Genomic DNA, 287297 nt, shown 5'->3' on the forward strand with positions numbered 1-287297 from the left:
AGGTTTGCTTTAACATTTTTTAGAAAAAATAATGATGTTTTTGCGCTGGGAGGTTGTTAACGTCTGTCACTGTGGTATCTGGTACAATAATACACAGCTGTGTCTCGAACTTGCATATTATTTCCATTCAATGTCACTATATTATTAGAGGTGTCTCTGGTGATGCTGAACTTGTTTTTTAATGAATCCTTGTAGGCTGTGCTTCCATCAGTATAGATCACCCCAATCCACTCCAGAGCTTTTCCTGCAGGTTGACGGATCCAGCCTGTATGAGAGCTAGTAACTGAATAAGAGACTTTACAGTTGATAGTCAGAGAGCCATCAGGTCTAACAGTCAAAAACTCAGGTTGAGAGAGTTCCTCTGCATTAGTACCTGTTGAAAAGTATATCAGAATCAAAATTACTTCAGAAAAAGGAATTTCAGTTTCCATCCATCCATCCATTTTCTACCGCTTATCCGAACTACCTCGGGTCACGGGGAGCCTGCGCCTATCTCAGGAGTCATCGGGCATCAAGGCAGGATACACCCTGGATGGAGTGCCAACCCATCGCAGGGCACACACACTCACTCATTCACTCACGCACTCACACCCTACGGACAATTTTTCCAGAGATGCCAATCAACCTACCATGCATGTCTTTGGACCAGGGGAGGAAACCGGAGTACCCGGAGGAAACCCCCGAGAATTTCAGTTTAATACTGTTAATTTAATTTATCACTTTCTACGGCATTAGTAATGAAAAACAAATACGTACAATAAACTACTGCCAGAAGCAACACTAAAGATGAAGAGAACATGCTGTATTTTACAGTGTGGTTGACAGAATAAAAGTATCTCGCACATCTAATAATCAGAGGAATGTATTTAATCTGACTCATGCCCACTGTTTACATATGGAACAGGAGATTTGCATACAGACAGCTGGGAATTCAAATAACAAGAACACAGTACAAAATACAAATTTAAAGAAGAGTCTGTTGCCACAAGTGATCATTTGCAATTGTGTTATTGTGTGTGGTGTGTTTTGGCAATGGGTAGCTGACTACTGTTCACTTTATTCCACCAATCACAACACTAGACTAGCAAACATGCTACTTGCTTCAATCTTGCAACAATTCTAGAGTATCTCTCTACCACCTCAGGTCCACTTTACATTTAGGCAAAGGAAATTAAACTAACAAAAATAATTAAACATCTAATGAGCAAAATCTTCCATTCTATTAAAAAATCACAATAATCACAATCTGTTAATATGTATAATCTACTATATACTACCCTGTACAATATCTCTTATGTTGTGATCCCCCATTTTCGGTACAATAGTCTTTTATTTTGTAAATATATATTTTAGAATCTTTTAGACTGTAAATCATATTATATTGTATTGTCATTGCGTTAAATGTCTGTATTAGAAGCTTCCAACACCAAAAGAAACCCTTTTGTGAGCAAGCACACTTGGAAATAAAGCTCTTCTGATTCTGATTATTGAGTTATTAATATTTAGGGTAATGAATGTTAGTTTCATTATCAGCTGTGATAATGTGTAAAGTAATATAATAATTTATTGTTGTTTCATTTCACATCTCAGTTGTGAAAACCTAAAGTATTTTAGAGTAATAATGTTTTTGTACAGGGATGTTGTTAGAGTCTGTCACTGTGGTGTCTGGCACAATAATACACAGCTGTGTCTTGAGCTTGAATATTGTTTCCATTCAATGTCACTATATTATTAGAGGTGTCTCCGGTGATGCTGAATTTGGTTTTTAACGAATCCTTGTAGTCTGGGCTTCCACCAGCAATCCTCCCAATCCACTCCAGAGCTTTTCCTGCAGGTTGACGGATCCAGGCTGTGTAATAGCTAGTAAGTGAATAAGAGACTTTACAGTTGATAGTCAGAGAGCCATCAGGTCTAACAGTCAAAAACTCAGGTTGAGAGAGTTCCTCTGCATTAGTACCTGTTGAAAAATATATCAGAATCAAAATTACTTCAGAAAAAGGAAATTCAGTTTAATACTTTTAATTTAATTTATCACAAAAATTGGTATAAGGAATGAAAAACAAATACGTACAAGAAACTACTGCCAGAAGCAACACTAAAGATGAAGAGAACATGCTGTATTTTACAGTGTGGTTGACAGAATAAAAGTATCTCACACATCTAATAATCAGAGGAATGTATTTAATCTGACTCATGCCCACTGTTTACATATGGAACAGGAGATTTGCATACAGACAGCTGGAAATTCAAATAACAAGAACACAGTACAAAATACATTTATAAATTTAAAGAAGAGTCTGTTAACACAAGTGATCATTTGCAATTGTGTTATTGTGTGTGGTGTGTTTTGACAATGGGTAGTTGACTACTGTTCACTTAATTCTACCAATCACAACACTAGACTAGCAAACATGTTACTTGCATCAATCTTGCTACAATTCTAGAGGACCTCTCTACCACCTTATGTCCACTTTACATTTAGGCAAAGACAATTAAACCTTAAAAAAACATCAAATGAGCAAAATCTTCCATTCTATTAAAAAAATACATTAATCAGAATCTCTGGTTACATATTGACACTTAACTAATCTAAAATGATGCATTACTGCCACCTGCTGTTTAGTAGTTAAAAAATGAAAGATATCCCAAAGTCTCCTTGTCTCTGCTTCCACAAGGAAAAAGTTTCCTACACATGACACATCGTTGCATCACCCCTTTAATATTTAGGGTCATTATTGTTTAATTTCAGTATCAGCTGTGATAATGTGTAAAGTATTATAGTAATTTATTGTTGTTTCATTTCACACATCAGTTGTGAAATCCTTAAGTATTTTAGAGTAATAATGTTTTTGGACGCTAGACCTGATTTTGCCAAGTGGTTGATGTCCCCAAGACAACATAATTTGTTTTCCTAAGGACAACATTTTTATAAATGTAACCTAAACCCACACTAAACTCCAACCCTAACCATAACTTGCCCCTATATTCAGAGGGAAATGATGAGTGAAAAACAATGGTCTACAAGCACCTATTCCTGGTTGGAAGATTAAATTTAAAATAAACTGTAAACCTATTTCTGAAATCTGATTGGTTGATTTAAATGTCGTCCTAAGGATATCAACCACAAAAACAGGAGAGCCTTTTTGTACAGGGATGCTGTTAGAGTCTGTCACTGTGGTCTCTGGCACAATAATACACAGCTGTGTCTTGAGCTTGCATATTGTTTCCATTCAATGTCACTATATTATTAGAGGTGTCTCTGGTGATGCTGAACTTGGATTTTAAGGAATCCTTGTAGTCTGTGCTTCCACCAGCATAGATCACCCCAATCCACTCCAGAGCTTTTCCTGCAGGTTGACGGATCCAGCCTGTACCATAGCTAGTAACTGAATAAGAGACTTTACAGTTGATAGTCAGAGATCCATCAGGTCTAACAGTCAAAAACTCAGGTTGAGAGAGTTCCTCTGCATAAGTACCTGTTGAAAAGTATATCAGAATCAAAGTTACTTCAGAAAAAGGAAATTCAGTTTAATACTGTTAATTTAATTTATCACAATCTATGGCATAAGGAATGAAAAACAAATACGTACAATAAACTACTGCCAGAAGCAACACTAAAGATGAAGAGAACATGCTGTATTTTACAGTGTGGTTGACAGAATAAAAGTATCTCACACATCTTATAATCAGAGGAATGTATTTAATCTGACTCATGCCCACTGTTTACATATGGAACAGGAGATTTGCATACAGACAGCTGGGAATTCAAATAACAAGAACACAATACAAAATACATTTATAAATTTAAAGAAGAGTCTGTTGACACAAGTCATCATTTGCAATTGTGTTATTGTGTGTGATATGTTTTGGCAATGGGTACCCTTTTCAAGAAGAAGTTTATTCAAATATGCTATAAGTATACTTCTTTTAAACTTAAATAGAAAAGTATACTTTCTGTCAACTTCTTATGTACTTTTTAGAAATTCAATTTATGCACTTCTCAGAAATATACTTAAATGTACTCTTAAGTATACTTGATTTTACTGAGTGAAAGGTTTAAGTATATTTTGCCTTTGTACTTAATCTTTTGACTTTCAAGTATAGTTGACTCTTACTTGTGTCTATATTATTTTCCTTGAGTAGCCTCAAAGTCATTAGTGCACTTCTTATTTGCACTTCTTATTATTCTTTTTTTTTTTAACAAAACTTCGGTTCATAACTTGTCCCCAACCGCACTGTTTGTCGTAGACCCATGAATGAGGTGTAAAATTGAGCGGCTTATTGAGGAGAGGTGTGCTATGACTTTTAGACGTGATCGTGCATATGATGGCAGTGATGCTATCAAGCCATGCCCTAGCAATCATTTAGAGCAGGGGGTTTTCAAACTGGGTCCGTGGACCCCAGGGGGTCGCAAGAGGGAGCTAGGGGGACACGGAAACTTGATAAAACAAAATTAATTGACAATGTATATTAACCAAATTTATTTATAATGTAAATACTAATAACCAAATCTACATACAGATTTGTGCTTCATAAGAGCAGTTGTAAAGTTTATTTATGCCATTTTTTAACACAAAATACCTTTTGCTATTTACGTTTCGCACGAACAGTACCGCCGCACTGCATGTAACATGTAGAGCAATTGCGAGACTATTTTTCACTGTAGCTGGATGAAAGTATAGATGTTCCAAATCAAGCACAACTTACTGTATGCTTATGGTCTACATTCGTTTCCTTGGATGGAACAGATGGAACGAGGAACTTATATTTTGTAAACCCCTTGAAGGCAGAACCACAGGACAGTGTATATTTCATATGATCGACCAATTTATGACAGACAATTCAGTAGACTGGTCTCTGTGTGTTTAGTGTGCACTGATGGTGCTGCCGTTATGACCGGTAAGCGCAGCGGAGTTGTAACGCTGATCAAAGAGAAAGCCCCTGAAGCTGTTGCCACACACTGCTTGCTTCATCTTGAGGCTCTTGTGTCCAAATGAATGGATGATTATTTGCATCAAGTGCTTAGAGATGTAGTTAAAACTGTGAACTATGTCAAATCACACCCATTGAAACACAGACTTTTAGGTTTACTCTACAAAGAAATGGGTACAGATTACGATTGTTTGCTGGTCCACTCAGAAGTAGGCCTACAGTGGCTTTCATTTAGGGCTATGTTAAGTCGGATACATGCGCTGCGCAAAGAGCTGAGTGAGTTTCTCTCTGGTGAAAAGACAGAACTTGCCAAATGTTTTGAAGATGACTCGTAGAAACTAAAGTTGTCATACATGACAGATTTTTCCAACATCTCAATGTCATCAATCACAGCATGCAAGATAAGGTATGCGCATTCACACAGAAAATATCTCTCTGTGAGAATCAAAACTGCATGAGGGAGTTACAGAAATGTTTCCTCTCTTTACCTAAGAGTGCATCAACTTCACTGCTGACAACATCATGTCCATAATCCAGTCTCACCTGTCACATCTCAAGGGCTATTCTAAACAATCATTCCCTGATTTGAACAACACCCACCTGGACTTTGTTAGAAACCCATTTGCACCAGGGGTTGGCACTCCAACTGATTGACTTGACAAATGAAGGAGAGATGAAATCAAATTTCCAAAGCCATTCTATGTCAGAGTTTTGGATGCCTGCTAGAAGGACTACCCTGCTTTGTCTGAAAAGACAATAAAGTGTCTTTTACCTTTCGATACAACCTACTTTCAGCACTGAAAGAACTTCAGTCCAAGCACAGAGCCCATCTGGATGTTGAAATTGACATGCGCCTAGCTCTCTCTAAAATAAAGCCACGGAAACTTTGTAGGAGCCACTAGGCTCATCCATCCTTCGATTTGATTCACATGACCTTCAGGTTCAACTTGTCATTTACATCTTTCTTAAAAAAGATACCCTGTTCAGTAAAAAGTGTCAAATGGTGCGAATACATGTTTTTTGTGTCTTTGGTGTGTTACGAGTTGCCCATGAACGTATTAGACACATAAAATTGCAAAAAATATTTTGTTGGAACAAAAGATGCATTCTATCCAAAAGTGAATGCTCACCCAGACCTGCCTGAAATGCCTCGTGTAACCAAACCCCCACAAATCTACGTCAGTTCACGGTATGATTTGACTAAGACTGCCCAAATGTATAAGCAAGTGAGGTGGGCGTACCTGTCAGTACAATTGAAGAGGAACCCTGTGTTCCAAAATGGTAAGAGGCATTACATTTTCGTCACACGCTTGCAGTATTCGACCAATCACTACGCACTGGTTATCCTGCCAATCATAGCACATGTTTCAGAGAGACGGGACAAGAGGTATTGCAAACATGCACGGTATGTGGAAAATACAGTGGTTTTGAACCTTATATTATGTATACACATTGCATTACATCTAAAACAAATGATTATATTCATTTCAGCTGTGTTATATCCCCCCTTTTGTCTAAATATTTAGCAATTTCAGGAATTTAAAAAGCTACAGAAGTTGTCATTTGAAATGCTTAATTGTACAGACGTATTATAATTTTTGGCTATAGTGAATTTAGTTGTCAAATAATACAAGAAAATTGTTATAGAACACATTTAAAATGATGATTTGATGTAATATGAATACTACCATGTATTTACAGTATGGAAACTTCTTTGCAAATGAAACTCTTAAGATGCCTTAATATTTTAGGCAAGAGGTCCTCTGCATTTGTGATTAAAAAGTTTGAAAACCCCTGATATAGAACAACCTAGAAACCACCTTACAACACCTTTGCAATGACCCAGAATGCCTTGGCAACACCATAGCAACCACCTAAAACACTTGAGCAACTAAGTGCCACGTTTTGCCACAGCAAGTAAAGTTAATTTTAATTTAAGTTAATAGTTTTAGACTAATTTTCACTTTCATTTGCAGAAGTTGGGTACTGGAACAAGTGAAAGTATACACCGTAAGTATCGTGTTGCATACTGGCATAAAACATTAAATCTACCAGAACCACTAATCTGTGTTGGTTTGTTTCATTTAAGTCATACAATGGATTAAAGGTGTATTTATAAAAAAAATCACTAGTCTGTATATCAGCTCTTCAGAAAGGTATCTCGGCCAATTAGACTCTTAAGATCAGAACAAACTTTTATCTATTCTGAAATGTAATGCCTATCATATATGGAAAAACTCATAAACACTGCTTTGTGAATTCTTCTTCATATGAATGAACTATGTTTTGTGGTTTATCATACTATGATAAACATATTATCATACTGTCAAACACAATCACCTGTCAGAGAGAGACAGTCAAGTTTCTCAACACGTACTGCATGTGGAGGCTTCTAGAAGTGGTTGTTTTAAAAGACATTAATGGATGACCTTGAAAACCTTTCACATATATGATATATGCAGGCATATGTGCTATTATATGTCAAAAATATATTTGCCTGTAACAAATATTTGTTACAGTTATCGCATGTGTCCACAAATGAATGTTTTGATTTCTTTGGTCATTATTTTTAGGTTAGCTTCCATTGGTATTACTGGCACTGCTCTGTCTTGGTTTAGGTCATATCTATCTGGTCGCAGTCAGTGTATTCAATTAAAAGGTTTTAATTCAAGAATTTTGAAAGTCACCACTGGTGTTCCCCAGGGTTCTGTGCTTGGCCCGTTTCTTTTCATTATCTATATGCTCCCTCTTGGTTATATTATAAGGAAATAAAACACTCATTTTCATTGTTATGCGGATGACACCCAACTTTACCTGTCTGCCAAACCCACTGGATCTTTTCCTCCGCCATCTTTGTCAAGCTGTTTAGCTGAAATTAAAGATTGGCTCTCAGCAAACTTCTTGAAGGTAAATGGCAACAAAACTGAGGCTCTGCTTGTTGGCAATAGATCTGTTGTGTCTAAATCTAATTGTTTTTCTCTATACGTTGACAATACTGCAATCTGTCCGTCCTCTCAGGTTAAAAGTGTGGGTGTCATCATGGATAGCACACTATCTTTTAAAGCTCAAATTAACAATATCACGCAGATTGCATATTTCCATCTGCGCAATATTAACCATCTCCGTCCCTTTCTTTCAAATAGTAATACTGCAGTTCTTATCCACACACTAGTCACTTCACGTATCGACTACTGCAATGCTTTTCTCACAGGTATTCCCTCCAAATTGCTACATAAGCTTCAATTGGTTCAGAATTCTGCAGCTCGTGTTCTCTCTAGAACACCTCATACTGAGCACATTTCTCCAGTTCTCCAGCAATTGCACTGGCTTGCGGTTAAACATAGACTTGAAATCAAAATCTTGCTACTCACTTAAAAGGCACTTCATAATCTTGCACAACAATATCTTACTCAACTTCTTCATGTTTACACTCCTTCACGTGCATTCAGATCTTCATCCTCAATTTCTCTTGTGGTGCCTCGTATTCGACTTACTACTGTGGGTGCCAGATCTTTTAGTTATGCTGCTCCGCGCCTATGGAACTCTCTTCCTCTTGATGTTCGCAATAGCCAGTGCTTGTTTACTTTTAAAATGCGTCTTAAGACATGTCTTTTTCAACAGGCTTTTTTATAACTTTTTAATTTTTTTATTGAGATCTTATTGCACTTTATATGTATATGCTGTTTGTTTGTTGTGTGTTTTGTTTTATGTAGTGACCTATATATTGCATGTGCGGTGACCTTGGGTGTTCTGAAAGGTGCCATGAAATAAAATGCATTATTATTATTATTGTTTTGTTCCTGTCTATGCATGGAATAGGACATGTGGTAGGTGTCCTTGGGTGAACTTCTTCATCACTAAATCCTTGCTAAACTATTGTTTCTTCCTCTCATTTGTGACCAGAACAAGATTGGCGTGTTGATTTTATTTATGTTAGGTTTTCCAATAGAGATAGTAAATAAAGGATTTCTTTTTTACTTACACTTTTGTGGTTGCCATATTTTTTGTCATAGTTTCGAGCCGAAATGTAACACTCTCTACCACCTCAGGTCCACTTTACATTTAGGCAAAGCCAATTAAATTAAAAAAATTAAGCATCGAATGAGCAAAATCTAACATTCGATTTTTAAAAATTACATTAATCACAATGTGTGGTTACATAGTGACACAAACTAATCTAAAATGATGCATTACTGCCACCTGCTGTTTTAGTAGTAGTGCTTATTGATTTATTAATATTTAGGGCAATTATTGTTTAATTTCAGTATCAGCTGTGATAATGTGTAAAGTATTATAGTAATTTATTGTTGTTTCATTTCACATATCAGTTGTGAAAACCTTAAGTATTTTAGAGTAAAAATGTTTTTGTGCAGGGATGCTGTTAGAGTCTGTCACTGTGGTGTCTGGCACAATAATACACAGCTGTGTCTTGAGCTTGCATATTGTTTCCTTTCAATGTCACTATATTATTAGAGGTGTCTCTGGTGATGCTGAACTTGGTTTTCAGGGAATCCTTGTAGTCTAAGTTTCCATTATAATAGATCACCCCAATCCACTCCAGAGCTTTTCCTGCAGGTTGACGGATCCAGCCTGTATGATAGCTAGTAACTGAATAAGAGACTTTACAGTTGATAGTCATAGAGCCATCAGGTCTAACAGTCAAAAACTCAGGTTGAGAGAGTTGCTCTGCATTAGTACCTGTTGAAAAGTAAATCAGAATCAAAATTACTTCAAAAAAAGGAAATTCAGTTTAATACTGTTAATTTAATTTATCACAATCTATGGCATAATGAATGAAAAACAAATACGTACAATAAACTACTGCCAGAAGCAACACTAAAGATGAAGAGAACATGCTGTATTTTACAGTGTGGTTGACAGAATAAAAGTATCTCACACATCTAATAATCAGAGGAATGTATTTAATCTGACTCATGCCCACTGTTTACATATGGAACAGGAGATTTGCATACAGACAGCTGGGAATTCAAATAACAAGAACACAGTACAAAATACATTTATATATTTAAAGAAGAGTCTGTTGACACAAGTGATGATTTGCAATTGTGTTATTGTGTGTGGTTTGTTTTGGCAATGGGTAGTTGACTACTGTTCACTTTATTCTACCAATCACAACACTAGACTAGCAAACATGTTACTTGCAACAATCTTGCTACAATTTTAGAGGATCCCTCTACCACCTCAACTCCACTTTACATTTAGGCAAAGCCAATTAAACTATTAAAAAAATAAGCATCAAATGAGCAAAATCTTCCATTCTATTAAAATAATTACATTAATCATCATCTGTGGCAGTTTGCATGTTCTCCCCGTGCCTCGGGGGTTTCCTCCGGGTACTCCGGTTTCCTCCCCTGGTCCAAAGACATGCATGGTAGGTTGATTGGCATCTCTGGAAAAAATTGTCTGTAGGGTGTGAGTGCGTGAGTGAATGAGTGAGTGTGTGTGCCCTGCGATGGGTTGGCACTCCATCCAGGGTGTATCCTGCCTTGATGCCCGATGACTCCTGAGATAGGCACAGGCTCCCCGTGACCCGAGGTAGTTCGGATAAGCGGTAGAAAATGGAATGGAATGGAACAATCTGTGGTTACATACTGACACTAAACTAATCTAAAATGATGCATTACTGCAACCTGCTGTTTTAGTAGTAGTGCTTATTGAATTATTCATATTTAGGGTAATTATTGTTCAATTTCAGTGTCAGCTGTCATAATGTGTAAAGTATTATAGTATTTTTTTTTTCATTTCACATATCAGTTGTGAAAACCTTAAGTATTTTAGAGTAATAATGTTTTTGTACAGGGATGCTGTTAGAGTCTGTCACTGTGGTCTCTGGCACAATAATACACAGCTGTGTCTTGAGCTTGCATATTGTTTCCTTTCAATGTCACTATATTATTAGAGGTGTCTCTGGTTATGCTGAACTTGGATTTTAAAGAATCCTTGTAGTCTAGGCTTCCACCAGACCAGATCACCCCAATCCACTCCAGAGCTTTTCCTGCAGGTTGACGGATCCAGCCTGTACCATAGCTAGTAACTGAATAAGAGACTTTACAGTTGATAGTCAGAGAGCCGTCAGGTCTAATAGTCAAAAACTCAGGTTGAGAGAGTTGCTCTGCATTAGTACCTGTTGAAAAGTAAATCAGAATCAAAATTACTTCAAAAAAAGGAAATTCAGTTTAATACTGTTAATTTAATTTATCACAATCTACTGCATAAGGAATGAAAAACAAATACGTACAATAAACTACTGCCAGAAGCAACACTAAAGATGAAGAGAACATGCTGTATTTTACAGTGTGGTTGACAGAATAAAAGTATCTCGCACATCTAATAATCAGAGGAATGTATTTAATCTGACTCATGCCCACTGTTTACATATGGAACAGGAGATTTGCATACAGACAGCTGGGAATTCAAATAACAAGAACACAGTACAAAATACAAATTTAAAGAAGAGTCTGTTGACACAAGTCATCATTTGCAATTGTATTATTGTGTGTGTTTTGTTTTGGCAATGGGTAGTTGACTACTGTTCACTTTATTCTACCAATCACAACACTAGACTAGCAAACATGTTACTTGCATCAATCTTGCTACAATTCTTGAGTATCTCTCTACCACCTCAGTTACTTCAAAATTAGGCAAAGTCAATTAAACTTAAAAAAATAAACATCAAACGAGCAAAATGTTACATTCTATTAAAAAATTACATTAATCACAATCTATGGTTACATACTGAGACTAAACTAATCTAAAATGATGCATTACTGCCACCTGCTGTTTTAGTAGTAGTGCTTATTGAATTATTCATATTTAGGGTAATTATTGTTTAATTTCAGTATCAGCTGTGATAATGTGTAAAGTATTATAGTAATTTATTGTTGTTTCATTTCACATATCAGTTTTGAAAACCTAAAGTATTTTAGAGTAATAATGTTTTTGTACAGGGATGCTGTCAGAGTCTGTCACTGTGGTGTCTGGCACAATAATACACAGCTGTGTCTTGAGCTTGTATATTATTTCCATTCAATGTCACTATATTATTAGAGGTGTCTCTGGTGATGCTGAACTTGGATTTAAAGGAGTCCTTGTAGTCTGTGCTTCCACCAGTATAGATCCACCCAATCCATTCCAGAGGTTTTCCTGCAGTCTGTCGTATCCAGTTAGTGCAGTAGCTGCTGTCAGTCAGTGAATATCAAGACACCTTACAGGACAGAGTCAAAGTCTCACCAGGCCTGACAACACTGGATGCAGGCTGAGTCAGTTCAACACAGTGAACACCTCGTAAATATATTAAATGATAAATCATTTAGCAAAGTATTGAGGAAAAAAGTCCCACAGCTATTAGTACTTACAAGACATCACTGCTGACAGCAGCAAAAACAGATATGAGTACAACATGGTTTGAATTAGGATTAGCTACTTTAGATCACTCTGTTTATTTTGACCCATGAAGCAGGGCTGGGGCATATTTGCATACAGCACGTTACTCATTTTCTCTTTTGAAAAAGTCCATTTTTGATATTAAGTTTTACTGTTGAAAAAGGAAAAATAATGTCAACCACACTGTGACACCCATCGCTGTCTATTTACTTGATTACTCATTTGTGCACATATTACACAACAGGCCTATTTAATGCTTTTACAATAATTGCTTTCAATCACAAACACAAACATATATTATTATTAAAAAACACAAGACATGCACATTTGGCCTATGAGCTCTGATATCAGCCACCTCAATATTTAACGTATTATAGAATAGTGTTTCTCATGCCTGTTTCACACCCACAGTCCTCAATTTTGAATGTCCCTGTTATCAAACACAATAATTGGAATGATTGTCAATAGAAGGTCTGTCTCTTTTTCAAATCTTTAAAATGTCACCGTAGCACAAATGAAGAATGAATTACTTTTAAACAAATCGAAATTTATATAAATTTTACATAAAAGTAAGTGTTACATATTTAAGGTGGCCATAACCCATGTCTGCATATCTCATGTTAATCTTGAGTCCTTACAGAATAGTAACGCACCCTTCAAATATCCGTAGAGTCTTTAGTTTGATCACGTTTATAAATGACAGATACAGTTGTACGATTATTTCAGAAAAGTTATGACACGTGTGGAAGAGGAGGGGAACTAAAGCACATGCACATCGAATGCCAACAAAACCCAGACATATGACTCAGTTTCACTTACCGTGTGCAGTTCATGTCCGGCATCTTTTAGCGCTGGGACAGCGCCATCTATCAGTTTTAAACGATCTCCAAATACACTGTTTATATAATATCCATCACTAAAATGGAGTGAACAAAGCAAACACACACATCTCACTATCGCAAGAGTAACAAGCTCCAGCGGAGTCCCAAAGCGCAGCCATTGTTGATGTAAGAGTGTCTCGCTCAGCGGTTGATGTATGGGCAGGCTATTTCTTTCACCTTCACGAGAATTGCCCAATAAGGAACTAAGAAAAGTTGCTACGAAAAAATACTTTACAAAACCTATACGAACGCTGTGGGAGTGTATTGAGCACAGAAATACTACGTAATAATACTACTCTGGTAATTTGAAATGTGCTTTTCAGTTTTTCACTGTATTGTGTGCTACCACTATTACAAATCCATCCAATCCATTCCAGAGGTTTTCCTGCAGTCTGTCGTATCCAGTGAGAGCAGTAGCTGCTGTCAGTCAGTGAATATCCAGACACCTTACAGGACAGAGTCAAAGTCTCACCAGGTCTGACAACACGGGTTGCAGTCAGTACAACACAGTGAAAACTTGGTAAAAATATGAAATAATAAATCATTTAGAAAAGCATTGTAAAAATCTGCTATTGGTCTGGGTTGTAGTACTTACAAGTCAGCAATGCTGACAGCAGCAAAAAAAGATATGAGTACAACATGATTCGAGAGGAAATTAGGTTCTCAAGATCAAACTCGAGTTTTAAACTCGTTGGGAGGAATATTTGCATACAACCCCTCATTATATCTGAGTGTCATAGTGAAAAGTTTCCCAGTCATACAAACACTCCCCATTGTCCACTCATCACCTTCTTAATGATCGATTTCTCAATTAAATAATAAATTGGATTTAAATACATCAAAACAAAAATTTGAAGTAAAGTGGAATACAAATAAAATGAACTTCAACTGCAATAATTAAGAACAATGCAAACAATTTTGTAATAGAAATGTCCATCAAGCTACTTTAAATTAATTTAGACCGTCCACTCAGTGTTAGTGTCCTCACTGTTGTTATGATGTTCTGTGCTGTCACCTCTCGAATGGGGAACGCATATGCAACATTATCAGTTAAGGTGCTTTAGTTTTCTGTATATCTGTAACACTCAATGTATCACTGTTTTGGTCGAGCAGAGTAATACACAGCAGAATCCTCTGCTGTTAGACCAGAAAGTTTCAGATACGAAACACCTTTGCTGTTGTCTTTTTCTTATTTCTCTTCTTCCCTCACAGTTTCTCATACCATGTCTGTCCATTGGAAGTGTCAATTTGCCCAATCTATTTTAAGGGCTTTCCAGTAGGTTGTCGTATACAGCAGATTCCATAAGAAATTGTATCCTACAGCTCCAATCTTCTGAAGAACTGGAGATTTAGGAATGGATTCCAAACTCTGTCACTGGACACCTAATAAAGAGAAAAAAATTCCAAAATAAAAGCCATAGAGTTAAAACCAACTAAAGACACAAATAAAAAGAAGATTAACAAACACATTGTTAGGAGTTAGAAGAATTTAACATTGAAAAACTCACAGAGTTCGTCTCCAACAGAGTACGATGAATAAGAAGAATGTTCTCTTCATTTTGGAGGTGCTAAAGTACCCCAGATCCACCTGAGGAGCACATTTATACTGGATAGGGCAACCAGACCTTAGATTTGCATTTTGAGCTCCTTAGTGTAGAATTATTGTGTCATTAAAACAAACTTTAAAACAACAGAATGAAAATATAACGCATTGCATGACATCATTGCTGCATCTTTCTTGAGATTTAGTATCATTTCATGTATTAAAATAAGTCACGTTAATAGATTAGGGTACATTATTCTCATACTTTCCATTATGAATTTGTTTGATTAAACATGAACACTGTGATGACGGCCTTAAGACAGTAATATGTAGGCTAAAGCAGTTTATGCTGTCAAATAATTTATTTATAAAACACTGTAACAAGAATCAAGTAACATTCAAGTTAAATAAGGTTAAATGAGAGCAGACATTATATTCAATGGTAACTGACAGCCTAAAATACATTCCACAAATGATATAAATCTGACCCAGAATAATCCTTTGATGTTACATGCTACAGCAGTCAAAGCTCAATCCAGATCCACGACAGGCAAGAATCAAATTATCTCCAAGCATCTTCTGAACAGTGCTTTCAATGGACTCCATAATTGGCCCATTTATAGCTAGAAAAAAGTCTGTATATTTATAGTATATTTATGTAGAACTAATTAAATGTGTTTGCAGTTAAACTCAGAGTTTAGGATGAGCGAGAACAGCAGGCAGAGTGTGTTCCTCATCTTGTATACGTGTATACTATTAATAATAAAACAATCTTTCCATTCCCTACCACAATATGTGTCTAATTTTGAATTCTCTGCAAATGGGATACCAAAAATAAGGTTGTATTTTTTATTTTATTTGTTGGTTAGCTGTGCATTTGTCTGCTCACAAACAGCAATGCATTTACTGTGTCAACAAGATAATATAAAAAATAGAGAATAAGTTATTTCTTCAAAATAATATTTCTTCAAAATAACTTAATTTGTTTTCAACAGAACAAAAAATATGCAAGATTATTTTTTACTATGGTATTGAGTGATGTCCCAGAACTGAAAATTCCTAACATTCTCCTAAATATCTTTCTCTGGGTTCGACAGAAAAAAGGAAATGTAGAGGCCTACAGTTTTGAAACAACCTGAGGGTGAGTATTGTAGGAGGGTTGGAAACATAATAGCAAACACCAAAGAGCATATTTACATTTATGCATGTGGCAGACGCTTTTATCTAAAGCGACTTAGATTGCATTAACCTATACATTTATACTTCGTCGTTAAAAGAAAGTTATACAAATGATGGTCCCAAAAGATCTGAAACCTTTCCTGGAATAACTTTAAACCAAGAAATAGTTAATATAATAAAACTATTATAATAGTACTTGTTATTACTGGGTGCAGTGGAAAATATCAGCAGTGATTAAATGAAATACATGATTGTTTCAGTAGTCTCTACAATAGGCCTGTGACTGCAGAGCAGAACTCAACATGCTCTTTTTATAGCTATGTGTGTGCTCCAGATTACATGTCAAAAGGGAGGACATTTGCATAATTTTCTAATTATTGACAAATTAATTGCCTTATTATACTATTGTGAATTTATAGACCAGCTGCAAATCTTAGTAAAGCTTCTGGTGTTTTTGTCATGATTCCACTATCATGTCATGTTTATTCTTGTTGTTTGAGTGGAGTCATGGCATAACCTATGGTTTTGTGTGAGATTGAGTGATCTTTCTCGTGTCTTGTCATTGTTCCCTACATCTCGTTCCTTGTCAGCCTCTCCTTAGTGCTAATCCCCAGCACCTGTTTCTCGTTAACTATCCTTTGTCTGTTTCCCCTATAAAGAGTCCTCATGTTTCTTTGTCTCGTTGCTCGTGCATTGTATGCAGTACCTGTGAGTCTGTCTGCTGTTTGCTTCACGCACCCGTCTTTACTTGTTCCTGTCTCCTTGTCTAGTAAGTGTTAGTTTAGTGTTTGTTACCAGTGTTTGTTTATAGTTTAGTAAGTCAGTGTTTCTTGTTAAAATTATATATATCCCTGTCTTGTTTTCCCCCCACGTGGGGTTTTGTTTTGCCTGTCTTGTTTAGTGTTTATTTGTTAATAAATATCCTCGTTTTCCATCAATACCGTCTGTGTCTGCCTGCACTTGGGTTCTCACGCCATGTCTCACATGAGAGTTCATGACAGAATGCACGAGCCACAACAGAACCCAGTAGGCAGCATGGACGGTACGACGTTGTCCTTGCGGTCTCGCCAGGCCCACTTGATGCTTGGATTCCGCCAGGGGAATTATGGTGACCAGGAGTTCGCCAGGGCATTCTCGGCGGTGGCGGAGGTGACCGAGTTTGGTGAGGCGGAGTTGAAGACGATCTTCAACTGCTGCCTCACCCGGCGCCTCACACCGTCAGAGAAGAGGCTGCTGGCTCCCTTGGGGTTTGCGGACATGGTCAGGTACGTGGCCAACCGTAGCGATCCCGGGGGTGAGGTTCCACATGGGACTTTCACCCCACGGTCGAGCGCTGCGGAGGGTATCGTCCTGGCCGCCGCTGCCCTTGGGGAGTCAGTACCCTCTGGCTCGAGCTCCACGGTCGCCAGCCCTTCTGGTGGAGTCCAAGATGAGTGGGTGGCTAGAGACTCGAGGACGACGTCGCGGGAGTCCTCCTTCCCGGTACTCCCTCGGTTCCCCACTGGCCCGGCTGAGTCAGCCGTGGGCCAGACTGACCGTAGTGGGAGGAGAAGGCCACGTGGAGGACGTCCCAGGCCGAAATTGCTGTCCTGTCGCCCAGTTCAGCAACCGGCAACAGTTCCGGGTTCCCCGAGTCCTGTGGTCCCGAGTCCTGTGGTCCCGAGTCCTGTGGTCCCGAGTCCTGTGGTCCCGAGTCCTGTGGTCCCGAGTCCTGTGGTCCCGAGTCCTGTGGTCCCGAGTCCTGTGGTCCCGAGTCCTGTGGTCCCGAGTCCTGTGGTCCCGAGTCCTGTGGTCCCGAGTCCTGTGGTCCCGAGTCCTGTGGTCCCGAGTCCTGTGGTCCCGAGTCCTGTGGTCCCGAGTCCGGTGGTGTCAAACCCCAAATATTTTTTGGGGGGGCGCTGTGGGAAGGTGACGGTCCGTCCGGCACCGAGCCCGGCCCAGCAGCCGCCGTCAGAGAGCGCTGCCCAGCCGCCGTCAGAGAGCGCTGCCCAGCCGCCGTCAGAGAGCGCTGCCCAGCCGCCGTCAGAGAGCGCTGCCCAGCCGCCGTCAGAGAGCGCTGCCCAGCCGCCGTCAGAGAGCGCTGCCCAGCCGCCGTCAGAGAGCGCTGCCCAGCCGCCGTCAGAGAGCGCTGCCCAGCCGCCGTCAGAGAGCGCTGCCCAGCCGCCGTCAGAGAGCGCTGCCCAGCCGCCGTCAGAGAGCGCTGCCCAGCCGCCGTCAGAGAGCGCTGCCCAGCCGCCGTCAGAGAGCGCTGCCCAGCCGCCGTCAGAGAGCGCTGCCCAGCCGCCGTCAGAGAGCGCTGCCCAGCCGCCGTCAGAGAGCGCTGCCCAGCCGCCGTCAGAGAGCGCTGCCCAGCCGCCGTCAGAGAGCGCTGCCCAGCCGCCGTCAGAGAGCGCTGCCCAGCCGCCGTCAGAGAGCGCTGCCCAGCCGCCGTCAGAGAGCGCTGCCCAGCCGCCGTCAGAGAGCGCTGCCCAGCCGCCGTCAGAGAGCGCTGCCCAGCCGCCGTCAGAGAGCGCTGCCCAGCCGCCGTCAAGTCCGGCTGCCCAGCCGCCGTCAAGTCCGGCTGCCCAGCCGCCGTCAAGTCCGGCTGCCCAGCCGCCGTCAAGTCCGGCTGCCCAGCCGCCGTCAAGTCCGGCTGCCCAGCCGCCGTCAAGTCCGGCTGCCCAGCCGCCGTCAAGTCCGGCTGCCCAGCCGCCGTCAAGTCCGGCTGCCCAGCCGCCGTCAAGTCCGGCTGCCCAGCCGCCGTCAAGTCCGGCTGCCCAGCCGCCGTCAAGTCCGGCTGCCCAGCCGCCGTCAAGTCCGGCTGCCCAGCCGCCGTCAAGTCCGGCTGCCCAGCCGCCGTCAAGTCCGGCTGCCCAGCCGCCGTCAAGTCCGGCTGCCCAGCCGCCGTCAAGTCCGGCTGCCCAGCCGCCGTCAAGTCCGGCTGCCCAGCCGCCGTCAAGTCCGGCTGCCCAGCCGCCGTCAAGTCCGGCTGCCCAGCCGCCGTCAAGTCCGGCTGCCCAGCCGCCGTCAAGTCCGGCTGCCCAGCCGCCGTCAAGTCCGGCTGCCCAGCCGCCGTCAAGTCCGGCTGCCCAGCCGCCGTCAAGTCCGGCTGCCCAGCCGCCGTCAAGTCCGGCTGCCCAGCCGCCGTCAAGTCCGGCTGCCCAGCCGCCGTCAAGTCCGGCTGCCCAGCCGCCGTCAAGTCCGGCTGCCCAGCCGCCGTCAAGTCCGGCTGCCCAGCCGCCGTCAGCACCAAGCCCTGTCCAGCCGACAATCCAGTCGGCCTTCCAGCCCTGGTCCAGCCCGGCATTCCAGCCGAGGACTAGCCCTGCAGTCCTGCAGGGGACTAGGACAGTTCCCCCCAGGACTACCCCTGTCAAGCCTCCTGGGGCTCCGCGCCCTGGCGCGTCCCCCAGGGCTGGGACTTCCCCGCCCGGCCCTGCCCCTTCTGGACTTCCTGTGTTTTCTTGTTTGCCCCCGCCCCCCCTCCCATGTCTGTTATTTTTGTTATCTCACCCCAACCCTTTTGTTATCATATCTTGTATGCCCCTTGTCATTTTCACCTTGTCTGTCTGGTTTTTGTCTGTTTCCCAGTCAGTCTTGTCTCGTTAGTTACCCCTTGATGAACACCTGGTGGTGCTCATTAAAGGGGGGGCTTATGTCATGATTCCACTATCATGTCATGTTTATTCTTGTTGTTTGAGTGGAGTCATGGCATAACCTATGGTTTTGTGTGAGATTGAGTGATCTTTCTCGTGTCTTGTCATTGTTCCCTACATCTCGTTCCTTGTCAGCCTCTCCTTAGTGCTAATCCCCAGCACCTGTTTCTCGTTAACTATCCTTTGTCTGTTTCCCCTATAAAGAGTCCTCATGTTTCTTTGTCTCGTTGCTCGTGCATTGTATGCAGTACCTGTGAGTCTGTCTGCTGTTTGCTTCACGCACCCGTCTTTACTTGTTCCTGTCTCCTTGTCTAGTAAGTGTTAGTTTAGTGTTTGTTACCAGTGTTTGTTTATAGTTTAGTAAGTCAGTGTTTCTTGTTAAAATTATATATATCCCTGTCTTGTTTTCCCCCCACGTGGGGTTTTGTTTTGCCTGTCTTGTTTAGTGTTTATTTGTTAATAAATATCCTCGTTTTCCATCAATACCGTCTGTGTCTGCCTGCACTTGGGTTCTCACGCCATGTCTCACATGAGAGTTCATGACAGTTTTAATGCCCCACGTTAAATGTCGCCTATTTGGATGTTTAGTGACTTTATAATGTACAATACAAACTTTACATTTTTGCAAAAAAGATCAAAACAAATAATAAAACACTGATTTTACAGTATTGTGCTCGCAACAATGTTGGGTTTACCTATACCACACACACAGACGCATGCAAACACACATTTTAATGTTCTCATGATTAACAAACACAGAGTGGATATTTCTGGTTAAGAAACCTATATTTGTGAGTCATTGAAGCATGATTCTTTTGGGAGCAAAATTTCATTTGACTGACAAGAGCACCACCTCATGGAAATATAGCAGTGTATGGAGAATGAATGAAGTTCAAGCATAACTGATATGACTGTAAACCTTTGAATGAGATTTTTTTAAAAACACAATTAATTTTTCTAATAATGCCATCAAACAATCAAATATTTTAGTGTTTTATTCAAATATTTCTACTTCAGCATTATAATAACCACACATGAATGAGGAAGAGGTTTTTGTATTATACTGTAATTGAACCGATTCACTGTGACTCTCTAGCACAATAATACAGCGCTGTATCTTCAGTCTTTAGACTGTTCATCTGTAGATGCAGTTGACTGTTGGAGTCGTGTCTGGACACTGTGAATCTTCCCTGCACTGACTGGGAATAGTAGATAGGAGAACTGGACGTGCCAATATATGCAACCCATTCGAGTCCTTTTCCAGGAGCCTGTCTCACTACAGCTGCCCCGTAGCTGCTAAATGTGAATCCAGATGCAGTGCAGATCAGTTTGAAAGATTCACCAGGTCTTTTCAGAACAGCTGGAGATTGAGTGAAGGTTTGACAGTGAACATCTGTGGAATATAAAACATAATAGTTATACATTAAAAAGTCAGTAAAATACCTAAAGGTCATTCTAGAAATGATTTATGCATGAAAGTCATGAATGTATAATTATTTAGAGATTATTTACTGACCGTGTAAAAATAATATCATCAAGAGTGAATGAAGTATTCTGGTCATTTTCACTTGATTCATAATAAACAGTGACTATATGTCTGTATCAGAGACACTTTGCTACTTATAAGAAACATACATGACCGCTTTGCATGAACTCCTCCTCCAGTCCGGCATTAGTTGTTTGTTCCTGTTTGTATGAAAAACAAATTCAGACAATGTATATAGAGTGAGGTGTACAAGAGGTGAAGAGCTAAATAGGCCAGATTTCAAACATGAAATAAAATTGGTGGTTTATTAAACCCATAGCACACTTAAAAATCTTGTATCTCCAAACATGGAAATACTAAAAGATGATAGTTCTTAAAGATGACTTACCGATAGATGCAGGAATGGGGTGGTGACATAAATTAGTTGATTAATGTGTTCGTGAATGGCAAATTATTAAACTAAGACACAGCTGTGTCTTAAGTGTTTAACTTCCTGCCCATAGAAACATATCGTGTCTTTGGTCAAATTAATCTAGTTTCTATTGAATTGTATTGAATTTATTTGAATTTAATTTAATTGACTTGAATTGACATTTGGGGGGGTACGGTTGCTTAGTGGTTAGCAAGTTCGCCTCACACCTCCAGGGTTTCCCGCTTCCGACTTGTGTTAGTGGAGTTTGCATGTTCTCCCGTGCCTTGGGCATTTCCTCCGGGTACTCCGGTTTCCTCCCCTGGTCCAAAGACATGCATGGTAGGTTGATTGGCATCTCTGGAAAAATTGTCCGTAGGGTGTGAGTGAACGAGTGAGTGTGTGTGCCCTGCGATGGGTTGGCACTCTATCCAGGGTGTATCCTGCCTTGATGCCCGATGACTCCTGAGATAGGCACAGGCTCCCCGTGACCTGAGGTAGTTTGGATAAGCGGTAGAAAATGGAATGGAATTGACATTTGCCTGCTTTACCAATGTATTGTAGTACTGTTTGGTTTAGTTCAAGGCGGGACAAGAGCCAAATGATAATGAGTGTCAGCTGATCGTTGCACCGGCTCCGTATCTCTCACGGTGGAGAACCTTGGATTTTAATTTGGCTTTACACACACATACATTATATTTTTGTATACATGGTCTCATCTGGGCATACAGCCAAAAAACATTAAAGGCTATTCTTGATAGTATGAACCGATCTTTCAAATCACTGTAAATGCTTCTCACTGGCAGGTGTAACTGCCAAAGAGAAGTTGGTTGGAATAAAACTACAATTTCTCTATAAATCTTACTGCAGTGTTTTTATCTTGTTCATTCGAATCTCTTTGTTACTCTTGTTGTGTAAATGGGCTAGTGTTTATATGACAGTTTACTGTATTTGGTACTGTGTTACACATTTTTCCACCACAAAGGTGAGTTGAGAACAAATGGTTTTAATACACACATATAGAAACCTGCAACACAGAACACACACAAGTGTAGGCTGCTTATGATTACTGCATAGAGTGGGATTTCTAGACTAGTTTGAACTCAGACCTGAATCAATTTGTTGAACAAGATGAAACCTGAGATTCCCTGTGAGAATTTTGAGAGGGAAAATATTGCCGGTGAAATGATCGATCTACCAGAGTTACACAACATGGACGCAACACCAAAAGTTGGCTATGTGAGGTACAGAGTGAAAGGGGAAGACCACATGAGCTGCTCTGTTTTCAACATCATCTTCTGCTTGCTTCTGGGTTTAGCTGCTTTGATATGTTCCTTGAAGGTAAGTGAGATTAGTGAATAGTGTATGTGTCTTTATGAGCCGTACAACATATTATACTTTAGTTGAATAAATGAAGATTCCCTCTCTTATTTTTTTACCGGAAGGCAAGAAACAAAATGAATGAGGGAGACATGCTGGGAGCTCAGAAGTGCAGCGGATGAGCATGTTTGACCAACACAGTGGCTGTGTATGGAAGCAAATAAGAGACATAATGTTTTGAAATTAAACAGACTATGAATACTTTTTTGGAATAGTTTTACTTTGGAAACCGTGTATATGAATTTATTTGTTTCGAACTTACCTCTATTGAATTTAAATATGAAAATTCTTGATTGCCAATTTAAAAACCTGAATATAATGCTCACAAATTCGGACACAAAAAAAATCAACTTACAGAATTTCAGATAAAATACATTCAGATTGATCAAATTTGATTGCTCTTATTCAGATCTCAAATTTCAAGTTAATACTTTTCAAAGAAAACATATGTCTAATTCGACTGCTCAAATTCAGATCAAAAAATTCAAGTTAAATATTCACATGGTAACATCCGGGCTACCCAGGATAGGAAAAACAGTTGAGCCCAGAGCCCGTCTGCAATTGAACCGAACCATTGAACCATGTCCATCCCTTTATGACCGCCATGTACCCATCCTCTGATGGCTACTTCCAGCAGGATAATGTACCATGTCACAAAGCTCGAATCATTTCAAATTGGTTTATTGAACATGACAATGAGTTCACTGTACTAAAATGGCCCCCACAGTCACCAGATCGCAACCCAATAAAGCATCTTTGGGATGTGGTGGAACGGGAGCTTCGTGCATCCCACAAACCTCCATCAACTGCAAGATGCTATCCTATCAATATGGGCCAACATTTCTAAAGAATGCTTTCTGCACCTTGTTGAATCAATGCCACATAGAATTAAGGCAGTTCTACCAGAAAGACTCAGGAAACATAGAACGATAAATAATATTTATAAAACATAATGTTAAAGATCTTTGGGCATAGGCCCCGTCCAATAAATGAATAATGGCAAAATGATTCCGATGTTCCTGCCTGAAGATAAGGCAGGGGCGGAGCCTACCCCCGGACTGAGGACGGGACCCTGACCTGGTGGTGGTGGTGGGGAGGATGGAGGTTTCACTCATGCGTTAGTTTCTGCGAACGAAAGAGAGGGTGAGTACCATCCTTTTATAATACGTGCTGAGGGATGATAGGCTAACCGTAATTGATTATGCTGTGAGGAGTCTTCCTGATAGAACTTGCGCGGAAGCTTACATTTCTACCAGAAAGACTCAGGAAACATAGAACGATAAATAATATTTATAAAACATAATGTTAAAGATCTTTGGGCATAGGCCCCGTCCAATAAATGAATCATGGCAAAATGATTCCGATGTTCCTGCCTGAAGATGAGGCAGGGGCGGAGCCTACCCCAAAAGAGAAAGTAAACAAAATCCACCCACCGGATGATGTGTCTCCTTGCAGTTCCTAAAGGAGAAAGTGAGAGTCGGTTAGCCATGGTTAAAACATGAAGTAACATTATACCTGCCTTCTATTGATGATGTCGTTAACGACATATCTTGAGGGTAATAGTTGCAATCACTGTTTAATCAGAACCTCCGAAAGTGATTATAGGCTTGACGAAGCCGAGTGAACAAGCCAGAGCCTGCACCGGCTATCAGGGCTTCGAAAAGCCTTCAAATTCTCCAGAAGCCTGCACAGGCTGAATGGGTTTGCACGAGCGAACAGAATTTCCCCCAACAGAATTTCCCGGAGGCCTGCATAGACTGAATGGGCTTGCTCAAGCCAAAAAATCCCCAACGTATTTCCAGAAGCCTGCACAGGCTGGATGGGCTTGCAAAAGCACAAAAAGAAATCATAAAATAAACAACAAACATAGAAACGACAGAGCCTGCTCAGGCTGGATGGGCTTGCAAAAGCACAAAAAGAAATCATAAAATAAACAACAAACATAGAAACGACAGAGCCTGCTCAGGCTGGATGGGCTTGCAAAAGCACAAAAAGAAATCATAAAATAAACAACAAACATAGAAACGACAGAGCCTGCTCAGGCTGAATGGGCTTGCACAAGCCAACAAAAATCCCCAACGTATTTCCAGAAGCCTGCACAGGCTGGATGGGCTTGCAAAAGCACAAAAAGAAATCATAAAATAAACAACAAACATAGAAACGACAGAGCCTGCTCAGGCAGGATGGGCTTGCAAAAGCACAAAAAGAAATCATAAAATAAACAACAAACATAGAAACGACGGAGCCTGCTCAGGCTGAATGGGCTTGCACAAGCCAACAAAAATCCCCAACGTATTTCCAGAAGCCTGCACAGGCTGGATGGGCTTGCAAAAGCACAAAAAGAAATCATAAAATAAACAACAAACATAGAAACGACAGAGCCTGCTCAGGCTGGATGGGCTTGCAAAAGCACAAAAAGAAATCATAAAATAAACAACAAACATAGAAACGACAGAGCCTGCTCAGGCTGGATGGGCTTGCAAAAGCACAAAAAGAAATCATAAAATAAACAACAAATATAAAAACGACAGAGCCTGCATGGGCTGAATGGCTTACACGAGCCACTTATTTCCGGGAGCCTGCACAGGCTGATTGGCTTGCATGATGAGCCGCAGAATTGACTCAAATCTTACAGAGGCTGATATGAGGCTTGCCCCAAGCCGTGCAATAGTAACTTATACTTATACCACCACCACCAGTAATTGCAAAGTAGTACCTTACGTTTGTGGAGAACGCCTGCTGAGCATCCAGGATGGTTTTAGAATCTAGTCGTATATAGGATTCGAATGCCATAGACCATCTGCCCAGGACCTTGATAGAAGAAGTCGGAATCCCACAGGCGGCTGCTGAAGTAGCAGCGCCGATCCGAAATGATTGCCCGATCTAAAGTTGGGAAGACTTGCCACAACTCTCCAGAGCTGCTGCAAGATGAGTCCTGAACCACTCTTTTGTTATGGGGAAGCCATTTGATAACATGAATAGGGGGGATAATTTGTGATGACCAGGGCGGGTTTGGAGGTATCTTACCATTGAAGTGAAGGGGCAAATATCTCCATTAGAACGTGAAATAGTAATGTTAATGCCTGTGCGTAGTGTGTCGGTCTTCGAATGTTTAAGGAAAATAGTAAAGTGATTCGGTGAGAAAGTAACATCTGTATGACTGAGGTAATTGTTTTCGGTTCCCTTAAGAGCACTAAGTGTATTAGCCCTGACTTAGAAACCTTGTCTCTTTTTTTTTTTTTTTTTTTGATCATCACAAATACGTAACCTAGGAGTTCTTATTGACCAGTATTTAAAATTTGATAAACATATCTCTTATGTTATTGGATCCAGTTTCTATCAGCTCCGCTTACTGTCCAAAATCAAACATTTTCTCACACCAAAAACACTAGTAATGGCTGTCCACGCTTTTGTTACGTCGCGTTTAGATTACTGCAATTCTCTATACGTATATCTAAGCGTCAAATTTAGCGTCTTCAGCTGGTTCAAAATGCTGCGGCCAGATTCCTTTTTAATGTCGTAAACACAAACACATTACTCCAGTTCTTAAATCGCTACACTGGTTGCCGGTCTGTCAGAGAGTAGACTTTAAAATTATCTTATTTGTCTATAAATCCCTACACAACATAGCCCCTGTCTACCTCTCTGAACTTCAGCTATACATCCCATCCAGAAGCCTACGATCCTGTGACCAATGGGTCAAAACTTCAGGAGTCGTTAGTAAATTCACCTGGACGCATTAAGCCCTAGAAGGCAGTTAAACACGGCTTCTAGGAGAATAACCCAGCGCAGTAAGTAAACCAGTTCCTTTAGAATGGGAAAAGCAATAGGAAGGCGTTAATCCATGATTTTTTGCGAATCTTTAGAATGACCTTTCAGTAGTAGCCGTATGAGGCAGACGTATTTCGGGTGGGGCTCTTTGTAGAAACTACAAATGCGAAAATATACATTCAGAATACGTGCATACGGACTCATTGAATTGTAACAAATCCGAGAGTTGTCAAGGTTATGATTTGACCGCCTACTATTGTCGTAGGCTGGGCTTACAGGGTCATCACCATGGACAGCAACATGACCTTGACTCGCGAGAGTTTCAGGGCAGAGCGAGGCAGAGTGTCGGTGAGAGCTGCATACGACTGTGTCGATGATGGACCAGCCAGCCATGAGTTGAGCAATGAGACGAATGAAGCAGATTTAGTGGAACTTGAACTATGATATTCAGGGCCGTCCCTAGCATTTTGAGGCTCTAAACTGATTACAAAATGAGGTCCCCCATGATCTAATGCACACAACAAACTACATTTATTTATTTAGAAATTAGATATTATTTATTAGAATGATCTTACTCGTTGTATAAATACCATGCACTGTGCTGTGTTTTACCTCTTCTGTTTTTCCTGTTTTCCCCTGTAAAGCTGCTTTGAAACAATACACATTGTGAACAGCGCTATATAGATAAAATTGAATTGATTGTAAGGACCCTTACATTTCCTGTAGCTCAGTGGTCAGAGCGTCGCTCCAAAAACGCTAACATCGTGGGTTCGAATCCAGGGAATGCACACTTACCCAATTCTTGATCCTCATCTTCTTCCCTCTTTCTCTTCTCTGCACCAGACTGATAGTGCCGAATTTCCATTTTTTAATCTTAGCACAGTTTAAAGTTAACGCACATAATGATTGACACTGACATAAATAGCATGTGAATTCAATTTTCACGCACGGCAGAGGCCCTCTAGTGGCCAAGGAGGCCCTATGCAACTGCTATATCGCTTATAAGGTAGGCCCGGCACTGATGATATTCATAGAAAATGGTGCATCCGTATCTCTGATAAAAGTCCGCCATCACTGCAAGATAAGTGTCTAATTCTTCACGGCGCCCAGGGAAGTTGTGGCAGAGTATATCTCTGTAAACTCTAAAAGCGTTAAACTCAGAAATGATAGATTGGGTTGTAGCCTCGAATCTGAAGTTCTTAGGAAAACCGCCACGTCACCACAGTCCACCATTTGCTGTTCAGACGCAGGTAAAGGCGTCAGTAGGAAGCTAAATTAACGTCCTTACCTTCGATGATGTTAGAGCATATTTGGTGCGAAACTGAAGCCGCATCCGGTGGCCGAATCGTCCGTCGAAGTATTGGGCAGCCTCTGCCGTAGACATATACACAGAGTAGCGCTCAGAGCTGCTCGACGAAAGTTGAAGTCTGCACCATCGGTGGAGCTGTCGCTTAGACGTTTGAGGATGTAGACGAGGATGTCGAGGGATTTATCGACTCGAGTAGGTTGGGAAAATCCGGGGATAAAGCAAATATTTTAGGCCTACCTGTTGCAGAACTGGAAGCAGGGTTCCCGATAACTCTCTCAAAGACCCCTAGCATATTTCCTAGACTTTTAACGTTTTCGGACAATACTTGGACTCTTTGCAGAACCCGTTTATGAGAGCTATAGTCGTGAAGATTACCGGAACGTCCATGGACAGCAGGATTTACCCAGACGTTAGAAGCCAACGGCATGATATTTTTATCCACTGGAATACCTTTGCGGCTCTAAAGTTTTAATGATTTTTCCGTTGGCCGTTGAGCCCACGGGAATTCCCGTTCTGAATGCGGGAACTACGCCGCACGTTTGAGGGGGAAGTAGGAGGTGGGTCGTCATCGTAATCTGTGAAGTCGCAATCGACTAGATGTTTTTCAACACGATTGGTTTGCTTAATTTACGACGGCCACTATGTCACTCATGCGTTAGTTTCTGCGAACGAAAGAGAGGGTGAGTACCATCCTTTTATAATACGTGCTGAGGGATGATAGGCTAACCGTAATTGATTATGCTGTGAGGAGTCTTCCTGATAGAACTTGCGCGGAAGCTTACATTTCTGAAGGCGAAAGGGGGTCAAACACAGTATTAGTATGATGTTCCTAATTATCCTTTAGGTGAGTGTATATGTTGATGTCAGCAATGTAAACTTGTTTTCTTTTTGTTTTGGACAAAATATATTGTGGTCACTTTAAGCATTAAGCCTTTTTCTTAAAGTGTATTATCTGCGGTTGCAAGGCAGATCTCAGTCAGACACTTGTGCATTGTAAACATTTCTAGTGCTACTGTTGCCACAGAGTTAAAGGATGTGATCAAGTTAATAGGTAAAAAAGCATTAAAAAATAAAGAGTTAGGACGTAAGAGGACAGAGGTTATTCATTGATTCCTGGAAAATATACCTTGAACGCATTGATGTTTTGCCTCAATAGGCATTATAGACAATGATCTGGATTTAAAACTTTTTCTCATCAGTTGTTTAAAAGGTTTCATTGTTCATTATTTTCATTTATTGTACACTATTAAGATAAATGGTTCAAATTAGTACCAAAAAAAGTGGTTCTTCCACCTGTAACAATAGAAGGACTTTTTTTGGTGCTAATGTCCTTATACAGAACCCTTTTTATAAGGTTCCATAAAGAACCCTGCCTTGAGAAGTGCTCTATAAACTCTCAGTGGTGCTATAGAGAACCCTTTCTTTATCATGGACAGGAGGGGGGTTAATTTAGGTATTTTTATTAATTGATTTATTCATTTATTTTTTATTTATTTTTTTCTCTTTCTGTCCAATCGTTTGAAAAAAAACAATAAACAAGACAGGTAATTCAAGAAAAGACTTCCTGGTCACATCATTAAATGTCGTGCAATATTCTATATATTTTTACATATTAATACCTTTCACAATTTTGTATTGTGCAAAGCAGCTTTACAAAAAAACATATTAGCCCTAAACAGCGGAAAATTTAAAGTTTGGCCCATTTATCTTAAAGCTGTAGAAATGTGAGAACAAACATGTACTTTTGCAGGAAAATTATAAAAACACATGATTACTATTTGAATTTAACTGATCAGCAAGATTATACAGCAAACACTCCAGCCAAGGGAATAAAATGATTTCATCTTATATTGTTTGCTGTGTTAAGTGGCAGATACTTCATCCATTATTTTTATGTTTGATAATTATTTTGAGTTTCTGGCAAATCAAAAGTAGAGTCCGGTATGGTGCTCAAATTTGCAGGCCACAATCATCGAAGATTCCTTCCACTTTCCATCTATAGCTGTGGTCAACAACCTCAAGCATCAGAAAGATCAGCAAAGATTCATTCATAAATTTTAAATACTTAAGGGTCATTCAAACGGTACGTGCCAGTCGCGCTACTCCAGTTCATATTCAATGGGAAACATGCGATAAGTGGCAAAACGCGGGCGGCTTTATTGGTGGAGGCTGTGCGCAAGCGGTGCTCGTACACCCAGAATCCTGCCTCTTCCATGGGCAGACGCCGCTGAAGATACAAATATTCGACCTCCTTGTGAGCGGCAGCGGCCGCGCGTTGCATTTAACCAATCAAAGAACTGATTATTGCCAGCAAATAATAAAACATTTTACGAATGTTGAAAAGATGGAGGAAAGATAAAATGTTTAAACTGTTACTGACTTCCCAGAGCTGTATGAAACGTCGAAAATCTTATACACAGAGATTTTACATTAGGCCTACTTTCAAAAGCCTGTGCCTGGGATGCAGTGGGTTAGGTTAGCCTGTTTGGGTTACCTGATAGAAAATCGTATTTCCCACAAATTCTTTACATCAGCACGTTCAAGTGATGACACTCCACAGGCAAATCGATTCAAGCAACATTAGTTGACCCAATCGAAAAATGTTTATTAAATCACTGAAGACAGTAAATGTAATTAAACAAATAATGATACTAATTTTATTTGTTTTATTTTGTTTTTAGCAAATAGAAGTGGGACCTTGTTGGTTGTAATCATGCCGAAGTCCACCCCGACACCGCGACTCGAACACCACCTAGACTGCACAATGTGCATCAACTAGAGAGAGAGGCGGCTGTCACGTGGCAATTCAACCGCTCACCGTACCGTGTTGTAACAGAGACAGGGGTGCCACAAAGAGACCCCAACAGTAGCAGCACCACTGCTCTGAATGTGCCGGCAGATGGAGGCGAAAAAATGAAGTGACGTACTGATGAGGTCAAAAGTTCAGAGTTTAATTCAATAGCTGCAACTGCTATTACAGTGAAAATCCAAAAAAGAAAGCAAAAACTAAAAAAAAACAAATTAAATAAACTGTTCAAAGTTATCTGCAAACATAATTTGGCTATACCAATAAATTGGCCCAAACACAGAGCAATAACTCCCAACCACTCACTCTACTCTAGCATATCCACACTGAGGCACCTTCTTAAAAAGGCTAAGCCCCTCCTACTTGGACCAAACCATTTGACTTTACTCTGGTCCCCATCTGGCCTTGTGCTTTGATCAGGCTGCTTTCTTGTCTTTGGTGGCATTGCATAAACAAGAATGACCACGGCACCTCGGAGGTACAAAAACTTCTGACACCAACTGTAATAAAGACAGGGGTGCCACAAAGAGAAATTTATAACTAAGTAAATGCAAAAAGGGCATGGTACAGACAAGTACAGCGCGAAACAATACACAATCAGTGACACACCTATATCTGCGTTAAATGATGTTAAACTATGCGCAAAACAGATAGTGTGTTAGGATGTTACTGTGAAAAGTGTCTGCATGCATGCATTTTCTCAGTCCAGTGTCATGATAAGAGTCTTCTCCAAAATAAGAGTCACGCGTGAATCCCCCATTACCTTTGAATGTATCACTGAATTTGCCTCAACCATTAAGTCAAACTCAAACCTGCAGTGGTTTAAAGCTTGGCTTATGATTCCCCTAAAATAGAGACATGTACACATAATTACTATAAGAACACACAAACGTAATTTCCAAATGATCTTAAGTGTAGTTTAAAGAAAAGGTATCACCTTTAAAACATGTCAAAGTTGTTGACTGCTGAGCTGCACTGATACTGCTTAACACCGCTAGAAATACTCGTCTCTTCCAAGTTCACTCCCAGCAGAAGGTCACATAATAATAACACATACTTTCACATCCATTAAACTTTTTTCTAAAATATTTTCATGCACATTGTTTTTTCAACAGTATGTTGTAGAACATGTAATTAGGTTTATATATATATATATATATATATAACCATCTTATATCTTAAATAAATAAAAATACAGAAAATATATGATTTAAAACAGTTTGAAGCTTACCTGTGTGATATATCAGTCTGTAGGCACCTCAGCAGGACCATTAAATCAGGACTCTGATTCAGGACAAACAACCAAGTTATTTAGAAGGAGGCAGCTTCTAAATAACTGATATTCTTTAAACCATAAAGGTGGAATAAAATATCCTTCTCAATACAAAGAACCATTTCAGCAGAAAAAGGGTTCTTCAGAAGACATGGTTCTAAATAGGACATGTAGCACCATTAAATAACCTTTTAAGAACCATGTTTTTCACGCAGTACTGTGTGATTTGAGTGAGTAATCCCTTTAGTGAGTTTCTGGCACAGTAATACACAGTTGTGTCCTCCGTCCTCATATTGTGTCCTTAGAGAGTCACTGTGCTGCTGGAGGTGTCTCTAGTATTTATCTATTGAACATTAACACTACAAAAAGGACAAAACAAAACCCACAATGGGGAAAACAAGACAGGAATAAATAATAATGTTAACAAGGACACTGACTGACTAGAAAAAACAAACACTTGATACAAACACTAAACTAACACTTACTAGACCCGGGGACAAGACAAGACAAGACAAGACACACAGAGCAACAAGATGTAATGCACAACATACAGCAAGACAGCAACATCTCATACAATGAACGAGCAAAGGACAATGAACACGAGGGTGTTTTAAAGGGAGACAAACACAGAATAATTCACAAGGAACAGGTGATGGGGATTAAGCACTAAGGAAAGGTTAACAAGGAAACGAGATGGCGGGAACAATGATACAGACCAGAGAGAGAAAATATATAAAGCCGGTTGAATCACTATCTCTCTCCCTCCACACACGACTTAAGGCTATCACTAGTCTGTCACTGTGGTGTCTGGCACAATAATACACAGCTGTGTCTTGAGCTTGCATATTGTTTCCATTCAATGTCACTATATTATTAGAGGTGTCTCTGGTGATGCTGAACATGTTTTTTAAGGAATCCTTGTAGTCTGTGATTCCACCAGCATAGATCACCCCAATCCACTCCAGAGCTTTTCCTGCAGGTTGACGGATCCAGCCTGTATGATAGCTAGTAACTGAATAAGAGACTTTACAGTTGATAGTCAGAGAGCCATCAGGTCTAACAGTCAAAAACTCAGGTTGAGAGAGTTGCTCTGCATTAGTACCTGTTGAAAAGTATATCAGAATCAAAATTACTTCAGAAAAAGGAAATTCAGTTTAATACTGTTCATTTAATTTATCACAATCTACAGTTTAAGGAATGAAAAACAAATACGTACAATAAACTACTGCCAGAAGCAACACTAAAGATGAAGAGAACATGCTGTATTTTACAGTGTGGTTGACAGAATAAAAGTATCCCACACATCTAATAATCAGAGGAATGTATTTAATCTGACTCATGCCCACTGTTTACATATGGAACAGGAGATTTGCATACAGACAGCTGGGAATTCAAATAACAAGAACACAGTACAAAATACATTTAAACATTTAAAGAAGAGTCTGTTGACACAAGTGATCATTTGAAATTGTTATATTGTGTGTGGTTTGTTTTGGCAATGGGTAGTTGACTTCTGTTCACTTTATCCTACCGATCACAACACTAGACTAGCAAACATGTTACTTGCATTAATCTTGCTACAACTCTAGAGTATCTCTCTACCACCTCATGTCCACTTTACATTTAGGCAAAGCCAATTATACCCCAAAGAAGAATTAATTAAACATAAAATGAGCCAAATCTTTCATTCTATTCAGAAAATTACATTAATTACAATCCGTGGTTACATACGGACACTAAACTAATCTAAAATGATGCATTACTGCCACCTGCTGCAAAGAAGAAGTGTGTGTTGAAATATTAATATTTAGGGTAATAATTGTATATCAGCTTCAGCTGTGATAATGTGTAAAGTATTATAATAATTTATTGTTGTTTCATTTCAAATATCAGTTGTAAAAACCTTAAGTATTTTAGAGTAATAATGTTTTTGTACAGGGATGCTGTCAGAGTCTGTCACTGTGGTCTCTGGCACAATAATACACAGCTGTGTCTTGAGCTTGTATATTGTTTCCTTTCAATGTCACTATATTATTAGAGGTGTCTCTGGTGATGCTGAACTTGGTTTTTAAGGAATCCTTGTAGTATGGGCTTCCACCACTACTGATCCATCCAATCCACTCCAGAGCTTTTCCTGCAGGTTATGCTGTAGATTGTGATAAATTAAATGAACAGTATTAAACTGAATTTCCTTATAAATAAATTTCCAATAAACTACTGCCAGAAGCAACACTAAAGATGAAGAGAACATGTTGTATTTTACAGTGTATTTGACAGAAGAAAAGTATCTCACACATCTAATAATCAGAGGAATGTATTTAATCTGACTCATGCCCACTGTTTACATATGGAACAGGAGATTTGCATACAGACAGCTGGGAATTCAAATAACAAGAACACAGTACAAAATACATTTATAAATTTAAAGAAGAGTCTGTTAACACAAGTGATCATTTGCAATTGTGTTATTGTGTTTGGTTTGTTTTGGCAATGGATAGTTGACTACTGTTCACTTAATTCTACCAATCACAACACTAGACTAGCAAACATGTTACTTGCATCAATCCTGCTACAATTATAGAGTATCTCTCTACCACCTCATGTCCACTTTACATTTAGGCAAAGCAAATTAAACTTACAAATAATTAAACATCAAATGAGCAAAATCTTCCATTCTTTTAAAAAAATTACAATAGTCACAATCTGTGGTTATACACTGTCACTAAACTAATCTAAAATGATGCATTACTGCCACCTGCTGTTTTAGTAGTAGTGCTTATTGAATTATTCATATTTAGGGTCATTATTGTTTAATTTCAGTATCAGCTGTGGTAATGTGTGAAGTATTATAGTAATTTCTTTTGTTTCATTTCACATATCAGTTGTGAAAACCTTAAATGAGGAAGTTTAAGGAAGTCAATTGAGGAAGTTCAACCTACCACAGGAGCTACTGACCCAGTTCTACTCAGCGGTCATTGAATCTGTTCTGTGCACTTTAGTAACAGTTTGGTATGGCTCGGCCACCAAATCAGACCTACGAAGACTACAACGGACAGTTTGTATTGCTGAGAAGATTATTGGTGCTCCTCTGCCCACACTTCAGGACCTGCACGATACCAGAGTGAAAAAACAGGGCCATAAAAGTTATCATAGACTCCACACACCCCGCACACAAACCTTTTGAACTGTTACCCTCTGACCGTCGCGTCAGAGCACCAAACATCAGGACTTCCAGACACAGAAGCCGCTTCTCCCCCCTGGCAATCTCACTCCTAAAAAGATAACTGCTCCTTAAGAGCAATATTCCACTTTCACTACTCCTATAGTGTGCATTTTAGTGCCTTATATTATGTAAAAAAATTCTACATGTACAGTGAGGAAAATAAGTATTTGAACACCCTGCTATTTTGCATGTTCTCCCACTTAGAAATCATGGAGGGGTCTGAAATTGTCATCGTAGGCGCATGTCCACTGTGAGAGACATAATCTAAAAAAGAAATCCAGAAATCACAATGTATGATTTTTTTTAACTATTTATTTGTATGATACAGCTGCAAATAAGTATTTGAACACCTGAGAAAATCAATGTTAATATTTGGTACAGTAGCCATTGTTTGCAATTACAGAGGTCAAACGTTCCCTGTAGTTTTTCACCAGGTTTGCACACACTGCAGGAGGGACTTTTGCCCACTCCTCCACACAGATCTTCTCTAGATCAGTCAGTTTGAGCTCCCTCCAAAGATTCATTATTGGGTTTAGGTCTGGAGACTGGCTAGGCCACGCCAGAACCTTGATATGCTTCTTACAGAGCCACTCCTTGGTTATCCTGGCTGTGTGCTTCGGGTCATTGTCATGTTGGAAGACCCAGCCTCGACCCATCTTCAATGCTCTAACTGAGAGAAGGAGGTTGTTCCCCAAAATCTCGCAATACATGGCCCCGGTCATCCTCTCCTTAATACAGTGCAGTCGCCCTGTCCCATGTGCAGAAAAACACCCCCAAAGCATGATGCTACCACCCCCATGCTTCACAGTAGGGATGGTGTTTTGGAATGGTACTCATCATTCTTCTTCCTCCAAACACGTTTAGGGAAATTATGACCAAAAAGTTCTATTTTGGTCCACATGACTTTCTCCCATGACTCATCTGGATTATCCAAATGGTCATTGGCAAACTTAAGACGGGCCTGGACATGTGCTGGTTTAAGCAGGGGAAGCTTCCGTGCCTGATTTCTCACCTTTCTTAGGATCATTGAGACCCTACGAGGTGAGATCTTGCTTGGAGCCCCAGTCCGAGGGACATTGACAGTCATGTTTAGCTTCTTCCATTTTCTAATGATTGCTCCAACAGTGGACCTTTTTTCACCAATCTGCTTGACAATTTCCCCATAGCCCTTTCCAGCCTTGTGGAGGTGTACACTCTTGTCTCTAGTGTCTTTGGACAGCTCTTTGGTCTTGGCCATGTTAGTAGTTGGATTCTTACTGATTGTATGGGGTGGACAGGTCTCTTTATGCAGCTAACGTCCTCAAACAGATGCATCTAATTTAGGATAATAAATGGAGTGGAGGTGGACATTTTAAAGGCAGACTTACAGGTCTTTGAGGGTCAGAATTCTAGCTGATAGACAGGTGTTCAAATACTTATTTGCAGCTGTATCATACAAATAAATAGTTAAAAAATCATACATTGTGATTTCGGGATTGTTTTTAGATTATGTCTCTCACAGTGGACATGCGCCTACGATGAAAATTTCAGACCCCTCCATGATTTCTAAGTGGGAGAACATGCAAAATAGCAGGGTGTTCAAATACTTATTTTTCTCACTGTATATAACACTACTTAAAACATTATCAATTTGCACAAGTGTACATACAATCTGTTAATATGTATAATCTACTATATACTACCCTGTACAATATCTCTTATGCTGTGACCCCCCATTTTCTGTACAATAGTCTATTATTTTGTATGTTCATATTTTAGAATCTTTTAGACTGTAAATCATATTATATTATATTGTCATTGCGTTAAATGTCTGTATTAGAAGCTTCCAACACCAAAAAAATCCTTGTGTCAGCAAGCACACTTGGAAATAATGCTCTTCTGATTATTGAATTATTAATATTTAGGGTAATTATTGTTCATTTCAGTATCAGCTGCGATAATGTGTAAAGTATTAAGTAAGTTATTTTTGTTTCATTTCACATATCAGTTGTGAAAACTTAAGTATTTTAGAGTAATAATGTTTTTGTAGGGAGATCCTGTCAGATTCTGTCACTGTGGTCTCTGGCACAATAATACACAGCTGTGTCTTGAGCTTGCATATTGTTTCCTTTCAATGTCACTGTTTTACTCAAGGTGTCTCCGGTGATAATGAACTTGTTTTTTAAGGAATCCTTGTAGTCTGTGCTTCCACCAGCAATCCTCCCGATCCACTCCAGAGCTTTTCCTGCAGGTTGACGGATCCAGCCTGTATAATAGCTAGTAAGTGAATAAGAGACTTTACAGTTGATAGTCAGAGAGCCATCAGGTCTAACAGTCAAAAACTCAGGTTGAGAGAGTTCCTCTCTTCAACACTAGACTAGCAAACATGTTACTTGCATCAATCTTGCTACAATTATAGAATATCTCTCTACCACCTCAGTTCAACTTTACATTTAGGCAAAGCCAATTAAACTAAAAAAATAATTAAACATCTAATGAGTAAAATCTTCCATTCTATTATAAAAAGTAAATTAATCACAATAATGTGGTTACATATTGACCCTAAACTAATCTAAACTATGCATTACTGTCACCTACTGTTTTAGTAGAAACATATTAAATTATTGAATTGTTAAAATTTAGTGTATAAAGTATTATAGTAGTTTATTGTTGTTTCATTTCACAGTTGTAGAAACCTTAAGATTTCAGAGTTATAATGTTTTTGTACAGGGATGCTGTTAGAGTCTGTCACTGTGGTCTCTGGCACAATAATACACAGCTGTGTCTTGAGCTTGCATATTGTTTCCTTTCAATGTCACTATATTATTAGAGGTGTCTCTGGTGATGCTGAACTTGGATTTTAAGGAATCCTTGTAGTATAGGCTTCCACCAGACCAGATCACCCCAATCCACTCCAGAGCTTTTCCTGCAGGTTGACGGATCCAGCCTGTACCATAGCTACTAACTGAATAAGAGACTTTACAGTTGATAGTCATAGAGCCATCAGGTCTAACAGTCAAAAACTCAGGTTGAGAGAGTTGCTCTGCATTAGTACCTGTTGAAAAGTATATCAGAATCAAAATTATTTCAGAAAAAGGAAATTCAGTTTAATACTGTTAATTTAATTTATCACAATCTACGGCATAAGGAATGAAAAACAAAAACGTACAATAAACTACTGCCAGAAACAACACTAGAGATGAAGAGAACATGCTGTATTTTACAGTGTGGTTGACAGAATAAAAGTATCTCACACATCTAATAATCAGAGGAATGTATTTAATCTGACTCATGCCCACTGTTTACATATGGAACAGGAGATTTGCATACAGACAGCTGGGAATTCAAATAACAAGAACACAGTACAAAATACATTTATACATTTAAAGAAGAGTCTGTTAACACAAGTGATCATTTGCAATTGTGTTATTGTGTGTGGTTTGTTTTGGCAATGGGTAGATGACTTCTGTTCACTTTATTCTACAAATCACAACACTGGACTAGCAAACATGCTACTTGCATCACTCTTGCTACAATTATAGAGTATCTCTCTACCACCTCATGTCCACTTTAAATTTAGTCCAAAGTCAATTAAACTAAAAAAATAATTAAACATCTAATGAGCAAAATCTTCAATTATTTTATAAAAAGTAAATTAATCACAATAATGTGGTTACATATTAACCCTAAACTAATGTGAAACTAGGCATTACTGTCACCTACTGTTTTAGTAGAAGAAAAATTAAATTATTGAATTGTTAATATTTAGTGTGCATTATAGTACAAAGTATTAAGTATTATAGTAGTTTATTGTTGTTTCATTTCACAGTTGTAAAAACCTTAAGTATTTTAGAGTAATAATGTTTTTGTACAGGGATGCTGTTAGATTCTGTCACTGTGGTGTCTGGCACAATAATACACAGCTGTGTCTTGAACTTGCATATTGTTTCCATTCAATGTCACTATATTATTAGAGGTGTCTCTGGTGATGCTGAACATGTTTTTTAAGGAATCCTTGTAGTCTGTGATTCCACCAGCATAGATCACCCCAATCCACTCCAGAGCTTTTCCTGCAGGTTGACGGATCCAGCCTGTATGATAGCTAGTAACTGAATAAGAGACTTTACAGTTGATAGTCAGAGAGCCATCAGGTCGAACAGTCAAAAACTCAGGTTGAGAAAGTTCATATGAATGAATACCTGTTGAGAATAATAGACAAAAGAAAATAAGTGTGTTGTATAATATTAATAATTGTTAAAAAAAAGTGTCAACTACACTTACAGTTGACACTTGCCAGAAGCAACACTAAAGCTCCAGTGAACATGGTGTAATAATGACCAGAAGCTGTTCCTCCTCACTAGTGATCTCAGACATGTTCCTAAACTGACTCATAACCACTGTTTACATATGGAACCGAAAATTTACATAGAGCCTACAGATGAAATTAACAGAATGACAATAATGGTTGGATTATATTAAGAGACCGTTCCAAAGTGTTTTTAAATAACCCATATGCCATTTAGTATTACAATCCATGAGCAAAATCTCTATAAACTGTAGAAGGAAGAATCTATTTCTAAATCCATTAAAGATATGCTATCATTCACACACAGTCATACACATCAAAAATGATGCTGAAATGCAAAACTCTCATAGAAAAGTGCTTCTCAACAAACATCATATGCATGTTTAAAGCAATATTGTACTGTTAAATAAGTAAATGTTGTCATTTCACAGTGTTCTTTATACAGTGTGAGGGAGGTTGGTATTGAGTTTTAGCATTGTTTATTTGCAAATGCCACTTGGTTTAATACATTTTTCGAAATTCTTTTCAGACAATAATCATGTTAGAAAAGCGACTGGCTTATGTACTTTCTATTTTTTCTGGAGCTTTGGGTTGTGCTTCTCATGTGTGTTTTTGAACAGAAGTGCTTGTGGTTTACATCACGGTGTCAGTATTGTCTGGCACAGTAATACACAGCTGTGTCTTCAGTCCTCATATTCTGTCCTTGTAGAGTGAATGTGTTGCTTGAAGTGTCTCTAGTTACCTGAAATCTACTTTTCAGTTTATCACTGTAATATGTGCTACCACTTCCACAAATCTCTCCAATCCATTCCAGAGGTTTTCCTGCAGTCTGTCGTATCCAGTGAGTGCAGTAGCTGCTATCAGTCAGTGAATATCCAGACACCTTACAGGACAGAGTCAAAGCCTCACCAGGCCTGACAACACTGGATGCAGGCTGAGTCAGTTCAACACAGTGAACACCTGGTAAAAATATTATATGATGAATCATTTAGCAAAGTATTGGGGGAAAAAGTCCCACAGCTATTAGTACTTACAAGAAATCACTGCTGACAGCAGCAAAAACAGATATGAGTACAACATGATTTGAATTAGGATTAGCTACTTTAGATCACTCAGTTTATATTGACGCATAAAGCAGGGCTCGGGCATATTTGCATACAGCACGTAACTCATTTTCTCTTTTGAAAAAGTCAATTTTGGACATTAAGTTTTACTGTCGAAAAATAAAGGGAAAATAATGCCATCCATACTGTGTCACCCACCACTGTCTCTTTACTCGATTACTCATTTGTGCACATATTACACAACATAGGCCTTTTGAATGCATTTACAATAATTGCTTTCAATTACAAACACAAACATATATTATTATTAAATAACACATGACATGCACATCTGAATTAAGACCTCTGATCTCAGCCACCTTAATATTTAACGTATTATAGAATAGTGTTTTTCATGCCTGTTTCACACCAGCAGTCCTCAATTTTGGATGACCCTGTCCTCAAACACAATAATTGAAATGATTGTCAATACACTGTCTGTCTCTTTTTCACATCTTCAAAAACGTCATAAGTTCAACTCGTTTTTCGACAAGGTGTCCATGTCAAGAATGAGAAGACAGCATGTTTAACATTGTAAAGAAGTCAGAATGCATGAAACAACGTTCCATGTTCCCTTTAACTAAACAACATGATTCAAGAGGAAATTAGGTTCTCAAGATCAAACCGTTTATATTGACTTGTGTTTTAAACTCATTGGGAGGAATATTTGCATACAACCCCTCATTGTATCTGAGAGTCATAGTGCAAAGTTTTCCAGTCATACAAACACTCACCGTTGTCAACTCATCACCTTCTTAATGATCGATTTCTCAATTAAATAATTAAATTGCATTTATATAAATCAAAAGAAAAATTTGAAGTAAAATGGAATACAAATAAAATGAACTTCAACTGAAATAATGAAAAAGAAATAAAATCTCCAATCTTTTATACTGGAGATTTCAGAATGGACTTCAAAACTCTGACACTGGACACCTTATAAAGAGAAAAAAAATACCAAAATGAAAGCCAATGAGTTAAAAGCTAAAGTTAGAAGAATCTAACATTGAGAAACTCACAGAGTTTGTCTCCAGCAGAGTACAATGATTAAGAAGAGTGTTCTCTTCATTTTGGAGGTGCTAAAGTCCCCCAGATCCACCTGAGGAGCACATTTATACTGGATAGGGCAACCAGACCTTAGATTTGCATTTTAAGATCATTGGTGTAGAATTATTATGTCATTAAAACAAACATTAAAACAACAGAGTGAAAATATAACGCATTCCATGACATAATTGCTGCATGTTTCTTGCGATTGAGTATCATTTCATGTATTAAAATAAGTTGCGTTAATAGATTAGGGTACATTATTCTCAAACTTCCCATTATGAATTTGTTTGATTAAACATGAACACTGCGATGAAACCATAAACCAAACTTCATAATTTGCAGGCTACAGTAGTTTATGCTGTCAAATAATTTATTTATAAAACACTGTGACAAGAATCAAGTAACATTCAAGTTAAATAAGGTTAAATGAGAGGAGACATTATTTTCAATGGTAACTGACAGCCTAAAATACATTCCACAAATGATGTTAATCTGATCCAGAATATCCTTTGATGTCACAAGTAAGAAAGGATTTCATGTAAAAGGATTTCATGAAGGGAAACGTAAAAATTGATAAACAACCACAGAAATAGGGTTACAAACATAAATAAATCAAACCCAGGTGGTCATGATGTTGGGCAAACTAATTAAAACAGGAAGTATTTTGTGTTTCCTGGCTATTCCCCTGGTTCACTGGGTTGTTGGAGGAAAAAATGGCTTTTTTTGCCATAATATGATCTAGGTATGCTATCTAACAAATATAATTGTATATGTTATGCCTATGTGTAAAACAACAATATGGTTTATGGGAAGATCTTAGCATGTTAATTTTTTATCATCCTTTGCTGCCACCTGTTGACCTCTATCAGCAAGATATAAATACATCCGTCTTTTCAAAATAGTTTTTCTTCAACCCTACAAGTGTTTTGTGTTGATGTTCTTGTTTTGCACAGTTATACATGGCTGCATCTGGAGATCTCTCTGGTGATTTCAATTCGCCCTTCAAAGGATTTGTAGTATTCATGGCCTTGACAATAAGAATGAACACTTCACATCCACACGAGTGGTTTTCCATCCTACTGTCTGATCCAGTGCATGCTACAGCAGTCAAAGCTCAATCCAGATCCACGACAGGCAAGAATCAAACCATCCAAGGCATCTTCTGATATGTGTTCCAATGTCTCCATACTTTGACCATTTATACCTAAAAAATCTAGGAAATTGAAATAGTCTGTTTGATTTAGCATAATTATGTTGAATTTATTAAATAAGCAGGCAGAGTGTGTTCCTCATCTTGTAAATGCTGATGTACAGATCAGGTCATAGGCACATACAATTTCAAGCACACATGAGTGTTTGGATCTGCATTGGGACATCACAGGGTGCACTTATGACTTGAAAGACCAAACTACAAACAACAATCCAACAACCTTTCCATTCCCTACAATATGCTATGTATCTAATTTTGAATTCTCTGCAAATGGGATAACAAATAAAGTTTTTTTTTATTTTATTTTTTTGGTTAGCTGTGCTCTGCTCACAAACATGCATGCAGTTTACTGTGTCAACTAAAATATAATAGAGAATAAGAAGTATATGTGTGAATGTTGCATCATAACTGAATCAAACTGGACAGACCACAGAAGAGGAGACAGAAACAGAAAAACATTTGATCTCATATGAAAGAGCAGGTGCATCCTGTGTCTGTTTTTTAACCGTAAACTGAAATTTCCCTCAGTAAATTAACAAATGAACTGTAAATTACAATAAATTAGTATAGTGTATTGTCAACTCCATTACAATTCTATTCTACATTAAATAATTAAGGACATTCAAGGACTATTGAAGTTATCAAAAGTCTGTTAGTGTCTGTCACTGTGGTCTCTAGCACATTAATACACAGCTGTGTCTTGAGCTTGCATATTGATTCCTTGCAATGTCATTATTTTAACAAGATGTGTCTCTGGTGATGCTGAACTTGTTTTTTAGGGAATTCTTGTAGTATGGGTTTCCATTTCTGCCGAACATTCCAATCCACTCCAGAGCTTTACCTGCAGGTTGACGGATTCAGCCTGTACTATATTCAGTAAGTAAAAAAGAGACTATACAGATGATGGTAAGAGAGCTATCAGGTGGAACAGCTTGAAACTCAGGCTGAGAGAGTTCAAATGAATGAATACCTGTTGAAAATGTAATAATCAAATGGCTTTATGATTTATGTTTACACGCTTGTAAAATAATCTGCAGCAATTATCAGAAAAATTGATTACAGTTCAAACCTGCTAAAAGCAATAGAATATGCATTGGTTCTTCCCTCAATCTTGATATCAAAGGAATGTATATAAACTGAATCATGCACATGTTTGCATATGTAACAGGCAATTAACATAAACACCTTTTATTATTTCTATTAACATGCCTAAAGTCTAACAATTTATTATCAAGATACAAGGGTGTTATCTTGTGATAATCCATAAACTTGGAGTACTTTAAAGCTGGTTTATTACTTACTTCACAGTATAGAACAGGTATCGGATTTTTTAGTGCATGTCTTTATATGCAGTAATATGAAATCAAAACTGATGTTGTATTTTGTTAGTAAGCTATTAATTGTTGTGTTGATGGTAAAGAACAAGTGACATCATCAACAGCAAGTTAATATTATGAAAAAAACAGAAGCTGCCATTTGCAATTCTGCTGATTCCAAAAAAAGAAAATGGAAAATGTTTATGAAAGGAGACAGCGTCCCCTATTGTAACATTAACAGAACTGTAACATTACATCAAAGATTAAAGTTATGATTGTTAGTCAGTGTAAATCGTTCAATAATTTAAAAAAGATGTATTACTGTCCCGACTATCCACCTAGATTTCACTAAATGTTTGTTTCAATTTGATAATTGTGCAACACTAGTTCATTTGTGTAAATCCACAATTTTCTAAATCATACATTTTTGTACCATATGGTTAAACAAGTCTAGAAAAATGATAAAATGTTATAACATGACAATTTAGCCAATCACAATGCTATCCAAAATTTTTCAAATTGTGTGTGTGCGTGTGTGTGTGTGTGTGTGTATGTGTGTGTGTGTGTGTGTGCGCGCACGCGCGCGTGTGTGTGTGTGTGTGTGTGTGTGCGTGTCCGTGCGAGTGCATGTGTGTGCCCGTGCGAGTGCGTGTGTGTGTATCTGATGTCTGATGTCTGGCTTGCTTTTAACTGTTAGCAGTAATTGTGTTTACTTACACAGATCAACTTACGATCAAAACCCAGGCATTATTTGTGTTGTCTGATATCCAATGATGATTATCATTTTGTTATACCACGATTGCACATCGGTTTAGCACACTTTTATTTCTCTGTTGTACCTGCAAGTTGTATTCAGAATGAAGTCTATAATTTCCTGTTATCACAGTATTATTTTTAACATGTAAAGAGAAAGCCAAACCTATCCACAAACACCAATGAAATGTGGGTTTCCTGCTTAGTTTGACCTTATGTAGGACAAGTCTATAAACAAATCAGGAAGTGTTTGATAGTATTATAGAAATAGTTATCTTTCGGGATATTGACAATCCTGGTGCTACTAAGTATTTTGTTAAGGGTTGAAAACTTCACAGTGTGGGGCCATTGGTGACATGTTACCAGTTTACATCCTGATGTATAACAGTACAAATCATCTTTATTATGCATTTGATGGTTTGAAGGGCTAAAAACATCAATGTTAGGCCATGCACATGCCCGCCAAATAGACAAAAAATATGAATGTATGAGAATTATATTAGAATGGAACTGTATGTAAGAAATGTTTTTGAACAGAAGTACTTGTGGTTTATATCACTGTAACTCCCGGGCACAGTAATACACAGCTGTGTCCTCACTCTTCATATTCTGTCCATGTAGAATAAATGTGTTGCTTGAAATGTCTCTAGTAACTTGAAATCTACTTTTCAGTTTATCACTGTACGATGTGCTGCCATCATAACAAATTATTCCAATCCATTCCAGAGGTTTTCCAGCAGCCTGTTGTATCCAGTGAGCAGTTGCGGCTGGTGATCTTTTAAATCACACAGCTTTCCCCTGTTACTCTGCAAGGCCTGATCTGAATACAGGACTTGAAGTTCAGACCTCAGTCTCCCTGAATCAAAGTGATGGCCATAACTTTTCAGAACACTTTGGAAGGCCTCCTCTGGAAATAATTGTCTCATGTCATCAATTTTCCCTGGATTAACTAATTCTAAGAAAAGCATACTTTCCAAATTTGAAAAACGTTGAGGAATCTGCTCCAAGATGTTATCAAGGATGGCCATGTACAGATTTCTGTAGCGCTCTTGGGGATCCTGCAATTGGGTCAGACGGTGCTTTCTCATGGGCTCATCTCTTGGGTCTGATGTGAGCTCTGCTGCTTTGGCAAAGACCACATCAGTCTCAGAGAAGATTTGTTCATATGTGTACAACATGAACACAAACTCAAAATCCTCTAGTTTCCTCACGAAGCCTTTGGCACAATCCAGTGTATCATCATCCATTGTCGTATGCAATGATGTTATCAAATGTCTGCAGGAGGCCATCATAATTGTTTGCCACAGTGCTCACTATCCGTGATGTGAAATTCCATCGAGTAGGAGCGTTTCTGGGCAACCTAGAGTAGCCTGCAGACTCCAGAAAAGACGTCCTCTTTGTGGATTTTGAGAAAAATGTGGCAAACCCAGAGAGTGATGCAAAAAAAATTCTGCACTCAGGCAAGCATTTGGCCCCCTGTGACAACACAAGATTCAGTCTGTGTGCATAGCAATGCACAAACATTGCACTGGGGGCTATTGTTTTCACTTTGGCCTGCAGACCATTGAGAGCTGAAGCCATGACAGCAGCCCCATCATAGGTCTGTGCCACAAGCTTATCCTTAAAATTGTAGCCCTGCATGTTCTCTTTAAAACATCAAAAACGGACCCCAGAAACATGAAAAAATCCCATGAAGCGCTCCTGAATTTTACCTGCACTATCCACATAGCGAACAATGACAGAGAGTTGGGCACGGCCGGATATATCAGTGGTTTCATCCACCTGACATCCAAAAAAGGGAGCATTCTGAATTTCATCTCTGATCTGATCAGAAATGGTGGCTGCAAGAGCAGAGATCAAGTCATTTTGAATAGTGTGTGACAGACCAGAAAACACAGTCGAGGACTCGAATTGTGTGGACAGGACAGATCCATATTTAGCTAATGTTTCTGTGAACTCTCTGTAATTCCCCTTGTTGGATGATTCACTACTCTCATCATGTCCCCTAAATCAGGGGTTCCCAACCTTTTTTGTGCCAGGGACCAGCATATTCATAAAAAAAAATCCAGGGACCAGTTGTCAATTTTAATGCCTCAATTTTATGATGCATTATTTGGAACTGTGTAAAACAACAGCCTATCATTTATTTGCAATTAACTAGAAACATTGTCAATCACTTAGTGACAACTTAATAACTTATTCATCTCTCGGTGAATCATGCAGTGAGTTGCCTCACATTCTGGCGCAACTTCTTTCACCCTGACAGTGAACCCCGACAACCGGCCGGTCATCGCGGCTGCCCCGTCAGTGCAGACACCAACACAAAACTTCCATTCCAGTCTGCCTGCTACGTATTCGTTCAATACTTAGAATATTTCGGAGCCGGTGGTGTGCTTGGAAGTGAAAGACAACAGAGCAAATCTTCCTGCATCTCATCTTGATGCACGTACCGCACATAAACTAACATGATCGCCTTATTTTCCACGTCAGTCGATTCGTCAGCTTGAATTGCGTACCACGGAGATGCTTTTAATCTGCCCAACAGCTGCCCCTCAATATCTTCAGCCATGTCATCAATTCTCCTGGCAACAGTATTGTCAGATAGTGGAACATGTTCCGACAAATATCTTTTGCTGCCGGCAAAATTAGCTCTTCTCCGATTGTAAAGTTTTTTTTAGCTTTAGCTATTCGGTGAGCAACCAGATATGACGCCTTTGTTGCAGCTACGTTTACTGATGTTGAGGATATCAAAACTTGCCGCTGAGCGTCCAACTCACGTTTCTTTCTTTCGAAAAACTCCTCCGTTTTGTCTTTGAGAGTTGGGTGTTTGGTGGTTAAGTGCCGCTGAACACACAATGGATTTGGCGCCACGGAATCGCCTGTTGTGGTAAATCCATACTTAATGTATGAGTTATCGTATTTACGATTGAAGCTGGACTTTTTTTTCTTTTTTTTCTCACTATTTTCGAGTTGGTCATCGCCTTTTCTTTTACCCGAACTGTCCGCAATGAAATTAGCCATTGAAGTTTGCTGAGGCCCGCTCATCTCTCACTTCTCTGTCACTTCAGGTGCACCGCACTTTTTTTGCAGTCCGTTCAGATACAACGCGTTGCTAAGCAATCGCAAGACGCCCAAAGAAACATATTTTAATCTATTTATTATTTATATTTTGGATTAAATAGCATGACATGTCATAGCACTTAAAAAAGCATTTAAAAAAGACAATTATTATTATTATTATAAAAAAAAAAAATTATTCTGGGAATATTTCAAGGCCCGGTAGCCTACTAACGGGTCCACGGACCGGCACCGGTCCGGGGACCGGGGGTTGGGAATCACTGCCCTAAATGACAGCTCCTGCCGGCCAAGCAAGGATGTCACATCAATAAGGCGGTTTAGGAAGGCCGTGTTTTGTTTAACTGTTTCATTATGTTTAGCCACTTGAATGCGAGCACCTTCATTGATTGCATGCTCAACCCTGATCCTGCCCATGCAACTTAATCTTGCACATGCACTCACATGTTCATTGCTATTTTCATGCCTTTTACATGCCCTGTCAAAGTTTGACAGATCTCCAAACCCCAATTTTGACCAAACAACACATCCATGAGATGGTTTCATCAAGAGACATGGCCAGCAGTACATATTCTTTTTCACAGCACTTCCAGTCAGCCAGCTAACTTTGTCATACCAGGAGAGCAGAAAAGACCTGTTACTTTTCCCTATCTTTTGCACTAAATCAATCTTAGGTGTTGATCTTCCCTGCTGTTTAATTCTAAGTTTCTCCTCGTAAGGAAGACTTTCTAATGGCTTTGCCAAAATCAGGTCGACAATATTACCACTGTCTGCCATCGTGTACAGTTTGCTAACTTGCTAGTTCAGACTATATGAATTAATGAACAAACAATCTAATATATATATATATTTAACTCAACGGGAGGAAATGTGGGAATTATGTCAAACTGAAACAATGAATGTGGTGTAAAATTGTGTGAAATATACGATGAAGGTTGCAGCAGTTTGTCTTGCGACTACACATGCAAAATCCGCAATGGGACTGAGTTGGAAATGGAGACACAGAGTGATACGCGTCATAATCTGAAGACCACGCCCACACCAACTGTCTCTTTGCATTGCGAGAAGCTTACGCCTCCTTGTCATTTATGATTTATAACAAAAAAAACAATGTCTAAAAGCTGATATGTGACAATGTGTATAGCAAACAAGCTAAAAAAAACAAGAAATACGTTTTTATAAGCTGTCGACCCCAACGAGCGTTTTAGGACATAAAAGTGGACTAAAAAGAGATGACAGACCCTCCAATCATCACGCAGATGCTCGGAGTCCGGGCCAGCCCACTCCTCCATTCATCCCAGAGACGCTGAGCATCCGTGGGCGGGACATAATCGCAGCATTATCCAATGACCGTCTTGTTTCTAAGCACTGAAAAAAACTGTTTAAAGCAGCCCCATTGAAGTCAATAGACGCTGGGCTTCAACAGAGCAATACACTGTACGCTACAGGAATGAATGAGAAGGAAATCGAGTCTGCCGACCTAAGTAGCTGATTCTGAACGAAATTGTTTTCTTTCTAGATGAACGTGTTTAACACATTTTTAGTCAATAAAATGTTAACATAATAGTACATTTATTTGACCATTCATTTTTTGACAATTATAGGGGAAGCTGAGCTTCCCTTGCAGTCTTAAAGAAATCGCGTCTTATCCAGTAATCATACAGGAGATGGGAAATGTTTCTCTGGGTTTACCTACCATGACTGCAGGTTGGTCCAGCTGAATACACTTAACACCTGTAAAATCGTCTTGGTTACGTATGTAACCTCAGTTCCCTGATGCAGGGAACAAGACGTTGTGTCGACAACGACAGATGGGGGTTTGCCCTTGAGAACCAATCAACTCTGACTACTAGAGAAAAGGCCAATGAAATTTGGCGAATTCAATTTGCATGCCGGGCTCCGCCCCCGGATATCCGGTATAAAAGGAATCCGGCGTGCAGCATTCATTTACCTCTTGTTCTGAAGAGCCTGAGAGCCTCTCACGACTGCAGCAGAAGATGATACGTGTTTGTGGCATAAGGGACACAACGTCTCGTTCCCTCCATCAGGGAACTGAGGTTACATACGTAACCAAGACGTTCCCTTTCTGTCGGTCTCTCGACGTTGTGTGGAGAATGACAGATGGGGTTGCCTATGGAAAACGCCACAACGCTGTATCGCGTCACAATCTCAGCGAAGCGACGGTAACAAGCCTGGGCGTGTCAGCTCGAAGCTTCGTGAAACTGTAACCTTCCAGTGTGGTGGTCGGGGGGTCCCAGAGCTTTCTTGGAGAAAGATGGGTACAGCCCTGACCGATAACCTTTCACGGACGGGGCCTTAGCTCTCTCCTGGCGAGAGGCCGTCCGGCTCGGGTTTACACCGGGTGAGCGCAACTCTTAATCAGAGAAGCGCTGCAGAGGCCACCTCCTACCCGTGGGGTGGAATATGGTGGAGATATATAAATGGTCTCGTCCTTGGAGGAGAACGCATGGAACGTGCGGACTGGGTAGTTAACCGCGAGGTGGAGGTCCGCCTGGGGAAGCTCATGGGTTACCATGTGTGGGAACCGTTGTCATGAGGGTATAGCTGACGGAACACCCCACGAGGGGGGGGTGTTACTGCGTCTGATAGCACCAGGCCGGTTAGAACTATCTGTGATAGGTCACATGGTATCCTGGCCTAAGGGGGAAGGCTGCTCTGCCCAGCCAACCCCCAGGGGGTGCTTACTTAGTAATGGATGGAATGCCTATTCTTAACCAGTGTCTGGGTAAGAAGGAAGGTTGGTGAGGTACCAATTTTCTTAGCCATGTGTTTGGGTACACGCACGCTCGTTCAGCAGTTACGCAGGATGTTACACACATGAATTTATGCATACACTGCTATTGCTAATAAGCTACTCTGACGCGATTCTTCCAGCTCATACAACAACTTGCTTTCCGAGACGTTTGGGATTCAGTTAATTTTGGTTGTTTAACACACTCGTCGCTCAAACCTCTACTGTGCACGGCAGGCGTTTCATCAACAACCGGTCGAAGCTCTCAAAGGAATCTCTGGAATTATATACAAGCTTCAGCGATACGTAGTGTTTACTTGAAACAACTATGCAGCGTTTGTACCTTAAGCTATCACCAATTTCCTTTGATTCGAAGCATGCATAAGACGCAATCATCATGTACGAGTTTGTTACGCATTTTAACGCGTGTGCTGGTATGTTTGCTTAAATACATCTTAGATGCGACGGCATCACAAATGTTCTGCCGTGTATAGCGCATGTTTACATCGGAACAGCTGAGCAGCAAGGAGACGTAAATCCTCACACGTGTTTTACCAACTAATACAGGAAACAGGTAAGGTATTCTTGCTTCTGTTGCTTACCCTTTCTGGCGGCCGTTCAGCTAATGGCCAGCATGGTGATCGTGACAGTCGATCAGTCCGCAACTTCTCTTCTAATGGCATTTTGTCTTGGCCTCGTCATCATGGCACGTTGAATAATGCTTCAATGCATTAAACTGTGGTGTTCAAATATGACAGCGGATTAATAGCATGATACGGGAAAACTACGTTTACTTCAGCGGCCACAGGCCTACTTTCGCCATCAAAACTCCTTCACGAATCATCTGCCGGACTTCTACAGCTGAGCATATTACTTCCACTTTAAAACACTTGCACCGGGTCCGGTGAAATCTCGAATTAAATTTAAAGCCTCCTGTCTACAAAGCGTTAAACAGCCACGGCACCTCCCTACTAGAACTCCATCAATCCCAACTTCCACTCGCACTCTCAGATCATCTTCTGCATCTAATCTTATTCTTCCTCGAACATGCACAGCTATGGATTCTCGAGCTCCAGTCACACAGCTCCCCACTTTTGGAACTCAATACCGCAGGATGTGAAGTAGAAACATTTAAGGTTGTAAGGCTGTGATTTCATTTGCCTGCTTATTCCATGTTTATATCTAGCTCGTATTATTGTTGTATTTGATGACCGTTGTGACTATTCGTGTACGGTCTCAAGTGTCAGTAGGGCGCCTGTAAATAAAAATGTAGTAGTAGTAGTAGTAGTATTTTCACGGTTCAAGTAGAGCGGTCAGTGATTAGATTCTGTGGTTGCCTTTTTCCAAAAAATCCACGCATGAGCAGCATGCATTTTTCACGGTTAAACGAATATATTTACATTTTGTCGTAAGAGCAAAGATTGGTTTCAGCAGTTGCGCATTTGCGTTCGCTGCTCCATCTGTTCTAGTCTCGTCACGATATTTGGTAATTCAGTATTTTGCTTTTTTTTTTTTCAGTCGTTGCGAAGACAGAAATAAGTTTAAAGGGGCGACGTGACATAGCAGAACGAACTTATCGTTGTTCGACGTAATACAATCTGTATACATGATTCAATGTCAAGGTGCTGGAATTCCACATGCCATGTCGCCTTAGGTAACCAAAACACCTAGGCCAAACAGAAAATATAACTCTGCAGTCGCGGTAGCTAGACTCATGCCATATAGGAAGTTACCTGGCTCTAGACACAGGCTATATGAACTCCATGCAGCCGGAATGAGTTCAATCACCTTAGGAACCTAAGTGAACGAGTGGCGTGCCTTAATCGGCGTCATACACAAAGGAACAGAAAGACAAGCAAACTCTTCACAACAAGCTGCTTTGTCTAGTGCTCTTGTAAAAACCGTATCGCACTCATGAGACCACGCAACACAACGAGAGGGATTCAACCTAATACGCTACGGGGCTGTAAAACACCTCTCGTTTTAGGTCAGTCAACAACAAGATCCTTGTCTCTGTCCAAAGCGGATCGTGGATGCCTTCAAGATCAATCATGATTCTCTTCCTGATGGCAGGAGTTGGTACTCGCTAAAAATGGGAAGTCCGGAATCTGTACCGACATGCTTCTCATTATAGCCTGCCATATAAAGCCCGTATGGTCTCACATTGTTTTATTCCATCGTTTATCATGGCTTATTCGCAGTCAAGAGTCAATCGTCTTTCGTTGGAAAGAAGTTCCAAACCAGGCCATGATCCAGTAACGATTAAGAGTTTCAAGAGCGGAGTACGAACCTAAAACATTAAGGGCATTCCATGCATGACGTCGTATACCAACAGCATTAATTCAAGAATCATGATGAACTTAAGTATATTTAACCCCATCTATACACTCGTAACCTAAAGCTAAGTACTCATGACAGGATTTCAGCGCAACATTCTCGTCGTTATTCCTTGATGGAATTAATTCACACATTTGGTTAAATACCCTCTGAATTTGGGAAAATGAAAGCATAAGTTAAACCCTGAAGGATCAGCAACTCAAGTCACAATATACATTTTCAAGGATATACCGCTGGCGTTGTATATTTGCCACATATACACTGCAAAACACTCTTCTACTTAAGTATCACGGTAATATGAAGCTTCACCACGATCTGAAAATACTTTGGGATCGGAGCAACTACGAAGCTGCAGAGTGAGGATTTCAACAAAGCTTGTGCGCAGATGTTTGTCATCTGCATTTAAACCCTACATAAGACCCGACTCCAAAATCATCATGGAAGTCCAACAAGCTCTTTCAAGTCAAGATCAAGGATTGGAGCAGCCACAACCGGGCTGAACGCAGAATTCTAATGGAAAACCTCATAACAGCTCAACAAGCCTCATCCGGTCAAGATCCAGGCGTCAGCTCGATGTGTGCCCCTCCTGTATACCGACACTCCTTCAGGATCAGAGCAAGTACTACCGCAGTCGAACACGGAAGTCCAATGGGAACCATTAAATGGACAGGTAGATGGTCATCCTCTGCTTATGAGTCTTAATAAGACCAGACTCCTCTACCATCACGGCAGCTCAACGAGCCTATCCGTCTTATATCCAGGTAAATCTTGCAAATACTGGTGGTGGTGTGTCACGGCCTACCAAGGCCTGTTCAGTATCGTGGCCTACCAAGGCCTGTTCAGTATCGTGGCCTACCAAGGCCTGTTCAGTGTTGTGGCCCATTAGGGCTGCGTTTCTATGTTGTGGCCCATCGTGGCCTTGTCAGTGTTGTGGCCTAGCAGGCCTTCCGTCACTGGGGCCTCTAGTCGGCCTTGTCAGTGGTTGTGGCCCGTCGGGGCCTTGTCAAAAAGAAGGGGCTGGATGTACCTCATAATGTTGTGGCCTTCCGGGGTCTTGTCAGTGTTGTGGCCCAGCGGGCCTCGTCTCAGTGTTGTGCCCTATTAGGGCTGCGTTTCTATGTTGTGGCCCATCGTGGCCTTGTCAGTGTTGTGGCCTAGCAGGCCTTCTGTCACTGGGGTCTCTAGTCGGCCTTGTCAGTGGTTGTGGCCCGTCGGGGCCTTGTCAAAAAGAAGGGGCTGGATGTACCTCATAATGTCGTGGCCTTTCGGGGTCTTGTCAGTGTTGTGGCCCAGCGGGCCTCGTCTCAGTGTTGTGCCCTATTAGGGCTGCGTTCCTATGTTGTGGCCCATCGCGGCCTTGTCAGTGTTGTGGCCTAGCAGGCCTTCCGTCACTGGGGCCTCTAGTCGGCCTTGTCAGTGGTTGTGGCCCGTCGGGGCCTTGTCAAAAAGAAGGGGCTGGATGTACCTCATAATGTTGTGGCCTTCCGGGGTCTTGTCAGTGTTGTGGCCCAGCGGGCCTCGTCTCAGTGTTGTGCCCTATTAGGGCTGCGTTTCTATGTTGTGGCCCATCGTGGCCTTGTCAGTGTTGTGGCCTAGCAGGCCTTCTGTCACTGGGGCCTCTAGTCGGCCTTGTCAGTGGTTGTGGCCCGTCGGGGCCTTGTCAAAAAGAAGGGGCTGGATGTACCTCATAATGTCGTGGCCTTTCGGGGTCTTGTCAGTGTTGTGGCCCAGCGGGCCTCGTCTCAGTGTTGTGCCCTATTAGGGCTGCGTTCCTATGTTGTGGCCCATCGCGGCCTTGTCAGTGTTGTGGCCTAGCAGGCCTTCTGTCACTGGGGCCTCTAGTCGGTCTTGTCAGTGGTTGTGGCCCGTCGGGGCCTTGTCAAAAAGAAGGGGCTGGATGGACCTCATAATGTCGTGGCCTTTCGGGGTCTTGTCAGTGTTGTGGCCCAGCGGGCCTCGTCTCAGTGTTGTGCCCTATTAGGGCTGCGTTTTTATGTTGTGGCCCATCGTGGCCTTGTCAGTGGTTGCTGCCCATCGGGGCCTTGTCTCAAGTGTCGTGCCTTCCGGGCTATGTATCAGAGTTGTGGCCCATCAAAGCCTCGTCAGTGTTGAGGCCTATCGGGACCTCTGTCACTGGGGCCCCTCGTCAGCCTCGTCAGTGCTGTGGCCCATCGAGGCCTCGTGTATATGTTGTGGCCTATCGGGCCCCGTCTCAGTGTTACTCACGACCAGCGACCGGTAAATTGTTTTATCACTAACATTTGCAATTAATATCGTTCTGCAGGTTCTGCTAGAGACTCCAACCAGCAGGTGAGTAGAAATCATTTCTTTTGGGGGGGTAGGCCCCGCTCCAGAGGTAAGCCCACGATCATTCTCTGGGGTTGGCTACGCCCCCGCCTTACCATCTCAAGGCGGGAAGTGGAGGACTTCTTGGCCCTCTGGATGCGAGCCACGGACAGGGCCTACTCCAAAGAACTGTTACCATCTTATTATATCCATATATATTCTGTCTATCAGCTGTCAAATAAATGTTGTATACTCAACTTTGGCCTCCGAGTCTTTCTGGTAGAAATGTAGCTTCAGCGCTAGTTCTGCCAGGAAGACTCAATCTTGTATTACTCATTGCCAATCAACACCCAACCAATCACCTTCCGACATGAAACATAAAAGATCGCCACTTACCCCTTCCTATGTCCGCAGTCGGAGCTACGTGATTCGCCCCCCATCCTCCCCACCACCACCAGGAGGTCCCTGTCAATATAACCCCAAGGGGGTTGGCTACGCCCCCGCCTTACCATCTCAAGGCGGGAAGTGGAGGACTTCTTGGCCCTCTGGATGCGAGGCACGGACAGGGCCTACTCCAAAGAACTGTTACCATCTTATTATATCCATATATATTCTGTTTATCAGCTGTCAAATAAATGTTGTATACTCAACTTTGGCCTCCGAGTCTTTCTGGTAGAAGTGGGAACTTTGGGCACGCATCCGGGCCTAGGTCTCAAGATAACGTGAGAGTTTGCCAGGGCCGATATTAATGCAATCCGGGGACACAGAGAATGCTTGGAGGTCGCCTACCCTCTTGATGGAAGCAAGCGCAAAAAGGAGGTCCGTCTTACTCAGGTGAGGAAGATCGGAACCTCCGAGGGGCTCTCAAGAGGGTATGGAGCGGAGATGAGGCAGATTCCGCCCTCTCGCGCCCGTTAGGAACCTGGTGACCAGGTCGTGTTGCCCTAGAAACTTTCCATCAACTGATTCGTGATGAGTGGCAATAGCGGCTACATACACTTCCAGTGTGGAGGGGAGATGTTAGTCTCCAGTTTCGTGAGAAGGGGAACACAATCCTGGTCAAGCACCTCAGTGGGTCCTTCTCGTTGAGAAAGACACCAGGACGAGAAGAGGTACTGTCTAGAGGCGTGTAACCGCCTAGTAGATGGGGCCCTAGCCTGGGTGATGGTCTCAGCCGTATAGGGGGAGTAGCCATCTCAGGATCTTCTCATCCCGTCTAGAGACCAGACATGGGAGTTCCAGTGGTCTGACCTGGGATGCCAGAACGTGTCCTTCCCCTGAGAGAGAATGGTTCAGGGGGAGTCGCTGTTCAGAACATCAACTCTGAAGCCAAGTGTGGTTAAACCAGTGCGGTGTAACCAATAACACTTGGTGCTCCTCTTCCCTGACCTTGCACGGTGTCTGTGCAAGGAGGCTCCTGGGGGTGAAAGTGTGCTTCCGCCCATCAGCTGAGCGCCAGGGCATCCGTGCCGAGGGGGGCCTCGGTCAGGGAGTACCAAAGCAGACAATGGGTGGTGTCGCGGGAGGCAAAGAGGTCTATCTGTGCCTGTCCGAACAGCACCCAAATGAGCTGGACCAGGGATGGAGTTGCCACTCTCCGCAAGGCGTATACTGACGAGAGAGCACGACGGCTGTCTGGTTCAGTTTGCCTGGATGTGTGTGGCCCGCAGGGAGCGGATCACCTGCTAACTCAACAGGAGGAGGCGTCGGGCAAGTTGTGTTAGCTGCCGTGAGCGTACGCCACCCTGGCGATGTACGGTACGGCTGTCATGCTGTCCCGGAGGACCAACACGTGCTGGCCCTGCACTAGAGGCCGGAGCCTTCTCAGCGCAAGCCGCACAGCCCACAACTCTAGGCAATTGCATACCAGCGCAGACGGGAGCCGGTCCAGCACCCCACTACTGCGGCGAGTCTTGCGTCGTCACCACAACGTGCCTCGTAATCTGCCCGAGGGGAACAACGCCCAGAGGAAGGTCATGGAAGACCAAGGGGTTAGGGTGCGTCGGCAGCAGGGCGACATCACCATGCGCCTGCTGTCGGTGTGCCACGCTGTCCTCGGAACTCAACTCTGTAGCCAGTGTTGAAGCGGTCTCATGTGCATTAACCCGAGGGGTATTACCCCCGCGGAGGATGCCATGTGTCCCAGGAGCCTCCAGTTCTACACTGACTGGGCACGTGCTGCGGACAGCTGCGCCGACAGAGTTGAGTTCCATACCGAGAAAGACGATGCTCTGCACTGGGGAGAGTTTGCTCTTTTCTCGGTTGACCTGAAATCCCAATCGATCTAGATGCCGGAGCACCAGGTCCCTTTGTGTACACAACAGATCCCACGAGTGTGCCAGGATAAGCCAGTCATCGAAATAGTTCAGGGGCAGACCGAAAGGGTGGACTCTGTAATGATATGTCCACCCCTCGAACGCGAACCGTGGAACGGGCGGTGTCGAGAGGATCGAGACATTAGAGTAAGCGTCCATCAGGTCGATTGCCACGAACCAATCCTGACACCTGATAGATGTCAGGATGCGCCTCTGCGTGAACATCTGAATGGCAGCTTGTGAAGGTGCTTGTTCAGGGTACGCAGACCAGTTGGGAACAACCCGCCGTCTTTCTTGGGAATGATGAAGTGCGGGTCGTGACCCACTGAACATCTTGGTTTGAGGGACGAACTCAATGCCTGTTTTGCCAGAAGGGTGGTAACCTCTACCCGAAGTACGGAGGCGTCCCTCCCTCTGACAGAGGGAGAGATGATGCCCTGTTACTTGGGAGAGTCTCTGGCGAACTGGATCGAGTAACCAAGACGGACCGCCTGCATTAGCCAGCGAGGCATTGTGGGCAGCTCTCGAGCTCCCAGGCACTGTACAGGGTGACAAAGGGGGCAGTCTGCTTCATCATTCCCACGGGGGGTGGTTCGTCGGCGGGCGAAGCTAACCATCTTTTATCTAAAAGTCCTTTTCAGGACTGACTGAGCATTCTCCAGCACGGCTGTTCTCTTTGGTGCGGCAGGGAATGGACACGATCGCTTTATTAGGTGTGTGGGCGTCCAGCACACTGAAGCAGCGTTCGTTGACACATCTGCCCGCACTGCGGGCACATCTGACCCTTCTCAAGGGTCCCCGGAGGGAAGGTTGGCTCCGCCTTTTTACCTGCCTGGCGGGACAACGGTACGCACTGTCGGTTTGAGAGTGGTGACAGCTGTCCTATGTGTACGACCTCACACCTCGCCAGGGTGTGAGGTCGGTTCGCGAGCACAGTCCATTGGAGTGTGCGATCAGCTGCAAGTACACCCGGGGAGAACGGAAAAACTCTTTGAATAAGTGGGCGCCAGGCCCTGAAAAGGGCCCGGCCTTGCCGACGAGGCAGGAGTCGTCTCGTACCGACCGATCAGAGCCGTGGCTGTGAAGGTTCGGGCCCGATGTTATTCTCCCTGGAGTCTTCCCGTCAGAGTCCCTTCTCGTGAGAAGTTTGCTGACGGGGTGGAGGTTTTCCCCCTCGACCTCTGCTTCCGGGGTGCCGCCTGTGGAGCACAGGAACCGGAATCGATGTCGAAGGGGTCCTGGGTTGCAGGGAAGCAGACGTCATGCGGGATCTCGGAGGCCATAAGGCTACCGGGACGCGGTGAGAAAAATGTGGTTAATTGCCACTGTCTGCTTCACCGTCAAAAACTGCTGAGCACAGTCCTCGACGGTGTTTACCAACAACCCACCCTGCGAGATGAGTGCATCAAGAAAGCGGACTTCCTTGGTGTCGCTCTTCTGCACAAGGCAGACCTGCAGGCCATGGCGAAGAGAGAGGAGGCAGTCCTTGGCTGCCCCACCATCGAGGGAAGTAAGGGAGGTGGAGCTAGTTTTTACTGGAGCGGTCCGTGAGTGGAGTGCTCCAAGTTTTACACAGCTCCTCATGCACCTCCGGAAACCCGGGTTAGCATAAATGACATCATTTCTGCTTCCTCCTAACTCGACCACTGGGGGTGGAGCTCGGATTCGTCAGAGTCGGATGTCAGTCTCCCTCCGATGCTGCGAGCGACATCTCATCTACGTCACACATCGTTCCTGATGTGTGTGCGTGAGAATCCAGACGGTATGCCATCGCCGGTTGGGGAACGTTCAGAAAAGCGAATCGGGGTGCCATCGGCCCGTGAGCACTTAGCTGGCGGGTTTACGTTCGCAGAGTTCCCCATATCACTAACGCTGCTAACGTGGGTGGTCATCGGGGCCGTAGCCACAGATGTCACAGCCCGGGTAGCAGACGAAATGGTGGCTGGTTCCCGTAGGAAGACCGCCACCCATGACCGCAACTTCTGAATGACAATCTGCCCGCAGTGCGGGCAGATGTGTCAACGAACGCTGCTTCAGTGTGCTGGACGCCCACACACCTAATAAAGCGATCGTGTCCATTCCCTGCCGCACCAAAGAGAACAGCCGTGCTGGAGAATGCTCAGTCAGTCCTGAAAAGGACTTTTAGATAAAATCTCACACACCTCGGAACTGCCGAGACGCCCAGGGGAAGGTCGCTGCAGGTAGGGACGATCCGCTGCTACACGTCGTAGATCCGGCAATGTAGAAGAAGAAGAATTCATAGAATTCGTTCTGTTCGTAGTCATGAGCGAAGGCTGTGTAGAACAAGAGGTAAATGAATGCTGCACGCCGGCTTCCTTTTATACCGGATATCCGGGGGCGGAGCCCGGCATGCAAATTTCATTCGCCAAATTTCATTGGCCTTTTCTATAGTAGTGAGAGTTGATTGGTTCTCAAGGGCGAACCCCATCTGTCGTTCTCGACACAATGTCGAGAGACCGACAGAAAGGGAACTCTGATTTAAACTCATTTACACACTAGTTAGGTTCTCTTTGAATTGCATTGAGTTAAATACTCACAAAAATCAAAAGTACTGATAATGGTTATTGTTGAATTTGTTTTATTTCTCTGCTGGGATGCTGTTTGACTCTGAGAGCCTTTTATTATGACTTGAAAAGTAAAGTAATATACGCGTTAATAGATTGCACAGTAGTACACAGCTGTGTCCTCAGTCTGAAAATGATTTCCTAGCAAAAACACAGTTTTTTAAGTGTCCTCACTAAAACTGATCTTGTTTTTACTGAATCTTTTTTATAACTGCTACCACCACTACAAAGATATACAAGCCACTCCAGTGCTTTCCCAGCTGGTTGGCGTATCCAGTGAAAGCAAAAGCTTGATTCTGAAATCCTGCAGGAGATAGAAAATGATTCTTGAGGTTTTGCAACTATAGATGCAGGTTGAGTGAGCTCAACACAGAAAACACCACCTGTTGAAAACAAGGAAAATAAATCATAATCTGTTAACAGTAATAAAGTTCAATTTATGTTAGTGTTATAAAGACATAATTAAAGCTCACAGGATGCTGCTGCTGCCAGCAATTATAAAGCTGATGAGAAGATCATGTTTGTTTGTCTCTCTCATACTGACCCACAGACACAAAGACTTCACTTTTATACAAAGAGCAGGATTATAATTTGCATACAGCCATACCAGTTGTCCAAGAATTTGAGTTGCTTTTTTTCTATTCAATAAAAATTTGTTTTTGTTGTCAGCATGGAAGGGGACAATAGTCTTTTAAGGAAATAATAGCTAAATAAGTTAATTTTAAAAAGGTTACATTTTTATTCAGTAAAGTAATTTAGTTTTGCAGCATTTTGTACAATTATACAATCCAATTTTTTATGGTTTTATGCAAATAGTTCTACTTAAGCATTATATTAGCCATACATGAATGAGGAAGTGGTTTTTGTATTACACTGTCATTGAACCGATTCACAGTGAGTCTGCAGCACAATAATACAGCGCTGTATCTTCAGTCTTTAGACTGTTCATCTGTAGATGCAGTTGACTGTTGGAGTCGTGTCTGGACACTGTGAATCTTCCCTGCACCGACTGGGAATAGGAGATAGGAGAACTGGACGTGCCAATATATGCAACCCATTCAAGTCCTTTTCCAGGAGCCTGTCTCACTACACCTATATAGTAGCTGCTAAATGTAAATCCAGATGCAGTGCAGATCAGTTGAAAAGATTCACCAGGTCTTTTCAACACAGCTGGAGATTGAGTGAAGGTTTGACAGTGAACATCTGTGGATCATAAAACATAATAGTTATACATTGAAAAGTAAGATACATTTATAACAATCTGTCACTCTACAAATGATTTAGATTGGATTATTTACGGACCATATAAAAACATTATCATCAAGAGTAAATTGATTATAGTCGTCATTGTTCCTTTGTGTTGTAGATTAATTACATAGACAGAAACATTTCTTCAAAGACTTTTGCCTCTTTTAAAGAACACACAGTTTTGCATAAGTCCTCCTCCAGTGATGACTTGTTTGTTCTTGTGTATAAAAAAGTTCAGCTAAATTTGTAACAATGTGAACTGATATTTAGGAAATGACGTGTGCAAGACTTGAGAAGCAATTTGATGCTTCGTTAAGCCATTACTGAATTAAACACATGTAAAAAGGTTGTTTCTCTAAAATATTCAAAGATGACAGCTTAAAAATGATAAATGAAAATAAATTATTACGAGGTTATTTTCTGAAATTTGACATTTGCAAGTATTGAATAGTCCAACATCTGCACACACGCACACACTGTATTCTATATATAAGGGCCTCATCTGGGCTTGTGCTGGGTTGATTTTGACGCCTGCTTAAATAAACACAATGCTGGGTTTAAATAACCAAATACAGCCCATACGATACTATTTAAGTAAGATATTATTTAACTTTGCCAATTTAACTATATTACAGTAAATAGGCTTTTACTTGATTTAATTTTTACACACACCTGTGGCTTGGTGGTTGTTAACATTGTTTCTCCGACTTACCCACTAACACATACATTTTCAACAAAAAGCATCTAAAAAATGTAATAATCTAAATAATTATATTTTGTTTTTTATTTCAATGTGTACTTTACGAAACAACAGGGCAGGATCACGCCAAGGGTAAGGGCAAAGTTCCATGACCCTGCCACAAGACTAGAAAATCATGCTTCCATACATTATAAAGCATGGCATATATCATACTTTGTAATCGACTACATTTGAAAACTACATGGCTATTTTTAAGATTATAAAACTACATTAGAAGTCAAAGTACTTTTGCTCAAATAATTTACTCAACAATCATTTTACTTGAGTAAAAGTAAGAATTTAAAGATTTAATTGTTTTATGAATTGTGTTGGATTAAACTAAATATGTATATGCTTCATAATATGGTGAAGTAAAATTTCCCAAAAGGAAAAATCACTAAAATATATAAAGATACTTGACAAATCTACTTAAAATTCTCGAGTATTAAACGTCTCTGGGGGCAGCTGACGGACAGGTGACAGGAATTTACACTAAGGGCGAGATTACAGGAAACAAGGGGTGAGGCTCAGACGATACTAGAGAATGCATGACCTTCGTAAAAATAAACAAAGATCATGCGTTTCCACACAAAACACGTGGGACATTAATGACCCTGCCACAAGACTAGAAAGTCATTACAAGGCAGGATCACATTAGAGATGGTGGTCATAACAGTGAGTCAACAAACGAAGAGGATGGAAGTCCGGGAGCACACACCTCAATGGATTCAGGCAAATGAATAAGCCGCGCAGGGTTTGTCGTGGTGGAAGGAATTGAACACTGGAAGGCAGATGCGAAATTGACTTGTAATGGAGATCCGTGACAGTGGTTAAAGAGACTAATATAGAGTAACACAAAGGTAAATATTTGGAAGAATGTTGGCAATTTTTACTTCTGGGACATCATTGACTAGGAAAAATGTAAATGATAGAGAAATGTTCCCCAGAACCGTTTTTTTTTCTTCTAAATTCTACAAAATATCTTTTGTTTACAGCAGAAACAAAAGATGTATATTTTTTCTACTTTTGTAGTGAGGGATTTCCCAGAACTGAATATTAATAACATTCTCCCAAATATCTTTCTCTGAGTTCACCTGAAAATTAGGCCTACAGGTTTGAAACAACATGAGGGTGAGTAAATGATGACAACAAACCTTTAGAACCTTTAATCCGTCATTAGTTACTGCATTGCAGATTATGAATATGTTACTAGTTGTTAGTTCACAGATTGAACATGAAATAAGTAGTAATTTTAGAAAAACTGACAATTTTAGAGTGATCTCTTAACTTTCCACAACTGTTTTGCCAATCAAAATTAAATTTAAAGTTAATATAAACAGATGTTAAATTATTTTTAAATCTACATACTGTTAATCAATTCTCCATATAAGTAATGTAATTTATGCTCATCCGTATTTGTTTGTAAAAGCCTTTCAGGGATTTTAAAGGGATTTATTTATTTTGTATTTGAAAGAATGGAGTTTTGTAAAGATGTCACTGTAGCACATACCACATAACACAGTGTTTACACCGGACGCGCCACAATGTGACAAAACACAATAGAACGCATTAGAACCCATTATAATTTTATATTTTGTCCACACTGGATGCGGGGGGGGTTATGTGATAATCCCATTAGAACCATGTGTCGTGTTGCACCGGTCGCATCCGGGTGTAGACACCGCGTGAGTGCGATTTGTTTTAGGGTTGGAAACACAATCACAAACCCCACCGAGTGTATAAAGCACATTAATCTGTTTCTTGTAGCTATTAAAGCAGAATAATTGTCAGTGCATAAAATAACACATGGATTCCTGAATAGGTCCCCTTGCAGTCTGTGGCATTGTGTTTTGTGGGCACAGTAATAGACAGCTGTGTCCTCAGTCTGAAAATGTTGAGCTTGTAGAGAAACTGTGTGCTGGAAGTTTCAGCGTTGAAACTGATCTTATTCTTTATTGTGTCACTGGTGCCTTTTTCAGTAAAGCTACAAAACCACTTGAGTGTTGTTTCCAGTTGGTACAGTCACCTCCTGATGCTGAATATCCAGTAATCTTACAGGCGTTAGAATTTTTTTGCATTTTTGCAAAAAAAGTAAAAACAAATTCTAAAACTGTTAATGTGTGGTATGCCAGCTGCACAGGACAGAAAGGACTTGGCCCGTATGGTCAAGACTGCACAGACCTGGAATTGGTTTATGAAGAATGCCTCATGAAAAGGCCAGAAACATTGCTGCAGATCCCACCCGTGCCATGGACGGTTTGACCCCCTGCCCTCAGGGCGGAGGTATATGACTATAAAAGCACAAACAAACAGATTAGAAACCGCTTATTTCCAAGAGCTGTGTCCTCTATTACACCCTTTGCACTTCCACCCTCAAGCTAATGACAAAACCTGTACTTTATTTTTGTTGTAAATGTTGTTTGTATATTATTGATGGTCGATGTAAGCTATTATAGTTTGTAACTGAGACTCACCAGACATAATTTCGTTGTACTCTGTACAATGATAATAAAGTTAATTATTATTATCATAAAACACTGATTTTACAGTACTATCATTGTGCTCCCAACAATGTTGGGTTTACCCTAACCACACATAAAGGCGCACACAGGCACGCACACACACATTTTAATGTTCTCATGATTTACAAATATAAAGTGGATATTTCTGGTTAAGAAACACATATTTGTGAGTCATTGAAGCATGATTCTTTTGGGACCAAAAATTTCATCTGACTGACAAGAGTGCCACCTAATGGAAATATAGCAGTGTATGCAGAATGAATGAAGTTCAAGCATAACTGATATGAATGTAAACCATTGAAGTAGATTATTTAAAAAAACTCAGTAACTTTTCTAATAATGCAATCAAACATTCAAATATTTTAGTGTTTTATTCAAATAGTACTACTTTAGCATTATAATAACCATACATGAATGAGGAAGTGGTTTTTGTATTATACTGTCATTGAACTGATTCACAGTGAGTCTCTAGCACAATAATACAGCGCTGTATCTTCAGTCTTTAGACTGTTCATCTGTAGATGCAGTTGACTGTTGGAGTCGTGTCTGGACACTGTGAATCTTCCCTGCACTGACTGGGAATAGTAGATAGGAGAGCTGGATGGTGCAATAGTTGCAACCCATTCAAGTCCTTTTCCAGGAGCCTGTCTCACTACACCTATATAGTAGCTGCTAAATGTAAATCCAGATGCAGTGCAGATCAGTTTGAAAGATTCACCAGGTCTTTTCAGCACAGCTGGAGATTGAGTGAAGGTTTGACAGTGAACATCTGTGGAACATAAAACATAATAGTTATACATTAAAAAGTCAGTAAAATACCTAAAGGTCATTCTATAAATTATTTATGCATGAACGTGATGAATGTATAATTATTTAGAGATTATTTACTGACCGTGTAAAAATAATATCATCAAGAGTGAATAAAGTATTCTGGTCATTTTCGCTTGATTCTTAACAGACTACAGGTCAGTATCAGAGACACTTTGCTACTTAAAAGAAACATACGTGACAGCTTTGCATGAACTCCTCCTCCAGTCCGGCATTACTTGTTTGTTCTTCTGTGCATGAAATACAAGATCAGACAATGTATATAGAGTGAGGTGTACAAGAGGTGAAAGGAATATCAGAAATAGGCCAGATTTCAAACATGAAATAAGACACGTTGGTTTATTAAAACCATAGCACACTTAAAAATCTTGAATCTCCAACCATGGAATACTAAAAGATGACTTACCGATAGATGCAGGAATGGGGTGGTGGCATAATATAGTTGATCAATGTGTTTGTGAAAACTTATGGCACATAATTAAATTAAGACACGGCTGTGTCTTCAGTCTTCAAGTTCCTGCCTATAGAAACATTGTGTGTCTTTGGTCAAATTAATGGTTTAAATTTAATTGAATTGACATTTGCCTGTTTTACCAATGTATTGTAGTATTGTTTGTATAGTTCAGGTATTGTTCCTGGTCATGAGAGATATAAAAGAGAGATGAAACATGTCACATCGTGACAAGAAAAATGCTTTTACATTTTACATTTTTAAATGGTAACAAAGATTCACATGTGATTAGACATTGAAACGTTTTGAGAAGATACATGAACAAAAGGAAGAGGTTTTAGATCCCACAGAAGAGCCTATAATATCTAACATAAAAATGAACATCTCTGGAAAATAAAACATATAATACAGCGATAATAATACTTGGTATTATTAATAAATAATAATAATAAAAGTCAGCAAAATGTAAAAATATAACAAATTGAAACCCAACAGAAACAGAGGTCATTTTACAAATGGTTTGTGTATGAATGTGTTATTATTAAGAAATGATTTACTAACCTTGCAAAAGTTATATCAGAGTTCATTATTGTTGCCATTGTTTCTTGATTATTTACAGTAACAATGTAGAACAAAGGCATGCTTTTAAGACACTTTAATACCTATAATAGCATATCTTTACCTATTTAATACATTCCATTCCATTCCATTTTCTACCGCTTATCCGAACTACCTCGGGTCACGGGGAGCCTGTGCCTATCTCAGGAGTCATCGGGCATCAAGGCAGGATACACCCTGGATGGAGTGCCAACCCATCGCAGGGCACACACAATCACGCATTCACTCACACACCCTACGGACAATTTTGAGATCCCAATCAACCTACCATGCATGTCTTTGGACCAGGGGAGGAAACCGGAGTCTTATTTAATACATCTAAATCTTAAATAATTTTTACCTTGGATTTTAATTTGGCCCACACACACACATACATTATATTCTAGTACACATGTCTGCACTGATACTGGTTATCACCGCGAGAAATAACCGTCTCTTCCAAGTTCACTCCCAGCACAATGCACATACAAATAACACATACGGTGACATCCATTAACCATTTTTCTAAAAACAATCCATGCACACTATCTTGATGTTTCTTCAACAGTATGTTGTACAACATGTATTTGGGTTTATATATAACGTCGTGGTGACAGATATAACCTGATGGAGGGAACAAGACGTTGTGTCGTACCGACAGATGAGGTTTGCCCTTGAGGACCTATCAACTTCTGACTTGTTTAGAAGAGCACTAGGACGAGAAGAGGCGCCACTTATAGCCATATACCCGCCTAGTGGTCGGGGCCCTAGCCTGAGTGATAGGGATACCACCGTAGGTTGAAGGCCACTCCTTGTCCCTCGTCTGGCCTTGGATGCCATAACGTGCCCTTCTCCCGAGAAAGCAGGTCCTTTGTTAGGGGAATCGGGCAGGAGGAGTTGTCGTCAAGAGCATTAGCTCCGAGAACCAAGTCCGGTTTGGCCAGTACAGCACAACTAGTAACACTTGATGCTCCTCTTCCTGTGCAATGTGCAATGAGGCTCAATGGTGGGAAGGCGTACTTCCGCTTGTCCCGCGGCAAGCACTGGCGAATTGAATCGCGTAGCCGGGACAGATCGTTTCCAACTACTGGCTGTTCAGACTGTGTAAGCACAATCTGTGAGTCAATACCTGTTTATAAACACAAGTTGTGATTATTATGTTTTTATATACACTGTCAGATACAATTTGATTTATGTAGAGAGTATACTTACAAGACATAGAAGCCGTCAACAGGAAGAGATATAAAGTCACCATGATTTAAATCGAGGCTAAATTGGCGATTCACCTGATAAAAGATGACAAAGAGTGCACTTAAAGATGTCTGTAGGTTTGTTAATATGACATGTATGTCAAATTCATTTGCATTCAAAATTCAGCTTTGCAAAAAGAAAAAATTGAGTGTGCCTGCTTAGAGAGGCCAGCTTAATCATGCATTAACATTTATGCTGGCCCAGACCCTTTTTTGCTCACTAGAAAACTAAAGCTGCTTGACCAGCACGATCTTTCTTGGCATGGTTGGCCTAGAAAGTCTGTATATGGACCGACAAATCTCACAAATTAACCTCCATGCCAATTATATTTTTGACTTCAATAAAATTATTTATTTAAATCTTAACACATGAAGCAAATTTTAGGTTAACATTTTGTCAGTGTCATATGATCTATATATCCATGACAAACTTCTCATATCTCGTGCCTGTAGTGTTTGTTTTTGTAACCGTATGTAATATGCACAGAGATGGACAGCTGGTTCCTCAGTTTGCAAACTTTATTGCTGCTTTGTTTTCTTGGTGTGTAATATTGACATATTAAGGCATTTAAAAAAGGATATACATTAAGGTTCTCTCTGAGAGATATAACTTTAGTAAAGAGTATATGTCGGCTTAATTTGTGCCTTTATTTTATGTCCCCTGAAATATTAAAATTCTGTTGAGTTGAAATGTCTTAGTTTGTTCATTGTTATTTTGGGAGTGTACGTATTCTATACATGTTCTTTTAGTAGAAAGAAGAGGACTTTTAATTTGAAAGGTTTACATCTGGGGAGAGGAAGGCCTTATGGAAGAAAAAGGAAGTGAAGTTCAGGATACAAAAAGATGGAAGCTGAGACATGTACTGGACAAAAAGTAAAGTTCTGGATGATTACCTAAATGGAGCCGATGTCCAGATAGTTTGCTGGTTCTCTCTGCTCAAACTTATTGTTTGTAATACTGATCGAAGTATTCAAGAGACCAATTGGAATTTTTTGTAATGTATTATTTTTGAGCACTTTGTGGATTACCTAATGGAATATTTTACTCATGGACATTAATTCAAGATATTCTTTCAGTATGTGGACTCTCAGTTAAGGTTATATGTTTGTTTTGAATTAGTTTTTTTATTTGTCAAAAATCTTCTGCTTATGACTGAGATTATCTATATCATATCTTTAAATACAGTTTTTAATTTCAACAAGGTTAACTTGAGTTTCTGAACTTTATGGTAACGCTAGATCTAAAAGATCATTTTAAATAGGATGGTATTAAGAGTAATCTGTAGTATAAGCCATATGTAACATTGAGGTTATGATCAAAGTGAGTTTTCAGACGTATTCATTAAGTGTTTTAAAATAGAGTTCAATCATAGTCTTTTAGTTAAATGTATTACAAATGATAAGTACATATAACATATACAGTATTGTTCAAAATAATAGCAGTACAATGTGACTAACCAGAATAATCAAGGTTTTTAGTATATTTTTTATTGCTACGTGGCAAACAAGTTACCAGTAGGTTCAGTAGATTCTCAGAAAACAAACAAGACCCAGCATTCATGATATGCACGCTCTTAAGGCTGTGCAATTGGGCAATTAGTTGAAAGGGGTGTGTTCAAAAAAATAGCAGTGTCTACCTTTGACTGTACAAACTCAAAACTATTTTGTACAAACATTTTTTTTCTTCTGGGATTTAGCAATCCTGTGAATCACTTAACTAATATTTAGTTGTATGACCACAGTTTTTTAAAACTGCTTGACATCTGTGTGGCATGGAGTCACCCAACTTGTGGCACCTCTCAGCTGTTATTCCACTCCATGATTCTTTAACAACATTCCACAATTCATTCACATTTCTTGGTTTTGCTTCAGAAACAGCATTTTTGATATCACCGCACAAGTTCTCAATTGGATTAAGGTCTGGAGATTGGGCTGGCCACTCCATAACATTAATTTTGTTGGTTTGGAACCAAGACTTTGCCCGTTTACTAGTGTGTTTTGGGTCATTGTCTTGTTGAAACAACCATTTCAAGGGCATGTCCTCTTCAGCATAGGGCAACATGACCTCTTCAAGTATTTTAACATATGCAAACTGATCCATGATCCCTGGTATGTGATAAATAGGCCCAACACCATAGTAGGAGAAACATGCCCATATCATGATGCTTGCACCTCCATGCTTCACTGTCTTCACTGTGTACTGTGGCTTGAATTCAGAGTTTGGGGGTCGTCTCACAAACTGCCTGTGGCCCTTGGACCCAAAAAGAACAATTTTACTCTCATCAGTCCACAAAATGTTCCTCCATTTCTCTTTAGGCCAGTTGATGTGTTCTTTGGCAAATTGTAACCTCTTCTGCACATGCCTTTTTTTTAACAGAGGGACTTTGCGGGGATTCTTGAAAATAGATTAGCTTCACACAGACATCTTCTAACTGTCACAGTACTTACAGGTAACTCCAGACTGTCTTTGATCATCCTGGAGGTGATCATTGGCTGAGCCTTTGCCATTCTGGTTATTCTTCTATCCATTTTGATGGTTGTCTTCCGTTTTCTTCCACGTCTCTCTGGTTTTGCTCTCCATTTTAAGGCATTGGAGATCATTTTAGCTGAACAGCCTATCATTTTTTGCACCTCTTTATAGGTTTTGCCATCTCCAATCAACTTTTAAATCAAAGTACGCTGTTCTTCTGAACAATGTCTTGAACGACCCATTTTCCTCAGCTTTCAAATGCATGTTCAACAAGTGTTGGCTTCATCCTTAAATAGGGGCCACCTGATTCACACCTGTTTCTTCACAAAATTGATGACCTCAGTGATTGAATGCCACACTGCTATTTTTTTGAACACACCCCTTTCAACTAATTCAACTAATTGCCCAATTGCACAGCCTTAAGAGCGTGCATATCATGAATGCTGGGTCTCATTTGTTTTCTGAGAATCTACTGAACCTACTGGTAACTTGTTTGCCACGTAGCAATAAAAAATATACTAAAAACCTTGATTATTCTGGTTAGTCACATTGTACTGCTATTATTTTGAACAATACTGTAAATGTTTGTATATTTGACTTGAGGCTGCTATTGAGGCTACTATTGTCAACCAGCCATGAAATTTAAATGAAGAAATACAAAGGAAATGAATGTCATAACAATTGTGACGGTGTGATAATAACAAAATAGGGGGGCTGTATTAATATCAAACAGGGCTGTAATTGTCCATCTACAGTACAAAATAAGAAACAAATAACAATAACACTAAAGTAATATGCGTTTGCATAGATTGCACAGTAGTACACAGCTGTGTCCTCAGTCTGAAAATTATTTCCAAGCAAAAACACAGCTTTTTAAGTGTCCTGACTAAAACTGATGTTGTTTTTACTGAATCTTTTATATAACTGCTACCACCACTACAAAGATATACAAGCCACTCCAGTGCTTTTCCAGCTGGTTGGTTTATTCAGTTAATGCAAAAGCTTGATTCTGAAATCCTGCAGGAGATAGAAAATGATTCTTGAGGTTTTACAACTATAGATGCAGGTTGAGTGAGCTGAACACAGAAAACACCACCTTTTGAGCAGGAGGATCATTTGCATACAGCCATACCAGTTGTCCAAGAATTTGAGATGCTTTTTTTTATTCAATATTTTTTTTTTATGTGTTGTCTTGGGTTATCAGCATGGAAGGGGACAATAGTCTTTTATGGAAATAATAGCTAAATAAGTTAATTTTAAAAAGGTTAAATTTTTATTCAGTAAAGTAATTTAGTTTTGCAGCATTTTGTACAATTATACAATTTTTTATGGTTTTATGCAAATAGTTCTACTTCAGCATTATAATAACCACACATGAATGAGGAAGTGGTTTTTGTATTATACTGTCATTGAACCGATTCACAGTGAGTCTGCAGCACAATAATACAGCGCTGTATCTTCAGTCTTTAGACTGTTCATCTGTAGATGCAGTTGACTGTTAGAGTCGTGTCTGGACACTGTGAATCTTCCCTGCACTGACTGGGAATAGTAGATAGGAGAACTGGATGTGCCAATAGTTGCAACCCATTCAAGTCCTTTTCCAGGAGCCTGTCTCACTACAGCTGCCCAGTAGCTGCTAAATGTAAATCCAGATGCAGTGCAGATCAGTTTGAAAGATTCACCAGGTCTTTTCAGCACAGCTGGAGATTGAGTGAAGGTTTGACAGTGAACATCTGTGGAGCATAAAACATAATAGTTATACATTGAGAAGTAAGATACATTTATAACATTCTGTCATTCTACAAATTATTTAGATTATTTACGGACCATATAAAAATAATATCATCAAGAGTAGATTGATTATAGTCGTCATTGTTGCTTGGATCTCTAGATTAACTACATAGACAGAAACATTTCTTCAAAGACTTTTGCCTCTTTTAAAGAACACACAGTTTTGCATGAACTCCTCCTCCAGTGATGACTTGTTTGTTCTTGTGTATAAAAAAAACAAGTTCAGCTAAATTTGTAACAATGTGAATATTTAGGAAATGACGTGTACAAGACTTGAGAAGCAATTTGATGCTTCTTTAAACCATTACTGAATTTAACACATGTAAAACACATGTTTTTTTTTTTTTTTTTCTCGATGGGAGTTTTGGGTTCCTCACCACCGTTTGCATATTGTTTTGCACTATCTGCCTGGCCGGGGGGGCTGCTTTCGAATTCATACTTGTATTCAATGTGTCTCATGTACAGCTGCTTTGTAACAATGAAAATTGTAAAAAGCGCTATAGAAATAAAGTTGAGTTGAGTTAAAAAGGTTGTATCTCCAAAATATTCAAAAATTACAGCTTACAAATTATAAATGAAAATAAATTATTACGAGGTAATTTTCTGAAATTTGACATTTGCAAATATTGAATAGTCAAACATGTGCACACACAACAACACAATGCTGGGTTTAAATAACAAATTAAAAGCCATACAATACTATTTAAGTTAAATATCATTTAATTTTGCCAATTTGACTATATTACAGTAAATAGGCTTTTACTTGATTTAATCTTTACAGACACCTGTGGCTTGATGGTTGTTAACACATACATTTCTATAAAAAGCATCTAAAAAAATGTAATAATCTAAATAATTATATTTTGTCTTTTATTTCAACGTATACTTTACGAAACACAACAGGGTAGGGCAGGGCAGGGCAGGGCAGGATCACGGCAAGGGCAAGGGCAAAGTTCCAGATGAGGGTAGCAAGACATGCCCTTTAAACAATGAACCGGCAAGGGAACAGAGAACACAAAGGCATTATAAGGCTAACTAACAAAGTATAATTACATGGGGCAGGTCACGGACAGATGAGGGGAATTAACGCTAGGGCGAGATTACAGGAAACAAGGGGCGAGGCTAAGACGAGACAAGAGAGTGCATGACCATCGTAAAAAACAAAGATCATGCGTTTCCACACAAAACACGTGGGACATTCATGACCCTGCCACAAGACTAGAAAATCATAACAAGGCAGGATCACATTAGAGATGGTGGTCATAGCAGTGAGTGAACAAACGAAGAGGATGGAAGTCCGGGAGCACACACCTCAATGGATTCAGGCAAATGAATAAGCCACACAGGGTTTGTCGTGGTGGAAGGAATCGGACACTGGAAGGCAGATGCGAAACTCACTTGTAATGGAGATCCGTGACAGTGGTTAAAGAGACTAATATAGAGTAACACAAAGGTAAAAATTTGGAAGAATGTTGGCAATTTTTACTTCTGGGACATCATTGACTAAGAAAAATGTAAATGATAGTGAAATGTTCCCCAGAACCGTTTTTTTTCCTAAATTCTACAAAATATCTTATTTGTTTACAACAGGAAAAACAAAAAATATTCTACTATGGTAGTGAATGATGTCCCAGAACTGAATATTCGGAACATTCTCCCAAATATCTTTCTCTCAGTTCACCTGAAAATTAGGCCTACAGGTTTGAAACAACATGAGGGTGAGTAAATGATAACAACAAACCTTTAGAACCTTTAATCCGTCATTAGTTACTGCATTGCAGATTATGAATATGTTACTAGTTGTTAGTTCACAGATTGAACATGAAATAAGTAGTAATTTTAGGAAAACTGACAATTTTAGAGTGATCTCTTAACTTTCCACAACTGTTTTGCCAATCAAAATTAAATTTAAAGTATATTTTGTCCACACTGGATGCGGGGGCGTGTCGTGATAATCCCATTAGAACCATGTGTCGTGTTGCTACGGTCGCATCCGGGTGTAGACACCGCGTGAGTGCGATTTGTTTTAGGGTTGGAAACACAATCACAAACCCCACCGAGTGTATAAAGCACATTAATCTGTTTCTTGTAGCTATTAAAGCAGAATAATTGTCAGTGCATAATATAACACATGGATTCCTGAATAGGTCCCCTTGCAGTCTGTGGCATTGTGTATTGCGGGCACAGTAATATACAGCTGTGTCCTCAGTCTGAAAATGTTGAGCTTGTAGAAAAACTGTGTGTTGGATGTTTCAGTGTTGAAACTGATCTTTTTCTTCATTGTGTCACTGGTGCCTTTTTAAGTAAAGCTACAAAAACCACTTGAGTGTTGTTTCCAGTTGGTACAGTCACCTCATGATGCTGAATATCCAGTAATCTTACAGGCGATAGAAAAATCTTGCATTTTTGCAAAAAAAGTCAAAACAAATTCTAAAACTGTTAATGTGTGGTATGCCAGCTGCACAGGACAGAAAGGACTTGGCCCGTATGGTCAAGACTGCACAGACCTGGAATTGGTTTATGAAGAACGCCTCATGAAAAGGCCAGAAACATTGCTGCAGATCCCACCCGTGCCATGGACGATTTGACCCCCTGCCCTCAGGGTGGAGGTATATGACTACAAAAGTACAAACAAACAGATTAGAAACCGCTTATTTCCAAGAGCTGTGTCCTCTATTACACCCTTTGCACTTCCACCCTCATGCTAATGACATAACTTGTACTTTATTTTTGTTGTAAATGTTGTTTGTATATTATTGATGGTCGATGTAAGCTATTATAGTTTGTAACTGAGACTCACCAGACATAATTTCGTTGTACTCTGTACAATGATAATAAAGTTAATTATTATTATAATAAAACACTGATTTTACAGTACTATCATTGTGCTCCCAACAATGTTGGGTTTACCCTAACCACACATAAAGGCACGCACACACACATTTTTATGTTCTCATGATTTACAAATATAAAGTGGATATTTCTGGTTAAGAAACACATATTTGTGAGTCATTGAAGCATGATTCTTTTGGGACCAAAAATTTCATTTGACTGACAAGAGCGCCACCTAATGGAAATATAGCAGTGTATGGAGAATGAATGAAGTTCAAGAATAACTGATATGAATGTAAACCTTTGAAGTAGATTATTTAAAAAAACTCAGTAACTTTTCTAATAATGCAATCAAACATTCAAATATTTTAGTGTTTTATTCAAATAGTTCTACTTTATCATTACAATAAACATTAATGAATGAGGAAGTGGTTTTTGTATTCTACTGTCATTGAACCGATTCAAATTGAGTCTCTAGCACAATAATACAGCGCTGTATCTTCAGTCTTTAGACTGTTCATCTGTAGATGCAGTTGACTGTTAGAGTCGTGTCTGGACACTGTGAATCTTCCCTGCACTGACTGGGAATAGTAGATTTGACCACTGGATGTGCCAATATATGCTACCCATTCAAGTCCTTTTCCAGGAGCCTGTCTCACTACAGCTGCCCAGCTGCTGCTAAATGTAAATCCAGATGCAGTGCAGATCAGTTTGAAAGATTCACCAGGTCTTTTCAGCACAGCTGGAGATAGAGTGAAGGTTTAACAGTGAACGTCTGTGGAGCATAAAACATAATAGTTATACATTAAAAAGTCAGTAAAATATGTTAAGGTCATTCTAGAAATGATTTATGCATGAAAGTCATGAATGTATAATTATTTAGAGATTTTTTACTGACCGTGTAAAAATAATATCATCAAGAGTGAATAAAGTATTCTGGTCATTTTCGCTTGATTCTTAACAGACTACAGGTCAGTATCAGAGACACTTTGCTACTTAAAAGAAACATACGTGACAGCTTTGCATGAACTCCTCCTCCAGTCCGGCATTAGTTGTTTGTTCCTGTTTGTATGAAAAACAAGTTCAGACAATGTATATAGAGTGAGGTGTACAAGAGGTGAAGAGCATATCAGACATAGGCCATATTTCAAACATGAAAGAAGACACGTTGGTTTATTAAAACCATAGCACACTTAAAAATCTTGAATCTCCAACCATGGAAATACTAAAAGATGACTTAACGATAGATGCAGGAATGGGGTGGTGGCATAATATAGTTGATCAATGTGTTTGTGAAAACTTATGGCACATAATTAAATTAAGACACAGCTGTGTCTTCAGTCTTCAAGTTCCTGCCTATAGAAACATTGTGTGTCTTTGGTCAAATTAATGGTTTAAATTTAATTGAATTGACATTTGCCTGTTTTACCAATGTATTGTAGTATTGTTTGTATAGTTCAGGTATTGTTCCTGGTCATGAGAGATATAAAAGAGAGATGAAACATGTCACATCGTGACAAGAAAAATGCTTTTACATTTTACATTTTTAAATGGTAACAAAGATTCACATGTGATTAGACATTGAAACGTTTTGAGAAGATACATGAACAAAAGGAAGAGGTTTTAGATCCCACAGAAGAGCCTATAATATCTAACATAAAAATGAACATCTCTGGAAAATAAAACATATAATACAGCGATAATAATACTTGGAAAAGTCAGCAAAATGTAAAAATATAACAGATTGAAACCCAACAGAAACAGAGGTCATTTTACAAATGGTTTGTGTATGAATGTGTTATTATTAAGAAATGATTTACTAACCTTGCAAAAGTTATATCAGAGTTCATTATTGTTGCCATTGTTTCTTGATTATTTACAGTAACAATGTAGAACAAAGGCAGGCTTTAAAGACACTTTAATACCTATAATAGCATATCTTTACCTATTTAATACATCTAAATCTTAAATAATTTTTACCTTGGATTTTAATTTGGCCCACACACACACATACATTATATTCTAGTATACATGTCTGCACTGATACTGGTTATCACCGCGAGAAATAACCGTCTCTTCCAAGTTCACTCCCAGCACAATGCACATACAAATTACACATACGGTGACATCCATTAACCATTTTTCTAAAAACAATCCATGCACACTATCTTGATGTTTCTTCAACAGTATGTTGTACAACATGTATTTGGGTTTATATATAACGTCGTGGTGACAGATATAACCTGATGGAGGGAACAAGACGTTGTGTTAAACCGACAGATGAGGTTTGCCCTTGAGGACCTATCAACTTCTGACTTGTTTAGAAGAGCACTAGGACGAGAAGAGGCGCCACTTATAGCCATATACCCGCCTAGTGGTCGGGGCCCTAGCCTGAGTGATAGGGGTACCACCTTAGGGGGAAGGCCACTCAGGATCTCCTTGTCCCTCGTCTGGCCTTGGATGCCATAACGTGCCCTTCCCCCGAGAAAGCAGGTCCTTCGTCAGGGGAATCGGCCAGGGGGAGTTGTCGTCAAGGGCATTAGCTCCGAGAACCAAGTCCGGTTTGGCCAGTACAGCACAACTAGTAACACTTGATGCTCCTCTTCCTGTGCAATGTGCAATGAGAGTCAATGGGGGGAAGGCGTACTTCCGCTTATCCCGCGGCAAGCACTGGCGAATTGAATCGCGTAGCCGGGACAGATCGTTTCCCGTAGCTACTGTGATGTTGTGGGAAGCTCGAGCCAAGCTCTTAGGGACCCAGACAGGGGGAAGGGGCGCCGTAGCTGGTGTCGGCGAGGGTTGGGGCAGCTGTTGAGCAGACACCCCACGGGATCTCAAATGCCTGTAGGCTGCCAAGTCATGGTGGGGTAGGGACCACGCCGTCACCTTAGTCATCCGTACAGCGAGGTCGGTGATGGTGTGGAGTTCCTGCATTAACCCGGGTCGGTCTTACCCTCTTGGAGAACTTTCAATGCCTTGGCCTGGTGGACATGCAGGATGGCCATGGCGAGGAGATAGGAGGCAGCTTGGCCCGCAAAAGTGAAGGCCTTCGACACCAGGGATGCTGAAGTCCTACACGGCTTGGATGGGAGTCTCGGTCGACCTCTCAAGGTGGCCGCCGTCTGCGAGCACAGGTGCACCGTGACTGCACATTCCACATGGGGCATGTCAACGTAGCCTCCAGCTGCCCCACCATCGAGGGAAGTCATGGTTCTATATTGAACCGTAACCATCATTAAATAAAAAAAATAACATTTTGGTATTATTCTGGCTTAAAATCATACATGTAAATAGAAGAGACTAAAAACTAAAGACTTTGAAGACTTGTAAGAGATAGCTGCTAACAGCGGCAGCATCCACCACAGTTATGAGGAGATCATGGTTTGAGATGTGTTGCAGCTAGTTGTATCTTCACATCTCCAATAAAATGAGAAAATTTGCATATAGCGGCTCAGCCTATACATGTCACCCAGCAACAGAAGATATTAGACAAACTCATTCATCAACATTGAATCTGAGACATTAAGGCTCAATAGGCCTATACTATAATACTTGTCCATCATGTTTATTCACTAATCTTAGTTGTATTTTTCTGAAGATCTTTACATTCATTATTTATAGCACAAAGATGTCAGAGAACTGGCAGCACTCATCTGCATCCCTGCACCGCTTTGACTTGTTTAAAGTTACATTTGCCTGTTTAGAGAGATTTGCCACATATAAAAATGGAGCACAGGGACACTAAACTTAACGCCTTTTTTAAATTTACCTGGCGGATCAACAGAAGCAGCCAATGCCATTGTTAAAGCTGTCCTGTAATGCAAACTCTAGAATCACGTATGAAACATTTGACTTGAGATCAAAAGCCTAATATGCTGTTTAAATTTTTAGCGCTTAACAGCTGTAGACTTGCAGCCCACCAAAAGATTTGACATTTAGAAACTGTTCTCACAGTTTGATGGGGAATGGCACGGTTTGTGGTACACCACCATGTTATTTGTTTTCCTTTCTGATCTGTCTTTGTGGGTCACTTTTGCACAGTAATATCAAAAGGTTTGCTTTAACATTTTTTTTGAAAAAATAATGAAGTTTTTGCGCTGGGAGGTTGTTAGAGTCTGTCACTGTGGTATCTGGCACAATAATACACAGCTGTGTCTCGAGCTTGCATATTATTTCCATTCAATGTCACTATATTATTAGAGGTGTCTCTGGTGATGGTAACACAAACACAAACATATATTATTATTAAAAAACACAAGACATGCACATTTGGCCTATGAGCTCTGATCTCAGCCACCTCAATATTTAACGTATTATAGAATAGTGTTTCTCATGTCTGTTTCACACCCGCAGTCCTCAATTTTGAATGTCCCTGTTATCAAACACAATAATTGGAATGATTGTCAATAGAAGGTCTGTCTCTTTTTCACATCTTTAAAATGTCACCATAGCACAAATGAAGAATGAATTACTTTTAAACAAATCGAAATTTATATAAATTTTACATAAAAGTAAGTGTTACATATTTAAGGTGGCCATAACCCATGTCTGCATATCTCATGTTAATCTTGAGTCCTTACAGAATAGTATCGCACCCTTCAAATATCCGTAGAGTCTTTAGTTTGATCACGTTTATAAATGACAAATACAACTGTACGATTATTTCAGAAAACATATGACACGTGTGGAAGAGGAGGGGAACTAAAGCACATGCACATCGAATGCCAACAAAACACAGACATATGACTCAGTTTCACTTACCGTGTGCAGTTCATGTCCGGCATCTTTTAGCGCTGGGACAGCGCCATCTATCAGTTTTAAACGATCTCCAAATACACTGTTTATATAACATCCATCACTAAAATGGAATGAACAAAGCAAACACACACATCTCACTATCGCAAGAGTAACAAGCTCCAGCGGAGGCCCAAAGCGCAGCCATTGTTGATGTAAGAGTGTCTCGCTCAGCGGTTGATGTATGGGCAGGCTATTTCTTTCACCTTCACGAGAATTGCCCAATAAGGAACTAAGAAAAGTTGCTACGAAAAAATACTTTACAAAACCTATACGAACGCTGTGGGAGTGTTTTGAGCACAGAAATACTACGTAATAATACTACTCTGGTAATTTGAAATATGCTGTTCAGTTTTTCACTGTAGTGTGTGCTCCCACTATTACAAATCCATCCACTCCATTCCAGAGGTTTTCCTGCAGTCTGTCGTATCCAGTCAGTGCAGTAGCTGCTGTCAGTCAGTGAATATCCAGACACCTTACAGGACAGAGTCAAAGCCTCACCAGGTCTGACAACACGGGTTGCAGTCAGTACAACACAGTGAACACCTGGTAAAAATATTAAATAATAAATCATTTAGAAAAGCATTGTAAAAATCTGCTATTGGTCTGGGTTGTAGTACTTACAAGTCAGCAATGCTGACAGCAGCAAAAAAAGATATGAGTACAACATGATTCGAGAGGAAATTAGGTTCTCAAGATCAAACTCGTGTTTTAAACTCATTGGGAGGAATATTTGCATACAACCCCTCATTGTATCTGAGTGTCATAGTGCAAAATTTTCCAGTCATACAAACACTCCCCATTGTCAACAAAAATTTGAAGTAAAGTGGAATACAAATAAAATGAACTTCAACTGCAATAATTAAGAACAATGCAAACAATTTTGTAATAGAAATGTCCATCAAGCTACTTTAAATTAATTTAGACCGTCCACTCAGTGTTAGTGTCCTCACTGTTGTTATGATGTTCTGTGCTGTCACCTCTCGAATGGGGAACGCATATGCAACATTATCAGTTAAGGTGCTTTAGTTTTCTGTATATCTGTAACACTCAATGTATCACTGTTTTGCTCGAGCAGAGTAATACACAGCAGAATCCTCTGCTGTTAGACCAGAAAGTTTCACATATGAAACATCTTTGCTGTTGTCTTTTTCTTATTTCTCTTCTTCCCTCAACACTTTTCTCATACCATGTCTGTCCATTGGAAGTGTCAATTTGCCCAATCTATTTTAAGGGATTTCCAGTAGGTTGTCGTATACAGCAGATTCCATAAGAAATTGTATCCTACAGCTCCAATCTTCTGAAGAACTGGAGATTTAGGAATGGATTCCAAACTCTGTCACTGGACACCTAATAAAGAGAAAAAAATACCAAAATAAAAGCCATAGAGTTAAAGCCAACTACAGACACAAATAAAAAGAAGATTAACAAACACATTGTTAGGAGTTCCCAACAGAGTACGATGAATAAGAAGAGTGTTCTCTTCATTTTGGAGGTGCTAAAGTACCCCAGATCCACCTGAGGAGCACATTTATACTGGATAGGGCAACCAGACCTTAGATTTGCATTTTGAGCTCCTTAGTGTAGAATTATTGTGTCATTAAAACAAACTTTAAAACAACAGAATGAAAATATAACGCATTGCATGACATCATTGCTGCATCTTTCTTGAGATTTAGTATCATTTCATTTATTAAAATAAGTCGCGTTAATAGATTAGGGTTCATTATTCTCATACTTTCCATTATGAATTTGTTTGATTAAACATGAACACCGTGATGACGGCCTTAAGACAGTAATTTGTAGGCTACAGCAGTTTATGCTGTCAAATAATTTATTTATAAAACACTGTGACAAGAATCAAGTAACATTCAAGTTAAATAAGGTTAAATGAGAGCAGACATTATTTTCAATGGTAACTGACAGCCTAAAATACATTCCACAAATGATGTAAATCTGACCCAGAATAATCCTTTGATGTTACATGCTACAGCAGTCAAAGCTCAATCCAGATCCACGACAGGCAAGAATCAAATTATCTCAAGGCATCTTCTGAACAGTGCTTTCAATGGACTCCATAATTGGCCCATTTATACCTAAAAAAAAGTCTGTATGATTGATTTATAGTATATTTATGTAGAACTAATTAAATGTGTTTGCAGTTAAACTCACAGTTTAGGATGAGCGAGAGCAGCAGGCAGAGTGTGTTCCTCATCTTGTAAATGCTGATGTAAAGATCAGGTCAAAGGCACATAAATATCAAACACACATGATTGTTTAGATCTGTATTGGGACATCATAGGGTGCATTTATGACTTGAAAGGCCAAACTACTATTAACAATAAAACAATCTTTCCATACCCTACCACAATATGCTATGTGTCTAATTTTGAATTCTCTGCAAACGGGATACCAAAAAATAAGGTTGTATTTTTATTTTATTTGTTGGTTAGCTGTGCATATGTCTGCTCACAAACAGCCATGCAGTTTAATGTGTCAACTAGATAATATAAAAAATAGAGAATAAGAAGTATATGTGTGAATGTTGCTTAACTGAATCAAAAAGGACAGACCACAGAATAGGAGAACCGTTTCTTTTCCTAAAGTCTTCCAAATAACTTATTTTGTTTTCAACAGAACAAAAATTATGATAGATATGCTAAACCCTTGTTGATAGAACTGCACTAATATTGTAGCCGGTGAGCTAGCTCCTTTTTTGTGTAGGGCGTGGCCGAGTACATGGTTGGGGGTTTATAAGCGGTCAATGGAGAGGACGCCAAAATATGAGGTGCGGTCCGTTTGTCTGGATCGCAAGTGCGTGGGTGTGCTCTAGTTGTCGTTTGTGCCCTGATCAGGTAGGCTAAGTGAATGTTGTTTTCATGGTCACACAGCCCTGTGTTAAGTCACGAATCTTTTTAAATGTAGATACGTGCGTCACAATCTCATAGACCAACGGTAATGCTGGGTGGTTTGAGGAAATCGGGTCAGTGGTGATGGCAGTATTGCAGGTAATTGAAACTGTTTTTATATAGGGTTGAAAGGCTTTTAAAGGTAACATGATTAAAATAAATAGTTGTATTGTTATTTGAATAATAAAGTGTATTTCTGTGTTTTTTTGTAGTAGATGTAGTTGTTTGCTGTTCCTCCTGTTTTTGTTTTTGGTTCAGTTTTCCCTTCGCTGGTCTGTCCCTGTACGTGGGTGGAGTACGTTTCCAATCTAGCTGAGGGCTACGATTGTGGTGTATTGGACTTACCAGCGAGGTGGTTTCTTTTTTTTCTTTGTTTGTTTGTTTATGTCCCTTCCCAGTCTTGCATTGTCTGGCCATTAGGACATGCTCCAGACAACATTGGCACCTACCGCACGTGGACTACTCTCTTGTGTGTGGTTTGGTGTGGTGTTGCTTTTGGCATGTTTTATGTTTGTTTTTGTTTGAATTGTATTTTGAGTTTGGGGACTTGGCATATGAGTTACTTTGGGTCTGGAGTGGTCCTGTGTTTAGGCTGCCATTGTACCTGGGTCTGGCCAAAGATAAATTATACCTGTTGAGAGAGGGAAGGAAAACAGTTGTTACATGTTTTTGTCTTCGATGGAAGAATTTATCTGCTATTCTCATAAACTCTGTAAAAAAATAAATTCTTATTTTTTAGAAAACCTTGTCCCCTTGTGTATACTTTAAAGCCCAAGGGTTTTGTACCCATGCAAGAACGAGGCGAGGGGTAACATTTTGGCGTAGTCGGCAGGGTAGAAAGAGGTTTTCCCTTTTTTTTTTTGGTTCTTAAGACTGGGAAGTGGAGGGTTTGTTTTGTTTGTTTGTTTTATACGGAGGAACAGCGAGCAGCTTGGAGGACGATTTGTTCTGGAGACATCCGATTGGGTTGCTGCAGTGATGGCAGACGAGTTGGAACGACTACAAGGACAATTGGAGCAATTGCGAATGGAAAACGAAAGACTAAGACAACCACCTCCAATAGGGGGATTGGCAGGTGTTGGCCCGAGCTTGGCCTCAGAAGCCATGGGACAGCGACGTGAACAAGCAATATATTTGCCAAGAGAGAGAAAATGTTCCAAATACTCTGGTAAGGGACTCCTGGGTACCCCTTCGTTGGAAGAATGGATCGAGGAGGTGGAGAGTTGTATCAGGGGGAGATACATGTCTGAATTGGACAAAGCGATGTTTGTTTACGATCATCTAGAAGGCGAGGCTCGGACGGAGATCAAATTTCGGCCTGGGGAGATTAAAGACAATGCTACTGAGATATTTGCAGTATTACGTGAACTGTATTCTTGTTCCTCTTCTTATGTGATTTTACAGCAACAGTTTTTTGATAGAAAACAGAAAGAGGGAGAATCCCTACAGGAATTTTCTCATGCATTAATGGCTCTTATGGCTAGTGTGCGAAAAGCTAACCCTAGGGCGATGTCTGATCATCAGGTGATTCTGCGAGATCAGTTCTGTGAAAATGTTCAGGACCATGCACTTCGTAGGGAACTAAAGAAGTTGGTGAGGCAGCAGTCGTCGTTGACCCTCCTTGAATTACGTAAAGAGGCAATACGTTGGGTGGAGGAAGGACAGCCTCAAAGAATTAGATCGGGAAGGGTGGTCCCGCATGCATTTGAAACCCAAGCTGTTGCTGTGTGTGAGGAGAACGATCTCGTGAGTTCCGAAGTTATGGAATTGAAAGACATGGTCTTACGGCAACAAGTACAATTGGATCTGATCCTTAAGATGCTGAGCAACCCTGATGGGGCTCCAAATAATATTGATCGAGTTTCCAGAGGTAGTAGGTTTCGCAGAACACCTGATGGTCAACCTATATGTATTAAATGTAACCAAGCGGGTCATATAGCGAGATATTGTACCACCAATATGCCGATTAGGCCTTTACCTATAGTGAGTTCCAGTCGGGGGGGTGTTGTTGAGTCTGCCGGGTCGGCGGAAAACTAGAATCCCCCCGGGTGCAGAGCCACACACCGGAGATGGGGATATTGGGCTCAAAAACTGATGCAGGACCTCTTGGTGGGTTGGTGGGGTCTTGTCCAACATTAAATGTCAAAATGGGATCAGTTGATGTAATGTGTTTGTTGGACACCGGTTCTATGGTGACCACGTTAACAGAAAGTTATTTTAATTTACATTTTTCTGAGATGGGTAGAGGGGGTCTGCATGACTGCGCATGGCTGGCATTAAAAGCGGCTAATGGCATGGATATTCCTTGTGTGGGGTATGTAGAACTCGATATTGTTATATTTGGGGTCACATTGCCCAGAAAAGGGGTGTTGATTGTTAAAGATACCTGTTCTCCTAGTATGTATGCTCAGAAGGAGAAAATCCCTGCTGTATTGGGTATGAACATTATCAGAGAATGTTATGCAAACCTGTTTAACCAACATGGTGCTGAGCTTTTTAGGATTCCCCAAATACAATCTGCCACTGTGGGGTGGAAACAGGCATTTCGCTGCTGTCAGAAAATCGAAGCCATGTCCAATTCTTGCTCTTCCTTTAAGGTGAGAGTGCAGGGTAACACCCCAGTTCGGGTGGCAGCAGGCACATTGACCCTAGTTCCCGTCACCTGCCCCCAAGTTTCAGGTGCAAGGGTTGAGTTTCTCCTAGAAGCATCAGGGCCTGAAGAACGTGCTCTTCCGGAGGGTTTGCTAATGTCCCCCTCCCTGGTATATGCAGAAAGAGGGTTAGTCTATGCACCCATTGTTAATGTAGGTAGTATGGAGGTATAGGTAGCCCCGCGTCAGATTGTAGGCACTGTTCAGGTGGTGACTGTGATAAGCGCCCTAGGGCCTAGACTCGAATTATGCCCGGAAGATGTTTATTGTGCCAAAGTGTCCGTTCGGATGGGAGAGCAATTGACCAACTGCCATATTGACCTGCCCTCTTTCGAGGGGCTGACTGTGCAGGAAGCAGAGCAGGCAAGGTGGCTTTTGAATGAATATCAGGGCGTTTTTTCTGTCACCGAAGGGGATATAGGCTGTACTAACTTAATTAAACATGAGATTCCATTAATGGATGATAAACCAGTCCGACAACCATACAGACGAATTCCCCCTGCCCGATATGAGGGTGTACGCTCGCATATCCAACAGCTTTTAGACAGTAAGGTAATAAGGGAAAGTAGTAGTCCTTACTCGTCCCCAATTGTCCTTGTACAGAAGAAGGATGGAACGATTAGGATGTGTGTTGACTATCGGCAATTGAACGCAAAGACGCGAAAGGATGCTTACCCGCTCCCAAGAATTGATGAGTCTTTGGATGCCCTTACGGGGGCAAGATGGTTTTCTACACTAGATTTAACTAGCGGGTACAACCAGGTTGAGGTGGCTGAGTCAGATAAGGCAAAGACTGCTTTTTGTACCCCATTTGGGTTGTTTGAATTCAACCGTATGCCCTTTGGGCTGTGTAATGCACCAGGGACATTCCAGAGACTCATGGAACGGTTGTTTGGGGACAAGCGGTTCTCCTCTTTGCTGTTGTATTTAGATGATATAATTGTGTTCTCCTCTTCAGTACAGGAACATTTGGTGCGGTTGGGGGATGTTTTTCAGAGGCTACAGCAGGAGGGTCTGAAGATCAAGCTGAGCAAATGCTGTTTCTTTCAGAAGCAAGTTAAATATTTGGGACACCTAGTGTCGGAGCAGGGAGTTTCTACTGACCCTGAGAAAGTGGCAGTGGTAAAAGACTGGAATCGGCCTGTACACCTGGCAGAACTTCGTTCATTTTTAGGGTTTGCCAGCTATTATCGTCGGTTTATCGATGGATTTTCTAAACTGGCTAAACCTCTTCATGAATTGGTAACTAAATTGAGTAGTGCCATAAAAAAGGGAAAGACCCCACGGTTGCCCTTAGTTTCGGTGTGGGACGAAGATTGTGAGAACTGCTTCCAAACCCTGAAGACAAAGTTGGTGACAACCCCGGTTCTGGCATATGCAGATTTCCAGAAGCCTTTTGTTCTGGAAATAGATGCAAGTCATCAGGGTTTGGGGGCAGTTTTGTCCCAAGAGCAGGGTGGTAGGCGTCGTCCCATTGCTTATGCCAGCCGGGGTCTGCGAAGGACAGAGCGGAACATGGAGAATTATAGCTCCATGAAACTGGAATGTTTAGCTCTGAAATGGGCTGTATGTGATAAGTTCAGGGAGTATTTGCTTGGAAATGACTTTGTTGTCTATACGGACAATAACCCGCTGTGTCACTTGCAGACCTCAAAGCTGGGTGCTCTGGAGCAGAGGTGGCTGTCACAGTTGGCCTCGTTTAACTTTGTGATTAAATATCGCCCTGGGAGAACTAATCAAAATGCTGACGCACTCTCTCGACAGACCCTGAATAATGTTTTCCCGGGAACAGAGATTCCGGAAGTTTTACAGCTGCAGTCAAAGGGGCGGTCTCCAGAATGCTTAGTGGTGAGTGCTAGTGAGGTTGCCGCACTGCCTGGATGTTCACCAGTAGATTTGGTTTGTTTGCAGAAGGCAGATCCAGTTATTGGCCCTATTATAAATGCTTGGATCGCAGGTAGTGGTTTACGTCCTTCGGAATTGGTTGGTAGGGATAGGGCGGTAAAAGAGCTGGCTAGGCAGTGGGACCGCTTGCGTGAGAGACAGGGGTGTCTTTATCGTTTAGTGTATACACCGGATGGTCATAAGGAAATCTATCAGTTGTTGTTGCCTCAGAAACTTCAAAGGGAGGTATTTAGTCACTTGCATGACGGTCATGGGCATCAAGGGAGAGATCGAACCGTAGACTTGGTGAAGCGTCGTTGTTATTGGCCAGGAATGGTGAGAGACGTGGAACGTTGGTGTCAAGAATGTCAGCGGTGCATCCTCGCTAAAGCAGTTCAACCAAAAGTTAGGTCATTTATGGGAACGCTACAGGCATCCCGGCCACATGAAATCTTGGCCATGGATTTTACGGTGTTGGAGCCTGCAAGTGATGGTAGGGAGAGCGTCTTGGTACTTACAGACGTGTTTTCAAAGTTTACCCAAGCGATCCCTACTCGGGATCAGCGAGCGAGTACTGTGGCAGAAGTGTTGGTTCGGCATTGGTTTCACCTATTTGGGGTCCCTTGTCGTCTGCATTCAGATCAAGGGCGAAATTTTGAGAGTAACCTTATTAGTCAGTTATGTAAGGTATATGGGGTACAGAAGAGTCGCACTACTCCATACCATCCACAGGGTAATGGGCAGTGCGAACGCTTTAATCGCACTCTTCATGACCTGCTGCGGACAATGCCCCCAGAGAACAAGAGGAAGTGGCCCCAACACCTACCCCAGCTGGTCTATGCCTAAAATACCACAGTGCATTATTCCACTGGCATGAGTCCCTATTTCCTAATGTTTGGATGTGAACCTAAGTTGCCAGTTGATTTTTTGTTAAATCAGTGGGAAGGAGCTGTTGAGACACCAGAGCAGTGGATTGTGGAACATCAAGGTAGGCTCCAGGCAGCGTACGGTGAAGTACAGGAAAGGTTGAAGGAAAAGGTTGCCCGCCGAAATAAGCGCTATGAGGGTAGAATCAATGATCAGGGTTTTGGAGAGGGTGAGTTGGTCTACCTCAGGAGCCACCATCGGGGACGAAGTAAAATTCAGGATGCCTATGATTCGTGTCTGTATAAGGTTGTGCGTGGGCCAGGGGAGCAGGGTGTGGTGTACTCTGTTGCTCCGGTGTCTCCGGCAGGGCCAGTGAAGCAGGTCCATCGGATGGAAATGCGTAAGGCATGTATTGATTTTGGTCCAAGTAATGATGGTACTGCATCTGAGGATGAGGATAATCAGAGTATTGCTGCTTCTACGGATTCCGATAGCGATTCTTCTTTAGGGGTAGTCTTGCAAGGTGACTGTGACATGCCACCAGTTGAGTCAGCGGAGGATTGTGCCTTGGAGCCCCCCCCTGTGGTTGAAACTACTCTACCCATAGGACTACGGCGCTCCAGTAGGAGTACCGCGGGTCAGCATTCCAACCCTTATAGGTTACCTGTGACTGCAAGTGTTGGGGAAGAATTGTAACCATGGAACTATGTATGTTTTTAATTTTATTGGTTAGGATATAGGGGTATCGGCGGGTCGCCGATAAAAGTCTCGGGGAGAGAATGTAGCCGGTGAGCTAGCTCCTTTTTTGTGTAGGGCGTGGCCGAGTACATGGTTGGGGGTTTATAAGCGGGCAATGGAGAGGACGCCAAAATATGAGGTGCGGTCCGTTTGTCTGGATCGCAAGTGCGTGGGTGTGCTCTAGTTGTCGTTTGTGCCCTGATCAGGTAGGCTAAGTGAATGTTGTTTTCATGGTCACACAGCCCTGTGTTAAGTCACGAATCTTTTTAAATGTAGATACGTGCGTCACAATCTCATAGACCAACGGTAATGCTGGGTGGTTTGAGGAAATCGGGTCAGTGGTGATGGCAGTATTGCAGGTAATTGAAACTGTTTTTATATAGGGTTGAAAGGCTTTTAAAGGTAACATGATTAAAATAAATAGTTGTATTGTTATTTGAATAATAAAGTGTATTTCTGTGTTTTTTTGTAGTAGATGTAGTTGTTTGCTGTTCCTCCTGTTTTTGTTTTTGGTTCAGTTTTCCCTTCGCTGGTCTGTCCCTGTACGTGGGTGGAGTACGTTTCCAATCTAGCTGAGGGCTACGATTGTGGTGTATTGGACTTACCAGCGAGGTGGTTTCTTTTTTTTCTTTGTTTGTTTGTTTATGTCCCTTCCCAGTCTTGCATTGTCTGGCCATTAGGACATGCTCCAGACAACATTGGCACCTACCGCACGTGGACTACTCTCTTGTGTGTGGTTTGGTGTGGTGTTGCTTTTGGCATGTTTTATGTTTGTTTTTGTTTGAATTGTATTTTGAGTTTGGGGACTTGGCATATGAGTTACTTTGGGTCTGGAGTGGTCCTGTGTTTAGGCTGCCATTGTACCTGGGTCTGGCCAAAGATAAATTATACCTGTTGAGAGAGGGAAGGAAAACAGTTGTTACATGTTTTTGTCTTCGATGGAAGAATTTATCTGCTATTCTCATAAACTCTGTAAAAAAATAAATTCTTATTTTTTAGAAAACCTTGTCCCCTTGTGTATACTTTAAAGCCCAAGGGTTTTCTACCCATGCAAGAACGAGGCGAGGGGTAACAATATGATAAAATATCAGTCTATGCACAAGTTTTCTATTTTAAAGAAAGGAAATAAACAAGCGTTATGGATGTGAAAGTGGGACACCGTATTCAGGAGGCAACAAACTTTGTAGAATTTCTGTGGACTAAAATGTACAAACCTGAAGCAATAATAACTTAACTTGAAGAGAGACCTCACACAGGAAATTAATCAACCAAATGTTGATAAGGTGCAGTTAGTACAGTAAAACCTTTGGTAAAAACTTTTTTCATGGTATTGGTTGACATTTGCAAGGAATGTATTAGTCCGAGAACTTTCCTCTTCATATAAACTCACAATTTTTTTTGAAAAGCTTTAGTTCTTTCGGTTCCAGTACTGCTTAACCTGACATATCCACGGAGCAGTCTTACTGAAGAGGATTCTTTTCCTGGGAGTTTGTAGACAACAGTGTGGCGAGCACTTTTGGAAGTGGATGTCCAGCAGGAGGGTTTCTTTATCAATTTGTTCATCTATAAAGAGAAAAAGAGACAAAAAAATACAAGAGAAGAATGTAAGGAAACTGGATTACCCAGAGCACAATAGATTATAATAAACATATAAAGAAGTACATTAACATTTTACCTAAATAAAGTTTACTTTTTAGCTTGGTATCAGGATTTCCAAGTTCCAGTCTTCTTTCTCCTGAATAGAATGATCCATTATTATAAGCTGTTATTCTGCAACCTGTCAGTGGGGGGTGAAAGAAGAAGAGTGGGATCTAGTACAGAAAGTGAAATACAGTCTTAAAAAAATAATATTATAAACGTTAACACAACTCTTAACTAATTCGAAACATTCAGGAATACGTAGAAGAATAAAAAGACTAACATATGTCCGCCTCATATACCCAAAATTAATTATATCGCACGGTTAACGACTAACGTCATAAGAGCCAGCGGTTATTCCCGAAGCAATGGCCGAGATAGAGCTGCTCTCAGCGGAGTCACGACCGCTGACAGCCTGAAGCTCACAACTCCGACAGCGGCTTAATAAAATCTCAAAGAGGCGTTATGTTTATATATAAATCACGTATTTGAGTTCTTAACAACTACATTCTCGTCTAAAAGACGCTTAAATCTAAGTTCCGTCACCGAACATTAGTGGTATTTAAAAAAAATGAGCAGGATGTTTGCTTTTGACACGACGCTCTCGTGTCGACCTTAAACTAATATCAAGATGCGTAAGTTACTGAACTAAATTCCTCACACAAGTCACACATTTCAGAGGAAATGTTCACCAAAAAGGAAGTTTAAATCATTAAAAAGCTGTAAGTTAGAACAACGTGGGCATAACGTTACAGACTAGCTATCCAAAGCTAACGAAGCTGGATTGTAACGTTACTTTTCAAACCTAATGCTAGCAGCCAAATTTTGCATACTTTTGCATTTTTTTGATGTACTGATATAGTTTTACACATTAAAAACTCGTAAAACATACCTTTTATTCTCCAAATTACAGCTTTTCGAGATGAGGTGCATCAAAATGCCCGCGAAGGTAGAGTTTGTCTGTGCGTAGAGGAGTGGGAGGGGTTTACTCTCTCAACTGTCACTCAATTGGACCCGACTGCTAACCCAGCGTTTGGGTTACTCAAAAAATGACCCAACACTGAGAAAATAACCCAACAAAATGACCAACAGGCTCAACCCAGCTGTTGGGTTAAACAAATAAGATGTCCAATGACTTTATAATAAACAATACAAACTTTGCATTTTTGCAAACAAGATCAAAACAAATAATAAAACACTGATTTTACAGTACTATCATTGTGCTCCCAACAATGTTGGGTTTACACTTACCACACACACAGACGCATGCAAACCCGCATTTTAATGTTCTCATGATTAACAAACACAGAGTGGATATTTCTGGTTAAGAAACACATATTTGTGAGTCATTGAAGCATGATTCTTTTGGGACCAAAAATTTCATTTGACTGACAAGAGCACCACCTCATGGAAATATAGCAGTGTATGGAGAATGAATGAAGTTCAAGCATAACTGATATGAATGTAAACCTTTGAATGAGATTTTTTTTTAAACTCACTTAATTTTTCTAATAATACCATCAAACAATCAAATCTTTAAGTGTTTTATGCAAATAGTACTACTTCAGCATTATAATAACCACACATGAATGAGGAAGTGGTTTTTGTTTGATGCTGTCATTGAACCGATTCACAGTGAGTCTCTAGCACAATAATACAGCGCTGTATCTTCAGTCTTTAGACTGTTCATCTGTAGATGCAGTTGACTGTTGGAGTCGTGTCTGGACACTGTGAATCTTCCCTGCACTGACTGGGAATAGTAGATATAAGAACTGGATGTGCCAATAGTTGCAACCCATTCTAGTCCTTTTCCAGGAGCCTGTCTCACTACAGCTGCCCAGTAGCTGCTAAATGTAAATCCAGATGCAGTGCAGATCAGTTTGAAAGATTCACCAGGTCTTTTCAGCACAGCTGGAGATTGAGTGAAGGTTTGACAGTGAACATCTGTGGAACATAAAACATAATAGTTATACATTAAAAAGTCAGTAAAATACCTAAAGGTCATTCTAGAAATGATTTATGCATGAAAGTCATGAATGTATAATTATTTAGAGATTATTTACTGACCTTGTAAAAATAATATCATCAAGAGTGAAAGAAGTATTCTGGTCATTTTCACTTGATTCTTAATATACAGTGACTATATGTCTGTATCAGAGACACTTTGCTACTTATAAGAAACATACATGACCGCTTTGCATGAACTCCTCCTCCAGTCCGGCAATGGTTGTTTGTTCCTGTTTGTATGAAAAACAAGTTCAGACAATGTATATAGAGTGAGGTGTACAAGAGGTGAAGAGCTTAATAGGCCAGATTTCAAACATGAAATAAAAATATGTTGGTTTATTAAACCCATAGCACACTTAAAAATCTTGAATCTCCAAACATGGAAATACTAAAAGATGACTTAACGATAGATGCAGGAATGGGGTGGTGACATAAATTAGTTGATTAATGTGTTCGTGAAAACTTATGCCACATAATTAAATTAAGACACAGCTGTGTCTTAAGTGTTTAACTTCCCGCCTATAGAAACATTGTGTGTCTTTGGTCAATTTAATCTAGCTTCTATTGAATTGAATTGAATTGAATTTATTTTAATTTAATTGACTTGAATTGAATTTGCCTGTTTTACCAATGTATTGTAGTATTGTTTGGTTTAGTTCAGGTATTGTTCCTGGTCATGAGAGATATAAAAGAAAGACAAAACATGTCACATCGTGACAAGAAAAATGCTATAACCACAGAGTTAAAAGAATTACATTTCTAATGGTAACAAAGATTAACATGTGATTAGACATTTAAACGTTTTGAGAAGATACATGAACAAAAGGAAGTGGTTGTAGATCCCACAGAAGAGCCTATAATATCTAACAGTAAAAATTAACATCTCTGGAAAATAAAACATACAATACAGCAAAAATAATACTTGGGAAAGTCAGCAAGATGTAAAAATATAACAAATTGAAACACAACAGAAACAGAGGTCATTTTACAAAAGATTTGTGCATGAATATGTTATTATTTAGAATTGATTTACTAACCATGTTAAAGTTATATCAGAGTTCATTATTGTTTTCATTGTTTCTTGATTATTTACAGTAACACTGTATACAGAACAAAAGCAAGCTTTAAAGACACTTTATTATGTATGTGACGAGCAAGGCGGGACAAGAGCCAAATGATAGTGAGTGTCAGCTGAGCGTTGAACCGGCTCCGTATCTCTCACGGTGGAGCATGGAAGCATTAAAGGACGAGCGGCAGAGATTACGAAGAGAGAGGACGGGGCCCGAACATATTTAAGATGGGATTTATGTTAAAACAGGGACTTTGCTACAATGTATAATATCATATCTTTACCTATTTAATGCATATTCATCTTAAATTATTTTTACCTTGGATTTTAATTTGGCCTTTACACACATACATTATATTCTTGTATACATGGTCTCATCTGGGCCTCCAGCCAAAAAACATTAAAGGCTATTTTTAATAGTGTGAACCAATCTTTAAATCACTGTAAATGCTTCTCACTGTCAGGTGTAACTGCCAAAAAGAAGTTGGTTGGAATAAAACTCTATAATTTCTCTTTTAATATTACTGCAGCGTTTTTATCTTGTTCATTCGAATCTCTTTGTTACTCTTGTTGTGTAAATGGGCTAGTGTTTATAGGACAGTTTACTGTAATTGGTACTGTGTCACACATTTTTCAACCACAAAGGTGAGTTGAGAACAAATGGTTTTAATACACACATATAGAAACCTGCAACACAGAACACACACAAGTGTAGGCTGCTTATGATTACTGCATAGAGTGGGATTTCTAGACTAGTTTGAACTCAGACCTGAATCAATTTGTTGAACAAGATGGAACCTGAGATTCCCTGTGAGAATTTTGAGAGGGAAAATATTTAAGGTGAAATGATCGATCTACCAGAGTTACACAACATGGACACGACACCAAAAGTTGTCTATGTGAGGTACAGAGCGAAAGGGGAAGACCACATGAGCTGCTCTGTTTTCAACATCATCTTCTGCTTGCTTCTGGGTTTAGCTGCTTTGATATGTTTCTTGAAGGTAAGTGAGATTAGTGAATAGTGTACGTGTCTTTATGAGCCGTACAACATATTATACTTTAGTTGAATAAATGAAGATTCCCTCTCTTGTTTTTTTACCGGAAGGCACGAAACAAAATGGATGAGGGAGACATGTTTGGAGCTCAGTGCAACGGATGAGCATGTTTGACCAACACAGTGGCTGTGATATTGTCCATTTTTTCTCTTACTTTGTTCCTAGTGTTTGGATTCTGTGTTTATTATCAATTACCTTATGAGCAATCTTCATATAATTCAGATTTTTCAACAGTGGGTTCATATAATTGTCCAACTCATATGATGTGTCTTGGGATATTGATGGGGGCAGATCCAAGTCCAAAAATGATCTTTATTTGCAACATGCTTTAATTCTTCAGTTAAATCATCTGTTTATTGATACATTAGTAAATTCATAATAATTTCCTTACTTTTATTATGATGACATCAAGGTAGCATAAAATATGTCTTACATTATGAGACATAAGTCATCTTTGATGACAATTTTGAGAGGTTGATGAAATTTGAAGGATCTATCCAAGTAGCCTTGAGATAATGAACCTTTTGGTTTTCTAAGGAAAGTCCCAAAATATATACAACGTAAAGATAAAAACATCACATGATGTAAATAAACTGTCACATAATAAGTATTTCATAACTATATCAAATAAAATGAGAAAAAAGATCAACAAATTGCTTATAATCTTTTTTTCCGTCTTCATTTTAATGAGCATTTGAATGATTCATATCAGCAAACTTAGTTTTTTTTTTTTGAGGAACACAAATATTTCCTGAGAGTCACACATTAGTATTGTAAAATTTCTAGATAACTCTTATTTTAAATTGTTATGTTTCAAGTGTACCATTAATTTAGTTAAAATATCTTACGTTAGACATTTGGACATTACTCACAGTTTCACAATTTGACAAAATTATAACAAAATTATAAAAACTACAACAAAAAATATTTTTAAAATATCTTTATCAATATTTGTTCTTGTTTTATTCATGATGGGAACGATCACTTTATTACAGTCGGTTTATGTATATTGGAATTGCCAAATAGATAAATGTTTCATATAAAATGTAATCTAGTCATTAAAGCACCAATTATGTGAAATATATGTTGATGTCAGCACTGTATTACATACACAGACAAACACAGTCATAAAAAAACTTGTTTTCTTTTGTTTTGGACAAAATATATTGTGGTCACTTTAAGCATTTAGCCTTTTCCTTAAAGTGTATTATCTGCGGTTGCAAGGCAGATCTCAGTCAGACACTTGTGCACTGTAAACATTTCTAGTGCTACTGTTGCCACAGAGTTAAAGGATGTAATCAAGTAAATATGTAAATAAGTATTAAAAAATATAGAGTAAGGAGGTAAGAGGACAGAGGTTATCCATTGATTCCTGGAATATGTACCTTGAACACATTGATGTTTTGCCTCAATAGACATTATAGACAATATTCTGGATTTAAAACTTTATCTCATCAGTTGTATAGTAAAAGATTTCATTGTTCATTATTTTCATTTATTGTAATCATAATATTAATACATAATTGTTTAAAACAATAAACAAGACATGTAAATCAAGTAAGACTTCCTGGTCACATCATAAATGTCATGCAATATTCAATATATTTTTACATTAATACCGTTCACAATTTTGCATTGTTGAAAAGCACCTTTACAAAAAACAAATTATCCCTAAACAGTGGAAAATGTAAAGAAATACATTTTGGCTCATTTTTGCCCAAAGCTGTAGAAATGTGAGAACAAAAAATATAGAAACAAAAGTATTTAAATAACCAGGAAAATTATAAAAATATTGGTTACTATTGGAAGTTAACTGATCATCAAGATTAGCAAGCACTGCAGGCAAGTCAATCAAATGATTTCATCTTTTATTTGTTTGCTGTGTTAAGTGGCAGATACTTCATCCATTATTTTTATGTTTGATAATTATTTTGAGTTTCTAGCCAAACAAAAGTAGAGTCCGGTATGGGGCTCAAATTTGCAGGCCACAATCATCGCAGATTCCTTCCACTTTCTATCTATGGCTGTGGTCAACAACCTCAAGCATCAGAGAGATCAGCCTTTGAATGTGTCACTGAATTTGCTTCAACCATTAAGTCAGACCTGCACTGGTTTAAAGCTTGGCTTATGATTCCCCTAAAAAAGAGACATGTACATATAATTACTTTAAGAACTTTTTCCAAATGATCTTAACTGTAAATTGCTAAAATTAATGTAAAGGTATCAACTTTAAGATAAACATTAATACATCACCTTTAAAACCAGAAAAAGTTGTCAGACTGCTGAGCTGCACTGATACTAGTTAACACTGCGAGAAATACTCGTCTCTTCCAAGTTCACTCCCAGACAAGGTCACATACTAATAACACATACAGTCACATCCATTAACTATTTTTAAGAAAAGTTGTTACGAAATGGATTTTCATGCTCGAAAAAAAACTTTACGAAACCTATACGAACGCTGTGGGAGTGTATTGAGCACAGAAATACTACGTCATACGTCCAACTCGTTTTTTGACAAGTTGACCATGTTAAGCATGAAAAGACAGCACTTATAACATTGTAAAGAAGTCAGAATGCATGAAACACTGTTGCATGTCCTCTTTAACTAAATGCAAACATTAGAAGTATTTTTTATCTTTTAAACTGTATATTATTATATATAATGTGGAAATTCTAGCGATGTAACTGCTTAGTGCACTCTTATCAAGTTTAAGTCATTGTGAGGAACTGATTTAATATTACATACATGTTTTAGAAACGAGTTTAGATAAAGTGCAACAGAGTCTTCACTGTATTTGTTATTCTTTGCTACCACCTCTTGAAGGGAAGATTAGCTTGCTATACACTGTCAACATTGCATTCATTCAGTGAACATTATTTGAGATGTTTTTGAACAGAAGTGCTTGTGGTTTACATCACAGTGTCTGTATTGTCTGGCACAGTAATACACAGCTGTGTCTTCAGTCCTCATATTCTGTCCTTGTAGAGTCAATGTGTTGCTGGATGTGTCTCTGGTAATTTGAAATGTGCTTTTCAGTTTTTCACTGTAGTATGTGCTACCATCATAACAAATCCATCCAATCCATTCCAGAAGTTTTCCTGCAGTCTGTCGTATCCAGTGAGAGCAGTAGCTGCTGTCAGCCAGTGAATATCCTGACACCTTACAGGACAGAGTTAAAGTCTCACCAGCTCTGACAATACGGGTTGCAGGTTGAGTCAGTTCAACACTATGGACACCTGGTAAAAATATTAAATCATGAATCATTTAGATAAGCATTTGTAAAAATCTGCTATAGGTCTAGGTGTTAGTACTTACAAGTCAGCAATGCTGACAGCAGCAAAAACAGATATGAGTACAACATGATTCGAGAGGAAATTAGGTTCTCAAGATCAAACTCTTGTTTTAAACTCATTGGGAGGAATATTTGCATACAACCCCTCATTGTATCTGAGTGTCATAGTGAAAAGTTTTCCAGTCATACAAACACTCCCCATTGTCAACTCATCACCTTCTTAATGATCGATTTCTCAATTAAATAATAAAATTGGATTTAAATAAATCAAAAGAAAATTTTGAAGTAAAGTGGAATACAAATAAAATGAACTTCAACTGCAATAATTAAGAACAATGCAAACATTTTTGTAATAGAAATGTCCATCAAGCTACTTTAAATTAATTTAGACCGTCCACTCAGTGTTAGTGTCCTCACTGTTGTTATGATGTTCTGTGCTGCCACCTCTCGAATGGGGAACGCATATGCAACATTATCAGTTAAGGTGCTTTAGTTTTCTGTATATCTGTAACACTCAATGTATCACTGTTTTGGTCGAGCAGCGAAATACACAGCAGAATCCTCTGCTGTTAGACCAGAAAGTTTCAGATTCAAAACACCTTTGCTGTTGTCTTTTGTTATTTCTCTTCCCTCAACACTTTTCTCATACCATGTCTGTCCTTTGGAAGTGTCGATATGCCCAATCTATTTTAAGGGCTTTCCAGTAGGTTGTTGTATACAGCTCATTCCATAAGTACCAAAATTCTATCATAGAGCCCTACATGAGATGCTTAGAGTTTCTCCAATCTTTTGAAGTACTTGAGATTTAGGAATGGATTCCAAACTCTGTCACTGGACACCTAATAAAGAGAAAAAAATACCAAAATGAAATCCAAAATGAAAACCAACTAAAGACACAAATAAAAAGAAGATTAACAAAGGCAGTTTTAGGAGTTAGAAGAATATAACATTGATAAACTCACAGAGGAGTCTCCAGCAGAGAACAATGAATAAGAAGAGTTTTCTCTTCATTTTGGGGTTGCTAAAGTTCCCCCAGATCCCCCTGAGACCCCCCTAGATTTTCATTTTGAGCTTTTTAATGTAGAATTATTATGTCATTAAAACAAACTTTAAAACAACAGAATGAAAATATGCATGACATCATTGCTGCATGTTTCATGAGATTGAGTATTATTTTCATGTATTAAAATAAATTGGGTGAAATAGATTAGGTTACAATATTCTCAAAGTTCCCATTATGAATTTGTTTGTTTAAACATGAACACTGTGATGATGCCAAAAGCCAAACCTCGTTATATGTAGGCTAAAGCAGTTTATGCTGTCAAATAATTTATTTATAAAACACTGTGACAAGAATCAAATAACATTCAAGTTAAATAAGGTTAAATGAGAGGAGACATTATTTTCAATGGTAACTGACAGCCTAAAATACATTCCACAAATGATGTAAATCTGATCCAGAATGATCCTTTGATGTTACATGTAAGAAAGTATTTAATGTAAAAGGATTTCATGAAGTTTCCTGGCTATTCCCCTGGTTCACTGGGTTGTTGTAGGAAAAGTTGTCTTTTTTTGCCATAATATGATCTAGGTATGCCATCTTACAAATTTAATTGTATATGTTATGCTTATGTGTAAAACAACAATACGGTTTATTGGAAGATAGCATGTTAATTTTTTATCATCCTTTGCTGCCAACTGTTAACCTCTAACAGCAAGATATAAATGCATCAGTCTTTTCAAAATAGTTTTTCTTCAACCCTACAAGTGTTTTGTGTCGCTGGTGATTTCAATTCGCCCTTCAAAGGATTTGGAGTAATCATGGCCTTGACCATAAGAATGAACACTTCACATCCACACGAGTGGTTTTCCATCCTACTGTCTGATCCAGTGCATGCTACAGCAGTCAAAGCTCAATCCAGATCCACGACAGGCAAGAATCAAACCATCCAAGGCATCTTCTGAACTGTGTTCCCAATGGACTCCATACTTTGACCATTTAAACCTAAAACAATGGAAATTGAAAAAGTCTGTATGATTGATTTATAGTATATTTATTAGTGGTGGGCATAGATTAATTTTTTTAATCTAGATTAATCTAGATTAAAATGGCTCGTTTGAATTCTGCCGAAGGCATTCAGAATATGTGTGCTACCCAAATAATGACTAAAAGTAAGTCTTTGAGAACGGGTTTCTCAAGCCAGGTGGTGCATTAGACCAGGGGCTCATCTCCTGTTTCCAAAATGCATCTCACACTGCTTGAGAAAGCTGTTCTACTATGATAATTGGTGATGAAAATTAAATTATGTTCAATAAGATGAACTTGTGTTTACTTCCGCATTAGCTAAGGGATGATTTGCGTTTAGGTGGTACTTGAGACTGGAAGAGCTCCTACAGTACATTTACATTTAGTCATTTAGCAGACGCTTTTATCCAAAGCGACTTACAAAGAGTGAGGGAGCAACAAGCGATATGTCATACAGGAGCCATAATACATAAGATCTCAATACAAAGTTACTGGTTTCAACTAAAGCTAGACCACTACCTGTTGATAGAAAGTGTTTTTTTTAAACCAATTCCGCATTGCACAAGGTGCAAACAACCTTAGTCTTGTCGATGTTTCCATTGGGAAGCTTCTTAAAAATTAATATTCCCTGAAGCAAACCCGGCGGCTTCAAAGCTGCATCCATGTTAGCACGTCACGTTTGATGCGGAAATTTCTCAGTAACGTTATGTTGTGATCATACCAAATGCGAATGGCGTGTCAAGCGCGAGTGATTTATATGTTAATGCAAAGAGCCGATAGACCTACTTGCTGCGCGAATCGCGCGAATGAAGCCCTGGTTATGAGATGATGAGGCTGCGCTAAGGACGCGAATGAAGCCCTGGTTATGAGATGATGAGGCGGCGCTAAGGACGCGAATGAAGCCCTGGTTATGAGATGATGAGGCGGCTTCTGCTTCCGCGAATGACGCGAATCACGCGAGTTGAAAAATCTCGTTCTCGCCCCGTACAGTGCAGTTAAACTGGTATACATCCGCGCTTAAATATCAAGGTGAAAGTCATCATAGCTTGCGTAGTATAGACCCAGCTCCCAACCCAACTTTGAGAATAGATTAACGGCGACATTTTTTTTATCGCGCGATAAAAGTCTCACTAACGCCGTTAACGGCCCACCACTAATATTTATGTAGAACTAATTAAATGTGTTTGCAGTTAAACTCACAGTTTAGGATGAGCGAGAGCAGCAGGTAGAGTGTGTTCTTCATCTTGTAAATGCTGATGTACAGATCAGGTCAAAGGCACATAAATATCAAGCACACATGATTGTTTAGATTTGTATTGGGTTTGTATTGTATCTAAGGGTGCATTTATGACTTGAAACTACTATTAACAATAAAACAATCTTTCCATTCCCTACCACAATATGCTATGTGTCTAATTTTGAATTCTCTGCAAATGGGATACCAAAAATAAAGTTGTATTTTTATTTTATTTGTTGGTTACCTGTGCATATGTCTGCTCACAAACAGCCATGCATTTTACTGTGTCAACAAGATAATATAAAAGATAGAGAATAAGAAGTATATGTGTGAATGTTGCTTCATAACTGAATCAAACAGGACAGACCACAGAATAGGAGAACCTTTTGTTTTCCTAAATTCTTCAAAATAACTTATTTGTTTTCAACAAAACAAAAAATATGCAAGATTATTTTCTACTCTGGTAGTGAGTGATGTCCCAGAACCGAAAATTCATAACATTCTATTGTAGGAGGGCTGGAAACACAATCACAAACCCCACAGAGCAAAGAAGAAAGAAAGTTGTTAAAAGAAAGTTATACAAATTATGATCCTAAAACATCAGAAACATTTTCTGGAATCACTCTAAACCAAGAAAAAGTTCATATAATAAAGTTAGTATAATAGTACTTGTTATTACTCAGAGGGAAAATATCAGCAGTGATAAAATAAAGTACATGATTGTTTCAGTAGTCTCTCCAACAGGCCTGTGACTGTAGAGCAGAACTCAAGGAGCTCTTTTTATAGCTATGTGCTCCAAGTTACATGACAAAAGGGAGGACATTTGCTTAGTAACGCTTCTGGTGTGTTAATGGCCCCACGCTAAATGTTGCCTATTTGGACATTTATAATTGTGCTCCCAACAATGTTGGGTTTAACCTCAACACACACAGGCGCATGCAAACACACATTTTAATGTTCTCATGATTTACAAACACAGAGTGGATATTTCTGGTTAAGAAACACATATTGGAATATTACACTGAATGCTCATTTGCACTAATGGACTACTCTCATAACTGCATTAACTCATCTACTGCACTGTAACTTTCATGACTGCATTAACTCATCTACTGCACTGTAACCTTAATAACTGCATTAACTCATCTACTGCACTGTTACTTTCATGACTGCATTAACTCATCTACTTCACTGTAACCTTAATAACTGCATTAACTCATCTACTGCACTGTAACTTCAATAACTGCACTAACTCACCTACTGCACTCTAACTCATCTATTGCATTGCATCTATCGCATAACTAACTGCATCTACTCATCTATTGCACTATAGCTTCAATATCTGCACTAACTCATCTACTGCACTGTAACTTTAATAGCTAATGTCTGTAACTAATGCACACTCAAGTCACTTGCACTATTGTATAGTCTATATTGTTATCTGTTCATAACCTCCTGTACATTAATGTTCACAGTATATAGCCTTCTGTATATATTGTTCATAGAACATACCGATTGTCATATTTCTATAGTACATGCCCATCGTAAATTATTTTCCTAATATCGTATTCTGTATTTATTCACACTGTATATCTGCACTTGCTAATTGCACTTCTGGTTAGACCTAAACTACATTTCGTTACACTGTACTTGTATATGTGTAATGACAATAAAGTTGAATCTAATCTAATCTAATATTTGTGAGTCATTGAAGCATGATTCTTTTGGGAGCAAAAATTTCATTTGACTGACAAGAGTGCCACCTCATGGAAATATAGCAGTGTATGGAGAATGAATGAAGTTCAAGCATATCTGTTAGGATATGACTGTAAACCTTTGAATGTGATTTTTTAAAAACTCACTTAATTTATCTAATAATGCAATCAAATAATCAAATATTTTAGTGTTTTATGCAAATAGTACTACATTAGCATTATAATAACCATACATGAATGAGGAAGAGGTTTTTGTATTACACTGTCATTGAACCGATTCACAGTGAGTCTCTAGCACAATAATACAGCGCTGTGTCTTCAGTCTTTAGACTGTTCATCTGTAGATGCAGTTGACTGTTGGAGTCGTGTCTGGACACTGTGAATCTTCCCTGCACTGACTGGGAATAGTAGATAGGAGAACTGGATGTGCCAATAGTTGCAACCCATTCAAGTCCTTTTCCAGGAGCCTGTCTCACTACAGCTGCCCAGTAGCTGCTAAATGTAAATCCAGATGCAGTGCAGATCAGTTTGAAAGATTCACCAGGTCTTTTCAGCACAGCTGGAGATTGAGTGAAGGTTTGACAGTGAACATCTGTGGAACATAAATTCACATAATAGAAATATAGCAGTGTATGGAGAATGAATGAAGTTAAAGCATAACTGATATGACTGTAAACCTTTGAAGTAGATTATTTAACTATTTTCTAATAATGCCATCAAACATTCAAATATTTAGTGTTTTATGCAATTAGTACTACTTTAGTATTATAAAAAATTACGGATTTTTTACGGATAAAAAAGGATTCAGACCTTTTAAGGTTTCTGTGGTGGCCAAAGAGCAATATAAATAAGAATTTGGAAGAGTTCAGAATGGTGGTACATTTTTTCGGAGCTTCCTCATCTCCATGTTGCTCCAATTATGCACTTAGGAAATGTACAGAGGACCATGGGAGTTTGTTTCACCCCAGAACAACTGAGACCATAATTAATTGCTTTTATGTGGACGATTGGCTTACTTCAGTGCCTACAGAATCTGATGCTATACAAATGTATGGGGAACTTATGGAGATGAGTGGTAAAGGTGGTTTTCACCTTACTAAATGGATGAGTAACAGTCGTAAAGCGCTGAGCGCAATTCCCGAAGAAGAGAGAGTAAAAGAAGTGAAGGACCTTGATTTGAATCATGACATGCTTCCCATGGAAATAGTATTAGGTGTACAGTGGTGTGCTGAATCTGACACCTTGAAATTCAAAGTAGTACTCAAAGATAGACCTTTCACTAGAAAAGGGATTCTTTCAGTGATTAGTAGCATATATGATCCTCTAGGGTTCTTGTCTCCAGTGGTATTATTAGCAAAGAACATTCTTCAAGATCTCAGTAGAGAAAAGATTGGATGGGACACTATGATACCTACAAGATATGTTCAGATAGGGAGAAATTGGATTGATGATCTCAATAACTTGTAAAGTTTTGAGATCAAAAGATGTGTGAAACGTGGAGACTTTGGAAAAGTCATTTCAGCACAGCTACACCACTTCTCACTTCACATGCTTCAGAGAGACGGGCCAAAGAGGAATTACAAACATGCACGGTATGTGGAAAATACAGTGGTTTTGAACCTTATATTATGTATAAACATTGCATTACATCTAAAACAACCGATTATATTCGTTTCAGCTGTGTCATATCCCCCCTTTTGTCTAAATATTTAGCAATTTCAGGAATTTAAAAAGCTACAGAAGTTGTCATTTGAAATGCTAAATTGTACAGATGTATTATCATTTTTGGCTATAGTGAATTTAGTTATCAAATAATACATTTACATTTAGGCATTTGGCAGACGCTTTTATCCAAAGCGACTTACAGTGCACTTATTACAGGGACAATCCCCTTGGAGCAACATGGAGTAAAGTGTCTTGCTCAAGGACATAGTAATACAAGAACATTGTTATAGAAGACATTTTAAATGATGATTTGATGTAATATGAATTGTACCGTGTATTTACAGTATGGAAACCTCTTTGTAAATTAAATTCTCAAGATGCCTTAATATTTTAGGCAAGGGGTCGTCTGCATTTTTTGAATAAAATGTTTTTAAACCCCTGATATAGAGCACCCTAGAAACCACCTTACAACACCTTTACAATGACCCAGAATGCCTTGGCAACACCATAGCAACCACCTAAAACACTTAAGCAACTAAGTGCCACGTTTTGCCACAGCAAGTAAAGTTAATTTTAATTTAAGTTAATAGTTTTAGACTAATTTTCACTTTCATTTGCAAAGGTTGGGTACTGGAAAAAGTGGAAGTATACATAGTAAGTATTGTGTTGTATATTGGCATAAAACATAAAATCTACCAGAACCACTAATCTGTGTCGGTTTGTTTCATTCAAGTCATACAATGGATTAAAGGTGTATTTATAAAAAAATCACTAGTCTGTATATCAGCTCTTTAGAAATGTATCTCGGCCAATTAGACTCTAAATATCAAAACAAACTTTTATTTATTCTGAAATGTAATGAATCTGTGGTTACATATTGACACTAAACTAATCTAAAATGATGCATTACTGCCACCTGCTGTTTAGTAGTAAAAAAATGAAAGATATCCCAAAGTCTCCTGGTCGCTGCTTCGACAAGGAAAAAGTTTCCTACACATGACACATCATTGCACCTCCCCTTTAATATTTAGGGTAATTATTGTTTAATTTCAGTGTCAGCTGTGATAATCTGTAAAGTATTATGGTATTTTTTTTTTCATTTCACATATCAGTTGTGAAAACCTTAAGTATTTTAGAGTAATAATGTTTTTGTACAGGGATGCTGTCAGAGTCTGTCACTGTGGTATCTGGCACAATAATACACAGCTGTGTCTTGAACTTGCATATTGTTTCCTTTCAATGTCACTATATTATTAGAGGTGTCTCTGGTGATGCTGAATTTGGTTTTTAAGGAATCCTTGTAGTCTGTGCTTCCATCAGTATAGATCACCCCAATCCACTCCAGAGCTTTTCCTGCAGGTTGACGGATCCAGCCTGTATAATAGCTAGTAAGTGAATAAGAGACTTTACAGTTGATAGTCAGAGAGCCATCAGGTCTAACAGTCAAAAACTCAGGTTGAGAAAGTTGCTCTGCATTAGTACCTGTTGAAAAGTAAATCAGAATCAAAATTACTTCAGAAAAAGGAAATTCAGTTTAATTCTGTTAATTTAATTTATCACAATCTACGGCATAAGGAATGAAAAACAAATACGTACAATAAACTACTGCCAGAAGCAACACTAAAGATGAAGAGAACATGATGTATTTTACAGTGTGGTTGACAGAAGAAAAGTATCTCACACATCTAATAATCAGAGGAATGTATTTAATCTGACTCATGCCCACTGTTTACATATGGAACAGGAGATTTGCATACAGACAGCTGGGAATTCAAATAACAAGAACACAGTACAAAATACATTTAAAGAAGAGTCTGTTGACACAAATGATAATGGTGTTATTGTTTGGTTTGTTTTGGCAGTAGATAGCTGACTTCTGTTCACTTTATTCACGTTATTCTATTCTATTCTTATTCTGTGATTTATAACTGAACTCCTCACATCAGTGTTTCATATGACACAGTCGCACGGCATGATTTTACTCAAATTGACTGACTTATATCCGGGTGTAATGGCAAGGCTTTACATATAGTTTGTATAGCCTATAGTTGTAGTGTGTGTAATGATAATATATGACCGTACCTGTCTGCTTTCGATCCCGAACCGGACAAAAGATCACCGCGATCACGGATGTCAAATGTTATGCGAGTTTCCATGATAAATAAACAAACAAGAGACTCCTGGTAACTTATGGATATCACCCAGCACCCGAAATAATACCAAAACACTTCAAAACAGACTCCATTATTCGCAAACGGTGCACAAAACCTTGAAATATTATATATGAGCCCACCAAATCACAGAGATGACGATTCGCACAGGCTTAAGATCACAGACAACCTCTGCAAGAATTAAAAATGACTACAGGTCCCCAGATAATACTAATCTCGTGCGATAGTGCTCAGGGCACATCACATGATCTCTAATAAAGCATAGTGATGCACAGTACAAAAATGTTCTACTCGCATAAGATAGCTGCACCATTCCTATCGGATCCAATATTGAAGGCATTGGCACTGCACTGCTTTTTTACTTTAAACTCTTCACAAATTCAGTGGCGATCTCTGCGTTGTTCACGAAAAAAACCTTGGAGAAATGAAACGGAAAACACTTCATGATTTTCCCCCTATGAGCTGGAACGTCTTTAAAAATTAACTTTAACCCTGCATTACTAATGTCAGAATCCGAAGGAACCCAGCCGGCATTTCAACTTTGATTCACCGTTGAAACAACGTCAGGTACCATGGTTGAATCAACGGTGAATTACCTTTCGATTTTGCAAAACGGATCAACGTTGATATTGTGACGTCGTTTCACCGCGGAAGAAACAACGTTGATTCAACGTTGAAATCGCGACGTCCTTTCACTCTTGCCTTTCGGGTTATGGTCTTCTGTCGACGTTGAATCACCTTTCGATTTTGCAAATTGAATCAACGTTCATATTGTAACCCTGTTTCACCGGCGTACCTGTAATTTTGCTTAAACGTCAACACTGAGATGTAAACTATGATTTTCGGTACACATAGTTTTTTCAGCAACTAATAAAACTTGATGTACATGATTTGCAATCGGACGGCATAAAAAAAATCTCTTTCTAACAATTAGATGTTCATTAATCTGCAGTGCAGGGATGAGATGCTTCATTTTCTAAAGAAAAAGTTTTGAACAATTACACCAAATGGAAAAATAATTTTCTTAGAATTTAAATATACATCTACATTCTACATTTACACTTGCACATAATTTATTGAAAAAAAATTCTCATTCAACAACAAAGCACTTTCTTAAGGGTTTATTGATATCAGAATGCAGAGGGAAAAAGCTTTTAATTCTAATTTCATACACACTGCAAATATACACAATAGCATATATATAAATAATAACAAACATATGTACTCATTTCGTGACCAACATATGTACTCATTTCATAACATTCTAAAATCTCAACAATTAAGTGAAAAAGAATCCACTTAAAAGTAAGGAAAGTTTGTAGAACAAGAAGTCTTAAGTAGAACTTAACATTTTACTAGCAACAGTCATTAAAAAAGAAGAGGGAAAAAAAGGTGTCTTCAAGGAAGAGTCTTCTTACGGCCACCACCACACATCCTCTCTGGTGCATATTTTAAATATTTGGACATGGTCTCCATTACTTTTGTACTGGTTGTGTTGTGTGCATTGACGACTGCATCTAAAGGGAAAAATCAAAACAGCCAAGATCAACAAAATTGCTATTAATTTTTGGAAAAGCTTTTAAGGATGTCAAAGTTATTAGGATCACAATTGACCTTATGCACAGTAGCTTAAGCCAGCTCAGTCATTCTCGCACATTATACATCATATATGTCTGCTTCAAACATCTTGATCTAGTAATACCAATTTTCTTTTCCATTCTATTCTGTTCTATTAAAAAAAAAAAAAAAACATAAAATTGTTGTCCTACTGTTAGTTTAACTGCTTCTATTGTTCTCATTTGTACGTCGCTTTGGATAAAAGTGTATGACCATTTTTACATTTGACATTTTATTCATTTAGCAGTGTTAAATTACTTTATGTAACCTGATTAGAGTCATTACTGATATGCTCTGTCAAAAAAAATATAATAATAATTTAACCAACTAACTTTCAAAGCTGCTACATAGGAACGACTTTCTACTTTGATAGAAATGTAGTGGAGTGAAAAGTACAATATTTGTCGTTCAGATTTAGTGAAGTTAAAAGTCAAGTTTCCAGGAAAAAAAATTATACTCAAGTAAAGTACAGATCCTCAAAAAAGTGTACTTAATAAAACATTGTGAATTATTTGGGTTTATTTGCCGTGTCGCGTTGCTCCAGGAAGAGTGCGTCCACAACATGAGTAATTCTGAATGGCACGTTCAAGTTCACTTGTGCATTCACGTCATTTTGTGCAGATATAATTTGTAATATTATGTTTATTTTGTATATAATCTGATTAATCTAATATAGGATGCGTTTCTTTGAGTTAAATAACGCGCTAGCAAAGTGCTCCAGTTAATTCAGCGCGCGCAACTCAACAAGCTGCAACGCGATTAATAATAACGATGATTAATTTGAGATGGTCATATTACATAACATGAGAACAATATTTTATCAAATTCATTAGGTTTAGTTGCCGTTTGTGCGTTGATCCAGGAAGAGCACGTCCGCAACAGTCACACATCGGGATATTACCGTGAATGGACAGTAATGACGAAGACAAAAGGAAAATTTAGCTTATGTAACGTTACACTTTTTTTTCCTGCAATTTTGTATCTGTGTGCACACGTATAATGTCTTATCCCTTAAAATCGACGTAGCAACCGCAAAAGCACAAAATGTCACTGAAGCGGCACGAGTAACGTTAGGCCTCAATCGACATCTGTAAAAGTAACGTTAGCCCTCCGCGACACAAATGTGGAAAAGCATTCCCTGAATATCGAGTTAGTAAATTCATTCAACAAACTGTGCATTTACAATTTTCGAAGAACTGACATAATGCGTTTAACTCATGACCTTGCGTATATTCGTGAAATCAGACTTACCTTTTTGATCCCGCGCCCTCGCAGACCACTTTCTATCGTGCTCTTCCCTTGGACAGACCAGTCTCGCTTCTAATGACGTCCTCGATCAGAAAGACGGCCAGGATAACGGTCATATTTTCAAACAAAAAATGGCGCGCACAGTTTCATTGGCCAGTTTCATGAATGACAGACAGATTAACCAATCATAATCAAAGCAAATAAGGTTAAATAACCAATAGGAATTGTTTCAGTGTGGTAAAGCAGCGCAATCTTTTATTGCTGTTGATAATATGTATACCAGAAGGTTCATGATAAAAATGTAAATGGATAATAAAATAATAATAATAATGATCTTAATAATTTAAAAGGCAGAAATTATTTATTCTGTGCATACATTAATTGATTCAACATATGGATCTTGTAAAAAAAAAAGTTGATTTATAAGTGTTTTTATTACCCTTTTTCAACCATTTAGCATTTCAATCAAAATTGAAACAACAGCTGTCATTATTTCAACCATATTTCAACGTTGAAGGTCGGTCATGTACCGGTTGGTTTTCAACCATTTAGCATTAAACGTTATATCAACGTTGTTTCAACGTTGAAACAACAACCGTCATTATTTCAACCATATTTCAACGTTGAAGGTCGGTCATGTGCCGGCTGGGAAGGTTATGCAGCGACTGTATTCTTCCACAACAAGGGCCGGGGTTGGCACAATATTTATCTATCTTTAACGGCATGTTTGTTTATTGATTGCTCTCTCTATCTGGTTCCGCACCACTGGTTCTGTCATTCACGAACCAGTGGGCGGGGCTCGAGAAGTAGTCGTAGTCATATTTTTCTGTAGAGGTGGTTTTCAACCTATCAATGTCGTCATAGATATGTGCATTCCAGAACCTGGCATTCCCTGGGCCTGGTGTCAATAACTTTTGTAATCTCAGTTACAAGGGCGTTTTCAGTTCTGACACTTACATGGTGTTCGCCTGAATATTATTCCCTCTTCTACAACAAAAGCTTGGGTTAAAATTGTGATTTTAATTCATATCTCCTTTAATAGTAGTGCTTATAGAATTTTTAATATTTAGGGTAATTATTGTTAATTTCAGTATCAGCTGTGGTAATGTGTAAAGTATTATAGTCGTTTATTGTTGTTTCATTTCACATATCAGTTGTGAAATCCTTAAGTATTTTAGAGTAATAATGTTTTTGTACGGGGATGCTGTCAGAGTCTGTCACTGTGGTATCTGGCACAATAATACACAGCTGTGTCTTGAGCTTGCATATTGTTTCCTTTCAATGTCACTGTTTTACTCGAGGTGTCTCCGGTGATACTGAACTTGGATTTTAATGAGTCCTTATAGTATATGGTTCCACCAACAATCATCCCAATCCACTCCAGAGCTTTTCCTGCAGGTTGACGGATCCAGCCTGTGAAATAGCTAGTAAGTGAATAAGAGACTTTACAGTTGATAGTCAGAGATCCATCAGGTCTAACAGTCAAAAACTCAGGTTGAGAGAGTTGCTCTGCATAAGTACCTGTTGAAAAATATATCAGAATCAAAATTATTTCAGAAAAAGGAAATTCAGTTTAATTCTGTTAATTTAATTTATCACAATCTACGGCAAAAGGAATGAAAAACAAATACGTACAATAAACTACTGCCAGAAGCAACACTAAAGATGAAGAGAACATGCTGTATTTTACAGTGTGGTTGACAGAATAAAAGTATCTCACACATCTAATAATCAGAGGAATGTATTTAATCTGACTCATGCCCACTGTTTACATATGAAACAGGAGATTTGCATACAGACAGCTGGGAATTCAAATAACAAGAACACAGTACAAAATACATGTATAAGTTTAAAGAAGAGTCTGTTGCCACAAGTGATCATTTGCAAATGTGTTATTGTGTGTGGTTTGTTTTGGCAATGGGTAGATGACTACTGTTCACTTATTCTACCAATCACAACACTAGACTAGCAAACATGTTACTTGCATCAATCTTGCTACAACTCTAGAGTATCTCTCTACCACCTCATGTCCACTTTACATTTAGGCAAAGCCAATTAAACTATTAAAAAATAAACATCAAATGAGCAAAATCTTCCATTCTATTATAAAAATTACATTAATCACAATCTGTGGTTATATGACACTTAACTAATCTAAAATGATGCATTACTGCGACCTGCTGATTAGCAGTAGTGCTTATTGAATTTTTAATATTTAGGGTAAATATTGTTTAATTTCAGCGTCAGCTTTGATAATGTCTAAAGTATTATAGTAATTTGTTTTATTTCAATTCACACATCAGTTGTGAAAACCTTAAGTATTTTAGAGTAATAATGTTTTTGTAGGAGATGCTGTTAGAGTCTTTCACTGTGGTCTCTGGCACAATAATACACAGCTGTGTCTTGAACTTGCATATTATTTCCATTCAATGTCACTATATTATTAGAGGTGTCTCTGGTGATGGTGAACTTGGATTTTAAGGAATCCTTGTAGTATAGGCTTCCACCACTACTGATCCACCCTATCCACTCCAGAGCTTTTCCTGCAGGTTGACGGATCCAGCCTGTATGATAGCTACTAACTGAATAAGAGACTTTACAGTTGATAGTCAGAGAGCCATCAGGTCTAACAGTCAAAAACTCAGGTTGAGAAAGTTCATATGAATGAATACCTGTTGAGAATAAAAAACAACAGAAAATAAGTGTGTTGTATAATATTAATAATTTGTTTAAAAAAAGAATGAAACTACACTTACAGTTGACACTTGCCAGAAGCAACACTAAAGCTCCAGTGAACATGGTGTAATAATGACCAGAAGCTGTTCCTCCTCACTAGAGATCTCAGGCATGTACATAAACTGACTCATGCCCACTGTTTACATATGGAACCCAAAATTTGCATAGAGCCTACAGATGAAATTTACAGAATAACAAAAATGGTTGGATTATATTAAGAGACCGTTCCAAAGTGTTTTTAAATAACCCATATGACATTCAGTATTACAATCCATGAACATAATCTGTAATCACATTTTAGTATGAAGCAAAATCTCTATAAACTGTAGAAGGAAGAATCTATTTCTAAAATCCATTAAAGATATGCTATCATTCACACACAGACATACACATCAAAAATGATGCTGAAATGCAAAACTCTCCAACAAAAGTGCTTATCAACAAACATATGCATGTTTACAGCAATATTGTACTGTTTAATAAGTAAATGTTGTCATTTCACAGTGTTCTTTACACAGTGTGAGGGAGGTTGGTATTGAGTTTTAGCATTGTTTATTTGCAAATGCCACTTGGTTTAGCACAATTTTCGAAATTCATCATGTTAGAAAAGAGACTGGCTTATGTGATTTCTCTTTTGTCTGGAACTTTGGGTTGTGTTTCTCATGTGTGTTTTTGAACAGAAGTCCTTGTGGTTTATATCACTGTGACTCCCGAGCACAGTAATACACAGCTGTGTCCTCGGTCCTCATATTCTGTCCTTGTAGAGTCACTGTGTCAATAGAGTCACTAAATCTACTTTTTAGTTTATCACTGTAATATGTGCTACCACTTCCACAAATCTCTCCAATCCATTCCAGAGGTTTTCCGGCAGCCTGTCGTATCCAGTTAGTGCAGTAGCTGCTATCAGTCAGTGAATGACACCTTACAGGACAGAGTCAAAGCCTCACCAGGCCTGACAACACTGGATGCAGGCTGAGTCAGTATAACACAGTGAACACCTGGTAAAAATATTAAATGATGAATCATTTAGCAAAGTATTGGGGAAAAAAGTCCCATAGCTATTAGTACTTACAAGAAATCACTGCTGACAGCAGCAAAAACAGATACGAGTACAACATGGTTTGAATTAGATTAGCAGCTTTAGATCACTCCGTTTATATTGACGCATGAAGCAGGGCTGGGGCATATTTGCATACAGCACGTTACTCATTTTCTGTTTTGAAAAAGTCAATTTTGGATATTAAGTATTACTGTTGAAAAAGGAAAAATAATGTCAACCACACTGTGACACCCATCGCTGGCTCTTTACTCGATTACTCATTTGTGCACATATTACACAACATAGGCCTTTTGAATGCATTTACAATAATTGCTTTCAATCACAAACACAAACATATATTATTATTAAATAACACATGACATGCACATCTGAATTAAGACCTCTGATCTCAGCCACCTAAATATTTAACATATTATAGAATAATGTTTCTCATGCCTGTTTCACACTCGAAGTCCTCAATTTTGGATGTCCCTGTCATCAAACACAATAATTGGAATGATTGTCAATACACTGTCTGTCTCTTTTTCACATCTTCAAAAACGTCATAAGTTCAACTCGTTTTTCGACAAGGTGTCCATGTCAAGAATGAGAAGACAGCATGTTTAACATTGTAAAGAAGTCAGAATGCATGAAACAACGTTCCATGTTCCCTTTAACTAAACAACATGATTCAAGAGGAAATTAGGTTCTCAAGATCAATCTGTTTATATTGACTTGTGTTTTAAACTCATTGGGAGGAATATTTGCATACAACCCCTCATTGTATCTGAGTGTCATAGTGAAAAGTTTTCCAGTCATACAAACACTCCCCATTGTCAACCCATCACCTTCTTAATGATCGATTTCACAATTAAATTATATATTGGATTTAAATAAATCAAAAGAAAAATTTGAAGTAAAATGGAATACAAATAAAATGAAATTCAACTGAAATAATGAAAAAGAAATTAAATCTCCAATCTTTTATACTGGAGATTTCAGAATGAACTTCAAAACTCTGACACTGGACACCTAATAAAGAGAACAAAAATACCAAAATGAAAGCCAATGAGTTAAAAGTTAGAGTTAGAAGAATGTAACATTGAGAAACTCACAGAGGAGTTTCCAACAGAGTACAATGATTAAGAAGGGTGTTCTCTTCATTTTGGAGGTGCTAAAGTCCCCCAGATCCACCTGAGGAGCACATTTATACTGGATAGGGCAACCAGACCTTAGATTTGCATTTTAAGATCATTGGTGTAGAATTATTATGTCATTAAAACAAACTTTAAAACAACAGAGTAAAAATATAATGCATTCCATGACCTCATTGCTGCATGTTTCTTGAGATTGAGTATCATTTCATATTATTAAAATAAGTTGCGTTAATAGATACAGGGTTCTCAAAGTTCCCATTATGAATTTGTTTGATTAAACATGAACACTGCGATGAAACCATAAACCAAACTTCATAATTTGCAGGCTACAGCAGTTTATGCTGTCAAATAATTTATTTATAAAACACTGTGACAAGAATCAAATAACATTCAAGTTAAAAAAGGTTAAATGAGAGCAGACATTATTTTCAATGGTAACTGACAGCCTAAAATATATTCCACAAATGATGTTAACTCGACCCAGAATATCCTTTGATGTCACAAGTAAGAAAGAATTTAAAGGATTTCATGAAGGGAAACGTAAAAATTGACAAACAACCACAGAAATAGGGTTACAAACATAAATAAATCAAACCCAGGTGGTCATGATATTGGGCAAACTAATTAAAACAGGAAGTATTTTGTGTTTCCTGGCTATTCCCCTGGTTCACTGGGTTGTGGAGACAAAAATGGCTTTTTTTGCCATGATTTGATCTAGGTATGCCATCTAACAAATATAATTGTATATGTTATGCCTATGTGTAAAACAACAATATGGTTTATGGGAAGATCTTAGAATGTTAATTTTTTATCATCCTTTGCTGCCACCTGTTGACCTCTATCAGCAAGATATAAATACATCCGTCTTTTCAAAATAGTTTTTCTTCAACCCTACAAGTGTTTTGTGTTGATGTTCTTGTTTTGCACAGTTATACATGGCTGCATCTGGAGATCTCTCTGGTGATTTCAATTCGCCCTTCAAAGGATTTGTAGTAGTCATGGCCTTGACAATAAGAATGAACACTTCACATCCACACGAGTGGTTTTCCATCCTACTGTCTGATCCAGTGCATGCTACAGCAGTCAAAGCTCAATCCAGATCCACGACAGGCAAGAATCAAACCATCCAAGGCATCTTCTGATATGTGTTCCCAATGTCTCCATACTTTGACCATTTATACCTAAAAAAAAGTAGGAAATTGAAATAGTCTGTTTGATTTAGTATAATTATGTTGAATTTATTAAATAAGCAGGCAGAGTGTGTTCCTCATCTTGTATATGCTGATGTACAGATCAAGTCATAGGCACATACAACTACAAGCACACATGAGTGTTTGGATCTGCATTGGGACATCACAGGGTGCATTTATGACTTGAAAGACCAAACTACAAACAACAATCCAACAACCTTTCCATTCCCTACAATATGCTATCTAATTTTGAATTCTCTGCAAAATGGGATAACAAATAAAGTTTATTTTATTTTATTTTTTTGGTTAGCTGTGCTCTGCTCACAAACATGCATGCAGTTTACTGTGTCAACAAAAATATAATAGAGAATAAGAAGTATATGTGTGAGTGTTGCATCATAACTGAATCAAACTGGACAGACCACAGAAGAGGAGACAGAAACAGAGAAACATGTGATCTCTTATGAAAGAGCAGGTGCATCCTGTGTCTGTTTTTCAACCGTAAACTGAAATTTCCCTCAGTAAATTAACAAATGAACTGTAAATTACAATAAATTAGTATAGTGTATTGTCAACTCCATTACAATTCTATTCTACATTAAATAATTAAGGACATTCAAGGACTATTAAAGTTATCAAAAGTCTGTTAGTGTCTGTCACTGTGGTCTCTGGCACAATAATACACAGCTGTGTCTTGAGCTTGCATATTGATTCCCTGCAATGTCACTATTTTAAATAGATGTGTCTCTGGTGATGCTGAGCTTGTTTTTTAGGGAATTCTTGTAGTATAGGTTTCCACTTCTGCCGAACATCCCAATCCACTCCAGAGCTTTACCTGCAGGTTGACGGATTCAGCCTGTACTATATTCAGTAAGTAAAAAAAAGACTATACAGATGATGGTAAGAGAGCTATCAGGTGGAACAGCTTCAAACTCAGCCTGAGAGAGTTCAAATGAATGAATACCTGTTGAAAATGTAATAATAAAATGGCTTTATGATTTATGTTTACACACTTATAAAATAATCTGCAGCAATTATCAGAAAAAGTACTTACAGTTCAAACCTGCTAAAAGCAATAGAATATGCATTGGTTCTTCCCTCAATCTTGATATCAAAGGAATGTATATAAACTGAATCATGCACATGTTTGTATATGTAACAGGCAATTAACATAAACACCTTTTATTATTTCTATTAACATGCCTAAAGTCTAACAATTTATCATCAAGATACAAGGGTGTTATCTTGTAATAATCCATAAACTTGGAGTACTTTAAAGCTGGTTTATTACTTACTTCACAGTAAAGAACAGGTATCAGATTTTTTAGTGCATGTCTTTATATGCAGTAATATGAAATCAAAACTGATGTTGCACTTTGTTAGTAGGCTATTAATTGTTGTGTTGATGGTAAAGAACAAGTGACAACATCAACAGCAAGTTAATATTATGAAAAAAACAGAAGCTGCCATTTGCAATTCTGCTGATTCCAAAAAAAGAAAATGGAAAATGTTTATGAAGGGAGACAGCGTCCCCTATTGTAACATTAACAGAACTGTAACATTACATCAAAGATTAAAGTTATGATTGTTAGTCAGTGTATATCGTTCAATAATTTAAAAAAGATGTATTACTGTCCCGACTATCCACCTAGATTCCACTAAATGTTTGTTTCAATTTGATAATTGTGCAACACTAGTTCATTTGTGTAAATCCACAATTTTCTAAATCATACATTTTTGTACCATATGGTTAAACAAGTCTAGAAAATGGATAAAATGTTATAACATGACAATTCAGCCAATCACAATGCTATCCAATATTTTCAAATTGTGTGTGTGCGTGTGTGTGTGTGTGTGTGTGTGTGTGTGTGTATGATGTCTGATGTCTGGCTTGCTTTTAACTGTTAGCAGTAATTGTGTTTACTTACACAGATTAATTTACGATCAAAACCCAGGCATTATTTGTGTTGTCTGATATCCAATGATGATTATCATTTTGTTATACCACGATTGCACATCGGTTTAGCACACTTTTATTTCTCTTTTGTACCTGCAAGGTGTATTCAGAATGAAGTCTATAATTTCCTGTTATCACAGTATTATTTTTAACATGTAGAGAGAAAGCCAAACCTATCCACAAGCACCCATGAAATGTGGGTTTCCTGCTTAGTTTGACCTTATGTAGGACAAGTCTATAAACTGATCAGGAAGTGTTTGATAGTATTAAAGAAATAGTTATCTTTCGGGATATTGACAATCCTGGTGCTACTAAGTATTTTGTTAAGGGTTGAAAACTTCACAGTGTGAAGCCATTGGTGATATGTTACCAGTTAACATCCTGATGTATAACAGTACAAATCATCTGTACAATGCATTTGATGGTTTGAAGGGCTAAAAACATCAATGTTAGGCCATGCACATGCCTGCCAAATAGACAAATAATATGAATGTATGAGAATTATATTAGAATGGAACTGTATGTAAGAAATGTTTTTGAACAGAAGTGCTTGTGGTTTAGATCACTGTGACTCCCGGGCACAGTAATACACAGCTGTGTCCTCACTCTTCATATTCTGTCCTTGTAGAGTCAATGTGTTGCTTGACGTGTCTCTAGTAACTTGAAATCTACTTTTCAGTTTATCACTGTAGTAAGTGCTACCATCATAACAAATCCTTCCAATCCATTCCAGAGGTTTTCCTGCAGTCTGTCGTATCCAGTTAGTGCAGTAGCTGCTAGTCACTGAATATCCAGACACCTTACAGGACAGAGTCAAAGTCTCACCAGGCCTGACAACACTGGATGCAGGCTGAGTCAGTTCAACACAGTGAACACCTGGTAAAAAACGACTTTGTAAATAAAACATTAAAACACATTTTAATTTACTAATTTCAAAGTGATATAGCAAGTGAGACTTACATTGGACAGCTGCTAGCAGCAGCATAAAAATCTTTGACCAAAACATGACTTAAAACTTACGCTGAGCTATTGATCTGTTAATATCTGTTTATATAGCACACTTTCACACCAAGGAGGAAATAAAAAATTTGCATAGAGCATACTGTATCTAAAGGCATACATGACCCAACGCTACAGGTTTTCTAAGTTGGTTTAATTTCTTAAATGACAAATACACATGGTTTTTCTGTATTACAACAGTATACAGGATACACATTAGTGTAAGTGGAATAGTGATCACAAGTGATTGGACAGGATTCACATTTAACCTTTTACTGTCAAAATTACAATTAAATAGCATTGCGAAACAAACATTTTAAGCACAAGGGGAAAAAACAACAAAATAAAACTGGACACATACAGAAATCAAAGTGCAGTCTTTTTGACACCACCTGATGTGCTGGGCTGCAGGCCACTTTATAAATCTTTACGTGCGATGCAGAAACAGAAAGTCTTTTGCATCATCTTTTCCATCCTCTTCAGACATAGACCTTGTACCTCTATGCTGAGTAGAAGGGAGTGAGTCATAAGTTGAATCGCAAGTCATAGTTGTATCTAACAATGGTTTTATAAAACTAGATTTGAAATGTATAGAAAATATGATGACTGGTTTAACCAGTTTGCATTTAACTATTAAAAGAGCTGATGATAATACATTTTGGGGTTTGTTTAAGAAAGAACCAGTTTAACATATTTTGATAAATATTACATAAACAACTGATTGTGTAGGAAAGAGCAGATAGTCCATAATCAAATGCACAAATGTACCATATCATTAGCAGTTTGTTCAAAGATTGCTTTCACAATGTGTACAAGTGATTAGTGACTATACTAAAAACGTTCCTGTGCTACTTAAGACTGGTTTTGTTGTCCGGGGTCACATATGAAAAAATCACAAGCTGCCATTTGCAATTCTGCTGATTCCAAAATGAGAAGCGAGAAAATGTTTATGAAGGGAGACAGCGTCCCCTATTGTAACATTAACAGAACTGTAACATTACATCAAAGATTAACGTTATGATTGTAAATCAGTCTGAATATCGAGTTCAATAATAAAAAAAAATTATTACTGTACCGACTATCCACCTAGAATCCAATAAATTTTAGTTTCAATTTGATAACTGTGCTACACTAGTAAGTTTACATAGATCACTATCCACACATTTTTGTGTTGTCCGACATCAAATGATTTCACATTATTATACTACGACTGGCCTTGATGCCCGATGACTCCTGAGATAGGCGCAGGCTCCCCGTGACCCGAGGTAGTTCGGATAAGCGGTAGAAAATGGATGGATGGATGGATACTACGACTGCACTCTTTTATTTCTCTGTTGTACCTGCAAGGTGTATTCAGAATGAAGTCTATAATTTCCTGTTACCACATTATTATTTTTAACATGTAGAGAGAAAGCCAAACCCATGAAATGTGGGTTTCCTGCTTAGTTTGACCTTATTTGCAAGTCTATAAACAAATCAGGAAGTGTTTGATCGTATTATAGAAATAGTTATCTTTCGGGATATTGACAATCCTGGTGCTACTAAGTATTTTGTTAGGGGTCGAAAACTTCAAAGTTTGGGGCCATGCTGACATGTTACCAGTTTACATCCTGATGTATAACAGTACAAATCATCTGTACAATGCATTTGATGGTTTGATGGGCTAATAACATTAATGCTAGGCCATACACTGGCCCACCAAATAGATAAAAAATATGAATGTAGGAGAATTATATTAGAATGGAACCGTATGTAAGAAATGTTTTTGAACAGAAGTGCTTGTGGTTAAGATCACTGTGACTCCCGGGCACAGTAATACACAGCTGTGTCCTCACTCTTCATATTCTGTCCTTGTAGAGTCAATGTGTTGCTTGACGTGTCTCTAGTAACTTGAAATGTGCTTTTCAGTTTATCACTGTAGTAAGTGCTACCATCATAACAAATCATTCCAATCCATTCCAGAGGTTTTCCTGCAGTCTGTCGTATCCAGTCAGTGCAGTAGCTGCTATCAGTCAGTGAATATCCAGACGCCTTACAGGACAGAGTCAAAGCCTCACCAGGCCTGACAACACTAGAAGCAGGCTGAGTCAGTTCAACACAGTGAACACCTGGTAAAAGTTTAATTGGTAAATAAAACATTAAAACACATTTTAGTTTTACTAATTTCAAAGTTATGTAGCAAGTGAGACTTACATTGGACAGCTGCTAGCAGCAGCATAAAAATCTTTGACCAAAACATGACTTAAAACTTACGCTGAGCTATTGATCTGTTAATATCTGTTTATATAGCACACTTTCACACCAAGGAGGAAATAAAAAATGTGCATAGAGCGTACTGTATTTAAAGGCATACGTAACCCAACGCTACAGTTTTTCAAAAACTGGTTTAATATCTTAAATGACAAATACACATGTTTTTTCTGTATTTCAACAATATCCAAGGAAACACATTATTGATTGGACAGGATTCACATTTAACCTTTTACTGTCAAAATTACAATTAAATAGCATTGCGAAACAAAAATATTACAGCACAAGGGGAAATAACAACAAAAAAAACAGGACACATACAGAAATCAAAGTGCAGTCTTTTTGACACCACCTGATGTGCTGGGCTGCAGGCCACTTTATAAATCTTTACGTGCGATGCAGAAACAGAAAGTCTTTTGCATCATCTTTTCCATCCTCTTCAGACATAGACCTTGTACCTCTATGCTGAGTAGAAGGGAGTGAGTCATAAGTTGAATCGCAAGTCATAGTTGGATCTAACAATGGCTTTATAAAACTAGATTTGAAATGTATAGAAAATATGATGACTGGTTTAACCAGTTTGCATTTAACTATTAATAGAGCTGATGATAATACATTTTGGGGTTTATTTAAGAAAGAACCAGTTTAACATATTTTGATAAACATTAAATAAAAAATTGATTGTGTAGGAAAGAGCAGATAGTCCATAATCAAATGCACGAATGTACCATATCATTAGCAGTTTGTTCAAAGATTGCTTTCATAATGTGCACAAGTGATTAGTGACCTGGAGGTTAAACAATTGTTCAATTGTGATCTAAGAAGTGTACCACAGCAACTGAGAAAAACTATAGGGGTAAAATACACATGATGGTAAAAGACACTGATGGTTCTTCATATCTTAACTTAGAAATATAACAATTTTCACTTTACCACTACTTGTTTAAATTTGTAGTTGGATTACATTGCAGTATAGGAACCTTTGTTTTGTGCATATATTGTTCACCACAAAACAGGTCAGTAACTAATAATATGTACTTAGGTCCATAAAGAGGTTATTGAACATATGACAGGTTTCAGAGACCATTATTGGTTTGGTCTGAGGTTTCCTGCCCATTCCGTTATAAATGTAAGTCAGATATGAAAACAATAAGAACTGTATTCTGTAACATACATCTTGTCTACTTATCATTTGTCCTTCTGAATAATTCTACAGCTCATTGAAGTCTGAATATGGAAGGTTTTGAGTTTGAAATTCCAAATATTGAAATTCCAGATATTGAAATTCCGGATATTGAAATTCCGGATATTGAAATTCCGGATATTGAAATTGGTGAAATGGAGACTGCAGAAATTGAAAATCCAGATATGGAATTTGAGACCGAGGATAGGGCTCGCAGAACAAATAGAAATGCGAACCGCCGAGTCCCGCAACAGGTCAAAGGTTATCGTCTAGTGAAGGTGAAGGACTACATACGGTGCTCTGTATGCACCGTCACCTTCTGCAACTTCATGTTCCTGGGTACATCTGCGCTAATATGCTCCTTAAAGGTAAAAAAAAGCAATCCTAAAAATTCTATTAAAGACCTGAACTATTTGTTTTGTTTTATTTCTGAAGAGCTATTATTATAATCCTCAGATACTGCATAAATGTCTAGAGTAAAAATGTATCTGCACCCACTAATGGATTCTGTTACAATACAATTTTTCATATAATTATAAAATGCCATTTCGCTGAACAGTCATTGTGAAAATTTGCATTTGTGTATTCACAGGCAATACATTTCAAGATTAGGAGAGATGTATCTGGTGGCAGAATTTTTGGTTGCTGTGCTCTGACTGCCAATATTGTTGCCATCATTGGGACGATCATCTGCATCATTGTTTTCGCAGTTATCCTTGTCAGTGGTAGTTGTTTTTATCGTTTGAGTTGTTTGTTTAAATATTTTTAAATTCATAGATCACAATAAAACACATCAGCATATAAGAGTATATTGCAGCGGCAGAGTAGGCTATATTGTTGGGTATATTATTAAATAATTTTGCTGTTGAATTATGACATTATTAATTACTGTACATTAACCGTATATTACATTATACTGCAATGCCTGTTCTACGCGGTAATAGAACATGGACTCCAGGGAAGCAGTACAATTTTAAAGTAACATTGGGTGTGCTTTATTATATGTCAATGTAATTTTTTCAGAGAACAGAAAACAATTTAAATAGTGAAGAATGTGTAAATTGTTGACATTCAATTTGTATTTTACTTTCTGTGATGTAAGAAATAAAAAGCTTTTTTTAAATACTGCCACCTGTAAAAATGAACAAAAGCCTTATTTCAGCTTGGTTTTTGTTCAGCCCCACAGGGGCTTTGTGTTGTTCTAATGGGCGGATTAACCATGTGGGCAACTGGGCAATTGCCCAGGGGCCCACGACCTCTAAAGGGCACAGGGCGGTGACTCCTCACACCATGCTTTTTTAATCATCTCTGGTGATTTCAAGTCTCCCCTTCAAAGAATCTGCTTTATTTTGCGTTCCACTACTATAGGCAAGACCCATTCACACAAGTGGTTTTCCAGTTTGCTGTTTAACCCAGTGCATTAAACAGCAGCCAAAGCTAATATTGCAGAACAAAAGTAAAAACAGTATATTCTTCATCTTGAGAGTTTCAATGTTACTCTATCATCACTTAGCTGCGTTGCAAATTTATAGTCTCGTAGTCTCTGATTGTTTTGAATTTGTATGAAGGGTTATGCCAGATGACCACTGTGATGACCATAAGCAGTTACAATAATGATAACCACAATGCAATGTATAATGGGGTTTTCAATAAATCACATTTACAGTATCACATAAAATACAATAGAAATTAGTTTTTGGGAAGACAATGGAAATCTTAATGTTGAAAAGAAGGTTTTCAAACTCAATACCTGGAGGGCTGCAGGTCTGCATTGCTCAAACCCCAAATAAACACACCAGATCCAGCTATTCAAGGCCTTCAGGGGCACAAGAAATGTCCAGGCAGGTATTGGTTGGAGCTGGTTGGAACTAAACTCTGCAGACCTGTGACCCTCTAGGAATGAGAACAATGATTTTATAAGCATGACATCTTTAAGAAATGATGTAAGCAGGATAAGATGCCTTAAATTATTAGAGAAGGACAGTTTTACAACATTTGAAGGGCGGTGAAAATATACAAAAAGACACAAAAAGTAGTTTTAAAAAATATTTTGTATCTAGGCAGGATAATCTTACTCCAGCATGCATGAAAAATGAGACACCCTTTAAGATCCATATAACTGATGTTATTTAATGAAACCAGATGAACCATTGAGATCATTTATGTATGGTGAACAACAACATGAACAACAAAACAACATTTAAAAATATGATTTAATAAGTTATGACTATTTCAAAGTGTTTGATAAAATAACACCAAACAACATGTACATATAGCAAGAAATAAAAAGTAGAACGGAGCTCTGGGGTCAAACGGAAATTCCCTGGGGCAATGTCTGAAACCATACCTACACAAGGGGATATAAATATAAGCCTAAAGACTTAGTTCAGCCCAGCGAAACGACCATATGAAACTACTGAACCTTTCAAGCGTTAAACTGACTCATTTTGTTAACCAAAACATTAACAGCTGCAGCTGCACCTGTGCATTAACAAATGTGTTACTGGAAATAGAGTGATATCACGCTATGAGAAAACAATATTCAAACCCCAGTTATTATTATCACTATATTTGTATGTGGTTATTTTTTTACTTTTATTTAATATAATTATGATCATCTGTGTCATGGCCATTTGTAAGAAACTCATGTTGCGTGCATTAATAATTGTTTTGATAAATAAATATTTTCTATGCAAAAAGCAGCTAACGTTCTGCTCTGCCGCTGTGCTCTTTTAATAGTACTGATGATTATAAGTCCTTTAATGTTTTTTGGGGTTATAAATTAAGGCAATAGCAGGTTTTTCAAGAAGGTCAGTCTGGGTTTAAGTCAAACCCGACAAACTTGAATTTGCTGAATAAAAAAGAAAAACCCGGAACTACTCTTTCTCTTCATGTGATACAGTCAAATACAGTGCAACAGTGAAATCTAGACGTTTGACTCTTAAGTGAATTATTTTTTTTAAAAGGTAAGTTTAAAGATGATCTTGCCTTTGTGAAATATGCCTCGCATGCATCAACAACATTCAAATAAACCGCTGATCCGTGTTAAACAAATGTTTTGAAACAAACTATGTTTTGTTTGTTTCAGAAACTATGCTTCATTTTCTGTTCTATGTTGCAGAGTAATTGGTTTCTCGGCTAGCAGAGAGAAAACAAATCTGTTGTGATACTATATTATGCATTGGCTAACTTTAAAAAAAGGATTTCTTTGTGACATGTACCATATCAACGAGCTCTTGTGTTTCTCTCTGTGATTAAGAGTAGAAACTGGTTTATTTTAACGGAAGATTTTGTGTAATTGCTGTCAAACTATGTGAAGAAAGACGTTTAATATTCGGTAAACAATCACTATGAAAACGTCTAAAATGGCGTGGCTTAATGGCCCGGAAGTTTTTATCATTTGTCGGGTACAAGCGATCTAAATAACAATTCTTAAAATCTAGGCCTACTGGGATATCTGAAATGTTACGTTAATGCCTCTTACAGTTTCTAAGAATGTTTTTTAGTTTTAACCTGCCCAGATGTTTTAATATCACGATTATTGGACAATAATTATTATACATTATTATTCACCGAGCTACTTTATTAATGTAAGCTGCTGGTGAGGATTTTTTGTCATATACTACATCCGATTAAAAGCTTTAGTTTGCAATAATTTTTATTAAGGCAGCAAACGTAACGTTACTAATGTTGTAAATGTCTAGTGGAGGATTTTGTTCGTGGGTTTCATGCGCCCCCTAGAGGAATAAAACTTGTCTAACACATTGATTTACATGCAATCCCTGCTTTATTTCTTTGAAGACCATTACAAGCTCGCCTACTTCCAGTAATAAACGCGATTGTCTAAATGATTTCTCAGCATCCCTCAAATTACTCGGTAAACGAATAAGGAAATTAACATGTTCTCTACTCAACCTCGTGTCAAACAGGCTTGTTCACAATGGAGAGCCACAAACAGGTGGTGGAGAGGCTGCGGGTCACTTTCCGCTCAGGAGTGACTCTTCCGATCCAATTTCGTCTAGCTCAGCTAGAGGCCATGCTGTCAATGCTTGAAGACAATGAAGCTCAGATTATAGAAGCACTACATGAAGACCTTGCTAAGGTATTAACAAGCACGGGCAGGTCCACAGGTAGCCTATTAAAGTTGAAGTAGCTTCTTAAAATTTGACCCACAAGTTTCAATTGATGCATTTATTTCATCTTTCTGACAGCCCAAATTTGAGGCGGTGCTGTCGGAGATTCATATGGTGGTGAATGACCTGTGCTACACAATCAATAACTTGAGCACCTGGATGCAGCCCAGTTACGTGGGCACAAACCTGGTGAGATTCACACTCCAAATCTTTTCGTTGCATTATAAGCATATGCACCCATCATCCATTTCCCACTGCTGCAAATCTGTTTATGACAATGCAGAATAAAAAAAGAAACCTGTGTTATTGTATTTGCATTTCAGGCAACAATGCTAGATGACTGTTTCATACGCATGGAACCGTTGGGTGTCGTTTTGATTATTGGAGCGTGGAACTACCCTCTACAGCTCATTGTATTACCTTTGATAGGTGCCATTGCTGCAGGTACATCTACGTTTCATTGTCATGAGTCCTTATATGACACATCTAAACTGTGTTTAACTTGGTGTCTTTTTATCAGGTAACTGTGCGATACTCAAACCGTCAGAAATAAGTCCGTCGACTGAAAAACTTCTTGCTGAACTCATTCCCAAGTATCTGTCAAAGGTACTCCTGCTGTTTCCATTATGAATCATTTTTTAAATCTACTCTTATAAATAGGCTTATGTGTGGCTTTTTTTTCTTGGAGGACTGTTATGCTGTCGTCTGTGGTGGACCAGAGGAGACCAAGTCTTTGCTGGAGAACCGATATGATCATATATTCTACACGGGTAGGAGTTGTCATAGTCGTCTATAATGGATTGAATAAAACCTGTCACATTTTTATTTGCTTCAACCTCACCTTCTCGCTCCTTCAGGCTCTCAATCCGTGGCTCGTTGCATCCTCCAAGCTGCTGCCGTGTACCTCACCCCGGTAACTCTGGAGCTTGGTGGCAAGTGTCCTTGCTTGTTATATGGCCATCTAGACATGAAAGCTGCCGCTAAGAGGCTAGTTTGGGCCAAGTTTTTCAATGTAGGGCAGAGCTGTGTGGCTCCAGACTATGTTTTATGCACTGCTGAGACGAGGGATCTATTGATACCGTTTATCAAAGAAGCTCTGGAGAGCTTTTATGGATCTGAGCCCCAGCAAACCAAGGATTTGGGTCGGATTGTGACAGACAGGCACTGGAACCGATTGGTTGAGCTGCTGAAGAGGTCTGAGGGGAAGGTGGTGATCGGAGGACAGAGTGTCAAAGAAGAAAAGTACATTGGTGAGTAGTATGCAGTGCCTTGACAAATATTCAATCAATGACACATTTCACTTGCAGGTCTGTTATAGACTCTTTCTCTCTTCAGCCCCCACAGTGGTGGTTGATGTGCAGGAGTCGGATGCTCTAATGCAAGAGGAAATTTTTGGCCCCATCCTCCCTATTCTGACTGTAAAGTCTCTCGATGAGGGAATCAATTTCGTCAATGAAAGAGAAAAACCTCTTGCACTTTATGTGTTTTCAGATGAGATTCAGGTATGGAGGGTTCAAATAAAACTTATTTAAAATGTTAAGTCTGAGATACATGGATGCTTACATTTTTCTTCAAGATTGTGACCACAGTTCTTGAGAGAACTAGCAGTGGAGGCTTCTGTTCCAATGATGGGATAGTTCACATGTCTCTTCCTGGTTTACCGTTTGGAGGAGTGGGTAAGTGTACCAGTGCACACACAGTATAAATCTATTTCTTTAATGTAACAATAACAGCACATGCAAATTGACGTTCCTATATAATACACCCTCAACTTCCTATAGGCAAATAATGCTGCAAATGAATGAGTTCTGAGAAACAAGATGTCTTTTTTGCATGTTGATGCAGGTGCCAGCGGGATGGGCAGCTATCACGGCCGCTGGGGTTTTGAGACGTTCAGTCACAAGCGCGGCTGCATGCTGAGGGGCTGGGTACTGGAACGCGTCAACGTCTTGCGCAACCCCCCCTACACAGAGAGCAATCTCAGCTGGTTGCGATGGGCCACCACTGCCAAGAAAAGGGGATGGGCGGGGTGCTCTGTTATGTGAGGGGCAATCACTTCCATTCAAAAAATAAAAAAGGCATGACATTCTGAGGTTTGGTCAGAAGGTTGTCTTGGGATTTCCAATAATATAAAGATATATTAAATGACTGCGCACATATTTCAATATTCCACCAGAGTGCAGCATTGAGACACGCACACTAAAATACATATTTACTAGAAATCATGTATCTTTCATAATTCTGCTAAATTGTATATGCTCTGTTGATTAAAATATATACAGGTGAGCACCCGAATAGTCAGAATCATAGTCATTAAATGGCTCATGCAAGTTTGTTATCTAACGTTACATGTTATCAACTCTCTTCAATGCGAGTAAATTCCCAAATAGGTGACAAAAATATTTTTATTTAGCTAATGGATAGTACATTTTCCCATTTTATTGGCCTGTGATTAAGGTAGGATGCAAAGAATAAGTTCAGCTATCTTTCCTGCCTGGACAGTGCAGCTTCTTTTAGCCGAGAGCGCCCTCTGTCGTCTTTTCTTACACACTCAACTTCTTGATATGTAAAGAGTATTGACGCATCACATCACATGGTGTGCTTTCTTTTACTTTTTGATGAAAATGGTTAATTTAAAGAAATATTAAAATGGAAACATAAAGAAAAGTAGGTTTCGTTTATTTTCTTTAGTTCACTTGTATTGTTTATGCAATTCCTGTAAAAAGTCTGGCAAGTAAAGTAAAATACTATCATTTTCTAATATAGATCAAAATGAATATGAAAACAAAGAAAATTTCAAAAAACGTATGTTTTTTCCATTTGTATTCATGCATTTTATGTATAAAGTCTGGCGAGTTAATTAAAAACTGTAATAGCCAATGGTGACTCAAGCTTCATTGTGTCTGTACAGCATTGCATAAAAAAGTTGGCATTTGTAGATTTATGTATGAATACGTAATATTTTACTATGGTCTACATATTTCGCCATACAGATCGGGTAGTATAGTATTTTTTATTGTTAAATATAAAGAAACATTGTATGTGTGTAAAAAGTCCAAAAATAAAGTCTGAAAAACTTAAATTACTACTACTTACCATAAATGATAAAGCTTGTGATCATCTTAATAGTGCTGTAGAATATATTATACATTTTGGTACATTTACTTCTTGGAAGAGAAACTAGCTTCTTTTATGAGATTATTTATTTGAATCATTATCTACAAAATGTTTTCTTTAATTTTTTTAACAGTGATTATATTAAAACTGAAAAGTAGATTAACAACCTATATTTTATTTATGTGACATAAATATGTGTACACACACATTCCAAGTGCAGACATCAAACCCTGCACTGGAATCTTGTATTCTCAAAAACATATAAGGTCTTGCACATTTCTCTAATTTGCATTAGTTAGGTCCAGATTCCAGTACTGTTTCAGAAGCCTAGACCTAGTGAGACTAATCAATAAAATAGCAAATACAAAAGGCAGGTCAAAGGGTTCAGATGCGTGCGCAGGTGACTGTCCTCTCGGGTACATCTCATCAGAAACACTGAACCAGTAACACAGTTGTTTGTTCCTGCATGAAGTCTATTTCAGGGTTCAGGTTTGTGGGAGGAGGTGGGGTTGCTGCCAGGTGGGCCTGGCTCTGAGGCTTGCGGCTGAGGTGAGGTGGAGGTGCTCGCAGGACTGGCAGGTTCTTTTTGAACAAGTTCTGGCTCATCCTGGCCAGCCTGTGGAGGATGAACAAGGACCTTGTCGATGATCCCGAAATCCTGAGCTTCCATCGGACTCATGTACCTGTCTCTCTCCATCACACCGTCTACGTGAGGACAAAAAATGTTTTGATGAAGACACAAACCCATAAAACATTCCACATAAAAATAAAAAATAAAAAAGGCAGTTACCTATAGTCTCCAAAGGCTGGCCTGTGTGTTTTGAATAAATAATGTTGATCTGTCTTTTCAACTTGAGAATCTCCTCTGCCTGGATTGCAATATCTGTTGCTTGCCCCTGTAGTTATATATGTACATTTCAATTTTATTTTCTGTATAGTTATGGTTTTCTGTTCAGTGGTTCATCCTTAAATTCATTCTTACCCTTGCACCTCCAGAAGGCTGGTGCACCATGATTCTCGCATTGGGCAAGGAATGCCTCATGCCCGCGGTTCCTGACGCCAGCAGCAGACTGCCCATACTGGCAGCCTGGCCCACGCACCAGGTAGAGATGGGATTCAAGATGTACTGCATAGTGTCGTAGATTGCAAGTCCAGCTGTAACTACACCACCTATAATAGATTTAAAATAAAGGACAACAAGGAGAAGGCATGTGAACAAAGCACCAAAATAGATCTTGAAAATTAATTTCAGAAAATTACTGTCCATTTTACAGCTTTTCAATATGAAGACCTTTTGTTTTTGACATATCCTCCTATAATTAAGATTTTGTAGACAAACTTCTTCTGTGAAATGACTCACTCACCGGGGCTGTTGATGTACATATGAATAGGTTTGTTATTGCTCTCCGACTGGAGAAAAAGAAGCTGAGCAATAACCAGAGAGGCCACGGAGTCGTCAATCTAGATAAAATATTAAACACAAATATTTAAACAATGAGGAAAACTCACATACAGATATTTTGATCCGGGTTCTCCTAATATTTGACTTACTGGACCCATGACACAAATAATTCTCTCTCTGAGTAGTCTTGAGTAGATGTCATATGCACGCTCTCCACGTCCCTGAAACAGACCAAATGTTGCAATGACTTGAGGTAGCTGTCAACTTTCAACTGTATCATTTATCATATTTTCGCGAGTCATTCAAATGTAGTTTTATAGATGATATGAGCTCTACAACTTCCCTCTAAAGAGATGATAACTATCAAGGTTAATGCAAGCAAAAAAGAAAAACCAACCAATTTGCCCTTACCGTCTGCTCCACGACGATGGGTATAAGAGGACTTCTCCATAGCGCAGTCTGATGAATGGAGCGAATCCCTTTCAGTGTAGTAGAACCACATTGTAAGACCCTCTTTAAAAACAACAATGATCGTTGGTCAAGACAGGAACTCTCCCATTTTGTGCAAGAGTATTGTACGCTTTTAGTATTACTTTACAATTATTAGTACACATAAACAGATCAAACAAGACTCTGACACTATTTAAAGTTTTAACAGAAGGAAACACTTAGAATTGAACACGTTTAAGCCATGTGAAGAACTGCAAACTTGCTGGCAAATTAATATTTACACTTCAATTAGGATTTGGATCAGTAAGTATGTCATTGCTACTGTAGTAAGAGTTGTTTCGATTTCTTACATGATTATCACAATTTTATAATTTCCTATTTTATATACAGAAGGCAGTTTCATACTCACTTGCAATAACATGTTTCTGTTGAGCAACACTTACACGACCCCTGTTAACCCGGATGTGATCTTCGGCAGCGTGACCGTGAAACAGCTCCGCTGTCACATGATGTAATCTAATGTTAGACTGCGCATGAGCGCTAGATGGCGCGACTCCAGTTCTACGAGCTCAAGCCTTGTCAAGGACACTTACGATCTAAATAATAAGAACATTTGATTTATCAAAATAGGATTGAGGAGACTCCTTAATATAACATTTCTTCATTTTCTTATATCTTCGCAGCATAAATGTAAAAAAAAATATTGGTACTTTGAATTTGCTTTTCTAGTGCTTTGCTTAATAACTTTACCTGTTTATTAACACATACTGCCACTGTATATGTATATTTTGTTCAATATGTTCAATCAAAATTATGCTTCAGATCTAATGCATTAAAAACATTCTAAAAAGCACTGACAATAATTTAATACCATTAACGAGTAGGATGTTTATATTTATTTTAATCTTGAGACTAAAGAAAGAGTGTATTTTAAAATCGGTTGTTGTTATTATGGCATGCAGTATGTTTTCTTTAATTATATTTCGTGTATTTACGTCAAAATGCGTTTAACGAGAAGGAAACGCCACGGGTGATCGCAATGATGCTTCGCATACGACAGGGGCGCCATTGAGATGGTTGTTTCCGAAGTCACTCTCGATTTGACATTGTTGAAAACTTTCTGTCAGAAGACATGTCAACCAACAGCGCAAACAACAGCCTGGTGCTTTTACACAAATCCGTAAAGCAGCTGCGACTCGAAGCGGGCATCCGCAGAATGAAGGTGAGTTAACGAAAAGAAACGAAAATTAACCAAAAGATCGGAAATGTTTGCGAACACTGAACAGGGTGTGACTTGACAGACTTGTTTCTTGCTCACGGCTGACAGTCTCTGGAAATGCTGCTTATCGGGACAACCCGTGTTACTGTCTATACTACGTTTGATGTGAGCTTTTACAACATAGTTCATACAAATAAAGTGTAACGCAGTACAGCTGTTCGCCTTCAATGACAGTCGTGGCCTGTAAAGACTTCAATCACCGTCGTTTTTGGCCATCTGGTGTCAAGGCTATACGCCTTCACCGGTGGATGACAACTTGCTTGTAAACTGATTCAATCAAATGTTGTCAACCAGCAGAAACGTTTCCGCATCCTTGTATTTTGTGGTGTATTATATTCAGGCCAAAGCACAAATGCTTAAAACTATTCCTCGTGTAGTTAGTCTAGATTTTAAACTCTTTCTGTCGCGCGACACTGGAGCTCTTTGTTGGTCGCGAGACAGTGGCGCAATTGTTGGCCGAAAAATCCTTATTAGTAACCACATTACCACTGTACCCAATACACACTTATTTATGTGTTCTTAAACTAACCACGAATTGAGTAAAGACCCCGTGATTCGTATGATTATGTCATGCTTTCCAGAAATATCACGCTTAAACCTGTTTTTGTATAAATACAGCATTGAGTGCAATATGCGAAAAGGAGACGTGCGCAAGTTGTCTCATTTTCTAACTATTGTAAAGGCTATTTTGGGTCATGTTATCATTACAATGTAGACAGTCACTAAAACCTATTGGCTAAAATATAAACAGCAATACAATTGTGACAAAACAGCACAAAGTGTGTTCACTTGTTAACCCACAAGTGTGTTTCCCCCCTTAGGTTTCTCAAGCTGCATCCGACCTTAAAACATTCTGTTTACAAAATGCCAGTAAGGACCCACTTCTTATGGGGGTTCCATCCAACGACAACCCCTTCCGACCCCCTAAATCTTGTGCACTGTTCTGAGGTATTATTAACAGTCAGCTCTGATACTACTTGTGGAATTATTTTGTTTATCCTGGACAGGAATATGAACAACTCTCTCTCTTTTCCCAAGGAGTCAACATAAAGAATCTGGAGAATCTTCTGAGCATTCCTCTTTTACATGAGTTTTTTTTCACTACAACTTTGAATTGTGCCCAAAATCTTATTACTTGGTGCGTTTCACAGCACATCTGGATCATCACTACTTCTACACTACATGTGACAGGTGTATTTGCAAAAAAAGATTATTTGAAGTCTCACACATTTTATAATGTGATTTAATGAAGAAAAACATTCAAATATATTGTTTAACATAGATACATGTCCAAAAATTAAAGCTCATGGTATTTCAACTTTAGGAGAAACAGGAGGAAATAAGAGTGCTCAGTTCTGTTCTGCTTTAAAGGGACAGTTCACCTAAAAAGGAAAATTCTGTATTCGTTTACCCACCCTCAAGTTGTTCCTAATCTTGTGATGAACAAATTGAAAGATATTTGGAAGAATGTGTGTAACCAAACAGTTATTGGCCAACATTGACTACCATGGTAGGAACAATTGTTTTTTTTATTATTTTCCTCTGTTGAACACAAAAAATAAATTTTGAAGAATGTAGGACTGCAAACAATTCTGGGGCACTTTTGACTACCATGACATTTTTCCCACTATGGTAGTCAATGGTGGCCAAGACCTGTTTGGGTACAAGTATTCTTTCAAATATCTTTCTCTGTCTTTATCGGAACAAAAAATGTACACAAATTTGGAACAACTCGAGGCTAAATAAATGATGACCACATTTTTATTTTTGAGTGGACTGTCCCTTTAAAGTCTTGTTTTTTACAAACATGTATAAAGGACCATTGATAAAGTGACAGCTGGAATGCAAAAACTCTTTGACAGGTTAGCCAAGTCTATTTGAATATCATTACACAGAAAAAGGTGAACGCAGCATGTTTGTTACAATGTGGTGTTGTTTATGATGGAACACTGAATCACAATGTTTTTTCGCGATGCAATTAGGCTTATCTACAATTTATAATTAATTAACATGTTATTAAGACATTTAAATGTATAAACCATTTAGCTGTATTGAAGGAAAAATATATCTTGAGTCTCAGGTTCTTTTTCATAAAGATCAATGCTGTCTTAACCTATTCTGAATATTGTATGAGGTACTACTTTCTCTAAATGTATTTTCTTTAGTCTGTAAGTGTTTCTGCATTGTTTTGAAGTTTCTTATGTTACACATAACAGTGTTAACAAAAGAGAATTTGAATTATACCTGTGTTGGTTAAAGGGTGCTGCCTTTCTCTGTCTTTACTGTTTGAACTAGAACACCAAATAATAATTCTAAGTGTGCCAGCTGGTCTGTTTCTGCATTTACTCTTTAACCGTGTGTGTTTATTTCATTTTATAACTTTATGAGTCGACCACTGGACATTAATGCAAATCATTCATGCAAATGTACATTATAAAGCAGTGCTGCGTAGGTAACCTTTTAACTCAGTTTACCTCACACATGTCTTGGGTTTTGTTTTTGAATGCTTACAGGACTAATATCTGCCTTTTTTTGCAAAAAAAATCTAAAATATTACAACACCATCATAAACCAACTGTGCATTACAATATGCAATAGCAACAACCAGTCATCAACAATTGTACAAAATAAATCTAATATTCATGTTATACAGATTTAGAGTTATAACAATAAGCAACAAAATGGTTGTATTTTGCTGCATTATATTGATACTTTTGTGTAATGGGTTTCTACTTCATAGCTGTTGTCCTTTTGTAAATTCTGAACATTGTAATACACTACAATACTTGTTTAGATTTTCACTCTGGACTTGTTGCAGAAAGTCTGTGCCAGTCTGCAGATTTGATCAGTCGGTGTGTTTCTATCTGAAACTTTTAAAAAGTCTGCAAGTGTTTGATGTCTAGATTTTAAAAGTCGGAATTCCAGCCTTTAGGAAAGATGCGTATCCTGTTATATTTGTGCTGTGCCTGCCCTTCACATGCAATAAAAGTTTTCAATCTCACACAGTTCCTTTAATAATATCCATTACACTATTTTCATATTTGTCTGTGGTTTTACTAAACTTGTGTGTATTGTTTTTTGCGCCTGGGGATTGAACTACTGCTAAGAAAAAAGAGATGTGGCCATGTGGAGGCAGTAGTAAGTCAGGCCTATCTTGACCACTGACTCGAGGGGAGATCTGAGCCGCTGCGAGCTGCCGGTTTGCCTCTCCCCAGATCGAAGATGGCGGTGTCCGTGTTCTCAGGCGTGCGCCTCCTCTCCATCGGAGACGCCAATGGAGACATACAGCGACATTCAGAGCAGCAGCCCTTGCGACTGGAGATTAAAACCACCCAAGATGCGGCTCTGATAAGCCTCTCAAACAGTGAGTAGATACTGGCTTTTAAAGACTTTGTATCCGGCCTCAGATGAGCGTGATACCCTAGCTTAGCCAAATGATAGTGATGTGTGTGCGGCATGTGTATGTGTTGGACTGCCCGTTCGCGCGTGAACGTTGGATCAGAACGTTTTAAGTTCGTATCTCAAATGCTGCTTTTAAGTCTAACCCGGGCTTGCTGTCTAAAACGTGATGTTGTTGGAGGCAGGGGTTTGGTTTTCTCATGCACGACACAAACCACGTTGATCGTAGCCTGTTAGCATCCATAAACACTTTGTATTATGTTAAGCTGCTTATAGTTAGCTGCCACACAGCTACGTTAACTATCACGAGCTGTAACATTTCAACAACGAGTGAAGAATGTGTGTTTTTACAGTCACAAAGGGGTCAGCACATGTCCCGTGGATGAGGTTGTTGTAACGTTACTTTACGGACGTACTTTCAGCAGGCAGGGATACGCTTTGGGAATAAGGATTGGCGCGTATAAAGTTAGCCGCAGTCTGATCCTCAGTCTTACTATGACGCCTTCAGAAAGGCACAAAAAGTGCTCGAGGGATCTCAAGGTGGCCTCTGTTGTTCAGCACATGTTTTCTTTGTGCAAGCTTTGAATCTTACGTTCAATTAAATCCATTCAACGTCTATTGGTCGGTGGTTTGAATGGATGCTGAGTTTACTTGATTAATAGCATCGCCTTTCCACTTTACTATACTGTACTATGCTATTACTATATTGTCAGACTGGGGTCAAATGAAAGTACGCGGTGTTTTTTTATGCTAGCGCCGTTTGGCAATTCATCTTTGTTTTGCGGGGAACAATAGCGGGTCCCCCGCCTCCATCTCTCCAGTGTCCCGCATGTTCATTCAGCGCTCAGGGCTTTTGTTCAGAGCCCATGCTGCTGATGCCCCGCGGATGAGATGAATGTCTTCGCTCAAACAGATGCGTGACAGACATTCACATCCAACTGTGTTTGAATGGATTTTTTTCGCAGAGTTTACATGCTAAAACAAAGTTTTTTCCTTTATTAAAAATGCATACCGGTGAGACGGATGAGGAAATCTGGTGCGTGATATGCACATGTGAATGAGCTCATAAATGTTAGATTGAAGCCATGTTAGGGAAGTAATTGAGCTTCTCTTCCAGATTTCATGTTTTTGCCATGTTTGCCATTTTTGTTGCTCTTTTGCTTTTATTCCGGGAAACCTGTTGTTTCTTTAGCTTGGTGTAACGGTTTAGTAAGGATTTGTAAGAGCCCAAAGAGCAAATCTTTCATTTATAAACATCGGACGCCAATCATTAATCCTATTCAAAATCTCAGACTGTCTATACTTCAATCATGCCTTCTGTTATGCTGGTTTCTTCAGATTTGTTCGAGGTTGTGTTGCTATCGGCTCAATTATATTAATGAAGACCGACATAATCTGTGGAAAGATAATCCCTCAACAGCTGGAGAAATAAATGACAGAATCCCTCATTCTGGCACTGCCGTTTACGGCTGCGGTGGTTGTAAGGGCAGGTGGTATGGCACCATCCAATGCAAAATTCTCTGAATGGCACTTGTGTAGTTTGATTTGCAGGATGATGTTGTTCCCTAGCAACCTCAAAGATATAAGTTCACCACCAGAAACCTGCGAAAACATTATCGGGGGACGTGGCTGTTATAATAAACCATAAGCAAATCTGTTCTGTTCATGTTAAATGAGCACTTTGGTTGGCATTGAAACTTTTTGCAAATATAAAGGTCCTTCGTTGAATAGCTTAATCATTAGTCTCGAGAAGGGAATGGACCACTATAAAAGTGTTTTTAAGCAACAGTCTTGTTTATAATCACTTTATTAAATCATTATCATGTCAATATGGACATCTGTGGATGTGTGTTTTTCTCAACAGATGAAGATACGTGCGTGTTTAAGTGTTCAGTGTCAAGTGAGACAGAATGCAGTCGTGTTGGGAAACAATCCTTCATTGTTACTTTGGGTTGTAACAGTGTCCTCCTCCAGTTTGCATCTCCAGCAGGTAAAAACTCTTATACTATTTGTTTGCACAAAATAATTAAAATGAGAATGGCTTTAGAGTTCTATATATAGCAGAGTCTTTGTATACATTACAGATAAGACCATTTAATACTAGTGTCATGTGCAAGCATGATACTTTAGAAGAGATTCATGAAGACGTGATGCTATGTATATTATGGCCCCGTGTCGTAATCCGGCCATTGGTTTTGTGTTGGACAGATTTTTCATCGTTCTATAACCTCCTGAAGAATTGTCGTGGACATGGGGGTGAACGATCTGTCTTTAATGATAGGACCGAGGAGTCCTCAGCTGTACAGTATTTCCAGGTGTGTTTGGCTTCTGACATTCATATGCAAAGTAATCACTTGATGAATCCATTCAGACGAATCAACACAGATGAAATGCAAGAAAGTACACGGCCTTTGGGATTGACCACTAGATCAACCTTTGACAAACAACTGTAGACCTGTTTTTTATAAACCAACATTTTGTTACTTATTGAAGTTCATTCAACATTTACTCTTTTGAATTCCTTTTATGGCTTTTATAAGTATATTTTGATTTATCTGAATGGTTTTATTTACAAAAAATTGACAACTTTATTAATAGATTCATGTAAATTCAAACGGTTTGCTAAACAAGGGAATATTCTAAGGGGAATATTTGACACTTGTTATCTTTGTTTCAGTTTTATGGCTACCTCTCTCAACAACAAAACATGATGCAGGATTACGTCCGAACTGGAACATATCAACGAGCCATCCTCCAGAACCATACTGACTTCAAAGACAAAGTACTGTCTCTTTATTACATCTCCTGCTGTTTGGATTTCCACATGAAGATTAGTTGCAAATGCACAAACATTAAATTTCATAGATGCTGAGTTGCTCTTTATGAGTAGATTATCGTGTATTTGTTCTTAAGAGCCTCATTAATTAAGGATGTCATGACACTTTAATCTTGTCTAGACCAAAATATTGTACATTTGAACACTTGCTACACTCCAAAAACACTTGAGTTCAATTCATTTGAAAATAAAATGCTTAATGTTGTGAGAGGACTTCTTAATTGAAATTGGTCCCCTAGATAATATTGATTCTCTTTTTTCTCAGGTGGTGTTGGATGTAGGTTGCGGTTCTGGGATTCTGTCGTTTTTTGCAGTTCAGGCTGGTGCTCGTAAAGTCTATGCTGTGGAGGCCAGCACCATGGCTCAACATGCTGAGGTATGATTAATCCACATAAAGCAAAAAAATATCAAATTGGCTTAAATATTAAATAAATAAGATAAGAAGGGCAAGGATGTGTGGATAATGCAAGTTCCAATCTTACAGAATACTTATATTTTTACAGGCCTTTGTATTGCTTAGCTCCCAGCATTAATTTTTAATCGATCATCTTGACATTCAGTATTTTAACAAACATGTGTGTAATAAGATGAAACTTGGCCTCAGTTCTTTGAAACCAGTGCTGATGTAAATGAATTGTGCATCTGCAGGTTCTGGTAAACAGTAACAGGCTTTCTGAGCGTGTTTTGGTGATTCCTGGAAAAGTGGAGGAGGTTACTCTACCTGAGCAGGTGGACATTATCATCTCTGAGCCCATGGGCTACATGCTGTTTAATGAAAGAATGCTGGAAAGTTACCTTCATGCCAAGAAATTCCTCAAGCCCAACGGTACGTGAGAGAAACAAGGGTTTATTCAATTAAAAGAAGCAGTCAAACAAATTTTGCGCTCAACACGTCTCTTACCTCTGTGTTTACAGGAAAAATGTTCCCTACCATTGGAGACGTTCACCTCGCCCCTTTCACAGACGAGCAGCTTTACATGGAGCAGTTCACTAAAGCCAATTTCTGGTGAGCACTTTGTGGAGATTCAGGGAATAGCAAACGTAGAAGCAGAGTGAATAAGTGGGCATTTTACCTTTTTACTAGTACTTAGCTTTGCATACGGTGGTAAGCCCATAAGACCGTTTGTCCTTATCTTGTTCCAGTTGCTTCCATTGTTTACCTCATTTGTGAGTTGCTTTGGATAAAAGCTTCTGCTAAATGACTTAATGTTAATGAAATTTGCAAAATGATAAACATGTGTCAATGTGTCAAGGTGTCAATAAACAGGGAGTCATTTGTGTACAGTGGCAGATGACTGGTAGTTTGCCCAGTTTTAGGCCTTCTGATGTCTTTTGAGCCAACGCTGACAAAACATTTTCCTGTTTTTCAGGTATCAGCCATCTTTTCATGGTGTGGATTTGTCTGCGCTGAGAGGAGCTGCAGTAGATGAATACTTCAGACAGCCTATTGTGGTATGAAACAAAAGAGAATTCAATAACTAGTTGCTTGGGTGTGTAATTTTGTTTCTTTTTATCGTTAGCCAAGGTTTGGGATGTTTATGAGGCAGAAAGCCAAAACGCAAGCTTATGTTTTAACATACAGCGTTCTTGAGCAAGGGTCTGTAAAGGAACTTCAGGGGGTGGAGAACACGGCAAAGTAGTTCTTTAGCGATTTTGTGATATTTTTTAGCTATTTGAGATTTATTTATATACATCTGTAGGGGAAATTAACAGGCCATTCCAAATTTTCCTTAAATCAGCATTTTTAGATGTATTGTGTCCAGCGGTTGAATTGGGATTTATTATGTGCCAGGGCTCTGTAGGGGGATTTTGAGGTGTGCATATATGAAGCTTAAAATCGTATTCATTGAGAAATTGTAAAATCTAAGTTGAGAGAGCCCCTTTGCTATGAACAATAAAATGCTGATCAAACTCATTCTAGATGCCAACCGTTTACAAAGCTACATGTGATAAGAATAAAATCTTTCTGTAGGTCTGTGCCCTTTGCTTGTGTCAATATCAAATATCTTAATTTATTTATGTCCACAAAATTGAAGGTTCCAAACAGGACATATCTTCCTCCGAATGGCCCTTCAGGAAGGGGACACCTTACGTCACTTAAAGTCCAAATAAACGGAAAATAACTTTTTTTTCCCCTCCTTTAGCCAAGTGAATTTTAAACAGACTGAAGGGTTTTCCCTTCAGAGGTTACACATCAAAAGCTTGATTGTTTGAAGGGAACGCAGGGAATGATTTCTGCGCCCACTTGGTTAATGTACGACTGCGAGTTGGGTTACGTTGCCTATAGATCCGTCTTTATTTATCTATATTAGAGCATATTTTCTGTTATTTCTACCTTTTTTCTCCAGTTTCTGCAAATAAATGCAAATAAAAACAATATTGTTATTTGAATTCTGGAGAAATATTGTACACACAATGAAACAAAATTATAAATTTACCTAAACATATACAAGTAAAATTTAGATTATTTTTTGAAAATCAAAATGGTCTTTTAATTTTTTTCTGCGGCTGTATATTGTGTCATAAAAAAGTAATGTTTTTTAAAGTAAAAAAACAAGGAAAACTGTAGTAGGCTGAGAGTCTGGGTGTGGGTGGTTTTCTGTGTTATCTGTTGTATTGGTATTAGCCGAAAGTCTGTGATGGTTAGGAGTAATACTGCGAGATATATAAAAAATGATCGAATGATAGCAAATGTGCATAGTTTGCAATAACCAAGTGATTTTAAAACGTTATGAAGTTAAGATTTATAGTTATGAAAGTTATCTATAGACAAACTGGCAAACCAGAGAGGGTGATGCTTTTTTTCCCAGAAAGAATTAACATGCAGGTTATATCATTTTCAGAATTTAACTATATTTTATATTATTAGGAACTTTAAGTATTATTGTATTGCATATTTCTTCAATAACTCATAGCGCTACAGTCAGTATTAAGTGCTCTCTGGGTCTGTTAAGGTTAAAAAAACCTGCTTTTTAAATACAGAGAATAGATTTATGTGTAAATATAACTTGAGAATGTAGAATAGGCAGCGGGGTAAATACGTGCAGGATTTAGTTACGTACTTAAGTTGCACATCAGTAAATGGAGACCAAATGAGAACAGTGTGAATGTTTATGGTAAATATGAGAAGGGCAGCATACTCTTTGGATTAAAATATATCTTAAGTGAAAGTGTAATACAGGATGCTATGTCTAAAGTCTGTGTGCTTGACTTTATGCTTGGGATGAAAGGTTATATTTTGTGGTCTGGCTTTCTTAGCGCACTGTTTGTGTATGGTAAGAGAGGTACCGTATAAATGTGTGCATGTGAAGGAAAGTTTATTTTGCATGTTTTTAAATATACAAGCACTCTACAAATGTTGAACTTAGAGTAAAGTAGTTGCAATCCTATATATAATCTTGTTTGTTTATTTTCCTCTCAGGTTCTTTTTCCACTTTCTGTGAGCTAATAGAAGAGGCTAAAAGAACTGCATTTTGTATATGTTTAGTTTACACCTTGTGAGTTGTCGTTCATCCAGCAGTAGTCAGCTGTGCAGACATTTGTGATGAACTGATTTGACTTTAAGGGCTGCTGTAGTAGCAGCCTTCAGAGTAAAAGCCAAGGCAGGAAAGCCCTGTGAGCTAGGATTGAGACTATATTACTCAGCCCGTGACAGGAGGCCTAACAGCTTATTATCCTGATTTATTTGCTGCTTCATCATCCTAAACAGAGTGTTATATTATGCTATCCCGCCATTTCTGATTTATCTTATTTCTTTCAGGACACTTTTGATATCAGGATCTTGATGGCCAAATCAGTCAAATACACAGTCAACTTTTTAGAAGCTAAAGAAGAGGACCTGTACAAGTATGTATTTTACCAAATACATGATTTTTTTTTATAATTTATGAAAGGTATGCAGTTGATATGACAAAAAAGTTTGTTTTGTCATATTTATTTGTTCCTCATTTTTTGTTTTTGCAGGATAGAAATTCCCTTTAAATTTCACATGATGCATTCAGGCCTTGTGCACGGACTGGCTTTCTGGTTTGATGTGGCATTCGTGGGATCAGTGTAAGTTCCCACAAATCCCCTTCTTTTCACTCTTAAATTGTTTTTAAGAACTTTGTCCCCTTTACAAGGTCTGAATCTGGACCAAGTGAAAAATTTATTTTGTTTGCACTGCATTTACACTGTCTCTGGCCTCAGATATATATGTGTGTGTGTGTGCGTGTGTGCGTGCGTGCGTGCGTGCGTGCGTGTTTTAACTGTACTAATTTCTTCATTTTGGGGGAAATGCATTTAAAGGGACAATTAAACCAGTGATTCTCAAATCTTTGTGGGCATACTTGCTACGAACCCAGCACTCACCAATCCACAACGAATTGGATTCATTGTCTTAAAGGAACAGCTCATCATTTACTTACCCCCGAGTTGTTCCAAATCTGTATGGATTTCTTTGTTCTGATGAACACAGAGAAAGATATTTAGAAGAATCCTAACCAAACAGTTCTGCTGAACACAAAAGAAGATATTTTGAAGAATGTAGGAAAGCAAACGGTTCTGGGCCACTTTTGAATACCATTGTAATTTTTCCCACTGATCTCTCACACCCTCTCTGGATGGCCTGACCCACACCAATTTTTTTCTAACATAAATCTATAGACCTTTTAATGTTATGATGTAGTTTGTAGTAGTTAATATGCCCTTCATTCTATCTTCTCTGTATAACTTGAATAGGTGTCTCATCTTGGCCTGTCATTATGTGTCATTAGTCTTTGTAACCTGTAACGGCCAACATTGTTTGCAATAACATGAGTGGGAGAAGTGCCCTTGAGCGGTTGGCATATTTTTCATGTGTTCACATGTAAGCCAACATTTTTACAAACTGAAACCAATTTCAGAGTTTAAAAAAGCATTATGATACCTGTCTTTAAAACTTGTGATACTTAGGGATTCTGTTTCCACAGTCATATAAAGCAGGCAATAAAGTTGAATCTAATCTAATCTAATATGTGATCTATAATGTTCCACAGTGTATAAACGTGAATGAACTCCAGTTGTGTGACCATTCATATTTACGACTTGAAATGTGGTGTTTGTCTGTCTGTGTCTGTACAGGATATCTGTGTGGCTCTCCACAGCTCCCACAGAACCCCTCACTCACTGGTACCAGGTTCGCTGTCTGCTTCAGTCGCCCCTCTTCGCTAAAGCAGGAGACACAATGTCAGGCACCGTTGTTTTAATGGCCAACAAGAGGTGAAGACACGCACCTCTTCTGTTAACCCTCCATGTGGGACTTTCCCTTTTTCATAAAAATAGTCAATTGTTTTTCCCTTCTTAATTCCTCTCACAGACAAAGCTATGACATCAGTATTGTTGCCCAAGTGGACCAGACAGGCTCCAAGTCCAGTAATCTACTTGATCTCAAGAATCCCTATTTCCGGTAAGTAGAAGGGTTGCTTCTCGCTCAAAGAAAATGATAGGAGGATGTAGCCATGTGTTGCTTATATTTTGTTGCGTTTTGTAGGTACACAGGCACCACGCCGACCCCGCCTCCAGGATCACATTATAGCTCTCCCTCAGAGAACATGTGGAATACTGGGGGTACCTACAGCATGAGCCAAGGCATGGGTGTGTCAGGTACATCAGCACACGTGTACATCACAAGAAAGCATCTTGTGTCTGTTACCAATTTAGTTACAGAAAGGCCATGCAGCTCTTGTCCTGGCGGGCCATTGACCTGCCTGCTTTATCTCAACCCCCCAAAAAACACTCCTGATGATCTTACCAATTCCAAATTGATATTCCAGTATGGGGTGTTTATTAGAAACTAAATTTTGCAGTGGCCCTACAAGACTTCAGCTGAGCATCCCTTCATTGTGGGTTGTCGTGGTGTGTAATTTGTTGAGTTCTGTCTGCTCATTCTCGCTCTGTTTCAGGGATGCCTGCAGCCTATGACCTCAGCACTGTCATTGGTGGCAGTGGCTCAACAGTCTCCCACAACAATCTCATCCCCATTGGTACAGATACGCATGCACGTACGGATATTACACCCACACTTAAACACATATGACAATACAGTGTTGCATAAATCGACCCATCTAGTGCGATTATGGGATCACGACGGTTTTGATTGTGTTTGAGCAACTTGTCTGGGAAGCCCGGCTCTTTGATCACTAAGAAGTGCTGCCCAATCTGCAGTGATGGAAAGTAACGAATTGCAAATACTCAAATTACTTTATTGAGAAGTTTTTTCAGGAATTGTACTTTTTTAAGTAGTTTAAAAACAGTGTACTTTTACTTGAGTACATTTTTAGTACTGTATCTGTACTTTTAATGCGCTATTTTTCCTCACATTGTCATCGCTACTTTGTGTAATTTTCATGTGATTGGCTAAGGAGAAAAATCAGTCCCATCACGTGACCCTGTCCACTCAAATCGTGCTTAGAAAGCTTGCGTCACATAGATTTCAAGACATCTGCCGCCAATTTAGTTTAATCATGGAGAACGAAGGTTTGCGTCAGGCAGGGCTCGTGTCAAATGGCAGTTTTGAGCACTTGAAAGTCAAAGCGGGAAAGGTACACAATACAAAGGCTTTTCAAAGATAGACATTTTTATTGTTCTACCTAAGAAATAATGTCACACACATCTTGGATGGCTTGAGGTTGAGTTATTGATCAGCCAGCTCCTCTACAGAAAGGACAGTTAATGCTAATCCAATGCAATTTAGGTTACAAATTTGTTGCATGCCGTATTTTGGGCTTATATTTATTATTTCTGCATTGTGAGGCCTAGTACACATGGTTGAACAGTGTTGAAAGTGCATAAATGGTTTTAACTGGAAAACTGAGCTCATGATAGACTGACAGACAGAGCAACACATTGAATGGTTATTTTGTGTGAGCTGTATCCAGTTATAAGCTTTATCAGTAGGGTAAAGACGTACGTAGAAGTAGCTATTTTCTATATAAATCTCCAAATTTGATTATTAATAATTGTTCTTAATTCATCAAATAACACCACCTAAAAAGTAACAAGTAACTAGTACTCAGAGTAGGTTTATAGAAGAATAATTTTTACTTTTACTCAATTACTTTTTTAACACCAGTAATTTTACTTGTACTTGAGTACAAATTTCCAGAACTCTTTCCAACACTGCTGATCTGAAATCACTACGAGTTTGAATTGCTTACAACATGTATTTGAAAAAGCAACACCTGTCAAACATCATCATTATAAATGTACTTATTATCATCAAGAGAAGGGGCTGAGAAGGTTTGAAAACAGATCCTTGCAAGCATTTTCTGGAGCTACTTGTTATGTTTTACATCCTCTGTAAATACTTACTTTAACCTAGGCTGCAAGTTACATTTATCTGTTTGGAGAGAACAAAAAGAATACAGGAAATGATTGAGAAACAGCTTTCATAGTTTACTTCTACCAAGCAAATAACATGTGCAAGAAATTCAAAAGTTATCTATACAGAAAAAGATTACAAATTAAGTTAAAGCAAAAAAAGTTAAAATCTTGCATCCAAAGTACTCTTTGAACTTTAGGTTACACAAACGCGATATGCCGTGGTGCTGTGCTTCTTGTCCGGTGTGTGACCCCCTGGAGACGTTGTTAGAAACTAAAATAGAAAATATTTAATGATGTTAAAGGGGTCAGGTCGTCAGGGTTTTTGTATTGAAATGAACTTTCCCCAACTTTCAGTTATCAGCTGAATGCATCTAATGATTATATGACCCCTTTAATATATGCGTTCTTCTAAAAATCTTTTACAGAGTGTCGTAAACTGGGTACTCAAGTTTGATTTATAATCACAAACTGTCACATAAGCTATATGTATACATGTTCACTGTAACTTAAATTTAGTTTTCTGTTCCACCGACAGTAAACACAGGGATTGTGAATCACACTCACTCCAGAATGGGATCCATCATGAGCACAGGAATCGTCCAGGGTAAGTCGGACTGCTCTCATGGTACAAGTTCTGTTTATAAACACGGCTATAAAGCTCTTTTCCTTGTAGCTTTTTATATATGTGTAATGTAAGTGTGTGGTCCGATTAGTCATGGACATTACATGGATATGTTCTCTCCTCAGGGTCCACAACTGCCCAGCAGGGTCCCAGCAGCAGCAGTCCTTATTACCCCGTCACCAACCAGTTCACCATGGGCGGCCCAGCGATCTCCATGGCGTCTCCTATGGCCATCCCAAGCAACACCATGCACTACGGGAGCTAAGGCAAACGGATGGCCTCTGCATGTCCAGAACTCCCACCCCTTTCCTGCTCCCTCTACAAACCAACCGCAGCCAAATTTAAAATACCAAAACCAGTGCACCAGTCTCTTGACCATCACTTTATCCTCTATCTATATATAGATATACATGTATACGTATATATATATTCTAAATTCTATCTCTTGCTCTCACTGGTGTTTTATTTGTACATATCCGTCCCGCAGTCCTATAATGTCAGCACGCACAGACCTGTCAACGGTGCGTAACTGTTCCTCTTAAATACCCTCTCCTCCACCACCAACAACACTGAGTCTGCTCCACAACCAGCCACTAGGAGGCAGCACTTGTTTGCAAGTATGCTGTGAAGCACAAATCAGACTCGACACCCAATGCAAAAGGAATCGGATGGAGAAACGCTGACAACGGGACAAGACTTTTTTTATGAATGTGCTCATGTGCACTCCTTCCCTCTTAATTCACAAACTCCCACCTTTTTAGCTGCACAAATGCTGTCAATGACTGGATGTGAATTTATGATCAATTTAAACCATTAACTGTCAGCTTTTACGTTATCCATGACATCAACTGGCCTTAGCATCTCTATTCGTTCAGCATGGTCTTTAGACGACCACCTAGATGTTAGTAACCTACCATCGTTCACCAGAAGAGATGGACGCATGCTGTGGATGGTGTTTCGGCTACGAGCACGGTACTGGTGGAACCTGCCTGTAGACGACCACAGCATAGATGGAGATCGTCTTACTTTCATTCCATTTGCGATTGTGTTCATCGAGTGTGTTTTAATGTAGTGCAGTCCCAAATTGATTGGTGTTTCCTAAAGTGTCTCTGGCATGGTTTGTCAGTCCCCTACCCCAAAATGACACCAATCTGACTCCCTTTAAAAATTGACTGGAAATGAATTTAGTCAGCCAATTTATAAGGACAGATTTCAGGGAAAAAAGACCAGCCCCAAACCCTCTGCTACCAGCCAAGGAGGACTGTGGAATGCAGGGAAGGCATTTGGCTCCGGGGGAAGGAATACAGAAGGATATCTTTGGACATGCTGACCACTGCAGCAGGAAACAGTTTGGAATTGCAGTATCTTAGTTTACACCCCCGAATCCTTTCTTGTCAACTTCTGCGTGTTGTAAGACTTGTTGAAGGAAGGAGAAGATGAGGAACTTAACTAGCTAGAACTCTGTTTCTTCCCTCTCTCCATCCTTCCCCTCTTACACCGGGCACATGATAGCCCCATCAAAGACTTTGAAGTTGTATGCATATGCATTGCTTCCAGTCACACACATTCAGTTCATTTGGTTTGATTTAGCAGCGATCATGAGATAAAAGAAACCATGTCCGCTAGTTTGTAGAATTAACTTTTTCTTTCACAAAAAAGCAACATACAAAATGGAGCAAATTAAATGTTGGAGAAGTCCCAAAATGTGTGGCTACTTATAGTGGCATTTGTTTTTTTAAAGGGTTGTTTTGTGTGTTTCTGTTTTGTAAACCAGTCACACAAATGGGTATTGTCTGATTCCTGAAAAGTAAAGGAATATGTGGATTGGTTTACTCTGAAATGAAACTTAAGTTTACATACCTCATGTTGTTTGACACCTGTTTGTCTTTAGCTAACACAAGTATATTTTCAGAACGTCAAAGCTGTTTTTTGTGACAACAGTCTGTCGGTGTTTAACACCAAGAACGACATAAATGTACCATAATAAAGCTTTGAACTCTTCAAGTCATCTTAAGCCACATGATAGCTTTTTGTGAGAAAAATGGATAACAAAAGCTTTGATTAATAATCAATAATAAATTCATTTTACAATTATATTACAAGATCATTTTATTCTGTTTTTCACAAACAGTTACTGTATCTATTCAGAAGACGTATAACAGATTCTTATGATGCTTTTATGTCCTTGAAAATGATCTGTATTGACAGCCACGTGTTAGTGTTTATTTTCACTGGACAGATAAAAAGCAGCTTTAAATTTAAAACAAAAGACATGCAGGTGTAAAGCAATATCAGAACATCGGGATGATTTGGGGTGACCTGAAAAGGGTGATTTTTATGTATGCATTCAGTGAAGCAAAGGAATAAAATGTTCTGACTTTGAGAGTGCACAAAAATTTTACTCATGAAGAGGTGTTTTATCCTGACGAACGTTACTTTATTCCACAATGTCTACACCAAAGGGGCACCAGATCCTGAGAAAAACAGAGCTCCACCCAATCAAACTCACAACTTCACATCTGTTTTCTTCTCCCCCTCTCCTCCTATCTCAACTCGGAGCACTCCAAGCTCTCCGGAATTGGATAAGACAAATACCTTATCTTATATGAACAAAGAATCATCATAAGCATGTTCGTATCATTTGAAAGTCCACAGCAGTTGAGCAGATCACAACATAGGTTTGAGGGTTTAAAGATATTCTGCTCCCTGTTGAGGGTGTATCTTCATTTAATTGCCCATATGTGGCCTGATCAATTCCAGGACCAAGTCCTTTATAATGTAAATTGTGGTTGCGTGGAAGAAGGGTATTTTGGTGTCTGTATTCAGGTGAAGTGAACCGCAAATCCCTGTTCAGGTTAGTGACGGGCTTGTATCCTCTCTAGGTGGACCACAGAGACACCAGCTGAGAATTCTAGAGATCCGGCTAACAACCTGGCACTAGGTTAAGTGTACTTGGACTTTGGTGGCTCATAATGGAAATTTCTGTTCAGGATAAAAAAGTTTTCTCTGACCAATCTGAATAGGGCAATTCTCAGACTCTTGATTTTTATTATATTATTCTATCTAAGTTTACATAGGAAACTATGGCGTATATAAAGCTGCCATTAGAGACTGTAAGATTGGTCTTTTTATCTCTGTGGAGTGGTTACTACTGTGGTAGTAAATCATGGCCTCTGGTTGGAATTTTACTTTTAATTAAGGGTTAATAGTCTAAGTTGACCAAAAAGGTAAGTGAGTTGCAGATGAAAGCCATCTGAGACGCTACTGGTTAAGTGACCTCTGGAAGTGTCTAAGACACAGTGTTTGTGACCGTGAGGTCCGTGTACAGATGGCTGCTGCGAGAATCTAAGCGACATGAGAATCTGATGAATGAATATAGTTCATAGTAAAGTGTTGTAAGGCTGGTGAATAAATTATAACTACGCAACCATAGGCTACGCTAGCAGATCAAACAACTAACTACAGCTCTGCTAAGGAGCAACTGCAATTATTTTCTACCCTAGATCACGGTGAACTGTCTAAAATCATTATATCATGCATGCTAGACCCTATACTTACAAATCTACTAAATAAGATTCTCCCAGAAATTATAGATCCTCTTCTTAGCATTATTAACTGACACTCGGATATGTGCCTAAAGCATGCAAGGTGGCTGTTATAAGGCCCCTTGTCAAAAAAAACCAGCTCGACCCTAAAGAACTCGACACAGAGTTATAGCTGTCACTGCTATGCTGATGATACTCAACTTTATATTTCCTAAAAGCCTCACGGCAGTTCAATAGAACAGTGGAATGCATGGTCGATATAAAAAGATGGATGAGAAACAACTTTTTATTACTTAACTCGGAAAAAACAGAAGTGTTACTTACAGTATTGGACACCATAAGTAAAAACCGAGAATACTGTTAAGCTATTGATGGATGTTCCATAAAAACCAAGACAGCAGGAAAGAATCTTGGTGTTTTATTTGGTAATAATCTATCAATTAAAAGCAAATTATTCATTTTAAGAATATATCTAAACGACTTATGCTGTCACTATCAGATGCAGAAAAGCTAATTCATGCATTCATGATGTCAAGATTATATAATTGTAATGCACTATTAGGTGGGTGTCCTGTGGGCCTATTACAAAAACTCCAGCTAGTTCAAAATGCAGCAGCTTGTCTTCTTACATAAACTAAAAGCATATTGGCCCGGTTTTATCAACATTCCACTGGTTACCTATTAAGCAACGCATAAACTTGAAAATCTGACTGATTACCTAAAGCCCTACACGGTTTAGCTCCATACCATAATCAATTGTCGGCGGTAGATCCTTTTCCTATATAGCGCCTAAACTTTGGAACAGTCTTCCTTGTACTGTCCGGGAGGCAGACACCCTCTGTCAGTTTAAATTTAGATTAAAGACGCATCTTTTCAACCTAGCATACACTATACTTCCAAAATACACATAAGTTTCATCAAACGAAGCCAGGAACACTTCCCATAACAACTGATGTCCTTGCTGCATCAAAGAGTGTAGAACAGTACTATACTCTCAGCTGTCTTTCTCATTGTTCCAAGGCTACCACAACGAGCAGGACGCAGTTATCTACCTATTATCTACATTTTTTTACTCTGTTTATTTCTTTTTTATTTAGTCTAGTGGTGAAATAACTGTCGAGCTTGTAGAGATGCTCCAGTTTTTGCCAGAGGGGAACTGGTTCCCCTGGTTGGGCCTGGGTTCTCCCAAGGTTTTTTTCCTCCATTGGAGTTTTGGGTTCCTCGCCACTGTTTTGCACTATTTTACGGACCTAGGGGAGGCTGCTGACATCAGCTTTAGTATTTATTTATATAACTTTAAAATGTAACATTTAAGCAACACATATAGTAATTTATAGTCTGTATAATATTTGACCAGTGTTTCTCTCTCCATTTTCTTACGTGTGCTTCTCTGTGATAACCACGCTGTGTTTTGTGTGCGTGCGTGCATGTCAGTACGTGTGTATCTTGTGCTCTGTGCGTGGGGAGTTGTTTATGCATGTGGGTGTGTATAAAACTGTGCCTTAATGTTTTGCTTAAAGTCACTTTGTTTCATGTACAGCTGCTTTGTAACATTGAAAATTGTAAAAGGCGCTGATAAATAAAGTTAACTTTACTTCAAGCAGGATCAAACATGTGTCCAAATTTCACGATTATTATCAAACGTAATAACCAAAACACAAACAATATCATTCAACAAGGTTTTCCTTTTTAACTTTTGGAGTCAGATAATATTGCGTAACATAACAAATAATGTTAACAATAACAACCCAGAGCGCTGGAAAGACAAAACGAGCGCATGCCTTCGTCACGCCACTTGGACTGGCCATTGGGCCAGTGGGTGGTGGTTCTTCTCCTACCTTTTTCACCACCTTAGTGTCAAAACAAAAAACTGAACAAGTAAAGGGAAATATAGAATACAGATACTTTTACTCTCAATTTGCAGAGCCATGAGAAAAAGTAACTATGGAACGTAAGGAAAAGCAATCAGGGGTTATAAGGCAAACCTTACATCTTATCACTTCACAGTTATGTCAGATCAATGTACAAATCAATGTTGGTTCCTTGCAGTTTAAATGTTCCAAACAATAAAATTCAATGAAAATTCTAATGAAAAAACATCTTTTCATATGTGTTATATTGAATATAGGTCAATAACAGTAGGAAAATAATAGTATGTAAGCCTTATTAATATTAAGAAAAACCTCCGAAACTCATGACAAAATCAAACATTAAATTAATATTTAAATGATTATCGTGATACAACTTGATCTAAATTAAGTTATTTCACCTGCTTGAATGCAGATGAATTGCAGAAAGGTAACACTTTACATCTGTTTGCTAGGAATGCATGTGTCAGCACACTAACCCGAAAAACTCTGCACATTGATCACAATTACTATACATTCATCATGCATTTCCATGTCCTCTCAATCTCAAGACTCATAGGCTTCAGTTTTGTAAATGAGATTATCCCATGGTAGATGATGAGTGATTAGAGGCTGGAGTAATGTGTTGTGCGGGGGGTGATGATCCGGTGTATGTTGGCAATTGGAAGAAGTACATCTGGAATGCAAGAGGAAAACATCTGGTGTAAAAATAATCAAATGCCATTTTGTGTTAGAAGGAGGGAGTGTTCTTAAGGAACATTCTGGATTAGATGCAATTTGAACTCTATTGCTAGCATATGTGCAACGCTATCAAATACCACAGAACCAAATAAAAATACACAGGAAACAGGTCTGCACTATTGAGCCAAGGCCCATCCACACCAAGCATGTTTGCGAAATCATGAATAAAGGATTTGATCAAGGTAAACTTAACCCAGAATGTTCCTTCAGCACCTGAGAAATCAGTAATTGTTACCTTGAAGCCAATAGCCAGAAGGGCATGAAGTGACACTATAACCGCCATGGTAGCAAAAGCTGTTAGTTTGGTGTCATCACGGACAGTCGGCCAGAAAGTGATGACCAACACTGACCCAGAGATCACCATGGCAACAACAATCAACAGCCACTGCATCCAGTTCAAGGGAATGGTCAATAATATCTTAAGACAGAAAGCATATGTCTTGTTGGTTTGATACGATTTAGTTTGCCGACACTTTTTAAACTTTATCTTTGACTTACCGAGGTAGGAATATATATGAAAAGTGAGTATCCATAGACACACACAGTCTCTAAAAATGTATATCCACTGATCTGCCTCTCAACACTTTGACGCCATGTCAGGAATCCCCAGACTCCGAGAGGTACCAGCCATGCGTAGAGGAACACAGTAACTGCAGCTATTGAGACTAAAATAGAAATAAAGCATTTTAAGTCACAGAAATACGTGAGAATATCTATTACTGAATAAAGTCTAACTAACCTCTGTGGAACTGAGGTCTGTAGTGAAAGCCTGGGTCTCCCTTATTGTTCAGAAAGGTAGAGAGGTTCCCCATGATCGCCACTGAGAACACTAAAGTCACGCAGATCCAGAATGGACCTTATAGAAGAGTGACAACAGGACACATAATAGACATGATGCCAAGTTTCGCATTCAAGTCTTCTAAATGAACACATGTATATAATGTAAACAAAAAAGGAAGTCCATGTTGTGAAGAGGTGTTGTGTGAGATTAAGGATACTAATGAGGCAAATTACCATATAAATCAGGGTTACTTCGAATGTGGTGTCTGACAAAGTTTCTTCCTGGCAAAGGTATAACTGATCCTTTTATCCTATCCAGAACCTGAAATACACAGAAACATCATGAACATTATACATAAACAGCACTACGGTTGCAGGAATTCCAAGTAAATGACCAAGTAAGCTAAAATGTCTAAAAACCATGTGTGAAAGCCAAACGATGCATCATTCAGTTCATGCAGTATGAAACTCAATATATTACTCCTGTACCTGAACTGTATCTATGTTGAAGAATGACTGATAGTATGCAAAAGTCCAAAAACCACCAGTTTGTTTTTCACCTCCAAGTAGCTGTGGGTTCAATAAACAAACTATTGGTTGACCAACATAACACTGTAAGATAGTCTTAAAGGCATGTTAAATAAGCAGATACATATTACTTAGCAACTCACCTCTGAATTCTCTTGCTGGTTCTCTTCATCATCTGATAGGTTGAGTCTGACATCTCCAGAGGAGGCTCCGGTACCGGGACTGGAGATGCTGAGGGTTGATGCTCCAGGATTTGAAGATAGCAGATCTGTGGCCTCTTCGAACTCTGGAACGATACAGAATTGAGAATAATGGAGACACACGAGAAACAGACACATATTAGGGAATACTGACAAGCTTACCCTGAAACTTTAAATCATCAGGACTAGCCATGACCGAAGACTGCAGGAGAGCTGTCAAAGGGTTGTCATGTGAACACTGTCTGTGAGGAGAGATGAAATGACATAACTAAGTACTGTTCCTGAAGCTCATGTTTTTTTCACAACAAATACTATCGTTAAACAAATGTTACGACGTTTAATGTCTGTTTTGTTGTATTCTTTATCCGTTAGAACGTCTTCGTTTAATCTCGTAATAAACAAATAGACACTTTTCGTAACATCTGATTGATTTGCTTACCAGGTGCTACAGCTCGGTACAGTATGTCAATGTTGACTCTGACAACTTCAAGCTCGTTACAAGATACCAGGAAGAAACACTCGTTAAGTTAGCACTGATGATATTTAACTGAATTTTTGACGAACGGAGATTCAAAAGGTCTTAACTGATCTGATGTCAGTTATGATAGATTTGGTACCGTCTTAATACACACGGATTTATCATTATCTTCTCAATACTCCACGTCACCTGAACGGTTCCGGCGGCGGCGCGACGAAACAGGATCACGTGACCGGACCACGGCCGGAACTAAAATAGTTTTCTTTGTTTTTACTGATAACAAAATGCGACAGTTGTGATGAGGAACTGTACTTTTGCCTATATTTTGTACGCATGTCGATGTGCTTATATATATATGAGAGATCTTCAATAATTAGTAAGTCGTTGTTCACAACAATTCATGGCGGAACGTGAAACGCAACATTCTGTTTCCCTACCGGAACAATAATATTCTACGTACTGTGCCCGTCGCCATGTTGGCTCTTCAGTTTCGTCGTGTGGAATTGTTACAACGAGCCACGTCTGGAAACTGTCATTTGAAGAAAGTTCTTCCTACTTCTCCCGTGAACTATGAACTATCTCATTTTCACGAGGTCATCCGCTAACATGGCCGCCTCGTGGTTGACGAAGAGATGGTGCTCTACAGCAGCCGCTGTGACATCCAAGGGCACGAGGTGGCAAAGACTGATAAATAGTCGTGCAGGTAAAATGAAAGAACGGTTTTTATTTTTTTCAACATAACTGCTGATAAATTTATCTTATGTACGTTGTAATTTAGCAGAGAACAGAGAAGCTGTCATCTGAATGTAGGAACTATCCTATATTTTGTCTTATCATTGTACAGCTGTTTAATTTCTCCCTTGCAAACTATTGTAATCATTTCTAGGTATGATTTAAAAATCACAATAATTATGTATTTAATCCAGCTATCAGGGCATATAGAATGAAGGGGTACCTTAGAATAACACAGTCTCAGTTGGAGGGTCAGTTCTCCTCTGCCTAAACAGCATGAATGTCATCTTTTTAATGTGACCTTTTTTTATTTTCTGAACTTTCCTCAAGATGATGTTGTTACTGTCTTTAGGTGTGTGGTGTCGCAGTCTCTTAGGTGATTATAAGGAGGCTTGTCGTGAGGTGGTGTCGGGAGCCCGAGATCGACCCCTCAAAGCCTCTGTCTACTTAGGTTTGCTTGGGGGGATGTATGCGGGTTATTACACCAACCCCGATGATTCTTCCTTTGAGACCTGCCTTCTAGAAACTTCAAACCGTCTGGCTCTCCTGTCACCATGGATACGCAGTGGCACCTCAGATGGGCATGTCCAGAACCTGGTGAAACTGCGAAACGAGTGCAGACTGCGCTATGCCAGTCTGGGCTTTGCCTCTTTGACTTATTACACAGACTACGACCCTGTTTCCAGTCTTTATGAAGCACAGTGTTCTGCAATTTCTGTGCCCTGGGCGGAGTTGCCCAAACGCGTACTGGATGTGGGCTTCGCGGGACGCTGGTGGGTGCTTGATCGTAAAATGAAGGATTATGATATTAACGAAGAGGAGTATAGACATCTGTCTCCCTCTCTGGTGGCTACAGTTCCACCGTCACCCCAGATAACTGAGAGGAATGAAAAACTGCATCAGGACTCATGGAAGGCGGTGGTGATGGAGGACGAGAGCAGTGTGTCAGACAGTGTACAGACAAAGGTGGAGACATCTGGTGACGCAAAACAAATGAGCAGTACTGTTTAGAGACACTTTTTAATTTTATTTATGTTTACTTTAATACTACACTTTGCATTTGACAAACATGATGACACGGATTCTGCGTAGACTAATAAACTAAATGTAAATAGAAGAAGTGGTATTCTAATGTGTCAATAAAGAAATTATGTGCAACGTAGTATATCATTTTATAATTTTTCTGCTAAATGTGTTGAAATAGGAGGAAACTGCAAGAATTGAACAATTCCAAGAAATGCTGTTCTTCAAATGGAGCAATGTTAATGGCACATAACTGTAAACTGATGTTACCTAGTTTTAAATTCTTATGTTTTTTATTGCAATTCCTCGTCTTTGAGAAAGAAAGCAAATGGCCCATTTATTCTCTGTAAAGTCAAAATGTGTGAATGAAAATAAAAAACATGCTCATAATCAAGGTATATCTAAATGGTGGTTGAGTGTTTTGAGTCTGTGGACTGTTGACACATTAAGAAACATTTAATTTGTAACTTGAATGCTGCAGATGCACAGACTCGATAACTATATCTTTTCCCTGCATACAAGGTCATTGGCGTTTTTTGATAAGTAACCATTCAAGTAGTTTCAGGCTTTTCAAAAGGCTTACAGGGCTAATTATTTCCATTAATCGCATTACCTCTAAATGACCTGCTATGTCAGAGGGGATCTTTGATTCATTTTCAAGGGAAATCCTCTTTCAGATTAATCTCTTTACTCTTTCTCTCTGGCATGTCTTCCTCCATTAGTCTGGCTCTATCCCCGTGCAGTCCGTTCTAAGATGGGCGGTATTGATTCGCCAGCTCGTGAAGCTGCATTCTGCTCTTTTTTTCTGATTGGTATCTCAGCTCCTGGAGAGGATTGTTCATTCAGGTCTCTTGCAATAAAGAATGTGAGCACTGTGTGATTGCAGCTGTAGTAAATGCCGTTTAACCTGTTCATGTCGAGTTAGAATATGATCCGAGCACTAGTCTCTGTAAAAGAGTGAAAGTATGATTGTATGGACTTAATGATATAAAGCACTTAAGATACACTAATGAATGTCGGGGAGCCCATTTGACATGAGCCTTATCTATGTAACTTAACCTTGCTACGTAAATGACGGGGTCAATGTTGAAATAATAATGTCATTAGTGTGCATTTACAATCCGCCTGTAAAAAATATTGCATGTCCCTTGAGATGGGTATTAATGAGTGAAGACCTCTGGCTTGCCTCGGGCAAAGACCATCTAAAATCATAATGATCCTCTTTTAACTTCAGTCTTACTGTTGTATATTGAAATGATCACACCATTTTAATCTAATCAATAAAGATTTTTCAGCTGGTCAGAGGATGTTGCTTTAGCCTCGGGCAGTGGTATCTGATGTGCCTCGATCCTCATAATGTACTGATGCACTCTGTACATCAGAGTGTCCGCAGGGACCTAAACGTTGCTTGATTGCTAAAATGGAGGAGCTTTGCTAACAGTATACTGCTGTCTACAAGAGCCACTCACTGCTGCGTCCCAGTGCTTTTAAAGTGCTGTCCGCAGCCTGTTGTATTTCCTTCAAGCTCACTGATCTGAGATAACTAGGCAGAGGAAAGCAACGGAGTGGAAGTCAACCATGGTTTGCAGGTAGGATTGGTATTTTCGCTTGATGTTTTCGACGCAAAATGATCGAAAGATGGTAAAACCAGTACTTTAACTTTTATTTCACAATATGAAAGATATTACATGAAAAAATCAACCTCATTAGTGCTTCTTGATTTAATCTGAAAGACAGAAAGTCAGTAGATGATCAAAAATTTTGGGGGGTGTGCTATCTTTTTAAGAAATCCTTGTATATCAAACAATGCTTTTTATCCTCACAAGTAAATCCTCAAAAAGAAGGCTCAATAGTGTCTGGCATGTTCTATGTTAGCTTTTCCTTCCTCATTTATCCTTCGATCCAGCTCTCCATCAACACAAAGCCTCCCCCACCTTTCCTCAACCTGTCCTCTATTGACTATTGACTGTCACTCTATCCATCCTCTGCTGCCAATGTCAGATGGACATAGTGGCTGAGACTGATCAGTGGTCATCCTGTTGAAGGAGGAGGGACTCAGGACAAGCCGGGAGAGGGGTGATGGGTCATCCGTAGGGGCGATGGAGTCTAGCCGCAGCGCTGACCCCAGTGACCATAACTCCACCACCCCCTCCCATTACGTCTGATCAATATGTAACTATGGATGGAGAGAATGAGGGGGAGGAAGAGGTTAAAGGCTCGTCAGCACGACCAGACACTGGATCCGTTAATGTAGCCTGTAAAAGTGGTCTGAGTTCAGTGGTCTGTCTGTAGGGAAAAAGCTATGTGTCTTTCATTCAATGCTTTTCTGGTAGCACATGTACTTCGCCCAAAGACGCCTATTTGGTGTGTGTTTTCATTTGGAAAATGTAATTTTTAGATTGTTTGCTCATCTGTGTGTTTGAAAGGTTTGATGTTATGATGGAGGCTCAGCAGATGTCTTGCTGGAATTAGAATCGGCTCTCTTTAAGATGTTTATCAGATGTTTGTACACAGTAATTAAAATGTGATGCTTTCCAGATGAGCCAGACATATTGGAGACATATGTGTGCTTACTGGCTTGTAAGTAACTTTCAAATCTATAATTAATCTACAGTTAAACTTCAAGTTTAAAAGGCTAGTGACGTTCTGGTCTGTATTTCACCCGAATCTGTTGTTTGACGATTTGTAATATAGTGAATGAAGCATAAAAATCCCTTTAAGTTTGATAGCTTTAATTTTAATTTTACATAAAAACGATGAAAACATTCTTCCTCATCAAATATGGGCAATGTGTGAGAATAAAAAACTAATGACACTTTAATATGCATTTCATTAAACCCTAAAGCACAAAGCTGCACAAACTATTTTTAGGGTTGTGGCTCCGCAGAAAGCGAAGGGTTAAATGTCTGGCACACAGCGAGGAAAGCATGAATGTGTGTGTGTTTAATGTGGAGAAGAGAGAGAGAGAGAGAGAGAGAGAGATATGAGAGAGTACAAAAATATAAATGTCTGTTTAAAGTGTGAAAATGTTTGAAGATGGGAGGAAATACAGACACCCAAAAGAGAGTGAGAGAAAAAGAGTGTGCAGGAGAGTAGGGTGGGGAAGAAGGAGGAGGGAAGGAAGCAAAAAGTGAGAGAGAGAGAGAGAGAGAGAGAGAGGGAGGGTGGGAGAAGGAAGCGGAGAGCATTCACAATTTTCATTCAAACTGACACAGCCTGCGTGTCCCGGTTTGCACTTCTCTCTCTCTCCCACACACCAGACCGTCTGCAGTTAAGTTAACAGCAGCTAGAGGACAGAGACACAGCGAGAGTAAGACACCGGGACATGAAAGCCGAGGAGCCCAGCGGAAGAGGTGAGAATAGAAAGAGGAGGCGTAGAATTCACAAAGAGATGTTACTGTGGAAGGTGAGTACGAGTTTTAAAATAGACATGAGAGAAACACAAAGAGGGAAAAGGAAGGGATTGATTGTGGTCGAGGTATGCTGGGGTGGAACAACCAAGCTCGACATATGGAGGGGAGCAGAGAGAGAGAAAGAGAACGGCTGAAGCCAGACTGGGTGTTTATGCATCTAAGCTCTCTTTAAGAGTCACTATGGTAAGTGTGTTTTTCTTTTCAAACCACTGCCACCTCCCTAAATGTATACCCTGTGATTTACTGTGACTGTTTGAGTGCATGCAAGAGGACTTTTAGTGCTCGAAGGAGATTCGATTTTCCATTAGGATGCATTGTCATGCACAGGACCGCTTTTAGAATGTGATACAAATATGATTTGACAAATGTGACAAGTGTTGCTTATACGGTCGGACATCACTGCAAGAGATTTTAATGTGCTGTTACCTGTAAAGGCATGCATAAATGTTTGGTTTGCATGTGTTTGCTAGTTTTAGTCTGTGGGACAGTGTTTTAGTGATTCTTATAACTCTAATCAGTTTTCAACTTAGATAAATTGTTTGATGTAAACATCTGTATGAGGAAATAGTGTGTTACTGTGTATTTCACATAATGGTCTCCTAATGGGTTGTGTATGCATGCATGTGTGTGTTTGACGTGATATCAATCCCTATGGAAGTGAATGGCAATTGGATTAAAATATTGATTTAGTCTGGAGCAGGTAGACATACACCCAGTCATCCAGACGGGGGGAGGACCATCCACATTACAGCAGACATTTTCATCAATAATCCTCTCACTCCCAAAACTAAACCAACAGCAGTGACCAGTATAATAATGACAGGCCAGCCTTAGTTTTTTCTTGACATGATCGACCAGAGACACACACATACATATCAATGTAAACTTCAAATCAAACTCTTACAATGTTTGGCTAGGACAAAGTTTAGTTTCTTCAAAAGAATGTGAAGTCAGTGTGTTTGTGTTTTATGACTTCTGTAATGCTACAATTTAATAACTACATTGCTTTTTATGTCTTATGTCATTCTGATGTCAAATCTATTTTAAGGGGAGTTTTATACTGTTGAAAACAATACGATTCTTGTAAAATGTTTTATAAGTTTGACTTTTTATCCGTTTTTGGCTTTTCTTTTAAAGTTTCACGGAAAACTTGCAGGGTCCACAAAACTGGCTGTGCCTCCTATGAACTCATTCACTAGAGGGTCATGAGTTCAAGTCCCAAGTGGGGGAGGGGGCTGTCATGGCAGCCTTATTTTTTCTTCCAGACCCTTCCCCCTCTTTTCCGCATCTCTCATAGCGATGGTTAGACAAATATGAACGCGTTACTTTTTCCTGCTAATATAGCCACAGCTTCAAAAGCAAATGATCCAACCCCCCACCCCTCAGACCTATAGGTCGTTTCATTTTGTGCATACCACACACGAGGTGTGTGATAATTGTTGAAGGCCTCCAGAACCACTTCTTACCCCTTTCAAAAAGCATAGCTGTCAATTCACTCCTAAAGTTCTTGCTACCGGATCTCCATGCGTATGTAAGAGATTCTCGAACACATCGAACCGACAGATCCACAAACGGACGAGGCGCGTTTCAGACAGCCCCTCTTTCATAGGAAATGAGACCCTTTGACCTTTGCCATTCAGTCTGTCTGGAAATGCTGAGCCTGGAATCGATCAACACCCCCTTGCCCAGACATGTACTCACCACCTCCAATCCTCTACCCTCTCCTTACATTTCTCCTTCCCCCTTCCATTTTTCTCTTTCTCTCCAATCGGCGACCCCCCGTTCCCGCTCGCTCTTAGCTTCCATTCCCTTCCCCCACGATCAGATAATAGACCCCACAAAGCTCACGCTATACTTCATGCAGAGCTCGTAAGCGCATATGACCAGACCTTCAGTCCCACGTGCTCACGCGAGAACTTCCTTCTCAACTTGATAATGTTAACGAACATAATCAAGTCTGCTGACTTTTTCCCAAATTAAGTATTTCATGTAATGCGTGATACTGTCTATCCACTGTGCAGGTGTCTTTTTGTATGCACCTGTCCAAATGTGGAATAGTGGAGACGTGCGTCAACCTGAGCGAGTTACAGTGAACATTCAACGCTGTCGGTGAGTTTACACGTCAGAGAAACCATCGCGTGTTGAGTGTACCCTGTCTCTTGAACACACCCTGACCACACGGACCTTATGACTGCCATGTGTGAGTCCATTTTGTTGCTGAGCTGGGCCAAGATGGCTGCTGTGGTGACTAAAGCTCTCCCAGCTGGTCAGTGGAGCGAGAGACTGTGTTCTGCATCTACTGTCATAGCTCTGGGTCCTGATTCACATTCATTGCTGTCGGTGGGTTTTGCCTGTTTGACTCGCCGGACTATGAATGAGAACTACGGCTCATTCTGCCATAATGTTGTGGGTTGTGAAATACAAGAACTGTTTTTTCATAATTTGACGTGTGACTTAATGGGTGTACATCGTTGGTGGTCAATAAACGGCACTTGAAATAAGAATTGGGAATCTTTTGTTGTTTTTACCATTTCAGAAAAATCTCCAATTACAAAAGTAATTCCCAAAGTAGACCTGAGGGGATTTTTGGAAAGATTTTAATGTAGCTTTGTTCCTCTCATGAAACAGACATTATGACTTAATTGTGTTTGATTAATAAATTAATTCAATCATTTATCTTATCAAGAATATTTCTCTATCACTGCCCCTGAAACTGTCCATAATAGAAAAAAGCTCAGGTTTCTCATGAAAGAGAGAGAAAGCTACTTTGTGGGTTTATTTTCCACCCACAGGATTAGCTGTACTGTTTTGAATAGTTTGAAAAAGGAAAAAATGCAAAAAGGGCTACTTTAAATATAAAGGAATACATTTCTGGTTTGGTGTCACTACAGGGTTTTTTCAGCCTTACTGATGGGGATGTGGGTGAATAATACTAAAAAGTTGACCATCTATTTAAAAGCATTGTGTATTTGTGATTCAAGTGATTCAGAAGCCCCAGTGTCAGAGGAAGACCCTTGAGCCAACAAACCAGACCCGTCAGCTCATTGGCCAGTGTGACCTGCGCAGACAAAGAGAAAGTCAACATTAATCACACTAGAATGTTCATCCTCAGGCTGAGTGTGTATGTAGCTAAAAATGGCAAGACTCAAAAGTGGATCACCAGGGAAACTGTCATGACTCTAAATTTACAAGGCATTTTAAACAACACAACCACAAACAAGAAAGAGAAAACAACACTGAATTTGACAACTGAATAAAGATGCATTCAAGGAAGATTGTTAAGTACATGTAGAGCAGAACTGAATGAATTAACCCATGTGTTTTCGCGACACAAATCTATGAGAAAAAGGGAACCAAATCCATTATCATCAATATGATTCTGCAGAAACAAAAACATATTAATTCTGCCTGCTCTGTTTCATCAGATCGTAACCTCTGTACAGATATGTGCAGTGTATGACTCAGTTTATTGTGTTGGCCAGTGTGACTGTTAGCCAATTAGAGTGTGACGCCAGTAATTGGATTGACCTGATTGGTCCAAAGGCAGAGTAAAGAAGCGTGATTGGAGTAGTCAGCTGTCAGAAATGATTGACAACTTCAGTTTGTGCTGACCAGTTCTATACCAACATCACGTCTCCCTCAAAAAAACATTCTCCACAAGCACTTAGAAAAAACATTACACTTTTGCTATTTGGATACATTTGATCATATACAGCCGCTGAAAAAAATTAAGAGACCACTCAAGGTAGAGTTTAATCAGCATTTCTACATGTATTGTAGCAAAAGTCAGTGTCTGTTAAATGTGAAAAGAAACAAACCTCAGGAATGACAAAGTCAATGTGAAAGACTGAGATTGAATTTGGTGCTTATTCCATCACATATTAGTTTATGAACAGATCCTAAAATACATATATAACATTCGTATTATGTTCTTTAAATATAGGAACTTGTTTTTTAAAGTGTTCAAGATCTTTATTTTGCTTAGTTTGTCCTGTTCAATTTAGTTAGTGCAAATAAAATAAAAAAATGAACATGAAAAATGTTGTCCCCAGTTCAAAAATGTGATAAAAGTGACCATTTTATTTAATCACATACTTATAAAAAGTTATACAAGAAAAACTGAAAATAATTTTGAAATGGTCTCTTTATTGTTTTTCTTAATAATTCCTGTAGTGTCCAAAATGTGACTCAGATGGACCCTATTTTTATTTACTATATGTTCTCCTATTCTCCTGTTTGTCACATTCCCCTTTTTTACTACATTTGGTCATTTTGCCCTCCTATTCATCCTCTCTTGCTATCAATAGGCACATACGAGGTGAGAGAAGGTCAGAGTCACTTTGTCCTGTCATCACATACATCCTCCATCTCAGATAAGGCTGAAAAGCATAGCACTCCTGCCATTACATACTTTTCTGGTGTGCCACTTGTTGGTAGCAGCTGAACACAGAAGACCGGCACTTAACATTACACACTACAAAAATTGTTCTGATAGGAGACCATCAGAGAACATAAAAACAGAGTGCAATAGATAAGTGATGGACTGTAGAGGATATCCCATGGTATAAAAGAGGTGCAAACTACACCTCTCATCTTTTTAAACAGTGATGTTATCTCTGAGTTCTGATGACTGTCTTTGGTTCCAGCACAATAAATGAATACTGATAGATCCTGACTGCTGAGCTGGCCTAGACTTTAGTCAAACCACAGAGAGGAGCAACAAGGGCACAGAAATATGAGCCTCCTGTGAATTCTAGACACTAATCCTTTTGGCCACTGCATATAGAAACATATGTCAGCAACAAGTGACAGTCTAAAACTGGAGCCATTATTGTAACTGTGCAAATATAGCTGGAAAATACTAAACGTTCATAAAATTGTTTCATAGTGATTGAGCACCACATGAGAGTTTAGAGAGCAAGAAGGAGGACAAAAACCAGATCACTCTCGTGCAATAACAGGAAAGCAGTTTTTTGAAAGGGAGACTAGAAACAAAGTCCCTTTGCTGCTCTGACACAAAGCATCTGCAATTTTGAGCAACACACTGAGACACAATTGCACACAGTCAGATGATAGATTTGTATTCATTATCATGGCAACAGAGCCCTGGCTTGACAGAGGGTGAGAGTGGCAAAGAGAAATTTCGACAGAGATGTGGGCAGGCCTGCGGGACTGTAACTTCTGTCTGTGCTGATGATGAACAGTCATTTGGTCATCCCCAGTCTGCACACGCACCAGAGACCTGCATCACAGCACAGCGCAGACGATCCATCGCAGGCACGCAGTCATAATTCATACCGCTGACAGCTTGCGGGGGTCATCTCAACATGCAGTGCTGCACATGAATACGGCACAAAGGAAACATTCATACCAATTTCTAAAGGAACACTATTATCATAAAGGAACATTATTGTTTAGATGTTGCTCTTTCTTAGCTCAGGCAGTTGTATATGTTTAATTTAATTAAAAAAATAGACAAATAAGAAAAAAAAATTGGACTTCAGCCATACAATTAATGTGGACAGTCTGTAGGAGAAACCATGCTGATTTTTTGTGCAATGTTCTGTTTTATATAGCAAACAGTAGATCTGAATTCTTGTTATTGTCAGGTTGCCTGACATGAAAACTTATTGAGAAAGACAAGGTTATTAAAAACATTTTTATCATCTCTTTCTCCTTCAACCGACTAAATTGAAAATAACGAGTAAATTATCTACTTTTCCATTCTCTACATATCAAAAATAAAAGCTGAATTTTTACACCACCTTTGCCTGTGATAGGTTACATAAGCTTTAAATCTCAGTTTCAGTAACACAAATGAACCAGTCTTGAAGAGCACCTGCAGGTGTTTACCTATAGACAATTATTCTCGAACAGGGCGTCTTCACAAACGCTTCTGTCAGGAGCTTCACTGTTTGCGCGTCACCATTCCCTATCATTACTGGGGAAATTAAAGCCTCTGTGGCATGCAGTGGGGGAGAAGGGCATGCATGCTGAAAAAGCAAGTACTCATCTCCTTGAAAGAAAATTACAGGTTTGTCAGTTTCTGTCTTGTTGAAAAAAGCATGTGAGCATTTAGGGTTTAGTTCTAAATACATTTTTACATCCAATGGCTATTGTGCGTTATAAGATGCATAGTGATCATGATAACAATGTGTTAGATCTTCAAAAAAAAGGTTTAATGGGGTAATACACAGCATCTGGATTTCTTATAAAGTACACCTTGAAACTTAGGCTAACTATGCAAAAAAAAAAAATTTAAAAGTAAGCCTGGAAAAGTCCTGGAAAAGTCTCCTGAGCCAACAATCAATTGTAATCGATTCAACTCCAAGTATTTACTCCAAGAATTGACTTAGGGATTAAACAAGAAGCACATTTCTTCTGTTTTGCTGTTATAAATCCAGGTTCATATCATGATCTTCTCTTTCTCATATCTGAAGAGAGAATATAATCAATCAATGAAGAAGACATTCATCTCCCTGTCACTGCATGGACTACACTGAAGTATTACACGACACCTCCAGCCGTCATAAAAATCAAGAGGCCGGTCTTAAGCAGCAGAGAATTTAGCCAACACTCCGCCAACCACAGTCTCTTTATGCTGGTTAAGTGCAGTCATTTCAGCCCTCAGGACTCAGTCTCCAACCCTAAAATGTCACAAACATTAGGGTTAAGATTAGAAGAGAAAATAAAGGTCACCAGTCAATAAAACTCTTTGTTAAACAACTATTTACTGTATAATTTACTAGGCTTTTCTTGTGACACGCAGGATGTCCAGGAACTCAAGGGATTTGTTACTGTGGCTTCTGTTTTTCTCTAAATGCAAAAGCTTCTGTATTATTTGATGACATCATAGTTTAATACGATCCGTTACATTAACAAAATGCCATTTACAGAGAAAAGCACCTGACTCCTTGATAAACGTGATGGGTCAGTTTTGATTTATAGTGCCAATAGATTAAACATTTCAAAAGACTGGAAGTGAATTAGCTATTGATCCTTTACTGGGCTGGGTCACACACTGCAGAACGTGATTTGTGAAGTGTGACGTTTTAGCTGGTTAAAGAAATTGAATTACAGTATCTTATTAAGGTTAATAAGCAAATGATGTAGATGACATCGCTCAGACTTTCTTCTTGCTTGCGTTCATTAAACACAGACTTCTTGATGCTTTGACATTAACTAACATAATTCATGTTCAATTTGTCTCGTATTTGCAAAACAGAAAACAGAGAGATTTTAAACAGGCTGCTTTCCAAACTAAACAGACTGAAGATATGGAGTAGGCCAAGCATTTCTACCTGACAGCCAAGATACCACCTGTTTGTCACGGTCAGCACACATATCCCACCCCACTTTCATCCTCTGATCCTCTCTCTCCCCTAGCTTTTGGCTGGGCATCTTGGAGCATCTGTGCCCGCCTAAGGCATCCGGTTGTTGTAGATGTGGGTCACGGCTCTGAATCCCGTGTGGTCTTATGGATCTAACATCCATAGTAACTTCAGCAACGCCAGATGCCAAGTGTTGCTGATGCATTGCTGTAGCACCATGCAAAGTAATGCAGTCAATAATGAAGGTCATAAGTCAAGTTAATGGTTTGTCTGGTTCACGGTCCTCCTTTTCCTTTCCACAGAATGAAATTAGACTCTGAAGCGGCGGCATCCAAGCGAGGAGATTTTGAGCTTTCCGGTTCCTTACCTCCACCTACTGGTTAGTGTCAAAAATGACATATATAGGCTACATGCATATGTGATGATACAAGCTAAGATCAAGTGTCTTCACCAAATGCAACAGCCCCCAATCTAGCCATCATTTTAAAGGCATCACCAAAAGCGAGATGTGACAGAACGGAGAGTGTGATGAGCCTGCAGTTGAAACGGTTTTTCACCCACTCATGCTGAGGAGCTTTGAGGGCCGAGGGCTGTTAAATGAGGAAAGAGATAATGAGAGAGAGGCAGCAGCATGGTAATCAGCAGGCCTCAATTTCCTCACTGATGCTCCAGATTAGCCCAGCTTCACAGGCTCCCCTAGGCCTTTTTATCTTCTTTCTCCCCTCAGAGAACACTTTGGATGAAAGGCAGAACATCCCCATCCGGTCTGCGCATGTTGAGGCTTTTACACCAAACTATGTTGATAATCAAGAGCATCTTTCGCTACTCAGTTCATTATCTTTCATCTGTTCCTCTCTGTTCCATTTGTCCTACTTTAAGCATTCAAATAGGCGTTTATACTATATGTCATATACCGCTTTCTTATCTTCGGTTAACATGGTTTTAACCTCTACATTTGGCAGAGTCTCATTCAAAGCAGATACAAATCTGGTCATTATCATTTGCATCCGGGAGTTCTTTGCTTTGAATAAAGATTGGGATCAGTTGCCAAGGATCTCACTACACAGTTTTATTAGTAGGCCTCCAGCCAAATAAAGATCCTGAACAGCATGAGGTAAAATGGCTGTTGATGGTGGAAATTTGAGCTTGATATATTATTTTTTGTTAGAATCTTCCATAATGCAGAAGCACTTTATTGTATACCATGCTTTGAGCTGTTATATTGCACTAAAAGGGATAGTTCACCCCAAGATTTCTTGCATAATCTGTTCAACCTCAAGCCATTCCAAATCTGTGTGACTTTCTTCTGCCAAACAGAAAAGAAGATATTTTGAAGAATGTTGGTTACCAAACAACTGTATTGACTTCCATTGTATGGACACTACTGAAACATATCTTAAAAACATCTTCTTTTGTGTTTGACAGAAGAGTCATATGTAGGTTTTGAATGAGAATTAATAGATTATGAGAGGTTTTTATTTTTGGGTGAACCATCACCTCTGTATGTTTCTCTTTTTGTCATTATTTGCTAACATTTAATTCCTAAAATTAGCATTTCTTTCAATTGTAGACAATTGTAATTATAGAGAGCTTGAATTTATGTGTGAGAATCTGCTAGCAAAAATTGATGGTTTGATATTACAATGATTGTGAACAAACGCCTTAAGCTTTCTGCACATCAGGATTGTTTTTCAAATTGGACGCACTCTTGGAATTCTAAAAGAAATGCATATAAGAAGTTTCCAAATTTCACTGAGTGCTCATTTAGTTCCAGCTATCAAAATGAAATACTAGATCCACCTTGTGGCCTATTTTGTAACTGCTATAAGCATTCTACAGGGATGAAATGTACAGTCTGCTGATCTTTTTCTCTCTGTAAAGATGTACTGATTATGGGTAATTATCACTTTCAGTCTGTTTCATAACAATTTGGCACAGGCCCTGCAATCTCATTAGACCTGCATTAATGAATCCGCAAACCATAAGCTCTGAGTGGTGAAAAAGAGTCAATATTTAGCATTTTATTCAATTTTGTGTGATGATGTGGTGAAAAGCATAGCAACCTTGAGAGGCCTGGAAATTATTTTGATCATACTGAATGCTGTAATTAGTCTGTGCTCCAAGTCTTAAGCCCAATTAAACACAAACTGCGGCACTTTTGATCTAGGTTTTTCAAAAAGGTTGTCTGTGTATTTTAGATTAATGGATGACAGTAAATTGTCTGTATAATTAAGCATATTAGGTCGTTGTATTAAATAGACAGGTAAACAGGTATCTCATGAACACACTTACCCTGCAATAAACTTGCTACATAATAAAACATATGAATATTAACATAACGTTTGTCGTGATTGGTTCCCCATTTATAGTGTGTGTGAAGATGTTCCACCCATAACACATATCAGCCTCAGTGCACGTGTATTCATAAACTTTGGCTTAAGCAATAAACAGTTACAATGGTGTCACCTTCGCTTTATCAGTTAAACACATGCGGATTGATCAAAGTGTAACAGAGGTCTGCTAGTGCATTTGTGATAATCTTTATTGGAGATTGCAAATTTTTACCTACTATGTCGAGGGAAATGACACCGGACCGAATTGCGTCAGACCGGTTATATTAATTAACACCAATAATAGAAGCGTTAGTTTTGCCTTTTTACATGGGATCCGAGTTGGATAATAAAACAAGTAGATTGACCAGGAGACATTTGCATGCAAAATACGTTTCATAGAAGTGTTTAAGAGGTAAGTGCACACACACAATCTTAGTGTATTACAGAGCTTTCATAGCCGATGTTAAAGTCATGGAAGCTGTTATTTGACCGATAAATATGAATGTGAAAGTAGTTTAGCGCGTAGCTCAGTCAAATGTTTACGATCTCTGATAACGGAAACTACTCCAGCGGCTCTTCCTAATCTCTAAGTAAGACCTCGTTCATTTTTTTATGTATTCCTTTGGGCGGAGGGTATTAAAAGCACTCGGAATAGTGACATCATGTACCCAGGAAGTTGCAGCATGTAGTCCGATCCATCCATTCTCTGTAGTCTTTGAAAAGCGAATTCTGTTAAAGACAATATCTCGCTTGGCACTGAACTTTTGAGCTTAATTTTGCAGGTATTATTTATGCTCTAACCGCAACATTACACACTAACTAAAAGCTGAAATGGGATTGCGGGGAACGTGCTCTCTAACAAATGCATATTATGCACATTTATTAACTGGGCCTAGACCATTAGGTCTTTGATAAACAGAGAGTGAATTGACAGTAACATTGTATAACTGTAATGAGATTCATAAATTGATCAAGAAGGCAAAGAAGGCTCAAGTGTTTGCTTAGTGTGTTTGCTTCTCTGCCTACAGGTGATATTCAATAAAGGTTATCCTAAAATAAAAAGACATCAAATTGGTGCCACAGATAGCCAGCTGCAAGGCACTTTGGGATCCCTGCATGGTAGATGTCTCTTCTGTCTGTTAATGGGCATAATTGTCTGGTCATGTAATGGTTCGCCACAGCTCAAATGGTGTTGCCATGACAAGCTAAAAGATAATACTGGAATACAGAATGAAGTCCCTCTGGTTTTGTGTGGGAGATGGAAGTGTGATTAGAAGAGAGTGAGTGAAATGATATTTCAGAAAACCACTGTGTAGGTTGTGCCAAGAGTGCCAGTCAAATGCGCTGGGTGGGCACAGCCTACCTCTGTGCTTACAACACCACAATCACCACAAAACAAACATTTGTAAATTAAAGAGTGTGTCTGACAAATACTCTGCACAAACATTTCCATTTTGTTCAGTAACACAGCACTGCCTCTTATGACTGATTCATTGTTACTGCCAAAGACTTCACTTGAGTTTTATGATGCTTTGACCATGAGGGGGCTGTGTGTTTTTGAGTTGGCTGAGAAATAGATTTACAGAGGTACACTTCAGGGAAAGACTATAACTCTGATATATCCGATAAGCGTATAGTATTGTAATGTAACAAATATGTCTGCCACATTAAATACAAAAATACCTAATCACTTTTATTGTCACATCAACATGTGTGGTGAGTGAAAGTCTTTGTGTACTCCATAACAAAGTAGAATGCAGTTGGATAGACAACTGTGTGACAAACAACTGTATCACTATAAGTGACAGTATGTAGTGCAGACAAAATTTGCACATTATACAAAGAAGACAATATGTAATTCACACATATGCACAGTATATACACAAGAAGATATACATATTAGATGTTATATATACACATTAAATATGGAGGAGTAGCCTGAATTTGTATGTATAATAGATCAACCACATAATGCACATAGTACAGACATAGGTAGGCACATTTGGTAACGGATGGTTATTGTATTATGTGCAATGCACGATGCATTATAGTCCATGAAACTGTAATGCATGGTAAAAAGAGCTTTGAATAAGTGTGTAATGTGTATAATATTAACACAAGCATGATAAAATAGAATTTCCTTTCACTCAGTGACAAGTATCTTTAGTGGGGCATCTTTGTCCTCACAACCAAATCCTTCACATCAGTCCCTCTAATCTTGCATTATCCCATAAGTACAACTGACTCAGGAGTTTCCATTCATATCGCAGCATCACACTAAAGAGGGTGTTCTGTTATTCTCACCACAGATCCTCAACCTTATTCAGCGAAGTGTGTGCAAACAGTGGTACTTTATTGTAATTTTGCAAAGGATATATTTGTTTATTTGAGAAAGTGATTTGAGTGAAGTCACTTAATTGCATGCAGTTGTCCTGTGATGCAGTTAAGCAGCCCACCCTTATAGAAAATGAACAATGGTTTTATTAAGTGCAGCAACCATGTTTTGGAGAGATTTAACAACATTTATATTTCCATCGTTTGGAAAATGATTACACTATACGGATATCGTCATAAACTATAACCACCAGTTTCTAGATGTACATTTATAAAATTCCAGCACCAGCCAAATTCACACTCTCTGCCTTGCCTGTTTATTATTCTGAACCACACTTCCATACCTGATATTATTTCGCATTGTGAGCCAATCGATGACATTGTAGGCGAGAAACATTTGGAAAACTCAGCTTCCCACCAGCTGTTGCGCTAAATCTGCACCTCACAGAGAAGCCGATTACATGAACACTCACACACTGTAACACAGATCACATACACTTACACTATATCTCTCCGCACACTACATTGCAGTGAAGTGCAGCATTGAGCGCAACGCATGATATGTGAACGCTTAGATGGGCTTTATATTTGAATGGAGCAGATACATAGATTATCCGAGTGACAGAGGTTAAATACCTCCTGGATTAACTCTGCTTTAATCGGAACAGACTACAGTAGCTCTACGGTGTGGTATGAATGTGAGCGGCTGTTAAACGCTACCTGTGAAATGATCGCTGTGTTCAAACCCCGACAGGTGAACTTGAATGCATTAGGTGCACATTTGAATGCGGCGGTTTTTGTTAAATTGTCTCACTTAAACAGCCGTGAAGTCAGACTTGCTGAAGAAGCGTTTGGAAAGGTTAGATGAAGCCTGCTATTTAAACAGATCTGCCTCGTTTGCCGCAACCTAAAATACAGAAGAAACAGCTTCCTATGGGCGAAGCGAGAGCTCGGTTCCCTTGCTGGACATGGGCTCGTTGTCAAGGTAACAGCGTGTCAGATCCCGAGCGGGAGAAACGATGGGCAGAACTGTTCGATCAACTGGATCTGAATAAAGACGGAAGGATCGATGTGAATGAACTGCGCACTGGATTAAACGCTTGGGGGATCGTGCGCAGTGAGGTAGACGAGGTAAATCTGTCATGTTACAGGATACATTGAACCAGACTAGCTTTAATTTAACATTTTACACGTTTGGTTTATACGAAGAAGAGCATTTTTTTTTCTTTAAGTAAGAGTGAAACACCGGAGCGTCTCTATACGAGAAGTGATCCTATATGTAGGCTAATTTATTTAAGAGTAAGACTTCTCTTACCACTTAATAAGTGCTTGTGTGCTGTTTTAGAAAGTGATCTCACAGGTGCAGTCATTTTCCCTAAAGAAAGTGCAGAAATAAAAATACACAACTTGGTAGTTTGGTGACTGCAATTTTAAAGATTGCAACAATGTACAACTGTATAGGCATGCAGTTGAATAGCAATTCATTTGTTATTTTGTCTGTTTTTTTTTACTTTTATTGCTTGGTGCTCTGTGATCTCTCTAATGTCAAAGGTTAGGGCAGGATTTGTTTGCATAGGGCTACCCAAATTTTGGCGACACAGTGGTCTGTTGAAGATCGTTGACCCAAAAATGACAATTCTGTCATGAATTTCTTACTCTCTAGTTTTTCCAAACCTGCATAAATATCTTTGTTCTGTTGAACACAGAAAAAGATATTTGGATGAATGCTTGTAACCAAACAGTTCTTGGACCCCACTGACTTTCATAGTAGGAAATATGACAATGGTCGTCAAAGTGCCCCAGAACTGTTTGCTGTCCTACATTCTTCAAAGTATTTCTTCTTTTGTGTTCAACAGAACAGAAAAAAAATATAAAGTTACTTTTCCTACTGTGGTAGTCAATGGGGTTCCAACAACATTTTGGTTATAAGCATTCTTCCAAATATCTTTCTATATGGAACAACTCATAAATCCTGACAGAATCTTTAATTTTGGGTGAACTGTCCCTTAAATCATGTTCTGTGAAGCGAACTCTCAGGGCCCTCTGTGATGACCTAAACTATGTTTTTTTGCTAACTTTTCGCTGCCATCGTGGCGGTTGTTCACCAGCAGTTTCGTAATGCAGAAGTTGGTTTGCCAGCCGCAGTAAAGCTTCATAAGAATAAGAATAAATGCAGAAAACGACATTCAAAACAGCATGTGGATGAACTTTGCTATCAAGTCTTGGAAAAAAATAGAAAAGCTGATAAACGTTGTCCAACTGGTGAATTTACTACGGTCAGCTCCATATTTTAGATCACTGAACCAGTTTAATATTAAGATTTATTATAATCATAGTTTATCTGGTGAATCTCTGTTTACCGTCTGATAGTGTAACCACCGGTTTTCTTTGCTGAGAGCGTTCTCATGAGGTGTCACTTTTTAAACTGGTGTTGTGTACGTTAATCTTAAAGGCTTTATGATCAGACTGGGAGTCAGCAAAAGTTTTTTTCTCGTGCAAAGAGGGCCAAGGCTCAAACGTCACGGTTCGCTACAAGATTAGATCTAGTTTACAACATGTTTCAATTCTAGCCGCCAGTCTTCCTACACACCAACAGCAAGTTTTTATCTATAAGCTTAGACCATAATTCACCCTCTCCTCATTTTGTGTGATATTTTATTTATTTTTCCTCACTTTATATTCCCCTTCCCAACCACCAGATTGTACGTGAGAGTGACACCAATCATGATGGCCAGCTGGACTTTAAGGAGTTCACGCAGTATCTTTGCAAGCACGAGAAGGAGCTGAGCCTCATGTTCTGCAGTCTGGATCGCAACAACGATGGTCTGCGTAAATGTTTTAGACACAACTACTCTCTTCATGCTTGTTTAACAACTGTCAGAAATGCCCTTGATGTCCTGCAGTGAATACACTCTTTATGTCATCAGGTCAGATAGATGTTGCAGAAATTCAGCTGTCATTGCGCAGCCTCGGAGTGAATGTATCCACCGAGCAGGCCTCCAGAATCCTGCAAAGGTTAGAAATCTTCAGCTTTTGACTCGCACTTAGTTTCAATGAGCACAGAAAGACTTCAGCTTTTATATTCATGTTTATGTGTAAGCATGGACAGAGACGGCACTATGACCATTGACTGGAATGAGTGGCGGGACCACTTCCTGTTTAACCCTCTGCACAACATGGAGGACATCGCTCACTACTGGAAACACTCTCTGGTTCACTTACAACCTTAAAAATATGCTCTTTTAGATGTAACTTTGTTGATATGTTTAGATATTTTAAAGTGCTTTGACGTAATGTATATGTCATAGATGTTGGACATCGGGGAACAGCTGACCGTGCCGGATGATTTCTCAGAGAAAGAGCGACGCTCAGGTGTGGTGTGGAGGCAGCTGATGGCCGGGGCAATGGCCGGTGCTGTATCCCGAACAGGAACAGCTCCCCTGGACCGCCTTAAAGTGTTCCTTCAGGTTAAATTTAATCTTGCATGAAAACGTTTCCATGTTCCTAGGAAATACAGTTTCTAAATCTTAAAATGTGGTTGGTCTATTGTTGTATTTTAAGAGGTACTCCTCAGAATGAACCAGATAAACCAAGAAAAAAGTAAACCATAAACCTATGGAACAGAATGTTATGACATAAATTAATTATTAATTTATGGTTAATCATCACATTTTTATAATATTTCTGTGAAGCCGTTTTGAAACTTTATATTCAGATATTTGAGTCTGTTAAAGAAGTGTGAGCTGAGTGGGTTTTTCCACAGGTTCATGGCTCTAGTGGGGTCAGTCTGTTTGGGGGTCTGCGTGGGATGGTGCAGGAAGGGGGACTGAGGTCCCTCTGGAGAGGAAACGGAATCAACGTTCTCAAAATTGCCCCCGAATCAGCTATCAAATTCATGGCTTATGAGCAGGTTAACGGATCAGGCCTAATGAGCTACATGGACTCTCTTAACATAATGTTAAATGCCTCCGCTCATTTTCTGTGCTTTAGAGCAAGTGTCAATTTTATTTTGTCTTGTGTAGATCAAATGCCTGATCAGAGGCATTAAGGGTGGCGGAGCCTTGAGGGTTCAAGAACGGTTCGTTGCCGGATCACTAGCGGGAGCTACAGCTCAGACCATCATCTACCCCATGGAGGTGAGAGAGCAGGCAGCCCATATAGACAGACAGGAAACCAGAGGATCATGTCACGGTGATGTTTTTCTTTGCTGTTTATCCTTCTTGTTAACTCATGTTCTTCTAAATGCTCACAACAAGCTGATTGTCTTTCTATTACTGGGAGGTCTCTTTTCTGGGGCTTCTGCTGTTTATTTAATGAGGCAGATCAGCATCACACATTGTGCGCCAAATCCTTCATTTATTTACACACCTTAAAGGAACAGGTTACCTTAAAATGTACTTTCTGTCATCATTTACTCACCGTCGAGTTGTTCCTAATCTGTGTACATTTCTTTGTTCTGATGAACACAGAGAAAGAGCTTTTAGGAAGAATGCTTGAATTACAATGGTAGTCAAAAGTTCCCCAGAACCGTTTGATTTCCTACCTTCTTCAAAATATCTTCTTTTGGGTTCAACAGAACAAAGATATTTATAAAGTGATTTTTCCTACTATTGTTGTCAATGGTGGCCAGAGTACTGTTTTGTTACAAGCATTCTTCCAAATATCTTTCTCTGTGTTCATCAGAACAAAGAAATGTATCCAGTAAATTATGACAGAATTTTATTTTTGGCTGAACTGTTCCCATAAAGGTGCAATAAACCATTTCAGAGAAACACAGTTGACATCTGTAGTGGATACATAAATGAACACACCCCTGTCTTCATTGGCTTTTTTTAATCTTTTATTAGGTGTTAAAGACTCGACTGACGCTCAGAAAGACAGGACAATACTCTGGAATGGCAGACTGTGCCAGGCAGATGCTGCGTAAGGAAGGAGTGCGTGCATTCTACAAAGGCTATGTGCCCAACACACTTGGCATTATCCCGTATGCTGGTATTGATCTGGCTGTCTATGAGGTATGGCCATGTGTGTGTTAAACATGATGTAGTTTTTGTGCGTGCACGCTGAACAATTCTAGGAATGTTTCGTTCTGTATTCACCACCATTTTTAATGGTTTGTAGATTTTATTTGGTTCTTTTCTTTCAGACTTTAAAGAACGCCTGGCTACAGCGGTACTGCATGGGCTCGGCTGACCCTGGAGTTCTAGTTCTGCTTGGATGTGGCACTGTGTCCAGCACTTGTGGACAGCTGGCTAGTTATCCTCTTGCTCTTATCCGCACACGCATGCAGGCCCAGGGTGAGCCAGATTTGTATGAAACATTATATGTATACAAGGAAGGCGGTGTTGAAAATGAAAAAGCATAACCTCTTCATTTCTTTATGGTAGCTTCGGCTGATGGCGCTCCTCAGTTGTCTATGGTTGGCCAGTTCAAGCATATTGTGTCCCATGAAGGCGTCCCAGGACTTTACAGAGGCATTGCCCCCAATTTCCTTAAAGTCATTCCTGCTGTTAGCATCTCTTATGTAGTTTATGAGCATATGATAAAATCCCTGGGAGTTCTGAGATCTTAAGATAAGACAGGATAAGAGTAAAATACCAAATCCTTAGGGTAACACAGAGGCCCATTGAGACTACAACAGGACAATGAATGACCTAAAAACCTATTCTACATTGTACACAGTCTTTTTATACTTTAATAATAAATGATTGTGCCGAGCCGTAGTCATTAATTTTAGAGGATGTGTGACTGGCAGATGAAGATCTCAGGTTTATGAAGAATTATTTCAACAAAACACACAGTTTCTTTGTTATTTTATTTTACATGGATTGTACTGTCATTGCTCTGATGATGTCTTGTGAGATCTAAAGCTAAGGAGTTCTTAAAAGCAATCCCATATTATCTGAAATTCTGACTTGAGAATGTTTGTGTTTTACTTCATGTCTTATCTCTATTTATGTTCAACAGGATCTACTAGATGTCCCTGTTTAATGACAGGGAATGGTGGGGAAATAGGATTACAGTATTTTGAAAAGTTAACCATTTATTAAAAATCCAGATCAACCAAAGTTCAACTCAGAAATTTAACCAAAATATTTTCAGAATGTATATTATCATGAATCATGGAATATCATGAAAAAGCGTCTTCTGTCCACCATTTACCGCAAATGGCATGAATGATACATTTTAAATTTCGAGAAGGATTTAAGGACGCATACTGTAAAGGTCAGTGAGAAGTATTGCTACAGTTTGGTGACTAAGGGATTTTCACTTTCTAAAATATATCTTAAATGTCTAAACCTTTGTCTAAACAGACTCATGGTTATGACGTTGTTGCTGCTTTGCTACCTTTCTACAAGTTTAGCCTTTCTGATATTTAATTACTCACTGTTAAGGTATAGTGTGAGATACTTTATTAGTGTTAGAAATAATAAAATGGTAGTGTTGTTGCCTTGAACAATTTAGCATTTTTTGGGCATGTATGGAAGAGATGTGTTGTGGGAATGTAAAGAAATTTGGCTCAAAATAATTCATAATTTATCTTTACAAAAAGGGCTCTTGACCCATATTGCATGTTTTCAATGGAATTTGCTTGTCAATTTGAAGATATTTTCTTTGGGACGCATTTTTTATATCTGAAATATGCAAAGCACTGTTAAATTTAAAGCTGACAATAATTTTGTGTTTTTCTAACATAAAACATCAATACATGAATGATGTGTTTCGTTACAAAAATATATATATCATTGTGTAATACATACAATTACTGGATGAGTTACAAGGGTGGGTCACTATTTATAATATGTTTCGCTGTGTAACGAAATGAAAAAGATTAATTCTGATAACATCAGATTTATATTAAAAAGCCTAATATATACCAGTGGTACTGGAGGTCCATCTACATAGAGAGATTACTAAATTAAAACCAGTAGATCAGATTCAAGTGGATTTAATTGGATCAATGCACAAGTGGGATTGAGTTCCATTCCATTTTCCAATACTACAAAGTCCCCTATTTGCACTTTTTAAACTTGTATAGTAGTCAACTAAGATGAAATAAGTGAGTATGGATGTTGCATCTAATTAACCCAAATGCATTTTTGTGTACACTATATTGAGTACAAATAGCCTACTGTTTGAATGTAGATGGTTGGGGAAATGTAAATCTCTAACTCTTAATAATCTTGAGATTGTACTATGCTTACTTTTAGAACTATAGTTTCTTGCTTGAATGCATTGCATTGAAAGTAGTGTGCCTTGACATGCTGTATTGACTTTCAAAGATGTGCATGCCCCTTTAAATGAGCCTGCCTCCATTGGCAATGATTGCGTCATGTAGGTTTATATGTGTGAATAAATTTATGTTCGAAATTATAAATGAAAAACTATTTTGTAAAAAATAATCTTGTGTGATGACTCTTTTTTCATCTGATCCTAATGTTCTCAAAACACTTAACTCACTTAACATTTATGGTTGTGATATAGCCTATTTTCTACATTTCTATCAGAATTATCTTAACATGTCACAAAAAAGACAACCCAGAATACAACTAAACATTTATAGTAATTGTATCTAGTATAATTATATAGTAATTAGTAGTACTGACAAATATACACTGTTATTTTTGACATCGTAGAGCACAAGCATTTTCTAGAAGTGTGCAGTGTGTCTCCTGTCCAGCTGGTGGCGCTGTTACAACACCCTCTGACGTCTCAGTGCTGAAAAAGGGAGCCGTCATTTCCCGATTACGCCATTTTATATCTGCTAATGCTTTCGCGGGTCTGTGTGTGCTGATTACGAAAATTCCAGTCAATAATTTAAATCATGGGCAGGAAAAAGAAGAAGCAGATGAAGCCCTGGTGTTGGTATCCTTTTTGAAAAGTGATCGAAGCGTTTTTCTCTGTCAACGGCTGTTTTTGTTCGGGATTATCTCACTTCCTGTTAACGGCTGGCTAATGTGTTGTTCGCATGTTTCTCTGCTACAAAGGCCGCGTTTCAAAACCTAGTGAACGGTCCATCTAGACAACGTTTTTGTACCAAAACGTATAAAACTCACCTGGTTTTTAGGTACAGACCGAGTATTTTATGTATTCAGTAAATTATGGTAGTTCGGTTGAACAGGTAGCGTTGGCTATTTATACAGATAAATTAACGAAGTAACCGTCTTTAATTCTTTAATCTTTTAACCGTATATTAATTGTATATTGCCTAAGTCTTGTTTTCAGGGTATGTATGATGTATTTTTGAGTATATTATCTTAACTGTAAATTCAGGTATTGCAACAGAGATTTTGACGATGAAAAGATTCTTATTCAACACCAGAAGGCCAAACACTTTAAATGCCACATATGTCACAAAAAATTATACACTGGTCCTGGTCTGGCCATCCACTGTATGCAGGTAGGATGATGTCATTATTTGTTGTGTCATATATACTTTTTTCACGTTGAGTTGGGTTAACATCAAGAGCTTTTATTTGCTAAAGGTTCACAAAGAAACCATCGACAGTGTCCCCAATGCCATACCGGGAAGAACTGACATAGAATTGGAGATTTATGGAATGGAGGGTATTCCAGAAAAAGACATGGAAGAGAGGAGGCGCGTGCTTGAACAGAAAACACAGGGTATCACGTTTAATTTGCTCTATTGCTGATCATCTTGAGGATTTATAAACCCAGCGTAACTAGATTTCCTTGCTTTTTGGAAACAGAAAATCAGAAGAGAAAGCAGAATCAGGATGACTCTGATGAAGATGATGACGATGATGAAGCTGGACCCTCCTTCCAACAGCCAGCAGCAACAGCGCAGCCTCAGGCTGCCTACACCCCGATGACCCAGCCGGGCATGGCCCCTGTCCCAGCCCCAGGGATGCCACCTAGAGGCTACTCAGGTGTGCTGTGTAACAGTTAGGTTTTACATTAAAACGTTTTATTCTGGTTAATCTAAATAATAAAGCTATGGGTCTGGTATATTTATTGCATGTATTATCGGTTGCTCCTACAGGAATGCCGCCAATGATGCCTGGTGTTCCTCCGATGATGCCAGGCATGCCCCCTGTAATGCCAGGGATGCATCCAGGGTAAGTGTTTAGAGAGTCTGTATATATTTATTTTCCCTTAGTTCCCCTGTATAATTTTTTTTTACATTTTATCAGTATGATGTCAATGGGTGGGATGATGCCACATGGGCATGGAATGCCCCCAATGATGCCAGGCATGCCCCCAGGTAGATGGACCTTTGTTTAATCGCACATTACTGTTTTGAGATGACAGTTTCATTAGTTATTAAAAATATATTTTTTTTCTCGTCAGGAATACCTCCTCCAATGGGCCATCACCCAGGCATGCCCCACATGGCTCAGGCCCCTCCAACCAGCATCAGGCCGGCAGTGCCTGCTGTTACTGTTCCCACACCACAGCCAGGTGTCTCCAAACCACTGTTCCCCAGTGCAGGACAGGTACCCTCATCTGCCCTATTTTCTTTTAGATATCTGTTTTCACATAGTTTATAGCTTATAATTGACCTTTTGGTTTCTAATGACATCACTTTTAAGGACTGTTTAGACTTCCATATAGAAGAAAAGACGATGTTTGTAAATAGATCAAAATTAGAGGGGATTTTTGTCATCAAGCATTAGATCCTCGAAGCGGTTTATTGTAACTGTATCATTAATGCTACTGACGTTGTTCTCGGGGCTTCAGGACTTCCACACTAAAGTTCAGGATTGTGTTCATGAAAGCTTTTGTGAACTGCAGTCCTGTCCAGAATCAAACAGCTGAGGTTCTTACTCTCTGCTCTTTCTCCACGCTGCAGATGGGGACTCGAGCTCCAAGCACAAGCTCAGCCTCCTCCAGTCTGGACACTTTGTCAGCATCCTCTAAACCACTGTCCCAAGTATGCAGCAGCTTGCTGAGCGATAGAAAATATTGATGGCATGCAACTGCAGACGTCAAGCTGCTACATTAGTATAATTGAACTGGCTGTAGAGAGGCTGCTGTAGTGTTTCAGAAGCGTAAAGAGAGAATGATTTAAATTGAATGCGATAGACTGCTTCATTTGTTTTGTCTAAAACCTTGTTTTCCTTACAAAATTTCGGACAATTTTGTTAAAATTGTAAGCATACAGTGGACCCACACGTTATTTGGACACTTGCATCACAAAGTTTGATGCAACATAAAGGGAAAGCTCACCCAAAAATGACTTGCCCTCTTTTCATTATGAATCTGTATGTGTCTTCAGAACACTAAGATATTTTTGAAAACGTTGGTAGCCAAACAACATTGTCCTTCATTAACTGTTATTGTATTTACACAAACCACAGAGACATTTATTAAAATATCATCTTTTGTGTTCCACAGAAGAAAGTCATATACAGGTTTTGAATCTCATGGGGGTCAGCAAATAACAGTTTTCTCCTTTGGGTGAACTATCCCTTTAATCTCTTAACCAGTGGATCTAATGAACTCTATGAAGTCTGTTCTCACATGATCATCCATCATAAGCTTGACAGCTAGAAAGTGTCCACATGCATTTATTTGTAAACCGTATAGTACTGTTATATACTAACAGATGTTTTCTGTGAAGTTTTGAAAAGTGTGATTGTGCCGTTTAGTGTGCAGTTGAGCTTTTAAAATTCTTTTTGGGCCACTGTATGCTTTACATTTAGCTCTTTTTGTTGCTGCTTTTACACCAATAGGTAGTTGAGCTCCAGTTAAAGGGATAGTTCATCCAAAAAAATCGGCAATCTACTCGCTTGTCATTTCAAACCACGTGTGCACCTGTTGTCAACCAAACACACGCATCAGTTTCACTCACCGCATGTCCAGCATATTTTAGCACTGGGACGGCTCCATATATCAGTTTCAAACGATCGCCAAATCCAGCGTTATATCCACCGTTTATATTACATTCATCACCCAAATGCAGTGAACAAACACCTGAACTTCAAGAATGTGCTCTCTCTCTCCTGCAAACAAGTGAACGTGACTTCTGCATGTGCTCCTTCTCCTGCTCTCCATGCTGCCGCAAGGGGGTGCGGTGTGCTTTTCCGGGAGAATTGTCCAATAAAGGACTTAAGAAAAATTGTTACAAAACAGTTTTGTATGTTGGAAAAAAACTTTCCGAAACCTGTACGATCGCTGAGGGAGAGCACAGAAATACTACGTAATACGCCCAACATGTTTTTTGACAAGTTGACCATGTTAAGCATGAGAAGACAGCACGTTTAACATTGTAAAGAAGTCAGAATGCATGAAACACTGTTGCACGTCCACTTTAACAACATTTTTCGAAATATCTTCTGTTCTGTGGAAGAGGGTCATACAGGTCTGAAATGACAAGAGGGTGAATAAATAATGACAGAATTTTTCATTTTTGGGTGACCTATCACTTTAACTGTATCTCTATGTGTCACAAAGAGTTGAATGTGGCTAATTCTCACCGTCATCCCTCTGCAGGTCCAGCAGTCTGTCGCCGGTGCAGCGACAAGCTCCTCCGCCCCTCCTTCTATTGCCCAAAAACCCACATTCCCAGCCTACACCCAGCCCCCCTCCTCTCCTGCTAACATCAGCAGCACTGTGGCCAAACCAGGCACCCCAGTCACAAGTAAGCCAGCCACCCTCACCACCACCAGTGCAACCAGTAAGTTGATCCACCCTGATGAAGATATATCACTGGTAAGTGTTTGCTTCTCAATAATTGTCTAGATTTGCAAGAATAACTTGGGCAGCTTTGGAACCGTACGTTTCCCAACAGAAAGCCCCCGCGTTTGTCTAATCCTCCCCCCGCTTTGCGTTTTGTGTTTGACAGGAGGAATTGCGGGCACAGCTGCCTCGCTACCAGTGTAAATTCCCAAACGCAGGACAGGCCCACGTGTCGTCCCCACCGGTTCCATCAATGGGAAGCGTGATGTCGCCTCAGCAGGGCATTCCTGCACAACAGTCGGGTGTTAGGCATCCCATGCAAGGTAAGAATATTTTGTCAGAAAATGAAACATTTTACTGTTTTGGTACGACTGATCGATTTCTGTCTTGTAGGGCCGTATGGGGCTCCACCCCAGGGAGTGTCTGGTTTTGTCCCGGGAGGGATGCCTCCCTACGGACAAGCTCCGCCCATGGTCCCTCCTTACCAAGCCGCTCCCCCTCGGCCCGCCATAGGCATGAGACCCCCGGTAATGTCGCCTGGGGGCCGATATTGAAGCGTCACCACTGGTCTTCATTAGGTTTGGCGATTCAACCATTTTACCATCTAGTGGCGTGCTTTTCAATCCAGATCAGTTGCTAAAAGCGTAACAGTTCTTGTGCAGTGAGGAGATGGATAAACTCTGTAACGCATGGGACATTGATTTTACTCAATTTTTTATTTGGAACTACCCTTGGTTGCAGATCATACAGTTTGGCTTTTTTCTCATGTTTTGTTTAGGTTTTTAGAAGTGAAGTGTAGTAAATATGGTTCGTATTAATTTGAAGCGGCTGGAGTTTCGTACAGCACCTTTATCAAGGCAAGTCACTGTAAATATACTACTGTGCTAAAAGTGTGAAGCCTTCGCAGCACCCATAGGTGCTGTTGGACTTCCGGTCCCCAGCTTTGCTTGGTGAGGGCTTCAGATAGATGTGACTGTTGGGTGTATTTTTGTATGTCTGCTCATCCACATTTACAGTGTTCTCTCTCTATAGGGCAAATAACGAAAAGAACTCTTGTGAATGCTTATCTGTATTGTTCCACAATGAATTGTAATAAACTGTATTGAAATCTAATGGCTGTTTTTTCGTGAGCAAGTGCAGGTCAACCCCGCAAGGTTTGTACTATAAATGATTTGCATGATGGCTGTTACTGTGCGTGTGAAATGAAAGCTGTGCGTTTACTGTAGTGTGTTCATGGGTGCCAGCTAAAGGAACATGAAATGTCCACGGCAACTTTTGAAGTTGCTGCCACCTGAGATCTTTTGTAATTAAATTAATTTAACAGGGTCATGTATGTGAATAATAATTTGATTCTTAATAGAATATTTAACGGTAAGTTAAATAACTAAGTTAATGGTAAACCTACTCTTAAAACACCTATTTCACTAAGAAACATCTTGAATCTGAAACTCAAAATGCTAATATATATAAGGCACTTATTTATACATCAGCCAACGTCAGTCCTGGTGAGGCTCAACCAAGACAGTAGGATGGATTCTTTTGTGCCTGAACAACCAAAAGTGAAATAACGGCTGTAAATTGTAATGAAAATGTTCATGCTTGAGTGTGATTGTCAGACGGTAATGGGTTAGAAACTAGTGAATGTAGTTCACTGTGGTTGTTGTCCTAAACTGAGGATTTCTCTTCTCCTTGTAGCAATGCCATGGGATTGACTGAGGCAGTCTCAGTGTTGCCCTGCACAGGCTGAGGCAAGTCTCAAATTTTCCTCTTTATTTTGTGTACTCGAGGGGCCTCACAGCCTTGTGGCTGTTGGATACAGGTGTCCCCAAACTTGCAGCAAGTTTGGTGATGGCCCCCATTTTGTTTAATTCAGGGGGTTTCACCTAACTAACTGTCATAAGTAATTTTGGTTAACAAGTGAGACTTACACCAGACTTGGATATGAAATAACAATTCTGGCTTAATTTCAACCTGCTATTGCTTACCACAGTAAATACGTTCAAACTGGTAATCTTGTCAATGCTTTAACTTTTCAATGAGACTGCTGTGGTACAATTGCTTGCTGATCTGTGCAAACAACCATAATTTCATTTCCCCCACAAAAAAATAGGATCGATATACATTTTCATTTAATTACCATATCATTAAAGACCTGTATACAACTCCAACTCCTGTGGAACGCCAAAAGGCCTGAGTGCATTTGTCCAAACAATGGATGTCAATGGGGTCAATCTGGTTAGGTTACCCACATATTTCAACACAAATATATTTTGGTTCCTGTAGAAGAAAGTCATACAGGTTTGTAATGACATGAGGATTAGTAAAAGAAGTTTAATTTCCGGCAGAACTATCCCTTTAACCTGAGTGTATTTTCCACCCTGTTAAGTAGTTGCAATTTAAGGCACACACCTTTCATCTCTTTTTGGATAAAGAATTTTAGAAGTGCATTGTTATTTACCTAACATTGTTGTTTTTAACCCTACAGGCAGATTATCTGTAAGGCTTTGCTTGTTAGTGCATTATTGTTTATATCTTGTTCATTTGTGTAATTTGAAAGGTAAGTTGGATCATGGTAGTTGGTATCTTATATATTGTCCTGTGGCATGTGCAAGTTAAAAATAACTATAATAATTGTCTTATACAGCACTCCAGATTAATAAAAATAAATGTAGTTCTAAAGAGTAATGTGTTGAAATTGTTTTTATGAAACATGTTTACAAATTCTTGTTTGGGGTGGCAGCTCAGAATATCTTCCAATGATGTGTTCTACAGATGGAGGTGCAAGTTTATTTGCATTACTTGGGGATGTGCGCTACGACTAATTTGACAGTCGTTTAAACGAAGGTTTTGTAACCGTGTAGTCGACTAGTCTAAAACTAAGAGTGGACCAGAAGGCGGTCCACAAACTTTGCGTAGGGCCTATGTAGGCCTAATACACTTTTTAAAACGTAGGCTATTAATCAAACTGTTCATATCCAATATTAAATGTCACTAATACAAGCGTGTGTCCCACTTTTCTTACCTTATGAACATTAATATTTCTACATTTGCTGATATGCCAACCCTGACTGGATCATTTTAGCGGCTGTAAGAAGTGACGCGTTTGTTTAATAAGCAGTTGTTTGCTTTGGCTGGTCTGTGCCTGGCCTTATTATATGTAGCTTATACAATATTCTTTTAGTTTTTTCCTTTTAGTCTGTTTTTTGGACTCAAAGTTCAATTAAATGCGTCTATAACACAGAAATGTATAGAACAGGCTAAACACTCAAGTCCACATGTGATTAATGTTAATATTATTTTACATGTTCTTGAGGAAACGCAAGCAATATTCTCAGATGAAAGTCAGCTCGATGTTTGTGAGGAAACACAGATAAGATTGCTAAGTGATCATGTTTATTCATGCAACATTTTTGTGAGAAAGATTTCTTCAAAGAAATTTCTGTGGATCTAAAAGCAGAGACATTCTCATCTCAGTTTTATTTAGTGTGCTCAAGATGCATTCATCTTATTTACTGTTAATTCTGCCATCAAATAATGTCAATCTGTCTTTAAAGCATTTTAAATATCAAAATGTATCAATTGTTTACATAACTGTGTTTGCGTTAGATTATCTACCTTTTCGTTTTGCTTGCATTCCGCACTTCCGTCTGGATTATCCGCAGGGGGGCAATGGTCACGCATGGGTCCAGTACAATTATTATGACCCTTTGATATGACATAATTTGTGTAAAACCTGCCTGTTTTCCTCAAACACCCCCACAACTCGTCTTTCAAGTGGTCATTTCTACACGTGCTGCAATTGGGACGAAGGAAACGCATGCTAGATCTGAACTCAAATTTAAACGTTTAATTTCTGATACACTTTTAAAGACTATTAATAAAAGAAATCAAACATGTTGTTTATGTAATTTAAAAGGTTTTTAAACGCACACAAAAAGTTATTTAAATTACTTTCATTTTAATGTGTCGTGTAATAGACTTGTTTTCTATGTGGACTAGTTTACCGTGTAAACAACTTGTCGATGAGTCTCGCACATCCCCTCTTATGATCGTGTTTATGATGGATTTGCATGATCCCTAGTTTACCTTTGATATCCATACACAGAGGGGTCTAATATAAATGTGGTTAAGCATCTATTCAAGCATACTGTGAGCTATTTGTTGCTCTTTTCATCGTGTTTTTAGCCTATAAGCGTTTATTGTTCGGTTATCCTTGGATTTTATCAAAATGTCAGAAGCCAGTTTACATGTTAGATTTATGATCTACATTTTATTGTGCTCGCATCATTTAAAGGAGTTGGGGTTTTGCACTGCACCTTTATCAAGGATCTGTCACTGTAAATAAACTACTAAAAGTGTGAAGCCTTCACATCAGTCCCCAGCTGTTTGGTGTATATTCATGTTTATATCTGCTTGTTCACATTTACAGTGTTCTTTATGCATGGGGTAAATAACACAAAAAAATGTGAACGTTCCACTTTTGATGGGTAGCGGTTTGGTTAAAAGCAAGATCTTTGCTTTTCCTACTGTGGTTTTTGTCTAGGTTTTCCCCTCCTACTCTGAACTGACATAACTCCATTGTTTAAATTTTTGTCTGTTAGTATTAAAATTTGCCTGTCAATTTTTTTTGTTTTTTTACTTGCCAGTAGAGTGCAGCACAAACAAAGTAAAAACATGTTTTGACAAAAACAAAAGTGCAGTGTGGTTCTTTTGTATATAATGTTTTTCATTTTGGTGCTTCAGACAATCTGAAATGGATTCATAACAAAATATCAAGTACAAATCTATAAAAATATGAAATGTTGTTTTTCCCTTGATGAGAAAATAATGTGTGCATGGAAACGTTTCCAGGTATATGTACTTTAACTTGCAATCAAGTTTTATTTTCCATTCTAAAGGATTGTACACTTAGATTGGATCATTTTGCAGACAAGACATTCAGCCAAAGTGACTTAGACCATTAAATGCATTGCACATTTATTTTAAGGTGCCAACCATAAGAGTGCACTAGCAAATCAATATACTTTTTATGTAGCTTTTAAACTAAAGATTTTAGGTCTAATCAAATTGTTTTTATAAGTCACTTGTATTGTTGGATTAAAATAAGTTTTAACAGTGTAGTGTATAAAGCTACGTGTTTGCATAAAGAATTGTGAGATGTAGGTCTAGTGGGTTAAACCACTGAACTGGTAAATCAAAGGTTGCTGGTTCAATCCCAGCAGCCACCACCAATGTGTCCTTGAGCAAGACACTTTACTCCACGTTGCTCCAGGGGGATTGTCCCTGTAATAAGTGCACTGTAAGTCGCTTTGGATAAAAGCGTCTGCCAAATGACTAAATTATAAAGAATTGAAGCGAACGATAAAAGAAAAGCATAGTTTAAAGTTAGACAGGAAACTTGAAAGTAAGTGAGTGTGAAACTGGTGTGGCTTCGGTTGTTTCTTTAAGGTTGTGGTGAGCTCTACAGATTGAGTGGAGGCTGATTTCACCGGAGAGATAAAACTTATTTTTTATGAGTGATTTGGTGCCTTTTGATGGTACAACCAGGTGTCCCTCACTTACTGAGCGGAAATTGCGGAAGAGATGTACATTGTATCCGTTGGAGAAAGACCAGTTGGAAGTGGGCTTCGATTCCATCAACACGACTATTGTGTGCGTCTGATGAATTTCCTGTGTTTGTAGGTAGAGCTCTCTGCTCGTGTACACTAGCGGAAGCAGACTGAACATCTGTGTACTAAAAGCGAGGTATTAAACTTTTTAACACACCATGAGAGCCTGCTTGTTTCTTGGATTTTTATTGAAGCAGATTTTTGGTAAGTTAACTTTAAACTTTTGTTTAGCATGTGGTTTTAAATGTTAAATGAGTTCAGACTGCAATAATAAACCTTTAGAATATGAAATGCATTCTAAAAGCAAAACAGTTTCTCGATTTGTACATGGGTACAATACCTGATGCTTTTATAAACATTGTGATGACACAAAACTGGTTTCCTTATGAAACACTAAACTTTTTTCAGTAATAACCAAAGTTTTTTTTCTGTTGCATCTACATTTTCAGTTGGCTCAGTTTGATGTGTACATTTTACAAAGGCCTGTTGAAAAGACTGTTGCCACAAGTGATACATTTTTATAACCTCAATTGAGCCCCTTTAAATGTTTATGTTAACAGTAACTAGCAAAGCCTTTTTACAGTGTATATGCAACAATTCAAACATTGGTAATAGAGCTTGATATAAATATGTTGCTATTGATACATACAGTACAAACAATAACAACAGTCCTTCATTGTTTAAAGACCTTTCAGCATCTCAAGATTTTCAATACATTGAAAGGCTTGAGGGGGAATCGCTGGATATTGTTTTTACAGCACAACAAAGAAACTCAAGACCATCACTTCTGTACCTAAGAAGCTTCGCTCATTCAGAAGTTTTGAACATCTCTGAAAATATAGACAAGAAGCCAGATATTGATGGACGTATCAGAATCTCTGCATACCTGAACTCGGGCACTGTTAATGTGACTCTGTCAAATTTAAAATACAAAGATACAGGACTTTACGTCTGTGAATTCCTCTCAGAAAATCAACATGCGCAGACATTGGCTAACAGGAACATCCTACTACTTGTGAAGGTAGCAGGTTAGTGATGTGTTGATGAAAGAAATGCATTTCTGTACCTGTTTAACAACACATTAATTCAGTGTTTGTGGCTGTTGTTAATATCATTGGTCAAAATATTTAGAAAGCAACAACTCTTCCCAGACACGCATAAAACAAAAACACAGGAAAGAAATAAGCATTTGTACCAGGAGTATACCATTATTTAGGTGTTTCTAACATCGCTGATTGAGTGAAAATATATTGTCATAAATTAAACTGTTTTATATTAAAAAAAAGTCTGATTTCTTCACTACGATTGTTTAGGTGAGCTACGCTCTTGTGACAGACATTCTTGGGTGATCTACATCGTGTCAATATTGACATATTTGCTTCTGCTCGCAGCCATCGCATTCACTGTGGTACATTACGTATGTATAATTCTCAAAACTGAACACTTCATTTAACATCCAACAACACATGAAGAGCTCATTTGGAAAAACAGATAACTCGATATAAAAAAAAAACAGTGCTTTCCAATTAATATCAATAAAACTGCACTTGAGTTGTTTTGATTAAGTCATAATAAAACAATAAAACTAAAACATCATAAATAAATGTAAATAAACTCTTCATTAGGATTTCATTAAACTCTTCTTACAGGAGCCTAACCAATTTAGTGCTTTGCACACAATGCATTTGGTCTGAAGTGGTTCTACAGTAACATTTCATTTTCCTTAGAAAAAGCTGCATAAGCGACAAGAGTCTCAGCATTCAATTCCAATTTACGAAGACATGGCAAGAAATAGTAACACTGCAGACCTCCATCAGGTCCCTGAAACAGCTGTTCCAGACTGGACCAACAATAATCAGAATATGCTGGAGAATTACTATTCCTCACCTCAGAGTAAAGAATGAACCCTAAAATACTGACATTAATTTGATTGTAATCGTGGTTCTCGTAGCTATTGTATTATTGTGTCTACACACTGTGATATGAGGTGTAATACACAAGTACTGTAACTGATTAAAATGATTCTGTCATAGTAGATTTCATGAAATCAATTGAATAAACTTTACTTTTTACAATTGTGTTCTTGTCTTTTTACCAAAGTTTAAATTCAAATTATCTAAAAATTATTGAGTTCATCTTAATTTTCGTGGTTTCCATCGTTCACTAGAGTGGTGCTAGTTCTTAGGTTATGGGAGAGATCATGCTCTTGATGTTTTTTTAACGGTAATGGTGCTGATGCCAGTACTGAGACAACTCTCCGCTTATATGTTGTAAACAATAATAAATGTTAAATTGAAGTTATAAAAGATCAAGAAGATAACTCCAATGCTCAAATTAGTATTACTCCTATTAATCATGTGTCATGTGCTTAGATAATTTTACTTATTCATGGAATATTGATTTAAAGATATGCTTTAAATTACTTAAAGATGGCAACAATATTACAAAAATATTTTTAAGTAAATATCAAAGTTATTTTTTTCAAAAAAACATTTGTTTGGTTATGACTTTGGTTAAGGATCAAATGAACAATCAAATGAAATTCATGAAAAAGAAAACAAATACATAAAATGTCAAAAGCATTACACTAAACTACGAAACATTTAACTAAAATGAACATAAAAACTCAAATTTTAGAAAAAAGTAAAAACTAATTACAAAATTATAATAACTGCTTGTGCCTGGTCACTAATTTCAGTTTTAACAAATCATACCACAAACTGACGTAGATTTGTGAGGGTTTGTTTACACGAGGCGTTTAATGCTGGTATGCAAGCTCTTTTAGGTAGAATACATATTTTGCACTGCGAATATGTGTTTTCCTGTGTCTTTGATGTGTTTGTGATTACACACGTAAAACTGCAAATACTAAAGTGTTGGTAAAAATTACGCATTCTATCTAAAAGCTAATTTTGCCACGTTACACTGCTGCCAATAAATAATCACACCATATTCATTACAACCAAGAACAAAAATGCTTTTATTAATTGTTTGAAAGAAGCTCCATAGTTCAAAACATTTTTTCGGTGCATGTCATCAACAATCACATTCTATGAGGAGAAATAGAGAGAAAGAGAAAAAACATTAAAAGCCACTGACTTCTTAAAATCTCAGTACAGACATGTTTCTTAACATTTAAAATCAAAAGGCAAAAGCAACCCAATATTTCCGCCCACACTCATTCAAGTCGCACACACACACACACGCACGCATAAAGAACACAGACAACCTTGAAAGTCATGGGCTACAATAAACCCCCACAGTGCTTCAGAATGAGACGCTCATTGGTTTAGGAATACACAGCATGGAGATGTACTTTTATGAAAGATAGATGAAAAATGGGAAATAAGATGGGGTCAATGGGGGAAGGAAACGACAGCGTCAATTAAAGGACACCCGGAAAATAGTTCCTCTGATCCCAGTGAGAGACTGGTCACAGAAGCAATAAGAAACCCACCCCCCCTTGTGCATAGATCATGATCTTTATAAACCAGCCTTTTCTGTTTAAATCGATCAAATTGATACAGAAACCATGCCCCCCAACCCACTTTTTCTACATTTTCATTATGTAATACCCGCCACAAGAGACAGAACGACAAAGAGGAAAGAAATAGTAATGCACAATGGTCCTGATTTCAACAGGAAGGGACCTCATGTTAAGAAAATACAATAAAGATTAAAACATACAGCACTTGTATGTTCTTTCACTGTCTTGTGAACAATCAAAATCATTGATCATTTTGTTTAAAATGTAAAGCAATTTCAATATATAGATTTATTTATAAAGCACTCCATTTTTTAAAGTTCATTATTTGGTAAATATGTAACTGCTACGGATTTAGAAACAAAAGGTATTTTTCTTCTTCTGAAATCCATAACCTTCAGTGCTTTTTTTTCTGTTATCCTCTTTCTCTAAACACGAACATTAAATGGCGTGGAGTTGGTACTCTGGAACCCTTGCCTTCCTGAGACATGATCCACTTTTTGTGTGTGCAAGATAGTGAACAATTATGTCTTCTTTTTTAACAAAGGAAATGTTTTAGCTTTCAAAAAAAGTACAGGCTTTGATCATCTATGAAGTAACATTGCCAACATAAGTTTAAAAAAAACACGACAACACTGATCAATCCCAGAGTTCTGCAAGTAGCACAATAATCTTCATTTCTTAAAGTGTTTTTGTTATTCATCTGATGGAAGTATATGTCCTTTAGGATTGTTATTTTCTCTTCCTTGAACTTCAGAAAAAACATGAAATGCTTGTAAACTGTTGGTGGCCTTGCACAAAGATAGTGAACTTAAGTAGAACAGAAACAAAAAAAATCAAAGCAAACCAGAAAGGTAGGCACCTCTGAAATGAGTCTTGTAAGAAACTCTTCTTCAGATGTCTATCCAGCTCTCCATGGAGAGTTACAAGTCCCTCTACTTCAAACTATGGCCACAGTTCTTCGAAAAGATTTTATATTTATGTAACTTTTTTTGTTAGCATTTTGCATTTTTTCTGTTTATAATCTGAAAACAAAAATGGTGCAATACTCATAATAATCCATTCTTTATCATGGAATATTCCACAATAAAAGCCACTATAAGGTAGATAATCGTATTACAGATAAAAAAACACACTTGTTATTTTTCTCAATAAGTCCTTGAGTAAACATTAACACATGAATTGTCACCTTGTCCCCTTAGTACTTTAATATCATGTTGTACGATTAGCTGAATGAGGGGAAGCAGACACTCAGTGCAACTCTAATAACAAAGCTAATAACAAATACAATAACAATACACATTCTAATATATTTTTGACTAGCCAACAAAAAAGACATAAACCTCTAAAATGCTTCAAATGAAACAAAGGCGCAAACAATTTCACTGTATTCACAAGCATACATTGGTTTCAACTTTTCGTCACCCGTCCATTCATTTGTCATACAGTACACGCAATCTTGTGCAAACACACACACACACACACACACACACAACCGATGTCATTTTGCGTTTTTTTTTTACTTTTTTAATTTTTTGCGTTTTTTTATATTTTTTTCGTTCAATTTGAACCGATGTTATCAAAAAGCTTGGAAGTGTATGAATGACAAAATTATTACAAAAATTTCACATTACATTATTGGCGCTTCTTTTGATTCAAGTATTTGTCTCTTTTCATTTGTATAATTTTGATATGTTTATGCTTTTTATCATCTAGGTAATTCATGGAGAAAAGGGAATGGGGAGTTATTGGGCCTGAAATACCAACTAAAGGTACATGGAAAAGATCACCAGTTATATACATACACAGGATTTCAGATGTACATGTATATCAACCAGCATGTGCATATTCTAGCCAGGGCCCACTTGTACTTTAGAGCTCAACAGGCCCTTTTATTTTGTATGTATGAAGCAGCCTTCATTTCTACACCACTTGCATTTGAGCCTCTTTCGTAGAGTTGGGGTACATTAGTCCAACATACAAAGACCCAGTATGCCCACAGCGGAGGACTGGGCACTTGTTGGCTAGCTGGCTAACGTGCCAGTCATTCCTCTGAATTTCAACATGTTTTGGACGTTTTTTTCTTTCTGTGGTCTCGAGTACAGCTTAGAGAAAGGCAGTTAAAAATATATATATAGATATATATATATATATCTTCAAAAACAGGCAATAGTGATTGTTGCTAGTGTCACTCGAGTTTGAAGTCAACACAAATATCTTCCAGAAAGGGATTTTCGTCTTAAGACTTGGTATCAACTGGCATGTGCCACAGGCCGCCTGATACGAAAGGTCCCTAAGGACTCGGACCTGTAAGAACAAAAACGAAATGAAAGAAAAATCTGCACCATTCCCTTAGCATTGGGTCAGGACAGAATTTAATACCATCAATACAGCAACCCCAGAGTCATCTGTACGCCCCAATCGGGCGTCAAAGGCTTGCAAAGAGAAGCACTTCAGTCAAGAGTGTACTAGAGAATTAAAGTTACCTATTTTGTTTTATAATGAGACAAACCCTTTTTTTGGTTTAAAAAAAGATGTACCCAATGTGAACCATCTACAGTGCACCTAAACATTCTGGATTCCCTGTTTAATTCTCAGCAGTCCTCCCAGGCGTACGCCCAGGACAAGGTGCTACCCGTCTGACTTGGTGCCAACTTGCGTTCTACCTCTCCATCTCCATGTGCTCTTCATAAAGCCAACTATTCATAAAGTCTACGTTAAAAATGCTCGAAAGGAGTCCCGGTCCGATTAAAGCTAAGTTAAGATCGACAGCAGGGAGTTCCTTTCGATTCTCCTCCTGTCCACCTTCTCCAAGCCAAGCATTCAGAGCGCGTTTAAAGCCCCGCCCACTTTTTAAAGAGAAATCGGTTCGGGGTTCTCTGAGGTTGCCCTGAGACTGCATGTAAGAGATCATTCAGAGAGTAAACAGTGAGGGCCTGATCCGATCTGTTGGAAACGAGTGGGCTGGTTTCTTACCGCAGGCCACACCGTGAGGAAGCTGCCTGCTCCGAATGAACTGGTGAAGAGTGGGCTTGGAGAGAACTACAGTTTATAGCTAAAGGCTTTGAACGGCGCTTCTCGGTCGGTCTTTGCATAGAAGGAGAGAGCCGAGTCTCCGTTATCGTTTGCTTTTATTACTGCGAGAAGAGGCGACCAGGTAAAGTAGTGTACCCTGCCTGCCCTTTGTCATAAGCACCAGTGTGAATGTGGCCTAGCAGGGCTGAAACAGAGAAGAAAAGTGCAGAGGAGAAGCTACGATGGAGAAGCAGAAGTCAAACTGAGCACCACTCGCGCTTGAGCCTACACTTTCGTTATGTCTGCCCTCAAAACGCGACCCCCGTCGTAAGCCATTCTCTCATTTACACTGAGTGATTCTGCATATGCGCAGCAAGAGGGGCTGGTGAGAGCAGCTACCATAGAGACCACTGCATTGACACACAAACAAACGAACAAACAAAAAAAAGCGCAAAATAACAATAACATCAACAGCAACGACGATAACAAACAGCAATGTGTTGACCACAAAAATAACAACACTGGCAATTCCAGGAGGGAAAAACCCAATCGGTACATAAAACCAACCTGTCCACTTCCAGCTAAAGTGATCTTTGCATGAGAGGGAGGAGTTTATGAGAGTGAAGTGGAGACGAGGTTGTGTGCTGGCGCAGTAGTACGTACTGATTGGCCAGGTCTAAAGGAGCCGCTGCTCTGGCCCAGGCCGAGCATACGAGTGGCAGGTCCGTTCTGGCATCTGGTGCGCCGGCCTGGCACAGCGGGTCAAAGTCAGAGCGTGGGCACCGGAGGCGCCACAGCAGATAGGCACTCAATGGCCACACTTATCATACAGGTAGGCGGGGCCACCAGGGCGGCGGGCCCCACAGAATCCATTAGAAATATTACAACACGTCTAGTTCCAGACGAAAAGGCTAATGATTTTGGAGTACTGTAACAGTGATATTTACTTTGATATATATCTCGAAGAAGAAAAAACACGCCGAGCGCTTCAGTCTTTTTCCTCGTCGGACATCCTGTCGTTTTGCTACCGTTTTTGAAATGTCCCATTTCGAAGTCCGTGGAAAGACAAGAAAATAATCGTCGAAATCCATTTAGAGTTCAGCGTGGAGATTGCTTTTCATCGTTGCTTTTTTTTGTCAGTTTCACACATCCATGTGTAATTTTTTGTTGGCATTGAAGTCGGAGCTTGAAGCTCCTGCTAAGTGCTATGAATAATCCACCCCTTTCAAAACCAGTCTTTTTTCCATACTTTTGTACCAAATACAACAAAAAAATGCACTTTGTCTACTGGGTTACGAGAAACACCTCCTATTTGGTTTGAATCCCCTGTGCCCCTGTAGTCACACTGTCCTTGAGTGTGTAGAGGAAGTGCTCGTGAACGTTTCATCACCATTGGGCTGAGAAGAAGCTTAGCTTCTGTCGAGTCTTTGATTTGCCCGAAAAACGAGCTTCTACCGTCAGCAAAAGCACTGCGCAAAGATGGACGGAAGAGTCTGTGGCGTATATTGCACGTCGGACAAACAACAATGAGGGCTTATGTTCTCGCCAGGCCTAAAAGACTGAGGTCATTGAGGAAAATTCAAGAGAGAAAGTAGTGCATCGATTCCACGCGGCACACCGTTTCCGTGAGCAGTGGTTTATATCTTAAGCACGGCTGTCCTCTCAGCGTAAGAAATGCCTCAAATGTGCAGAGGGGCCACGTACTGTACCTGTCTGTCCTTTACAGAATAACGAGGACAGGAAGGCAACTGAGGGAAACAGGAAGGACAAATATATGCTGTGGCTTGTGTGAGATGGATCGCACGGCGGTCCGTTTTCGCTCGGCTGGCTCAGAAATGAGAAAATGTGCAATTCTCCGATGAGTTTCTTCATTTAGTCTCTGGTACCAGTGGAGTGGGGACCGATCAGCAGTTAAGGCTAAAGTTTAGTGCTGTTAAATAATCCGTACAATCCAAACGACAACTGAAAAAGCCATGGATCCAGTCCAAGAAAGGGTTGTTTGGAATGATGCACGTGTCATCAGGAGTGGTGATATGCTGTGATTGGGCTGATGGGATGTGCTCGTGCCAGAGGAATTTTAAAAAATGGCAGCTTGTCTCATCAGTTGTAGTAAAATACGCTTTCAAACTGGTATCAGTCATTAGAGAAAAGTCTTGGTAAAGGTTCACACTTCTTTTCTTTTAGTCACTGTTCTTCTTAAGAAGTCTATAGAATACTGTAACCCAAGCCTTGTGATCAAAATAACACAGATAAAACGACGCAAAACAAACAAACAAACAAAAAGAAGCGGAAGAAGGTCAGCAGCCTCTACGCGAGTGTCTCTTGGTTCACAGTTCCACTGACGCTGATTATCGCCAAATGATTTGCTTGGTTTTTGCTCGTGAAGTTTTTCCGGTTTTCGCTTCTTCTGAGTGCTTGGCACTCTCACATGGACTCTCCGCTCAGCAGGTCTCCAGGAAGCAGTGTGTTGATTTGGGTGGGGCTGCCGACCACCCTGCCATCATCGGCGTTGGGTGGCCCCCACAGGCTCGAGTACTGCTGCACGCCACCCCACAGCAGCTCGTTGTTCGCCTTGCCGCCGGATCCCGTGCCGCCGGATCCTCCCAGGCTGCTGTTCCAGTGGCCGATGGGGTGGGTGGCCCCCGTCCCTCCGCCACCCAGCCGCGTTTGATTGGTGCCAGGGTTGGCCTGCCAGCTGGTGGTGGGCGTGAGGGACTGACCCTGTGCAAAGAAGCGGTTCACCTCCTCCTCTCCAGCGAACTCAGCCAAGATAGTGGTGTTTCCCAGAACACACCTGAAAAGCAAAAATGGAAATGATGTCGATCACGATCGTTTGCGGATGATCAATCTTTATAGAGAAAGGGAAATGTATACGTACATGTGGAGGGATTTCTGGGCTTTGGCAGCTTCCTCTTTAGAACTGTAGCGCACAACTGCATTGCCCTGCGTCAGGTTGAGATGGAATGTGATAAGTGGGCCATGCTGCATGCACAGTGTCCGCAGTGTCGAACCATCGATCTAAACGTCACAAAAGCAGACAGCAGAGATATAATAACAGTGCATGGTTAACATTCAAATAAACTCAACAGACTGCCATGATGATACCTGTGGGGTGAGGTTTCTCAGGACCAACCAGCTAGTGCTTCTGTTGGAGCTATCTGTACTCCATGTGGTTCCTACTAGAATATACATAAAAAGACTCAGTAACACTTTACAATAAGGTTGTATTTGTTATCATTAGTAAATGCAGTTGCTAACATGAACTAACAATGCATTTATTAGCATTTCTTAATTTTTGTTAATATTGGAAGGATCCATATAATTAAAATCAGTTCTTGGCCACCATGGACTTCCATAGTAGGAAAAATGACAATGGTAGTCAAAAGTGCCCCAGAACTGTGTGCTGTCCTACATTCTTACATTTACATTTATTCATTTGGCAGACGCTCCAAAGCGATTTACAAGCAGGAGACCATATAAACATTTTGTCAACACGCTAAACAGTAACATTAGTTTACAAGGCCATGCCACTTGTAAACTATATTGTAAAAAACAAATTTTCAATAGTTCAACCGAACAAAAATACAAGGAATTTTCCTACTATGGGAGACAATGGTGGCCAAGAACTGTTTGGTTATAAGCATTCTTCCAAATATATTTCTGTGTGTTCATCAGAACAAAGACATTTCTACAGATTTGGAACAACTCGAGACTAAATAATGACCGAATTTTCATTTTCGGTGGAACTGTTCCTTTAACTAATGCTTACAAACTCAGACTGACCAAAAGATGTTCATTGCAACAATAACATTTTTATTTCTAGTTGAAAATTTCTACACATTTTTCTACTGCTGATAAAATCTGCAATTTACACCCACAAAGCTTCAGTTAAATGCATGAAGGATGTGTAACTGAACAACAGCGTAGGACTGCTGACTACCACACAACATATGTGAGACAGAAACCACAACACTGCATCCGCTACAGCACCAGAACCTGCAACTCCAATCATGTCATCCTCATCTGACCTCAACGATTTGAAAGCGTTCACACCCATGCGAAAGAAAACTGACAATTCAACTGCCGTTTCTACACGCCCACACCCAACCCCAACAATAGCTTAACATTCACATGCTTTAACTGCACTAAAGAGAGATAATGGGCACCTGAGGAGTACGAGCTGCTCCATCCAGCCACCAGGCCCAGAGTGTTTCCGCCCCACGTAGATGATGGTTTGTTGTTGGTCAGGCCCGGAGGCGGCCGAGTGGGAGCTGCCGTGTTCCGGGGTCCTTGAGGGACTTTCCAAAGCTCGTGAGAGAGAGAAGCTTGGGAGTGTGAGATGGGCCCCGGGGACCAAGTGGACTTCATGTCAGACAGCTTGCCTGTAGATCGATAACATTAAATGTGTGAAAAGACGAATCATATATCCTGTGTCTAATTCTGAGAATTAGACAAACCAAGAGGTGAAAGCTGCTATAGACACTGAAGCATCACTGCAGACAGGAGAGAGTGGGGCTCATACTTTAGAATAATGAACACAGCCCTTCACTACAAAACCACATAGTCGGTGACCATGCTGCACACAAGGACAGTGTCTGACTAACACCACCGAGGGACAGAGCTCTCTATCGGGGAACCCAACCACTGTTTCAGGTCCTGTAGACTGATCTAGAACAGCAGGTGTGTGACAGGGAGGGTTGAGGGCACAAGGGGATTCTGGGAGTTGTACCTGTGTTGTCTGCCTCTGGGGAGGACAGACCGAAAGAGCTAGTAACTGGCCAATCGCTGGAGGGAGGCGGAGCCTCGCTCTGTGAGGAGGTTGGAGTAGAACCTACGATGTGTCCCGAACAAAGTAGGCAAGAATCCAAGTGGAGATTAGAAATATAACGAAAGGAATAGGGGTATTATCTTAAACTAAATAATATTAGCCTATATAAAGAAATTATATTGTCTCAAATTATTTCTGTGCAAAACGATATATTTTAAACAATTAGTTGATAGTGTTTCGCTTGCTCTGCAGTCTTTAAAAAAAGTAAGATGCATGTGATAGGAAGGTTAGCTGAACACAAAGCTGTCCGTCTGAATATGTCTATATTGATATTGAATATGAATATTGGGTCTTGAATATTTTAACAACAGATATTTGGGGGAATTTAAGTAGTTTTACATCTAGTGCCACTTGACAGGAATCTTGAATGCAAGTTTTCTTTGAAGGAAAAAGTAATTAGAGTTCATACCTCCACTTCTGTCTCTCAGCAGATAGCGGTTAACATCCTGAATGTTAGTATTGATGGTGGGCCCACTGGGAACACTCCCTGGGGTCACATTAGGGTCAGTCTCAGGGTCGATGTTCTGCAGTCCTTTCCAAGGCACTCCTGGACAGAACTCTGAGGGATTTCAGAAGAACCAGTTCATGTACAATTCTTTGATTTTAACAGTGGTTTTATAATATCATGACTAATCCAAAGAGATTCTAGAGATGCTGTTTAATCACCTGGAGGCCAGTTGACGTTAGTCCCGTTGGAGATCTTGTCATTGGTGTTCTTGCCCTGACCCCAGCTATCGTGAGGTGTCAGAGGGCTGGTAGGAGACTCAGAGCTCGGAAGCAGATTGTAGGGACTGTAGGAGTCATCCATTTGGGGTTTACTTGGGAGACCCAGAGGGGGACCGGCAGAGATGGCACCTATGAAATTCCACACATTTACAGTATTTTTACTGATAACAAGGCCAACATGAAATCTATTTATGAAATATTTTTTTACTTGTTGGTTCTGCTCTTTAGCAAACACAGTTCTGAAAAAAAAGATGCTGCTTTCGAGACAACTCGGGTTTCGGATTTTATGACATAAAATATCTGACTTACACTTATGTATTTGGCAGACACTTTTATCCAAAGCGACTTTCATTGCATTGTATTATACATTTGTTTCTAACTATATACAATCCCTTGGGATCGAACCTATGACCTTGGCATTGCTAGTGCCATGCTCTAACCACTGAGCCACTCACATCCAGACATCCAGACTTCCGACCAGTCAACCATGCGTCACATTCGCATGTTTACGACGTAACTATGAGACGGCGAGAGAACGTAAGAGCATTCTAGATTATCGTTATATCGTAGCTATTCAAAAGTGGGCATGTTCATAAACAGTGTCTGGATATTTTAACGCTCAAGATCATACAAATTACGTGTTGCTAAATTTTTTTACGTTTGTTTACAGTTTACATAAGCCTTCGAAGAGCTAGCCACCATCTTGTCCGTGGCGTCAAATGAAGCGTCTCGCTGTGGTTGGGGTTGATTGTTCTGCCCCGAGTTCAGAGGTCGGATAACCGACTTCGTTTGCCGCTCGAGACGTTCACTTCTGGAATTGAGGTCGGCAATACCCGTAATCCGAGTTGTCTCAAACACAGCATGACTCCCCAGTTTGTACCATGCTTGTTGTAGTTGGCCTCCATTGGAGAGGAATTGCCAGAGAGGTTCTCCATGGAGTTAGGGTGTGTCCACTGTGACAGGCGTGACTGAGGCTGAGGAGGGTCCTTCATGGACAGGCCACCCAAATCCATGCAGTTTACATTCATGTTAGGGTTTAATCCAGCTAGAAACAGACATTGAAGAATCAATGTGTGCTCAACTCCTCCGGTACGTTTCATACAGAATGTCCTCTATAAAAGCAGGATCATTCTCTTTATTTATAAAATAAATCCATGCATCTACATTTTCAATAGTTTCTAAAGCCCAAATCCCATATAACTGAGTTTTATCAGAGACATTGCTGGTACTTACACATAGGGTAGTGGGAGAAAGAGTTTGGAGAAGACTGCGGCTCTTTGGTCTGAAGGTCAGAAACGGAGAGGCTGGAGGCCTGGGGGTGGACCGGAAACGTGTCCAGAGCTGATTTGCCCACGCTAGGATGCATGCCCGGGTGAGAGGGAGGCGGCTGCTGTTGCTGCTGCTGTTTCATGAGCAGAGCCTGAGCCAACTGCCGCTGATGCTGCTGGATCTGTTGCTGCATGTTATTGATTGTACGTGCAACCTGCAGAAGAGTTGTAAATATTAAGGTTTCACAGTAGAAGATGAGCAGGAAGACTATTTTAAGGAGTACAAAGCCAAGTATAAGTATTATGACATGTAGTGGGTGTAAACTGCTCACTTGCTGCTCTTGCTGTCGAATGGGGCCAGAAACACTGCGCTGTGCCTGCAACATCTGCTGCTGAATTTGTAAACGCTGGTACGCCTGCAGAATCACACAGATAAGCTTACATTACCATGAGTGAAATTTCAAGTCTAATGAGTATAACAAATCAGTTAAACATGGCAGCATCCACAAGATGCCAAAAGATGAGCACTCACCAGTTGCAGCTGATAAAGTTGGTTCAACAGGGTCATATGTTGAGGGTTTATTGGTGAGGTTAAAAGTGCAGGGTTGAGACCAATGTTTTTTGCTGCAAACTGTAAAAGCTGTGCTTGAACCTGTAAACAGAACGGTAAGAGTTTAGCAAGACATTAACGCAACTAATTAGAATTAACGCAACTTTATTGTTTGCGGGTGTAGATGCAAATATATAGCAAATATAACTATTGTTACAGTTATCTCAAATCCTGAATGTATCCGTCAAATGCATATTACAGACCTTACTGTCTGAAATCAGCGTGTCATTTTTCCAGAAATTCTTCAATATTTCTCCAGAGAGTGCACAAATTTACACTGGGAGCGCATGGCTGATACCGAAAGCTTGTCGGACATAGCAACATGAACGAAGGGGGGTGGGGTTTTGCGAAGGGTCACTTGACAGATAACGTCACTCTCGAAGAAAGATGCTAAACCGCTGGCGTGCGTGAGCTCACCTGAGGGCTGAGAAACTGAGGCACTTGAGCGCGTAGACTAGGCTGGGAGGAGTTGAGAGGCGGCACTGTCGGCTGGGGAGGAGGCTGCTGCTGCAGGACCCGGGCTTGTGCTGCTCCACTGCTACCAAACACTCCACTCTGCATCTACACACACGGAGATTTTACCAAATTAAGATCAATCGTCTGATTAGTCCTAGCCTTTCTATAAATATATATCACATACATAGACTCACCTGTCTGTTGTTCAAGTTTTGCATGGCGACTCCAAGGCTCTGGCCAGGGAGTGCAGCACTACCCAAAGAGAGCTTCAGGCTCGGAGAAGGCATAAAAGGTGAGGTTTGGGCATCATCTGCTAGCCCAGCATCCTAAAGAAGGAGGGATGAAAGAACAACGTCCAGCTAATTCTTTAGTCTCCTAGAAGCCATGATCTATAATTCTTCCTGTGTACATTACAGTGAGAAGCAGGTACCTTGTCCAAGAAGGGAGGACGATCTGAGGAAGAGTCTTTGGAGATGACTGAAGGTCTGCAGCCCATTGATTTATTGACAAGGCCGTTGTTGTAATCAGAGATTCCCATCCCCCGTTTATCCAGTTCGCTCTTCTTCTCCAACAGGGCGCCTATGATACAATATATTTCTGAATATATACAATCATTTGGCGAAGGAGTTTGATAGATTTGACAGGTGTTTACACCTACTCATAGCCTGATCCAAGTTCATGTTGTTGCTCTTAAGAGCCTCCTCCGCAGGGTCTCTCTGTAGGAGGAAACGAACATACACACATCTATTAAAACACAATATTGTTAAGATATATTTAGAAACTGCAGTTTATTAAACTATATAATTTTTTCTCCACAATAATATAGTAACTATAGTTGACAGGTGGAATTTGACAAAGTGCCATGGAAAATATGTAAGGACATCCCTTCCTAAATATCGCAATAAACTACATGGAGTTAAATTATATGTTTGTGAGTTACAGGCAGTACTCACAGGAAAGCCCATGTCAGTCAGCTGCTTGATCAGATGAGTCATAATCCAGCTATCATCCTGTTTGTTCGGTACTTTTCCCTTTAGAGAAAAAGAGAAACTAATCAGTTGATCCTCACTGATGCCTAAAGGAACTCTCTGTTCCTGTAGCTTTCTTTTTTTACCTTTGGTGGGCCCTTCTTGGGTGGGTTGCCCCAGGAGTTGCAGGAGGAGTTGCTCTCCTGAGATGCAGTGCTTTTCCACATGTCTCCCTCATCTTGCTCCCATTGGCTCCCAGACAGACTCATGTCCTCACCACCTCCCCAGCCTTCTTGCATAGGTTTGGGGGCTGGATGACATAATAAAGATTATTAAAAATGTCCACAGCAAACTTGCTATTGGTCTGTTACCATTCAAAAAATGTACAATCGTTTATTGCAATCTTTTCAACAATAGGGGGGCTCTGTTGTTACATGCTTTCAGGCTTAAGACTCTGATAACAGGCACCTGGGTCAGATACAGATACCAGTACTACAAAACACTAATTGTATGTGTTGTTTTAAAAAAAAAAATTGAGAGCAGAGAGCAACTATGACGTAGTTTTAATTACATTTGAAATAACGCATTAACATACGGTTTGCAGACAAATTGAATTTCGATTAAGCTTTCCATAAAACATAAGCTTCCTGCTGAATCAGACCAAGCAAACAGCTATTTTAACTGGACTGGAAACAACTGTGTGAAAGTTCAGATGGATCCCTAAAGCAATGACACACAAAAAGGACTTTGATAAGTATGTACTCTCTATACACAAGTGGATCCCAGTAATCTGTAATCTGTAATCTGTAATCTGTTTAGTTAGCAATTACAAAATGTACATGGTCATGGTTTTTTTGAGTGGTGACTTGATCTGATTTTAAATCTATATAAAAAACAGAATTCCTATGATATCATTGACAAAAAACTAACCAGGTTTGCAGGGGGCAGATCCAGGGGGTCCGTTACCTCGACCATAGACCTCAGGGCCATTATCACTCCATCTTCCACAGCCACCTGAGGGTTTACCCCATGCCGAAGTGCCATTGTCCAAACTTGCTGGAGGGGGGGCTGGTTCTCCCCATGACGGCTCAGGTTTTGAATGGATATTTGTCATGTCACCCCATCCTGCAGAGAAACACGCAGAACCCCACCTTAGAATTTCCTGACACAACTTTTCATACAGTAAATAAATTATCAAAATTTGTTTCGATGGCTGGTATTCATTTTATAACATAGTATAACGTCAATAAACTACAATTGTTATGTTACAAGATTCTGTGTCCTGACATGGAATGAGCAGGAACATTAAGTGTCCGTTTCATTCTTGGCACAGACAAGATTACAGGATGCCATGCTGAATACAGCATTGGCAGAGGGAGAGCAAAGTTTCAGACAGACAGCAGAGGGCGCTGAGTCCATTCCAAGAATCCTGCTGGGGCCCAGTGATAAACCTCACAGATGGTGCACCAACTCTAATTACTCACTTCCTTCTGACTCAAACACTCTGTTGAACGCCACTCACAGACAAAATGTAAACATTGATCTAAAGTGGATTGTCCCATGTGAACATCCTATATACACTTTTTATTGTATATACACTATTTAGATGTATCAGTTTCTTGTGATCTGAAACTTGGTAATCAAGCTTAATGTGTTGATTTGGTTTCGAATGAATAACAAAATATCTTACCTGGATTTATAAGGGCTGTTCTGTTGTGAGGAGGCCCAGTCTGATGTGGGGCTACGTTATCAGGGGAAATGTGGTTATTATTAGAGTTCGGCCCTCCATGATTGTGGGTCTGCATGGGAGGCTGGCTATGATGGGGATGATGATGATGGTTGTTGGGTACATTGTTGGCATTGACAGGGCATGGTTTCCCTTGCATACCAGGGTTATTTTTGTCCCAGAGATTGACAGACTTGTTGTAAGTATTTGGGTCACCCCAAGCTGAAGTACCATCATCGATCTCCATCTTACGACGGATGGAGGGTGGAGAGGGCTCCTCCCATCCAGTGGGATCTCCAATGTGGTCAGGTTTAACACTTCCGCCATTTCCACTATTTCCAACATTTCCGCCATTGCCGCCATTTCCCCCAACCCGTCCGGAGCCGCTCTGTTTTACAGAGCTTGGACCTCCCCATGAACCCATGCTTCCACCGCCACTATTGCCATTGTTGCCCTCTTGAGGCTTGCTATTCCATCCTTGTTGGGTTACGCTGGGGCGCTGTGAATCTCCCCAGTTTCCTCCTGCTACTGGGGCAGGCTTGCCCCATCCTCTGGAGCCCTCGTTCCAGCCTGAACCGTCTCCCTCCCAGGAGGAGCTGGATGGTCCATTTTTCTTCGCATCTGCAGGTTCACCCCATTCTCCTCCAGATCCACTTTCTCCCACAGGTCCATTGCCCCATCCATGAGATGATTTGGGCCCCTCAGCCCAACCCTGTGGTTTGGTTTTAGCGTGACTATCTTCCCAGGTGGGAGATTTATCCTCAGAACCCCAAGTCTGACCTCCTTTTTGCAGGTTGCCACCAGGACCTCCAGATGGGATGTTGCCCCAGCTTCCAGGACCACTGGAGGGTTTCTTGTTGTTGGATGGCTCTGCCCATCCAGAGCCAGCCTGGGGTGATTGCATACCTGTGCCCCAGCCTGGGGCAGCTCCAGTTGTGGGGCAGGGGCCCTCATTCTTGCCCCCAAAGTCAGGTCTGGATGAATTGCCAGAGTTTAGATTGGCATTGCCAGAAGTTGATGCTGGTCCTGCATTGGCTGCATTTGAGGATGAGCCCCAGGCATCAGTTCCAATGTCATTCTTGTGGTTTTTGCGAGCCGCTTCTTCTGTCTCCCAAGCGGTGTGCTGGCGTACAGGTGTTTGTCCCCAGCCTGTGTTGCACAGAACCCTTGGGTCCATGTCTTGGGCAGGTATAACAGGGGAGGTCTCATCCCTTGATGAATGTTCCCCCCTTTGAGGATGGCATTCCATGCTGTCACTGCTTCCCTCACTAGCTGGAGCATTGGCCCCGCGACCCCAAGAATTAAGTTGCTGCTCTTGGGTGGGAGAGCAAGATGAATCCCATCCTTTGGGCTCACTGTTGGAACGCTTACCCCACTCTCCAGTTGAGGCAGCTTGTCCCCAGCCAGCAGTACTCGAGGGCCCTCCCTGTCCCCAGCTGCTCCCTGATTCCCAACCAGAGTCTTTTGAGCCACTAACAGACTTGGCGTCTCCATTACGCCAAACAGGCTCCTCTTCCCCGTTGACATGCGAGGTTCCTCCAGGAGTTTGAACAAATGAGCCCATGCCTGGAGGGCCAACACCCCAGTTAGACAGGCTGTGGCCAGGGCTTCTGGGCTCCTGCTTAGTGTGATTTGGTCCATCAGTGTTAAGGTTTGGAGGTTCGGAGCTGAAAGACACATTCGTGGATGGGCTGGAGTGTGGCTCTGAAGTGTCACTGGGCATAATGCTACCCCATGTGGTGCTGCAATTGCCACTACCACAATTACCTGCAGAATTTCCATTGGCACCACCTATACTGCCACTGCTGCTGGGGCCCTGACTGGGCAGTGTGCCCGGTGGGCTACAAAGATTAGGAGGGTTGCTTCCTCCAGAGCTGCCGCCACCCATGCCGGTCCCTTCATGTCCCAGAACTGGCCAGGCAGAGGGGTTGGCGTTGGGATTTAAGTTCAAGTTAAAGTTGGAGGAGCCCCAACCCCTGGCTGCCATTGATGTGCTGGAGACTTCATTCTTCCCTTCTCCTCCACTGGCAGGAGATGGGCCAGAGCCCCAGCCTCTGCTGGCCCCACCCTGACTGGAGAGCAGACCTCCTGAGTGGCTGGCATTGGCTTTGCTGGGGTGATTGGTGGAGAAATGGCCTTGCTGGCCAGCTCCTGTGGCCATGCTCATGGTGCTTGTGCTGCTGATGTCACTGATACTTTCAGTGTCCAAGGGGCATCCTGCAGGGGCAAGGCTTTCTTTGCATGAAATGGAAGGCCACGCCTCTGTATCGCTCTCGTCGATAATCAGTGGATCCCAGCCGCTGCAGCTGTTAGTAGAGGCTGTATTGGCACTGCGATTGGGGGGTATATTCTCATACTGGGCTCCCAGGCCACTCTGTAGGGGCAGCTCTGTGGAAAGAGGGACAGAAACCATTTATTACTTTCCCTACAATGCATGTGGTTTTAAGAATATGAACAGAATTGACATGCTGTCAAAAACAGGGAAATGACACAATGACAAGTTGACTTTACATCATCCTAAATAATTAATGCCTACACACTGAGGCTGATTGCAATTATTTCATAATGAACAATGAGAGTGGCCCACACGCACAAATACTGTTTTACAGCCTATAGTTTATTTACTATGGCGATCATGTAATCTTTCCATACAATGTTTTTTTTGTAAATGTATGTACTTTTTTGGGTTTATTTTATTTAATGTACTAAATTATTATTTTGTTCATTGTTCATGTATGGCCATGCTTTCATGCCAATAAAGCTAATTTGCAATTGAACTAAAACATATGAATACATATAGTTGATTTGCAATGAATACATGTATATATAGCAAGTTAACTGTCAAAACACGAGGATCATGAAGGCAGAAGCGAGACATTTTTTACTATGATTATTATATAAGAGACTATGAAGTAACATGAAACAAAAAACTAGTTCAGTGTGGGAGACTTTTTGCCAATGACAACAGTCAATGAAGAGTCAGTGGTCATTATGCAAAAAACAAATTACCACAAAATGCTGCAACTGGCCGAAGTATTCCAGAGATATTGCTTTTCAGCCCATTTTAAGTTTTAAACACTGTTTTAAATTACATGAAAGCATCAAGTAATAATGCATTTAAAAATTTTAAGACATAATAATGAACATTATTGCACTGCTAATGCTATAAGAAATTGGCTACCTTGTTTGTTTTTTCCCCTAATTTCCAATATTATTTTGAATGATCAACAAAAAAATAGGCCATATGCACACACCAATGATTACATGTACACGTTCACATGTGTGTACTAGGCTGGAGCCCTAATTTTCCACTGCGTCCACTTGGCTCACCAAACCACAACTATCTCCCTCTACTGGCCTGACAGATCACAACCGCAGAATTTGCTTTCAAAGAAATATGTTAATTCTATCAACGCACTGATAACAACAATGAAAACATTACAAATGCCCACATACGGATACCGGGATCCCGCTGCGTTAATTAGCTGGCAAATGCTGGCCAGCTTCCTGGCACATGTTCAACTCTGTTGTTTTTGTGCAGCTTTGCATGCACAGGCACGGTTCAGTCTGTGTCAGATCTGAGCGAAGCGGAGACGTTTGCGCAAGCCAGGCTTTCTGTCACCAACCACGCTAAAAGGACTTTTTAACTACAGATAAGAAAAAAAGGAGGGTGCGCATGAAAGAGAGGCTAGTGTTTCCCCGACACAAATGCTGTTCTTCTGTAGACTGCGTAGTAAAGGACGCCATTTTATCACATCTGAACCGATGCCAAGAGAGCTTAGTGCTGCCGTCAACATCTTACTGTAGCTCGCTCAAGAAGACAAGCTTATCAGATGAGTTCAGCAAACCTCTGCCCTGCAGTAATCTTTAACCCACAATGCTATAGCTTTAGGGTTTTGCATTTTATTGTAGTGATTTGAATGCTAAAGTAAACAGAGTCCAAAGTAAACAGAACAGCACAGAGCAGACAGAAAATATGCGCGTGGAAAATCGCAGCGTGGGTCAGAGGGGGTGGGGTCGCAGAGAAGTGAAAAAGTACCTGAGGAGAGATGTCGCCCGACCATCCTGAGAGAAGCTCTAGTCTGCATGCAGAGCGGTGGCCATCCCCGTTACAATATGTCTGCTGCTCGCAAGGCTTTTGAGACTCATATTTGATACGCTGCCAAGGAACTGCAGCTCAGAACGCAAGCGACCGCCCCATTCGTCCCACACGGCTACGGCAGGATCCGATCTCCGTTCCCTCAGCCGGGCTTTATTTATATCCACCTCTATTTCTGATTCAGAGAGAGGAGACTCTCTCGCAAGGGTGGGGAAACGGGCTGCATAGGAGCTGAAGGTTAAAGCCGAGAGCATTTCGACGTGCCATTAGGAGGGAGGACAAAACAAAACAAAAGAGGGAATCCTTCTCTCGTGCGCCCCTCTCGTCTTTCATGCTTTCAAACTGTCACAAAACATTTAGCCGAGACCATTCAGGCCGCAATTAGCACCGCTGCCCACAATAGAGCTCGCTGAATAGATGCACAAAAGCAACTCTGTCTAAGAGCAAGGGCTGCGCTGCGAGGACAGTCCAAACACAGAAACATGCGCACACCTCCCTTTCTCATCCGCCTCTTTTGTAAGCGTAAGCTTTTGTTTTAATATTAGAAGTCGTGTGGGTGTGTGCAGTTGTAGCTCTGCATACCAGAGGTGCGGCGCCAAGTATACAGGAAAACAACACTTCCATGGCTGCATGAGAAACAGGATAAACGCACCGAATGAGGCTGGAGGCGGGCAGGTGGCCAGGGGCTAAATGTCTCTTCAGAGTGTGCCCGTACTTTAATGATGGAAAAGAGAGATGGGGGGGAGAGAGAAAGTTGCATGCTGGTAGGGAACGAGGGATGGCTCCAGTAGGAAAGATGAACATTTACAAAAGCGCACATCAGCTCTTGGCATCAAACAGGGCATTGTTTACAGACGGTCCCAGCGCCGCCCATACACACAATACACCAAAGTCTGCAGAAAACAGACTCCTATTATAATCCAACTCAATGCCAGCTTTTTTCCCGGCCAATTATGTAATGATGTAATCAAAGCCTCATCTATTGATTAAGCCTTTTTCCTTTCATGAAATTCCCAAAGAAATAAAAATGCTTGCATTGGCTCACATCGCAGTTAAACAGTTTTTTGGTTTTGTTTAACAGTAAAAGTGGCATGGTTCAGCTGGAGAACCGGTAAAGGATGTACCCCGGGACAAACAGTTTCTTTGATTTCTGCTGCACTTTGTCCACTTCAAACAACCAACAGCACTTCCAGCTGATACTTTGTAAGAATTTTGTCTAATGCTTCAGCACTAGAATACTCAAGAAAACCCAAAGCGGATGAGTTTCGGGTTTTCATCAAACTGAGAGGAAGTGAAGGAAAAGTGTGTAGTGCTGTATTTTAGTTGTGCTAATTTTAAATCCGAACACATTGAGTGTGTTAAGTCCATCACAGCCTTCTGTCACCATGAGCTGTCCACACAGGTCACGTTCTCAGCGTCCAACTGTTCTATTTTTAATATCTGATGTGTCAACACAAGGGGTAGACTTCAGTACTTTGCATTTATAATCTTAGGTGGTTCTGCATTTGGTTTGTTGACCAACAGAAATAACAGACCGCTCACTGACAATAATGGTATGTATTGCCTTCTCCCAAATTTGGTCAAAGAGTGTAAAAAACATTAAGGAAAGACTTTAGCATGAGAATATTCATATAGTATAAAGGGGTAAAATGATCATTCATGTATCATTTTTACCCCCACCCAGGGTCCATTAGACAAACTTTGCAGCCTTTCATGCTTTGAGCACTATATTTTTACAAATTTTGTAGTCAAATTTGGAGTCAAATTTTGTAGTCGTCTTTTAAAATAAATCCATTGCTGTTTTTAATGCAAAATTGTGTTCATGTTCCCCTTGGAAACGCATCCTTGCAAACAATATCTTGTCATATGTCAAACATACACATTATTTTATGACTGTGTAGGAGGTTTGTATATGCATTCTTGTAGAAATAAACAGGAGCAACACTCTGGGGCTTAGAAAAGGGGGCTTTGCTGACATTGCAGGTTGTAAGTTGTTAAGAGGCTTGATGGGAGAAGGGAAGGAGGAGACAATATGGGTCTTATGCAACAAACATCAGGCTTGATGTACTACATAGTACACCCGCACATCCCCTGCACAGGATCTGACGTCAGGAACTAACACCGGCGACTACCAGGACTCAACAGCAGGGGGCGAGTTGAACTAAAACAGAGCTAACAAAGGCATGACAACAAGCACTGCAGAATACCTGGGAGGAGAGATGAACAAGCAGCAGTTCATCAACATTCAAAATAAGTATAAAAGGTAAAGCTTAGTGTTCTAGAAAAAAACAATACTGTTATATTTGGAACTTGGAGTATAACATGTTGGCTGTAAATTATAAAACTAAAATGGTTTTGCCTTTTAAGAAAACATCTAACAGCCTTAGCAAGAGGAGCAGGTGAGATGGGGAAATCCAAATGACCATTTCTTAAGCTCTGCCTGCTAAACTACACTTCCTGGTTATAACATTGTTGGCGTTGGTAGGATGCACATATGTGTTTGTGTGGGTGTGACAGGAAAAGAGAGAAAGTTTGTGCGACTGGGCTCTGTGCCAGCGCTCAGGTCTGTGTTGTGGCTCAGGGGGAGAAAACACAGAGGCAAACAGACCCATAATACTCTGATAATACTCCTGAAACTGCACACCTGTTGTAATGTACGAATCCACACTGCGCAACATATAATTAGAAACTGTTCAATGCATAAATAAATACTTTAGGCCGGTTAATAGTGACACTACAGAAATGACTGCTTCCAAACAGGTTTTCTTAAACGCTCTCCGTAGGCAAAGAAAAATGGTACCATGTCAGTCTGGTTAGGATGCTCAAAAAGATGTTCTGGTATGTTCACCATCCCTCCAAATGGTTTATTAAAGGTTGTTTATAAACTTTTTATGCGATTTTGCAAAATTGCATAAAAGGTTTATAAATGGCCTCTAATAAACCATTTGTCTAAACTTTAGACGGAAGGAAGCAGCGTTTTGGGGGACTGAAAACGGGTCTCGTAGTGCAACTTTTGGAAAACGCAAACCTAAAACCGATGACGTCAAGCGTTTGCGTATTACATGCTCTGTCGCGCGAGTATATGCAACACAAAAATGGCAATTTCCCGTACTGTGAGCTCTTGCTGCTCGACTATGTATCAACATTTCCCAAACAATTTTTTTCTTGAAAATTTAAATTTGCTGCACCAATAAGACCAGCGGAAACACACTACTTACATTTGTCAGACTTCAAACACACATATATGTGAGGTAAGAGCAGTGTGTTAACAACCCAAGGTTGTGGGTTCGATCCCAGGGGATTGCAGATACCTAAATATAAATGTATAGGATACTGGAATGTAAGTCGCTTTGGATAAAAGCGTCTGCCAAATGCATAAATGTAAATATGTCGACCAACAGTATTAAAAAGCATGTTTAGCTTACAATTGTGCATAAGTATATGCCAAGGCACGTCCTGTTTCTTTACAAAAACATTGCCATCCACTGGCCCGGCGTGCATACTAAAGGGTTTTTATCTGATTTCCAGGATCCGTGTAAATGCAGACTGTTGATAACGCTGTCACGTGTACATGAAACTTTTCAAAAACGCAAAGGAAAACGTTTCAGTTTTTCATTGTGTGAATGTGGCCTTTATAGTCATCTCTGCAAATGAAGTTGGGCTAGAAGAATGTACTTCACATAAACGGCACACTTCATATTTAAATGCAACTGTAATTTCTGTCCCTTGGGCTGTGTAAAATTAGAGTATCTATCTGACGATTGTAGGACAGATGGGGGAGCAAAAGAGACAAGCAAAATGAATACAGCCTCAGTGCTGCTGCTGGCTTAAAGCAGAGCTGTGGGCCATTCGGCTGCATTCCAGCAGCTTCCTGTAAAACACACACACACAGAAAGCTGGGAGCTCTTATTTCTTGCTGGGCCCCCAATGTGTGTTAAGTAACGTCCAGCGGAACCACAGCTCAGTGCACGTGTCAGCTCAAAACAGACCCAAAACTTAACCAGGAGTGAGAGACAACACTAGATTAAGAGAAGGAGAGAGACACGAGAGGAGGAAGTAAGGAAAGGAACCGGATTTAGGATTTGAAAGAAAGAGCTCATCGCTATGCATACCCAACTCAACTTTATTTATATAGCGCTTTTTACAATTTTCGTTGTTACAAAGCAGCTGTACATGCTGGGATTGGTGATACTGCTTTAAAATTGGGCCAAAACAATATCTACCAAAAACAGTGCAGTTACTAATATAATGACAAATATTTATATAAATACAAGTAACTATATGAATAACTGTATATTGCAAAATAAAACATATACTATATATAAAATATTATACATAACATTTTTATAAATTAAATACAAAATATTTCGTTTTGTAGTGGTAACAAAATTGGTATTGAGAATGTTAGCATAGACTTGTTGCAAATTTTGCACATGCAAAATGCGATAACTTGCTAAATAATGCAACGTTATTAGATAATAAATAAAGATTCTAAAATTAATTTAAATTTATATTAAAATATTAAATTACAATAATTATGTTAATTCAATTCATTAATAACAATTAACCTATATTTGAAACCTGAAAATGTTATAACCAACATACATTACATACAAGAGAGCATCATTCTCTCCATCTCTGTAGTCTTGAATCAGTCACAAGTTTATCAAAATAACAGATATTTTTTTATGATTTTAAAACATCTTGCATATTCACTACTGTTCATATTACAGATCTATTCAAACTTATAATCCCCAGTATTAAACTATATTACCCCCAATATTAAACTAAACTTAGCAGGTTCATAATAGAAACATAAATGATAAACATATGAATGAATGAATGATATCAAATAATATGGTTTTAGTTTTGCTTTGAATTTTTGACGTTTGGCAAACAACAAAACAGGAACAAATAAGGTGAGGTCAGTTTTGTACAGCCAAGCTCTGCTCGCTCCTTCAAAAAACAATATAATCTACCTTCGTAATTTACTCTGCAATGACCTTCACATCTCAAGCATGCCTTAAATGCTGTGAAGTCCGACACTTCAGCGTGGTGCAACTCTCATGCTTTCCATGAAAACCTAATAGTCCTCTTGTGCACCAAAGGATTCCTCGAGATCAAACAGCAGCCAATCAATACTCAAGAAAGCAAGAATGGCCCACAAGCATCTCTTCCACCACCCGGTCCATATATATACGTGCCACACCAATCAGAGGAGCCCCCTTCTGAATCACACACATTTACTGTAAACTGTGAATCACCCCTGCCCACAGAGCTGATTGTCTGCCATCTTTTCCTCTCAAACTCTCTCTCGCTCGCTCCGCCACTTTACTTGGAAAAGCCATAGACACACGAAAAAAGACTGCCAAGTCCACGTACAAACTACAACGCTCTCGCACACCCACACGCCTCCGAACACAGGAAGTAGCAAAGCAAAGAGTGTTTCTCTTCATCTAGTTTTCTCAAACAAATACCATCATCCACAGCAAGCCTCTGCACATGCATGTGCACGTGAATACACATGAATTAACAAAAATAAACAACATAACAACAAAAAGCCTCTGAAGGGAATAAATGGTGGATCTGTGTTTTTTTATTGCTTCTAAACAATAATAGCGAGACAATTTGTGGGCCACTCAGGAGGGGAAAAACTAAATAGAAATAATAATAATTACACCATAAAAATATTAAAACTGCATATTTAAAAAAAAATGTATAACAACTGCTTAAATATCAAAACTATAACATATAAATCAAAACTATAGTTGTGGGACGACACATTTCAATGAACTTGTCAATCACTAAAGCAAATGGATTGTACGCATCCTAATGCCATCAACTCTCCCACTGTTCTGCAACATTACATAATTAAACCTCAAATCACAAAACTATTGCCAACAAGGTGTGAGTATATTCGGGCCAGACCCTGATTCAGCAGTCTGTCCCGTGCAGATCATGATAAAGAAGCTGACCTGGGTGGGTCTGGCAGGAGAAGGACTGAGGTGTGGGACTGGTGGAAGATGGCTGCGCGAGTGCCGGGCTCCCGGCGGGCAGAGGTTGGCCCCGCTTCAGTAGTTGCTTGTGTTCGTGCTGACGGAAACGAGGGGGCACCTCTCGGGGCGGGTAGCGTGGGGCTGCCGACTGCTGTTGCTGGTTGCTGGAGGGTGCGCGCTTGCCATTACCACCACTGCTGCTGTTGGCTGAGGGCACAGATAGGTTGGCGGCGATGCTGGGGTTGATGGGGGGAGGAGGGGTGGGGCTGAGCTTGGCAGAGTCTGGCACTGTGGACACAGAGATGAAAGACAGCGAGAGACAGAAAGAGAGAGAGCGAGAGGTGGGAGAGGGAAGGATAAAGTTAATTTTAGCACATGCCATAATGAAAGTCAACAGAAAGAGTCTTTAGACGGAAGCCTATGAGAAGGATCGGGAGGGATAAGCAGGTTCAAGGCTGATGATGGGGTCTTGTGTTTACTGTTCGTCTGTCACTACCTACTGCAGCTGGTCTAGACGAACGACACTCGAGGGATGAAACTAAATCAAACAAACAATTTGTTTTTTATATTAAAGGGATAGCTCATCTAAAAATACGATTCTGTTATTTCCTCAACCCTCATGAGCTTTGAAATCTATTCGAAAACTTTATTACAATGGTCGTACTTTTCCGTGTACTGAGGTAATGATAAAAATGTACGTTCCTCATACAAAGTTTAACTTTGAATATAAAGCATGGATCGTATGATTCCTTTTATGACCCATTTGAAGCTTGAAAGCACAAACTCCCCATTCACTGTAATAAAACCGAAATAGCACAGACAACAGCAACCAGCACAATTCTTTAAAATCCTCCCTGTGAGCTCGACAGAAAAAGCCAAACGGTTTGGAACGACATGAGAGTAAGTAATGACAGAATTTTTATTTTTAGGTGAACGACTCCTTTAATATCCCTGCTACCCCATGTGTGTTGTGGAGGAAGTACAAACAGTTACACAATTAGCCATGAGAGAGCCAGATCCAGTCAGAGCTCGGCCTGAGGCAAAGACAAAGCAGAGGGAGCAGAAACGTCTGAGTGAATAAGTGCCGGACTTATGTAACACACTCCTAACTCACAGACGGGGGGAGATGAGTATTCTGCAGGGAGATAAACCGCCCTCTTGCATTGGAACAGAAGATCAGAGAAAAAAGCTACTTGTTTGGTAACTCTGATGAAAATTCTGTCATCTTTTACTCGCCTTCGAGTTGACTATGATACAATGGTAGTCAGAAGTACCCCAGAACTGTTTGCTGTCCTACATTCTTCAAAATGTCTTCTTTTGTGTTCAACAGAACAAAAAATTGGTACAGTATTTTTTCCAACAATAGTAACTGCGGGGGAAAGATCTGTCGGGTTATAAGCATTCTACCAAACATATATTTGTGTTCATCAGAACAAAGAAATTTATACAGATTTGGAACAACTCGAAAGACGACAGAAATTTCATTTTTGGGTTAAGTATCCCTTTCATTTTCTTAACATTTAAGTTTTGTTCTAAAATCTAGTGAGCTTCCCACATAGTATTCTACATAGGTGGAAACTATGAGCATTAAAAAAAAATCAGTTTTTATGGAATACAATAGACCACTTCGGATGACGTAAACAACGTTTGTCTAGAAGAATGTCCTGTTTCAGTTTTTTACACTGCACAAACATTAAACAAATTACAACCAACGAAACATAACAGAATCAAAATGTTAAAAGAATATATTTAAGAATTAATTATTTTCGTAAGAAAAAGTGCCTCTGGACCAGTGTTTACGTCTCGCAATGTGGTCTATAGACGGTTTCATCGGACGCACGTGCCTGGCTTGTAGTTAAAATACAATCTGTGCTTTGTTGTATGGGTCGTTTAACTTTGTCACTTTTAGGTTTAACCTAAAAGTAACATCAGTGCAAATAGGCTGGTGGTACGCTCGCAGCGACCCGAGTTCGATTTTTCGTCTTGTGTGGTCCGATCCTGCTCCCCTGTCTCTATCCAGCACATTCCTTTCACCTCTCAACTATACTATCATAATTAAGGCAAAAAGCCCATAAAAGTATCTAAAAAAAACCTAGTTTAGCCAAGAAATGTTTCTTCTACTGGTAACCCAAAATAATACTGGCTACTGGCTAGTAGACATACTTTAAAGAAGGCAATTTTAACCCGAGATTTTGCTATATATTGTATTCACACGAACACCATGTAAGTGTCAGAACTGAAAAAGCCCTTGTTGCTGAGATTACATCTGTTATTGACACCAGGCCCAGGGAACGCCAGGTTCTGGAATGCACATATCTATGACGACCTTGATAGGTTGAAAACCACCTCTACAGAAAAATATGACTACGACTACTTCTCGAGCCCCGCCCACTGGTTCGCGCATGACAGAACCAGTGGCGCGGAACCAGTTAGAGAGAGCAATCAATAAACAAACATGCCGTTAAAGATAGATAAATATTGTGCCAACCCCTTGTTGTGGAAGAATACAGTCGCTGCATAACCTTCCTTCGGATTCTGACATTAGTAATGCAGGGTTAAAGTTAATTTTTAAAGACGTTCCAGCTCGTGTGGGAAAAACATGAAGCATTTCTTCGTTTCATTTCTCTGAGGATTCCTTCGTGAACAAGGCACAGATTGACACTGGATTTGTGGAATGAGTAAAATTTAAAAGCAGTGCTGTGTTATGAATATTGGATCCGATAGGAATGGTGCAGCTATCTTATGCGAGTAGAAAATTTTTCTTCTGTGCATCACTATGCTTTATTAGAGATCATGTGATGTGCCCTGAGCACTATCGCACGAGATTAGTATTATCTGGGGACCTGTAGTCATTTGTAATTCTTGCAGAGGTTGTCTGTGATCTTAAGCCTGTGCGAATCGTCATCTCCGTGATTTGGTGGGCTCATATATAATATTTCAAGGTTTTGTACACCGTTTGCGAATAATGGAGTCTGTTTTGAAATGTTTTGGTATTATTTCGGGTGCTGGGTGATATCCATAAGTTACCAGGAGTCTCTTGTTTGTTTATTTATCATGGAAACATTTGAGTCCCGCGATGGGCCCATTAAAACCGAGTGTTTGTACAACTGACCTCAAAACCCGTGTAGACAACTTTTTGATTTTTGAATGTAAAAGTAGACCTCATAAAACAATAAACAAGCACTGTTCATGAGACCTTTAACTTGCTAGCTAATGTGATTTACTTGTTATTACGTTTGAAAGTTTTCCAAAATGATCCACAGGGACTCTGTGCGACACAAAAAGCGCATGCACAGTAACGTTTGAAAAGGCTACTTTGTGATGGCAGCAGCTTTTTTAATGAATATGTAGGTGATTCATTATCAGCAACAAGTTTGTAAGAAAAAGCTTCATGTAGAGTCAATAGCATAACTGAGTCACCCCGAATTCACTGCCTTTTTCCTATTGGCTCACCACAGGGCTCAAATACACGAAAATCCTGAATGCATCAGAAAAACATGAATCCTAAACTAGTGTGTCGTGAACATGTCATTTTCTCCCTTTCTCTCTCCCTCACATACACATCCCTTCACCATGGCCCTCATGGCCCCTTTCTCTCCTTCATGGGATGTACGCAGCACAGACGCTCTCCAGCAGTGTAGTCGCAGTGCTAAACTGGAGCTGGTGACGCCAATACTCTGATTAAGTCCAGCTCAGCCTGCCTGCCATGAGTTGAGGCGGCCAATCGCAAAAGATTCCCCCACGCTCCCCATTCTTCTCATTTGCGTGTCTGAGTCGACCCATTGTTATGGCTGGTTATGGATGTGTTACAGGAAGCATATGGATCCCTTAACGCGTGTCTAATTCCTCATGACTACACAGGAGGTACCTGGACATTCTGTGCCTTTAATACTTTTACCCCAGGGCTGTGAAAAATTGCTGCAGTCAGGGCTTTTTGATGAAGGGTATTCTAGAAGCTTCGGTGGAAGCCGCCAGTGCCCGTCCAATCATAATGCAGCATTGGTGAGGGGCGGTTTGAGAGTGGAAGGGGGAGGGCGATGCGATGAGACCTCGAGAGGAAGGGAGGGGAGAAACACAGGGAATGAGTGCGTGTGTCTAAATTGAGCTCTCTGAACATTGGACACAGATATCCACGGCAAATCCTCAACCAATTATACCGTTATGAGATCTGTGTGAACTGAAACGTTTTAATTGCTAACCACTTTGCCCGGCTTATTTTAAAGCTTTGTTGCCTGATGCACACTCTTGTGCATAAAAGCATTGAGGGGATTCGATGGCCAGGATCTGGCGATCCCCTGTCAAAGAAATGTTATGAATCCAAGTTAAAGGGATAGTTCACCCAAAAATGAAAATTGTGTCATCATTTATTCACCCTCATGTTATTTCGAACCTGTATCACTTTCTTATTCCTGCAAAACACAAAAGAAGATATTTTGAGAATGTTGGTAGCCGGACAACATCGGTATCCATCGACTTCCATTGCTTTGTGTCTATGCAATAGAAGTGAGTGGGTACAACTATTGCTCAGGTCCCAACATTCTTCTAAATATATTCTTTTGTGTTCTGCAGAAGAAACAAAGTCATACAGGTTTGATATGACAAGAGGCCCAACTATTACTTTAAACTCTTAACAGCATCAGGTCAATCTCAGAGAAGTCATCATTTATTCACCCTCGTCATTTCAAAACTGTATGAGTTTCTTCCACAGAACACAAAATCTTTTTTTTTAAGAAAGTTGGTAACCGAGCAACCCTGGCACCCATTCACTTCTATTTTATGGACACAAAACCAATGCAAGTAAATGGGTGCCGTTGCTGTTCGGTTAACAACCATCTTCAAAATGTATTCTTGTGTACTACAGAAGAAATAAAGTCAAACAGGTTTGAAATTACGTGAGTGTTAGAAAATGGTGACAGAATTTTCATTCTGGGGTTAACTATCCATTTAAACTACTAGATTTGTGTAACTGAATACTGCTCGAGTGGGGAGGCATAAGCTCATTTATTCTACATCCCAACACACTAAACTCTTAAAAAACTCTTCAATAAATAATACAAATACGACAATTTGGACAATGTTTCAATAAACACCAAGGCACTGACTTTGATATGTGAAGATATAGTAAATTACAAACGTCTGTTTTTTGGTACAAATATGACATATCGAAGAATCATGTATTGAGCTGTTTGCAAAACAGCTCTTATTTCACAACAGACTGCAGAACTGAGATGAATTTGATCAGATGTGTAATAAAATACATACACTGTTCCCATGGAACATTCCTCATCTCACATTGCACCACTGATCTACCGCTCTCACTTTCCCAAAGAAAGTAAATGACTGATAAGAAATGAAATCCTGATTTAACTCTTAAACGCTTCGACTTCACGGGGCAGATAAAAGGGCTACAGGTAGAAGAATGGTTTAAGATTTCTTAGTAGGCTGAAATTACAGGACTTGAGCCTAGTGTAAGTAAAGAGGAAACACCTTAAACGTAATTACAGGATGCAGACAGCACCTCCCACTATACATACACACTCGCACATGCTGCTCACTCTTAATGACAGCCCTTCTAAGACAAGTCGCGACTTCAAACAAAGTCCAGAAAAATGCTGAGTAGGTATATTTTGATCTAAAGCAGTCCGGGTCCATTTTCCTCAGTTACAAGAAAAAACAAAGGCAGAGCGATGAGATATGTATCAGACCACACAGAAACTTTGAGGTCAATAGAATACAACATCACTCCATGGGCAAAGGTAGCAGTTATCTATTGAGGTGACAGGTGAGTACAGGGTATCCCTTGTGCACATGCCTTCTGGAGCGTTACTCCTCAGGGTGACACTTAAACACCTTGTGCTGCACTGTGGATCCCAGACTACGGTTGTTGCTATGGATACACACACCTTGCACTTGATTTTTTTCTCTCCGCACCTCCAAGAGCTCATCACAGCAGAGCATCTGTCGCTTCCTGACAACACAAACAAACCTCGTTCAGGCTCATACATGACTGAGCGTAATAACCCGTGAACGTAATAACCTAACTGGTCACATCTAGATTCAGTTTGGTATTACTACTTGAATCATTAAATAAATTTGAAAATACGTAGATAGTCAAATCAATTTATACTGCAAGAGGGAACATAAGCCTAGTACAGCAAAAGAGCGGTTGCCAGATAATGTTAAATGTACAGCTTAGAAGTAATTATACAAAAATATTTGCCATTGGAATGCCAAATAAACTGACTAATCTGAAGTCAGTATCTATGCAATATGATAAATAAAAGTTAATCCTCTGACAGCTACTTTCAATCTAATTCAACTTAAATATTTAGTTTTTTCAGTATCAAACCCAACATGTCAAACAAAGCAGCCAGACAGTGGTGAGTAAGGTCAACACCCTGCAGCTGTGTGATTTGCTCTAACACGACTGCAAAAAAGATCTACATCCAACCCAACCCTGCCAGTCGAAAACATTTCAAAGGCTTCATGCCCAGGATCATGAATCCTCTGCAGGAAAATCAGCATAATGCTCGCCTATCATGCTAATGTCATCGCTTTCCATGTTTAACCTCGCAGGAATGAGAAAAGTCTGGAGATCTTAATTAGCACCCTTTAAATATGCAGCTGTATTTAAAACCTCCAGTTTACTTGCAGAGAGATGAAAAGAGTGAAAGGGAGACTGGGAGCTGCTCTACATGGAAACTGGAGCGACTGGGGACAGGCCTCGTGGGAAGATGGCGGAACAGAAAGGAATCCTTACCACAGTCACCCTAAATTAAACACCTCACACAACTTGATTTCAGGCATATGTGCCGAGATGTAACATCTTACAAACTCAAACAAATGCTTTACGAACACATTCACATTAGTGATGAACAGACATATCAGCCATACAAAATAAATTGACGTTTGTAAACCTTGAACTGGATGGTTAGTAAAAGTGGTCGTCAACGATTGACAAAAACCTGTCAAACTAAAAAAATTTTAAGCATGTATATTAATTGGATCTGTAGATACTGTTATTGGTACCAGCCATTTAACCACTAGGCTAATTTTAATTGCTTATTTAAACTGGATAACATCATAAAAAGATTAATTCCAGGTCATTTAATCCCAATCTACACTGACAAACATTATGATGTGTTAGTGAGCAATTAACAGTAAGCACTTAACTGCATGGCAGTAGCTTAACTGTTGTAAAAACAGTGTGTGACTTTTCCACTTATTACAAATAATGGTGTAGCATGACGCAGTCAAATGTCACTTTATATTGCACATGAGAGAATGAAAGTAATAATCAAGAATGCCCTGTCTCTAGAAACATTGGAAAGTCCAATAGACTTTGTTGAAATGGTTTGTTCACAAAGTCCACTGTAATGAACGGTTTAAAGGAAAACTATGAATAATATATTTCCTCTCCATGTGCCATCTCACGTCTCTGTCCCTCGGTGCCATCTCACAAAGTAGAATTTTACGGCTGGGGTGAACTTTCGAATCAATTTCGAGTTCATTTTTATAGCACTCTTCTTAGCTGTACAGCAGTGGTTCTCAAACTGGTGGCTCCAGGATGGATCGAGGAGGGAACAGTTTTTGTGGAATTTAATGAAATAGAAATTTATCATAAATGCCATTAAACACCAGAAAGATAAGACCACCAACAAAAAGCATTGATGCCCCAGCTTATGTATTTTTTTATTTAATGTATTTATTTGGGGGGGGGCACAAAGTGATCCACCCTAAACAAAGGGGGCTACACAATAGAAAAGTTTGAGAACCACTACTGTATAGATAACATATTGTTAAAAAAAACAATATATATAAATATATATAAATAGGGATAAAAGTATGCTTATAAAAACTAATTTCATAGAGGGATCTGGAATCTCTGGACTGAGGCCACTTTTAGACCAAAGCAATTTGCAAAGGTTCTAATCTGGCCTGATGCACCACTAACCACTACACACATAGGAACCACACATCAACCCGCAGCATGTAACACCAAAAGCTGGAATTAGTCCAGGCCTGGGTTTTTATGTGAGGGAGAGAGAGCTGTACGATTAAAAGGACATGTGCAGAGATGAGCAGGTGAAGTTTGTGGAACAGACTCCAGAGCTCGGCTCACCTGACCTGCATTACTAGTACACAACCGGCTGCGTTTTTTCCTGCTTCGCATTCCACCAAACAGTGACATTCAGACGGAAACGATATGAAGATGGACAGCTCTATTATAAGCTATTCTCTCTTTTACCCACCATTTTATTTTCCTATTACTGCCATGGTGGGGCTATTACGCAGAAAGACACGACCACATTTCAAATAACACGCTCAAGGACGGCCCGCTTATAAGGACAAGCTGCTCTGAAGAGAGATTGAGTTAGTGTGAATACGCAAACGCGCAAGAGGCAGGCAAAAAGACAAGATGGCGGTAGGCTGTACAGCCTAAGGGAGGCTATAAATACTGACCCAGTCAGAGAATGCCTCTCTCTCTCTCTATCCCTCTCCATGCACCACCTCCTGCAATCTAAACACACACACATCACACTCGCAGTCACAAACAAACACTTGCTGCGAATCAGAAAACCCCCCAGCCTCTTTCGACAATGTGAGTGTAACAGCAGCGGCGTGTCTCTTGTTCCTTTTTTAGTTTATGTTCTGTGTGCAGCCACACACATTGTGCTGCCCAAGCGTAAGCACAACGGTTCTTGGCCAACCAGAGATGATGAGACAAAGTGATGGTTATAATTTGAACATCATATTTCAACTTGGGAATATTTGTAGCTACTCATGTGACATGTTGATTATGTTTTTATTACATTGTTGCAAACCTGCTCACAGTTTTAACAACGAACCAGTGTTGAAAACTCTGTCATCAGCTTCTAACCCTCATGTCCTTCTAGACCCATATGACTTCACGCCTTTCGTGAAGAAAGAATTTTTGTTATTATTCGTAGTAAAACTAATCCCTTGAGACACCCACTCAAAAGATCCTACAAAAATGTACACATTGGACCTTTAACAGAGTTGTTGGTGATGGTTAAATTGCTCAAGCCAAAGTATATAATTATTAGAACGTTTGTTGCGACCATGCAAAATCGGGATTTGCATCAGGTATTGTGGAATGTTAAAATAGTTACCTACGTAAACGCACAGCCCTCAAACCACAGCGTGTTTGGTTCTCTATGCAAATCAATGGAGACTCCTGGGAGCTCTGCTGCTTCTCTCAGAGAAACTCTGATTCTCCTGCAGGGCTGTGCTGACTCACTTGTATATGAACAAGGAGAGCTGGCCAAGTATCTTTATGCTGGAAAATCTGTGTCTGCTCTTACAACGATAAAATCTCAACATGCTTAAGGTGTTATAGAATAAAAAACGGTGATGGAAATGTTTCTTTCAGTCACTGAAAGCAGACCTCATCACCTTTATCAATGACATCATCCATCATCGTGTCATATGTCAATAGCTGCCTCGCCTTTACTCCAGGGGTTGTTGCTCATCTAAATCTCCTTAGTCCAGAATGAACCAACTAAAACAAGCTACCATTCAGTCAAAGTTTAATACTCAGTGTTAAAGGTATAGTTCACCCAAAATGGAAAATTCTCAGATTGTTTGATACCTGTATAAATTTCTTTGTTGAACACGAACATAAATATTTGGAAGAATGTTAGCAATTTTCAGTTCCATAGTAGGAGAACAATATTTTATTTTTTGTTCTTTTCAACACAAAATGAGATATATGTAAGATTTAGGAAAGCAAACTGAAAAGATTTTGAGCACCTCTGGCTACCATTTAATTTGTCCTACCATGGTAGTCCTAGATGTTCCAGAACTGAAAATTGCTTACATTCTTCGCAATATCTTTCTCTGTGTAAATCAGAACAAAATAATTTATAAAGGTATGAAATTACACGAGGGTGAGTAAATGACGACCGCATTTTAATTTTTGGGTGAACTATCCCTTTAAGTAACTGCAAGAAAAGTACAATAAAGGATATCACTGTCCTTCTTCAGAAACCTTGTATCTTCTTTTTTTGTTGTTGCCAAAAATCAATATTATTAGTCACCCTATATGTTTGTCACTGGGATTTTAAATACTTAACAATATAAAGTATTAAAATCTGCAACTTTGACAACATAATATTTAATCAATTAAAAGGAGTGTTTATTTATTTCTTGAAAAACAGCGAATTTGGACATACAAGGTTTCATAAGGTCAGCGACGATTTTCTCTTATACTCACTCCTATGTTATAAAAAACATAATTTCTAACTAAAAGTCTGTCTGTTATCTGTAGTTGTCAAATAAAATATTACAAAGCTAATGTATGCTCTCAAAAGAGTCACTGCCAACAACTTAAACAACAGAAGAAATTAAAAAAAAAAAAAATCTGGGTAAACTGTTCCTTTAAGGCTCATTCAAACTATTCCGACAATTGCCAACAAATACTGATAAACGCCAATTTCAAATGTTGTGTTTGTTGGTGTTTGTCAGATCAGTGTGAATTAGCCATCAAAAAAACTAAAAAGGATCAGCCAGATCGGAATCCAATTAGTGCGATGATGACTTGGTTTATTGTGCAGTGTTTGTTATGGAGGAAATAAAATGTTTTCCTTCGTTTTACTGTTTTATTTACTCGAGACGCAAGAATTGAAATGGGAAAGAAAATGATAAGATACGGTCTTAAAAATACCACACGCTCATTTACCTGATTGAAAACTACAGAAGATTATATGCAACGCAAATTACGTTAAAATAGACACTCGCAATTTGAAAGATGAGAGACAAATGGAAACATTATTGCAGTTTACCACTATGAAAGATATAGGGTTGAACTACAGTATAAAACCTCCATTACATATTAAGTATGGTGTTCTTTGAAAGTGGCTAATTATACTTCGGGGTCCTCGGCAAGACAAAAACAGCTGCTTATAGAGAATAGGCTCAGAATGATGAGAAACCTCTCTAAGAGCATAGAAAAACTTCTATGATTGAACTGCAATTTACCACATATAATACAAAATGCAGGTGCAATTAACTAAATGAGAAAATGCTAAATAATCATTTATTAATATGACAGAACATTAAATAAAGTGTTATCTTTTACAATGTAAATGGTTCAATGACGTGACACTCGTCTTTTTTGTGTCCTGTGATTTAATTACATTTAAATGGGTTACAATTTCAAAATAAATTTGCAGATTACTTGAATACATTTTATTTTCTGAGGACCAAGACTGAAAATCTGATTTTAATTCATTTTGAGAAAATAATTGGGGAATGATTGCAGAAATGTCTATGTGGTATAACAGTAAAAACATGATCCCAAAATTTCACCTCGTTTAAAAACGATGTAATTCTCAATAAAACACCATGGGCCCTATCTTGCACCCAGCGCAATTGACTTTGTACACCGACGCATGTGTCATTCCTATTTTGCACCCGCGCAAAGCGCGCTTTTCCCTCCACAGAAGCACGTCGCTAAACTAGTGAATGAACTTGTGCTCCCGGGCGGTTCAGCGCATAAAAGGAGGCGTGTTCCGGCGCAAACAATCCCTGGTGCTATTTTGCTGTTCCATTAAACAATTGCGCCACTGACCAGAAAAAACCTAGTCTAGAGTCAGTGGCGCGTTGCGCGTTGTTCATTATGCTATTTTAAGGGCGCATGCTTGACCATAATGTATAGCGTGCACAACGCGCATACACTTTGCTCATGTAATCTACACAGATGCAACAGTTATTTTTGCAAATCATAAATTGTTACACTAAAAACATATTAACACATGAGATGACGGAAATGATTGTGGTGTGCCACGAAGATGTGAAAAAATATGCATAAATCTAGCTTACAAATTATTCAGGCTAATTGTAGTAATTAAGGATCAGACCTGTTTGCCCAATAGTGGCAAGACATATATGTATATAAGGACATCTGACAAATTGGTTTGTCCGTCAAGAACCAGGAAAAAAAAATCGACTGAAAAACTGAAAGACTGAAAAACAAAAAGACTGTGAAATCACCTTTACCACAATGCAAGTACATTAAAAACCTTAGTCTTCAATTTACCAGTTAAGTTGAGCGTGCTCATATTTTTGCGACTGGTAAATACGCCATAATAATAGCAATCCATAATGGAACTTGCGCACCTGCTTTTAAAGGGAATGTTGGATGACGCTCTGATTGGTTTATTTCACGTTACGCCCAAACCACACCTATGAATAATGAAGCTACTTCAGACCAACCCATTTTAGATTTGCGCCGGGCGCAAGAGCCATTTATCCTGCCGGGAAAATAGCAACAGATACAGGTGGATGTGGGTGTTTGTGGGTGTAAGAACATCACATTGGTGATGGCTCGTGTGCTGGATCTGTGAAACTCAGAACTGCCCAAAGTGGTCGATTACATCCAAAGCATTACGATTCCTTGTGATAGATATGTGCCAATGTATCAGCTGCCAATATTGATGGGCTAATAGGATAAAAAGGCTGATATAACAAACAAATTGTTCATTCCTTTATTAACTGTGTGAATGCACTTTGTATAATACTAAACAAAATGTGTTCTGTACTAGGCAATGAATCATCCTTCAATTTGTCCCCTACACATGCATGCACTCAGATCACCCGTCTGGCTTAAGCCTCGAGAGACTAACAGTATCATTCTGTATTCTGGTCTACAGTAAAAGTCTCAGGAGATCAAAATCCTCTTTACAAACAGAGCAACCCAAGGACAAACAGCCAGAATGAGTCATTAGCAGTAATTAACAATGTCCTAATTCTGCAAATTTGCCACAGAAACGTGTTCCAATAAGCGGGTCCTTAAAGCAGAGCAGGTGTTACCTGATAAACAACCTGTGTGTGAGCTGTTCGGCCTGATGTGGCATGCAGGGTAATGGACTGGGTAGATAGACAAAAATATTGTCTGACTAACATAAACACAATGATGAATTTCATTTTTGAGTGAACAACGCCTTTAAGAGAAAGTGAAAGATTTGCTTGATCAGTTGTCTGAAAATCATCTCAGGCCTTTGAGAGCTTCTCTGCGGCCAAAACCGAGACGTTCGTGCTGACAGGAAACTCAAGTAAGTTCTCAATCTTCCTTTCAGATAACTCAATTCCTTACTCCATTTACACAGCTACAGAGATCTCACAGTTCCATAAAACCTTTTTTCCCTATTCGTCCTTTTTTCCTTCATTCCACAAAAAACACTCCCTCAGTTTTGCAAGCGCACTTCCCTGTGAATCACTCCTACTCTCTCTCTCTCTGTGTGTGTGTTTGTACCCCGTGTGGGGCCTCCCGGACCTCTCTTGAAAAAGAAAGCTTGGTAGTCTTACACTCCCCTGCTGCTCACTCTACATCAGAGCCCAGCACTGCTTTCTCTGAAAGACTCTCGTCTTTGAGTCGACCTTCACCTTTCTCCCCCGATACACATGCTGTTTAGTTGACCTGTTGAATCACATTCTCATTATGCAATGCTTAAAAATAACATTCTCATTATTATGCAAGTCGTCCAGACAGCTCACCAAAACGTAGCTTTGCAGATCCACAACATAAAGCATAAAGCCCAAATCACACGAGAATAGATTAGAAGCCTAAACGTGGAAGGAATAGACATCCTTATCAGCCGCAGATCATGTGAATCCTAAGGTACAGGGGCCCAGGAGGCGAAAAAAAGAGATGTGAAACTAAGCCAAATTAGATTAGATCTAATTAGCCGAACTCTGTAAATGCCTCCAATGCACACAGATAAAAAGACCTGAGTGCTGACTCATGCAATAATACAAAAATTCAAAGGATAAAAGTGCGAGAGGACAAAGAAAGAGCGCAATCTTATAGACTATTCTACTATAAAATGACTAAATTCTCTAAAACACGTCCACACAAAGTAGGTCAGCATTCCCTCCAGAGTCTGATGTTTAAGATCCAGCCTTAGCAGATGCTCTAATGAGATTTATGACCGTCTATCCTTAACATGACATAAGCACCTCTCCCATCTGCCCTACGCGGCTCTGCTGTGTGAAGTTTACTGCCTCATACCTCAACCTCAGTGTTAATAAAGAGGGCGTAACCCATCCTTCAGTGTCCAGATCCATCACATCAGCACACCTCCCTGCTTCCACTGTCTCAGCAGTGCTGTCAACTCACTAACTCTCTTTGTAATCTGTATTGTGCCTTTGCTGCCTAATTGTTCAATGAGATTAAACACAGAGTTGACTTGGGTCCAATATCTATTTTTGTGACAGTAGCCACTGGCGAATAAGAGCATCTGGAACAATGCACACTTTTAAATGTTTAATAAAATAATGCAAATTTTCCTATGGAGCTTGAAATGTCATTTGTAAAAAAAAAAGATGTTGTGAAAATACGATCATTTATCTTCTTTCATAGGCTATTAATAACTAACAGTGTGGGGAAATAGCCTGCGTCAATTACAAAGGCAATTTTTCTCATATCTCATATTTTTCTCATGGTTATTTAATGTAAGAAACTATCCAGACGCGTGTAAGTTCAAGATCTAAAAAGTGATGCTTTCTCTAGTTATATATTCAATATTAGAGCTGTCAAATGATTAATTGCGATTAATCACATCCAGAATAAAAGCTTGTGTTAACATAATACATGTCCATGTACAATGCTTATTTATTTTGTATTTATAAACATATACTGTACATATGCATATATATAGGAAATATTTTGACGTTTAGAATTATCTTGCATATGAATGAGTTTTGTTCCAAAACGAATAAACTTCAAAAATCATGTTTTCATTATGTTGTCATGTTTTTATGGTGTTTTAGAGAGTTGTTATTATTTAGTAATTATGCCTTTAATCAAAACAAACCAACTGCAGTTTGAGTGATATTAATTGGAATGCACAATAAAAAAACTGGATTTTAAAACTGAATGATCTCCTTTTGGAACCAAACTCTTCATATATGCATGTATGTATATACGTTTATAAATACCAAAAGAATCTGCACAATGCACAGACATATTTTATTCTGGATGTGCTTAATCGTGATACCCCTATTTTTATATACATCCAATTCATTCAGTCAGCAATTGTAAGACCATGATTCTTAGCATTTAATTTGATCCATGCATCAAACAGTTCTTAAAAAGTTACTGTACACTGTAGAGTAGCTCAAAGTTAATATGTACTTGCATTTGGCACTTAGCCAATGTTAATTTTAGACCCTGAACACAAACTTTTAATTCCCTTAGGGGTCACAAAACATGGTTGATCCATCTCTACCAAATGTTGCTTTAAATGCTTCTTGTGCCAGTAATTCATGCAGCCCACACAACTCAAAGCCCTGGTACTGATCCAATATATTGAAACTTGCACTATAGTGGATTGTATTATGTCACTCACCCCTGCAGTGACACACGTACTGCTCTGAACTAAAATGAAGACATCGTCAAACAGTAAGTTCAGTTATCTACAGGAACTAGAAAGTGATCCGGCTCAACATTCTGCCTTTGAGTTCTGCTACCAAGATTGGAGCTGACTGCTGTCTATATGTTTTTAACAATGCAGGATTCAAGAAATGTTTGTAATTGTTGCAAGTATGAAACGTTGAAAAAAGAAACAATGCAATTAGACTCAAAACTGACCTTTGGTTTTCTGTTCAGCAGCCTGCAAAGAAAGAACAGTATGAAACTGAGAGGTGAACATACAAAAGCATTTTGACAATGAACATTTCTCCGTGCTGTTTATTGACCGTAAAAAGATACAGTATCTTTTATGCTTAACGGAACATTTCAGTCTCACAGTTGCGGTAACAGGGCTGTTAAGATCTCAGAGGCTTATGACAGACATGGTGAGGTGTTTGTTAAGCAGCTTTTATAAGGACACAAGCACAAGATTTGAAGTGAAAGCTTGTGGGTCAAGGAAAAGAAACGCTCACCTTTTTCTGAGCAGCTTCCTTCTTTTTCTTTTCTTCTTGCTTTTTCTTTTTCTTTTCTTCCATCAAATGGTTCTCCTCTTCTGTATCCTTTTTTTAGTCTCAAGGCTGTAAAAGAACAGAGTCTGTCAGTATTATTGACCCCTGTGTAGATCAAACACAGGCAAAAAGCAGGGTAAAATCCAAAGCACATGTACAATTTTCATCTTAAGGGGATCTTTTAGAGATCAACCATCACATGTCACAATCTATAAAACATGTAATTGCTTGAAGATCACTTGAAGAAAAGCCACAATATAACCAATAGGTTCGAATAATTAAGTAAAGTGTGCTGATATTACATTTAGAACTTGTTGTTTCATATCACTGCAGAAATGTCATTGGTCAACCACGATTTAATAATGGCTTATTCACATCCATAAAGTACCGTACTTGATTGACATTAAAGGGACAGTTCACCCCAAAATAACAATTCTGTCTTCATTTACTGACCCTTGAGTTGTTCCAAATGTTTATACATTTCTTAGTTTTGATGAACGTGGTTATACCAGTTCTTGGCCACCATTGACTACCATAGTAGGAAAATGTAAAATAGTAGTTAAAAGTGCCCAAGAACAGATTTCTTTTCCTAAATTCTATAAAATATCTTCTTTTGTGTTCAGCAGAAACTTACAAAGCAATTTTTCCTACTATAATAGTTAGGGGTGTGACGAGACAACTATTCCAACGAGACAAGATTTTTAAACTTTTTTAAAGAAATCCTCAAGGATACAATATATAGTTATATTCACCTTAAAACACAAAATGCTAATAATGCAGTCAAAATCAACTTGAACTTTATGAAACAATTTAATTATATTATGCTTTAATAAACAATATGTAAATACTGCAAAATGTTTTTTCACAAACTCAACTGACAGGCAGTAATTTCACAAAACATATGCTTTGTTTTTTTAACAGGCGAAGCTATTAGTAAAGACCTGTGGCTGTTTTCTCTACATGCTTTTGTTTAGTGCTCGACTACTCGTGTTAGCAGAAGTGACGATCATATCGCACTGTCAATCCTTCTTCCTCCACTGACTGAACCCTTATAGCCTTCAGAGAAACAGTTAAAGCTACATAAACACATCATGTACATTGCACATAAGTAAGAGACAGATGATCTGTTTTCGAAGAGGTTTGCCTGTGAATGTATTTAAAATAACTATGTGAACTTGCAATTGCTGTAATGTAGTTGTAGTACAGTCAGCTCAGTTGCTGCTCAGCCGTGCTCTGCACACTCCCAAAGTGCTACTGGCAGCCCAAACTGCCGTAAGAACTTGTAGCTACCGATGCGAACGTTGAAACCCGTCCATAGCGATTGTTTACTTAAACGATTGGTGGAAAAGTAGCGCTGCGGGATGGAAAATCACCTTGTCGAACGGGCGGGCCGGTCACCGTTCACACATATATTGTGCAGTTATTATATAATACAGCGATGATATGCTTCCTACAGTCTATTTAAGTATATCTAGGGTTGGGAATCGAAAATCAATTCCAATTTGGAATCGGCATCGAAAGGCTAGGAATCAGATCAGAAACAAAAGGAATAGGAATCGGATACTTGAGATTATGATAGAATTCCTCTTATCAATTTCTTTGTGCACATTTACAGAAAAGTACAACACGGGTTGCATGATTTGCTGAATCCTCAATAAAAGCCCTTATGAAAATGTACTATATTTTTATTATAGTAAGCATAGTTTAACTATTGTATTTGCATTAAAAAAGCTCACGAATCACAAATTAACCATAGTGTTATTATAGTTACAACAGTTTAACCATGATGTAGTTCGACTATGGTACGTACAAATTGTAATAAATCAGAAAAAAAACATGGTTCTATTTGTATATATACACAAAACAGTGTTCATAAATATATATCTTTTTGGCAAACAAGTCAATTAGCAGCCTAAATGACCAAACAGGTTGATGTCTAAATGATTTCTTCAACTGTGGAATCGAAACTGAAAATCGATAAGAATTGAAATTGATAAGCAGAATTGGAATTGATAAAATTCATACGATTCCAATCCCGTAGTATAACATCAAAATACAACATAAGTATAATTTACAATCTTTAAAATCAAATGTGCATATATATTTTTGAATCATTTGGCTAAGTGCACATATGTAAAAAATAAAAAGGTAAAATGTTAGTTAATTTCAACATTTACTAAAACATCATTAAAATCAAATATCTATTAACATTTCTTAATGCAGAAGCAGTGGAAAAACTGTCTCGCTAACAGCTAATATAAAATGATTAATTAATGCTGTCAAAATATATTGTCCATTGTCATTTAATAATATCCATTACATCAACGTCAATGAACGAAACCCAACTGCATACTGTTTCTCAATAAAAGCTAAAAATAACTTCTACTTCTCTTCTACCTCGATTTCAGATGAAGCGACAGATTTAGCTAGTATTTAGCGCAGTTTAACACTAAATAGAAATTACGTCGGTTTACCACAGATACAAAGAATGGGCCACAAAAGCCCTGCAATTCTCATATGTTGAGAAAAATGTCTAACAAGCCTAAAATAGATGAATTTATCGCAACAGTTCTTCATTACATAATACAGGCCGATCTGTCTGAAACCAAAATAAACCAGAATTCAATCACTGAGTTTAAAGTAGGCTTGGAAAAAGAAATTAAAACACTGTTTTAGTTTAAAATGCCATCATTGAACATAACTGCATAAAAGGTGGTCTGAATTTTTAGGTTTGCATGTTAACAATGAAAACATTGACGTCAACTTTTGTTAATTCCTTGCCACCTTTTTTCAATTAAATGGCTAAGTGGGTTGAGATAAACAAAGACATCACAAACCACAAGCATCTATATTAGTGGTTAAATCATCAGAAATCTCACTATACCACATTTTATCAATCATTATGTGAAGTGTACGATAACCCAACCAAATCTACAATATAGTGCAAATGTAAAATCCTGAAATGTTATTTTGATTCCCCCAGACTAGATTCTCACAAACATTACAGACCCAGTCCAAATTCATAGAAGATCGTCACATTACCTTTGACAAACAGGGGAACAATGATGTACGTTAGAGGCACAACCCACAACATAACCGCTTTCATTGTGGGTTTAATCTTTATTTATATGCGATGCGGTTCGTGAACAGCCAGTGTGACGTTCAATAGGAAATAGAGGTAGGAGGGGAAGGGGGGACAAAACTGAGCAAGTCGAAGAGACATTGGAGATGCAGTGGAAGGAGGTGGGAGGGGGGGCTAGACGCTCTCTGGGCACAGAGCCAAAAAATGTCAGCGCTGCAAGACAAACAAGAGCGCTGCGAGCCCTCGGGAACCCGCTGGCTAGCAACAGCAGCCCACAGAGGAAGAAATCTGCAGCCCCTCCATCCGACACAATCAAGCATTAGGAACCCATAACTTCCGAACCATTTGAGACGGCCAGACCTGACATGTCAGTAAACCCCTGAATAAAACAAAAATCTCCTCTAGACAACCCGCCACACTCAACAGCAAACGCAGACGAAACACAATGTGGAAGAAAGCCTTTAAAGTCTGACTTTGTTTCCGCAGGCGAATTTGCGCTGCATGGTGAAACTGAGGCGTGAAATCCTGTTTTCAGAATTCCAGACCACATGCACAGGTACCTTTCTAATTCAGCTGATGGAAACTTTTTGCCAGCGTGAATGACAACGAAAAAGAGGGAAAGGTGATTTTTCATATGTTCGGCTACTGGCCTAAAAATAGCTTACAAAGTCACTAATGAAAGCACTTTCGCAAGCTCTGCTGACAATTTATTGCCCTAATAGATCACACAAATGCCTTCTATAAAGACCCCGGTCATTATACTCAAATCACGCAGGTCTTTCGGCGATTGGATATTTGTCTCAATAAAATGCAAAACATCCAACAGTTCAGCAGACTAATGGACTTAGTATAAAAGGAAACTCATGTAACGGGGGCCAAATTGAGACTGATCCGTTCTGAGGTTATTAGTGATGCATCAAGGGGGAAAAAGCGTCAGCTTGAACTTTAGCGGAATTACAAACCCTGCTAACCACACTTGGCTTTCCTTTCTTCAAGTCTTTAAAGTGGTTTAGGATGGACGTGCAAAACAACAATCCATTCTCAACATAGGACTGCAGAATGTCTCATACTATATGCCCACAATCTACATCCAACAACGCAACTTTTGGGAATCAGATACTGCCATTGAACAGTACTGTCCTAAAGAGTCCATTTTCTGTTTCTATGTGATATTAAATGTATAATGTTAATACACAGTAATAGGTTTAGGACAGTGGTTCTCAAACGTTTGCAATGTTAGCCCCCCTTTGTGTAGAGTGCATTGCTTTGCGGCCCCCCAAATAAACACTTACAATCTTAAATTTAGAATTTTAATTCAACCACAAACATATAGTTATACAAGTTACAATACGAGTTATACAATGATGGAACAAACAATTGTTTTCGTTGGGTGTCTTATTTTTCTGATGTTTGATGAGATCAAATCTATGATAAATTCCATCTTGGGGCTCCTAGTTTGAGAACCACTGGTTTAGGGGACAGGAGAGTTGAAGAACTATTCCCTGTTACAGTTACTACAGAGCTGCTACTTTGCATGCAACCAAGCAGGTTAAATGTGGCAATCTACGAATAAATCATGCCTTTTTTTTTAAAGGTTAATGAATTCTGAGTTTTGCCACGGTGTGTGTGTCATCGCAGTATGGGAATCTTGCTCTTACAAGACCTAGATTTCAAGCAATCAGAAAAATGTACAACTTATGCCAAAAACGCATCTTGAGGGTTTAAAATCTCCTCCTCAAAATTCTAAAGAAGAGGAATGCAGAGTACAAAGAAATACATACAGAAGCTCAAGATCAAACCATTACAGCTTTCCATGAGTACATCACGTCTAAAGACCTCAACCCTGGGTGCAAGCTAATGCAAGCCATTACCGAAAAGATCTATTATGATATTATCCATCATGACGAAGCATGGAGATGAGGGTCAGTAGGACACGGATCCTGTAGCAATCTTTAGAGATCAACATTAATCTAACTTGAGAAGTCACAATTGTTGGTAAGTTTCTTGTGTCCAACCAAATAAAATGATGCTGCTATTGATGATCCATGGGACTGATTCAATATCAGAGCAACATCATTGACAGTGAACTGTGGTCTGCACAAAACAATACGCAAAAAAAAAATCTTTTCCTTGGCTGCTTAAGGAAATTGATGTGGGAACAGTTCCAAAGGATGACTGGTTACATGTAGACAACTACAAGCTACTGTTTACAATCATGTCTTTGAAGAATACTTAAAACATAGAAACTTGTGATATTGTGGTTTCGAATTTGTAAAATCATACTAAATTAATTTGGGGAAGTCTGGCAATCTAATTCATGTTTATATTACTACATTGTATAAAACATATCATAGTATATTATAAAATAACCATCATAATGATCATGCTCAAAATTCCGCAATTACACTACAGCTACTTTAATACTCAACAATGAAGTTTTAACAGGGAAGACACACGCACCAGAATCAGTCCAATCCAATAACCAAAAGCTATAACAACCAAATATAAAGCCACGTGGTTCAAATCCCCAGCCAGAGATAATGCTGCTAAGGATTCATAGGAAGAGGGCAATGTGACCTAAGCTTTATGGTAATCTGAGCATTAAGTGGCCTCTTTTTTGTCCAACCTTTTTTCACTGGTTGAGAACACACGGCCCTTTCAAAGGTCTGCCTCTGACAGGGGCCCCTGACCCAGAGAGGGAAACAAAAATCTCCCGGCACCACATGAACAGTTATGTGGAGAAGGTGTTTGACATTGATGCTGTCCTAAGAAGCATGTTATGCTGCAGCTGCACATCAGAACAGCTTGAAATACACTTTCGTCAAAACACAGTTAGAAGTATTATTATAGTTTTTTATATATTATATATTTGATATTTGCCTGAAAGCTAAAAAAGCATTTAAACAACGAGAGACAATCTAAAGGCTTCTCACACTGTTGAAGGACATCCATACTAAGGCAATACTTTATTCATATACTAAACTTAAGTGACGATAGCTGCAGAAACTGTGGTGTTCTAGGAGAAACTTGGAGATTTCCAATCTTAGTGAACATTAAAAAGCAATAGATACACTCAGCTGACTCCCAATAAAATGAACTAAAAGCTTGAGGCAACAACTCTGACGTGACAATGAGGTTTCTCTTAAGTCCAATTCATTTCTGATGTGGCATTGACCAGCACAGGAATGAAGCTTAAGCTCGATATCATGACAGAAAGGCCGATCAATGTCAACCACCCAGAAACACACTAAGTAACGTAATGTCTAAAACACACCCGAGTAGAAAATATTTCAGCTTTTTACGAGCGCAAAGGATGTGAAGAACATATCGGGGCTCTTTGGAAATACACCGCATTCACACAATACATCTTTCGAGAGCCAATTCTTCAATTGAAACCGGGAAATCCCTACAGATGACTGCACTGTTCATACAGCCAGTTGTTATAAACATCTAAGCCACCCATATCAGTCTAAAACATAAGAAAGAAAAGAAAGTTGTCTTGCATCAGTTTGGAAAAGGGGGCAATGTTAGCGTCGGTGGGGAGGGGGTAAACATTTGCACACACAAGCTATTTCTAGCCATCAAAACAGAAAACGTGCGATTAAAAAACACAGGAGCATTCTGTCAAAAAGCCTCTGTATATTACGAACACACCACGATCAATTCAAGCGATTTTTAATCAGAATGTGTCACCGACTGACAGAGTCAACATAACAAAACGATCACACTAAAACAATAATGTGCACAAAAATAATCACACCACGCCCATTTAAATATTTTAAGCGTTTAAAAGTGTCTCATCTTACCTTTATTATACACACGGCTGCTGTTCAAATCCGATGCATGAGCTGCATGGTGAAGGAGGATGTTGTCGATACCCGCACTGACAAGAGATCAGATATATTTTCAGTCGCAGTCGGACACTCGCTGTTGCAGGGAGCTGCAATGGCGAGGCTGACTTTCCAGTTGAGGAATTCACCTCTCAATATGCAAGACAGCGAAACTTATCCAGAGGGCAAATCTAAAGATGCCGGTGCAAACGGCGAAAAACGACGATTTTGCTCATCGGCTAGAAAGCTTAACGTTGAACGGTTGTAACATTTCGGCGGTTTTCAGGAGCAGCTACACACGCGCGCACTCAAACAGACGCACGCACACGGGCAGTTTGAGCTTAACTGAATGACGTTTTCGCATCGATAAAGTCACGTATACAGTATAAAGTGCGTAAAGGGATTTTTTTCATGCCTTTAGTTAGCTAATACGCATTGTAAACGAGTCCACGAAAGCAAATGTCCCGAGAGTGTGGGAATTCCAATACATCCATTTAAAATTATACTGCACTGACGTGAAGCGCTCACTGGGTTTTCGTTCGCGGCGCTCCAGCAGCCATTTTGTTGTAACTGACAACAGCGGCTCAAGTCTCTGAGTAAAACCGGAAGTGCCCCCGTACCCCAGCGGCACGTCACGTGACATCAACTAACAAACAATCCAGCCCCTCTGTTAAAATATCGCTCCACCTTTATCGTTGTCATGACAACGAGGATCCAAGAATTACCTCCCTCCCCCATCAACGCGCACACATGCTATGATTCTGTGTCCTAGTTTGATAAAGCCTTAGGTCAGCGGTACTTTACCTCATATACATTTAAAACAGTGTCGTTTTAAAGGGTCTTGCATTCCTTTAGAAGGGTGTGCATCTATTTTACCTCAATTTGTCGTATTCGTTAACACATCCTTCTGCCAGCAGAGGGCAAGATTTCAACAAACCACAAGAATTAATCTGGAAATCATCTCTTGATTACATGACACCTTGTAGTTGAAAATTAAAACCCATATACACGTACAATCACTAAATCCAATTGGTTATTTCTCATTGACAGATAATTTAAAAAAAATAACAAAAATACAATGATAACCATACAGATATTAATAATATAAACAGACATGTGTCTCCTTTCTGGTATATGCAGAGTTTAAAAAAAAATACAGATGCATTACACTAAAATAGAAATAAAGCACACACTCTCCAAACTTTAATTGTAATTGTAATTGTTAAACATAAATACTGCCATTTAAAATGGTTTCATCTCAATTTCTATCTTTTCCACTAAATCCAAATATATGTAATTTACTTCAAAACTCAAATCCATAGACCTTTACACTTTGGGGCATCACATGACTTTCCAAACACCCGCTCTGTGATCACTCTGTGTGATACTGCAATGTAATAAAGATGATCTGTGCATGCAAGTATGGTCAGGGAGCAAAACCAGGGGGAAATTGAAATTTTAACTGTGCTCCCCACTCATTGCCGTCCTGCTCCTGCTTACAGCTTTATCCCAGCATGGAATGAAGAAGACAAATACGATCAGAGAGCTGGCCAAACGTTTCGCCGAGCAATGAGCCAAAACCAGATCTCACCAAAGACTCGTCTCTCTCGCTTTCATTAACATTCATGGCCAATGACAGCCAGACCACTTCTGTTGGCCAGATGAATACGAGGGGATGGCTGAGTCGCTTTGGGTAGTTAAAAGACTAGGGCTCGCCGATAAAGACGTGCTGACAGACCTTCAAGGGGCCAATTAAATAACAATCCGCCCTAATGTCATCTGCATATGGATAACGGCTGAGATATGTAACGAGTCGACAAAAGAAAAACGTGATTACGGACTACGTTTAATGATGAAGTATGTATAGAGGCATTAAAGATCAGTTTGGCAGGGAGAGCTAATCACGACCGGTGGCAATTAATCTTGCTTGTCCTGATAATTCTCGCCCATTATTCACCGCGTCACCTCTTCAGAGAGGGCAACCCAGGCTCAATGCACCAGAAAATATATCAACTTTTGCCTTTCAGGAGCAATTTAAGACAATGATATAATATTTACTTTTAGGCAGTGTTGGGTAATTCGTTACTGTAATTTAATTACTTTTCCCTCGAAAAAGTAAAGAAAGGGATAACTCTGTAATTTAATTCAGTTACTTTAGATGTAATTCAACTAAATACGTTCTGTATTATATTTGTGTGCAATAGTGGAATTGACATCAAAATTCAAAGTCTAACTTTAAAATCCGTGCTTTAACGAAATTCTCACGTTTGTAATACTTTGGTCAGTAAATAAGAGTACTTTATGTCGTTTAATATTATTTATTTGAATGAATTAAAAGCTGTTTCATGTCCATCCTTGAATCACTTATTATATATTATATAATATAATTATTATATTATATAATTTAGTAATAAGTAATTAAATACTTTTTGGAGAGAGTAATTTGTACAGTTATCTAATTACACCATTGAATATGTAATTAGGAACTAGTAATTCATTACTTTTTCAGAGTAATTTACCCAACACTGCTTTTAGGGTGTGCATGTATTGGGAGCATGTGATGATTTACAGTTCAATGCCATGTGTGCATGGCTTGTGGACGCGGGCCACAATTATGGGTTGAGCCTCTCCGTGCTGGATTAATTTCCCTTGAGACCATTGTAATGGATAAGGGCAGGAGATGGAGCCGGACCAGACATCACAGGCAGCATCACAAATCACAACGCTCATGTTGAGATTGGAACATACAACTATCACATTTAGGGAAGGCTGTTGTTAAATCATGTCCAAAGAAAGCAAATAAATGACCAAAAAACAGTGGTGACAAGTCATACACTTATTATCTATTATAACCAGGCCCTCAATGAGTCAGCGCATGCAGAACTCTGTGGATTTGTGCAAAATTGAAAAGGCCTTCATTGACAACGTTTTATGAATTATGCTGACCCATGCTCAAATCCATACAGCAGATTTTCCTTATAATTCCTTACAAACACACACACATACACACATATACACCATACACATACAATACATGCTTGTTAAACAAGAATTAGACCATTGTGGTCTCCACGGCATTTGGGAGCAATGCTGAGAGGTTAGTCAGATTTACAGCACACATAACCATAATTGGCTGCCTTTATAGATTCAAATGAGCAATTAACTACAGAAAGCCTGTGTTTCAATGGAAACCTGTGAATGAGCTGCCGTAATAGTTTTGATAAGAAACCCTTAGAGGCAATCAGTGCAAATCCGGCAAAGATGCACTTTTATGTGGCATTAAAACACAGTTCATTGTAGGTTACATACTCAACATAATTTTTATGTTTATATAAAAAAATCTTTATCATATAACGATTAAATTAACGCATTTGGCAGATGCTTTTATCCAAAGCGACTTACAATGCATTATCCTATACATTTGTTTCTAAGCATGTGCAATCCTCTGGCATCAAACCCACAACCTTGCATTGTTAATGCAATGCTCTTACCACTGAGCTACAGGAACATACAAAAAAAGTATATGTTCCTCTCTATAGGACAAGGGGGATCAATAGCTCCTCTACAATTATCATTCATAATTCAGAATGCATTTAAATTCTTTGAAGATAATAGATCTTGCATCAGCACTCATCATAAATCTGTACATCTTAACCGAATCAAATCCGTCCCCAGACTGTAAAGGACAGAAGCAAACCCCCCGGTCACATTTGTCAATGCATTGATAAGGAGCCCAGACCAATGACGCACAATAGAGTTAAGACCTCAGCCGTGCATTGACATAAACAAAGTCTGACAGCTGTCAAAACAGTTCACGATACACACGTGTGGACAGAACACCAGCGTGTGTCAAAGGAAACTTCTTTGAAATACGTGTAGCTCACAATGCCGAGTCTCCAAGAGATGGGAGCCTGCCAGAAGAGCATGTTGACTGAAATCAGCATAAGCTTCAAGGCTCTCAGGAAGGACATGGTGTAAAAAGAGAGCAAAGATGAACCATGACAGCATTTGAAACATACAGAGACAGTGATTGAAAGCAATCCGACGTTGACTTCATTTTGCACTTTCATGCTTCAAATGTTGATGAATGCTTAGCTTAACAATGGGACAAGTTACTTTTTTGTATTACTATTCATCGTATTTTGTGCATCGTCCAACACAATACGATAAATGGAGAATTTAGCTCTTCTTGATCAATAGTCTAGTATTGATGTGGGGAGCGGGGCATCCTCTTCACCATTTCTTATTCATTACACTTTATTGATGGAGATGGATTGAGTATAGTGTGTATATATAACGTATTCTCATAAGTGATTGCAAAGAGAGTAAATCTATAAAAACACTAGGACCAGTAACAAAAGCCACACAAACCGTTCATTTATATGAACACACACAAACAGTCGCTGAGACCGAGGTAAAGCGTTGGGTGTGTGTTAGTAATGAGCATGCCACAGTTGCATGCCTACAGCTCCCATTTTCCCCTTCCCCCATTGGCAGTGTCACAGTGATGAATGGATCCCTCTGCTCAATGACCCCCAAGGTCACAGGAACAGAGTAGAGGAGTACAGCCTCTGCACCGTGCTGCACGCTCCCAATCCACTCAGGTAACAACAGCATAACTCACTCTATTCAGCTAGGAATCAGACTCCCACCAGCTCTGATCTCATATGCGATCAAACCGGCTTTAATGCAGTGGGCTCTGGATGGTATATAGAGGCATTAAAGATTGAACAGATATGCAAGAATGGGGTTCAACTACACATACAGCGGTGCTCACACGTCTGAGGACACACTGAAAATAGTAGTTTTTATTAGTTACAGTAAACCTTGAACAACATTTTGTGGATTTGGACAGTTTAAAATAAAAGTAGGAAGATCAAATGTAAAATAAACCTTTATATTTATGTATTTGGATGTATAGATGGTTTCAGCAGTAACAACAAACAAAAACATTATGGGGTCCAAACTTCCCATATAGACCTCAAATAATCAATAACTGTTGAGTAGTTTTAAATGACTTAAAATACAATTTTCATATAAATTTATATGAATATAAATGAAATATAATATTAATTGTTATATTATAACTAAACACCGATCGAGAGTTAACTCGTTAACATGCGTCAAAATATATAGTCTATATGGTATATTTGAACAGTTTGTGTGTTCACCTGGGAATTGTTCTACTAAATGACCTACATGAACCATAAATCAGTTGGTGTATGTGCAATGACGAAATACTTTTATTGGAAATAAAGATTTTTACAGGAAATTTGTGACATTATTTTGACATATTTGCAAGAAAGACCACCCAAGACCAAGATCAGACCAGTCCTCCAAACATACATATGCATTTTCAGAAGTCAATATCATGTTTAGGACTTTTCATTTAGTTTCTTTCAGTAAACCAATACAAATACTAAAGAGCTATATGTATTTGTGTATTGCATGTATATTTTCTACACAAAAATCGAGTAAAATCTTTGCATCTTAAATGTGAGTCACCTAAAAGTCAGCTTGTTAATCTTCATATAAAATTAAGAAATCACGTTTTGACCAGTCTTGAAATAAAACGAAGTTCTCCAAGTCTAAGAAACCAAAACAATTCCAAGACTGCATTCGAGATGAAGACAAGATCAATACCATCAAAAAATCTCAAGCACTACAACATTTGTGAAAGTTTCAGTCTTCTTTCTGTTCTAAAACATTATTTTATGTTTTTTAATTGTAAAGATATATACAGTCAAATGTACAGTACATAATTTCATGATGCACATAAGCCACCACAATCAGATCAACACTAGTATTATAGCCATTGAGGAAAAACTTCTCAAATGACCACTTCTATGACATTCAAGCAAAAGCACCAACGCCAACACACGTCAACCCATTTGTATGAAAGCATGCAAACAAGAAAACAAATCTGCCCACAAATGAGTGCAGTGGAAACAATATCTCGCTAATGTAATCTGACAGCAATTTGAATGAAAACAAGCTTTTCGGTCGACTTAATTAGCAGTTTCCATATGGAATTCCGCATTGCTCTCGGACCCTGTGCGTTCTCCACATCCCTATTACAGAGGTCTGCCATTCAAAACCGTTCCCCAGTGTCACAGACAGCAGGGTAAGCAATCTCACATGCCACACCGCAGAGTGACACCACATTTATTAAACCTCTCCACCGAGCAAAGAAGTGGAGACACACACACACTCAAACACATACGCTCGCTCACGCGTGGCAGCTCTCTCTCAAATGCCAGTGGCCAGGAAAATGGAACTGGGGGTGGGAGTGTGATATGAATCTGTTTTTGGATTCGAAAAAATAAAGGTAAAATTGCCTGACCTTGACTTATGGAAGTGGGGGGCGTGAGGAACGGAGAGACGGATGGGAGGAGAAGTGGGAAGGCAGGCAGGAGAGCAGGAGCGTATATTAATGAGCTCACAACAGAAGCACAATAGCATGACTGACCGTGATGGGAAGAAAACGGGCAGGGGAGGAAACAATGGCCAATTCTTAGCTAAAGGTCCAATATAAAAAATGTAAGGATCTATTGACAGAAATGCAATAAATAGGTATACCATAGGTCTTCAGAGGTGTATAAAGACCTTTCATAATGAAGCATTATGTTTTATTACCTTAATGAGTTATTTATATCTAAATACACCGGGTGTCCCCTTACATGGTGTTTCTACAGTAGCCCTAAACAGACAAACTGCTATACAGAGTGCGTTTAATAAATAGGCTACATTATCTCCTTTTGCAAAGAAGTGAAAACACAACAACTTAGTCCTGTGTCAGCTGCGTAAAGCTTTGAAAGGGAGGGCTAGATGTCGCCATATGTCATACACTGGACCTTTAAAATAATGAATGAAACATGGTGAAATCGATTTAACTCTTTAGATGTGGTTCTGACATCTGCCATGATGTACGTAAGAAACAACGATGTTGCCAGTAGAAACTCATCCAATTAAATCAGCCAAGGAAAATCGAGTTTTCCATGCGCTCCTGTTGAACGATGATGTATCCTGTTTGTTATCTGTTCTATAATTAGTTGACTCTACTAACTCCAAAGGCAAGGGTTGTGAACATACCCCTGAAACCTATTGCTGACTCCATGAACTTGAACATTTGACATATAATAGAAAATGAACATTTACCTCATTATCTCATAAAAATAATTATATCTTGCCGGTCAATTGCCTGGAGTCAGAAGGAGGAAAGCAACCACTTGATGAACTCTCTTATTGTGCGCGAGCATAAACATTCAGATTACAGTTCAAAATTTATTCTGAGTCACAGCAGCAAGATAATTCGCTCAATTATTCAACTGGGGTTAATCGTGATCAGTCACGGCTTGCAGCTATTTTAAACAATACATTCAGTATGTAGACAGTAACAGCATTTGGGTAAACATGAGACAGCAGAACTACGGAGGTCGACATGGGATGCAGTCTTGAGCGGCAGATGGGAATGTTTCAACTGTAGTGGCTGAAGATGTCAGCTGACTGAATACAATGAACAGGACTGGCACGAGAACAGAACGGGCGTACAGCCATGTATGTGAACACTTCGAAAAATGCTTCGAAAAGAATTAAACAGCAAGTTAAAGAGTGATAGACACACAAAGAGTTTCTAGAGTACGGATCTGTTTTCACTTTCTTCCCCCATTTTCTATTCTGGACACATATTCTACAGAGAGCAATGAATAATTTAAAGTGGTCCACATAATCCCTAGGCGTGCTTTCCCCGTAACCTACACACACCTCTGTCACCTTAAACCACGGGGAAGAGAGAGAAGAATACTGAGATAAGAAGCACAAGGGGAAGCAGATAATGGAAAAAGGTGCGTGATAGGATAGAATAGGCGAGAAAATGAACAAGGGAGGAAGTATGGGAGAGAAGCAGGTGACCAGCGGTTAACAAGTAAATACAGTGGAAGAATATAGACACTTTTGTGTGTAATATATAAATATAAACACTATAGTGCATTTATTGGATCTCTATTCATTTCCATGAAAAATAAAATGATCTCAATTGCTACTCTTACAGAAAAGCATAAAGAGCTTTTCTTAAGTAAATTCTGGCATCAAAAATCTGAATGACCAAACAGATTTTTTCCAAACTTAAAGATGACCACATTTACAACAAAGAACCTTCATTATAGAATGCATATGTTCATAATGTTCATAATAAGGACACATCTGTAGCGTTATGCCAGACACAATGTATTCAACAGATTAAATATCTATTTATCTCCAATTCGTATCTTCATCAAACTGTGTCCAGCCTTTCACAATTCCAAATTGCTTGTGCTAATAGTCTTCAAGATTTCAATATCTTCTTGTGCAGTGAGACTCACGTCTTTATTGACAAACTACATAAGAATAAATTGACAATGGAGTTGCTGTCTATTCAATCAATAATGTGCTCATTTCTATCCTCCCTAAATGCTTTGGCTGTAACTTTCCGAGGTTTTCTATGAATTGCATGTCTGAAAGTCCCTGAATGAGTTGATTTCCCCTGCGTCTTTGCATTCTTTGCGTGGCTGCATGCGTACGAGACCTGCAGAGTCCTGCCAAAGCATCCCAGCATGCCTCTGACAAACACTCTGTTTTCAGTCTCCTCCCAATGAGCCGTTACAGTCAAACACGAGGCAGCTCGGCTCACAGCTGCAGTCTCCCTCAGAACACAGACTCCTAAACTATAGACACATACACACGCGATACATCGATATAGCGTCTATTCTACTAACCATTAATGGTACAAGCCATACATTGAATCATAGAGTTTCTCAGAATAGGGACTGTCTCTATGAAGATACATTTTAAATAACAGCACAGCTTGCAATTGACAGGTTGTTCTTGAGAGAACAATAAGAAATAGCATCCAGCAGTGGTCACCTATACTGCAATTCTCAATAATCTTTGTATTTAGCATCAAAGCATGGATTTCAAGGTTTGGGTAAATGTGTCTTGCCTGGATAATGATTTCAAAGCTAAACTTCGCTAGAAAACACGCAAAGCACACAATCTTTTTTTTAACAATCCCGTCTACCTTTGATGTGTGATACTTCAACCAGTTGGGGAATTGGAGAATTAAAAAAGTAGCTATTTTATAAAGCTACTTCTATAGTTCAACAATTTATCATGTGATATGTAGTAACAAACTGTAACATGTAAAACTATAACAAATCTGTTTTTAAAAAGTTTCATTTTTACCTACAAATTCACAAAGGATATTCAAGCAAAGAGGAATAAGATAAATGTATTAATAATAATAATAAATAAAATCCACAACAAAGTCCACAACATATAGAGAGTGAAATACACAAATATCAAGTTTATCAGGTAATTTCATTTCTTTGTATTGGAGAATGATATCATGACAAAGTGAAGATGGCACACAAACATAATGATCCACAAATATCATTCCTACACTCTTCCCGAAAGAGGCATTCAATCAAAGGTTATTAAAATGACCATTTCTTTTTTTACTGACGTTTCTACTACAAAGAAGCTCTGTGGGTGTTTAAAGTGTCTTTAGCCAAAATATTTTTTCTCTGGCATTGTTTAGCACCTTTATTTTTAAGAATGTATACCACAAATTATGAATTGAATTACAAAAAATAAACAATAGTTCATCGAAAGCATACTTCTTCTTGGAGCCCATTGACTACCATGGATGAAAAAATGACAATGGTAGTCAAAAGTGCCCCAGAACTGTTTGCTGTCCTACATTCTTCAAAATGTCTTCTTTTGAGTTTAACAAAACAAAATAATTATAAAGGAATTTTCCTACTATGGTAGTCAAAAGTGCCCCAGAACTGTTTGCTGTCCAACGTTCTTCAAAATGTCTTCTTTTGTGTTCAACAAAACAAAATAATTATAAAGGAATTATACTACTATGGTAGTCAATGGTGACCAAGAACGGTTACAAGCAGTTGTCCAAATATCTTTCTGTGTGCTCTTTAGAGACAAAGAAATGTATACAGATTCACGCAGACGTCGATGGTGAGTAAATGCTGACAGAATTAAAATTTTTGAATTTTCCCTTTGATAATCTGTTTTACTGAAAGGGTTATCATTACACATAGGGCTCACCAGATTGAACCAAAAACATTTGTGTAGATTTAAACAGCTTTGAATTTCCAGATTTTACAGTATTTAACATATCACATGAATTCACGGTGAATTCCAAAATATTGTCCCGTCCTTGATTGTCCTTCTGAAACAAAATAAACCCTTTGTGTGAGAGAGTCCGGTGCTTTCCACTTTATTCCCCTTGGCATTCTCAACCGTTAGATGTCATTAGTGTCTTGATGTAATAAACCCCACATTTGTAATGTTTGCTGAGCCTAAACATCTCCATTGGAGCCAAATCTCTTCCTTTTTTCTTCGGTAAGAAAGGAATTACATAAAAAATGCCTGGTCACGACTCTTAGCATGCACATGCTATTCAGATGTTAACAAGGCACACTTGAAGTCTAACAATTAGTAAACATGACTGCATCTTCTCTAATATGATCTTTTCCATATTAAATGCAGTACAGCTGAAAATGTCAACCGTGGTGCTGTGCGTTTCCTCTAATGAGTATTCATTGAGTGTATAATTCAAATGTACCTCGTGGGAATAAGACAGAATTTGAATGCTATTCGACTGTGAAGTTTGCAGGTTAGTACTTTAGTTAAGAATGAGACTGCAAAATATGTTTACGTGGATTGATTTAATAAAGCACATATATTAAATAGCGATTATGAAATGACAACCAAGCAACACAATAAAACCAGGATGTGTCAAGATAACAAATGCAGATAAATGCAACCACACAGGTGAGCAGACAGAGCACTAAAACATATGGTCTAATCTCACAAGCTGTTAAATACACATTTCACGTCAGGCAGCAATAAACCATATCAGCAAGGACAAGAGCAATGAATTTTCCCTTTGGACCACTTAATTAATGTAGATGATATAATACAGTAGTTAATACATGTTATATGAAAGAGGTGGAGTTAGGGAAGAACTGTCAATGTAGTAATATAAGCAGCTTGCATTGTGATTGACTGAACCTGTGCTATCTGTGCTGTGTAAATTGCAAAGAAAGGCAGTTTCACCGAGAGCAGCTGTGGTGCTTGTGTGTTGCTGAGATTGAGCGAGGAACTGAGAAGTGTCTGGTTGTCTAGCAACAAGGGGATGGAGGTGCAAAAGGTGAAGACAGAAGGCAGAGGAGTGAAACGGTAAAGTGACATAATTCAGAGATCTCCGGCTGATGAATCTTAATCTCTCAGCTCCCTGTTGGCCTTCTGATTATGTGCTAGAAGGATTAGTCATTTTATCATACACGCTTCCTGTCACTTACAGTTAAATGATTCCCTTGCCTATATTTGGACATTAAATTCTGTTTTCATATACTCTATACGGTCAAATTTAATCAAGGTTATATGAGGGAGTTTGTGTTTAGTTCATGCATTGCTACTTACATCCATAAACAATCCTGTTATATACCATCTGTGTCACACTGAGAAAATTGGTATGAGGAAGTGTCTTGGAGAGATGGGGCTGCGTAAAGATTATGCGAGTGAAAGAGGGAGAGAGCACATACCACACGTTTATTAATGGCTGGAGTGTTCATGGCTCTTGCTTTGCCTGCAGTAAGCAGCGACTGTAGATATGAATCACTATCAGCAGAGAGAGTGCACTCCAGACCATCTCCACCTTCCCACACTCACATGCACTGGTTTATTTCAGTACCACTCAACAGCCACTTACAGCATCCCTTGTTTCTAGATTCCTTCTTTTTTATAAATTATAATTGAAAAACAGTTAGACACCCAAGTCAAACAGATTGCAATGTGGCAACACACTTTCTACCTTAGAAAAAACGTACAAACCTCGAACACAGTCTGAATGACTTCAATACCTCCTTAAAAATGTTGATGTTTCTATTTTTCATAATGGTATAAATTAACACAAGTGCTATATGTGACACTGGACGACAAAACCAGTCTTAAGGGTCAATTTTTTTAAATTAAGATTTTTTTTATCATTTGAAAGCTGAAGAATTAAGCTTTCTATTTATATATGGTTTGTTAGAATAGGACACTATCTAGCGGAACAACAAATGTTTACAAGGCTGGAATTTGACGGTCCAAATATTGAGAAAATCGCCTTCGAAGTTGTAAATCTGAGGCACCGTAGCAGTCCAACTTACTCACAAAAAGACAGTTTTTATACATTTACGGTAGGGAATTTATAAAATATCTTCATGGAACATGATCCTAACTTAATATCCTTATGTTTTTTGGCAAAGAGAAAAATCTGTAATTTTTACCCCTACAATGTGTTTTTGGCCATTACTAAAATTTTTCCCGTGCTACTTAAGACTGGTTTTGTTGTCCAGGGTCACATATTTTCACTCTCAATTACATACAAACCTGAAAATTGACCTACTTAACTTTTATCTTAAGCAGAAATTATATTTTTCCATGGTGGGGCAGCTTAATGAAAAAGCATCATATGAACAGCAGTCTTGACAAAGCTATAACACTTTAATGAAGGCATGTATGTGTTTGATTACAGCGCCGTGACAAGACACAACCTCCTCTATCGCCCTGTTCAGTTAATAACACTAATGAAGCGCACGATTTGCTGAGTACAGTAGGATCCTAGTCCATATCTGTAATACCGGGGTCTGTGCACTGCTGAATAACACAGGGGTGGTTTATCCACTTAAAAACAACAATGTAATTATAGAGTCACTGGATCAAAATCAATTAACTCCTGTGTCATGCTGCTTTTGATTTAATGTGTGTTGAATTAGCATGGCAGCCTACGAGGTCTGGAGGTGTGCTGTTACCGTTGTGGAGTTATTCGTCTTCCTCTCTTATATTTCAAAAACGATGGAAAAGGCCAACAACGATGTGATATGGCACTAGTAAGCGAGGAGCAAAACAAGCTAGAATATAATTAAGGGAAATATCTGCCAGTTACAAAATAACAGAGGGGAATAAGTTGACATGAAATATTGATTTCCGTTTAAATTAGTTAGTTTTATTATCAGAAAAGATAGCAAGAGAGTGTGAAGGGATATGAGAGTGATATGAAAGAAGAACAGCCAGCACTGTGCACAACTGCCATGCAGATTTACAGTCAAATATACAGTTCAGCGGTAACATTCCACACAGTCTGATGAGAATTTGTGACATAGCTGACATTTCGTCTTTTGATTCGTGTCCATGGACACAAATTTCCCCTTTGTTTTGTGTCACTCAACACAACTTTTTTCGTGTCACTCAGCACGACTTTCAATCGAATGTTTTTTATAAAATTTGTGTCTGTGAACAGGAATCCGCAGATTCTATGTATCTTAAAACATAAAAATTACCTTGAATTTTTTAACAGATTTTTTTTGTAGAGCTCATAATGAAAAAAATTTGTCATATAACATCTATTACAAAACCCAAAACAATGTCTCAATCATTAACTGATTTAGCAATTTCAAAATAAGAAATGAATTGAGTGATTGTGGCTATGGCTATAAAAACTATAATCAATTACTGATGATTATAAAACTCTCCCTTGGCATGGGCGGACATAAAAACAAGGCTATGGAACACACACACCTTAAGCGGTGGCCTCAACCTGCACCGTGGTTTCTGACTGGATGAGAGACTGACCTCAAGCCCTCCTTTAAAAACCCTCTCTCCAGAGCCGGTATGCTCAGGCCAAAGAATTCCCATAAACCTTTTCTAATGTGAAAATGTCAGCCAATTAACATACATCATTTTCTCCTCATAAAAGCAAAGGCTGTCCTCCTTACACCCAGAATATCTCTGCCTCTCCATATCTCTCTATTTGCCAATCCTTAAATCTCCTATCTTTGATGTCTCCATTTGAAGGCGGGAGCGTTGCATAAAGAGAAGTGCCTATTAAGACGGGGCAACAGACAGCCAGGGAGTGTGAGAGCGTCTGCGCTTTGTGTCACTGATGAGCGTTCCAGCTCGTAATTGCACATCTACACAGAGGAGCCTGAGGGAGAACGCCAGCCTCCTCAGAGTGTTTCATACCCAGAGCCAGAGAAAGTGTAGAGAGCCCAACCTACAAAGAGTGCTGGGATCAACTCTTGGCTAATGTGGAACCTCTTTAGCCAGCAGTCCACTCTAAAGCGTGACAGCACACCCTTCTTGTCCCCTCTCTCTTCTCTTCACTTCATGCCACGACAATTACTCGCTATATTAACCAATTACCGCAACCAAACAAGGCGGAGAAGGACGTGGAGCAGTGGGGTGTCGGTGATATGTAGCAAAATCTGAATATATTGTATGACTATCTTAAAAAATAACAGCCAGGACTTTGCACCTGATATTCAGCACAACACAATCGCAGATGTAACAAAATGACTAATTTACATTTTAGAGGTATATTCTTTCTCTGCTGCATGTTGCCAAACACCTGGATTATAAATTAAACTAAAATAAACACCACAGCATGAACACTTTAATTTAAAATAGGCAATATATGTTCTAAAAAATTTAAAATAAATGGAGGGCATATCGTAGCAAATACCACCTTTAGTAAAGAAAAGTCTATTTCCATAATTTGCAAGATTCAAAATTAAATCTAATGTTCAATTATAGCTCTCCCCCGTTAGGTCCAGCGAGTCAGTGATTATTAATGCATTAGCTGTCCGTAAACTGAAGGTTGGAGCCTGTGTGTTCTAATCTAAGGTCATTTTAGGTCACAGGAGCGTTTAGTTGGCCATATGCTCTGAGAGATGGGGCTGTCTCAGCCCCTCCCGTGCCTCAGGCTCTCTCTGTGCGGGACCCTGCTTGAATAGCTCTCCCTGCTGGATAATCAGATGGCTAATGAGCTTATGAGCCGTGTTTGGGACTAACAGAGTATGTGATGAGGACAGAATCCAAACTATATTATTATAGTTTTTGGGGAGTATTCTACAAAATAATTGTGATAAATTACAATAATCACAAATATGATTTAAAATAATAAAATACAGTATTACACTTTCATCTATTTTGTAGTGTACATGATGTTAATATATTTCACTTTGTGTGATTGCACCTGAAACATTATCAGCTAGTAGGTGAGAGTACATTCGTCTCTAAATGAGAGGAACTAGAGGTTTGGCAACAGAAGAAAGATAAAAGGAAAATCAAAGATGAGAATCGGTTAATTAATATCACAATTGTTAGGGAAAGTTCAGCCAAAAACTCAAATTTGCAGTTTATTTACTCACCCTCAGGCCATCCGAGATGTAGGTGACATTTTTTCTTGAGTAGAACCATAAAGAAGATTGTTTGGTAAATCCGCAGCCCTCTCTGCTTCATATAATGGGAGTATATGGGGTCTGCCGTTCTAAGAGTTCCTAAAGCACATCATTCCAAAAAGGGGCTCCTGGCGACATGTTGATGTTTGGTGAAGTGACTCAATATTTTCATAAATTTGAAAGTAAGTTTTATAATATTAGCCATACGTACAGCCTCAACACTCCCTTTCTGTAAGTGGTACTAAACGTACCAGACGCTGTTATGCCATCCGCCTCCATATTACAAGAAGAAGATTGTGATTGTGTGCAGAGGCTGCACATTATGGCTTATATCATTAAAAATGACGTTCAGTTTTATGAAAATATCAAACTATTCGCTTCACGAAACGTGTCGCCAGGAGCCGCTTTTTGGCTGAACTATCCCTTTAAATAGAGAGCAATAGAAAATTGCCAAAGACTTCATTGTCTCCAATATTGCTGCTGTCCTTCTGAAACCTTGTATCACCATATTTTTTATTTTGTGGCGCAACCTTTCTTATTTGTCACCCTTTGTGTTTGTGACTGGGTTTTGCAAATTTCTAACAAATATTAAGTATTAGAAAATTGCTTGTCAACTTGTCAATTTGGACATCAGATTTCGGAAGGACTGTGACAATGTTTCTCCTGAGAAAAAGAGCCACAAATCTCTAAATGTCTCCAAGAGTTTTAGAAGACATTTCAACACCGTCACAAAGCTCAGATAGCCCAAAGCAGCATTAAAAAGTCAATATTATTGAAGATACTTAATTTCTCCATCGATACCAGTAGCCGATTAATTCAGAGTCGTATTTGCCGATACCGATTGTGAATATTTAAATTAATATTTCTTAATTTTCTGATATGTATTAATTTATATAATGACTATTAATATTGACCATTAAACTGGTGATGTGCCTTAACACTTTCTATATACAGAGCACAAATTCATTGCACTTTCCTGTCATCTTTTGAACTATCAGAAAAAACCCTTTTATCAACCGATACCGATTTCTCATAATATTTACCCAAATCCAGTTTACTTTACATATACAATCTACATTCATGTTTAAGCTTCATCCTCTTAATGTATTTAAACAACTATCTCGTTTGGCAGAAATTTTATGAGAAACACCTAAAACAAAGAACAAAGAACTCCATGAAATCGTTTTAGCTATAAAAAAGTAATACAATTATCCTCTGGGTAGATTTGCCTCTTGCACAAAATCCAGAATACACTGGTCTGCCATTCTCAGCTAGGTCAGCTCAGCTCAGTCTTTTAGCTTTTTATACTGGCTTGGTCAGTCTAATAAATCCAAACCTGTCCATTTTGCTTTTATAGCTTGCCAAAAGCCAATGACAGGCCCTTGCTAATAAAATTAAAACAATCAATGTCAGAATCATCAAACAGAATTAAATCTGATTCAGACTTTAATTAAGTATGTTTATTTAATACAAGTGGGGTTATTATTTGCTTAATTAAATAACCTTAAAAGCCCTGTTGAGGCTGCTGTCAGGTTATAAGAAGCAAGCGTTGAGACAGACAGCCTATAGGGCAGTGCTAACCTGCCAGCTGAGGCCGTGTAATTGCTACCATGGCAACGTCAGGCAGAAACTATAGAACCTGGCAAACTCAACACGTCAATTAAAGGGATAGTTTACCCAAAAACTCAAATTTGCTGTTTATTTACTCACTAATTGGCCATCCAAGATGTTGGTGACATTTTTTCTTGAATAGAAATATAAAGAAGATTGTTTGGTAAATCCGCAACCCTCTGTGCTTCATTTGATGGATGTATATGGGGTCCAACCGTCTAAAAGTTTCTAAAGCTCATCATTCCAACAAAAAAGCGACTCTTGTGAAGCGAATCGATCCGATATTTGCAATAAACTGAACGTAATTTTTTATAATATTAGTGGTACTGTACAGCCTCTGTCACACGTCTTCTTCTTCTTCTGAGGTTTTATGAAGGATGGGAAACCAGCTTTTGGCGCATTACCGCCACCTACTAGGCTGGAGTGTGAAGCAGCGATATTAGAGAATCTAACAATGTACAATAAAACCAAAGGTTCAAATTCTCCCGTCAATTTTTATTTTGTTGCTTTGACTGATCTGATCCTTCCAACAGGTTCAGTAAATTAAATGAATCAACTCCCATTTTGCTAATTTCCAGAATTCATTTCTGTATTTCATTTCCATATATATTACATGAATGAGAACATCTTCAATAGTTCTTGCTTTACTATCATTGTTCCAAATTTCATGCTATTCATTAAAAGTTATTTATTTTACTTTAGCTCGAATTTCTTTCTTGCTAAGAAACACTTGGACATCTGTTTCAGCAAGTTTCAAAGCTCCCTTAGCTAGCTTATCGGCCACTTCATAAGCCTCCACTACCACATGAAAACATAATTAAGATTATACTACTAATTCTTAGCAGGCAGGCAAGTATATCATTTATGATAATGTCATGCTAATGTTAGGTTATATAACTTTAACTTAAAACTGTAAAAGTAAAGCATATAGCTTGCGTTTTAGCCACTGATAACCTGAGATTGCATCTCTTCGCCCACCTTTCCACTTCATCTACATCTACTTGTACAACTTTTTTGTCACTCAAGTAACATTACGTGTTTGATGCCTTCGCATACTTCATTTCAGTGATAATCGCTTAAAGAGTAGGTAGCATGAGATCATGAAAATGACATTTCATGCAGTCTGTTATGTTGGCGTGTTTGAAAGTAAGCTGTCTGCCAAGCTGTAAGTTCAAAGGTGAATAAATAACAAAGTTATTTGCTTGTTAAAATGGGAGTCGACTCTGAATCAAACAAACGAGACGTGAACACTCGTATATCTACGTCACTATACATATTCCCTGCCTACGTTTTGCTGAGACGTTGCGTGTGTATCATGTCTAGAGTCTGTGTTCTACGGTGTGACACTAAGTCCATCTTATTTCAACTACCAAAGGAAGAATGTCTGAGGGAAAAATGGTTACAATTCATTTTTCAAACGATACCAAAGGAGTATAACGCCAGGGTTTAACTGTGCACGCGTCATTTCACCGAAGATTGCTTTAATAATATTGGCGCATTCACTGCAGGGTATGTGAAACGACTATCCTTAAAGAGGGGGCAATACCAACTCTATTTGGACATGTTAGCTCCACCGAATCACAACCTGTAAGTGTGTCTATTCATTTTTGTCTTAACTTCAAGAAATATTGTTGTACCTTATGTCTGTGTTTAGCTAATGCATATAACGCTAACATTAGCATGTACCATTATTTCTGTGGTGTCACAGTTTGTTTATCTGGCTATTAACTTTGCATTTTGAGACATTTGCCGCACGTGCACCTATATAGATATATTTGGGTGAAACTACAATAATTTTTCATAACGTCGACTTTCTGAAATGCTCTATGTACCATGACAACAAACGGTTAAGACGAAATAATAGTATTACTAACGTATTACAGTATTTTAAGAAAAAAAAATATATATATTTCATTGATGAGAAAAAGCACAACATGCATGTTGTCACACTGGGAGTTTTTATGACAAGAGTTGTCACTTGCCACTGACAAACATCCTGCTCCAGTCGTGGTGGAGTTTGTTGAGGATTAGCATCTTCTGATGCTTCCTCGTCAGACTCGGGCTCAAATTGGTACGGTAAAATCGCCGCCATCTCTAGCTACACATATAATATAAATGACATCCAACCACATGTAACCCGTAATCCTGTAATGATGGTGGTGGAGTTCCATTTGCGACAAATGATGAACGCGTTTGACCAATAACAACAGACTACACCATCTGACCAATCACATGACACAAGGTTAGTGGGTAGGCGGGGCCTAGACGGATGAATCGCGGAACGAATCATTTGAGAGTCAGTCAAGAAGTAAGGTAAGAATAACTGCCTATTATTACGACATTATAATGTTAAAACACATTGTATTTACATAAACTTGTTGTTGGACAATCCATAAACCAAAGTAGGGCCTAAAAAAACATATGCTAGGTACTCTTTAACACTCCCTTTCTAGAGGTGCAAATATGGATTGATTCGCTTCAAAAGACATTAGTCAATGTGTCACCAGAAGTCGCTTTAGGAACTCTTAGACACATATGCATCCATTAAAAGAAGCACAGAGGCCTCCAGATTTACCAAACAATCTTCTTTAGTGTTCTACTCAAGAAAGAATGTCACCTACGACTCGGACTGCCTGGGGGTGAGTAAATAAACGACAAATTTGAGTTTTTTGGGTGATCTTTCCCTTTAAGGTAGATATTGTATATAGATAAAGTGTGGTGGATGTGAGAGAGAAACAAAAAGAGGGTGAGAGAGCAGAAGTGTATTCATGAAGAGAGGTGCTGTCAATGTCCTAGTAATTGACATGGGTTTCGAGAGTGAATGCAAATGACAGAAACAGCAAATGGTTGTGTGCCGTATAACACATGCCCTGTAGCAGATTTCTCCATTCTATTGGTGATTGCATTGGTGTTTTCGTGATAAAGTTGAGGCCAAGGAAAGGCAGCCAAAGATACAGTCTACTCCTCTAATCCAAATATTGATCACCAGCTTTGTGCCATCTGTAGATCAATGCAGACAATGAAATCCAGGCTGTAAACTCTGGGGAAGGGAGGCCGGTGCAGAGGAGAGCAGAGGACGGGGAGGAGAACAGAGAGGAGGGGAGGAAACAGTCTCTTGCTTTCTCCTGCAATCTGCAAATCATCTCTTGAGACACGATTGGGATTCTGAAGAACAACACAATGTTTACTGCCTTGATATGATCTCAAAGGAGACATTATACAAACACAGAGCCACACACACAGCTGAGGGCTTTACGGCACACTACAAATGTCTGGTTTGCATGTAGCAGTGTAGTTTATGTTGAAGCTCCTTTAAAGGAAAACATCCAAGCAGTCACCTCACATATCAGTCAGTGGCTCAAGCCGTCATGACTTCAACCAAGGGAGTCACACAATTTGACCTGACTGACATCTTCAAAGGAATAATAGGGGGAGCAGAAGAGCGTAATTTGTGTTTAAATGCAAACGCAGCTCCTCTCAAGCTTTTATCAGGCCCTTCTTTGCCAGCGGTGACAGAGAAAGGCGTCTCTGTTCATTACTGTCATATATCTGAACACGGGGCGCTCAGGCAAACGTCAATGTCACCGGTGGAAGGAGATTGGCAGGGCGTTCCCTGTGAGACAGTCAAGTCTTGGTGTATTTGTGCTGGTGAAGGGGAGTGTTTATGGGTTCATGCTGTTCAGAGAAAATAAAAAATCGGCCATAATTTACTCACCTTAAAGTCTTGCAACACATCTTAATGTCGTTCTTTGGAACATAAAATAAGATATTTTGAGAAATGTCTCTGTGGTTTTGTGTCCAAACAATGGAGGTCATTGGGGGTCAGTGTTCTTTGGTTACCAACCTTCTTCAAAATGGCTTTTGTGTTCTGAAGAATAAGGAAAGCTATACATGTTTGGAATGACATTAGGGTTAATAAATAATGAAAAACAGTTTTAAGGCTGATCTATCCCTTTAAATAATGATCAAGGATATCCTTTAGGATTCCAGAGGAAGTAACATCACCTTTCCAGTCTCAACAAAACAGCATTAAATTAACAAAAGCACCACTGCACATCCTCATTCTTTGCAGAATAAACATGATTGGCATTCCATCACATAACATGGCCTTACCTCTACAGTGCTCTATCACAGCCTGGTACGGTCTCTGCCCCGGAGCGCAGAGTGATGAGACAATTCGCCACAGTGCCTGGTGAATTTAGAGAAGCTCATTACTGGCTGTAGGCTACAAAACATCCAGGCCATCTTCTCGGTTAGATGTCTTTATAAGACCAGGTGTATCCTCAAGGTCCCCAATCACCCCGATCATGACTCTTTACACGCAAACTATCTTCCCCCAAACAGTATCAGGGCATCCAATCAAGAGACACAGACCTCGAAATAGCGTCTACATTCAGGCAATAAAGCTCTTAAGAGTCTGTAAAGTTATCTGTCACTCAGTAATAGTCATGTTATAAGGAAAGTTTAGTTAAATAATATGAATATGACACATCTGTAACTTACTGATTTTAAGCAAGCTGCATCATGTTGGGGCTCCCTCTGTTGAAAATCACATTTGAATGTTGTTAATGTCATTATACAGGTCCATGTTATATATGTGTGGTCTTTTTAATGTGTAATGAGACTAACCAACTGCAAATTTATCAGTCAATCTCCTAAGAAAATTCTGTCATCATTAACTAAGCATATTAAACCTGTATGACTTTATTTCTTCTACAGAACACAAAAGATACTTTGAAGAGCGTTGGTGGCCGAACAATGGCAGTACCATTGACTTGAATTTGTTTTGTGTCCATAATAGAAGTGAATGGGTACCGCTGTTGTGCAGTGGGTGAGTAAACTTGTGTGAATTATCCCTTTAAAACTTACATTTACCAAACCTGAACAGACAGTTCAAAAACCCTGTTTGAAAAATAGGTCACAAACCAACCACATCACACAGTTGACCAAGTGGATCAGGTAAATTCCAGTAGGGATTTGGAGGCGGGGACTAATTTGCATATACATTGGTATGCATATACTAAATGAAGGAAGGGTGTAGCGTTACACTCAAGCTATTTTACAGCATGAATAAATAATATTTCAATATTTAACATTTGATGATCAAATTATTTCAACTATTAAAAACAAACAGAAAAGCAAATAATGGAAAGGATTGTGATTGGTTTACATTTTTTAATCTGTGATCTGAAATACAGTATATGAATACTAGCCAGTCTGTCCCCAATGAGCAGTTTCAAACCCTTTAATCACACTTGAGGCTGGCCTAAGATGTTATTACCCCTCTCCAGGTCTCTGTAGTGGCCTGCAATGACCTCTGTGGGGATTTTCCATGCTGTTGAAGCACACAGTGAAGTTACAAAAGAGGTACTGCCATCTACAGTTCATTTAAGAATGTTTACAAGACAGGTGATATTATGAAATACTGTAAATACACACTATGGGTCACTTCTTTCCCCAACCAAAACTGTGACCGCAGAAAAAACATTTTGGAGATATTATAGTAACATGCTGCCTTCTGTCATAACCAGTGAGACTCTTGGCTGTTCATTATGGTTTGAGGTTGTGTGCTGAGGTCACAAAGATGTTGGCAGTGATGTCACAGTGAGGCCAAAACATCATGCGAGCTGAAAGGAGTGTTTGAAACCAATAGTTTTATAGGGTCAGTTCTCCCTTGAGTTGTTCCAAATCTGGATAAACACAGAGAAAGATATTTGGAAGAATGCTTGTTACCAAACAGTTCTTGGACCCCACTGACTTGCATAAAAGGAAATTTTACAATGGTAGTCGAAAGTGCCCCAGAACTGTTTGCCGTCCAAAATTCTTCAAAATATTTTCTTTTGTGTTCAACAGAACAAAGAAATTCATAAAGCTATCTTTTCTACTATGGTAAACACAGGTTAGTGCATCACTGAAGCTTCTACATTTCCCACAGCAACACAAATGCGATACAAACACAACTACATAAATCAGGTTATGTTTATTTAGAGATGCTGGCATGTGTTTGCCCTCGCACATGTATGCCACAGTCTATGTGTTTACTCTTGTTGGTTTGCATAGACCTTAACCTGTGCGTGCGCGATTGCATATGCTGTATGTGGTGCCCTCATCCTCGACTCAGCTAATGAAATGCAAACAACCCGAGCAGAGAGCCGCAGTGACGTGATCTATGCTCTGCCGCTGTAGAGGAGGAGGGGAGATAGCGCGCTGTTTGTCCATTCGACTTAGTGTGTGTGTACGTGCAAGCCCTTGGGGACAGAATGCACTGTGGAGTACGTCTGGGGTTGGGGGCTGTGCAGACAGAGGCAGGCTGGTGAATAAATCATGCAATGATAGCGTGCCGCGTCGCCCGGTCTGACTGCGGCTCTGCCAAAGGCAAAGAGAAAAGGTCAAGGAGAAATGAAAAGAATTCTGAGGAAGAAACGGTCACGAGGGAAGAGTGAAGCGTTAAATTGGACTTACATTGAGAGGAACCAGGTTTATGTGAGTGTGTATACAGTACGGGTGTAAAAGATCTTGATTTGTGGGTGTGTATATGATTGTGGCACCTGTCTCTCCAGGCATCAGCCATATGTGCATTCACCAGAAGTGACATCCACCCCCCTCAGGCGCTGCGAGTGTAATTAAAGGTCTATCACACCGCACACACAACAGTGGGGGTGATTTAACGTATCTGCAGCCAGGCATTTTTATAACTGATGACCTGCTGCTGACTGTCTTATGCAAAATGCCCTGCTGGCATCAAACATTTCCACAATTGCACAAAGATGACCAGAGAATTACAAAATAGGACTAAACCTGATGTCAAAATGTTGAGGTTTTGATGAGTGGGCATTAAAAATGTGTCATTTTGACATTGTGATTAGTTTTTAGTTTATTTACATATATTGTTGTAAAAATCCGCAAGCAGTTTTCCAGCAGATTTTTTTCTAAACTTATGTTCAGGCTTTGAAAAACTGCAATGCCTTATGGGAAAATGAACAATGCTTACCTGCAGTAAACTTTGTATTAACAACATAGCAACCACTATAGTAACCATTATATTTATTTTTTCAAATAATCAATCCGACCTTTTTTTTATTTATGATATTGCTGATGTCCTTCTGAAAACATAAAGTACTTAAAAGCGCAACTTTGACATTACAGTATTTAATTAAAACGTTTTTTTTCCATTTATTAAAAATTGTGGACATCCGAGGTTTTGGAAGGACATCCATCCATTCTCTACCGCTTATCCGAACTACCTCGGGTCACGGGGAGCCTGTGCCTATCTCAGGAGTCATCGGGCATCAAGGCAGGATACACCCTGGATGGAGTGCCAACCCATCGCAGGGCACACACACTCACTCATTCACTCATTCACTCATTCACTCATTCACTCATTCACTCATTCACTCATTCACTCATTCACTCATTCACTCATTCACTCATTCACTCATTCACTCACACCCTACGGACAATTTTTCCAGAGATGCCAATCAACCTACCATGCATGTCTTTGGACCAGGGGAGGAAGCCGGAGTACCCGGAGGAAACCCCCGAGGCACGGGGAGAACATGCAAACTACACACACACACACACACACACACACACACACACACACACACACACACACACACACACACACGCACACACGCACACACACACACACACACACACACACACACACACGCACACACACACACACACACACAGGTCTATATAAGCTAAACCATGGTTTCATATACAAAACAAAAATTTCAGAGCCAGCATAATATAAATTTTATATATTCTTTTTACAATAGTATAAAAATATAAAACACTAGTTAAATTCGACTTTCGTGTCTGATTTGCCATAGAGAACACTGGTTTTTAGTTCAAGACAGGGCTAGACAGTGCAGCAGCTGACAGACTTGATATAAAGCATATAAATGATCTTTATTAGCACTAATGGGGCAGTACTTACTTCATTTAGACATAATATCTTTTAATCTACCCTAGGAAATCATATGCTTAATTTCTGCACATATTTTATTAGCTGGTTTGTGTAAAGCCTGGTGGAGCTCTCCTGTCTCCGATAATCCAATTAACACAATGCAGCAACAGGCCTCCAGCAAACACGCTGAACAAACAGCAGTTTGTTAGAGGGGAAAGACCACCGGAAAAATGTGTGCGTAGCTCTGAATATCGCTGTGGCCATAGACTAGAGATCTGGTCTTCAATGAACCGAAGGGAGCACACGTCACTCCTCTATCAATTTACCTTCTCAGGATCTGTTGCACCTGTGGAATGATCTGCCCACTGCTACAAGATCAACTGATTCTGTAGCAATCTATAAGAATCGGCTGAAAACACATCTCTTCCATCAGCACTTGACCGATTTGTTATGACTTCTATCTCTTTTCTACCCTTACTATCCTCAAAAAGAAACTAAACCAAAAAACCTTAGCCTTGTATACTTATGTAGCCTATATTCCTATGCTACATAAGACCAGTTTTACTGCGCTTATGCTTTTTGTTGTCCTTATGTTGTTCCATGGTTTCATTTGTATGTCGCTTTAGATAAAAGCGTCTGCTAAATGATGAAATGTAAATCTGATGCTAGAAACAGAAGTAATATGTGGACTATGGAAACAGCTGACCTATTATGAGGAACATCTATGGAAATATGTAAAGGTTTCTCCCTGGCATTAATATTATTTTTACATCTCTCATCTTTTTCCAGGAATGGATCACCCAAACATGAAAATTCTGTCTATATTTACTCAACCTCAAGTTGCTTCAAATCTATATAAATTTCTTTGTTTTGCTGAACACAAAATAAGATACTTTGAAGAATGTAGGAACGGTTCTAGCAAACCGTTCTGAGACACTTTTCACTATCATTGTAATTTATATGGTAGTCAATGGTGGCCAAGAACTGTTTTGTTAAAAGCATTATTCCAAATATCTTTGGAACAAATATCATCAGAACAAAGACATTTATACCGATTTGAAACAACTCAAGGGTGAGTGAATGTTGCCAGAATTTTCATTTTTGGGTGAACTGTCCCTTTAAGGCACTCACCTTGCTGTGTGTCCAGAATACTCTATGATGCTACTCTGTGCACCTGTGTGTGTCTGAATGTGAACAAGAAAAAGAAGTAAGAAAAGGTAAACATTAAGAGTGATGGATATAGATTGCATTTGTTCTGTCAGGTTGACAGTCTATAACTGCTAATATAAAATAAGGAAGAGAAGCCCTACCATTCAAACTTGATTAAGAAATATGAGGCTGAAACGTTTCCGAATCAAACCACTATGCTCCTCATCGTGGACTTGATATTGTATTCCAAGAGAAACATAATTTTTTACCAATTATATTTTCTAAAAGGTGGGGCTAGCTTCTATAAAGAAAGCAAGTGATCGACAAAATGTCTTGGAGTTTGTTCCTTGTGATGACTATGGCTCACACTCATTACATTCAGATTTACACAGGGAAGGTACAGAGACTTTTACTGCTTGTTATTTTATCACGATATGACAAGTTAGAACATTGTTAATGTGTTTTCTGTAGCTTCTCCATTTACAAATTTTCTCATCTCATGGTTTCTCATTTTAGACCCATCTGGGAAATTAATACAACGCAAGGTTAGAAAAATTGTGACAATGGAATCTGTAGCATTTTAAGTGAATTAGTACAAAAGATCCTTCCGAAGCTATGTGCTTTCAAATATCGAACAAATGCTTGCGAAAAGCTGCAGTCCTTTTTAAAGGCAGCTTAACATATTCATGCTAACTAACTGTTCTTGGACAACCCAGTTTAAACGGTCCCCTTTAACAAAGAATGCTTGACAGGAATCATTAAGAGGAACAATAACACATCTGCAAATTTGCTGTTGGCCACATCTGAAGAGACCATCCATCATAAACATATACCGTAGCTTCAATGAGCTTCTATAGCAAAGGGTAGCACTTGTAATTTCACTCTCTGTCTGCCTAAAGTGTGACCCCTGAGGGGTGCAAGCCCAGAGCTCTGGTTTCGCCCTATCGAGCATCAAAGCCCTGATTGGCAATTGATGCCAGAACAAACTGGCAGCCACCCAATCAAGTTCAAAGCAGCCATATTTTCAGAGGTGCCAATCAAAGAGCCTTATTCCAGCTTGGCGGGGAGTCTTCTTTAATGCTCAAGTGTCTGCAGGCGCTGGCACAGACAGACGTGCCAATCTCACGTGTGATTTCACTTCCCATGCAGCTGAAAAAGAACCCCATTACATTTCTATTTAATATCAATGAACACTTACAAGAGTAATAATCCCTATAGCTTTCATTTAGAACGTGTGGGTGAAGCAGATTAGAAAATCTCCATCTCAAAGTATGCCATTTTTATGAGGGAACAGATTGATTGCACATTTAAATCTGATTGTTCATTGGCATATATTGGCTTCTGCTGGAAAGAACAGCCATTTATGGCAATGAGGAACACCTTCAATACATACATAAACCATTAAAATCTGATTACACCATATAGTTGTCGTGGAACTAGTACACATGAAACATATAGCATTAAACAAGTCCACTGCAAGAGAGCCCGAGGGTCTGGTGCAATAAGGTGGTGAGTACAGACGGCAGAAGTACATTATCAGGGGACTCTGAACATCCCACCTGTCTCTTTGCATTTTACAAATGATTATAAAAGAAGTCTGCCTTTAGATCGGGGATCTTCATGTAAACGCGGACATACAATGCTCGAGGTTGTTTTAACAGAACCACAGTCTTCAAATCAGCGTCTTAAACAAATAGAATGGGCGCTTTATCGACAGGGCCGTGCGACTTCTGCAAGTCCTGAAGGAAAAGGATAGGTCAAATTATCTTGACCTTAACCTTCTCTAGCTAGACATACTGATGTGTGTGATTTACTCTCGACCGGTACACCAGACTCCTCAGGGATCTGGTGTCAGCCAGGTGTCAAAGGTCAAGGCTTCTGGCTGACCGGGTTGACCCAACGCTGCTCTCTTAGCCCGTTAACAGCTCCCCAATCGCTATCCGATCAAACCGCCCTTCACTGCTCTCAAAGGAATAATGCATTCAGACAGAAAACCCATGATTCACATCGCCTCGAAAAAACATTACCGGCCCAATGCTTGCTTAATTGACTGAGAAAATTAGGAAATCTGAATCCCCCATTCAAAGAAAAGGTCCTATTGTAAATACCAGATGGAAACCTATTTAAAAATCTGACGGCCCTTTTTTGCCTTTCAAAAAATATTCATTCTTGCCTTTTCTCTTCCAGCAATTTGTTCGCTTTCCAATATTGTTTTTGAGCTTGTCATTCAAATTGTACACATAATGGGTCTTGATACACTGGTCTGCCACTGGTAGGCAAGATGAAAAACAACAGTCATTCAAGTTGACATCAAGCCTGCGAGATGGGAGAGGAAAATAATGGAACTCTTATTTGATCTGACAGTGGAGAAATTCAGCCTTTGCTCATATTTTCCCTCAAACATCCACAGAAATGTTACAACGTATGTCTGGAGAGAGCGGACGTTTTTGATCGATGTGAGCGAAGCACACACACATAAATGCTTGTGTGTGAGAAAGGCAAAAGCAGGTTCTGATCGGACGGCAGCTTTGGGTTTATTTGAAGGTGTCTGATCGATATCCATTAAAGTTTTAATTTGCTGTGAGCTTCTGCAGGCGGCTGCAGGAGGATGATTGCTCTGAGACTGTTTGGATGAGTGCATCAAGCAGTCTGGCTTACTTTTTCGCTTAATGAGATCTCACTGCTCCAGCACACAGACACACAGACACACAGACCCATTTCAAATGAGAAGATTCGCTCTCACGAAAGCACAAGCGTGGATGTTAGCCCATGGGCTGCAACACATGGTAAAGAAAAGCAGAGAGAGACAGTGACTCCCTCATGACTGCATTGCAGTTTTTTTACATTCTTAAATGTTTGACTGAAAAAGAACACTTGTAGTTAATTTTTTTATTTGGTTGAGAGCTGATGAGATAACATCTTTTTTACCAATGATTCATGATTTAGGAGATGCTCGCAATCAAATAGCCTCACAGTCCAAACAAACAGTCTGGAAGAAGCTAGACTAGAGTTAAGAATCGTTCATGGCATCTCAAACCTGCACAACTTTCTTTTTTCTGCAGAACAAAAAGAAGATATTTTGAAGAATGTTGGAAACCAAAGTACATTGACCCCCATTGACTTTCATTGTATCTCAAATTATTTTCTTTTGTGTTCCACAGAACAAAGACTCATTCACAGGTTTTAAATGACATGAATGTGAGCTCTCCAGATACTGTTCCACACCATTATTACGCCATTTTGGGACTACATTTATGCATTTGGCAGACGCTTTTATCCTATACATTTTACATAGGTATTTGCAATCCCCTGGGATTGAACCCACAACCTTGCGTTGTTAACACAATGCTCTTACCACTGAGCTACAGGAAAGCTTCTGTAGCTCAGTGGACTAAACATCCAGTCTATCATTTATTGCAGTCTGCAGCTCAGAGTTTTTGCCACTAGACTATCACCAACACGAGAATAGGAGAGAAACTAAAACTTGCATATTTCCAACATTATCTTGAGAAGTTGCTCCCTTATGACTGGTTGACAAAACCTGGAGCAACTCAAGCTTTCAGGTGAAGGTTTAGAACATTAGACATTGACTCCAAAAACGGTCCATATTATAAAAGCTATGAAGTGCATTGCAGATAGAAATCAAATAGGTTCTGCTTCTGTTTGTGACGGTTGTGTAGCATACATTATGTGTGGGCAGAAGTGTTTCAGTAGTAACAGGATTTTCTGCTAGTTGTCTTTCTAATCATCACTCCAGAGACTTCCTACAGGTCTATATCTCTGCCTTTGTATTCCTTGGCTTACCTCACTCGCACTTTTTTAAACAGAGAGAGAGAGGAAGATAAAAACACTCTGCCAACAGCGCGTTCTTGCTGAGACAGCGATTTCATATAGGATGAAGCTCTGCTTTGTTTACTGATGTTTTTTGACAACGGTGTGAAAATGACAGCACTCCTCAACACATGCTACCCGCACATCTTTTATGATTATCAGTAATGTGTGGACTTATTAACACACTCCATAGTACTAATCTTTAGGTAAAAATGTGTTTTTGTATATTTTGGTTAATAATTTGATTATTGGGACAAAGCAAACAAACATAAAACATTGCAATAAAGGGGTGCTGCAACAATGTGTCATGGATTCTGACTTCTTTACAGTGTTAAACGTGCGGTCTTCTTCTTCGTGCTTAACATGGTCAACGCGAAGTTCAGGTGTTTGTTTGTTCACTGCATTTGGGTGATGAATGTCATATAAACGGTGGATATAACGCTGGATTTGGAGATAGTTTGAAACTGATATATGGAACCGTCCCAGTGCTAAAAGATGCCAGACATGAACTACATGCGGTGAGTGAAACTGATGTCTGTGTTTTGTTGACAATGTGCTTTAGTTCAGCCTACCCCTCCCCCCGCAGGCGTAGTATGATTTCGGAAGTAATCGTAAAGCTGTATCAATCTTTTATAAATGTGATAAAACTAAATACTCTTCGAAGATACGAAGTATGCAATACTACTCTATAGGTTCTCAAGATTAATATGAGATTGGAAGAAACCCTGTGTGTTAGAGCCGCTTTAATTATTAAAAGTAGTGAAAGAAGGACATTTAGGTCTTACAAATTCAAGGTTTTTAATGCTAAAAAAATTTGTAGCTACAAAGGTTTGAAAAAAAAAAACAGTGTTGGCTGTGTGTGGCCCTTTAAGAGATCATTCATCATTTACTCACACATCATTTTGCTCACACAAACCTGTATGACTTTCTTTGGCAAAACACAAATTATATTTTGAAGAACCCTGGTGGCCAAACAACATTGGACCTCATTGGCACTGTATGGACACAAATCACTGAGACATTTCTCAAAATATATTATTTTGTGTTCCACAAAAAAAACAGTCAAATACATGTTTTAAATTAGCGAATGAATGACACAGTTGTGTGAACCATCCCTTAAAGTTGTTTTTTAATGGGTAAATTATTTTGGCTTTATCCTTTAGAAAATCCAAAATCTTTGACTGATTAAAACAAATTACAAATTGAAAGGAAATTCAAAGATTCATACAGGTATGCAGATTAAATTAAAAGATATTCACTTTCAAAGTCCTTATTTAACAAGGTAAAGCCCAAAATATTCAAGAACAAACAGTATAATTAAAACCATCTCAACCTCACCGCATGTGTTCAGAGGGAACTACACAAAGAGGGACCCCCCCAGCAACAATGAGATTAGGAACAAGCAAGCTGTCAGATACCCATGATCCTCTTTGCTCCTTCAAATCTCCTCTGGGTTTTAATTGTGCTTCAGCTCAGGCCACTGGTGAGCTAATTGCACTTTTGTCGAGTGCCACGTAGAGTAAATTACCTTAAAATGAGCCTGTTTCCTTGGCAACCCACATCATTCACAGGGGCAAAAGTCTAGCTCTCCCACTTTGGATCAATGAATGATTGTAAACCCGAATGTTCAAAGTAATTAAATAGTTAAAGTAGTGTAAACTTAATTTTATTTAAATAATATTGTAATAAATAGAGTACCTTTTGAGTTAATTTAAACAAGTTAATTCAAGACGATTTGTTGAGAAGGAATTTAAATTTCAGTGCATTCAGACTGCATTAGGAGAGTAATTGTTTTAATGAATTGTTATTTTATAGGAATTAAAAGGAATTAACATGCATGAGTTCAACAAACTCAAAACTTGATAGTTCTGCTTACTTAAAATTGGAAACATCATAACTCAAAGGATTTGATGTATCTGATTACATAAATTTTCAAAACTTATTACTTAGACTATCCATATATTTCAAATTGACAATATCTATGCCCTTGCTATACTGTTCAGTGAGTAAGTGACTCAAGCAAGCTGTATCACAGCTGTATCAAAGCACCTTGCTTGTTTTCTCTTTCTTCCAACTCAATTTCTCTCTCCTTCAGTAATTTTCAACTATAAATCTTTAGCTCATCCAGCATGATCCGCTGTTGTCACACATGCATGCATCTCATCAGCAGTGATGTGACGCGCAGGCTCTCTGCAAGGTACCGCTTCATCAGACATCTGTGCTCTCAGGCGGCATCTGACCCAGTCCTCCACAGGGGACAATAAAGTCATGGCAGACCGTGCTGAGAAGCTGACCAAAGCAGCAAAGAGCGAGGCTGATGGATGGGTGAAATGTGTGTGCGTGTAGGTAATTTTCACAGCCGTGTAGCTCTTGAAGTTTGGTTGAAATACAGCACTTAAGGAAGCTTGTAAGCAGGCTCTGTGGTCTTTCTTTACTCTTAAACAACAGGTGATGTTCAATATCTGAGATGTCCATTACTGTTTGTTTAAAGTGTTGGAGAAATACAGTATATCACACTGTGATGTTGGTCTTGCTGTTCCTTCTCCATCTGATATCAAAGCAGCTGATGAGAGAGACTTGTCATTTATATTTCTAACTCGTGTTCAGTCCCAGCAGCACTATTCATGTTTATTCAGCTTAATTAGCTCTCGCTCTTTTTCTCTCTTTTTAATAAGTGGGTCATTGGCAGAGGCTCAGCGAAGATTATTTTTAGAACAAAACAACTGTTGGCCATGAGGCACAGTGAGCGTTATGAGTACACGCTGTAAATTTGCAGAGGAAAACTGAAACTCATAAGAGGCAGAGCTTGGTGCCTACCCTTTACACGCTGCAAAATGAATTACACATCCAAAAATAATTGGTTTAGGAATGAATTTTGTGTAACTCATCATTTTAAGCAAAGAGAATGTCCACACTCATTCATCATTAAGAACAAAATGAATCTGTGGAGTTGGAATACCATTTGAGAATATCAATCATCTCCATAATGCAGGCTGTGCCAAGAAACTTTCATTTGTTCTTCAAGTAATTAGTAGAAGACAGTATTCTCTACAGAGTCCACATCATGATGTTAATGTCAGAGTTTTAACTTACTGGAGATAGTATGGACTGTCTGTTGCAGTGGTATTTGCTGCAGGTCAGGTTATGGCCCTTGAGAGCCTGTTGTCCAGGGCAACACAGCAATGACTCACAGTGGCTGCAGAGGAACCTATTACATCCTGCTTGGCGACTGCAGTCAAAGAACATTGAAGATGGCATCACAATGAATTCACAACACATGCAGCAGTGAAACTGCAATATTATAATACTATAGATGTTGTAAAATGTTACAGGCTTTGTTAACTGGAAAGAATTAAATCATTTTTTAAAGGGACAGTTCTCCCAAAAATAAATGTACTTTCATAATTGATTCACCCTCGTGTTATTTAAACCTGCATGACTTTCTTTCTTGTGCAGAACACAGAAAAATATATTTTGAAGAATTTTTGAACCTACATTGGCCCTGGTCAACTTCCATTATACAGACAAAAAAGTGGCGTCACTTTTCTCAGAATATCTTCTTTTCAGTTCCACAGAAGAAATATAAAGTCATATTTAGCTGAATTTGTATTTTCAGGTGATCTACCCATTTAAGGCAATTAATAATGTCAAAACAAAGGAAAAGAAAATTCAAGGACATTATAATTTACTGTAATGTGCATATTTTAACGAAAGTATACAGTTAGCCCCTTCAGGCCTGTGGGAGCCGTTTTTTATGTTTATTTAAACAGATGCGAATAATAGTTTTTCCAAGCGCAGACATTTATATATGTATTTACATATTTAAGATAACATCATTTTTTTTCATCCACTAATTTCACAGTTTACAGTAAAAACATTCATATGTTTCTTGCTTGTAATTCAGAAAAAGCAAAAATATTTTTTTACGTAAATATTGATGGCTGTATTGATTAAGAAAAAACAAATAACACTAGACCTACGAACATTGGCTACTTGCTAATAACAAAAGCATAAAGACCAAGGGTTAATCACATCTTTTTGTGTCGAGTTGTGGGTTAAGAAAGTTCAATTTCAAAATAAGTAAACACTATTGTGGACATAAACAAGTGTGAAACACTGGTAAATGTGATGATGATGCTGGTAATAACGTGTGTGTGCAGCACACACAAATGAAGCGAGCGGCTTCATTACAGAAGCAGCAGGGGGCTTCTGTGGGTTTAACTGTGCAAATAGTATTCATTTAAGAGAGAATTATGCTCTCCTAACCTTATACTCTATCCTCTATGGCCTAATGGACCAATTCTGCTGGGAAGAGATCTCCATCATCCAGGCTCCAGGGCAGAGTTATTTCTAATTGACCGGCCCTGCAGTTCGGCTCGTGCAAAATAAACACAATCTGCTGCTGGAGTTATGTTAGCTTCATCACGCTAATAAACACAGGGTGCAGAAAGGCTAGTTTTGAAGAGCTTCTGCAAATTTAACCACAAGCGATATTTTAATACTCTCTTTCAGCAGCCAAATGTAACCTCGCTTTCATTTTCCTCTCTTCATCTTGTAATCAGCTCGCTTAGGGATGTTAAGTAAGTCAACACATAACACACACTGCTTTAAACAGAACACAGTAAAGTGTGTGGGAGGCAGAGATTATTAATCAGTAATTATGCCAATGAGATTTTGCTAATTAAGTCAGCGAGTTTGGTGATGATGAGCGTACATGAAGGGCGCTACCATACTATAAACTCACTTGTATTCATATACTAAAATCATTCACACTTAATAAACAAATACACTGTATATATATTTATATATACATATATATATTTTAAGATGCATAAATACACATGTATATACAATAGTAAGGAAAATTATTTATTTTATAGACACAAAAGATAATATTTTGAAGAATGTACAGCAAACCGTTCTGGGGCATTTTTGACTACCATTGTCATTTTTCTAGTTAATGGGGTCCAAGAGCTGTTTGATTACAAGAATTCTTCCAAATATCTTTCCCTGTGTTCAACCAAACAAATTGATACAGGTTTGGAACAACTAGAGAGTGAGTAATTCATGATAGAATTGACGCTTTAAAAGATGAGCTCTGAATTGAACAAATATAACAAAAATTCTGGTTTGTTTCAACCTATGGGTCAAATGAAGTGAATTTCTAGAATTATAGATTTTCCCGTATTTTATCCAAACATGAGATGATTGAACCCGATGTAAAAAACGAGATCAGTCTACCATAGATACACACAACAGCAGTGTTGACATACGAGTGCAAGAGTACTGCATATTTAGCTAATATCACAAGAGCATCAAAAGCTGATAATCTTATCCATGTTTTTATTTCTCATCCATGTTCCAGTTACTCTTTTCTTTTTATCTGCTTCTTGATACAGAACAATTCAAACAGGAGATAGAAAGAAGTAAATGATCTCCCAGACACCCCCCTTTTTCACCCCATCTATTTATCAGCACCGTCTCATCTCGGCCATGCACCTGCTCTGTGTTTCGTCCAGGATGAGAGTTCAGTCTGTGCCGACAGAGGACTGATCACATTCTAAGCCGGGTTATATTGGCCTGTCACTATTGCGCCATTTGAGCTGGAAAAGTGCGAGTAAGGGCAGGGAAAGGGGGGCAAATAATTAAAGCTGCAGGGCTTCAGGTGTAATAACAGATCTACTTCTCCCCAGAGCCTTTTTCTGCCTAACAACAGACCGGCTTTAGCGTCGCCCGCTGTTTCCACACATTTATTCACACAACACGCACAGAACCTGATCATTTCTGACACTAAAGCTAAGATTATTAATCTCTCACCATTGACATGTCAGTAAATTTCAGCAATATATCAATAACTTTGGCACAAGTGGAAGAGACTTATACAAACAACATCTGATCATTTACAACTCTGATGGTTTTTATGAAAATTAATTTGATCTTCTTGAAGAATGTAGCTGCACTGCCCCTTTTATACAAAGACATAAATTCACAAAACAGTTTGAGAAACTACCAGTCTAATAAATGTGCCGAAATCACACTGCACTGAGTGTATTAAAGTCACTACATGTCCCTTTTATATGTGAATAAGGCTATATATTAAAGGAGGTAAATTAATTTAAAATAATACTTTAAAAAAGATGTTTATGTTCATTTCTATCAATCATTGGCAGCAGTTGTTAACCAAAGGCGGAATGCACTCTTAAAAACAAACATGCTAAAAAGGTTCTTCAACATCAATGACAACTTTTTTTTCTTGAAGATGTGATGTAAAGTCCCGGTTATTTATGTTAATAGCTTGTTGCACCCTCCTTGAGACCCAGAACTGCCCCGTGAAGGTGAGGATTTGGGGCTCAAAATAGCATTCAGCACTGATTTTGTGGGTTCATTTGTGCCGTTATATGATTTGCATAATTATTTTAGTGATTCAGCCACTAAACAACACGGACAGCTTCTGCAATTAAATGCCACTATCAGTGGTGGCAATTCATTAGTGAATCTCCCCTCATCTTATTAGAACCTAACTTAATGAAACATCTATCAGACATCATCCTAACTTGAGAAACTAGCCAAAACATATCAAATGGCGCTTTTCCACTGCATATACTAATGCACAATAGGGCGCAGTAGTAATGTTGAGATTGAGAGACCCTTAATGCAATGCTAAATGCTACATTAGCTTACCCTACTGCGCTAATAGAATGCAATTTATGTCGCTTTGGGTAAAAGCATCTGCCAAATGTAAAATAATGTTTTAATTTCCTGAAGAATCAAGAAGAACACTTGAGGATCCTACACTTCAAAAAAATATTTCTTGATTTAAAACAATTTTTATTTCTAAAGAGGCTGTAAATAATTATTGTACAGCAAATGTTGCTGAAGGTTACAGCAAAGATGCACAGAAACAACTAAATTATAAAAAAAATCCAAGAATTTCTGCTTTATTACCTCTGTTTTTCTTTTAAAATTTAGTATTTGAAAGTATAGCCAAAACATTGCATTAAACATCAAAGCAATACTTATTACACTCCATGACAAACAGACTATTCTAAAAAGAGTAACTCTAGCTGGGTTCCAATAGCATTACAGATTTGAGCAAAACTGATGCGATATTTTCCAAATGTCAACAACAACAAACAAAAAATACTGCGAAATGACTGCATTTCCATTCAATGATGTAATACGACTGAAATGTAATTTTTCTTCACATTATTTTATACCTATATAAATTACTCTGTTGCAATGAACACAAAGAAATATATTTGGAAGAATGTTAGTAGTTTTCAGTTCCGAGACATCAATGACCATAGAAGTAAGAATTAAATGGTAGTCAATGGTGCCGAGAACTCTTTTTTTTCCTACTATGGTACTGGATGTTCCAAAACTGAAACTGCTAACATTCTTCCAAATATCTTTCTATGTGTTCATTGGAACAAAGAAATGTATACAGGTTTGAAACAACCTGACAGGGCGCCTTCATCTTGTGAGGATATTACTCCACTGCTATTATTGTTTCGATATGTACCTTTACTGGTTTTGTTTGATATATGAAGAAATCGAAAGTGAAAGATCCATGGGCTTTTCCTGAACGACTCTGCGTAATGCTATTGCAGTTTTTTAACACAGCAAGACCAACCTACCATAGTTATATTTCCTAAATAAACAAGAAAAACAAAAGACTGCATTTAACGCACTAGCAGCCATCCTCCATAGATGGCGCAACATTCAACGCTGCGTGACGTCAATTAGCAGGCTCCATACGAACTGAAAGGCACGTTCTGTCGTTTTTCTTCTGTAATGTTCAGTGTCAAGAGTCAGAAATGTTTGCGATGAATATTTTTGACCAGTTGTTGCAATAGCGCACAATAATAGCTGAATGTTAAAGAAGCACACAAAAAAACTTCATCATCTCTTCCCCCTTGTATGAATATGAAACATATTAAACATGCAGAATTCTGATTAGCATTAGCATGGTACATGTTTCCTGTCTTGTCAACAATTCCATTTGGCTCAAACAAAGCCCATTTGCATTAATATTCATTCTTCTCCATCCACCTTGATCTGTCTTTCCCTGAGGTATTATTGTCTGATCAACACAAGCACTCACCCATGTGAACAGTCTGATGGGTGCAGGAGCTTTAATTAATCAAAGCTGTCTATCTCTGGGTTACTTTTTCTCCGTTCCTACACTTTATCCTCTACATGTTCAGCTCCCTTCTTCCCTCATCAAAGACATTACTGTTATTGGGGGGAACGGTCTACTATCTCTTTCCTGCGATTAGCATCCTGTTGTTTCTCTCTGAACTTAAATAGTTTAATCAAACACACAGCAGGCCTGGACTGTTATGACCTCAAAGCATACGACCACAGAATCTACTGTTAAATGACACTTTGAGCTCCATTAGCTGTGCGTATATTGAGTGAAATAATCATAAAATACATGAAATGGAAAAACAATAGCTGCAACATATTTAAGCTAAGTTAACGTTCCTTACATTATAAGTCCTTTAGTCAAAAAGAGTGATACTGAACAGTGGGGGAAATAAATGGTTGGTGCTTCGTCCCGCATCGCGGACACGATAATAAAAGTAAATGTTTTTTTCATTCTTAAAAGGTAACGTTATGTATTCATTATACACATCTACTTATGGAGCATAAACACGGTATCAGCTGTCAACAAGTTATATCTCGGACGCAGCCAGTTTGAAACGAACACACGCCATCGCGCCAAATGCGGTTAAAATCAACCGTCGAGGGTAACGCTATTAACTCATTAAACAATTCGGCGGGTTAATGAGTAAAAGGTGTTCACTCGCTTTGCCGGTGCCAAACATACAGTATGCAGATGTAACGTAAGTGCAAATCGTGCGACTCGTGACTCATCAACGACGTGCTAGAGTAAAGGCTGCGCAGCACATGTGCATATCTGACGTACTTGAACATACCCGTCACCGTCAACACGCAACAAATAACAGTTAGAGCAGTGGCTCATTTTACGGATAGCGAAGGAAGAGAGAAGAGGGAGGAGATACAGACTGTAATTTTTAATAATATGAAATACAGATTGTGTAATATATAAACATGTAGGTTTTGATCAACAGGTGTATTTATTTATTTAGGCTAGAACAACGTCTGAGAGGTCTAAAAATAAACTGTAGTAGCCAAATTGTCTGTGTAGTAAGAAAGTTAAAGGGGTCATATGACACAGCTAAAATGAATATTATCGTTTGTTTTAGATGAAGTGCAATGTGTATACAAGATTTATGGTTTAAAAACGCTTTATTTTCCACATACCGTGCATGTTTGTATCTCCTCTTTGAAACGTGCAGATTTTTTATAAAGCGCAACGCTCTGAAAAGCTAGGTGAGCTATGATTGGCCAGTTAACCAGTGCGTAGTGATTGGTCGAATATTTCCATCGTGTGACGGAAATGTACCACCTCTTACCAAATTTGGAACATCAGGTTCCAAAGCAATTGTACTGGACACCCATTTTACTTGCTATAGATTTGGGCGATCTTAGTCAAATCATACCTCGAATTGATGTAGATTTGTGGGGGTGTGGTAACACGAGACGTTTCAAACAGGTCTGGGTGAGCATTCGCTTTTGGATAGAATGCATCTTTTGTCAGACACTTGAATTTTTGCAATTTTTACGTGTCTAATACATGCATGGGAAACTTATAACACACCAAAGACACTGAAAAACATGAAGGCTATTCGCGCCATATGACCCATTTAAGTTCAAAACACCTATTGTTTCTAATAATCTTTCAACAGTCATATATTCAATGATATATTGAATAATATTGAATGAGCTCTGTCTAGTGTTCGCTTATGGTCATTTGTACAATAGCTCATCCAATCAGAATTCACTATTCCACCGACCTGTTTTAAAATCACACACTAACCACCCCATCACTGCCTCTGCTGTTGTTTGCAAGTACAGCCGCGGACTCTGTTGAAAATCCTATTACACAGAGAGAAAAATGTCATTACAGTAAGAGAGCTGTTTCTGATTCTATTTTCTCCTGCGATGAGGGAAGCTCTTGTCAAGGCAGAGTGAAGGGTGTCATCCATCAGATGCTATTGCCCGTCTGGATGATAACTCCTAATCCACTTGTTTCAGCAGTAGATAGATTAGTGGCAGACTAATGCAGTGTGAATAAAGTGAAGCGGCTTGTTGTCAAACACACAGGTGTCAGGAAGCATCTCTTGGGGCGGGGCAGGCAACGGTCATCCTCCGAGCCCAGAGGCAAAGTGATAATAACACATAGGGCCATAAAAGCTGATGCAGCATTATACTGTGTCAATATGATACAATATAATTCCAGTGCCGAGGAAATATTCAGTAAACAGAGAAATCCACAGAAAAGTGTTTTGTCAGTGATCTTGTTGCAAATAGGAAAGATATCTGATTCTATATGTACAGTCCCGTCTTATCTTATATACATTAAGTTAAAGAATACCCAAAACATTTCCATGGCCTTTGTTCAATTAGTATACAGCCTATATGCAATATTTTTTTCAATTACGCATTCCACATGAAATTTGTTCATAATGCAAACATTTAGGGTAAAAGTGCTCTTTATAACAACGATCTATTTGTACATTGTTATAGCAACATATCTTCTGGTACCAGTCGGGTATGGAAAGCGGAGGGCATTATTTAAAGGTACAATGGGGGTTGGGCTGAGTTCTGGGTTGCTACGCGTCTTAAATGAAAAATGGCTTTCCACGTCCCAGGTGCCTGTGAGCGCTGATGCCTTAAGATGCCCAAGCAGAAAAGCGTATAAAACCAGGGACATGCAAAACAAGGGGGAAAAATGAATATGCGAACAAAGGCGGAGCTCCTGTCCCCTGGGGTGCGAGTACGGGGATGGGTGCGGGGAGCGCTGAAATCATCTCATCCAGCGAGCTCCAACATTTGCATGGTGCATAATCTCCAAGGCTCTGCCATGCAAATGCTTCATAATGTTGATATGGGAGACTTTGGAGCGCCTGTCAGGGGTGAATTTATATATGCCCTGCCAGCCAATGCTAGGCCCTAAATCACTTTCAATTAGGTGACACTTTCAATATACAGACTGTAATATAGAGATGTGGAAAGTTCCCTATGCTTTGAGGCCTGAATTGGTCCAGCACATTGCTCAACATCATCCTTAATTCAGGGCTTTTGCTATAGCGGTCTTTGCCAAGTCTGGTTTCATTTTCTCAGAGATATTTTCGAAAACACTTTTTGTAGTTGACGGGAGTGCCACAGTTTTGATTTGTTTGAAAACATGCTGTCGGTAAATGTGATGAAACACAAAAAATGAGCAAGAGAGACTTTTTTTCAGATAGGTTTTACTATTTTAGGTACAATAGATCTTAGACAAACATGGTCTAAGATCTAAATCCACTATGTTTAAAGAATAAAATATAATAATTATTATTATTATATTATTTATATAATATATTATAATAATAATACAATAGGCATCAAAGCATACAGGACTTTCCACATCTCTAAATCACATGTATATAAAAAGGAGGCTATCTCTCAAAAACCTGAACTTCTTCCTCAATAAATACTTTCTATCAGTTTTACATTGTGGCTAAATGTGAAAGATGTTCTCATGACACTTAACAGCACTTGAGGTGGATGCAAACAGTTTCACACACATGTAGTTTCAGAAGAATAAAAGTCAGCACACACACATATACACACAGCGGGAAGCTTATTAATAGCTCTAATTTGATAATCAGGCGTAGGGATCTGGGGCGGTTTGCAGGAGAAGTAATTGTGCCAGTAATTCTGGCTCAGTCCAGCTAAGGGCTTTCATTTCCTCTAATGGAGAAGCTGTGGCACAGGACTGAGGTGCTCTGCCTGTCACAGCAGTCAAAGGATAAAGTGAAGATTTTACAGTTATCCATTCATCATCCCTCCTTCATTTACATTTCCTCTCTTGACACTGATGAGGCCCATCAGATAAAGACAGAGATCATTTCATATCGCATGATAATAATCTTATCTGACACTATGATTCAGTGTGTGTACCAGCCGCAGTATAGCCAAAGTCAAAATCTGATTAAAATGTCTGGCCATATCTGCAGAGCCCACTTCACAGGATGTTAAGGGCACAGAGTGGCATACATTAGGTTTTAATTTGAAGAAGAATCCTATTATTTTAATACCTGAATGATTTTCAACTTCTTGATCCTTAGCCAGGTGATTTCAGAGATGATTTACAGTTTATTTTAAAGTTTATTCTGAGCGTTGAAATATTTTATTGCAAATAATAACCTGTATTCTTATGCAGAACACAAGGGAAGCTATTAGGAAATAATGCTGACCAAACAACATTGACCCCTGACTTCCATTGTATGGACACAGAACCACTTACTCAGTGTCTACAACGGGACAAGACTAGCGGGACGCCACACAACAAAAGACTTTAGAAATACGTTAGAATAATAACTTCACATTGTGCCGGTCGCGTCCGGTGTAGACACAGGGTAAGACATCTTGTTTTGTGTTCCGCTGAAGAAGAAAAAAAAACATACAGGTTTTAAACGACATGAAGTTCGATGAATAAATGATGAGAGAACATTTATTTTTGGGTGTAAAATCCCTTTAAAAAACCAAAACACAATTATAGCAATAGCATGTTAGATTGATGCGCATGGCCAACACTGTTATCATGATCACAATTTATTCGTCACAGATAAGAGGAAGGCAACAAGAAGATCAGAAATTGTTAAAGGAAGATGAATGTCAATCTAATAATGAATTAAAATCTGATGTTAATAGATTTAAGCCTTGTTTTGTATTCTATAGATAATTCTAAATCAGTTAGTAAATTTCCTACATCAAACACAGACCTGTGGAATAGAAAACAAGTCGAGAGTGAGAGAGAAAAACAAAAGCACAGAAATATGAAAGACAAGATTAGAATGTTAAAGCTGCGTAGGAGTGAGAGCAATAAAACTGCCACTGTTCATAACATCACCTGTTTAGACTCTCTCCCCATCATTGTTTTTCTTTGCTTACATTCTCTCTCTGCCTGTTTGTCCTTCCAGTGGTCAATTAGAGCTATAAATAGTCTGTTAATAAAAAGATGCTTCACATGTATCAGCTATAATGAAACATACGTGCGCCTCCGTGTCATTTCAACAACATGAAATGTTCCTGCATTAACATGTTAAAAGAAATCCAGTTTGAAGCTAACAAGAGAGAGAAGAAGAGAAGAGAAATAAAGCAACATATTTGCAGTTCAGAGGTCCATATGCCCTTATCCCCTTTAATAAACGGAAAACGTCTACAGGCAACAGTGTTTCTCTTTATTGTTTTAATATCAGGAGGCAAGTGGACCGATGGAGGTAGTTCACGGCGAACTTCAGTTCCCCACAGGAGAACTCCTGCTGAGAAAAAGAGCTGAGCCATCTGGAGCCAATCAGAAATGTTATTTAAGGATTCGATTAAGCTAGCGAAGAGAAAAGAAAAGTCAAATATTAGGAGTTAATCAAAAACGTCTTTTGATATAAAGAGCAGGACCAGCAGGTTACATTGGTTCAAGTGGCTGTTCTCACAGACATTTACTTTATTTGTTCTGCAAGAGCACATTTAATGAAAGCTGGTACTTAAAAATGTCAAACAACATGAAAATGGAATGAAATATTTAGGGATGAGAGTTAAAAGCTGAAAAAAATAAAGATATATAGAATTATATTGAAAAATTAGGGCGAATCAAAATAAACGAAAGCTGTTTGCATGAGGTAGTTTCAAAGAAAAATAAGGCCTTACGTTTTTGATGTAATCCACTATGCACTTTTTTCTTAATATGTGAAGCTAAAACGACAAATTATTACAGATATTTAAATATTTAATCTCAAGGGTGTCATGGGTGTCATCAGCACAAGATGGATGTAAGGCTAAGCTTTTAATATGGTTTTAATCATATCCTTGTTTAATCTGATTCTTTAGGGAGTTTTGACAAGAGATGTTTTAAGATCTGATGTTGTTAAAAAATACTGCAAGATGGATATTTAATGAATATCTGAGTTTCAATTCTTATCTCTATATGTTAACTCAATGGATCTTGACATTTCTAATATTTCTCTTTCTCATTCATGATACCTAGATGTGACAAACTGTTTTTCAATAACATACTGGAGGTCCACTGTGTCTTTGTAGATATCAGAGTTGTTCCGTATTCTGGAGAGAGGAGGATTTTTACAACAGTAGCATAAATAGACAGCGTAGCAGGCGCATTTATCAGGACTTCAATAATAATGTCTCTCTGAGGTATATGAAATAAGGTTCAGATCCGTATTCAATATTTTTACCAGAAACTCCTCTCGGAAGTATTACATCACTCGAAAGTGCCTACAACTAAATTCACTCTACACTGTAAAATAATCTGAATTTTTAACAAAAAAAAGACAACAACTTTACAAGAAAACAGGGAAAACATGTAATTTCACGGTTAAAACTGTTATTTTACGATTAATTTCTGGTGCCTCAACACATTAGAACATATTTTTGTCCACACTGGATGTGACCCGGTGTAGATATGGTGCAATCCGTAAAATATCAGAAAAAGACAGCAAGTTCACAAGAAAAATTGACAAAACATGTAATTTTACAGGGTTTTTCTGGTGCCCCAGCTGCCACAAAATGTTAATTTGAAAACGTTTGGTATACAGTTTGTAGATTTCCAAAAATGATCACTACTGCCAAATATAAGTAGCTATATATGAGAATATTTAAGATCAAACAATACATACAGGCCCAATACAAGGCTTTATAGCTTTATTTCTGTTGCTCTGAGAATCTGATTTCTTCATTATAGCATCACAAATATATAAAGCAGTAATTGCCGTCACGTCTCCCAGGGCCACAGATGAAAACTAGTAGAAGTAGAATTGGCCCCTGGGACCCTTCCCACTCTCGCTTCCTCCATGTCTCTTTCTTTGTATTCTCTCCTCTCCTATCTAATTTTCGGCAGGATGCGAGAGCTACGCGCGCCACACTGATTTCCATCAGCAGCCAGGAATAAAACCTTCTTGTTGCCTGGGCAACCTGCATTTGCCTTAGCGGCTTTTTTGCATATTGCTGCAAATTTTTCCATTAGTGAGTCCATGGTAAACAGCACCGGAGGATCAGGCTGGAGGGGGAGGAGGAAGGTTGGAGGCATGAGTGATTTTAGGAGGCTGGCTGGATGAGAGGGGGTGGGGATGATTTAGGATCAGAGCCTTGATGTCCCTGGCCGTGAACGTTAAAAGAACTCGGATCCATCGCATGACACCCAAGCACATAGACATGATGGAGAAATTGAATGAGGACATAAGCTGGTTGTATTCTAAACAACAGAATACATCAATCAAGATAGAAGTATTTGTTGAACTGACTTTAATATTTGCTGATTTTAATAAAAACAAACTCATTTTAAAAATAATGAGTGAGGCATTCGTGAGGAAGGGACACGTGTTAAATTGTTAAAGATGCTTCATTTATGCAAAAAATAACAATTTATTAATACACTTAATTTTGGGATGAAGTGTGATTTAATGTTTCAGGGTACACACAGAGAAATTAACCTTTTTATAGAGTGTTACTTCATCTCAATAAGCAGCTCAGGCTTTAAAAGAACGTCTCGCTGTTGACCTTTGACCTCTCACTGCGAGCTTAGAGGTTATAATGTAATGCTGAGCGGAGGACATAGGTTAACCGGCACATCTCCAGATTCTACTTGCATCCCATCGCGCGATTAGAGTGCAGTCAAGGAGAAAATGAATTCCTTAGTACATGATTATAGTATTACCCTCACCTCTGATGTGTCCGTTCAACGTCCCACTTCAGCACTTCTGCCGTACAGGCTGACACAGAGGCTGTAAAGACTGAAATAGAGATTGGCTCATGCAATATGCTAGAAAAACCTCTATTCATCATCACCTCCTTACGCCATGCAGACACACATCAACAGCACACAGTCACTTCCAAAATCAAGTGCACCATAATGAATACATCAAATGTGGGTTCGATCCCAGGGGATTGCAAATACCTATGTAAAATGTATAGGATAAAGCCAGGTAACTCGCTTTGGAAAAAGTGTCTGCCAAATGCCTAAATGTAAATGTAAATGTAATGTCAAATTATCTGTGAACCCTAAATGGTCAGGAGATGTGCGAAGTTAAAGCATGATTGTGTGAAAACTGAATCCAAAGCCCACATGCATCAAAGATGGAACGTACATTCTATGTCTCACTCGAGAGCAAATGAATCACTAGTTTTATAGATTCTGATGTTGAGTATCTTTCACAAGACAGGGATCAGCCAGTTGCATCTTAAATACACAGCACAGTTATAAAGCCACGGGCCTTCTGGACAGCGGCTGATTTATGAGAAAAGTGATTTCTAGAAGAGTCAAAGGAAAAAAACAAGAAGCCTTTATCTCACCGGGACAGTGAAACGATTTATGTCAAATGTTCATAAAACCTTAGGTGCTCGGTCTCTGTTCGTGGTGGCTGAATACATATAGAATGTGCAGGAACTAATATTTTTTTTACATTTAAATATATTCTGAATATGAACACTGAATATAGAATTATATGGAAATCAAAACAGCGTGAAGGCAATCGCACAAGGAAAATAGTTCAGAGGACGGTAAGTGGCATGAATTCACACACGCACACACACACACACACACACACACACACACACATACATCAAAATCTCACAATAACACATGCTTGTGCTAGGGGGCAGTGCTGAGATGGTGAGGTGCTTTTGGATAGCTGCATAGTGAATGAGATGGTGATAAATGAGTGAGGCGCTCTCATTAATTGGGATAATTAACTCCAGTGGAGCAACGACACAACAATATCCTGCCTGAGATGGAAACAGGCCACTGACTCAACCCATGCATGACAGAAACATTCTCCTGCCATAACTATATCATTTCAGAAAGAACAGACAAATGGAATTGCATCATTTGAAGAGGAACTGAATTCGGAGTTGTATTTTCAGAAATGTTTTTTCCTAGTGCTGGGGTCCACCATTTGGGCAACTCTACGCTAATGTCAACCTTAAGATTTAAAAGCATGTTTTTTTAAAAGGTTTTCACTATACGGATAGGCCAGATGTCAATATTTGGTGGTTTAAATACCCATGTGAAGTTTTTGAAGAATTCATTGTGCTTTTAAAGCATAGTTTAAGTGAATTCACACATAACTGTGTATATTCCTCATAAATGTGTACATAAAAATGTTATATAGTAACCATTTCTATGTTCTATAAAGAGACATCCCTTCTTTATTTGTTGGATTTTAATTGCTTCTGATTTGCACATTTTATTGTCACAGTAATCTACAAAGTATGTTGTCTCTCAAAAACGTGCATCCTTTTTCGTCACATTCATTTTTTTCTTTTTTTAATTAGAAAACTCATGCTAAGACTGATATTTTTCTGATATCTGGACTGTCTGGTAATATCTAGACAGATGATTCAATATATTGGTAGTAAATTCATTCTCTGAAAATTTGTATTTCGAGTTTTAACTAAAAATGTCACATCCATAATGCTGGAATTGCCATTTGCTTTCAGGAAGACGTTTGTAACTCAATGGAGAATATGACTTCATTTATTACAATGATTGCATTTATTACATTATTTACACTTAATTGCGCAGAAATAAATAAACTACGGTTGTCAGAGCAAGAACTGTCCACACACAAAACACAGATGCACCCACGTATTTTTATACAGAAAAGAGTCTAAAGTTCTCTACAGTACATTACAAAAAGCTGCATGAGGTCTTGTCCATAGATGGAGAGCCATCTTGAGGACAAGGCTGAAATGTTGCAGAAGGCAAACATGCAGTTATATAGATGAGGTGCATTCATGGAACAGAGAGTATATTTTCTCTCTATTAAACTGCAAAGAGCTAAGATGAAAATAAACAGAGACCTCTGCTCCAAACTAGCCATAGTGACCTCAGATGTGTTTTCTCTAGTTGAGAAATAGATAGATAATATCTGAAACTAGATTCAGACACCAAAAAGATTTTATTATATACCTAAATATTTCTTATAAAATATAATTTTTCAAGACAAATTTATCCGAGTTAAGCTCTTACATCCCATTTTAGAAGAAGCATCTGAGAAAAAGCAATGCCCCAAAACCAAGAACCTAAAACCTCCTGAGCACTGAGCTTAATTCTCATGTGCTTCGCTAATA

The 287297-nt window shown here is 39.1% G+C and overlaps 11 protein-coding genes and 2 gene segments (V, D, J or C); 8 read left to right on the top strand and 5 right to left on the bottom strand.

Annotated features, from left to right (window-relative positions):
* Window positions 1-11908: 11908 nt before the first annotated feature.
* Window positions 11909-14818, bottom strand: LOC130425847 (Ig heavy chain V region VH558 A1/A4-like). The segment is given in 6 exon segments: window positions 11909-12234; window positions 12309-12372; window positions 13291-13394; window positions 13573-13684; window positions 14539-14586; window positions 14795-14818. Coding segments are annotated over 6 exon segments (678 nt in total).
* A 64316-nt stretch (window positions 14819-79134) lies between these two features.
* On the bottom strand, window positions 79135-82556 carry LOC130425848 (Ig heavy chain V region 914-like; the record flags this gene model as incomplete). The annotated part of the segment is given in 3 exon segments: window positions 79135-79234; window positions 80096-80326; window positions 82501-82556. Coding segments are annotated over 3 exon segments (387 nt in total), but the record flags the coding sequence as incomplete, so codon positions are not given.
* Window positions 82557-122131: 39575 nt separating this feature from the next.
* Window positions 122132-125250, top strand: si:dkey-204f11.3 (uncharacterized protein LOC100034401 homolog). The gene is made up of 3 exons (XM_056752251.1): window positions 122132-122492; window positions 122717-122849; window positions 125246-125250. Exons 1-3 carry the CDS (start codon window positions 122175-122177, stop codon window positions 125248-125250), a joined length of 456 nt encoding a protein of 151 aa, XP_056608229.1. The 5' UTR covers window positions 122132-122174.
* Window positions 124932-129135, top strand: aldh3b1 (aldehyde dehydrogenase 3 family, member B1). The gene is made up of 10 exons (XM_056753768.1): window positions 124932-125090; window positions 126054-126226; window positions 126336-126446; window positions 126581-126701; window positions 126778-126863; window positions 126946-127027; window positions 127115-127507; window positions 127593-127759; window positions 127834-127933; window positions 128103-129135. Exons 2-10 carry the CDS (start codon window positions 126065-126067, stop codon window positions 128300-128302), a joined length of 1422 nt encoding a protein of 473 aa, XP_056609746.1. The 5' UTR covers window positions 124932-125090; window positions 126054-126064; the 3' UTR covers window positions 128303-129135.
* Window positions 129136-129529: 394 nt separating this feature from the next.
* On the bottom strand, window positions 129530-131725 carry clpp (caseinolytic mitochondrial matrix peptidase proteolytic subunit). The gene is made up of 7 exons (XM_056753769.1): window positions 131636-131725; window positions 131188-131289; window positions 130926-130997; window positions 130739-130835; window positions 130357-130544; window positions 130165-130270; window positions 129530-130079 (listed from the first exon to the last, which is right to left on the bottom strand). Exons 1-7 carry the CDS (start codon window positions 131645-131647, stop codon window positions 129853-129855), a joined length of 804 nt encoding a protein of 267 aa, XP_056609747.1. The 5' UTR covers window positions 131648-131725; the 3' UTR covers window positions 129530-129852.
* Window positions 131726-132290: 565 nt separating this feature from the next.
* si:dkey-204f11.64 (uncharacterized protein LOC100537752 homolog) lies at window positions 132291-135506 on the top strand. Its single transcript, XM_056752328.1, has 3 exons — window positions 132291-132448; window positions 133327-133453; window positions 133544-135506. Exons 1-2 carry the CDS (start codon window positions 132359-132361, stop codon window positions 133450-133452), a joined length of 216 nt encoding a protein of 71 aa, XP_056608306.1. The 5' UTR covers window positions 132291-132358; the 3' UTR covers window position 133453; window positions 133544-135506.
* A 70-nt stretch (window positions 135507-135576) lies between these two features.
* On the top strand, window positions 135577-149086 carry carm1 (coactivator-associated arginine methyltransferase 1). Of its 2 annotated transcripts, none has more exons than XM_056752326.1 (16): window positions 135577-135869; window positions 137769-137894; window positions 138113-138219; window positions 138582-138686; window positions 139006-139116; window positions 139389-139566; window positions 139656-139746; window positions 140111-140192; window positions 142501-142586; window positions 142704-142793; window positions 143841-143978; window positions 144076-144165; window positions 144250-144362; window positions 144662-144760; window positions 146617-146685; window positions 146829-149086. In XM_056752326.1, the coding sequence occupies exons 1-16, from the start codon at window positions 135728-135730 to the stop codon at window positions 146966-146968; spliced, it is 1767 nt and encodes a 588-aa protein (XP_056608304.1). In that variant the 5' UTR covers window positions 135577-135727; the 3' UTR covers window positions 146969-149086. The 2 variants fall into 2 exon arrangements, with proteins under 2 accessions (XP_056608304.1, XP_056608305.1); XM_056752327.1 differs by having other exon boundaries at window positions 144662-144742.
* Window positions 149087-151824: 2738 nt separating this feature from the next.
* On the bottom strand, window positions 151825-155065 carry yipf2 (Yip1 domain family, member 2). 2 transcript variants are annotated; one of them, XM_056753889.1, is made up of 9 exons: window positions 154805-155065; window positions 154528-154607; window positions 154309-154451; window positions 154127-154207; window positions 153872-153959; window positions 153597-153713; window positions 153356-153522; window positions 153093-153242; window positions 151825-152792 (listed from the first exon to the last, which is right to left on the bottom strand). In XM_056753889.1, exons 2-9 carry the CDS (start codon window positions 154556-154558, stop codon window positions 152697-152699), a joined length of 873 nt encoding a protein of 290 aa, XP_056609867.1. In that variant the 5' UTR covers window positions 154559-154607; window positions 154805-155065; the 3' UTR covers window positions 151825-152696. The 2 variants fall into 2 exon arrangements, with proteins under 2 accessions (XP_056609867.1, XP_056609866.1); XM_056753888.1 differs by having other exon boundaries at window positions 153093-153275; window positions 154805-155062.
* A 132-nt stretch (window positions 155066-155197) lies between these two features.
* Window positions 155198-156987, top strand: timm29 (translocase of inner mitochondrial membrane 29). Its single transcript, XM_056753890.1, has 2 exons — window positions 155198-155546; window positions 155928-156987. The coding sequence occupies exons 1-2, from the start codon at window positions 155414-155416 to the stop codon at window positions 156584-156586; spliced, it is 792 nt and encodes a 263-aa protein (XP_056609868.1). The 5' UTR covers window positions 155198-155413; the 3' UTR covers window positions 156587-156987.
* Window positions 156988-172506: 15519 nt separating this feature from the next.
* Window positions 172507-179312, top strand: slc25a23b (solute carrier family 25 member 23b). Its single transcript, XM_056751963.1, has 10 exons — window positions 172507-173140; window positions 174709-174832; window positions 174937-175024; window positions 175110-175221; window positions 175318-175476; window positions 175773-175919; window positions 176032-176145; window positions 176857-177024; window positions 177156-177306; window positions 177397-179312. The coding sequence occupies exons 1-10, from the start codon at window positions 172943-172945 to the stop codon at window positions 177579-177581; spliced, it is 1446 nt and encodes a 481-aa protein (XP_056607941.1). The 5' UTR covers window positions 172507-172942; the 3' UTR covers window positions 177582-179312.
* Window positions 179313-179726: 414 nt separating this feature from the next.
* znf207a (zinc finger protein 207, a) lies at window positions 179727-184765 on the top strand. Of its 3 annotated transcripts, none has more exons than XM_056751964.1 (11): window positions 179727-179875; window positions 180284-180410; window positions 180496-180634; window positions 180721-180915; window positions 181014-181089; window positions 181165-181235; window positions 181322-181467; window positions 181824-181904; window positions 183467-183685; window positions 183819-183975; window positions 184046-184765. In XM_056751964.1, exons 1-11 carry the CDS (start codon window positions 179835-179837, stop codon window positions 184204-184206), a joined length of 1413 nt encoding a protein of 470 aa, XP_056607942.1. In that variant the 5' UTR covers window positions 179727-179834; the 3' UTR covers window positions 184207-184765. The 3 variants fall into 3 exon arrangements, with proteins under 3 accessions (XP_056607942.1, XP_056607943.1, XP_056607944.1); XM_056751965.1 differs by having other exon boundaries at window positions 180721-180900; XM_056751966.1 differs by lacking the exon at window positions 181824-181904 and having other exon boundaries at window positions 180721-180900.
* A 582-nt stretch (window positions 184766-185347) lies between these two features.
* On the top strand, window positions 185348-191349 carry LOC130425648 (uncharacterized). The gene is made up of 4 exons (XM_056751967.1): window positions 185348-189465; window positions 189948-190289; window positions 190575-190678; window positions 190989-191349. Exons 1-4 carry the CDS (start codon window positions 189420-189422, stop codon window positions 191163-191165), a joined length of 669 nt encoding a protein of 222 aa, XP_056607945.1. The 5' UTR covers window positions 185348-189419; the 3' UTR covers window positions 191166-191349.
* An 864-nt stretch (window positions 191350-192213) lies between these two features.
* tnrc6c1 (trinucleotide repeat containing adaptor 6C1) lies at window positions 192214-240228 on the bottom strand. Of its 4 annotated transcripts, none has more exons than XM_056751813.1 (22): window positions 239268-240228; window positions 232344-232448; window positions 232051-232072; window positions 216417-216725; window positions 206307-208730; window positions 205547-205741; window positions 204763-204926; window positions 204602-204679; window positions 204307-204364; window positions 204079-204227; window positions 203843-203974; window positions 203610-203753; window positions 203115-203234; window positions 202915-202998; window positions 202548-202797; window positions 202195-202359; window positions 201255-201443; window positions 200998-201147; window positions 199927-200142; window positions 198866-198936; window positions 198639-198778; window positions 192214-198554 (listed from the first exon to the last, which is right to left on the bottom strand). In XM_056751813.1, exons 2-22 carry the CDS (start codon window positions 232404-232406, stop codon window positions 198185-198187), a joined length of 5493 nt encoding a protein of 1830 aa, XP_056607791.1. In that variant the 5' UTR covers window positions 232407-232448; window positions 239268-240228; the 3' UTR covers window positions 192214-198184. The 4 variants fall into 4 exon arrangements, with proteins under 4 accessions (XP_056607791.1, XP_056607790.1, XP_056607792.1 ...); XM_056751812.1 differs by having other exon boundaries at window positions 198866-198939; XM_056751814.1 differs by lacking the exon at window positions 216417-216725 and having other exon boundaries at window positions 198866-198939.
* Window positions 240229-287297: the final 47069 nt, after the last annotated feature.

The sequence above is a fragment of the Triplophysa dalaica genome, chromosome 7 (assembly GCF_015846415.1).
Source record: "Triplophysa dalaica isolate WHDGS20190420 chromosome 7, ASM1584641v1, whole genome shotgun sequence".
Lineage (NCBI taxonomy): Eukaryota > Metazoa > Chordata > Actinopteri > Cypriniformes > Nemacheilidae > Triplophysa > Triplophysa dalaica.

Bases quoted from the DNA above. Each gene is read 5' to 3' on its own strand.
- carm1 (XM_056752326.1), top strand. From the start codon at position 135,728: ATGGCGGTGTCCGTGTTCTCAGGCGTGCGCCTCCTCTCCATCGGAGAC. The intron at 139,117-139,388 runs GTATGATTAATC...GTGCATCTGCAG, and splicing joins CCATGGCTCAACATGCTGAG to GTTCTGGTAAACAGTAACAG. The intron at 139,747-140,110 runs GTGAGCACTTTG...CCTGTTTTTCAG, and splicing joins TTCACTAAAGCCAATTTCTG to GTATCAGCCATCTTTTCATG.
- yipf2 (XM_056753888.1), bottom strand. From the start codon at position 154,558: ATGGCTAGTCCTGATGATTTAAAGTTTCAGG. The intron at 153,714-153,871 runs GTAATTTGCCTC...CTCTTCTATAAG, and splicing joins AAGTAACCCTGATTTATATG to GTCCATTCTGGATCTGCGTG. The intron at 153,276-153,355 runs GTAAGTCAAAGA...TTCTGTCTTAAG, and splicing joins TCATATATATTCCTACCTCG to ATATTATTGACCATTCCCTT.
- si:dkey-204f11.64 (XM_056752328.1), top strand. From the start codon at position 132,359: ATGTCAACCAACAGCGCAAACAACAGCCTGGTGCTTTTACACAAATCC. The intron at 132,449-133,326 runs GTGAGTTAACGA...TTCCCCCCTTAG, and splicing joins CGGGCATCCGCAGAATGAAG to GTTTCTCAAGCTGCATCCGA.
- slc25a23b (XM_056751963.1), top strand. From the start codon at position 172,943: ATGGGCGAAGCGAGAGCTCGGTTCCCTTGCTGGACATGGGCTCGTTGT. The intron at 173,141-174,708 runs GTAAATCTGTCA...CCCAACCACCAG, and splicing joins TGCGCAGTGAGGTAGACGAG to ATTGTACGTGAGAGTGACAC. The intron at 176,146-176,856 runs GTGAGAGAGCAG...ATCTTTTATTAG, and splicing joins CCATCATCTACCCCATGGAG to GTGTTAAAGACTCGACTGAC.
- znf207a (XM_056751964.1), top strand. From the start codon at position 179,835: ATGGGCAGGAAAAAGAAGAAGCAGATGAAGCCCTGGTGTTG. The intron at 181,905-183,466 runs GTATGCAGCAGC...ATCCCTCTGCAG, and splicing joins CCTCTAAACCACTGTCCCAA to GTCCAGCAGTCTGTCGCCGG. The intron at 183,686-183,818 runs GTAAGTGTTTGC...TGTGTTTGACAG, and splicing joins CTGATGAAGATATATCACTG to GAGGAATTGCGGGCACAGCT.
- aldh3b1 (XM_056753768.1), top strand. From the start codon at position 126,065: ATGGAGAGCCACAAACAGGTGGTGGAGAGGCTGCGGGTCACTTTCCGC. The intron at 127,028-127,114 runs GTAGGAGTTGTC...TCGCTCCTTCAG, and splicing joins TGATCATATATTCTACACGG to GCTCTCAATCCGTGGCTCGT. The intron at 127,760-127,833 runs GTATGGAGGGTT...TTTTTCTTCAAG, and splicing joins TGTTTTCAGATGAGATTCAG to ATTGTGACCACAGTTCTTGA.
- tnrc6c1 (XM_056751812.1), bottom strand. From the start codon at position 232,406: ATGGAAGAAAAGAAAAAGAAAAAGCAAGAAGAAAAGAAAAAGAAGGAA. The intron at 216,726-232,050 runs GTCAGTTTTGAG...CTGTGTCCACAG, and splicing joins TGCTGAACAGAAAACCAAAG to TGCCAGACTCTGCCAAGCTC. The intron at 205,742-206,306 runs GTAAGATATTTT...GTTTCTCTGCAG, and splicing joins AACAGCCCTTATAAATCCAG to GATGGGGTGACATGACAAAT.
- clpp (XM_056753769.1), bottom strand. The intron at 130,998-131,187 runs GTAAGGGCAAAT...GGTCTGTTTCAG, and splicing joins CCATCGTCGTGGAGCAGACG to GGACGTGGAGAGCGTGCATA. The intron at 130,545-130,738 runs GTGAGTGAGTCA...AATCTATTATAG, and splicing joins TATGTACATCAACAGCCCCG to GTGGTGTAGTTACAGCTGGA.
- si:dkey-204f11.3 (XM_056752251.1), top strand. From the start codon at position 122,175: ATGGAAGGTTTTGAGTTTGAAATTCCAAATATTGAAATTCCAGATATT. The intron at 122,493-122,716 runs GTAAAAAAAAGC...GTGTATTCACAG, and splicing joins CGCTAATATGCTCCTTAAAG to GCAATACATTTCAAGATTAG.
- LOC130425648 (XM_056751967.1), top strand. From the start codon at position 189,420: ATGAGAGCCTGCTTGTTTCTTGGATTTTTATTGAAGCAGATTTTTG. The intron at 190,290-190,574 runs GTTAGTGATGTG...ACGATTGTTTAG, and splicing joins ACTACTTGTGAAGGTAGCAG to GTGAGCTACGCTCTTGTGAC. The intron at 190,679-190,988 runs GTATGTATAATT...CATTTTCCTTAG, and splicing joins CATTCACTGTGGTACATTAC to AAAAAGCTGCATAAGCGACA.
- timm29 (XM_056753890.1), top strand. From the start codon at position 155,414: ATGAACTATCTCATTTTCACGAGGTCATCCGCTAACATGGCCGCCTCG. The intron at 155,547-155,927 runs GTAAAATGAAAG...TACTGTCTTTAG, and splicing joins ACTGATAAATAGTCGTGCAG to GTGTGTGGTGTCGCAGTCTC.